The sequence below is a fragment of the Somniosus microcephalus genome, chromosome 2 (assembly GCF_052327205.1).
Source record: "Somniosus microcephalus isolate GS21.2 chromosome 2, FLI_Smic_1.0, whole genome shotgun sequence".
Lineage (NCBI taxonomy): Eukaryota > Metazoa > Chordata > Chondrichthyes > Squaliformes > Somniosidae > Somniosus > Somniosus microcephalus.
The window spans coordinates 220441035-220729392 of NC_140988.1; positions in this window are offsets into that span (position 1 = coordinate 220441035).

Sequence of the window (288358 nt, forward strand, 5' to 3'; positions counted from 1 at the left end):
CATGTGCACCTCACATTATGGGCAAAGGGACCTGAAAGCCCTAATGGCCAGCCCTCATCCAGCAGCTATGGGACTGGCATGAAAATCACTTGCACATTCAGCACTTTACACACTTTCCAAGCTATTCGACCATGGGAGGCAGTGCAGACAAGATCAGGGCTACACACTGTCCAAGCTATTCGACCATGGGAGGCAGTGCAGACAAGATCAGGGCTACACACTGTCCAAGCTATTCGACCATGGGAGGCAGTGCAGACAAGATCAGGGCTACACACTGTACAAGCTATTCGACCATGGGAGGCAGTGCAGACAAGATCAGGGCTACACACTGTACTTAGAGGCCGTCCTTTCTCTTGCAGGCCAAGGTTGCGCACAACCGGCGCAACCAAACTGAGACCGGGGGAGGCCGTCCTGACATCAAAGAGCTCTCCGACCTCGACCAGCGTGTGGAGCGCATTATGGGAGGCCGGCTGATTGGCCCCGTCGCCACTGGAGATGCTGACCCTGTTCTGGGCACCAATGGTAAGGGCATGACCTTTTGGACCTCTCTCGTTCCACTTGCGCATCAGATCAGCATCCTTTGCCACTGTCCGACCAATGCGGTGAATGGCACCACTCATGCCTCCCTTGCTGCCGCCCTGTCCTCACTCTAAAGCTACTCTTGTGCCTTCCTGCTTTCAGATGGTGAATCGCCAGGTGAGGAGGCGGGCCGTCAAGCTGCCACTGTCAGCCCTTCGGAAGACGAGGAGGAGGAAGAGGAAGCCGGCCCATCAGTGCCACCCTCAGCCGCGCCAGCCCATGCTGATGTAGAGGACACGTCTTCCCTGGAGGGGAGCCGGGGGGAAGGGTCGGAGGAGAGTGAAGCTCCGGGGCCCAGCGGCCTGCAGCAATGCGGGAGGGGTGGGGAAGCTCGGCGGACTTCTCCCCAGAGGGTGAGTGCGGCCTCCAGTCCTGCGACGGTCAGCGCAGAGGAGGTGCGCCTCCTAGAGGAAATGGCCGTCCAGGCTGAGCACAGGCACACTGAGCTCATGGCTGCAGTGGCACAGATGCCTGACTCCATAGAGTCACTGGCAAGGAGTGTGCAGGAATTCGGGTCAGCACAGGCCAGGAGTCTGCAACAATTCAGTGCAGCACAGGCCAGGAGTCTGGAACAATTCAATGCAGCACAGGCCAGGAGTCTGCAGGACATCGCGGCAGCACCGGCCAGGAGTCTGCAGGACATCGCGGCAGCACAGGCCACGAGTCTGGAACAATTCAATGCAGCACAGGCCACGAGTCTGCAGGACTTCACGGCAGCACAGTCGGCTTCTAGCCAAGTGCTCAGTCGTGCCGTCCATTCACTGGCTGGTGTATTGCGGACACAGACCAGGGCCACACGGGCACTAACTGCTGCCACCCTCGCTGGATCAGCCAGGCCTCGCCAGGGCACTCGCCGCGCAGCAGCAGCCCAGCAATCTGTCCTTCAGCTGGTTGCTGCGCATGCTGCACTGCTGGCCCGTGCGAGTGCCAATGTGTCAGGCGACCAGCGAGCACCTGCGATCTGCCAGGTTGCCACCATTCCTGCAGCCGACACTGACACTCCGCCATTGCAGCTGCCACGAGCTGCTGAACAGACTGCTGCCGCCCAGCCACAGTTGGAGCAGTCAGCAGCCGGCCCCTCCAAGGCCAGAGCTGGTGCAGGCCGACCCCCAAGGGCATCTGCCGTCTCGCCATCTGCCCCTCAGCAGCCTTCCCCCAGCCTTGCTGCAGCCACTGGGCTCCCATTGAGGAGGAGCAGCAGGGCGGGCAGGGGCCAGGCAAGGATGCGCAAGGCATCGCCCTCGCAGGGCAAAAAGTAGAGGTATGCACAAATGCCTGGTGCTTGTTGGAAGGCCGACACTTGTGCAGTTGTTTGGGTGTAAGGCCGAGACTGGTGTCTATCTTTATTTGTGTAAAGCCGAGACTGGTGTCTATCTGTTTTTGTGTAAGGCCGAGACTGGTGTCTATCTTTATTTGTGTAAGGCCGAGACTGGTGTCTATCTTTATTTGTGTAAGGCCGAGACTGGTGTCTTTCTTTATTTGTGTAAGGCCGAGACTGGTGTCTTTCTTTATTTGTGTAAGGCCGAGACTGGTGTCTTTCTTTCTTTTTGTAAGGCCGAGACTGGTATTTTTGTGTTTTTGGAGGGGGCTTCTCCACATGAGCATGTAATGTGGGAAGGGCAGAGGTTTTCAATAAATTTTTGTTGTTAAATTGCAGTGTGCATGGTTTTTTGGGTAAGTCCTGGTTGCCCTGCTCGGCTGAGGGCTTGTGGAGCGGCTACATTCATCTGCTGACATTGGCACAAGCCAGTCCCTGAGAGGGGGCCTAGAACCGACGTTCAATAAGCCGGCGACGGGCGGCCCTTGCACTTTTTGCCTCCCTCCTGTGCTGGTCCTCCTCCTCCTCCTCCTGCTCCTCCTCCTCAGGTGGTCCTCCAATGTGTGGTGGCAGTGGCTGAGTCCTGCGGATAGCCAGGTTGTGCAGCATGCAGCAAACGACGACGAAATGGGAGACTCGCTCCGGCGAATACTGCAGTGCTCCCCTGGAACGATCGAGACAGTGGAACCGTTGCTTCAGGACGCCGATTGTTTGTTCGATGATGTTCCTGGTCGATTGATGGCTCTCGTTGTATCGCTCTTCAGCAGGGGTGCTGGGCACACGGAGCGGGGTCATCAGCCAGGTACACAAAGGATAGCCTTTGTCCCCGATAAGCCATCCTCGTGGGTGAGGCTGGGCCTGGAACATGTCTGCCACAGAAGTCTGTTGGAGGATGAAGGCATCGTGGCTGCTGCCTGGAAAGCGGGCATTGACAGCTAGGATGAGCTGCCTGTGGTCACACACCAGCTGTACGTTCAGCGAATGGTAGCCCTTCCGGTTGCGGTAATCCTCGGCATTCTCTAGAGGTGCCCGCAAAGCCACATGCGTACAGTCAATGGCGCCCTGCACCATGGGGAAGCCCGCGAATGCTGCAAAGCCCATTGCACGCTGTTGCTGCTTGGCAAGGGCCATGGAGAAGGAGATGAACTGACGTCTCCTTTTGAAAAGGGCATTGGTCACCTGGCGGATGCAGCAATGCACGGCGAACTGGGAGATGTTGGCAATGTCGCCAGTAGCGGCTTGGAATGAGCCGGTGGCATAAAAGTTGAGAGCCACCGTCACCTTCACTGCCACCGACAGAGACGTCCTGCACCTCAGCTGTGGCTGCAGATCACCGGCAAGCAGCTGGCAGATCTCTGTGACCACGTCCCTTCTGAATCGCAGCCTCCGAACACACTGCTCCTCAGACATCTGGAGATAGGAGAACTGCTGGCGGTATACCCTGGGTGGGTAAGGCCTCCTTTACCGACGCCTGTTGCCCCCTCTCCGTCTAGCCAGGGCTGCCAGTCTCTCATGGCGTCTCTGAGCCCTTTGGATGTAATTGAGAAAGCCAGCGTTTACACCCATTGCAGCCCCCATAATATGCTGGCAAACAATGAGATGTCAATGAAGGCAAAAACTTTTTGAAAGCTGTGGCCTGAAGCCAGAAGTACCTGTCCGAGTGTTGGGCCAAAGCAGAAAGCTATCTACCTTGGTCTCTCTCCAAAGATCCATTTCGCAAGAAGGAGTGCTGCAAAATGGCAGCGTTTTATATTGCAGGATGAGTGCCCTTTAATTTGCGCCCCCCGCGCCCCGCATCGGCTGAGCACCGTTCCACTTCACAGCCGCTAGGGGTGCCAGGCGCACAATGGGGCGGCGCGACTGAAGTTCCGGTTGGGGGCGCACAAAGGGCGTTGCACGAGGAAATGACGTCATGATCTGCGCGCGCAGCTGAGCGCGCGCAAAGACTTTGCGCCGCCGCTAAATCTCTAGTGAAGTTGGGGCGAGGCGCAGTTTGCGCTTCGCCCGGGCGCAAGCCGCCTCGCGCCCGGAATCTACTCCTCCTAAGGCGCTAACGGCTGGCGCAACCAACTGAATTTCTAGGCCTTAAAGCCATGCTCCCATTACGGATCTGTCAAGCTGCTGATACAAACAAAGCTTGGTGTTCTTATTTAGGCTTTATCCACTAATGAGCTATAGTGCTAAAAACAGCTCTTTCCAAACCTCCCGAGCAACCAAATACAAACAGGAGAATCAAGCAAATCCAAAATAAAGGCAGAAATAGAGCGGAGATGCCTGTTTTTTGATGGCTGCATTGCCGGGGCTGGCAGGCCATAGATTGAACAGCTGCCTCAAAGAGACACTATCTTCATGAAAAGTCCTACTCCTCACCTACATGCTGACACTTGGCAACATCATGTGAAGACATGGGGTCAGCTTCCACTTGTATGCTGATAACACCCATCTCTACCTCCCCACCACCTTTTTTGAGGCAGAAGAGATGTCTGTCATCTGCATAATAAAGAAATTATTTGCTAGTGATACAATGACGTATTTATAACATTTATATAGAGCCTTTAATGTAGAAAATCATCTGAAAATGGTTCACAGAGGCATAATCAGATAATGTTTCAGGAAGCGAATTCCAGAGCATGTGGCATAAGTGACTGAAGGCACGGCTGCCAATGGTGGAGCGATGGGATTTCGGGAACCAGAAGCGGCCAGAGTCAGTGGAACAAAGAGTACAGGGGCGAGGGTATAGGGCTGGAGGAAGTTTCAGAGATAGGGCTAGGTGAGGTTATGAATGTATTTAAACATGTGGATGAGAATTTTAAATTGAAGGCATTGGGGTACTCAGTGGGAGCCAATTTAGGTTAGTGAGCACAGGGGTGATGGGGGAGTCGGACTCAGTACAGGATAGGATACGGGCAGCAGAGTTTTGAATGAGCTGAAATTTTCAGATGCTGGAGAACAGGAGGCCAGTCAGCAGATCATTGGAATCTTGAGACTTGTGATGACAAATGGATGAGGGTTTCAGCTGCAGATGACCTGAGGCAGGGGCAAAGTAGACAATGTTAGAGGTGGAAGTACATGATCTTTGTGATGGAGAGGATATGGAGTTGAAAGCTCAGGGTCGAATAGTACACCAAAAATGCAAATAGTCAAGTTTAGCCTGAGATAGTGGCTGGGGAGGGTGATAGAACTGCACTTTCATATTCTTAACTGCCTAGTCTATGGCTCTCCATTCTTCACAATATTTCTGCAGCCGTCAATTTGCGCAGCCACTCTCTGAGCTCCATCTTTGATGCTTTTATCACCAGCAAAACCTTTACTCTTTCCCATCCCTGCCATTCTTCCTTGTATAGCCCCCACCTTTCCTCCTGAAAGTCCAAGGGGCTCAGGCTTGAGCATATTTGGTGCACAACTAGTTTAGCCATCCATTTGGCTGTACCATATCAAATGCTATCAGGACTTGCTTGCTCTCCTCTACCGAAAAAAATCCAATACTCCAGCATCCTCCTGGAGAGCAAAGATAACCCCTGTCTTCTTTTCCCCTATGACCAACTGTATCCTTATACCCTCCACCCTCGCCTCCCTCCAGCAACAAGGAGCTCATGGACTTCTATATAACTAGGATTGAGACCACCTGTTCAGCTGCCTCTGCTCCTTCCTCCCCTTCCCCTTATCCACCAAGCCAAGCCTCCACCACCTTAGTCATGAACCCATGTCTTTCTCTAGCTTCTCTCCTATTTCACCTCATATGCTTTCCAAGCTTTACTCGTCATGAACCCACCTCATGGTCCCTTAACCCCATTCCCACCAAACCACTGACCATCCAATTTACCTTCCTGGGCCCTGTGCTAATCAACATTGTAAATAGTTCTGACAAAAGGTCATTAACCTGAAATGTTAACTCTGCTTCTCCCTCCACAGATGCCGCCTGTCTTCACAACCTTGGTGTCCTATTTGACTTTGAGATGAACTTTCAATCATATATCATCTCTCTATCACAACCATTTTATTTACATCACCTATCTCTGCCCCTAGTGCAACCCATCTGCTGCTAAAACCCTCATCGGTGTCTTTGTTACTTTTAGACTCAACTATTCCATTGTTCTCCTGGCTGGCTTCCCATCTTCCACACTCCATAAACTTGAGCTGATCCAAAACTCTCTTATAATGCCAAACAGAACAGGCAAGTCACGCTCACCCATCGCCCTTGTGCTCTCTGACCTACATTAGCTCCCAGTCCACCAGCGCCTCAAATTTAAAATTCTCACCCTCATGTTCAAATCCCTCCATGGCCTTAGCCCTCCCTATCTCTGTAACCTCCTCCAGGCCTACAACCCTCCAAGAACTCTGTTCCTCCAACTCTGGGCTCTTGTTCATCCTGAGATCCCTTCACCCCACCATTGGAAGCCGTGTTATCAGTCATCTAGGTTTAGTTCACTTTGAAAATGATTGTATTTACTATATGATGCACTGACATGGTAGAATACAAGTTCTGTATCAATATTATGCTTTTTTTATTTTAGTACAATTTGGGGGGATTTATAAAGAATAAATCCTGTTTATGATTATCTTCCTCTGGTCAATAACAATTGATGCAATGTCTCTGGGAAGTAAGATGTGGGTAGAAATGGGTCCAACGTCCTGCGCCTCAAGGAAGCCTGAATAAACATCCGGCCAGGAATTGGGTCAGGTAATTTTTCAGCAGTCCAGAACAGCCGCCTAAAAGAGTTGTTTGGCCCCTTGTATATGCTAATGAGGGGTCTGTTTTAGGACCTCTCAGGGAAACTGAGCTGCCCTGAGTTGGGCATGTGTTCAAGTCTGCTCAGACTTTGTAGACATGGATGTGGCCGAGCACGCGACTGCCACCAAAAAGGCAAGTTTCATTTTTTTTAAAATTCATGTGGAGCCAGGATGAGCACCAGTACTCCTCCCGGGGCTCCACATCACTCCTGCTGGCCACAATCAGCCCCCCTCTTGCTGTCCACCCCCACCCGCCAGGACCTACTTAATAGAAACAAAAACATAGAAAAATAGGAGCAGGAGTAGGCCATTCGGCCCTTCGAGCCTGCTCCGCCATTCAATATGATCATGGCTGATCCTCTATCTCAATACCATATTCCCACTCTCTCCCCATACCCCTTGATGCCTTTTGTGTCTAGAAATCTATCTGTCTCCTTCTTAAATATATTCAGTAACTTGGCCTCCACAGCCTTCTGTGGTAGAGAATTCCACAGGTTCACCACCCTCTGAGTGAAGAAATTTCTCCTCATCTCAGTCCTAAATGTCCTACCCCGTATCCTGAGACAGTGATCCCACGTTCTAGATGCCCCAGCCAGGGGAAACATCCTCCCTGTATCCAGTCTGTTTAGCCCTGTCAGAAGTTTATACGTTTCAATGAGATCCCTGCTCAATCTTCTAAACTCTAGTGAATACAGGCCTAGTCGACCCAATCTCTCCTCATACGACAGTCCCCTGCCATCCCAGGAATCAGTCTGGTGAATCTTTGCTGCACCCCCTCTATGGCAAGTATATCCTTTCTTAGGTAAGGATACTCAACTGCACACAGTACTCCAGGTGTGGTCTCACCAAGGCCCTGTACAACTGTAGTAAGACATCCTTGCTCCTGTACTCAAATCCTCTTACAATGAAGGCCAACATACCATTTGCCTTCCTAACTGCCTGCTGCACCTGCATGTTTGCTTTCAGTGACTGGTGTACAAGGACACCCAGGTCCCTTTGTACATCAGCATTTCCCAATCTATCACCATTTAAATAATACTCTACCTTTCTGTTTTTCCTACCGAAGTGGATAACTTCACATTTATCCATGTTATACTGCATCTGCCATGTATTTCCCCACTCACTCAACTTGTCTAAATCGCCTTGAAGCCTCTTTGCATCCTCCTCACAACTCACAATCCCACCTAGTTACGTGTCGTCAACAAACTTGGAAATATTACATTTGGTTCCCTCATTCAAATCATTGGTATATATTGTGAATAGCTGGGGCCCAAGCACTGACCCCTGCGGTACCCCGCTAGTCACCGCCTGCCACCCCAAAAAAGAACCATTTATTCCTACTCTCTGTTTCCTGTCCATTAACCAATTTTCAATCCATGCTAGTATATTACCCCCAATCCCATGTGCTTTAATTTTGCACATTAACCTCTTATGTGGGACTTTATCAAAGGCCTTCTGAAAATCCAAATACACCACATCCACTGGTTCTCCCTCATCTATTCTACCAGTTACATCCTCAAAAAACTCCAGTAGGTTTGTCAAATATGATTTCCCTTTCATAAATCCATGTTGACTTTGTCTAATCTCGTTGATATTTTCTAAGTGTCCTGTTATCACATCCTTTATAATAGACTCTAGCATTTTCCCTACTACTGATGTTAGGCTAACCGGTCTGTAGTTCCCTGTTTTCTTTCTCCCTCCTTTTTTAAATAGTGGGGTTACATTTGCCATCCTCCAATCTGCAGGAACTGTTCCATAATCTATAGAATTTTGGAAGATGACAACCAATGCATTCACTATTTCCATGGTTACCTCTTTTAGTACTCTGGGATGCAGATTATCAGGCCCTGGGGATTTATCAGCTTTCAGTCCCATTAATTTCTCCAGCACTATTTTTTTACTAATACTAATTTCCTTTAATTCCTCCTTCTCACTAGACCCTTGGTTCCGTAGCATTTCTGGGAAGTTATTTGTGTCCTCTTCTGTGAAGACAGAATCAAAGTATTTCTTTAATTGCTCTGCCATTTCCTGTTCCCCATTATAAATACTCCCACTTCTGACTGTAAGGGACCTACATTTGTCTTCACTAATCTTTTTCTTTTTACATACTTGTAGAAACTTTTACAATCCACTTTTATGCTCCTTGCAAGTTTACTCTCACTCTATTTTTCCCCTCTCAATCAATCTCTTGGTCCTTTTTTGCTGAACTCTCAACTGCTGCCAATCCTCAGGCTTGCTACTTTTTCTGGCAACTTTATATGACTCCTCTTTGGATCTAATACTATCCTTAATTTCTTTTGTTAGCCATGGTTGGGCTGCTTTTCCTTTTGTGTTTTTGTGCCAGAAAGGAATGTATAACTGTTGCAATTCATGCATTCATTCCTTAAATGTTAGCCATTGCCTATCCACCGTCATGCCTTTTAACGAAGCTCCCCAATCTATCGTAGCCAACTCACTCCTCATACCTTCGTAGTATGGTATGAGGAGTGAGTTGGGTATGATAGAGGCAGGCAGCCCAGAATTCACTTCTTCAGTCGGGTGAGCCATCTTTGTAGGCATGCTAGCCGTCATTATTTAGATGAGGCCTGAGGACCAAATTCACGTCAGCCCCTAACCTCCGTCTTCGGGTGCGGGGATCATTCCCTGCGCATATTTGACACTTGAAGACTGACTTAAACAAATTTCTAGGCCATGATCTTTCCTAGGGCTGTTTACCACAATGTTATTACAAAGTGAAATTTCATATAAAAGCCAACATCTTGGCCACTCAAAATGTACCACTGCATTATAGTTGGTTTGTACTGGTGTAATTCAATGGCCCAGAAATTCGGGTCGGGGGCTTCCCGCGGGTGTAAGCCCCCGACCTGCACTTACCTTGCGCGCCGGCCGTTGTGCTGTGGGCCCCCGTGGAATTATGATCCTGGGGCCTCCTCCAACTGCCGGCGCGCAGTGCTTGCGTATCCCAGGGGCGCAGTTAGTTCGATGCGTCCCCTGGGATCACATGGGCCATGGGGAGCCAATCGGAGCAGGGAATGCTTCATTCATAAGTTTGACAGGAAGGGCTGTCAAACTTATAAATACTATAAGCCCCAAAACATCACTAAATCTTCAAATACATTTAAAGAAAACATCACATTTTTTAAATAAACTATAAATTACATGAAATAACTATTTTAAACAATAATTTAAATTTTTGAATAAAATAATTTTATTTTCTAACGGGGCTAAAAATAAACTTACCTTTCTTTAAAGTATTTAAAAATAATAAACCTGTGGAAAAAATGTTTTAATTTTAATTAATTCACCACTTACCTTGTAAAAAGCAGGCCTTGCGCCTGCTTTTTAAATGTGTAACTTTTGGAGACTTACCCTCCCGGGAAAACCTGCAAAAAAATGTAAGTTCGATGTGCACGTGCAGCCTCTCATTCGAACTCTGAAACCCTTCTTTCAGGGGAACGGAAGTGCCGGTTTCCCGCGCATGCGTAGTGCATGCAGGAAACCGGCACTTCCATTGGGCTTACGGGTGATTACCCTGTGCGTGACCCGGATTTCTGGGCCAATAATGGTTTGGTCACTGGCCTTGCATAATTTCAACACTTAGCATTGATATCAGCAGATTTTGTTTAACTGTCTTCACATTGAACATACTGCAAAGGCTAAACAGAAGGAACCATGTTACACCAACAATACTAAAGTAAATAGACTTTTCTCAAAATGATAAATTGTTAAGTATAGGTCATTGTTTTTCTGCTGCACCACCAGGTGGCGCCATTAGCAAAGAGATTACAACACCAAATGAAATCAGCATCAACTTTTATTTATGGCTCGCTATCAAAGTACTCATTTTGATTTTCTATTCCAATTTCTTTGTCTCAATTTGGTAAATTATCACACTATTCTGCCTTTGACCTGTTTCCATGGCAAATGCACTTGTCTTGAAATAGTGATTCAATTTAGCAAATTACAAGATCCTTTTAAGCTTTTACAATGCAATAGATTTGATGCACATCTAGAATGGCAGTAGGGTCACTAAAATTGGCTCTGTGCCCATGGAATACGTGAAAAATCAGCCAAGGTTCCTGTTCCTGATCAGTATTTTCCAACACCTCATACTGAAAAATGCACAAGCTTGAACATCAGATGAAAATAGGATCAGTGCCTTAATGCTTCCATGATAGAAAAAAATAACTTGCAGTTTTATAGCACCTTTCACGACCTCAGGACGTCCCAAAGCACTTTACAGCCAATGAAGTATTTTTGAAGCATAGTCACTGTTAAAATCATAGAATAGAATCATAGAATGGTTACAGCACAGAAGGAGGCCATTCAGCCCATCAAGCCCACACCTACTCTCTGCAAGATCACTTCAGCTACTCCCACTCCCCTGCCCTTTTCCCGTAGCCCTGCAAATTTTTTTCCTTCAGGTACTTATCCAATTCCCTTTTCAAAGCCATGATTGAATCTGCCTCCACCACCCTTTCAGGCAGTGCATTCCAGATCCTAACCACTCGCTGAGTAAAAAAGTTTTTCCTCATGTTGCCTTTGGTTCTTCTGCCAATCACCTTAAATCTGTGTCCTCTTGTTCTCAATCCTTCTGCCAATGGGAACAGTTTCTCTCTATCTACTGTGTCTAGACCCCTCATGATTTTGAACACCTCTATCAAATCTCCTCTCAATCATCTCTGCTCTAAGGAGAACAACCCCAGCTTCTCCAGTCTATCCACGTAACTGAAGTCCCTCATCCCTGGAATCATTCTCGTAAATCTGTTCTGCACCCTCTCTAAGGCTTTCACATCCTTCCTAAAGTGCGGTGGCCAGAATTGGACACAATACTCCAATTGAGGCCGAACCAGTGTTTTATAAAGGTTCATCATAATTTCCTCTATTCCTCATCAAATATACCTCTATTTATGAAGCCCAGGATCTCGTAAGCTTTTTTTTACTGCTTTCTCAACCTGCCCTGCCGCCTTCAACGATTTGTGACATATACCCCCAGGTCTCTCTGTTCATGCACCCCCTTTAGGATTGTACCCTTTAGTTTATATTTCCTCTCTTCATTCTTTCTACCAAAATGTATCACTTCGCACTTTTCTGCGTTAAATTTCATCTGCCACGCGTCCGCCCATTCCATCAGCCTGTCGATGTCCTCTTGAAGTCTATCACTATCCTCCTCATTGTTCACTATACTTCTAAATTTTGTGTCATCTGCAAATTTTGAAATTGCGTCCTGTACACCCAAATCCAAGTCATTAATATATATCAAGAAAAGCAGTGGTCCTAGAACCGACCCCTGGGGAACACCACTATATGCCTTCCTCCAGTCCGAAAAACAACCGTTCACCACTATTCTCTGTTTCCTGTCACTTAGCCAATTTCGTACCCATGCTGCCACTGTCCCTTTTATTCCATGGGCTTCAACTTTGCTGGCAAGCGTGTTATGTGGAAATCCATGTACACCATGTCAACCGCATTGCCCTCATCAACCCTCTCTGTTACCTCATCAAAAAACTCAATCAAGTTAGTTAAACAAATCTTTAACAAATCTGTGCTGGCTTCCCTTAATTAATTCACACCTGTCCAAGTGACTGTTAATTTTGTCCCTGATTATTATTTTTAAAAGCTTCCCCACTAGCAAGGTTAAATTGACTGGCTTGTAGTTGCTGGGTTTATCTTTACACCCTTTTTTGAACAAGGGTTTGACATTTGCAATTCTCCAGTCCTCTGGCACCACCCCCATTTCTAAGGAGGATTGGAAGATTATGGCCAGTACCTTCGCGATTTCTTCCTTCACTTCCCTCAGCATCCTAGGATGCATCCCATCTGTTTCCGGTGACGTATCTACTTTAAGTACAGCCAGCCTTTCTAGTACCTCCTCTTTATCAATTTTTATCCCATCAGTATCTTTTCTACTTCCTCCTTCACTATTTCCATGGCAGCATCCTCTTACTTGGTGAAAACAGATGCAAAGTACTCATTTAGCACCTCAGCCATACCCTCTGCCTCCATGCGTAGGTCTCCTTTTTGGTCCCTAATCAGCCCCACCCCTCCACCTACTACCTGTTTACTATTTATATGCCTATAGAAGACTTTTGGATTTCCTTTTATGTTAGCTGCCATTCTATTCTCATACCCTTTCTTTGGCCCTCTTATTTTCTTTTTCACTTTCTATATTTAGCCTGATTTTCAGATGTATTCTCGACCTGACATCTGTCATACGCGCTCTTTTTCTGCTTCATCTTACTCTCTATCTCTTTCGTCATCCAGGGAGCTCTGACTTTGGTTGCCCTACATTTCCTCCTCGTGGGAATGTACCTTGACTGTACCCAAACTATTTCTTCTTTAAAGACAGCCCATTGTTCCATTACAGTTTTGCCTGCCAATCTTTGATTCCAATTTACCCGGGCCAGATTCCTTCTCATCCCACTGAAATTGGCCTTCCTCCAATTAAGTATTTTTACTCTAGATTGCTCCCTGTCCTTTTCCATAGCTAATCTAAACCTTATGATACAATGATCACTGTTCCCTAAATGTTCACACACTGACACTTGCTCCACTTGACCTATCTCATTCCCCCACTTGACCTATCTCATTCCCCAGAACCAGATCCAACAATGCCTCCTTCCTCGTTGGGCCGGAAACATACTGATCAAGAAAGTTCTCCTGAACACACTTCAGAAATTCTTTCCCCTCTCTGCCCTTTACACTATTACTATCCCAGTCTTTATTAGGATAGTTGAAGTCTCCCATTATCACTACTCTAAAGTTCTTGCATCTCTCTGTAATTTCTCTGCAAAGTTTCTCCTCCATATTTTTCCCACTAGTTGGTGACTTGTAGAATACACCTAGTAGTGTAATGGCACCTCTATTATTTCTTAACTCTAGCCATATAGATTCTGTCCTTGACCCCTCCATGACATCCTCTCTCTCCAGCACTGCAACATTCTCCTTAACCAATACTGCCACGTCATCTCCTTTCTTTCCTTCCTCATCTTTCCTGAACACCTTGGCCTAGAAATTCATTATAGCCACTTTTGGGGCGGTAAAGTCGGGCGGCCGCAAAAGTTTGCGCCCGGCGCAAATTCGAGGCCACTTCTCCGATATTCATTAGCTTCGCCCTAAGAGTTTGCTCGAGCGCTAAAACTGGCGATGCACGCCTCTCTTTAGGCGCTAAGCCGGAGGTGCTGAGCGAGAGCGCCGAGGCCGGGCGCAGCGCAGGTGCGGCCATTTCTTGATTGACAGCAGACACCCTGGCGCCGGCCAGCTCTTAAGGGGGAAGGGTCGACTTGGTCTGCTGCCACGCCCTGGATAGTGGAGCCCTGCAGCTAGGCCTGAACACTGCTGCTGGACCCAAATAGCGCCTGAAACCATGGAGAAGGCCCGTGAACGAGCGCAGCGCTTCTCAGAGCTTGATCTGAGGGTGCTGGTTGGTGCTGTGGAGAAGAGACGCCATATTTTGTTTCCGGACAATGGCAGGAAGCCGCCGGCCCGCGTCTACCGGAGAGCCTGGAGGCATGTCGCCACCAAGGTGTCATCCAACAGCGAGGTCCCCAGGAGCGGTGTCCAATGCCGCAAAAAGCTGAATGACCTCGCCAGCCAGTGTCCTCCTCATCCTTGCATGTGCACCTCACATTATGGGCAAAGGGACCTGAAAGCCCTAATGGCCAGCCCTCATGCAGCAGCTATGGGACACTCATGAACATCAATTGCACATTGTGCACTTAACACACTGGCCAGGCTACTCGACCATGGGAGGCAGTGCACACAAGATCAGGGCTACACACTGGCCAGGCTATTCGACCATGGGAGGCAGTGCACACAAGATCAGGGCTACACACTGTACTTAGAGGCCGTCCTTTCTCTTGCAGGCCAAGCTGGCCAATAATAAGAGGAGCTGGACTGCGACCGGGGGAGGCGGACCCCAGATCCAGCCGCTCACCGAGCTGCAACATCGCGTGGAGCGCATCATGGGTGCCCGGGTGATTGGCCCCGTTGCATCTGGAGATGCCGACCCTGTTCTGGGCACCAATGGTAAGGACATCACCTTTTGGACCTCTCTCGTCCCACTTGCGCATCAGATCTACATCCTTTGCCACTGTCCGACCAATGCGCTGAATGCCACCACTCATGCATCCCTCGCTGACGCCCTCTCCTCACTCTAAAGCTACTCTTGTGCCTTCCTGCTTTCAGATGGTGAGGAGGAGGTCCCTGAAGTTGCCAGTGACAGCCCCTCAGAAGAGGAGGAGGAGGAGGAGCAAGAGGAAGGCGGCCCATCAGGGGAACCCTCAGCCGCGGCAACCCAGGCCAATGTAGGGGACACGTCTTCCCTGGAAGGGAGCGTGGGGGAAGTGTCGGAGGGGAGGGTAGCTCCTGGGACCAGCGGCCTGCAGAAACACAGGAGGGGGGTGGAAGCTCAGCGGCCTTCTCCCCAGAGGGGGGAAGGGTCGGAGGGGAGTCCAGTTGCTGGGCCCAGCGGCGTCCAGCAACGCAGGAAGAGTCGGCCAGCTCGGCGGCCTTCTCCCCAGAGGGAGAGTCCGGCCTCCAGTCCGGAGACGGCCAACGCCGAGGAGATGCGCCGCCTCGAGGACTTGTCCGCGGACTCGAAGCGCCGGCACACGGAGCTCATGGGGGTAGTGGCATGGTTGCCTGAGGCCATCGAGTCCCTGTCTCGGAGTGTGACCGAGTTCGGGGCCTCACAGGCCACCAGTCGGGCGGAATTCGGGGCAGCTCAGGCAGCGAGTGGCCAGGTGATCAGTGGTGCCGTGCAGTCACTGGGTGCTCTGATGCGGTCACTGAACAGGTCAACACGGGCACTCACTGCTGCCACACTCGCTGTGTCAGCCAGGCATCGCCAGGGCACCCAGCGCGCTGCAGCAGCACAGCGGTCTGTCCCTCGGCAGATTGGTGCGCATGCTGCAGTGCTGGCCCGGCCGAGTGCCAGTGTCTCAGGCGACCAGCGAGCGCCTGCCATCCGCCAGCTTGCCCCCATTCCTCCAGCCGCCACTGCCACTCCCCCAGTGGAGCTGCCAGGAGCTGCTGCAGCGACTGATGCTGGCCAGCCAAAGCTGCAGCATTCACCAGCCGGCCCCTCGACGGCCAGACCTTGTCTCGGCCGACCCCCAAGGGCATCTGCCGTCATGACATGTGCCCCTCAGGAGCCTGCCCCCAGCCTTGCAGCAGCCAATGGCTTCACTTTGAGGAGGAGCAGCAGGGCGTGCAGGGGCCGCCAAAGTTCACAGAAGGCATCGCCCTCGCGGGCCACTAAGTAGAGGGTGTGTCCAAATGTTGTGTTTTCTGGAATGTGTGTTTTGTGAAGGCCGAGGATGAAGGCCATTTTTGTTTACATCTTTTGTTAATGCTCCCCAGGTTGTGGGAGTGAGTCATGTGTGTGAGTGTTTTTTGGGGGTTTCGTCTGTTTTTGGTTTTCATGTGGGAAGGGCCCTGAGTTTGTACAACAAACCATTTTATTTATTCACGTTGTCCATGTTTGATCTTTGAAGTGTTTGTTGCCTTAACCGGCTGACGGCTTGCGGAGCAGCTGCAATCATGTTCTTTCATTGGCACAAGCCATTCCCTGACAGGGGGCCTAGAAGTGACGGTCAATAAGCCGCCGACGGGCGGCCCTTGGACCTTCTGCCTCCCTCCTGGGCTGGTACTCCTCATCCTCCTCCTCCTCCTGCTCCTCCTCCTGAGGTGGTGGTCCAACGTGAGGTGGCAGTGCCTGAGTCCTGCGGATAGCCAGGTTGTGCAGCATGCAGCAAACGACGACGAATTGGGAGACTCGCTCCTGCGAATACTGGAGGGCTCCCCCGGAGCGATCCAGACAGCGGAACCATTGCTTGAGGATGCTGATTGTTTGTTCTATGATGTTCCTAGTTGCTTGATGGCTCTCGTTGTATGCCTCTTCAGCAGGGGTCGTGGGCGCGCGGAGCGGGGTCATAAGCCAGGTACACAAAGGATAGCCTTTGTCCCCGATATGCCATCCTCTTGGGTGAGGCTGTGCCTGGAACATGTCAGCCACAGTTGTCTGTCGCAGGATAAAGGCATCGTGGCTGCTGCCTGGAAAGCGGGCATTGACAGCTAGGATGCGCTGCCTGTGGTCACACACCAGCTGTACATTGAGGGAATGGTAGCCCTTCCGGTTGCGGTAATCCTCGGCATGCTCCAGAGGTGCCCGCAAAGCCACATGCGTGCAGTCAATGGCGCCCTGCACCATGGGGAAGCCCGCTATTCTTGCAAATCCCACTGCACGCTGCTGCTGCTTGTCCAGGGTCATGGGGAAGGAGATGAATTGACGTCTCCTTCTGAAAAGGGCATTGGTCACCTGGCGGATGCAGCAATGCACGGCGAACTGGGAGATGTTAGCGATGTCCCCAGCAGCGGATTGGAAGGAGCCGGTGGCATAGAAGTTGAGAGCCACCGTCACCTTCACTGCCACCGACAGAGACGTCCTGCGCATCAGCTGTGGACGCAGATCTCTGTGCAGCAGCTGGCAGATGTCTGCAACCACCTCCCTTCTGAATCGCAGCCTCCTAACACACTGCGCGGCAGACATGGTCAGATAGGAGGACTGCTGGCGGTATACCCTGGGTGGGTAAGGCCTCACTTGGCGACGCCTGTTGCCCCCTCTGCGTCTAGCCAGGGCTGCCACTCTCTCACGGCGTCTGTAAGCCCTTCCGGCATAAGGCTGAAACTCAGCGTTGGCACCCAATGCAGCCCCCATTATATGCTGGCAAACACTGAGATCTCAATGAAGGCAAAGATAATTGCTAAGCTCTGGCCTGAGCCAAAAATACCTGTCCTAGTGTTGGGCCAAAGCAGTAAGCTCTCCTCCTTGGTCTCTCTCCAAAAAACCGTTGCACAAGAGTGAATGCTGCAAAATGGCTGGCCTTTATAGTGCAGGGTAAGTGCCCTTTAATTTGCGCTCCCCGCAGCCCGCCTCGGCTGTGTACCGTTCCACTTCACAGTCATTAGGGCCGCCCGGCGCACAATGGGGCGGCGCGAGTGAAGTTCCGGTTCCGGGCGCACAAAGGGCGTTGCATGACGAAATGACGTCATGATCTGCGCGCGCAGCAGGGCGCGCGCTAAGACTTTGCGCCGGCGTTAAATGTCTACTGAAGTTGGGGCGAGGCGCAGATCGCGCTGCGCCCAGACGCTAAGCGCCTAGCGCTCGAGATCTACTCCTCCTAAGGCACTAACGGCCGGCGCGCCCAACTGAATTTCTAGGCCCTTATATCCAGGAATATTTAGTACCCAATCCAGCCCTTTTTTGAGCCAGTTCCCGTTATTGCCATGACATCATATTCCCACGTGGCTATTTGTGCCTGCAGCTCAGCAACCTTGTTTACTATGCTTCGTGCGTTCACATACATAAACTCTAAACCTATCTTAGACCATCCTGTGTTCTCTCTTAGTCTTGTAAGGGGTTTTTAGATCGCAGAGGTTTCTCTCTCCAGAGGCCTCTCTCTCTTGCACAGTAAAACCTTAAGTGGTTCGACCCACTCGCCCCTTAGATTCTGTACTCTGGACTTTGGGGCAGGAACTACACTGTAGAGAAAACTCTTATAGACCAAGTTTGATGAAACGAAATGACATTTTATTGCAATTGGAAACACAAATCAAATGCAAGCAAATAAGAGAGTACATGGGAGGGAAAAACACAAACAAATCATAACGACACAATACTAACTAAGGCAAATACAGGCATATTATACTCTACAAAAATCATCATGAAATAGGGAAACACACGGAACATCGAGGGATAACAACTCATGTTAATTATACCCTTAAATATCCACCCCCTTAAACCTATCTAGATCTGATTATGGAGGGCCAGAAACATGCTCACTAATCCAACTAGGAAGTGCAAGGTTTTGAACCAGCCTGCGTTTGGTCCTTTCAGGCATCCCGTCTCCACGGCTGGACACCGGCTGGCCTGGATGTCGGCGGGGTCGGGGATCGTCGGCTCGACCCCGGTCAGAGGAGCCTTAGGCTGGCCCCCATCATTTCTTCAGTTTTATTTTATCTCTTCACCCGAGCCTGGAGAGGGTCTCTCGTTTCGTCAACGGCCCGGGGTTGGTCGATGATCTCCCGATGTTTTACCCCGGGGCGGGACGCCGGCTTGAACGGTCTTCTTGATGGCGTTTGGTCTTCTTCTCCTTCCTCTCCATCGATGGAGAGGAGTCCCGCTGATCTTCTCCCGAAGCGACTCCCCTTTACCCAGCTCAAAAGCTGGACAGGCCTGCAAGCTGGAAAGCTGACGAGCGTGTCTCCTGTGTCTCCTTGTCTACCCCTACCCGTGTGTTCTCACAATTATACTTCTTTTCCAGAAGCCCTTATCTTGCGCCAAATCAGGTTAGTCTTTGTTTAACTTTTGGCGGGCTTGTTGCACAACGGGGTAGTTATTATATTTTAAACTGTTCTTGGATGGCCGGTAACGGCCCATCTCTGGTCTGGAATGACCTTCATTGTTTTTAATGTCCTGGTGATGTACTTAACGGGCCCTTGATGCTCTTCTCATGAATATGAAACTGTTCCCTTTTGTCTGGGTCAACATTTAGATGGCCTTTATCTACAGGCCGATCTCGACTGTATCTGTATCCAATCTATATGTATATGTGGGTGTCTGGTTTTGTTCTCTCAGAAACGGCTTCCAGAACTTACTTTGGGCTGAATCCACAAAGCTGTCTGAGGATTTGCAGGAACCATTTTAAAGTGTCCCAATAAGTTGATCACGGGGTCTGGTGGCCATTTTGAATGCCCCTTTTTCTGGGCTTCTTTTAAAACTGTCTTTAAAATCATGGCCTCTTCTGCCATTCGACCCTTTATAATATAAAGTACAATTTTGCGAATCCTACACTCCCCCCTGATGATACTGTAACTTGCTTGAAGTATCATAATCCTGGGTGAGCAACATTTTCTGACTTCCCATAATCTAACCATCCCCAGTATTTACCTATCTATGACCCCACGACACATGCATTTCCCATTTCAGAAAAACCTAGCGTACATTAAGCATCTATAGATGGCAATACCTTGGAGTTAAAATCTGACAACTTACTTCCAGGCGTGGAGGGGGGCCTTATATCCCTACATCACCTGGTGCATACACACTACCTTTTAATACTAACAACACAGCTAATAAACTTCAATAAGAAAAAATAAAGTACACACACGAAAAATCAAAAATGCACATGAATACATGTCAAAAATAATACAGAGGAGGGAGAGAAAACTTTAACTTTATACACAGCAGCAAAAATCTAAACGGGTGTCTCTTCTTCTACCCGTACATAATGCTCCCTCCATTCCCCTCTATTCTCATACTTTTGCGAATGTTTGACCTTTTTACAGTGTACAAACAGTAAATAAACTACAATGATAATCTGGCACACTACAAAAATGTGGGAGGCTATCCTAATCCAAGAAGGGACTTCTATATTAGTGAACAGGTCCCACCACGGTGGGGTCACTATATCCAATATGTCTGCCCCTATCTCTAAAGTCTTCTGCTCCAGTGTATAGAAATGTTTCTGTGAAACAACAACGGCTTTTAATATCTTGGTGAGGTGTTCAGGGAGAAGGGGAATGATATATCCAAAATGTGCAATGAATCGTGGGGGTTCTCCAGATAGCTGCATGGTCTCTTCCACACGGTCGAACGGACTACCGTCGTCCACTCCCATTACTTCTAAAACTTCCTCCCTGAGATCCGTATACCCTTTCCGTCCCCCCTTACTCTCATCTGAGAGGCACTGAAGGATTGTGCAATCCAGGGAGAAAATCAACGGTTTCACCTGTTCCTGTTCATCACAGTCATTAATGGCTGCTGTTTCCTCTATCTCCCTGAAATGAATCGAGGGATCTCCCTTTACTGTGAGTCGTGTGAGGTGGCTCACCATGGACCGTAATTGCGGGGCTGCGTATGGCACCACGAGCTGGTTCTGGTGGGGTCCGACATCGCCATTGGCGGCATTGGGACCGAACCTCTGGTGCCGAGCGGGACACATTGGTGCCGGTCCCGGCTTCGCTACCAGTGGCTGTTCTTCCTCACATTCCACCTCGGCTACCTCCTCTTTTAATACCCCCTGTTTTTCCGGCCAAGTCTCACTATAGCTCGGCGGTGCTGAGGGCTCGGTGGCTGGTACCACAACTACTTCAGCTGGAATCGGCTGTTTCGATTCCTTTAAAAAGTCCATGTGACTGGCTTTCGGGCTGACGAGACACACCATGCCTTTTGCCTTAACCAGGGCCGTTCTTAGGTCCTCTATGGTCTTTTGGCAGGGGCCGTGGTCTGTGCTCACAAACCCGTGCTCGAAGGCCAGCTTGTAAGCTGCCTTAAGCTCCACTACTCTCTCCTCCTGCGCTCTCAGCTGTTGTGCGAGGCGGTCGTTTTTCTCCCGTATCCTCGTTTCATTGATCTTTGCCTCAGTAGCCTGGCACTCCAGGTACTCTATCCTAGCCTGATGTTGACTAGCTACCACTTGGCATTCCTGATTTAGCGCTTGAAGCGCTGTGATGAGTTTTTCCCCACCCCTGGCCTTTTCCTCTATCTCTGCTGTCTGTGTTGTGATCCTGGCTGCCTGTGCTGCAACGACCCGGTCCAAGATCTGGACCTGCTTCTTGTAACACATCAGCCACACTGCCTTCACCACTGACTTCTTATGCTCTTTGCTCTCTGTCCAACTGATGGCTGCGTCCACCGGACGCCCATCCAGTAAGAGATCGGAAATCCACTGCTTAGTGAGATTTACCTTGCCAAAGACATAATCCGCTATCCTCTCATCCATTGCATTTCGACCATTCAAACTTGGATCTATTACATTGCAATCCTGCTGCCAGAGTCCTGCCGTGGTCGCCATTTTCTGTATGGGTTTTTAGATTGCAGAGGTTTCTCTCTCTAGAGGCCTCCCTCTCTTGCACAGTAAAACCTTAAGTGGTTCGACCCACTCGCCCCTTAGATTCTGTACTCTGGACTTTGGGGCAGGAACTACAATGTAGAGAAAACTCTTATAGACCAAGTTTGATGAAACAAAATGAAATTTTATTGCAAATGGTAACACAAATCAAATGCAAGCAAATAAGAGAGTACATGGGAGGGAAAAACACAAACAAATCATAACGACACAATACTAACTAAGGCAAATACAGGCATATTATACTCTACAAAAATCATCATGAAATAGGGAAACACACGGAACATCGAGGGATAACAACTCATGTTAATTATACCCTTAAATATACACCCCCTTAAACCTATCTAGATCTGATTATGGAGGGCCAGAAACATGCTCACCAATCCAACTAGGAAGTGCAAGGTTTTGAACCAGTCTGCATTTGGTCCTTTCAGGTGTCCTGTCTCCACGTGGATCGTGGAGCCCCAGCGAGCTGCGCCTCACCTCTCTCCTGAGGTGGGGGTCGGGGGCGGCTGGACACCGGCTGGCCTGGATGTCGGCGGGGTCGGGGATCGTCGGCTCGACCCCGGTCAGAGGAGCCTTGAGCTGGCCCCCATCGTTTCTTCAGTTTTATTTTATCTCTTCACCTGAGCCTGGAGAAGGTCTCTCGTTTCATCAACGGCCCGGGGTTGGTCGATGATCTCCCGATGTTTTACCCCGGGGTGGGACGCCGGCTCGAATGGTCTTCTTGATGGCGGTTTGGTCTTCTTCTCCTTCCTCTCTGTCAATGGAGAGGAGTCCCGCTGATCTTCTCCCGAAGCGACTCCTCTTTACCCAGCTCAAAATCTGGACAGGCCTGCAAGCTGGAAAGCTGACGAGCGTGTCTCCTGTGTCTCCTTGTCTACCCCTACCCGTGTGTTCTCACAATTATACTTCTTTTCCAGAAGCCCTTATCTCGCGCCAAATCAGGTTAGTCTTTGTTTAACTTTTGGCGGGCTTGTTGCACAACGGGGTAGTTATTATATTTAAAACTGTTCTTGGATGGCCGGTAACGGCCCATCTCTGGTCTGGAATGACCTTCATTGTTTTTAATGTCCTGGTGATGTCCTTAACGGGCCCTTGATGCTCTTCTCATGAATATGAAACTGTTCCCTTTTGTCTGGGTCAACATTTAGATGGCCTTTATCTACAGGCCGATCTCGACTGGCTCTGTATCCAATCTATATGTATATGTGGGTGTCTGGTTTCGTTCTCTCAGAAACGGCTTCCAGAACTTACTTTGGGCTGAATCTACAAAGCTGTCTGAGGGTTTGCAGGAACCATTTTAAAGTGTCCCAATAAGTTGATCACGGGGTCTGGTGGCCATTTTGAATGCCCCTTTTTCTGGGCTTCTTTTAAAACTGTCTTTAAAATCATGGCCTCTTCTGCCATTCGACCCTTTATAATATAAAGTACAATTTTGCGAATCCTACAGTCTGTCCCCACCTAATACCTTACTATTTCTTACTTTAGTGCTATCTGTCTCTCCCAATCATTTGTGCCCATTGTTTCTCCTTTCTAATGCTACACCCTGGTGCCCATCCCCTTGCCAACTTAGTTTAAACCCTCCCCAACAGCACTAGCAAACCTTCTCGTGAGGATATTGGTACCGGCTCCGTTGTAGGAAATGTGGAAGCCAATTTGCACACAGCAAGCTCCCACAAACAGCAATGTAATCTGTTTAAGTGATGTTGGTAGAGGGATAAATGTTGACCAAGACACCCAGGAGGACTCCTCTGCTCTTCTTTGAATAGTGCCATAGGGACCTTTTACATCCACCTGAAAAGGCAGACAGGGCCTCTGTTTAACGTTACATCCAAAAATAGGCACCTGCAACAGTGCAGCACTCCCACAGTACTGCATTGGAGTGTCAGCCTAGATTTTGTGCTCAAGTCTTTGGTGTGTGACTTGAACCCAAGACATTCTGACTCAGAGGCGATTGTGCTACTACTGAGCCATAGCTGATATGATAGAATAGTCCACTAGATTTCACTGTCTAGACTCACACAAGAATGACCATTTGTCAACATATCAAAGCATGCCTGAAACCCATGGAACTGTACATAGTAACGTAGGAGCAGGAGTAGGACATTCAGCCGCTCAATCCTGTTAAGCCATTCAATTTGACCATGGCTGATTTGTATCTTAACTCCATCTATCTGTAACCATTAATACCCTTACCTAACAAAAATCTATCAATCTCAGTTTTGACATTTTCAATTGACCTAGTCTCAACAGCTTTTTGGGGGAGAGAGTTCCAGATTTCCACTACCCTTTGTGTGAAGAAGTGCTTTCTGACAGCACCCCTGAAAGGCTTAGCTCTAATTATAAGGCTATGGCCCCTTGTTCCGGTCTCTCCCACCAAAGGAAATCGTTGCACTCTAACTACCCTATCAAAAGCTTTAATGATCTTAAACACCTCAATTAGATCACCCCTTAATCTTCTCTATTCAAGGAACTATAAGTCTAGTCTACACAACCTGTCCTCATAATTTAACTCTTTTAGCCTCAATATCATTTTTTAGAAGGTGAGGGGAGAAAAGATGGCCAGTTGGCAGTTGGCTATAATTATGGAGAATTGTAATTAATTGTTACTTAACCCTATTTTTAAAAAATTGTACAAGAAGGTCTAAGCACATTAAGTTGAAGGATGTAAATTGAATTGGGTAATTTGAGATTGGCCATCTTTACAAATTACAAAAGAGCAAGGAAGTAAAGGACTAAGGGAGGAACACAGCTTATTAGCAGTGCAACCTGCTGTGGAAATAACAGGAACACTGACCCTTCAAATGTCACCAACAGAGACAGCAGCACCAATAGAGACAGCAACACCAACAGGAACAGCGTCACCAACAGAGACAGAAACACCAACAGAGACAGAAACACCAACAGAGACAGCGTCACCAACAGAGACAGCACCATCAACAGAGACAGCGTCACCAACAGAGACAGCGTCACCAACAGAGACAGAAACACCAACAGAGACAGAAACACCAACAGAGACAGAAACACCAACAGAGAGACCACCACCAACAGAGACAGCACCATCAACAGGGACAGCAACACCAACAGAGACAGAAACACCAACAGAGACAGAAACACCAACAGAGACAGAAACACCAACAGAGAGACCACCACCAACAGAGACAGCACCATCAACAGGGACAGCAACACCAACAGAGACAGAAACACCAACAGAGAGACCACCACTAACAGAGACAGAACCACCAACAGAGACAGCGTCACCAACAGAGACAGCATCACCAACAGAGACAGCACCACCAACAGAGACAGCACCATCAACAGAGACAGCACTATCAACAGAAATAGCGTCACCAACAGAAACAGCACCACCAACAGAGACAGAAACACCAACAGAAACAGCGTCACCAACAGAAACAGTGTCACCAACAGAAACAGCATCACCAACAGAAACAGTGTCACCAACAGAAACAGCGTCACCGACAGAGACAGAAACACCAACAGAGACAGAAACACCAACAGAGAGAGCACCACCAACAGAGACAGCACCATCAACAGGGACAGCAACACCAACAGAGACAGCGTCACCAACAGAGACAGCACCACCAACAGAGACAGAAACACCAACAGAGAGACCACCACCAACAGAGACAGCACCATCAACAGGAACAGCGTCACCAACAGAGACAGAACCACCAACAGAGACAGAAACACCAACAGAGACAGAACCACCAACAGAGACAGTGTCACCAACAGAGACAGCACCACCAACAGAGACAGAAACACCAACAGAGACAGAAACACCAACAGAGAGACCACCACCAACAGAGACAGCACCATCAACAGGGACAGCAACACCAACAGAGACAGAACCACCAACAGAGACAGCGTCACCAACAGAGACAGCGTCACCAACAGAGACAGCACCATCAACAGAGACAGCACTATCAACAGAAATAGCGTCACCAACAGAAACAGCGTCACCAACAGAAACAGTGTCACCAACAGAAACAGCGTCACCGACAGAGACAGAAACACCAACAGAGACAGAAACACCAACAGAGAGAGCACCACCAACAGAGACAGCACCATCAACAGGGACAGCGTCACCAACAGAGACAGCGTCACCAACAGAGACAGTGTCACTGACATGAATCTTGTCATTCATGTGAAAATGACTGATGTAATAATACTGGGTGGCGCTGTCCAGGGAGAGTATAAATACTCGGGTATGGGCCCAACTTGGCAGGACATTCTTTAACAGTAACTAGTGAAGGACACAACTAGATCGCCATGTTGAAAAACAGTTGATTAAAGCCTGGTTTAATACTCAGACCAAGTGCCTAGTAGTTTTCTTACGTCAGTCACCAACAGAGGCAGCGTCACCAACAGAGACAGCGTCACCAACAGAGACAGCGTCACCAACAGAGACAGCAACACCAACAGAGACAGCATCACCAACATAGGCAGCAACACCAACAGAGACAGCAACACCAACAGAGACAGCGTCACCAACAGAGACAGCAACACCAACAGAGACAGCGTCACCAACAGAGACAGCACCACCAACAGAGACAGCGTCACTAACAGAGACAGCATCACCAACAGAGAAAGCACCACCAACAGAGACAGCAACACCAACAGGAGCAGCGTCACCAACAGAGACAGCGTCACCAACAGAGACAGCGACACCAACAGAGACAGCATCACCAACAGAGACAGCGTAACCAATAGAGACAGCACCACCAACAGAGACAGCACCACCAACAGAGACAGCATCACCAACAGAGACCGCGTCACCAACAGAGACAGCAACACCAACAGGAACAGCGTCACCAACAGAGACAACACCACCAACAGAGACAGCAGCACCAACAGAGACAGCAACACCAACAGAGACAGCAGCACCAACAGAGACAGCAGCACCAACAGGAACAGGTTCACGAACAGAGAAGCATCAACAACTGAGACAGCAACACCAACAGAAACAGCATCACCAAAAGAGACAGAAACACCAACAGAGACAGCACCACCAGCAGAGACAGCATCATCAACAGAGACAGCAACACCAACAGGAACAGCGTCACCAACAGAGACAACACCACCAACAGAGACAGCAGCACCAACAGAGACAGCAACACCAACAGAGACAGCAGCACCAACAGAGACAGCGTAACCAATAGAGACAGCACCACCAACAGAGACAGCACCACCAACAGAGACAGCATCACCAACAGAGACCGCGTCACCAACAGAGACAGCAACACCAACAGGAACAGCGTCACCAACAGAGACAACACCACCAACAGAGACAGCAGCACCAACAGAGACAGCAACACCAACAGAGACAGCAGCACCAACAGAGACAGCAGCACCAACAGGAACAGGTTCACGAACAGAGAAGCATCAACAACTGAGACAGCAACACCAACAGAAACAGCATCACCAAAAGAGACAGTGACACCAACAGAGACAGCATCACCAACAGAGACAGCGTAACCAACAGAGACAGTGACACCAACAGAGACAGCACCAACAGAGACAGCGTCACCAACAGAGACAGCGACACCAACAGAGACAGCACAACGAACAGAGACAGCAGCACCAACAGAGACAGCACCACCAACAGAGACAGCACCACCAACAGAGACCGCGTCACCAACAGAGACAACACCACCAACAGAGACAGCAGCACCAACAGAGACAGCATCACCAACAGAGACAACACCACCAACAGAGGCAGCGTCACCAACAGAGACAGTGTCACCAACAGAGACAGCACCACCAACAGAGACAGCACCACCAACAGAGACAGCACCACCAACAGAGACAGCGTCACCAACAGAGACAGCATCACCAACAGAGGCAGCGTCACCAACAGAGACAGCGCCCCCAACAGAGACAGCATCACCAACATAGGAAGCAACACCAACCGAGTCAGCGTCACCAACAGAGACAGCATCACCAGCAGAGACAGCACCACCAACAGAGACAGCAACACCAACAGGAGCAGTGTCACCAACAGAGACAGCGTAACCAACAGAGACAGTGACACCAACAGAGACAGCATCACCAACAGAGACAGCGTCACCAACAGAGACAGCACCAACAGAGACAGCGTCACCAACAGAGACAGCGTCACCAACAGAGACAGCGACACCAACAGAGACAGCACAACGAACAGAGACAGCAGCACCAACAGAGACAGCACCACCAACAGAGACAGCACCACCAACAGAGACCGCGTCACCAACAGAGACAGCAACACCAACAGGAACAGCGTCACCAACAGAGACAACACCACCAACAGAGACAGCAGCACCAACAGAGACAGCATCACCAACAGAGACAGCGTCACCAACAGAGACAGCGTCACCAACAGAGACAGCGTCACCAACAGAGACAGCGACACCAACAGAGACAGCGACACCAACAGAGACAGCGTCACCAACAGAGACAGCAGCACCAACAGAGACAGCACCACCAACAGAGACAGCACCACCAACAGAGACCGCGTCACCAACAGAGACAGCAACACCAACAGGAACAGCGTCACCAACAGAGACAACACCACCAACAGAGACAGCAGCACCAACAGAGACAGCATCACCAACAGAGACAGCGTCACCAACAGAGACAGCGTCACCAACAGAGACAGCATCACCAACAGAGACAGCGTCACCAACAGAGACAGCGTCACCAACAGAGACAGCGTCACCAACAGAGACAGCGACACCAACAGAGACAGCGACACCAACAGAGACAGCAGCACCAACAGAGACAGCAGCACTAACAGGAACAGGATCACGAACAGAGAGCATCAACAACTGAGACAGCAACACCAACAGAAACAGCATCACCAACAGAGACAGAAACACCAACAGAGACAGCACCACCAGCAGAGACAGCATCATCAACAGAGACAGCATCACCATCAGGAGCAGCGTCACCATCAGAGACAGCTTCACCAACAGAGAGAGCAACACCAACAGAGAGAGCAACACCAACAGAGACAGAAGCACCAACAGAGACAGCGTCACCAACAGAGACAACGTCACCAACAGAAACAGCGTCACCAACAGAGACAGCACCACCAACAGAGACAGCATCAACAACAGAGACAGAGCCACCAACAGAAACAGCGTCACCAACAGAGACAGCACCACCAACAGAGACAACATCAACAACAGAGACAGAAACACCAACAGAGACAGCAGCACCAACAGAGACAACGTCACCAACAGAAACAGCGTCACCAACAGAGACAGCACCACCAACAGAGACAGAACCACCAACAGAGACAGCGTCACCAACAGAGACAGCAACACCAACAGAGACAGAACCACCAACAGAGACAGCGTCACCAACAGAGACAGCGACACCAACAGAGACAGCATCACCAACAGAGACAGCGTAACCAATAGAGACAGCACCACCAACAGAGACAGCACCACCAACAGAGACAGCATCACCAACAGAGACCGCGTCACCAACAGAGACAGCAACACCAACAGGAACAGCGTCACCAACAGAGACAACACCACCAACAGAGACAGCAGCACCAACAGAGACAGCAACACCAACAGAGACAGCAACACCAACAGAGACAGCGTCACCAACAGAGACAGCACCACCAACAGAGACAGCGTCACTAACAGAGACAGCATCACCAACAGAGAAAGCACCACCAACAGAGACAGCAACACCAACAGGAGCAGCGTCACCAACAGAGACAGCGTCACCAACAGAGACAGCGACACCAACAGAGACAGCATCACCAACAGAGACAGCGTAACCAATAGAGACAGCACCACCAACAGAGACAGCACCACCAACAGAGACAGCATCACCAACAGAGACCGCGTCACCAACAGAGACAGCAACACCAACAGGAACAGCGTCACCAACAGAGACAACACCACCAACAGAGACAGCAGCACCAACAGAGACAGCAACACCAACAGAGACAGCAGCACCAACAGAGACAGCAGCACCAACAGGAACAGGTTCACGAACAGAGAAGCATCAACAACTGAGACAGCAACACCAACAGAAACAGCATCACCAAAAGAGACAGAAACACCAACAGAGACAGCACCACCAGCAGAGACAGCATCATCAACAGAGACAGCAACACCAACAGGAACAGCGTCACCAACAGAGACAACACCACCAACAGAGACAGCAGCACCAACAGAGACAGCAACACCAACAGAGACAGCAGCACCAACAGAGACAGCAGCACCAACAGGAACAGGTTCACGAACAGAGAAGCATCAACAACTGAGACAGCAACACCAACAGAAACAGCATCACCAAAAGAGACAGAAACACCAACAGAGACAGCACCACCAGCAGAGACAGCATCATCAACAGAGACAGCAACACCAACAGGAGCAGCGTCACCAGCAGAGACAGCATCAACAACAGAGAGAGCAACACCAACAGAGACAGCATCACCAACAGAGACAGCATCACCAACAGAGACAGCATCACCAACAGGAGCAGCACCACCAACAGAGACAGCACCACCAACAGAGACAGCACCACCAACAGAGACAGCACCACCAACAGAGACAGCACCACCAACAGAGACAGCGTCACCAACAGAGACAGCATCACCAACAGAGACAGCGTCACCAACAGAGACAGCGACACCAACAGAGACAGCACAACGAACAGAGACAGCAGCACCAACAGAGACAGCACCACCAACAGAGACAGCGTCACCAACAGAGACAGCATCACCAACAGAGACAGTGACACCAACAGAGACAGCATCACCAACAGAGACAGCGTAACCAACAGAGACAGTGACACCAACAGAGACAGCACCAACAGAGACAGCGTCACCAACAGAGACAGCGTCACCAACAGAGACAGCGACACCAACAGAGACAGCACAACGAACAGAGACAGCAGCACCAACAGAGACAGCACCACCAACAGAGACAGCACCACCAACAGAGACCGCGTCACCAACAGAGACAGCAACACCAACAGGAACAGCGTCACCAACAGAGACAACACCACCAACAGAGACAGCAGCACCAACAGAGACAGCATCACCAACAGAGACAACACCACCAACAGAGGCAGCGTCACCAACAGAGACAGTGTCACCAACAGAGACAGCACCACCAACAGAGACAGCACCACCAACAGAGACAGCACCACCAACAGAGACAGCGTCACCAACAGAGACAGCATCACCAACAGAGACAGCGTCACCAACATAGGCAGCAACACCAACAGAGACAGCAAAACCAACAGAGACAGCGTCACCAACAGAGACAGCGTCACCAACAGAGACAGCGTCACCAACAGAGGCAGCGTCACCAACAGAGACAGCGCCCCCAACAGAGACAGCATCACCAGCAGAGACAGCACCACCAACAGAGACAGCAACACCAACAGGAGCAGTGTCACCAACAGAGACAGCGTAACCAACAGAGACAGTGACACCAACAGAGACAGCATCACCAACAGAGACAGCGTCACCAACAGAGACAGCACCAACAGAGACAGCGTCACCAACAGAGACAGCGTCACCAACAGAGACAGCACAACGAACAGAGACAGCAGCACCAACAGAGACAGCACCACCAACAGAGACAGCACCACCAACAGAGACCGCGTCACCAACAGAGACAGCAACACCAACAGGAACAGCGTCACCAACAGAGACAACACCACCAACAGAGACAGCAGCACCAACAGAGACAGCATCACCAACAGAGACAGCGTCACCAACAGAGACAGCGTCACCAACAGAGACAGCGTCACCAACAGAGACAGCGACACCAACAGAGACAGCGACACCAACAGAGACAGCGTCACCAACAGAGACAGCAGCACCAACAGAGACAGCACCACCAACAGAGACAGCACCACCAACAGAGACCGCGTCACCAACAGAGACAGCAACACCAACAGGAACAGCGTCACCAACAGAGACAACACCACCAACAGAGACAGCGTCACCAACAGAGACAGCGTCACCAACAGAGACAGCATCACCAACAGAGACACCGTCACCAACAGAGACAGCGTCACCAACAGAGACAGCGTCACCAACAGAGACAGCGTCACCAACAGAGACAGCGTCACCAACAGAGACAGCGTCACCAACAGAGACAGCGACACCAACAGAGACAGCGACACCAACAGAGACAGCAGCACCAACAGAGACAGCAGCACTAACAGGAACAGGATCACGAACAGAGAGCATCAACAACTGAGACAGCAACACCAACAGAAACAGCATCACCAACAGAGACAGAAACACCAACAGAGACAGCACCACCAGCAGAGACAGCATCATCAACAGAGACAGCATCACCAACAGGAGCAGCGTCACCATCAGAGACAGCTTCACCAACAGAGAGAGCAACACCAACAGAGAGAGCAACACCAACAGAGACAGAACCACCAACAGAGACAGCGTCACTAACAGAGACAGCATCACCAACAGAGAAAGCACCACCAACAGAGACAGCAACACCAACAGGAGCAGCGTCACCAACAGAGACAGCGTCACCAACAGAGACAGCGACACCAACAGAGACAGCATCACCAACAGAGACAGCGTAACCAATAGAGACAGCACCACCAACAGAGACAGCACCACCAACAGAGACAGCATCACCAACAGAGACCGCGTCACCAACAGAGACAGCAACACCAACAGGAACAGCGTCACCAACAGAGACAACACCACCAACAGAGACAGCAGCACCAACAGAGACAGCAACACCAACAGAGACAGCAGCACCAACAGAGACAGCAGCACCAACAGGAACAGGTTCACGAACAGAGAAGCATCAACAACTGAGACAGCAACACCAACAGAAACAGCATCACCAAAAGAGACAGAAACACCAACAGAGACAGCACCACCAGCAGAGACAGCATCATCAACAGAGACAGCAACACCAACAGGAACAGCGTCACCAACAGAGACAACACCACCAACAGAGACAGCAGCACCAACAGAGACAGCAACACCAACAGAGACAGCGTCACCAACAGAGACAGCATCACCAACAGAGACAGCGTCACCAACAGAGACAGCGACACCAACAGAGACAGCACAACGAACAGAGACAGCAGCACCAACAGAGACAGCACCACCAACAGAGACAGCGTCACCAACAGAGACAGCATCACCAACAGAGACAGTGACACCAACAGAGACAGCATCACCAACAGAGACAGCGTAACCAACAGAGACAGTGACACCAACAGAGACAGCACCAACAGAGACAGCGTCACCAACAGAGACAGCGTCACCAACAGAGACAGCGACACCAACAGAGACAGCACAACGAACAGAGACAGCAGCACCAACAGAGACAGCACCACCAACAGAGACAGCACCACCAACAGAGACCGCGTCACCAACAGAGACAGCAACACCAACAGGAACAGCGTCACCAACAGAGACAACACCACCAACAGAGACAGCAGCACCAACAGAGACAGCATCACCAACAGAGACAACACCACCAACAGAGGCAGCGTCACCAACAGAGACAGTGTCACCAACAGAGACAGCACCACCAACAGAGACAGCACCACCAACAGAGACAGCACCACCAACAGAGACAGCGTCACCAACAGAGACAGCATCACCAACAGAGACAGCGTCACCAACATAGGCAGCAACACCAACAGAGACAGCAAAACCAACAGAGACAGCGTCACCAACAGAGACAGCGTCACCAACAGAGACAGCGTCACCAACAGAGGCAGCGTCACCAACAGAGACAGCGCCACCAACAGAGACAGCAACACCAGCAGAGACAGCACCACCAACAGAGACAGCAACACCAACAGGAGCAGTGTCACCAACAGAGACAGCGTAACCAACAGAGACAGTGACACCAACAGAGACAGCATCACCAACAGAGACAGCGTCACCAACAGAGACAGCACCAACAGAGACAGCGTCACCAACAGAGACAGCGTCACCAACAGAGACAGCACAACGAACAGAGACAGCAGCACCAACAGAGACAGCACCACCAACAGAGACAGCACCACCAACAGAGACCGCGTCACCAACAGAGACAGCAACACCAACAGGAACAGCGTCACCAACAGAGACAACACCACCAACAGAGACAGCAGCACCAACAGAGACAGCATCACCAACAGAGACAGCGTCACCAACAGAGACAGCGTCACCAACAGAGACAGCGTCACCAACAGAGACAGCGACACCAACAGAGACAGCGACACCAACAGAGACAGCGTCACCAACAGAGACAGCAGCACCAACAGAGACAGCACCACCAACAGAGACAGCACCACCAACAGAGACCGCGTCACCAACAGAGACAGCAACACCAACAGGAACAGCGTCACCAACAGAGACAACACCACCAACAGAGACAGCGTCACCAACAGAGACAGCGTCACCAACAGAGACAGCATCACCAACAGAGACAGCGTCACCAACAGAGACAGCGTCACCAACAGAGACAGCGTCACCAACAGAGACAGCGTCACCAACAGAGACAGCGTCACCAACAGAGACAGCGACACCAACAGAGACAGCGACACCAACAGAGACAGCAGCACCAACAGAGACAGCAGCACTAACAGGAACAGGATCACGAACAGAGAGCATCAACAACTGAGACAGCAACACCAACAGAAACAGCATCACCAACAGAGACAGAAACACCAACAGAGACAGCACCACCAGCAGAGACAGCATCATCAACAGAGACAGCATCACCAACAGGAGCAGCGTCACCATCAGAGACAGCTTCACCAACAGAGAGAGCAACACCAACAGAGAGAGCAACACCAACAGAGACAGAACCACCAACAGAGACAGCGTCACTAACAGAGACAGCATCACCAACAGAGAAAGCACCACCAACAGAGACAGCAACACCAACAGGAGCAGCGTCACCAACAGAGACAGCGTCACCAACAGAGACAGCGACACCAACAGAGACAGCATCACCAACAGAGACAGCGTAACCAATAGAGACAGCACCACCAACAGAGACAGCACCACCAACAGAGACAGCATCACCAACAGAGACCGCGTCACCAACAGAGACAGCAACACCAACAGGAACAGCGTCACCAACAGAGACAACACCACCAACAGAGACAGCAGCACCAACAGAGACAGCAACACCAACAGAGACAGCAGCACCAACAGAGACAGCAGCACCAACAGGAACAGGTTCACGAACAGAGAAGCATCAACAACTGAGACAGCAACACCAAGAGAAACAGCATCACCAAAAGAGACAGAAACACCAACAGAGACAGCACCACCAGCAGAGACAGCATCATCAACAGAGACAGCAACACCAACAGGAACAGCGTCACCAACAGAGACAACACCACCAACAGAGACAGCAGCACCAACAGAGACAGCAACACCAACAGAGACAGCAGCACCAACAGAGACAGCAGCACCAACAGGAACAGGTTCACGAACAGAGAAGCATCAACAACTGAGACAGCAACACCAACAGAAACAGCATCACCAAAAGAGACAGAAACACCAACAGAGACAGCACCACCAGCAGAGACAGCATCATCAACAGAGACAGCAACACCAACAGGAGCAGCGTCACCAGCAGAGACAGCATCAACAACAGAGAGAGCAACACCAACAGAGACAGCATCACCAACAGAGACAGCATCACCAACAGAGACAGCATCACCAACAGGAGCAGCACCACCAACAGAGACAGCACCACCAACAGAGACAGCACCACCAACAGAGACAGCACCACCAACAGAGACAGCACCACCAACAGAGACAGCACCACCAACAGAGACAGCGTCACCAACAGAGACAGCGTCACCAACAGAGACAGCGTCACCAACAGAGACAGCGACACCAACAGAGACAGCACAACGAACAGAGACAGCAGCACCAACAGAGACAGCACCACCAACAGAGACAGCATCACCAACAGAGACAGTGACACCAACAGAGACAGCATCACCAACAGAGACAGCGTAACCAACAGAGACAGTGACACCAACAGAGACAGCACCAACAGAGACAGCGTCACCAACAGAGACAGCGACACCAACAGAGACAGCACAACGAACAGAGACAGCAGCACCAACAGAGACAGCACCACCAACAGAGACAGCACCACCAACAGAGACCGCGTCACCAACAGAGACAACACCACCAACAGAGACAGCAGCACCAACAGAGACAGCATCACCAACAGAGACAACACCACCAACAGAGGCAGCGTCACCAACAGAGACAGTGTCACCAACAGAGACAGCACCACCAACAGAGACAGCACCACCAACAGAGACAGCGTCACCAACAGAGACAGCATCACCAACAGAGGCAGCGTCACCAACAGAGACAGCGCCCCCAACAGAGACAGCATCACCAACATAGGAAGCAACACCAACCGAGTCAGCGTCACCAACAGAGACAGCATCACCAGCAGAGACAGCACCACCAACAGAGACAGCAACACCAACAGGAGCAGTGTCACCAACAGAGACAGCGTAACCAACAGAGACAGTGACACCAACAGAGACAGCATCACCAACAGAGACAGCGTCACCAACAGAGACAGCACCAACAGAGACAGCGTCACCAACAGAGACAGCGTCACCAACAGAGACAGCGACACCAACAGAGACAGCACAACGAACAGAGACAGCAGCACCAACAGAGACAGCACCACCAACAGAGACAGCACCACCAACAGAGACCGCGTCACCAACAGAGACAGCAACACCAACAGGAACAGCGTCACCAACAGAGACAACACCACCAACAGAGACAGCAGCACCAACAGAGACAGCATCACCAACAGAGACAGCGTCACCAACAGAGACAGCGTCACCAACAGAGACAGCGTCACCAACAGAGACAGCGACACCAACAGAGACAGCGACACCAACAGAGACAGCGTCACCAACAGAGACAGCAGCACCAACAGAGACAGCACCACCAACAGAGACAGCACCACCAACAGAGACCGCGTCACCAACAGAGACAGCAACACCAACAGGAACAGCGTCACCAACAGAGACAACACCACCAACAGAGACAGCAGCACCAACAGAGACAGCATCACCAACAGAGACAGCGTCACCAACAGAGACAGCGTCACCAACAGAGACAGCATCACCAACAGAGACAGCGTCACCAACAGAGACAGCGTCACCAACAGAGACAGCGTCACCAACAGAGACAGCGACACCAACAGAGACAGCAGCACCAACAGAGACAGCAGCACTAACAGGAACAGGATCACGAACAGAGAGCATCAACAACTGAGACAGCAACACCAACAGAAACAGCATCACCAACAGAGACAGAAACACCAACAGAGACAGCACCACCAGCAGAGACAGCATCATCAACAGAGACAGCATCACCATCAGGAGCAGCGTCACCATCAGAGACAGCTTCACCAACAGAGAGAGCAACACCAACAGAGAGAGCAACACCAACAGAGACAGAAGCACCAACAGAGACAGCGTCACCAACAGAGACAACGTCACCAACAGAAACAGCGTCACCAACAGAGACAGCACCACCAACAGAGACAGCATCAACAACAGAGACAGAGCCACCAACAGAAACAGCGTCACCAACAGAGACAGCACCACCAACAGAGACAACATCAACAACAGAGACAGAAACACCAACAGAGACAGCAGCACCAACAGAGACAACGTCACCAACAGAAACAGCGTCACCAACAGAGACAGCACCACCAACAGAGACAGAACCACCAACAGAGACAGCGTCACCAACAGAGACAGCAACACCAACAGAGACAGAACCACCAACAGAGACAGCGTCACCAACAGAGACAGCGACACCAACAGAGACAGCATCACCAACAGAGACAGCGTAACCAATAGAGACAGCACCACCAACAGAGACAGCACCACCAACAGAGACAGCATCACCAACAGAGACCGCGTCACCAACAGAGACAGCAACACCAACAGGAACAGCGTCACCAACAGAGACAACACCACCAACAGAGACAGCAGCACCAACAGAGACAGCAACACCAACAGAGACAGCAACACCAACAGAGACAGCGTCACCAACAGAGACAGCACCACCAACAGAGACAGCGTCACTAACAGAGACAGCATCACCAACAGAGAAAGCACCACCAACAGAGACAGCAACACCAACAGGAGCAGCGTCACCAACAGAGACAGCGTCACCAACAGAGACAGCGACACCAACAGAGACAGCATCACCAACAGAGACAGCGTAACCAATAGAGACAGCACCACCAACAGAGACAGCACCACCAACAGAGACAGCATCACCAACAGAGACCGCGTCACCAACAGAGACAGCAACACCAACAGGAACAGCGTCACCAACAGAGACAACACCACCAACAGAGACAGCAGCACCAACAGAGACAGCAACACCAACAGAGACAGCAGCACCAACAGAGACAGCAGCACCAACAGGAACAGGTTCACGAACAGAGAAGCATCAACAACTGAGACAGCAACACCAACAGAAACAGCATCACCAAAAGAGACAGAAACACCAACAGAGACAGCACCACCAGCAGAGACAGCATCATCAACAGAGACAGCAACACCAACAGGAACAGCGTCACCAACAGAGACAACACCACCAACAGAGACAGCAGCACCAACAGAGACAGCAACACCAACAGAGACAGCAGCACCAACAGAGACAGCAGCACCAACAGGAACAGGTTCACGAACAGAGAAGCATCAACAACTGAGACAGCAACACCAACAGAAACAGCATCACCAAAAGAGACAGAAACACCAACAGAGACAGCACCACCAGCAGAGACAGCATCATCAACAGAGACAGCAACACCAACAGGAGCAGCGTCACCAGCAGAGACAGCATCAACAACAGAGAGAGCAACACCAACAGAGACAGCATCACCAACAGAGACAGCATCACCAACAGAGACAGCATCACCAACAGGAGCAGCACCACCAACAGAGACAGCACCACCAACAGAGACAGCACCACCAACAGAGACAGCACCACCAACAGAGACAGCACCACCAACAGAGACAGCACCACCAACAGAGACAGCATCACCAACAGAGACAGCATCACCAACAGAGACAGCGTCACCAACAGAGACAGCGACACCAACAGAGACAGCACAACGAACAGAGACAGCAGCACCAACAGAGACAGCACCACCAACAGAGACAGCGTCACCAACAGAGACAGCATCACCAACAGAGACAGTGACACCAACAGAGACAGCATCACCAACAGAGACAGCGTAACCAACAGAGACAGTGACACCAACAGAGACAGCACCAACAGAGACAGCGTCACCAACAGAGACAGCGTCACCAACAGAGACAGCGACACCAACAGAGACAGCACAACGAACAGAGACAGCAGCACCAACAGAGACAGCACCACCAACAGAGACAGCACCACCAACAGAGACCACGTCACCAACAGAGACAGCAACACCAACAGGAACAGCGTCACCAACAGAGACAACACCACCAACAGAGACAGCAGCACCAACAGAGACAGCATCACCAACAGAGACAACACCACCAACAGAGGCAGCGTCACCAACAGAGACAGTGTCACCAACAGAGACAGCACCACCAACAGAGACAGCACCACCAACAGAGACAGCACCACCAACAGAGACAGCGTCACCAACAGAGACAGCATCACCAACAGAGACAGCGTCACCAACATAGGCAGCAACACCAACAGAGACAGCAAAACCAACAGAGACAGCGTCACCAACAGAGACAGCGTCACCAACAGAGACAGCGTCACCAACAGAGGCAGCGTCACCAACAGAGACAGCGCCCCCAACAGAGACAGCATCACCAGCAGAGACAGCACCACCAACAGAGACAGCAACACCAACAGGAGCAGTGTCACCAACAGAGACAGCGTAACCAACAGAGACAGTGACACCAACAGAGACAGCATCACCAACAGAGACAGCGTCACCAACAGAGACAGCACCAACAGAGACAGCGTCACCAACAGAGACAGCGTCACCAACAGAGACAGCACAACGAACAGAGACAGCAGCACCAACAGAGACAGCACCACCAACAGAGACAGCACCACCAACAGAGACCGCGTCACCAACAGAGACAGCAACACCAACAGGAACAGCGTCACCAACAGAGACAACACCACCAACAGAGACAGCAGCACCAACAGAGACAGCATCACCAACAGAGACAGCGTCACCAACAGAGACAGCGTCACCAACAGAGACAGCGTCACCAACAGAGACAGCGACACCAACAGAGACAGCGACACCAACAGAGACAGCGTCACCAACAGAGACAGCAGCACCAACAGAGACAGCACCACCAACAGAGACAGCACCACCAACAGAGACCGCGTCACCAACAGAGACAGCAACACCAACAGGAACAGCGTCACCAACAGAGACAACACCACCAACAGGAACAGCGTCACCAACAGAGACAGCGTCACCAACAGAGACAGCGTCACCAACAGAGACAGCGTCACCAACAGAGACAGCATCACCAACAGAGACACCGTCACCAACAGAGACAGCGTCACCAACAGAGACAGCGTCACCAACAGAGACAGCGTCACCAACAGAGACAGCGTCACCAACAGAGACAGCGTCACCAACAGAGACAGCGACACCAACAGAGACAGCGACACCAACAGAGACAGCAGCACCAACAGAGACAGCAGCACTAACAGGAACAGGATCACGAACAGAGAGCATCAACAACTGAGACAGCAACACCAACAGAAACAGCATCACCAACAGAGACAGAAACACCAACAGAGACAGCACCACCAGCAGAGACAGCATCATCAACAGAGACAGCATCACCAACAGGAGCAGCGTCACCATCAGAGACAGCTTCACCAACAGAGAGAGCAACACCAACAGAGAGAGCAACACCAACAGAGACAGAACCACCAACAGAGACAGCGTCACCAACAGAGACAACGTCACCAACAGAAACAGCGTCACCAACAGAGACAGCACCACCAACAGAGACAGCATCAACAACAGAGACAGAGCCACCAACAGAAACAGCGTCACCAACAGAGACAGCACCACCAACAGAGACAACATCAACAACAGAGACAGAAACACCAACAGAGACAGCAGCACCAACAGAGACAACGTCACCAACAGAAACAGCGTCACCAACAGAGACAGCACCACCAACAGAGACAGAACCACCAACAGAGACAGCGTCACCAACAGAGACAGCAACACCAACAGAGACAGCACCACCAACAGAGACAGCACCACCAACAGAGACAGCGTCACCAACAGAGACAGCATCACCAACAGAGGCAGCGTCACCAACAGAGACAGCGCCCCCAACAGAGACAGCATCACCAACATAGGAAGCAACACCAACCGAGTCAGCGTCACCAACAGAGACAGCATCACCAGCAGAGACAGCACCACCAACAGAGACAGCAACACCAACAGGAGCAGTGTCACCAACAGAGACAGCGTAACCAACAGAGACAGTGACACCAACAGAGACAGCATCACCAACAGAGACAGCGTCACCAACAGAGACAGCACCAACAGAGACAGCGTCACCAACAGAGACAGCGTCACCAACAGAGACAGCGACACCAACAGAGACAGCACAACGAACAGAGACAGCAGCACCAACAGAGACAGCACCACCAACAGAGACAGCACCACCAACAGAGACCGCGTCACCAACAGAGACAGCAACACCAACAGGAACAGCGTCACCAACAGAGACAACACCACCAACAGAGACAGCAGCACCAACAGAGACAGCATCACCAACAGAGACAGCGTCACCAACAGAGACAGCGTCACCAACAGAGACAGCGTCACCAACAGAGACAGCGACACCAACAGAGACAGCGACACCAACAGAGACAGCGTCACCAACAGAGACAGCAGCACCAACAGAGACAGCACCACCAACAGAGACAGCACCACCAACAGAGACCGCGTCACCAACAGAGACAGCAACACCAACAGGAACAGCGTCACCAACAGAGACAACACCACCAACAGAGACAGCAGCACCAACAGAGACAGCATCACCAACAGAGACAGCGTCACCAACAGAGACAGCGTCACCAACAGAGACAGCATCACCAACAGAGACAGCGTCACCAACAGAGACAGCGTCACCAACAGAGACAGCGTCACCAACAGAGACAGCGACACCAACAGAGACAGCAGCACCAACAGAGACAGCAGCACTAACAGGAACAGGATCACGAACAGAGAGCATCAACAACTGAGACAGCAACACCAACAGAAACAGCATCACCAACAGAGACAGAAACACCAACAGAGACAGCACCACCAGCAGAGACAGCATCATCAACAGAGACAGCATCACCATCAGGAGCAGCGTCACCATCAGAGACAGCTTCACCAACAGAGAGAGCAACACCAACAGAGAGAGCAACACCAACAGAGACAGAAGCACCAACAGAGACAGCGTCACCAACAGAGACAACGTCACCAACAGAAACAGCGTCACCAACAGAGACAGCACCACCAACAGAGACAGCATCAACAACAGAGACAGAGCCACCAACAGAAACAGCGTCACCAACAGAGACAGCACCACCAACAGAGACAACATCAACAACAGAGACAGAAACACCAACAGAGACAGCAGCACCAACAGAGACAACGTCACCAACAGAAACAGCGTCACCAACAGAGACAGCACCACCAACAGAGACAGAACCACCAACAGAGACAGCGTCACCAACAGAGACAGCAACACCAACAGAGACAGAACCACCAACAGAGACAGCGTCACCAACAGAGACAGCGACACCAACAGAGACAGCATCACCAACAGAGACAGCGTAACCAATAGAGACAGCACCACCAACAGAGACAGCACCACCAACAGAGACAGCATCACCAACAGAGACCGCGTCACCAACAGAGACAGCAACACCAACAGGAACAGCGTCACCAACAGAGACAACACCACCAACAGAGACAGCAGCACCAACAGAGACAGCAACACCAACAGAGACAGCAACACCAACAGAGACAGCGTCACCAACAGAGACAGCACCACCAACAGAGACAGCGTCACTAACAGAGACAGCATCACCAACAGAGAAAGCACCACCAACAGAGACAGCAACACCAACAGGAGCAGCGTCACCAACAGAGACAGCGTCACCAACAGAGACAGCGACACCAACAGAGACAGCATCACCAACAGAGACAGCGTAACCAATAGAGACAGCACCACCAACAGAGACAGCACCACCAACAGAGACAGCATCACCAACAGAGACCGCGTCACCAACAGAGACAGCAACACCAACAGGAACAGCGTCACCAACAGAGACAACACCACCAACAGAGACAGCAGCACCAACAGAGACAGCAACACCAACAGAGACAGCAGCACCAACAGAGACAGCAGCACCAACAGGAACAGGTTCACGAACAGAGAAGCATCAACAACTGAGACAGCAACACCAACAGAAACAGCATCACCAAAAGAGACAGAAACACCAACAGAGACAGCACCACCAGCAGAGACAGCATCATCAACAGAGACAGCAACACCAACAGGAACAGCGTCACCAACAGAGACAACACCACCAACAGAGACAGCAGCACCAACAGAGACAGCAACACCAACAGAGACAGCAGCACCAACAGAGACAGCAGCACCAACAGGAACAGGTTCACGAACAGAGAAGCATCAACAACTGAGACAGCAACACCAACAGAAACAGCATCACCAAAAGAGACAGAAACACCAACAGAGACAGCACCACCAGCAGAGACAGCATCATCAACAGAGACAGCAACACCAACAGGAGCAGCGTCACCAGCAGAGACAGCATCAACAACAGAGAGAGCAACACCAACAGAGACAGCATCACCAACAGAGACAGCATCACCAACAGAGACAGCATCACCAACAGGAGCAGCACCACCAACAGAGACAGCACCACCAACAGAGACAGCACCACCAACAGAGACAGCACCACCAACAGAGACAGCACCACCAACAGAGACAGCACCACCAACAGAGACAGCATCACCAACAGAGACAGCATCACCAACAGAGACAGCGTCACCAACAGAGACAGCGACACCAACAGAGACAGCACAACGAACAGAGACAGCAGCACCAACAGAGACAGCACCACCAACAGAGACAGCGTCACCAACAGAGACAGCATCACCAACAGAGACAGTGACACCAACAGAGACAGCATCACCAACAGAGACAGCGTAACCAACAGAGACAGTGACACCAACAGAGACAGCACCAACAGAGACAGCGTCACCAACAGAGACAGCGTCACCAACAGAGACAGCGACACCAACAGAGACAGCACAACGAACAGAGACAGCAGCACCAACAGAGACAGCACCACCAACAGAGACAGCACCACCAACAGAGACCACGTCACCAACAGAGACAGCAACACCAACAGGAACAGCGTCACCAACAGAGACAACACCACCAACAGAGACAGCAGCACCAACAGAGACAGCATCACCAACAGAGACAACACCACCAACAGAGGCAGCGTCACCAACAGAGACAGTGTCACCAACAGAGACAGCACCACCAACAGAGACAGCACCACCAACAGAGACAGCACCACCAACAGAGACAGCGTCACCAACAGAGACAGCATCACCAACAGAGACAGCGTCACCAACATAGGCAGCAACACCAACAGAGACAGCAAAACCAACAGAGACAGCGTCACCAACAGAGACAGCGTCACCAACAGAGACAGCGTCACCAACAGAGGCAGCGTCACCAACAGAGACAGCGCCCCCAACAGAGACAGCATCACCAGCAGAGACAGCACCACCAACAGAGACAGCAACACCAACAGGAGCAGTGTCACCAACAGAGACAGCGTAACCAACAGAGACAGTGACACCAACAGAGACAGCATCACCAACAGAGACAGCGTCACCAACAGAGACAGCACCAACAGAGACAGCGTCACCAACAGAGACAGCGTCACCAACAGAGACAGCACAACGAACAGAGACAGCAGCACCAACAGAGACAGCACCACCAACAGAGACAGCACCACCAACAGAGACCGCGTCACCAACAGAGACAGCAACACCAACAGGAACAGCGTCACCAACAGAGACAACACCACCAACAGAGACAGCAGCACCAACAGAGACAGCATCACCAACAGAGACAGCGTCACCAACAGAGACAGCGTCACCAACAGAGACAGCGTCACCAACAGAGACAGCGACACCAACAGAGACAGCGACACCAACAGAGACAGCGTCACCAACAGAGACAGCAGCACCAACAGAGACAGCACCACCAACAGAGACAGCACCACCAACAGAGACCGCGTCACCAACAGAGACAGCAACACCAACAGGAACAGCGTCACCAACAGAGACAACACCACCAACAGGAACAGCGTCACCAACAGAGACAGCGTCACCAACAGAGACAGCGTCACCAACAGAGACAGCGTCACCAACAGAGACAGCATCACCAACAGAGACACCGTCACCAACAGAGACAGCGTCACCAACAGAGACAGCGTCACCAACAGAGACAGCGTCACCAACAGAGACAGCGTCACCAACAGAGACAGCGTCACCAACAGAGACAGCGACACCAACAGAGACAGCGACACCAACAGAGACAGCAGCACCAACAGAGACAGCAGCACTAACAGGAACAGGATCACGAACAGAGAGCATCAACAACTGAGACAGCAACACCAACAGAAACAGCATCACCAACAGAGACAGAAACACCAACAGAGACAGCACCACCAGCAGAGACAGCATCATCAACAGAGACAGCATCACCAACAGGAGCAGCGTCACCATCAGAGACAGCTTCACCAACAGAGAGAGCAACACCAACAGAGAGAGCAACACCAACAGAGACAGAACCACCAACAGAGACAGCGTCACCAACAGAGACAACGTCACCAACAGAAACAGCGTCACCAACAGAGACAGCACCACCAACAGAGACAGCATCAACAACAGAGACAGAGCCACCAACAGAAACAGCGTCACCAACAGAGACAGCACCACCAACAGAGACAACATCAACAACAGAGACAGAAACACCAACAGAGACAGCAGCACCAACAGAGACAACGTCACCAACAGAAACAGCGTCACCAACAGAGACAGCACCACCAACAGAGACAGAACCACCAACAGAGACAGCGTCACCAACAGAGACAGCAACACCAACAGAGACAGAACCACCAACAGAGACAGCGTCACCAACAGAGACAGCGACACCAACAGAGACAGCATCACCAACAGAGACAGCGTAACCAATAGAGACAGCACCACCAACAGAGACAGCACCACCAACAGAGACAGCATCACCAACAGAGACCGCGTCACCAACAGAGACAGCAACACCAACAGGAACAGCGTCACCAACAGAGACAACACCACCAACAGAGACAGCAGCACCAACAGAGACAGCAACACCAACAGAGACAGCACCACCAACAGAGACAGCAGCACCAACAGGAACAGGTTCACGAACAGAGAAGCATCAACAACTGAGACAGCAACACCAACAGAAACAGCATCACCAAAAGAGACAGAAACACCAACAGAGACAGCACCACCAGCAGAGACAGCATCATCAACAGAGACAGCAACACCAACAGGAACAGCATCACCAACAGAGACAACACCACCAACAGAGACAGCAGCACCAACAGAGACAGCAACACCAACAGAGACAGCAGCACCAACAGAGACAGCAGCACCAACAGGAACAGGTTCACAAACAGAGAAGCATCAACAACTGAGACAGCAACACCAACAGAAACAGCATCACCAAAAGAGACAGAAACACCAACAGAGACAGCACCACCAGCAGAGACAGCATCATCAACAGAGACAGCAACACCAACAGGAGCAGCGTCACCAGCAGAGACAGCATCAACAACAGAGAGAGCAACACCAACAGAGACAGCATCACCAACAGAGACAGCATCACCAACAGAGACAGCATCACCAACAGGAGCAGCACCACCAACCGAGACAGCACCACCAACAGAGACAGCACCACCAACAGAGACAGCACCACCAACAGAGACAGCACCACCAACAGAGACAGCGTCACCAACAGAGACAGCATCACCAACAGAGACAGCGTCACCAACAGAGACAGCGACACCAACAGAGACAGCACAACGAACAGAGACAGCAGCACCAACAGAGACAGCACCACCAACAGAGACAGCGTCACCAACAGAGACAGCATCACCAACAGAGACAGTGACACCAACAGAGACAGCATCACCAACAGAGACAGCGTAACCAACAGAGACAGTGACACCAACAGAGACAGCACCAACAGAGACAGCGTCACCAACAGAGACAGCGTCACCAACAGAGACAGCGACACCAACAGAGACAGCACAACGAACAGAGACAGCAGCACCAACAGAGACAGCACCACCAACAGAGACAGCACCACCAACAGAGACAGCACCACCAACAGAGACCGCGTCACCAACAGAGACAGCAACACCAACAGGAACAGCGTCACCAACAGAGACAACACCACCAACAGAGACAGCAGCACCAACAGAGACAGCATCACCAACAGAGACAACACCACCAACAGAGGCAGCGTCACCAACAGAGACAGTGTCACCAACAGAGACAGCACCACCAACAGAGACATCACCACCAACAGAGACAGCACCACCAACAGAGACAGCGTCACCAACAGAGACAGCATCACCAACAGAGACAGCGTCACCAACATAGGCAGCAACACCAACAGAGACAGCAAAACCAACAGAGACAGCGTCACCAACAGAGACAGCGTCACCAACAGAGGCAGCGTCACCAACAGAGACAGCGCCCCCAACAGAGACAGCATCACCAACAGGAGCAGTGTCACCAACAGAGACAGCGTAACCAACAGAGACAGTGACACCAACAGAGACAGCATCACCAGCAGAGACAGCACCACCAACAGAGACAGCAACACCAACAGGAGCAGTGTCACCAACAGAGACAGCGTAACCAACAGAGACAGTGACACCAACAGAGACAGCATCACCAACAGAGACAGCGTCACCAACAGAGACAGCACCAACAGAGACAGCGTCACCAACAGAGACAGCGTCACCAACAGAGACAGCGACACCAACAGAGACAGCACAACGAACAGAGACAGCAGCACCAACAGAGACAGCACCACCAACAGAGACAGCACCACCAACAGAGACCGCGTCACCAACAGAGACAGCAACACCAACAGGAACAGCGTCACCAACAGAGACAACACCACCAACAGAGACAGCAGCACCAACAGAGACAGCATCACCAACAGAGACAGCGTCACCAACAGAGACAGCGTCACCAACAGAGACAGCGTCACCAACAGAGACAGCGACACCAACAGAGACAGCGACACCAACAGAGACAGCGTCACCAACAGAGACAGCAGCACCAACAGAGACAGCACCACCAACAGAGACCGCGTCACCAACAGAGACAGCAACACCAACAGGAACAGCGTCACCAACAGAGACAATACCACCAACAGAGACAGCAGCACCAACAGAGACAGCATCACCAACAGAGCCAGCGTCACCAACAGAGACAGCGTCACCAACAGAGACAGCGTCACCAATAGAGACAGCGACACCAACAGAGACAGCGACACCAACAGAGACAGCAGCACCAACAGAGACAGCAGCACCAACAGAGACAGCAGCACCAACAGAGACAGCGTCACCAACAGAGACAGCGTCACCAACAGAGACAGCGTCACCAACAGAGACAGCGTCACCAACAGAGACAGCGACACCAACAGAGACAGCGACACCAACAGAGACAGCAGCACCAACAGAGACAGCAGCACCAACAGAGACAGCAGCACTAACAGGAACAGGATCACGAGCAGAGAGCATCAACAACTGAGACAGCAACACCAACAGAAACAGCATCACCAACAGAGACAGAAACACCAACAGAGACAGCACCACCAGCAGAGACAGCATCATCAACAGAGACAGCATCACCAACAGGAGCAGCGTCACCATCAGAGACAGCTTCACCAACAGAGAGAGCACCACCAACAGAGACAGCACCACCAACAGAGACAGCACCACCAACAGAGACAGCGTCACCAACAGAGACAGCATCACCAACAGAGACAGCGTCACCAACAGAGACAGCGACACCAACAGAGACAGCACAACGAACAGAGACAGCAGCACCAACAGAGACAGCACCACCAACAGAGACAGCGTCACCAACAGAGACAGCATCACCAACAGAGACAGTGACACCAACAGAGACAGCATCACCAACAGAGACAGCGTAACCAACAGAGACAGTGACACCAACAGAGACAGCACCAACAGAGACAGCGTCACCAACAGAGACAGCGTCACCAACAGAGACAGCGACACCAACAGAGACAGCACAACGAACAGAGACAGCAGCACCAACAGAGACAGCACCACCAACAGAGACAGCACCACCAACAGAGACAGCACCACCAACAGAGACCGCGTCACCAACAGAGACAGCAACACCAACAGGAACAGCGTCACCAACAGAGACAACACCACCAACAGAGACAGCAGCACCAACAGAGACAGCATCACCAACAGAGACAACACCACCAACAGAGGCAGCGTCACCAACAGAGACAGTGTCACCAACAGAGACAGCACCACCAACAGAGACATCACCACCAACAGAGACAGCACCACCAACAGAGACAGCGTCACCAACAGAGACAGCATCACCAACAGAGACAGCGTCACCAACATAGGCAGCAACACCAACAGAGACAGCAAAACCAACAGAGACAGCGTCACCAACAGAGACAGCGTCACCAACAGAGGCAGCGTCACCAACAGAGACAGCGCCCCCAACAGAGACAGCATCACCAACATAGGAAGCAACACCAACCGAGTCAGCGTCACCAACAGAGACAGCATCACCAGCAGAGACAGCACCACCAACAGAGACAGCAACACCAACAGGAGCAGTGTCACCAACAGAGACAGCGTAACCAACAGAGACAGTGACACCAACAGAGACAGCATCACCAACAGAGACAGCGTCACCAACAGAGACAGCACCAACAGAGACAGCGTCACCAACAGAGACAGCGTCACCAACAGAGACAGCGACACCAACAGAGACAGCACAACGAACAGAGACAGCAGCACCAACAGAGACAGCACCACCAACAGAGACAGCACCACCAACAGAGACCGCGTCACCAACAGAGACAGCAACACCAACAGGAACAGCGTCACCAACAGAGACAACACCACCAACAGAGACAGCAGCACCAACAGAGACAGCATCACCAACAGAGACAGCGTCACCAACAGAGACAGCGTCACCAACAGAGACAGCGTCACCAACAGAGGCAGCGTCACCAACAGAGACAGTGTCACCAACAGAGACAGCACCACCAACAGAGACATCACCACCAACAGAGACAGCACCACCAACAGAGACAGCGTCACCAACAGAGACAGCATCACCAACAGAGACAGCGTCACCAACATAGGCAGCAACACCAACAGAGACAGCAAAACCAACAGAGACAGCGTCACCAACAGAGACAGCGTCACCAACAGAGGCAGCGTCACCAACAGAGACAGCGCCCCCAACAGAGACAGCATCACCAACATAGGAAGCAACACCAACCGAGTCAGCGTCACCAACAGAGACAGCATCACCAGCAGAGACAGCACCACCAACAGAGACAGCAACACCAACAGGAGCAGTGTCACCAACAGAGACAGCGTAACCAACAGAGACAGTGACACCAACAGAGACAGCATCACCAACAGAGACAGCGTCACCAACAGAGACAGCACCAACAGAGACAGCGTCACCAACAGAGACAGCGTCACCAACAGAGACAGCGACACCAACAGAGACAGCACAACGAACAGAGACAGCAGCACCAACAGAGACAGCACCACCAACAGAGACAGCACCACCAACAGAGACCGCGTCACCAACAGAGACAGCAACACCAACAGGAACAGCATCACCAACAGAGACAACACCACCAACAGAGACAGCAGCACCAACAGAGACAGCATCACCAACAGAGACAGCGTCACCAACAGAGACAGCGTCACCAACAGAGACAGCGTCACCAACAGAGACAGCGACACCAACAGAGACAGCGACACCAACAGAGACAGCGTCACCAACAGAGACAGCAGCACCAACAGAGACAGCACCACCAACAGAGACCGCGTCACCAACAGAGACAGCAACACCAACAGGAACAGCGTCACCAACAGAGACAATACCACCAACAGAGACAGCAGCACCAACAGAGACAGCATCACCAACAGAGCCAGCGTCACCAACAGAGACAGCGTCACCAACAGAGACAGCGTCACCAATAGAGACAGCGACACCAACAGAGACAGCGACACCAACAGAGACAGCAGCACCAACAGAGACAGCAGCACCAACAGAGACAGCAGCACCAACAGAGACAGCATCACCAACAGAGACAGCGTCACCAACAGAGACAGCGTCACCAACAGAGACAGCGTCACCAACAGAGACAGCGACACCAACAGAGACAGCGACACCAACAGAGACAGCAGCACCAACAGAGACAGCAGCACCAACAGAGACAGCAGCACTAACAGGAACAGGATCACGAGCAGAGAGCATCAACAACTGAGACAGCAACACCAACAGAAACAGCATCACCAACAGAGACAGAAACACCAACAGAGACAGCACCACCAGCAGAGACAGCATCATCAACAGAGACAGCATCACCAACAGGAGCAGCGTCACCATCAGAGACAGCTTCACCAACAGAGAGAGCAACACCAACAGAGAGAGCAACACCAACAGAGACAGAACCACCAACAGAGACAGCGTCACCAACAGAGACAACGTCACCAACAGAAACAGCGTCACCAACAGAGACAGCACCACCAACAGAGACAGCATCAACAACAGAGACAGAACCACCAACAGAAGCAGCGTCACCAACAGAGACAGCACCACCAACAGAGACAACATCAACAACAGAGACAGAAACACCAACAGAGACAGCAGCACCAACAGAGACAACGTCACCAACAGAAACAGCGTCACCAACAGAGACAGCACCACCAACAGAGACAGAACCACCAACAGAGACAGCGTCACCAACAGAGACAGCACCACCAACAGAGACAGAACCACCAACAGAGACAGCGTCACCAACAGAGACAGAAACACCAACAGAGACAGCGTCACCAACAGAGACAGCACCACCAACAGAGACAGAACCACCAACAGAGACAGCGTCACCAACAGAGACAGCACCACCAACAGAGACAGAACCACCAACAGAGACAGCGGCACCAACAGAGACAGAACCACCAACAGAGACAGCATCACCAGCAGAGACAGCATCACCAACAGAGACAGCATCACCAACAGAGACAGCGTCACCAACAGAGACAGCATCACCAACAGAGACAGAACCACCAACAGAAACAGCATCACCAACAGAGACAGCACCACCAACAGAGACAACATCAACAACAGAGACAGAAACACCAACAGAGACAGCAGCACCAACAGAGACAGCACCACCAACAGAGACAGAACCACCAACAGAGACAGCGTCACCAACAGAGACAGCACCACCAACAGAGACAGAACCACCAACAGAGACAGCGTCACCAACAGAGACAGAACCACCAACAGAGACAGCATCACCAGCAGAGACAGCATCACCAACAGAGACAGCATCACCAACAGAGACAGCATCACCAACAGGAGCAGCGTCACCAACAGCGACAGCATCACCAACAGGAGCAGTGTCACCAACAGAGACAGCAGCACCAACAGAGACAGCAACACCAAGAGGAACAGCTTCACCAATAGAGACAGCTTCACCAATAGAAACAGCACCACCAACAGAGAAAGCACCACCAACAGAGATACCAGCACCAACAGAGACAGCACCACCAACAGAGTCAACACCACCAACAGAGACATAACCACCAACAGAGACAGAACCACCAACAGAGACAGAACCACCAACAGAGACAGAACCACCAACAGGGACAGAACCACCAACAGAGACAGCATCACCAACAGAGACCGCGTCACCAACAGAGACAGCGTCACCGACAGAGACAACATCAACAACAGAGACAGAACCACCAACAGAGACAGCATCACCAGCAGAGACAGCATCACCAACAGAGACAGCATCACCAACAGAGACAGCGTCACCAACAGAGACAGTATCACCAAAAGGAGCAGGGTCACCAACAGAGACAGCACCACCAACAGAGACAGCGTCACCAAAAGAGACAGCATCACCAACAGAGATAGCGACACCAACAGAGATAGCGACACCAACAGAGACAGCGACACCAACAGAGACAGCGACACCAACAGGAACAGCGTTACCAACAGAGAGAGCATCACCAACAGAGACAGCACCACCAACAGAGACAGCGTCACCAACAGAGACAGCGTCTCCAACAGAGACAGCATCACCAACAGAGACAGAACCACCAACAGGGACAGATCCACCAACAGAGACAGCACTACCAACAGAGACAGCACCATGAACAGAGACAGCGTCACCAACAGAGACAGCACCACCAACAGAGACAGCACCACCAACATAGACAGCACTACCAACAGAGACAGCAGCACCAACAGAGACAGCTTCACCAACAGAGACAGCACCACGAACAGAACAACACCATGAACAGAAACAGCAGCACCAACAGAGACAGCACCACCAACGGAGACAGCACCACCAACGGAGACAGCACCACCAACATAGACAGCACTACCAACAGAGACAGCGTCACCAACAGAGACAGCACCACCAACAGAGACAGCACCACCAACATAGACAGCACTACCAACAGAGACAGCAGCACCAACAGAGACAGCTTCACCAACAGAGACAGCACCACGAACAGAACAACACCATGAACAGAAACAGCATCACCAACAGAGGCAGCACCACCAACAGAGACAGCACCACCAACAGGGACATCACCAGCAACAGAGACAGAACCAATTACAGAGACAGCACCTCCAACAGAGACAGCGACACCAGCAGAGACAGCGAAACCAACAGAGACAGAACCACCAACAGAGATAGCACCACCAACAGGGACAGCACCACCAACAGAAACAAAAACACCAACAGAGACAGCACCACCAACAGAAACAGCAGCACCAACAGAGACAGTGTCACCAACAGAGACCGCATCACCAACAGAGACAGCAACACCAACAGGAACAGCGTCACCAACAGAGACAGCGTCACCAACAGAGACAGCGTCACCAACAGAGGCAGCGTCACCAACAGAGGCAGCAACACCAACAGAAACAGCGTCACCAACAGAGACAGAACCACCAAACGGTACAGCACCACCAACAGAGACAGCACCACCAACAGAGACAGAAACACCAACAGAGACAGCACCACCAACAGAGACAGCACCACCAACAGAGACACCAGTACCAACAGTGATAGCAACAGCAAGAGGAGCAGCGTCACCAACAGAGACAGCATCACAACAGAGACAGCATCACCAACAGAGACAGCGTCACCAACAGAGACAGCACCACCAACAGAGACAGCACCACCAACAGAGAGAGCACCACCAACAGAGAGTGCATCACCAACAGAGAGTGCATCACCAACAGAAACAGTATCACAACAGAGACAGCATCACCAACAGAAGCAGCACCACCAACAGAGACAGCGTCACTGTAATGTATACAACATTGAAGGGACTACTTTGTTTTGCGGATGTACATCCTTCGTTGCGAACGTATATAATAGACGCGTATCGATTTGTATAGTCAGTGCTGAAGTTCCAGTTAACCAGTAAAGATCACTTGAAGCTATTCTCTGTCTCTGCTACTTTATTATTTTATGTAGTTGTGTACACAACAAATTGGCAATGAGAATTATGAACCTAAGTCTTCCTTTTCTGGCATCGCATCCGGATGATACTGAAACTTGGAAGAAAGGAGCGAGAAGGCAGAGAAAACGGAGTACGCTTGCTAAGCTAGGCAGGGGATACGTAATCAAGTGAAAAGTGCACAGGACTTGCATGACGCGAGCTAACTAGTAAAGAAAAGTAAAACGGGTTTGGAAAAAAAAAATGGCGATGATTGGCACGATTGCAGCATTTGATAGCAGCATTGAAGGCTGGGCAACTTACATTGAAAGATTGGAGTTGTACTGTGAGGCTAACGGAGTGGAGGTAGAAAAGAAAGCCACTGTTTTGCTGAGTGTTATGGGCGCAAAGACATATGGGCTGCTACGTAATTTATTAACCCCTGAAAAGCCAGCAAACAAAACATTCAAACAAATAGTGGACACACTCCAAGACCATTTAAGCCCCAAACCACTGCTCATAGCTGTAAATTCCATAAACGGAACCAGAGCAAAAATGAAAGCTTTTCTGAATATTTGGCAAAGTTGTGCAAATTATCAGAACATTGCCAATTTGGAGTGGGCTTATCAGACGCATTGAGGGACAGATTTGTGCGTGGCATGCAAAATGAAAGCACACAAAAGAAGCTCCTGTCTGAAAAAGACCTCACATTGGAGAAGGCTCTGAGTATCGCAATATCAATGGAAGCAGCAGCACGTGGCGCTTTAGAAATTCAACAAAAATCCCTGGAATATTCAACTAATAAAATATCACTGAAACAAGAACAGAAGTGTTGTCGCTGTGGCAAAATGTCACATGACCACAATGACTGTTGGTTTAAAGACAAAGGCCTAGAAATTCGGTGGGCTGCGCCACCAGTTAGCGCCTAAAGAGGGCACTCAGTGGCTTTAGCGCCACTGGCCACGCCTCCTGCGATATTTAGCTGGGACGCTAATGGCGGCGTTAGCCTGTTACGCTGCGCCACCACCGATGACGTCATCAGTGTGCGCAGCGCCCCGCTACCGCCCTGATCTCGATATTTGGTAGCGCCCGCCTCTGTAGCGCCGTTCGCAAATCGCGCTCGGTTCACGGGGCCTACCTGTGGCAGCAGTGGCGCAAATTAAGGTGGAGGTGTGGGGCTGCCGTTTTTTCAGCGGCCACCTGCCAGCACCTCTGTCTCTGACCTCCTGATCTCCCCCCGCAGCAGTGCCGGCTGTTTTCCGAGAGCCTGGCACTTCTCCTCGGTGTCGGGCTCTTTTGCCGGCACTCTTGATCTCCGCTCGCGCTGGTGCAGGCCCCTCCCCCTTAAGAATGGGAGGAAGGCCTGCAGTACCGCAGCGTGCCGTGTCGCAGCGTGTGGCGCTGCGGCACGTTGCACTGCGATATTCAGTTTCAGCGCCCTAAGAGGGACGCGGAGCGCCTCGAGCCTCGCCCCGTGTCCCTCTTGGGGCGTTCAAGCTGAATTTCCGGCGGCCGCAACTGCTCTGATCGCTGCGCTAATTCCGGCGCCCAGACGAGCTTGGTGCCCCATTTGCGGCTCCACCGAAGTTCTCCCCCAAAGACTGCAGACAATGTGGCAGACAAGGGCACATTGAAAGAGTCTGCAAAGCAAATAAGAAGCAGAAAACTGATACAATAGAGAGTAACAAGAAGGTACATCAAGTGACTGAAAACAAGAAACCTTTCAAAGAAAGATACAAGAAGGTACACCACGTGACTGGAAACAGTTCAGATTAAAAAAAAAGTGACACAGACTCAGAGGAAGAGGATTTGGCTTGTCTGAAACTACACAGTGTGAAAGAGACAGAGGATCACAGAATAATATGGATTACTCCAGAAGTGACAGGAGTTAGGCTGAAAATGGAGTTGGACACAGGCTCAGCTTTAACAGTGATCTCTGTACATGACTACAAACAACTGTTTTCACACATACCGCTAAGGCCAACTAAAGTACTGTTAAAGACATACACAGGACAAAGAGTGTGCCCCAAAGGTAAAATAAAAGTGACAGTGACATACAAAGAAAAAAAAATACCGCAATTGAACCTCTATGTACTGAAAAATGGAGGACCACCATTGCTGGGACGTGAATGGCTCAGGAAAATACAGTTGAATTGGCACACCATCCAAGCACTGTTTGTGTCAGCAAAGGAGGACAGCAACGCCACTCCTGTGAGACTGTCACAAATACTCTCTGACTCTCAGGAAGTGTTCAAGAAAGGAATAGGAACACTTAAGGGCATGAAAGCAAAAATTAAGATTGAGGAGAACGCAAATCCAAAGTTCCACAAGGCCAGACCAGTGCCTTATGCAATTCGCTCTTCAGTAGAAGCAGAGCTGGAGAACTTGGAGCAGTTAGGGGTCCTGTCCAAGGTGGATTGGAGTGAATGGGCCACACCTATAGTTCCAGTGATGAAGAAAACCTCCAGCACAAAACCAGGAAAGCCAAGAAAAGTGTGCATCTGTGGAGACTTTAAAGTGACTGTTAACCCAGTCCTCCACACAGTACAGTACCCATTGCCTCGCATTGAGTGTAATGATCAGTAACCTGTCATTCTAAGAACATAAGAACATAAGAAATAGGAGCAGGAGCAGGCCAATCGGCCCCTCGAGCCTGCTCCGCCATTCAATAAGATCATGGCTGATCTGATCCTAACCGCCAATCCACTATCACAGAACCATCTCCTGAATCTAACAGAATTAGACACACGAAATAGGAGCAGGATCAGGCTACACGGCCCCTGGGCCCACTTCGCTACCCACAGGGCCATGACCGATCCGAACCTAGGCTGATGTCCAAATTCCTGCCCGCTCCCCATAACCCTTAATTCCCTTTACTTCTAGGAAACTGTCTATTTCTGTTTTAAATTTATGTAATGATGTAGCTTCTACAGCTTTTTGGGGCAGCATATTCCATGGACCTACCACCCTCTGAGTGAAGTAGTTCCTCCTCATCTCAGTTTTGAAAGAGCAGCCCCTTATTCTAAGACTATGCCCCCTAGTTCTAGTTTCACCCATCATCGGGAACATCCTCCCCGCACCCACCCGATCCAACCCCTTCCCAATCTTATATGTTTCAATAAGATCGCCTCTCATTCTTCTGAACTCAATGAGTAGAGTCCCAATCTACTCAACCTCTACTCATATGTCCATCCCCTCATCCCCGGGATTAACCGAGTGAACCTTCTTTGTACTGACTCGAGAGCAAGTATGTCTTTTCTTAAGTATGGACACCTAAACTGTACGCAGTATCCCAGGTGCGGTCTCACCAATACCTTGTACAACTGAAGCAATACCTCCCTATTTTTATATTCTATCCCCCTAGCAATGAAAGCCAACATTCCATTGGCCTTCTTAATCACTTGCTGTACCTGCATACTAACCTTTTGAGTTTCGTGCACCAGGACCTCCAGATCCCTTTGCACTTCAGTACTTTCCAGTTTCTTGCCATTAAGATAATAACTTGCTCTACGATTTTTCCTGCCAAAGTGCATAACCTCACACTTTCCAGTATTGTATTCCATCTGCCAAATCTCTGCCCACTTACTTAGCCTGTCTATGTCCCCTTGAAGGTTTTTTATGTCCTCCTCACTCACTACTATCCCCCCCATCTTAGTATCATCTGCAAACTTTGATATGTTACACTCGGTCCCCTCCTCCAAATCGTTAATATAGGTTGTAAAGAGTTGGGGACCCAGCACTGACCCCTGCGGAACACCACTAGTTACTGATTGCCAGTCTGAGAATGAACCATTTATCCCAACTCTCTGCCTCCTGTTAGATAGCCAATCCTCTATCCATGCCAGAATATTACCCCCAATCCCGTGATTTTTTATCTTAAGCAATAATCTTCTGTGTGGCACCTTGTCATATGCCTTTTGGAAGTCTAAATACACTATGTCCACTGGTTCCCCTTTATCCACCCTATATGTTACTTCCTCAAAGAACTCCAGCAAATTTGTCAAACATGACTTCCCCTTCATAAAACCATGCTGACTTTGTCCTATTAAATTATGATTATCCAAATGTCCTGTTACTGTCTCCTTAATAATGGACTCCAAAATTTTACCTACCACAGATGTTAGGCTAACCGGTCTATAGTTTCCAGCCTTCTGTCTACTGCCCTTTTTAAATAAGGGTGTTACATTAGCAGTTTTCCAGTCTGCCGGGACCTTTGCCGAGTCCAGGGAGTTTTGGAAAATTATTACCAATGCATCCACAATCCCTACCGCCACTTCCCTCAAGACCCTAGGATGTAAGCCATCAGGTCCAGGTGATTTATCCGCCTTGAGTCCCATTATTTTACCGAGTACCACTTCCTTAGTGATTTTAATTGTGTTTAGCTCCTCTCCCCCTTTTGCCCCCTGTTTGTCCAGTGTTGGGATATTCTTAGTGTCTTCCACTGTAAAGACTGATACAAAATATTCATTCAGTGTTTTTGCCATCGCCATATTTCCCACCATTAATTTCCCGGTCTCATCCTCTAAGGGACCAATATTTATTTTAGCCACCATTTTTCTTTTTGTATAACTATAGAAACTCTTACTATCTGTTTTTATATTTTTTGCTAATTTACTTTCATAATCTATCTTCCCTTTCTTAATCAATCTTTTTGTTATTTTTTGCTGTCTTTTAATGTTTTCCCAATCCTCTATCCTCCCACTAGATTTGGCTACCTTATATGCCCTTATTTTTAGTCGAATACTATCCTTAATTTCTTTACTTAGCCACGGATGGCTGTCTTTTCTTTTACACCCTTTTCTTCTCAGTGGATTATATATTTTTTGGAAGTTGTAAAATAACTCCTTAAATGTACACCACTGATCATGTATCATCTTACCCTTTAATCTATTTTCCCAATCCACTCTACTCAATTCCTCTCTTATACCTTCATAGTCTCCTTTGTTCAAGCTTAGCACGCTTGTTTGAGATCCAACCTTCTCACCCTCTAATTGAATATGGAATTCAACCATGTTATGGTCACTCATTCCAAGGGGATCCTTTACTAGAACATTTTTAATTAATCCTGTCTCATTACACAGGACCAGATCTAAGGTTGCTTGCCCCCTGGTCGGTTCAGTTACATACTGCTCAAGAAACCCATCCCTAATACACTCAATGAACTCATCCTCAAGGCAGCCCTGCCCAATTTGATTTGTCCAATTAATATGATAGTTAAAATCCCCCATAATTATAGATGTTCCCTTATTACAAGCCTCAACTATTTCCTGATTGATACTCCGTCCAACAGAGTTGCCACTGTTCGGAAGCCTATAGACTATGCCCACTCGTGTTTTTTTCCCCTTATTATTCCTTACCTCCACCCAAACTATTTTATTATCCTAATCTTTTGACCCAATATCATTTCTCTGTATTACAGTGATTCCTTCCTTTATTAACATAGCCACCCCACCTCCACTTCCTTCCTGCCTGTCCTTCCTGATCGTTAAATAACCTGGTATGTTTAATTCCCAGGCATTGTCACCCTGCAGCCATGTTTCTGTAATGGCCACAAGATCATACCCATATGTAGTTATTTGTGCCATTAACTCGTCTATTTTGTTATGAATGCTACATGCATTCAGATAGAGAACTTTGAAATATGTTTTGTGACACTTAGTTCCTGCTTTTGCCCTTTTTATTACTTTACCTTTTACTCCATACCTTCTGCCCCTTCCTGACACGCTCTGGTTTTCAATTTCCCCACTGCTACCTAAGTCTATGACCTTCTCTGTTGTCATTTTTATTATTTGCTCTCTAGGAACCTCCCCCCCACTAGTTAGTTTAAAGCCCTCTCTACAGCCCTAGTTATATGATCTGCCAGGACTCTAGTCCCAGCACTGGCCAAGTGAAGCCCGTCCCAACGGAACAGCTCCCTCCTGCCCCAGTACTTTTGCCAGTGTCCCAGGAAGCAAAACCCATTTCTCCCACACCAGTCTTTGAGCCACGCATTTAACTCTCTAATTTTATTTGTCCCAGCCAAATTCGCTCATGGCTCAGGAAATAATCCAGAGATTATTACCGTTGTGGTTCTGCTTTTTAATTTGGCCCCTAGCTGCTCAAACTCCCTCAGCAGAACCTCCTTCCTTGTCCTATCTATGTCGTTGGTACCAACATGGACAACGACAACTGGATCCTCCCCCTCCCACTCCAAGTTTCTCTCCAGTCCAGAGGTGATGTCCTTAACCCTGGCTCCAGGCAGGCAACACAGCCTTCGGGACTCTCGCTCTCGGCTGCAAAGAACTCTATCTATCCCCCTAACGATACTATCCTCTACCACTACAACATTTCTTTTTACTCCCCCCATTTGAATGGCCCCCTGCTCCATGGTGCTGTGGCCAGGTTGCTCATCCTCCCCGCAGTCCCTGTTCCCAACCTCACAGGGAGTAAGAGCCTCGAACCTGTTGGACAAGTGCAAGGGCTGCGGCTCCTCCAACACTACCGCCTGGATCCCCGTACCTGCCTCACTTCTAGTCACACCATCCTGACCTTGGCCACGGACTACATCTGAATTAATTAATCTAATTGGTGTGAATACCTCGTGATACACAGAGTCCAGGTAACTCTCCCCCTCCCTGATGTGCCTCAGTGTTTGAAGCTCGGACAGCAGCTCTTCAACACGGAGCCAGAATTCCTCGAGCAGCCAACACTTACTGCAAATCTGATCACCGTGAGCATCAATGGTGTCCACCAGCTCCCACATATTGCAGCAGCAACACATCACCTGATCTCCCATTCTATGTAATTAATTAAGTTTATTAATATTATTCTTAAATACCCTCTGACCCATTCTAGATGGTGAATATCACGCCTTAGAAACTATAAACCAAAGAGATTTAAGCTTCAAAAGGGAGAAATACTCACCAACCAATCACTTACCCGCTTTGTGGTGATGTCACACTTGGATTACTTTTTACCTCTCTCCTTCCCTCCGAGTTCCCAGAGTGGAGACTGGTACGCCTTACCTGGGTCTCTGGGACTTTTATAGCCCTGCTCTGCCGCTCAGGATTCCCGCTGACGCTGTGAGGCCTTACCTGGGTCTCTGGGACTTTTATAGCCCCGCTCTGCCGCTCAGGATTCCCGCCGACGCTGTGAGGCCTTACCTGGGTCTCTGGGACTTTTATAGCCCCGCTCTGCCGCTCAGGATTCCCGCCGATGCTGTGAGGCCTTACCTGGGTCTCTGGGACTTTTATAGCCCCGCTCTGCCGCTCAGGATTCCCGCCGATGCTGTGAGGCCTTACCTGGGTCTCTGGGACTTTTATAGCCCCGCTCTGCCGCTCAGGATTCCCGCCGATGCTGTGACGCCTTACCTGGGTCTCTGGGACTTTTATAGCCCCGCTCTGCCGCTCAGGATTCCCGCCGACGCTGTGAGGCCTTACCTGGGTCTCTGGGACTTTTTTAGCCCCGCTCTGCCACTCAGGATTCCCGCCGACGCTGTGAGGCCTTACCTGGGTCTCTGGGACTTTTATAGCCCCGCTCTGCCACTCAGGATTCCTGCCGACGCTGTGAGGCCTTACCTGGGTCTCTGGGACTTTTATAGCCCCGCTCTGCCGCTCAGGATTCCCGCCGACGCTGTGAGGCCTTACCTGGGTCTCTGGGACTTTTATAGCCCTGCTCTGCCGCTCAGGATTGCCGCCGACGCTGTGAGGCCTTACCTGGGTCTCTGGGACTTTTATAGCCCCGCTCTGCCGCTCAGGATTCCCGCCGACGCTGTGGAATGGTACACTAGGTAGTGCTGTATGTATATAAGAGTGGGCTACCCACGATGCACTAGGCTACCCACAAGGCAGCATTCAAAATGGAGGCCTCTACAGATACTGTACCTAGTCCACATGTGCTCAATAAAGTGTCTAGCAAAAGTTAGCTGTTCGTAATAAAAACGACTAGATATTAATGAACATAACATGGTACCAGGAGTGGGGTTAGGTCTGCTGAATATTGTGCAATGCGACATGGAGAATTTGAAGCCACCAGAGCATTTGAAACTCACAGGAAATGTCGACTACAATTTGCAGACTTTTAAACAACAATTCGAACTCTACATTGCTGCCATCGGGTACGGTACGAAGCCAGATGCAAGGAAAATAGTGTTGCTGCTCACGGTTGCAGGCCCACAGGCGATAGAGGTATTTAATACATTTGTATTTTATCCAGAGGAGAACAGAGAAAAATTAGACGATGTGCTAAAGAAGTTTGATACACATTGTTCTCCCAAAAAGAATGAAACCTATGAGAGGTACATCTCCCGTTCTCGGACACAGCAGCAAAATGAGACTTTTGATACCTTTTTGACTGACCTGAAACTGAAAGCACAGACATGTCATTTCTCTGAGCTGAAAGCATCCATGATTCGTGCCCAGATTGTGTTTGGTATTCATGATAAAAAAGTCAGGGAACGTCTGTTGAGAGAAACCGAACTAACATTGGAAATTGCTGTGAAAATATGCCAAGCTAGCGAGCTAGCTCAAAAGCATGCCAAGACTCTCAGTGAAATCAATGATGATGCGATTGCAGTAAGTGCTGCTGTTGGTGCTGTGTCCTACAAGGGGAGGAAACATGGGCAGAACAGAAGTGAAAAGCAATCGGTGGAAGGAATTTTTAATTGTAAACGCTATGGTTACAAACACCAGTTAAAACAATGTCCAGCGTTTGGAAAAATGTGCACAAAATATCATGGAAAGAATCACTTTGCCAAACAATGCTTTTCAAAAGTAAAAACTAAGAAAGGGCAACGAGTTAATGTAATTGAGGACACTGATTTAAATGAGACATGTTTTGTAGGAATGGTGACGTGTGACAATATCAAAAAGGATACAGAAAATGTGCAGCCCTCAGGAATTAACAATGCTGAACATAAAGTTAATGCAGTAAAAGAGGACAAATGGATGATCCCACTGCAGGTAAATGGAGCATTAGTTACACTGAAACTGGACACTGGGGCAAAAGCAAACTTAATCAGTATGAGTGACATTAAAAACATGAAAGAAAAGCCCAAAATACAGAAAATGTCAGTACTACTGAAGGACTATAATGGACAGAAAATAGATAGCTTAGGTGTATGCAGACTTAAAGTGACAGTCAAAGACAAAGTGCATCATCTCATGTTTTCTGTTGTGGCTGAAGGACTTGATTCACTACTAGGTGACAAAGCTTGTGAAGACTTAGAACTGTCAAGAGAGTCTACCGTATAAACTGTGCCATAAGCAGACCAGATGATTCAGTGGATTCATAGAAACATAGAAGATAGGAGCAGGAGTAGACCATTCGGCCCTTCGAGCCTGCTCCGCCATTCAATGAGATCATGGCTGATCATCCAAATTCAGTACCCTATCCCTGCCTTCTCCCCATATCCCTTGATCCCTTTAGCCTTACAAAATATATCCAACTCTTTTTTGAATGTATTTAATGAACTGGCCTCCACCGCCCTCTGTGGCAGAGAATTCCACAGGTTCACCACTCTCTGGGTGAAGAAATTCCTCCTCATTTCAGTCCTAAATGGCTTACCCCTTATCCTTAGACTATGACCCCTGGTTCTGGACTCCCCAGCCATCATAAACATCCTTCCTGCATCTAGTCTGTCCAGGCCCGACAGAATTTTATAGGTTTCGATGAGATCCCCTCTCAATCTTCTAAACTCCAGTGAGTATAAGCCCAATCAACACAATCTCTCCTCGTACGTCATTCCTGCCATCCCAGGTATCAGCCTGGTGAATCTTCGCTGCACTCCTTCCATGGCAAGAACGTCCTTCCTCAGGTAAGGCAACCAAAACTGCACACAATACTCAAGGTGCGGTCTCACCAAGGCCCTGTACAACTGTAGCAAGACATCCTTGTTCCTGTACTCAAACCCTCTTGCTACGAAGGCCAACATGCCATTTGCCTTCTTAACCGCCTGCTGCACCTGCATGCTTACCTTCAGCGACTGGTGCACAAGAACACCCAGGTCTCGTTGCACTTCCCCTTCTCCCAATCTATTGCCATTCAAATAATAATCTGCCTTCCTGTTTTTGCCACCAAAGTGGATAACCTCACATTTATCCACATTATAGTGCATTTGCCATGTTTCTGCCCAATCACCCAATCTGTACAAATCGTACTGGAGTTTCACGACATCCTCCTCACAGCTTACCCTCCCACCCAGCTTTGTGTCATCTGCAAATCTGGAGATATTACATCCAATTCCCTCGTCCAGATCATTAATATATATTTTGAACAGCTGGGGTCCTAGGACCGATCCTTGTGGTACCCCACTAGTCACTGCCTGCCACTCGGAAAATGACCCGTTTATTCCAACTCTTTGCTTTCTGTCCGCCAACCAGTTCTCTATCCAAGTCAATACCTTGCCCCCAATCCCATGTGCCTTAATTTTGCATGTTAATCTCTTATGTGGGACCTTATCGAAAGCCTTCTGAAAGTCCAAATACACCACATCCACTGGTTCTCCCTTATCTATTTTACCAGTTACAGCCTCAAAAAATTCCAGTAGATTAGTCAAGCATGATTTACCTTTTGTAAATCCATGTTGACTTTGTCCGATCCTGTCACTGCTTACCAAGTGCTCTGCTATTACATCTTTTATAATAGATTCTAGCATTTTCCCCACTACCGATGTCAGGCTTAATTCCCCGCTTTTTTTCTACCACCTTTTTTGAATAGTGGGGTAACATTAGCTACCCTCCAATCCATGGGTACTGTTCCAGAGTCTATCGAGTTCTGGAAGATGACCAGCAATGCATCTACTATTTCTAGGGCCACTTCCTTAAGTACCCTGGGATGTAGATTATCAGGCCCTGGGGATTTATCGGCCTTCAGTCCCATCAATTTTCCTAACACCATTTCCCTACAAATACTGATTTCTTTCAGTTCCACCATTTCATCAGGCCCTATGTTCCCCGGCATCTCTGGGAGATTATTTGTGTCCTCCTTTGTGAAGACAGAACCAAAATATGTATTTAGTTGGTCTGCCATTTCTTTGTTTCCCATTATAAATTCCCCTGATTCTGTCTGCAAGGGACCTACGCTTGACTTCACCAATCTTTTTCTCTTCACATATCTATAAAAGCTTTTACAGTCAGTTTTTATGTTCCCTGCAAGCTTACTCTCATATTCTATTTTCCCTTTCTTAATTAATCCCTTTGTCCTCCTTTGTTGAATCCTAAACTGCTCCCAATCCTCAGGATTATTGCTTTTTCTGGCCAATTTATATGTCGTCTCCTTGGATCTTATGCTATCCCTAATTTCCCTTGTTAACCACGGTTGAGTCACCTTTTTTGTTTTATTTTTATGCCAAACTGGGATGAACAAATTCTGTAGCTCATCCATTCGGTCTTTGAATGATTGCCTATCCACCGTCAACCCTTTGAGTGCCATTCCCCAATCAATCCTACCCAACTCGCTCCTCAGACCATCGTAGTTTCCTTTATTTAAATTGTGGACCCTAGTCTTTGAGTCAACTACTTCATTCTCCATCTTAATGAAGAATTCGATCATATTATGATCACTCAGACCCAAGGGGCCTCGTACAACAAGATTGCTAATTAATCCTTTCTCGGTACATAATACCCAATCTAAGATGGCCTGATCTCTGGTTGGTTCCTCGACATATTGGTCCAGGAAACCATCCCGTAAATACTCCAGGAATTCCTCCTCCACCGTATTGTTACTAATTTGGTTGGCCCAATCTATATGTAGATTAAAGTCACCCATGATGACTGCTGTGCCCTTATTGCATGCTTCTTTAATTTCCCTTTTAATGCCATCCCCAACCTCCGCCTTACTGTTGGGAGGTCTATATACCACTCCCACTAATGTTTTTTTCCCCTTAGTATTTCTCAATTCTACCCATACAGATTCCACATCATCAAAGCTAATATCCTTCATTACAATTGTATTAATCCCTTCTTTAACCAGTAATGCTACCCCACCTCCCTTTCCTTTTTGCCTATCTTTCCTGAATATCGAATAGCCCTGGATGTTGAGTTCCCAGTCTTGGCCACCCTTGAGCCACGTTTCCGTAATCCCAACCAAATCATATTCGTTTACCTCTATTTGCGCAGCCAATTCGTCCACTTATTACAAATGCTCCTCGCATTAAGACACAAAGCCTTCAGGCTTGTTTTTTTAACGCTCTTAGACCTATTAGAATTATTATTTACTGAGGCCATGTTTGATTTAAACCATTGATTCTGTAGTGAGTAATTTCCAGGATGTGTTCAAAGGATTTGGAGTTCTACCATTCACTTACAAGATCCAGCTAATGGAGAATGCTCAGCCAGTGGTACATGCTCCACGAAGAGTTCCAGCACCCCTGCGTGACCGGCTCAAGAAAGAACTGGACAGAATGACCACACTAGGAGTCATCAGGAAAGTCAAAGAGCCAACAGACTGGGTTAACTCCATGGTATGTGTAAAGAAAAAGAACAATGATCTAAGAATATGCATGGATCCAAAGGACTTAAATGCAAACATAAAATGTGAACATTACCAGATTCCCAAGCGAGAAGAAATCACCAGTGAAATGTCAGCTGCCAGATACTTTACAAAGCTCGATGCCTCACAAGGATTTTGGCAACTAAAACTGGATGAAGAGAGCACCAAATACTGTACCTTCAACACACCATTTGGCAGGTATTGTTTCCTCAGAATGCCTTTCGGGATAATATCTGCATCTGAAATCTTTCATAGAGCGATGGAACACATAATTGAAGGTCTGGAAGGAGTTCGGGTCTATGTTGATGACATCATCATCTGGGGCTCCACACTGAAAGAACACAATGAGAGACTGACTAAAGTGCTACAGAGCATACGCCGGAATGGACTGAAGCTCAACAAAGCCAAGTGTTAGTTTGGCATCCAGGAGGTCACTTTCCTAGGAGATAATCTATCTGGTAAAGGAATAGAGCCAGATATGGAAAAAGTAAACGACATACTCAACATGCCCCGACCCACTGATAAAAAAGGAGTGCTACGCATCATGGGGATGATAAACTTCATTGGAAAGTTCATTCCTAACTTGTCAGCCAAGACAACCTGTCTGCGAGACCTGCTACATAAAACAAATGAGTTTGCATGGACAGAAAGACATGAACAAGAGTGGATGAACCTCAAAACAGCGCTGTCAACCACACCTGTACTCACTTTATTTGACCCGACAAAGAGAATCAAAGTGTCAACGGATGCATCAAAGGATGGCCTAGGCGCGGTCTTGCTACAAGCAGAGGGTGAAGATTGGAAGCTTGTTGCTTATGCCTCCAGGTCTATGACTGATACTGAGTGTCGATACGCCCAGATTAAAAAGGAATGTCTAGGCTTGGTAGTTGGACTAGAAAAGTTTCATGGCTACATATATGGACTTCCCACCATCACAGTTAAGACAGACCACAGCCCACTGGTTGCCATCATAAAAAAGAACCTGAATGAGATGTCTTCAAGGATTCAACGACTCATGATGAAGCTGCAAAGATATGACTTTGAACTGATCTACACGCCAGGCAAATACATAGTGTTAGCAGTTGCACTATCCCGAGCACCCACAATGAGTCATATGAGCTCTACTGAAGAAGACGTGGATGTTCATGTGAGTATGGTCACTGCTGCGCTGCCCGTGTCAGACACAAAATCAAAGCAAATAGCTGAAGAAACAGTAAAAGATACAATATTACAAACAGTAACAGAGAACATTCATCATGGTTGGCCAAAAGGTTCCTGTCCAAAATATTTTCACATAAGGTCAGAATTGAGTGTCGCAAGTAGACTATTACTAAAACAGAACAGAATAGTCATTCCACAGGCTCTACGTCAAGACATGCTCAAAAGGATTCATGAGGGACACCTTGGAATTGAAAAATGCAAAAGGAGAGCAAGAGACACTGTTTATTGGCCTGGCATAAATAAGGACATTGAGAACATGATAGGCAAATGTGAGACATGTCAGAAGCACCAAAACAAACAAGCAAAGGAACCAATGATAGTAGCTGACATACCAACAGCACCATGGCAAAAGGTTGGTATGGACCTTTTTCATTTAAATGGTAAAGACTATCTAATAGTGATTGACTACTATTCTAACTCTTCTGAGATGGCGCTGCTCTCAAGCACCACAGCAAGCAGTGTCATAATGCATGTGAAATCCATCTTTGCCAGACATGGAATTCCCAGGATTGCCGTTAGCGACAATGGTCCGTGCTTCAACTGTAAGGAGTGGCAACAGTTTGCAGCACATTATGACTTTCAACACATCACATCCAGTCCTTTGTGTGCTCAGTCGAATGGTAAGGCAGAGAAAGGTGTTCAAGTTCTCAAGCAGCTACTGAAGAAAGCGACAGAAACAAGTCTGATCCTTATCTCACCCTGCTGAGCTACCGAGCCTCACCTTTAGACTCTGGTTCTTCACCTGCTGAACTCCTAATGGGTCGCAAGTTGCGCACCACGCTACCCTGCTGTGCAAAAGAAAAGCAGAGTAAGGAACTGAGACAGAGACTTCAACTGTTAAAGCTGAAACAGAAATCATACTATGACAAGTCATCCAAAACTCTGAAACCATTGACAAGGGATGATGTTGTCAGGATTGAGGATCCAGATGCATGGAACAGGAAAGCTACAGTTCTTGAGGAAGTAGGAGCAAGGTCATACACTGTTAGAACTGAGGAAGGACAGATTCTCAGGAGGAACCGCCGTTCCCTCCTAAAAACACAAGAGACTATCGAAGAGCAAATCGATGACAATGCCACACTGAATCTGGTCACTCACTACCAGAACAATCTAACACAAATACACATACAGGCTCTCATGAAAACACATCAGACTTACCTGTGCTGAGAAGATCCACACGTGAAGCAAAAAAGCCTGATAGACTTAATCTTTGAGTACAATGAAAACTACATTGAAAATGTATTGACTGTTGAAGATGTTTATGTTGTTATTGATTGATATTGATTGATACTGATTTTGTTTAACCTGAAAGAAAGGGGGATGTAATGATCAGTAACCTGTCATTCTAGAATGGTACACTAGGTGGTGCTGTATATATATAAGAGTGGGCTACCCACAATGCACTAGGCTACCCACAAGGCAGCAGTCAAGATGGAGGCCTCTACAGATACTGTACCTAGTCCACACGTGCTCAATAAAGTGTCTAGCAAAAGCTAGCTGTTCTTAATAAAAACGACTAGTTATTAATGAACATAACATTGAGGACATCTTTGCTTCCCTGTCAAGAGGGGAACGCTTCACAAAGATTGACTTGGCCCAGGCCTATCTCCAAATGGAAATTGATGATGCATCAAAGAAGTACCTGACAATAAATACACACAAAGGCCTTTACCAGTACAATCGGCTGGTATTCGGAATAGCATCAGCTCCTGCAATCTGGCAAAGGGCAATGGACCAAGTCCTGCAGGGGATCCCAGGTACTCAGTGTTATCTTGATGACATCATCATTACTGGCAAGAATGACAATGACCACCTTTCCAACCAAGAACAGGTGCTCATCAGGTTATGGGAGTATGGGCTCCGAGCAAACCGAGACAAGTGTGAGTTTTTCAAAAAGGAAATCTCATACTGTGGACATGTGATTGACAAGGACGGTTTACACAAGTCTCCAGACAAGATTGAAGCTGTGATTAATGCACCAACACCTGAAAATGTGTCTCAGTTGAACATAAGAACATAAGAACATAAGAAATAGGAGCAGGAGTAGGCCAATCGGCCCCACGAGCCTGCTCCGCCATTCAATAAGATCATGGCTGATCTGATCCTAACCGCCAATCCACTATCACAGAACCATCTCCTGAATCTAACAGAATTAGACACACGAAATAGGAGCAGGATCAGGCTACACGGCCCCTGGGCCCGCTCCGCTACCCACAGGGCCATCACCGATCCGAACCTAGACTCATGTCCAAATTCCTGCCTACTCCCCATAACCCTTAATTCCCTTTACTTCTAGGAAACTGTCTATTTCTGTTTTAAATTTATGTAATGATGTAGCTTCTACAGCTTTTTGGGGCAGCATATTCCATGGACCTACCACCCTCTGAGTGAAGTAGTTCCTCCTCATCTCAGTTTTGAAAGAGCAGCCCCTTATTCTAAGACTATGCCCCCTAGTTCTAGTTTCACCCATCATCGGGAACATCCTCCCCGCATCCACCCGATCGAACCCCTTCACAATCTTATATGTTTCAATAAGATCGCCTCTCATTCTTCTGAACTCCAATGAGTAGAGTCCCAATCTACTCAACCTCTCCTCATATGTCCATCCCCTCATCCCCGGGATTAACTGAGTGAACCTTCTTTGTACTGACTCGAGAGCAAGTATGTCCTTTCTTACGTTTGGACACCAAAACTGTATGCAGTATTCCAGGTGCGGTCTCACCAATACCTTGTACAACTGAAGCAATACCTCCCTATTTTTATAATCTATCCCCCTAGCAATGAAAGCCAACATTCCATTGGCCTTCTTAATCACTTGCTGTACCTGCATACTAACCTTTTGAGTTTTGTGCACCAGGACCCCCAGATCCCTTTGTACTTCAGTACTTTCCAGTTTCTTGCAATTAAGATAATAACTTGCTCTACGATTTTTCCTGCCAAAGTGCATAACCTCACACTTTCCAGTATTGTATTCCATCTGCCAAATCTCTGCCCACTTACTTAGCCTGTCTATGTCCCCTTGCAGGTTTTTTATGTCCTCCTCACTCACTACTTTCCCTCCCATCTTAGTATCATCTGCAAACTTTGATATGGTACACTCGGTCCCCTCCTCCAAATTGTTAATATAGATTGTAAAGAGTTGAGGACCCAGCACTGACCCCTGCGGAACACCACTAGTTACTGATTGCCAGTCTGAGAATGAACCATTTATCCCAACACTCTGCCTTCTGTTAGATAGCCAATCCTCTATCCATGCCAGAATATTACCCCCAATCCCGTGATTTTTTATCTTAAGCAATAATCTTCTGTGTGGCACCTTGTCAAATGTCTTTTGGAAGTCTAAATACACTACGTCCACTGGTTCCCCTTTATCCACCCTATATGTTACTTCCTCAAAGAACTCCAGCAAATTTGTCAAACATGACTTCCCCTTCATAAAACCATGCTGACTTTGTCCTGTTAAATTATGATTATCCAAATGTCCTGTTACTGTCTCCTTAATAATGGACTCCAAAATTTTACCTACCACAGATGTTAGGCTAACTGGTCTATAGTTTCCAGCCTTCTGTCTACTGCCCTTTCTAAATAAGGGTGTTACATTAGCAGTTTTCCAGTCTGCCGGGACCTTTGCCGAGTCCAGGGAGTTTTGGAAAATTATTACCAATGCATCCACAATCCCTACCGCCACTTCCCTCAAGACCCTAGGGTGTAAGCCATCAGGTCCAGGTGATTTATCTGCCTTGAGTCCCATTATTTTACCGAGTACCACTTCCTTAGTGATTTTGATCGTGTTTAGCTCCTCCCCCCCTTTTGCCCCCTGTTTGTCCAGTGTTGGGATATTCTTAGTGTCTTCTACTGTAAAGACTGATATAAAATATTCATTCAGTGTTTTTGCCATCTCCATATTTCCTACCATTAATTTCCCGGTCTCATCCTCTAAGGGACCAACATTTACTTTAGCCACCCTTTTTCTTTTTATATAATTATAAAAACTCTTACTATCTGTTTTTATATTTTTTGCTAATTTACTTTCATAATCTATCTTCCCTTTCTTAATCAATCTTTTTGTTATTTTTTGCTGTCTTTTAAGTTTTCCCAATCCTCTATCCTCCCACTAGATTTGGCTACCTTATATGCCCTTGTTTTTAGTCGAATACTATCCTTAATTTCTTTACTTAGCCACGGATGGCTGTCTTTTCTTTTACACCCTTTTCTTCTCAGTGGAATATATATTTTTTGGAAGTTGTAAAATAACTCCTTAAATGTACACCACTGATCATGTATCGTCTTACCCTTTAATCTATTTTCCCAATCCACTCTACTCAATTCTGCTCTCATACCTTCATAGTCTCCTTTATTCAAGCTTAGCACGCTTGTTTGAGATCCAACCTTCTCACCCTCTAATTGAATATGGAATTCAACCATGTTATGGTCACTCATTCCAAGGGGATCCTTTACTAGGACATTTTTAATTAATCCTGTCTCGTTACACAGGACCAGATCTAAGGTTGCTTGCCCCCTGGTCAGTTCAGTTACATACTGCTCAAGAAACCCATCCCTAATACACTCAATGAACTCATCCTCAAGGCAGCCCTGCCCAATTTGATTTGTCCAATTAATATGATTGTTAAAATCCCCCATAATTATAGATGTTCCCTTATTACAAGCCTCAACTATTTCCTGATTGATACTCCGTCCAACAGAGTTGCCACTGTTCGGAGGCCTATAGACTATGCCCACTAGTGTTTTTTTCCCCTTATTATTCCTTACCTCCACCCAAACTATTTCATTATCCTGATCTTTTGACCCAGTATCATTTCTCTGTATTACAGTGATTCCTTCCTTTATTAACATAGCCATCCTACCTCCCCTTCCTTCCTGCCTGTCCTTCCTGATCGTTAAATAACCTGGTATGTTTAATTCCCAGACATTGTTACCCTGCAGCCATGTTTCTGTAATGGCCACAAGATCATACCCATATGTAGTTATTTGTGCCATTAACTCGTCTATTTTGTTACGAATGCTACGTGCATTCAGATAGAGAACTTTGAAATATGTTTTGTGACACTTAGTTCCTGCTTTTGCCCTTTTTATTACATTACCTTTTACTCCATACCTTCTGCCCCTTCCTGACACACTCTGGTTTTTAATTTCCCCACTGCTACCTAAGTGTATGACCTTCTCTGTTGTCATTTTTATTATTTGCTCTCTAGGAACCTCCCCCCCACTAGTTAGTTTAAAGCCCTCTCTACAGCCCTAGTTATATGATCCGCCAGGACTCTAGTCCCAGCACTGGCCAAGTGAAGCCCGTCCCAACGGAACAGCTCCCTCCTGCCCCAGCACTGGTGCCAGTGTCCCAGGAAGCAAAACCCATTTCTCCCACACCAGTCTTTGAGCCACGCATTTAACTCTCTAATTTTATTTGTCCTAGCCAAATTCGCTCGTGGCTCAGGTAATAATCCAGAGATTATTACCGTTGTGGTTCTGCTTTTTAATTTGGCCCCTAGCTGCTGAAACTCCCTCAGCAGAACCTCCTTCCTTGTCCTATCTATGTCATTAGTACCAACATGGACCACGACAACTGGATCCTCCCCCTCCCACTCCAAGTTTCTCTCCAGTCCAGAGGAGATGTCCTTAACCCTGGCTCCGGGCAGGCAACACAGCCTTCGGGACTCTCGCTCTCAGCTGCAAAGAACTCTATCTATCCCCTTAACGATACTAACCCCTACCACCACAACATTTCTTTTAACGCCCCCCACTTGAATGGCCCCCTGCTCCACGGTGCTGTGGCCAGGTTGCTCATCCTCCCCGCAGTCCCTGTTGCCATCCTCACAGGGAGTAAGAGCCTCGAACCTGTTGGACAAGTGCAAGGGCTGCGGCTCCTCCAACACTACCTCCTGGATCCCCGTACCTGCCTCACTTCTAGTCACACCATCCTGACCCTGGCCATGGACTACATCTGAATTAATTAATCTAATTGGTGTGAATACCTCGTGATACACAGAGTCCAGGTAACTCTCCCCCTCCCTGATGTGTCTCAGTGTTTGAAGCTCAGACTCCAGCTCTTCAACACGGAGCCGGAATTCCTCGAGCAGCCAACACTTACTGCAAATGTGATCACCGTGAGCATCAATGGTGTCCACCAGCTCCCACATATTGCAGCAGCAACACATCACCTGATCTCCCATTCTATGTAATTAATTAAATTTATTAATATTATTCTTAAATGCCCTCTGCCCCAATTCTAGATGGTGAATATCACACCTTAGAAACTATAAACCAAAGAGATTTAAGTTTAAAAAGGGAGAAATACTCACCAACCAATCACTTACCCGCTTTCTGGTGACGTCACACTTGGATTACTTTTTACCTCTCTTTCCCTCCGAGACTGGAGATTGGTGCGCCTTACCTGGTCTCTGGGACTTTTATAGCCCCGCTCTGCCGCTCGAGATTCCCGCCGACGCTGTGAGGCCTTACCTGGTCGCTGGGACTTTTATAGCCCCGCTCAGCCACTCAAGATTCCCGCCGACGCTGTGAGGCCTTACCTGGTCTCTGGGACTTTTATACCCCGCTCTGCTGCTCGAGATTCCCGCCGACGCTGTGAGGCCTTACCTGGTCTCTGGGACTTTTATAGCCCTGCTCTGCCGCTCGAGATTCCCGCTGACGCTGTGAGGCCTTACCTGATCTCTGGGACTTTTATAGCCCCGCTCTGCCGCTCGAGATTCCTGCCGACGCTGTGAGGCCTTACCTGGTCTCTGGGACTTTTATAGCCCCGCTCTGCCGCTTGAGATTCCCGCCGATGCTGTGAGGCCTTACCTGGTTTCTGGGACTTTTATAGCCCCGCTCTGCCGCTCGAGTTTCCCGCCGACGCTGTGAGGCCTTACCTGGTCTCTGGGACTTTTATAGCCCCGCTCTGCCAAGATCATATCTTGGTCTGGTGAACTACTATCACAATTTCTTGCCCAACCTATCCACAGTGTTACATCCACTAAATGCACTGCTACAGACAGGGTCACAATGGAAGTGGAGTGACAGCTGTGAACAAGCTTTTCAAGAGAGTAAAAGACTCATTACTTCAGAAGAGGTGCTAGCTCACTTTGACCCATCCTTACCTATTCGACTGGCATGTGATGCTTCACCCCAAGGCATTGGTGCCGTGTTGTCACATAAGTTCCCAGATGGCTCAGAAAGACCAATAGCCTTTGCCTCAAGATCATTGACTACAGCTGAATGCAATTATGCACAGATTGACCGAGAGGCCCTCAGCCTTGTGTGGGGAGTCAAGAAATTCAACCACTACTTGTATGGTCAACAGTTTATACTGTTAACTGACCACCAGCCTCTCATTTCAATCTTCAACCCAAGGAAGGGCGTTCCAGTGATGACGGCACAACGGCTGCAGCGATGGTCACTCTTCCTAGGGGCTCACCTGTATGACATTGAATACAAGGGGACCAAGCAACATGGCAACGCCGATGGTTTGTCACGTTTACTACTGCCGGCCTCAGAGAGAACTACAACAGTTGACTCAGCAGAGGTATTTCACACAACAATAGTTGAGCAGCTACCAGTGACAAACTCCCTCATTGAAAGAGAAACATGCAATGACCCTACATTGTCTTATTGTTTCCAGCATTCTCAGCTAGGAGGGAGCAGTTATCAGTGTGTCGGGGAACACTGATGTGCGGCTCACGAGCTTTGATTCCTCCCAAGCTTCGTAACCGAGTGCTAGATGAACTGCATGAAGGCCACTTAGGTACGGTAAAGATGAAAAGCCTTGCCCGTGGATACGTGTGGTGGCCGGGAATTGACAAACAGATCGAGGACCTGACAAAGAGCTGCTCAGGATGTCAAAAGGTCCAGAACGCACCACCACAAGCCCCTCTGCATCCATGGGAATGGCCCTCATCACCATGGCAACGTGTGCACATCGACTTTGCTGGGCCATTCATGGACTCCATGTTCTTGATTGCAGTCGATGCACATTCCAAATGGCCCGAGGTCTTTAAAATGAAATTAACCACATCTGAAAAGACCATTTCAGTTCTGAGGACCATGTTTGCTTGAAATGGCCTACCAGAACAAATCTGCACAGACGATGGACGACAATTTGTCTCTGATGAATTCCAAGGTTTCATGAGGAAAAATGGAATCAAGCACTACACAGCTGCCCTGTACCATCCAGCTACAAATGGCTTGGCAGAAAGATTCGTACAGACTTTCAAGAAGGCCATCAAAGCAATGTACAGCGAGAATCTACCACTGCAACACAAGATAGACAATTTCCTCTTTGCTTATCGGAACGCAGTACATGCAGCCACTAATCAGACTCCAGTGCTGATGTTTCTGAACAGGTACCTGAGATCTCGCATGGACCTTCTTAAACCGAATGTACGTCGTGATGTAGTTAACAAACAGTTCAAACATTTGAATGCTAAGCCAACAAGAAGCTTCAGTGTGGGACAGTCAGTTCTTGCTCGTGATTTCCGGACGGAAAAGTGGCAACCAGGGACAATATCCACAAGAGAGGGACCACTGATGTATACTGTGGATGTGGGAGAGAACGTTTTGAGACATCATGTGGACCAAATTCTGGATGTTCAGGTGGAAAACACCCCTATACCTCGCCCAGACTCACCTGACATGGAAACAGACACTCCTGATTCATCAGCATCAGCACCAGCCTCATCCACAGCTCAGAGCTCTACCTGTGCTGATAGCTCACCTGATGCACCTGTACCTGTACAGTCTCATTCCCCAAAGCAAGAGAGTCTGGAGAGACGTTACCCAGAGAGGCAGAGGAGGCCTCCCCAGAGACTTGACTTGTAAAAGGGCTGTTGACAAAATAAAATGTTATGTTGGAATTTGAATTTTGTTACTTTTAAGAAAACAAAAAGGTTACTGTAAAGACAGGCTCTGTATGTTAATTATAGAAATTTTGCGTTAATATTAAACTAAAGCGGGAGGAAGTGTAATGTATACAACATTGAAGGGACTACTTTGTTTTGCGGATGTACATCCTTAGTTGCAAGCGTATATAACAGACGCGTATCGATTTGTATAGTCAGTGCCGAAGTTCCAGTTAACCAGTAAAGATCACTTGAAGTTACTCTCAGTCTCTGCTGCTTTATTATTTTATGTAGTTGTGTATAGCGGTACAAACACAACAGTCACCAACAGAGATAGCACCACCAACAGAGACAGCCCCACCAACAGAGACAGCCCCACCAACAGAAACAGCAGCACCAACAGAGACAGCATCACCAACCAAGACAGCACCACCAACAGAGACAGCGTCACCAACCGAGGCAGCACCACCAACAGAGACAGCGTCACCAACAGAGACAGCGTCACCAACAGAGACAGCATCACCAACAGAGACAGCATCACCAACAGAGACAGCATCACCAACAGAGACAGCACCACCAACAGAGACAGCGTCACCAACAGAGACAGCGTCACCAACAGAGACAGCATCACCAACAGAGACAGCATCACCAACCGAGACAGCACCACCAACAGAGACAGCACCACCAACAGAGACAGCACCACCAACAGAGACAAAACACACTCACTTCTCACACATGTCATGTAGAAAATAGCATGAGTTCAACAAACAGCCTCAAAAAAGCTTGCACAACCCCAAGAAAGTTGACAACTCAGCATGTGAAAACAAATAGTGCAAATAAATCACACGCTGATTTTTTGTCAGTAAAAGCTGATAAGTGGACAATGCGCTGTAAGCGTTGACAGTTTGCATGTATCCTTTCCAGCATTTATAAAGATAGTGAAAGTTATCTAACACAATAGGACCTGTAGATTTAATGGAAGGTTTTCACTTCTGCCCTGCCATTTGCTTTCTCTTGCGCTTGCTCTCAGGAAGGGAAAAGAGTTGGAAGGTCCTAGATTATTTTACTGATTTAAACCATCGTTGCTCCAAAGAGTAATTGTGGCCACAGGCTCCCACAATCCTCACCTACTGTGAAATCTTTGAATTCTATTTGCACTCATTTCAGCATGACCACCGAGTGTGCACAGCCACCAGTGTTAATGTTACCCCAGACAACACGAAACACTGCTAACCACAGCAACCATTGCATTCAAAAGGAACAGCTGCAGCAATAATAGTGGCGAGTGAAACTAGTCAGAGATGGACAAAGCTGTAAGATTCAAGGTAATTGGGAAGTGAGTTTGGGGAGTTTGCAGCTTCACTGAAACTAATCAGGAAGAACAAAGGTGAAAATTAGTTTAAAGTTGAGCTGAGGTTTGAGGGGGAATAATCTCTCTCCCTATCTAGATGCTGGGCGCTTCATATTTGTTTTCTATTATATTTCTAGATGTTTTTCTATTACATCTTTGAGTAAAGATTCTGTAGTGTATGTGCCTTTAAGACAGAACTACTTTTACAGCTCCTGTATACTGTAGTACCGGCAGTGACCACACCTGTATATAAGCTTTGCGCATGCCTCTGTACCCCCAGTCTTGAGACTACCCTCCTCCAGTAAATACCTGTTTATTGTTAAGTTACAGCATCCGTGTGGTTATTTAATAACAGCATACCCTCAGAATCACGGATCTAACAGTGGCGACGAGTGTCGATTCGAATCTACCTGCAACTAAAAAAATACAAAGTCGACGCCAGGATCACGGGCGTCGACCACGAGCAACCACCCAGTCGTCCGGCAGAGAGTGAACATCGCAGGGGAGGCTGTGGAGAGCCGGGCGTGGTTCCCCAGCCACGACGATCAGCAAGAGACTGACGACTGGTCCAGCGCAGACCCTTTCCAGGCAGCGGCGGCTGGAGCCAACCGATGGCGGAGAGAAAGCCGAGCAGCGTCGACGGGGTAAGACAAAGGGTGAAGTGCACAGGGCGCAGCCGGGGGTTGAAAACCGAGCGGCGTCGAAAAAAAAAAAAAAAAAACAAACCGGAGAGAGAGAGGGTAAAGCAACAGCCGGGTTCAAGACCGAGCAGCATCGAGAAAAAAAAAATAATAAAAAGAAGAACGTGCAGAGCACAGCCAGGGCTCACGGGCTGAACAGGGTCCACGGGGAGAAGAAGGGAGAGTGCGGGAGATGCCATTGAGCCGCGGAGAAGAAGGAAGAGCATGGGAGACGCCATTTTTAGAAGCCGCAGCGGAGAAGAAGGGCGAGCGCGAGAAGGAAGGAAAGCACTGGAGACACCATTTTGTGCCAGCGGAGAAGAAGGGGAAGCGCGTGAGACACCATTTTTGACAGTTAAATCACACCCAGGGATGCCGAAGAGTGGCAGTATCTCTACGTTCGACAATGAAGTCGAAGGATTGGGCGACATATGTGGAACGTATTGAGGTGTACTGCAGGACGAATGAAGTGCCAGATGCTAGTAAAGCACTGGTTTTGTTAAATTCCATGGGTGCAAAAACGTATGGGTTACTGCGAAATCTAATAACCCCAGAGAAGCCGGTGAACAAGAACTTCGAAAGCATAGTAGAAATCCTACAGGACCACTTAAACCCCACCCTGCTGCTGATAGCAGAACGATTTAAGTTCCATAAAAGGAACCAACACAAAGACGAAAGCAATGCTGAGTACCTAACGGAACTGCGCAAGCTATCGAAACAGTGCCAGTTTGGAGCGGGACTAGCAGATACGTTAAGGGACAAGTTTGTGTGTGGGCTTCAAAGTGAAGGAACCCAGAAACGGCTTCTATCAGAAAAGGATCTTACGCTGGACAAGGCTTTCAGTATGGCAGTATCACACGAAGCAGCCGCAAGGGGCGCTGCAGAGATACAATGGAGACTGCAAGAATATGGCACCAATGAAATGTCCTATGGAACAGGGAAGTGCTATCGCTGCGGCAGAACAACACATGACCAGAAGGATTGTTGGTTCAAGGACCAAGTGTGCAGACAGTGTGGAAAAGCAGGACACATAGCAAGAGTCTGCAGATCTGGGAAGAAAACCAACAACAAGAAATCTCCACAGGAGAAGTACAAAAAGGTACACCAGGTGATGGACAGTGTTTCAGATGAGCAGAAAAGTGACACAGACTCCGGAAGCAAGGAGCTGGGTTGTCTGAAACTACATAAGGTAACCAAAATGGAGGATCACCAGACTATCTGGGTAACACTCAAGATAGATGGAGTCCAAGTGAAAATGGAATTGGACACAGCATCAGCCCTAACAGTTATAAACCAAAGGGACTACAAGCGGCTATTTTCACATATACCCTTGAAAGCTACAGGGATTGTCTTGAAGACGTATACAGGGCAAAAAGTCTACCCCAAAGGAAAAATAAGGGTGAAAGTGATATATAAAGGCCAGGAAATACCTAAAATGGATATATATGTATTGCCAGATAGAGGACCACCACTGCTAGGACGTGAATGGATCCGGAAGATACAATTAGATTGGCATTCCATACAGGCACTGAAGGTTGAGGCAAAAAAGGATGACGACGTCACACCTGGACGACTGTCATAAATGCTAACTGATGCAAAAGAAGTGTTCCAGGAGGGACTAGGAACACTAAAAGGCATAACAACAATGATTAAAATAGAGGAAAATGCAAGCCCAAAGTTTCTTAAGGCCAGACCAGTGCCTTATGCGATCAGACCAGCTGTTGAAGCAGAGCTGGAAGGGTTGGAACGTTCAGGAGTACTGTCCAAAGTGGACTGGAGCGAGTGGGCTACACCCATCGTTCCTGTAATGAAGAGGTCGTTGAGTAATACGCCTGGGGAACCAAAGAAGGTCCGCATCTGTGGGGATTTTAAGGTGACAGTGAACCCAATCCTTCACACGGTACAATATCTGCTTCCACGAATTGAGGATATTTTCGCCTCGCTATCTGGAGGTAAACGCTTCACCAAAATTGATCTAGCCCAGGCGTACTTGCAAATGGAGGTAGAAGAAGCTTTGAAACAATACCTTACGATTAACACTCATAAAGGTCTCTATCAATACAACCGGCTGGTGTTCGGAGTAGCCTCGGCTCCGGCTATCTGGCAAAGGGCAATGGATCAGGTCCTGCAAGGGATTCCAGGGACCCAGTGTTATTTGGACGACATCTTGGTCACGGGCGAAAATGACAGTGACCACCTCGCCAACTTGGAGAAGGTGCTCACCAGATTAAAGGAGTATGGGCTATGAGCTAATCGCCACAAGTGCGAGTTTTTCCAGAAAAAATCTCGTATTGTGGCCACGTCATTGATGAAGAGGGGTTACATAAGTCCCCTGAAAAGATTGAGGCAGTAGTCAAGGCTCCAGCGCCGGAAAATGTGTCACAACTGAGGTCGTTCCTCGGGCTGGTAAACTAGTACCACAAGTTCTTACCAAATTTGTCCACGGTATTACACCCACTGAATACCCTACTGCAAACAGGGGTGCCATGGAAGTGGGATGACGAACGTAGACGAGCTTTCCAGAAGTGTAAAGAATTGATCACATCAAAAGAGGTGTTGGCCCATTTCAACCCAGCACGACCAATTCGTTTGGCATGTGATGCATCACCCTATGGTATTGGAGCGGTGCTGTCGCACAAATTCCCAGACGGGTTGGAGAGGCCAGTAGCCTTTGCGTCTCGGTCACTAACCTCAGCCGAGCGCAACTACACCCAGATTGACAGGGAGGCCCTCAGCCTAGTATGGGGAGGAAAAAAATTCAACCACTATCTGCATGGGCAGAAGTTCACCTTGCTGACTGACCACCAACCACTTGTATCCATCTTTAATCCTAAGAAGGGCGTTCCAGTGATGACTACACAACGGTTACAAAGATGGTCCCTGTTTCTAGGGGCAAATCAATATGAAATAGAATATAAAGGCACGAAACAGCATGGGAACGCTGATGGGCTATCGCGCCTGCCACTGCCTACTGTGGAGGAAGCACCAGCAGTGGACCATATCGAGATATTTTATTCATCAATAATTGAACGATTGCCAGTAACGAACGCAGATATAGAGAAGGAGACCCGCAATGATCCGACGCTGTCTCGGGTATATGATTTGACGGTGAGGGGATGGCCAACACATGGCGACTCACTGTTGCCAGCATTCTCATCCAGAAGAGAACAGCTGTCAGTATGCCAGGGGACAGTGATGTGTGGATCCAGAGTGGTGATTCCACCCAAGTTAAGGGAGAGAGTGCTAAATGAGCTACATGAAGGTCATCTGGGGGGAGTGAAAATGAAAAGCCTTGCTAGGGCTTATATGTGGTGGCTGGAAATCGATCAACAAATCGAAGACCTAACTAAGAGCTGCTTAGAATGCCAGAAGTTCCAAAATGCACCACCACATGCCCCTCTACACCCATGGGAGTGGCCCTCCTCTCCATGGTAACGGGTGCATATTGATTTCGCTGGTCCATTCATGGACTCAATGTTCTTAATAGCAGTGGATGCTCATTCAAAGTGGCCTGAGGTGATAAAAATGTCGTCAACCACTACCGAGAAAACGATTGCAGTCCTATGGACCATATTTGCCAGAAACGGTTTGCCGGAGCAGATTTGCTCTGATAATGGACCACAGTTTGTGTCTGAAGGGTTTCAAAAATTTATGAGAAGGAATGGGGTAAGGCATTACACATCCGCCCCGTATCATCCAGCCACAAATGGATTGGCTGAGAGGTTCGTACAAACCTTTAAGAAGGCGATAAATGCCATGTGCGATGATGAAATTCCACTACAGCATAAGATGGACAATTTCTTATTAGCCTACCGAAACGCGACACATGCAGTTACCAACCAGACCCCGGCCATGATGTTCTTTAACCGAAGGTTGAGATCTCGTCTGGACTTGCTCAGACCAAATGTGTGAAGAAATGTTGACGACAAACAATTCCAGCACATCAATGAGAAGCCGACAAGGAGCTTCAACGTAGGACAACCAATCTTGGCCCGTGACTATCGAACAGAGAAATGGCAACCCGGAACGATATGCACAAGGCAGGGGCCATTAATGTACACAGTGGATGTCGGGGAGAACATTGTGAGACGCCACGTCGATCAGATCTTAGCGTCACAGGAACGCGTCAACCCCATGTCTCGAGTACCTGGGGATGAACCCGACATACCGGTAGCATCTACCTCAGAACCAGTAGCAGTGGAACCCAATGAACTACCCGATGAAAAGGGGTCAGAATCGCCTCTGCACCAAGAACAAGAACCTCAGGAAAGGCGCTATCCCGAAAGGGTCAGGAAGCCGCCCCAAAGACTGAATCTGTAAATGGACTATTATTGTTTAATGTTCATGTTAAAGTGTTAATTGTTATTTGAATATTAGGGGTACTACTAATCTAAAAGGGGAGGAATTGTAGTGTATGTGCCTTTAAGACAGAACTACTTTTACAGCTCCTGTATACTGTAGTACCGGCAGTGACCACACCTGTATATAAGCTTTGCGCATGCCTCTGTACCCCCAGTCTTGAGACTACCCTCCTCCAGTAAAGACCTGTTTATTGTTAAGTTACAGCATCCGTGTGGTTATTTAATAACAGCATACCCTCAGAATCACGGATCTAACAGATTCGATTATCTTTCCTACCACTGATGGTAAGCTAACTGATCTATACTTCCCTGGACTTGTTCTATCTCCCTTTTAAAAATCTTTTAAAGTAGCTTCTTAAATGTTTATTGCTTAGGAGGAGAGGAGGGGAAGAGTAAAAGGAAGGAATGGGAAAAGATAAAAGTACTCCTAGGCATTCTCAAAATTCCTTCTAGAAGCTACTTATGTAGCAACAACTTGCATTTATACAGCACCTTTAAGGTCAAAAATCTCCGAGGTGCTTAGTAGCACCTGAAGCAGGTGAGGTAGTCACTTTCCTGCCACCTCATGTGGGGAAATCATTATGTGGTACTCAGTTAACTGTGCAATGCTGAGAAAAGATATTGCAAATAAATAAAACCACAAACGGCATCGAGTAGACAACAAGCAAAACCAATGATTGGGTAACTAATGGCAACTCTTGTTGTGTTTGTTTACTATATACCATCAGATGGCTGAAAACCACCCAGAGTCAAGTTCAAAACTGAGTTTCAACTTGTTCATTCAATGAATGAGGATGGAAAATTCTTCTGGCACACCCCATTTCAGAGAAAACTAACTACAAAAAGGCAAATAGATGCTTCATCACTCAAACAGACCTTCTTGCTGAGAGAGAATATAGTTAGTTTTCTTGTTATAACCCTAACACAGTTCTATAGAGACCATTAAGCACAGTTGGTGCCATATAATCCATTGGAATCTTGGGGAACATTTCTGGCTATGTAGATAATTTAACATTTTTTACATGTGTTTTAAAATTCACAAGTGCTCATTTTGAATACTAATATGTTTGCTGGGCCCCGCCTGCCCGTCAACGGTTACTCGTAAGAACAGATATTTTATCTATTGGCCTGGATTTTGCACTGAAAATAATAGTGAGTCTATCAGTGCTAACCATTATTAAAGAGTAAATTAGACAGCAACTTCCAGCAACCACACATGCGCAGTTACACGCGGGAATCAGGAAGTTGCTGCCCAAGTTGTCCTGCTCCTCCAGAAGCGGCGCTATAACAGTATCTCGCTGAGATATTCTGCATTGAAACACATGGAACAGCATGAAGTTGCTGTACTTACGTGATAGATATCCATTTAACTCACCAGAAAACATTAGGGCTTGTCCATTCTAGTGTAAGTACATTTTTAATGCCATGATAAGTCTTAATTACAACCAAAAAAATGCTCTGGCACTGAAAATTATCTTTTACCAGTGTGGAATCACATTCCTTTAGATTTTAATTATTGTTGGAGGTTTAAAGACATAGGGGGAGAAATTCGGTATCGCACCATTTGGGGCGCAATTATTGGCCGGGCGCAAAGATTAGTGCCTGGTGCTAATTATCGCCTCCGACTGCAAACTTGGCTTCTATCGCCCCTGGAGGTGATTGGAGCGCTAAATCAGGCACTACACACCTCTCTTAAGGTGCTAAGGCAGAGGAGTGAGGCGCTACCTCAGAGGGTGGGCGCAACGCAGGTGCTGCCAGTTAGCGATTGAACACAGACACACTGCCGCCGGTCAGTTCTTAAAGGGGAGGGTCGATCTTGCTCTGCAGCCACACCCTGCTCACTGGAGCCTTGAATCTCGGCCTGGGCAGACCTGTGGATAAATCTAGCAGCCAGACACTATGGAAAGGGCCAGGGAGCGAGCACAGCGCTTCTGCGAGCGGGCTTTGGAGGCTCTGGTTCGCGGGGTGGAGCGCAGAAGATCCATTCTGTACCTAAAGAGTGGCAGGAGGCCTTTGCCATGCGAGTACAGAAGGGTGAGGAGGGAGGTGGCTCAGAGAGTGTCCTCAAGCAGCATGGTGCCTAGGACCCATGTGCAATATAGGAAAAAGTTCAATGACCTCACTCGGGTCGTCAGGGTGAGTGCCTTTTTTTTCAAAACCTCTTCATCCCTCCATCTCACCCTCACTTTATGGCCAGAGGGTCTTGAAAGCCCCAATGCCCAACGCTCATCCAACACCTATGGCCCTTTCATCAAACACACACGCGCATTCCACACTTTGCATACAGTAAGGGCTATTTAACTATGGGAGGCACATCAGGCAAGACCATGGCTGCATACAGTAAGGGCTATTCAACTATGGGAGGCATATCAGGCAAGACCATGGCTGTATATTTACTCAGACACCGTCCTTTTTCTTGCAGGCCAAGCTGTCTCATAATAGGAGACAGCAGCAATGCACTGGTGGAGGGCGGCCTCAGCTTCAGCCCCTCAGCGATCTTGAGGAGCGCATCCACAGGATTGTGGCAAGCCGGGTAATTGGTCCTGTCGCCACTGGAGACGCCGAACCCATTCTGGACAGGAATGGTAAGGTCATTACCTTTTTGTCCTCTCTCCTTCCACTTGTTCCTCACAACAGCAGCCTTTGACACTTTCAATCCAAATCGCTAAATCGCTGCACTCATGCCTCCCTTGCTGCCACCCTGTCCTCACGTTAAAGCCACTCTTGCACCTCCCTGCTTTCAGATGGTGATTCACCAGGTGAGGAAACGGGCCCTCAAGCTGCCAGTGAGAGTGAAGCTGAAGGCGAGGAGGAAGAGGAAGCCGAACCATCAGCACCACCCTCAACCGAGGCAGCCCATGCCCATACTGGGGACACGCCTTCCCTAGAGGGGAGCAGGGGGGAGTGGCCTGATGAGGGTGAAGCTCCAGGACACAGCGGGCTGCAGCAACGCGATGGGGGTAGGGAAGCTCGGGGGTCTCTTCCCCGGAGGAAGAGAATGGCCTCAAGCCCTGCTGCACTGGACGCAGACGAGGAGCGGGTCCTCGCTGAAATGAGTGCCCAGGTGGAGCAAAAGCACACTGAGCTCACGGCTGCAGTGGCAAGGTTGCCCAAATCCATTGACTCACTGGCAAGGAGTGTCGAGCACTTCGCTGTAGCACAGGCGGCTGCCACGCAAATGCTAAGTGCTGCAATGCAGTCAGTGGCTGGTGTCATGCAGACGCAGATTGAGGCCACGCGAGCACTGACTGCTGCCACCCTCGCTGGATCGGGCACATTTCCCCAGGGCTCTCACCGCGCCGCAGCAGGCCAGCAATCTGTGCTCCATCAGATTGCTCCGGATGCTGAAGTGCTGCCCCGTGGGAGTGCCAGTGTGTCGGTCAAGCAGGGAGTTGCTGTCCTCTCTCAAGATGACAGCATTCTTGCTGCCACCACTGGCACTTCTCCACTGCAGTTGCCACCACCTGTAGGACAGACTGCTGCCGCCCATGCAGAGTTGGTGCAGTCAGCAGCCGGGCCCTCCAGGCCCAGAACTGGTCCAGGCTGTCCCTCAAGGGCATCTGTAGTCTCAGTTTCTGACACTCAGCAGCCTTCCCCCAGCCTTGCTCCAGCCACTGGGGTCCCATTACGGAGGAGCTACAGGGTGGGAAGGGGCAATTTCGCAAGGGAAGCAGATCACCATCGAAGGGCAAAAAGTAGGAGGTGTGGCAAAATGTTTTTCATTGTTTTATTGAAGGCCGAGGTTCATGGTCAAATTTTTGTTACTGTTTTGGACATTGTCTCCAGGTTGTGAGAGCCAGTTATGTGAATGACTGCTTTTTTTTGTGTTCCTTTCTACAACTTTGTCATGCGGAAATGAGACACACAGCGTTTGTGAAATAAAGAAGTGTCTGTATTCAAAATGTACATGTTTGGTCTTTGCACTCATTGTTGCCTTCACTGGCTTATGGGTTGCGGGATGCTTTCATTCAGGTTGTTTGAATGGCAGAAGCCATTACCTCAGAGGGGTCCTAGAAGCGACTTGCTGTGAGCCTTTGACGGACGGCCCTTCCACTTTGTGCCTCTATCCCGCCTTGGTGCTGCTGATGATCATCCTCCTCATCTTCCTCCTCCTCCTCCTCCTCCTCCTCCTCTGGTGGTGCTCCAATGTCTGGTGGCATTGGCTGGGTCCTGAAGATTGCAAGGTTATGCAGCATGCAGCACACATCAACGAAGTGGGAGACTCACTCAGGCGAGTACTGCAGGGCTCCTCCAGAATGGTCCAGACAGCGGAACCGTTGCTTGAGCACACCGATTATGTGCTCAACGATGTTCCTGGTAGCTTGATGGCTCTCGTTGTATCATAGCTCAGCAGGGGTGCTGGGCGTACGGAGCGGTGTCATCAGCCAGGTGCACAGAGGATATCCCTTGTCCCCGAGAAGCCAACCTCCTGGGTGATGCGGTGCCTGGAAAAGGTCTGCCACAGAAGTCTGGTGCAGGATGAAGGCATCGTGGCTGCTGCCTGGAAAGTGGGCATTGACAGCGAGTATCAGCTGTCTGTGGTCACAGACCAACTGGACGTTTAAGGAATGGAAGCCCTTTCGGTTGCGGAAATCCTTGGCATTCTCTTGTGGCGCCCGCAAAGCCACATGCATGCAATCAATGGCGCCCTGCACCATGGGGAAACCTGCTATCCTACCAAAGCCCGTTGCGCATTCTTGCTGCTTGTCTGGGGTCATGGGGAAAGAGATGTACTCTCGTCTCCTTTTAAAGAGGGCATTTGTTACCTGACAGATGCAGCAATGCACCGCGAACTGGAAGATATTGGCGATGTCCCCAGTAGCTGATTGAAATGAGCTGGTGGCATAAAAGTTGAGAGGCGCTGTTATCTTCACTGCCACTGACAGAGATGTCCTGTTCCTCAGTTGAGGCTGCAGCTCTGGCTGAAGCAGATGGCAGAGCTCAGTGACCACCTCCTTGCTGAATCGCAGCCTTCGCAAACAGTGCTCCTCAGACATGTTAATGTAGGAGAACTGTTGGCGAATAACCCTGGGAAGGTAAGGTCTCCTGTACCGAGGCCTGTTGGCCCTCCTCCATCTGGCCATGATTGCTACTCTCTCTCTGCATCCCTGTGCCCTCCGAATGTGATGGAGAAGGACGACGTTCCCATCCATTGCAGCCCCCATAGTACCTGGGCAATCAAAGTTATGAAGGTCAAAAAGCAAAGTACCTGCAAAGTTATGGTCAGAAGCCAAAACTACCTCAGACAGCGTTGACTCAATGCAGAAGTCTCTCTTTCTCTCTTTGTCTCTCTCCAAATCTCCCTCTCTCTCTCAGAACGAGTGGTGCAAAAATGGGTACCAGGAAGAGGCCCCCTTTACATAGCACCCCCCCAGCCCCACAGCGACTGGAATGCATTCCAGTCAACCTGTCGTTGGTAGCGCCAGGAGGAAAGGAGGGGGGCGCCACTGAATTTCCGGTCCGGGGTGCCCCAATGGCGTTGCACTCTCGAATGACGTCAAGATCTGCATGCGCAGGAGATCGGGTGGTATTGTTTAGCGCCGCCGCAAAATGTCTGGTCAATTTCGCGAGAGGCGCAGATATCGCCGCGCCCGGGCGCTAGTTGTTTTGCGCCCCACTTAGCGCCCTCTTAAGGCGCTAACGGGTGGCGCTACCAACTGAATTTCCCCCCCATAATTTTTAACTTTCTCTTTCTGTCTTTTTAATCTCTCTCTTTTAATCCCATCTTTCTTTTCCTCTTTGTACATGATTTGGCATTGAATTAACTATTTTAACTGACACTTCCTGGTTTAGACTCTGCACTGCTTTTTAACAAATCTTCAACCTGATTGGTTAAGGAGATACATATTTCCTTGACCTGTTCACACAGATCCCAGATCCCCTGTAGAGGACAATGCACAGAAATGGCTTTCCAATCATCACATGTTCCAGTGCAAAATCCCACAGAAAGTCTGTGGGCAAGTGAAAGTGTAATGAACGGCTGGCGTAGTCCTTCACCGCTGACCGCAAAATCTGGACCATGCACAAACCAATTTGAGTTGATTAAGCTCTAAATTCTCCTTTTTGTTCTGGAGGAGTGTCTGAGCCCCACTTCTGCCATTGCCTCAATCCCGCAGTGACCTTGACGCATTTTCCTAGTCGAGGACAATTAATTATAAAGAGCTGGGGTGGGATCCCCAGCAGCTAGATGGAGCCTGCCACTGCCGACTGTCAACATTTGGTAGTGGTGCAGCTGGACAACCACTGCAGCAGCAGAGGAGGAGCACTTAATGAGAACAGAAGAGCTCTTGCTCCCAGTGATAGAAAATATCTGGAACAAAATTCTGGAAAAGCTCTCCATGAGCCAGAGGATTTCATCCGAGAGCTAAGTGACTTTAAAAGGAGGAGATTGGGACCACTCCCATGTTGCTCAATGGCACTGCCGTGGGATCTACCGCCAACCTCCTCCTGGTGCATGGCAGAGAAATGGCACTGCTTGTTGGGCCCTGCCTCCCCGCTGATGGGTACATGTGGCGTGCTTTGCAGCTCGGGGTGTGGTGGGTGTGGAGGCAAGGAAAGTCAAAGTCAGAATGAGAAATGAGGCAATGTAGCAGAGGAAAATCCAGCCCGTAGAATCTACTCATGTGGCGTCTTTGAACCACGATGCTGTGCTAGCCATACAATCTGATTGACTTTAAGGCTGCGATTTTGCCGGTGCTCAGAGGGCAGGTTTGGAGGTGGGTCAGAGGTTAAAATCTTTTTGATTGACAGCGGGTCACGATCCTGCTGTCAACCCGCCTCCACGTTACTTTGCCAAGTGCCGGCTCTGGGAGTTCCGATCGGTCCCGCCACCAAGCACGGGAGAGGCACTTAAGGCAGTTAACAGCTTGTTAGCAGCCAGGATAAGCTGATTTTAACAGCGTATTTCAATTTTATTACATTTTTAGCGTGGTCCACGCCTTTCGTAAACCACGCCAGCTGATTGTGCCGGGTTCAGCAAGTGCCTGACTTCTTGGCAGCTGCAGCTCCAGCATAAAAGTGGAGCTCTAACATGGCTCACTTACAGATGACAGAACTTTGTTTTTTCAGGTGTTGGAACACTTTTTGCAGGTCTACTGAGCTTGTAAGTGGTGAAGCTGAGATGCATCTCCACTGTGACCTCTTGGGAAAACCCTCTCCCCACATTGACTGAGCGCTGATAACTTCTAGTCCTCAACTGAGATATATGCCAGCGGAATCGGAACCATTTATACCATCTCATCCTGGTCCTCAGATTTGGAGGAAGAGCAGCCGCGGCAGCAGCAGAACCAGGCACAACAGCAGCAGCAACAGCAGGAGTGCCAACCTCCTCCTCACACAACTGATGCCGCACAGGGCAGAGGGTGTCAGCAAAGGGCTGCACCTCACCGCAGGAGATACCCCCAACACAGGGTTTACAGGCCAAGGATGAGCTTCCTCAACATGACTGAGCAGCAGTGCCAAAGGAGGGTGAGACTTTCGCGAGAGGTAGTCGCTGACATCTGCACAATGCTGCAGCAACACCTGGAGCCCAGAGGAGCGGGTGGACACTCCTTACCAGTGGCTGTCAAAGTCACCACCACCCTCAATTTTTTTGTTTCAGGGTCCTTCCAGGGATCATCAGTAGACATCAGCGGAATCTCCCAGTTGGCCGCACACACTTGCATCACGCAGGTTACCGATGGCCTCTTTGCAAAGGCGCACAATTACATCCACTTCTCCACGGATGAAGCAAGTGTAACCGCGTGTGCGGTTGGCTTTGCAAATATGGCAGACTTGTCAAGGGTGCAGGGCGTCGTCGACTGCACACATGTGGCCATTAGGGCACCCCATCACAACCCAGCTGTATTTGTCAACCGCAAGGACTTCCACTCCCTTAACGTCCAGCTGGTGTGTAACCACAGGAAGAACATTATGCATGTTTGCGCCAAGTTCCCTGGCAGTTGCCATGGCTTGTTCATTTTGCAGCAGTCTACTGTGCCTCAGCTGTTCAATCCACCTACCCAACTTTCCGGATGGCTACTTGGCGACAAGGGCTGTCCCATGAAGACGTGGCTAATGATGCTGTTAAGGAGGCCATCAAATGAAGCTGAGGAGCACTACAATGCCAGCCACATTTCCAGCAGAGCCATCACTGAGCAAACCATCGGTTTGCTCAAAACGCGATTCACATGCCTTGACAGATCAGGTGGAGCCCTACAGTATGCACCAGCCAGGGTCTCCAGAATCATCCAGAGGAGGAGGAGGAGGATGAGGAGGAGGAGGAGGAGGAGGAGGAAGATCTTGTGGAGGCAGATGCGCCAGTTCCACCAGCACGCGAGCACATTGCTGCCTGTGATGCAAGGGATGCACTAATCTAAGCCAGATTCGCTTAAGTGTACGAAGCAAACACATGTGGCTGCCAACTTCTTAACACACCATACACAATGTACAATAAAGTGTGGGTTCCTATCACTCTCACCACCATCATTACAGATGAAAGGCGCCCTGGCACCTCACTGTGACACTTCCATTTCTGGGCACACATAGGCCAACTCTTTGAATGTTTGCCATCATATTTCTTTATTGAAATTGAAATGGTGATGATTATATTAAAGATGTATTACATCAAAACACTCAAGTGGCTACCCTTGTGACTATAGGTGCTTCATCTCTCTCTTACGTGTGCTTCTACGTGGTGCTTCCACTGTGGCTTCAGCAGATGTGGAGGCACCTTGCTCACATTCATGCTGCTCCTGCTTCGACACCTTTGGCGGGCATCCTCTAGGTTTGTGAGCCTGGGAGGGCTCGGCAACAGTCTGCTCCTCCTGCGGCCATCTCAGTTGGGTGAGGACTCTGGTGGGGCTCTGACCGAGGGCTCCGCAGCGGCATGGTCATGTGAGCGCTTCCTTGTTGCCTGCCACCAATATCCCTCTCATGGGTCAGTCGCACTTCAGTGCTAGCAAGTGGCTGGACAGCACCTTGCTGCACATCAGTGGGGCCATGAGGACCCGTATCTGCACTGGCAGTCCTCCTCAAAAAGATGTCCATGAAGCGCTGGTCTCTCTGCTCAATAGCTGCGTATCGCTCCTCCAGAGATGTCATTCTATTCTGAACATTCACCATGTTTTCCTGACTCTGGTGACTTATTTCCTCCATGACCATAGCCATTCCTTCCACGGAGGTTGCCATCCTATCCATGGTGGTGCATTCATGCGCCATTGCTTCCACAAAGGTAGTACTCATGTTAGAGATGGACTCCTCCAGTCTCTCCACACTCACAGTTACCCTGGATGCAAAACCTGTCAGAGACTCCTGCACTTGTTCCTGGAGTTCCAGCACCGCTCTCTTTCTGGATGGCCCCAGAGGCACAGGGTCCACATGTAGCTTAGCAGAGCTAGGAGCGCCCTGCGGCCTCCGACAAGGACTCTCCACTGCTGTCCGTCTCCACCATCTGCTGATGCTCACTTGTGAGCTGTGATACACCAGGTGACAACACTACTCTATCTCGCGAAGGTCCTACCGAGGTGTGTGTCTCTGCGCTGGTGCTGGGTGCGCTTAATTCTGCTGACGCTGCACCCTCAGAGGTTTCAGCATCCTCTGAGGAGTCTTCTGGCTCTTCCTCCTGTACAGTGGGGAGTGGGGGCTCTCGATAGTTCTGTGGGAGAGTAAAGGCATGCGTTAGACATGTGATATTAATGTATCATGCACATCGAATTGTGCAGATGATCATAACCCAATCTATATGTGCATCAGATGCCATATCAGTCATTCATGCAATGTAACTGAGAGGGCTGCAAATCTATTCTGTCACCAGCTTGCTCTACTGCGCCCGTCTGACCGTCCCCCACTTCCAGATCCTCAGCACCTCCTATGACCTCCAGAACAGCTTCCTCAGCAGTGGTCAGCTGGGCAATGGAAGGTGGACCTCCTCCTGTCCTGGCCCTCTCCCTCTTATTGTGGGATCTCTTTCTCTGCAATGAGGGACACAAGTGGAGTTGGAGTGAGAATGTTGGAGTGAGTGTAGAGAATCCATAGCATAGATGCTTAGAGGGAGACAAAGATGGAGTGAGGTGCCAATACCAAGGGCCCTCCCTGTGCATTGTTTGTTGTTGTCATTGCATAACAGTGATAGCGAGTGTGAGGGGTGCATAGTGGAATAGTGAAGTGATTCTGTACATAGAGAGAGAGAGGGATGATTAAGGGTGCAAGGGATGTAAGGGTATGTTGAGATGTGCAGGAGTAGGTTGACAATGCAGAGTGCTGGTGATGGGACGAGATGGGGAGCAGATTGAAGGTAAGTGTGATGTTACACTCTCTTTAGCTGAGGGTACCAGGTCATTCAACCTTTGTCTGCACTGGACCCAGGAGCGAGCACACAAAGATCTGGAGCTCACCTCCTCAGCAATTTGCAGCCAGGCTGCTTTGCTTTGCTGAGGTGGTTTCCTCCATCCGGATGAGGGGAAGAGTACCTCCTGGCGCCCTCTCACTCCCTCCACATAAGCATGGAGGGAGTCATCATCAAAGCGGGGAGAGGCCTTAGCTCTTGCAGCAGTCATGGCAACAATTTCAAAAGGAGAAGCAGCAGGAAAGGAAGAGTTTGAAACAATGCTGCATGGGCCCCTTAAATACAGCTGGCTGACAGACGTCAGCAGAGGTGAGCAGCAGACACGAACCCACTAATTGGACCGGGTAGCGCGTACGGACACATTAAGTAGGCCACTTAAGGCAAAATCGCATTAATGGACGGCTGAAAGCAGAGGCTGGACCGGAACCCGCCGAACCTCAAACCCGCACCTAACCCCGCCTCCATTGATAAAATCGCGGCCTAAATCTTTTCATTCCTTGGTGTCATTAAGCATTGTTTAGCTCTGTATTTCTCTTTCTTTCCATTATTCCTATCAGCAATTCCCATATAAAATATCACTGTGATCCTCAAAATTCATGTCCAAACCTTCTGATCTTTTTTTGAAACTCGCCTTGCTGTTAAAAAGTTCTTACTAAATTATAATATAGGCTTACATGTCTGTTAGTGCAAGCCTTTGCTCAGTGGTAGCACTCTCACCTCTGAGTCAGTAGGTCACAGGGTAAAGCCCCGTTCGAAGGCCTGAGTCCACAAGCTACACTGACACTTCAGTGCAGTAATGAAGGAATGCTGCATTATTAGAAGTGTTGTCTGTTAAACAAGCTGTTAAACTTAGATCCTGTCCCCCCCACCCCCTCAGGGGGACATAAAAGGTCCCATGGTACTATTCAAAGAACTGCAGGCAGGGATTTTTCCCAGTGTCCTGACTAACAATTATTCCTCAACCAACTCAACCAAACAGATTTACTGGCCATTTATCTCATTGCTGTTTGTGGGACCTTCCTGTTCCATTTTTTGGGTACCATGTTTGCCTACATTAAAACAGTGACTACACTTCAAAAGTAAATAATTGGCTGTAAATGTAAAAAAGTAACTGTATATTAAACTTGAGCTAATTAAGCTGGGAAAGACAACATTCCTTTAAAACTGCTTTTTTAATTTTCTTTAATTGCACGTTTCAGACTTAAGTGTCAGTTAAGCTTTAAAAGGAATCCTTTAGTGGATGTAGCCTTCATAGATTCACCCATAGTTTGGAGTCGCCCAACAGCAATAGTTCTACTGAATGATATGCTGACATTCTCCTCAACATAGCCTTTAGCTGATTCTCAGGATGTCTTAATGATATGTCTCATTGCAGTGTCAGTGATTGCTGGTTTTACACCAACATGTACATCCTGTGGATCAAAGAATATAATCTGCTGTAATAACCATGCCGCATTATATGATATTTATGTCCCTTTGCATGTGGTTAAATCCACTGTGTAACTTCCACAAATGTAACTTTTGACATATGAGTTTGGTTTCCCGTCTAGCACTGCAGTACAACATGAGGGACAACATTCCAGCTTGCACACTGATATGGTCACAGGTGGTGCAAACAAGCATGCTTTTTTTATTTGTCATTTAACTTGCATGGATGATTGGAATCAGGCTTTGCAAAGTGTGTTATGGGTGCAGCAATGCAGTCAGTTATTCAGGTTAATACTAATGACATTGGGGTTGGTTTACTATCTGCTTTTACTGTTGGTTTTAGTGGTCTCGGTGCTGAAATACAATTTACACTGACTCTTGGGCTTGCTGTCATGAGAGCTGGAATGCATTCAGCTCTGACTGCTAGTTTGGCTCCAGTGAGGGGTGGCTTCCAGTCTTCACCACGTGAGGAATTTACAGACGTTTAGGAAGCCATCCAAAGCTGTTTTATCTAGCTAGATGACCACCAGTTATCTCTACAAAATCTTAAACAATTTGATTTGCCAATCACAAACAGAATAAGAGCTCTCCAGTTAGCACCATGCTGGTGAGATAGATCAGTTCCAGGTAGCAAATTTAAACTGTACAAAAGTTACAGTAACTGCAAAAGTTATTCTGCCCTCCAGTGAGATGACGAGAAATTTCTGAACCTGAAGCAAGCACGGGTCAGTGGCATTTTCACATCAGCAAGTTCTCGCCACAACCTTTAAACATGGATTCAGATGTGTCTATTCCTTTCTCTAGCAAAGCAACAACTGTGACATATTAAGGTCACAAACAGAACTAATGGAGCGCGCATTGAGAAGAATAAATACAACAAAGATATTCCAGCACACATAAACACTCTTTCAAAATAAGCACGTTTCACCTCAATATTATTGCGTGTGATTTTCATTACACTGTACATATGAGATCAAGACTGTTTAAAGAAACAATACCGATTTCCTTGTGGTGAGTCTGTTTGAAAAATTTCAACTCATTTTTTCAAAATTCATATTGCTTACGTTTCATACTTGATTTTGGAGCTAATTAAGGATTTTTAACTTGTCAATAGGATGTCATTTGTTTCCTTTACATCAATAACATTAATAACTCGTTCTACGGTTGTTTCTGTTAGTTTATTTTAGTATTGTTTCTTTCAGCAAGCCTGGAAAAGATCTTTTCTGTATTGCTGCAGTCCTTTATATGTATATAATTATAAAATATATAAATTATTTCTTGATGAAATTGGCTTTGGTTTCCCTTACTCCTCCCTGGGCATCTCTATTGTGATTGTTGAAGTGTAAAGTCTTCCATCATTTGTTCATCTTCTGTTCGAAGCCATTGTTTTTGGTCCCCGACACAGACTCCGTTCCCTAGCCACTGACTCCACTCCTCTCCCTAACATCTGTCTGAGGCTAAACCACACTGTTCACAACCTTGGTGTCATATTTGACCCTGAAATGAGCTTCCGACCACATATCTGCAGCATAACTAAGAACGCCTATTTCCACCTCCATAACATTGCCTTGCCTCAGCTCATCTGCTGCTGAAACCCTCATCCATGCCTTTGTTACCTCTAGACTTGACTATTCCAACGCACTCTTGGTTGGCCTCCCACATTCTACCCTACGTAAACTTGAGCTGATCCAAAACTTGGCTGCCCGTGTCCTAACTCGCACCAAGTCCCATTCACCCATCAACCCTGTGCTCGCTGATCTACATTGGCTCCCGGTTAAGCAATGCCTCGATTTTAAAATTCTCATTCTTGTTTTCAAATCCCTGCATGGGCTCGCCCCTCCCTATCTCTGTAACCTCCTTCAGCCCCACAATCCCCCGAGATATCTGCACTCCTCTAATTCTGCCCTCTTGAACATCCCTGATTATAATTGCTCAACCATTGGTGGCCGTGCCTTCAGCTGCCTAGGCCCTAAGCTCTGGAATTCCCTGCCTAAACCTTTCCACCTCGCTACCTCTCTTTCCTCCTTTAAGACACTTCTTAAAACCTACCTCTTTACCAAGCTTTTGGCCACAAGCCCTAATTTCTCCTTATGTGGCTCAGTGTCAAATTTTTTTGTCTTTTAATACTCCTGTAAAGCGCCTTGGGATGTTTTACTACATTAAAGGTGCTATATAAATGCAAGTTTTTGTTGTTGTTGTTCATTTAAAATGTATATACCTCCAAATGGCCATGTTGTGGAACATGCAGCACACTCCTAATATTTTCCACACCATTGAAGCTATATATTTGAAGAGCTCTTGAGCCATCTGAACAATGGAACACTTACCTACGGATATGTCAAAATTCTTTAGAATTCTTTAGAAGGTGTTCCATGGTGCCTGGCCCGAGGGGTTGCGTGCAACCAGCCTAATGGGTCAGAATTAAACGTGGAAGTCGACGGGTTGGAGCCAGCTTCCCAACGCATTTGCTTTTTTGCCGGATTTAACCCCCCACACGTACCCAAACCCACATGCTCCTCCAGGTTAAAATTCCCCCCATGGTCTTAATACAGCTAAAAAGTATCTTAACAGCCTAAATGCAATTTTATGCTGAGGGTAATTGGGCAGTAAAATTGCCAAAAGTCTGACCATGTTCCTATGGTTTAAATTGTGCTAGTAGGGAGCTTGAAAAATTAGGTGAGTTCAGTAAGTATTGAAAGGACTTGAGAACTGGTACAAGTGAATGAGACATGGACTGACAGTACACTGAGTCAGGCATTGAGATGAAAATAAGCTACAGACAGTGTTCAGTGATGAGGGCTGTACCAAAAAGATTGGAGATTAAAAACTAGCTGTAGGTTGGAAGAGGAACTGGACTGACAAGAATAGTCAGTAAATAAATACAGAATGGTTGATTTCTATTCCATTGGAATACTTGGCTTAATATAGAGTGCAGTTTGTCACAGAGTGCAGCTTGGAATAGAGTGTAAACGTGCGAGTTTGGTGAGCAAGGGAGTTCGGAGAGGAGGGGAGGGAGGTGCTCCTTTTTTATCTTTGTAGGCTCCAGGAGAGCAGGAGTTATAAATCTGCACGAGAGGGGACAGAGAACCAGCGGGGGTTCGGCTCTGTGAAACCCCCCAACCACATTCGGAGAAAAATAAAAGGTGACATCACAGGGAAAAGGCAGAGGCAGCGGAACTAAGCGGGAGCGAGAGCGGAAGCGGCGCAAATAAACAGCGCGGCAGAGGAAGGCCCGGGAGCAGAGGTAGTGGACCTGACAACAAAAACAAGGAGTGACGTCACAGGAAAGCAGGGAAGTAATTGGTTGGTCAGTATTTCTCTCTTTTCTTGGGTGTAGTGTATGTACCTTTAAGAGAGAACTACTTTTACAGCTCCTGTATACTGTAGTACCGGCAGTGACCACACCTGTATATAAGCCCTGAGCAGGCATCTGTACTGTTAGTTATTAGACTACCTGTGATGAAATATTCCATTCATCACTCATCAGTATTTCTCTGCCTGTGACTGTGGTTGGTTTCAGTTTCATTTCCATTGTATTGTACTGTGTGTAGGGCTCCGCCCATACCTGGCTCCTATGTAAGCTGGCCCAGCCTGCAGCACATCCAGTACGGCAGACCTCTGGATGGAAGATACATTCTCCTCTGTGTGTTACCTTCTAAGTCAATAAAAGCCTTGTTTTGTTTCGCTAACATCGAGTCTCGGATTTATTGAGGCACATCAATTTTATTGACTTAATTTTCAACACAATGGATCAACTCTTGAAACCCGAACGTTTGGATTTGGACCAGCATGCTTCGGACGCATCGGCACGCTTCAGACACTGGTTTATGTGTATGGAATTCTTCCTGGACAATTCCGCAGCCGTCAAAGACGCTACGGACGCTGCGAGTATGAAACTCGGAATTCTGCGGAATTGGGTAAGCCACCGGGTTTACCCCCTCATCCAAGACGCCGACACGTACCCGGCCGCCTGCGACATCTTAAAGGCGCATTACCAGCAGCCTACGAATGAGGTGTATGCTAGGCACCTGCTCGCTACTCGCGCACAGCGACCTGGGGAATCGGTGGAGGAGTTCCTAGGCACCCTGAAAACGCTTGGCAAAGACTGCAAGTGCCAAGATGTAAAAGCCGCAGTGTACACTGACGAGCTTGTTCGCGATGCCTTTATCACAGGCCTCAGCTCCACTTACATCCGGCAGAGACTGCTGGAAAAAACGGGATTGGACCTGAAACAGGCTGCGGACACAGCACGATCCCTGGATGTGGCCCAGAGAAACTCGGACGCCTACTCTTCAGCCCGCGCCATCCACGCCGCCAATTGTGCACCAAGGGCGCCGCCATCTTGTAAGGCATCTTCCCCGCCCGGCAGCCCGACACCGTCAGGGCCCCGCTCTCCCCCCAGAAGCCCTACGACAGCCGCGACGCGTCGGGGACCCAACTGCTACTTCTGCGGGCAGCCGAAGCACACCAGAAACCTGTGCCCGGTGAAAGGCACCACCTGCTTTAAGTGCGGTAAGAAGGGGCACTTCGGGAAGGTGTGCAGAGGGAACCCCGCCGGAAAACCCGCCACCGCCGCGTGTGCGCCGTGGGAGCGGCCATCTTGGACGCCATCTTGTGAGCAGACAGCGTGGACGCCATCTTGTCTCGATCAGGGCCCAACAGTGGCATCGGTCACAGTGGACCAGACCAGGCCGCACCCGCTATCCAAATCAATGGTAGACATCGAGGTAAACGGGTGCAGGGTTAAATGTTTAATTGACAGTGGAAGCACGGAGAGTTTTATCCACCCTGAACTGGCACAACAACTCTCCCTAAAGGTGGTCCCTACTCGGGGTACCATCTCCATGGCTGATAAAACCCAGACATCGACCATTATGGGTTACTGCACGGTACAATTGTCCGTTAACGGAACTGTATACGATAATTTTAAAGTATTAATCATGAAGAATCTATGTGCGAGCGTGATCTTGGGCCTGGATTTCCAGTGCTACCACCAAAGCATCACGCTCAATTACGGTGGGTCCCAGCCGCCCCTCACAGTGTGCGGTCTGGCTACCCTGAAGGTAAAGCCGCCTTCGCTATTCGCGAACCTTACCCCTAACTGCCAGCCAATAGCGACCAAAAGCAGGAGGTACAGCTGGGAGGACAGGCGGTTTATCGCGACCGAGGTAGACAGGCTCCTGAAAGAGCGCATTATTGAACGCAGCAATAGCCCGTGGCGCGCCCAAGTGGTGGTGGTAAGGGGCAGCGAGAAGAAACGGATGGTGATCGACTATAGCCAAACGATCAACAGGTACACCCAACTAGACGCCTACCCGCTACCCCGCATATCAGAAATGGTGAACCAAATCGCCCAATACCGGGTGTTCTCCACCATCGACCTCAAGTCAGCGTACCACCAGCTCCCTATCAGACCAGAGGACCGCCCGTACACCGCCTTCGAGGCGAACGGACGCCTCTACCAATTCCTCAGAGTCCCCTTTGGGGTGACGAATGGGGTCTCGGTCTTCCAGAGGGAGATGGACCACATGGTCGATGACCACCACTTGCAGGCAACCTTCCCCTACCTTGACAACGTCACCATCTGCGGTCACAACCAGCAGGATCACGGCTCGAACCTCGAGAGGTTCCTGAAAACCGCACAAAAACTCAACCTCACCTACAACGAGGACAAGTGCGTTTACAACACCACGCGCCTCTGCATACTAGGCAGCGTGGTGGAGAAAGGGGAAATCGGACCAGACCCCGACCGATTGCGCCCCCTACGGGAGCTGCCCCTGCCCAACACTCCCAAAGCCCTGAAAAGGTGCCTGGGGTTATTTTCTTATTATTCCCAATGGGTCCCCAACTACTCCGACAAAGCCCGCCCCCTCTTGAAAGCATCCTCTTTTCCGCTCTCTGCTGAGGCCCATGCCGCCTTCAAAAGCATTAAGCAGGATATTGAGCGGGCCACGCTACAGGCAGTGGATGAGAACACTCCCTTTCAAGTGGAAAGTGATGTGTCTGACTTTGCCTTGGCGGCCACCCTCAACCAGGCGGGGCGGCCCGTAGCTTTCTTCTCGATGACCCTCCAAGGGCCCGAAATCAGACACTCCTCCGTGGAAAAGGAGGCCCAAGCCATCGTGGAGGCAGTGCGCCACTGGCGCCACTACCTAGCCGGCAAACGCTTCACCCTACTTACCGACCAGCGGTCAGTAGCGTTTATGTTCAATAATAAACAGAGGGGGAAGATTAAAAATGATAAGACTCTTAGGTGGCGGATCGAGCTCTCCACCTTCGATTATGACATCATTTACCGGCCAGGGGCCCTTAACGAATCCCCCGACGCCCTCTCACGAGGGATGTGTGCCAGCAACACCGGGGATCGGCTACAGACCCTCCACAATGACCTCTGCCACCCAGGGGTCACGCGGCTGTTCCACTTCATAAAGTCCCGCAACTTACCCTACTCGATTGAGGAAGTTCGGTCCCTGACCAGGAACTGTCGCACTTGCGCTGAGTGCAAGCCTCGGTTCTACCGCCCAGATAGAGCCCACTTAATCAAAGCTACACGGCCCTTTGAGCGGCTCAGCTTAGATTTCAAGGGCCCCCTCCCGTCCGTCGACCTCAATGTTTACTTCCTGAACATTGTGGATGAATACTCCCGGTTCCCATTCGCCTTCCCCTGCCCAGACATGACCAGCGCCACGGTCATTAAATGCCTCAACAGCCTGTTCTGCCTGTTCGGTATGCTGAGCTACATCCATACGGATAGGGGGGCGTCCTTCATGAGTGAAGAGCTACGCCAGTACATGCTGTCCAGGGGGATCGCCACGAGCCGTACCACCAGCTACAACCCCCGGGGTAACGGTCAAGTGGAGCGAGAGAACGGGACAGTATGGAAAGCAGTCACTCTAGCTCTAAGGACCAAAGGCCTCCCTATCTCCCGCTGGCAGGAAGTCCTCCCAGATGTGCTCCATTCGATACGGTCGCTATTGTGTACTGCCACTAATGCCACGCCTCATGAGCGAATGTTTGTCTTTCCCCGGAAATCCACCTCAGGCGTATCCATGCCGTCATGGCTCTCCACCCCAGGTCCGGTATTCGTGCGAAGGCATGTGAGGGGCCACAAGACGGACCCTCTCGTGGAGTCAGTGCACCTACTCCACACCAACCCCCAATACGCGTATGTCCGGCACGCCGACGGAAGGGAGGACACCGTGTCCATAAAAGACGTCGCCCCAGCCGGTAAAGACAACAACCACGACAACAGCAGCAACAACGACCACAGCAACTCTTACCCACCCACTACTCTTTCATCACCCCCGGAAGAACACCGACCAACGGTACCCCCACCAACTACCCTTCAACAACCCTGGCGGCACCCCCGGCAGAGACCCAGGAGGCCACCGGGGACACCCAGCCGACACCCGCGGCACCACAACAGCCACGTCGGTCGCAGAGGACTATCAAACCCCCGAACAGACTAAATCTATAGAAGGGGTGAATGTGATGAAATATTCCATTCATCACTCATCAGTATTTCTCTGCCTGTGACTGTGGTTGGTTTCAGTTTCATTTCCATTGTATTGTACTGTGTGTAGGGCTCCGCCCATACCTGGCTCCTATGTAAGCTGGCCCAGCCTGCAGCACATCCAGTACGGCAGACCTCTGGATGGAAGATACATTCTCCTCTGTGTGTTACCTTCTAAGTCAATAAAAGCCTTGTTTTGTTTCGCTAACATCGAGTCTCGGATTTATTGAGGCACATCACTACCCTCATCCAGTAAACACCTGTTGATTGTTGATCTGCAGTCTCCGTCTATTTATTGAAGAACACCATACCTTAAGATTCACGGATTTAATAGTGGCGACGAGGTCGATTCGAACCTACCTGCAACTCTGCATTTCCTCCCAAGGATTCGCTCCTGGAGGACAGTGGAAGAAAGTCGAGGCCAGAAGCACGGGCGTCGACCACGAGCAACCGCCCAGTCATCCGGCAGAGAGTGAGCATCGCAGGGGAGGCTGTTGAGAGCTGGGCTTGGTTCTCCAGCCACAACGATCCAGCAACAGGCTGGCAACAGGTACAGCGCAGAACTTTCCCGGACAGCGGCGGCTGGAGCCGACCGACGGCACAGAAAAGGCCGAGCAGCGTCGACGGGGTAAGAGAGAGGGTAAAGCGCACAGGGCGCAGCCGGGGGTTGAAGACCGAGCGGCGTCGACGGAAAACAAAAAGAGAGAGAGGGTAAAGCACAGCCGGGGTTCAGGACCGAGCGGCAGCAACGAGAGAGGTGCCCAGGAAAACGCGCAGAGCGCAGCCAGGGCTCAAGGGCTGAGCAGCGTCCACGGGGGAAGAAAGGAAGCGCGGGAGATTCCATTTGAGCCACGGAAAAGAAGGAAGAGCGCGGGAGATGCCATTTTTGAAGCCGCAGCGGAGAAGAAGGGCGAGCGCGGGAAGAAAGGGAAGCGCAGGAGACGCCATTTTGAGCCAGCGGAGAAGAAGGGAGAGCGCGGGAGATGCCATTTTAGCCAGTCTAACCACACCCAGGAATGCCAAAGAGTGGCAGTGTCACAGAGTTCGACAATGAAATCGATGATTGGGCGACATATGTGGAACGCATTGAGGTGTACTGCAAGGCGAATGAAGTGCCAGATGCCAGGAAAGCACTGGTTTTGTTGAATTCCATGGGTGCAAAAATGTATGGCTTACTGCGAAACCTAATAACCCCAGAGAAGCCAGTGGATAAGGATTTTGCAAACATAGTGGAAATCCTACAGGACCACTTAAACCCCACACCGCTGCTGATAGCAGAAAGATTTAAGTTTCACAAAAGGAACCAGCAAAAAGACAAAAGTAATGCTGAGTATTTAACGGAACTGCGCAAGCTATCGAAACACTGCCAGTTTGGAATGGGACTAGCAGATACGTTAAGGGACAAGTTTGTGTGTGGGCTTCAAAGTGAAGGAACCCAGAAACGGCTTCTATCAGAAAAGGATCTTACGCTGGACAAGGCTTTCAGCATGGCAGTATCACATGAAGCAGCCGCATGGGGCGCTGCAGAGATACAACGGAGCCCGCAAGAATATGGCACCAATGAAATGTCATATGGAGCAGGGAAGTGTTATCGCTGCGGCAGAACAACACACGACCAGAAGGATTGTTGGTTCAAGGACCAAGTGTGCAGACAGTGTGGAAAAGCAGGACACATAGCAAGAGTCTGCAGGTCGGGGAAGAAAATCAGCAGCAAGAAATCTCCACAAGAGAAGTACAAAAAGGTACATATGGTGACGGAGAGTAGTTCAGACGAACAGAAAAGTGATACAGACTCCGGAAGCAAGGAGCTGGGTTGTCTGAAACTACATAACGTAATCAAAATGGAGGATCAGCAGACTATCTGGGTCATGCTCAAGATAGACGGAGTGCAAGTGAAAATGGAATTGGACACAGGGTCAGCCCTAACAGTCATAAACCGAAGGGACTACAAGCGGCTATTCTTACATATACCCTTGAGAGCTACAGAGATTGTCTTGAAGACGTACACGGGGCAAAAAGTCTACCCAAAGGAAAAATAAGGGTGAACGTGATATACAACGGCCAGGAAATACCAAAAATGGACCTATATGTATTGCCAGATGGAGGACCACCACTACTAGGACGTGAATGGATCCGGAAGATAAAATTAGATTGGCATTCCATACAGGCACTGACGGTAGAAGCCAAAAAGGATGACGAAGTCACACCTGGACGACTGTCAAAAATGCTAACTGACGCACAAGAAGTGTTCCAGGAGGGACTCGGAACACTAAAAGGCATAACAGCGACGATTAAAATAGAGGAAAATGCAAGCCCAAAGTTTTTTAAGGCCAGACCGGTGCCTTATGCGATCCGCCCAGCCGTCGAAGCAGAGCTGGAAGGTTTGGAACGTTCAGGAGTACTGTCCAAAGTGGACTGGAGCGAGTGGGCTACACCCATCATTCCTGTAATGAAGAGGTCGTTGAGTAATACGCCTGGGGAACCAAAGAAGGTTCGCATCTGTGGTACTTTAAGGTGACAGTGAACCCAATCCTTTACATGGTACAATATCCGCTTCCGCGGATTGAAAATATTTTTGCCTCGCTATCTGGAGGATAACGCTTCACTAAGATTGATCTGGCCCAGGCGTACCTGCAAATGGAGGTAGAAGAAGCCTCGAAATAATTCCTCACGATCAACACTCACAAAGGTCTCTACCAATACAACTGGCTGGTGTTTGGGGTAGCATCAGCTCCGGCTATTTGGCAAAGGGCAATGGAGCAAGCCCTGCAAGGGATTCCAGGGACCCAGTGTTATTTGGATGACATCCTGGTCACGGGCAAAAATGACAGTGATCACCTCGCCAACCTGGAGCAGGTGCTCACTAGATTGAAGGAATATGGGCTACGAGCTAATCGCCACAAATGCGAGTTTTTCCAGAAGCAGATCTTGTATTGCGGCCACGTTATTGATGAAGAGGGGTTACATAAGTCCCCTGAGAAGATTGAGGCAGTAGTCAAGGCTCCAGCACCGGAAAATGTGTCACAACTAAGGTCGTTCCTCGGGCTGGTGAACTACTACCATAATTCTTACCAAATTTGTCTACAGTATTACACCCACTGAACACTCTACTGCAGACGGGGGTACTATGGAAGTGGAATGACGAATCTAAACGAGCTTTCCAGAAGTGCAAAGAATTGATCACATCAAAAGAGGTGTTGGCCCATTTCAACCCAGCACTACCAATTCGGTTGGCGTGTGATGCATCACCCTATGGTATTGGAGCGGTGCTGTTGCACAAATTCCCAGACAGGTTGGAGAGGCCAGTATCCTTTGCGTCTCGGTCACTAACCTCAGCCGAGCGCAACTATGCCCATATTGACAGGGAGGCCCTCAGCCTAGTATGGGGAGTAAAAAAGTTCAACCACTATCTGCACAGGCAGAAGTTCACCTTGCTGACTGACCACCAACCACTTGTCTCCATCTTTAATCCAAAGAAGGGCGTTCCGGTGATGACTGCGCAACGGCTACAAAGATGGTCCCTTTTTCTAGGGGCGAACCAATATGAAATAGAGTAAAGGGCACGAAACAGCATGGAAACGCTGATGGGCTATCATGCCTGCCACTGCCTACTGCGGAGGAAGCACCAGCAGTGGACCCTGTCGAAATATTTTATTCGTCGGTAATTGAATGCTTGCCAGTAACTAACGCGGATATAGAGAAGGAGACCCGAAATGATCTGACACTGTCTCGGGTATTTGATTTGACGGTGAAGGGATGGCCAACACGTGGCGACTCACCGTTGCCAGCATTCTCATCCAGAAGAGAACAGCTGTCAGTATGCCAGGGGACAGTGATATGTGGATCCCGAGTGGTAATTCCACCCAAGTTAAGGGAGAGAGTGCTCAATGAGCTTCACGAAGGCCATCTGGGAGGGGTGAAAATGAAAAGCCTTGCTAGGGCTTATGTGTGGTGGCCGGGAATCAATCAACAAATCGAGGACCTAATAAAGAGCTGCTCAGGATGCCAGAAGGTCCAAAATGCACCACCACATGCCCCTCTACACCCATGGGAGTGGCCCTCCTCTCCATGGCAACGGGTGCATATTGATTTTGCTGGTCCATTCATGGACTCAATATTCTTAATAGCAGTGGATGCGCACTCGAAATGGCCTGAGGTGATCAAAATGTCCTCCACCACCACAGAGAAAACTATTGCAGTCCTACGGACCATATTTGCCAGGAACGGCTTGCCAGAGCAGATTTGCTCTGATAACGGACCACAGTTTGTGTCCGAAGAGTTTTGGAAATTTATGAGAAGGAATGGGGTAAGGCATTACACATCCGCCCCGTATCATCCAGCCACAAATGGATTGGCTGAGAGGTTCGTACAAACCTTTAAAAAGGCAGTAAGGGCCATGTGCGATGACGACATTCCACTGCAGCATAAGGTGGACAATTTCCTGTTAGCCTACAGAAATGCGACACATGCAGTTACCAACCAGACCCCGGCCATGATGTTCTTTAACTGAAGGTTGAGATCTCCTCTGGATTTGCTCAGACCAAATGTGCGAAGAAATGTTGAGAATAAGCAATTCCAGCACATCAATGAGAAGCCGACAAGGAGCTTCAATGTAGGACAACCAGCCTTGGCCCTCGACTACCGAACAGAGAAATGGCAACCCGGAACGATATGCACACGGCAGGGGCCACTAATGTACACAGTGGATGTCGGGGAGAACATTGTGAGACGCCATGTCGACCAGATCCTAGCGTCACAGGAACGAGTCAACCCCATGTCTAGCGTACCAGTTGATGAACCCGGCATACCTGTAGCATCTACCCCAGAAACAGTAGCATCGGAAACTGATAAACTAACCGACGACAGGGGGCCAGAATCGCCTCCGCACCAAGAACAAGACACTCAGGAAAGGCGCTATCCAGAAAGGATCAGGAAGCCGCCCCAAAGACTGAATCTATAAATGGACCATTTCAGTTACTGTGCATGTTAAAAATGTTAACTGTTATTTGAATGTTATGGTACTGTTAATCTAAAAGGGGAGGAATTGTAGTGTATGTACCTTTAAGAGAAAACTACTTTTACAGCTCCTGTATACTGTAGTACCGGCAGTGACCACACCTGTATATAAGCCCTGAGCAGGCATCTCTACTGTTAGTTATTAGACTACCCTCATCCAGTAAACACCTGTTGATTGTTGATCTGTAGTCTCCATCTATTTATTGAAGAACACCATACCTTAAGATTCACGGATTTAATATTGTCATTGGTTTAAATTAAGAGCTGGAATTAAAAACTAAACATTCAAAACTTAAACACTTAATTAATTAAATACATTAGAGATGGCAGGACAGGCGATGTGTTGCTGCTGCAGCATATGGGAGCTGGTGGACACCATTGAGGTCCACGGCGACCACATTTACATTAAGTGTTGGTTACTCGAGGAACTTCGGCTCTGTGTTGATGAGCTGGAGTCTGATCTTCAAACACTGCGACACATCAGGGAGGGGGAGAGTTACCTCAACACTGTGTTCCAGGAGGCAGTCACACCCCTTAGATTAATTAATTCAAATTTGGTTTGTGGTCAGCCCTTTCTCTTGTCCAACAGCTATGAGGTTCTTACTCCCTGTGTCGACAAGAGCAGGGACTGCAGGGAGGATGAGCAAACTGACCACAGCACCATGGTACTGGGAGCCATTCAAGTGGGGGGTGCAAAAAGAAAAGTGGTAGTGGTAGCAGGCAGTATAGTTAGGGTGATAGACACTGTTCTCTGCAGCCAAGAGCGTGAGTCCTGAAGGCTGTGTTGGCTACCCGGTACCAGGGTAAAGGACCTCTCCTCTGGGCTGGAGAGGAACTTAGAGTGGGAGGAGAAAGATCCAGTTGTCATGGTCCATGTATATACCAATGACATAGGTAGGACAAAGGAAGAGGTTCTGCTGAGGGAGGATGAGCAGCTAGGGGCTAAATTAAAAAGCAGAACAACAAAGGTAATAATCTCTAGAGGATTACTACCTGAGCCACGTACAAATTTGCATAGGGTAAATAAGATCAGAGAGATGTACGAGTGGCTCAAAGATTGGTGTGGGAGAAATGGGTTTCAATTCCTGGGGCACTGGCACCAGTACTGGGATAAGAGAGAGCTGTTCCATCGGGACGGGCTTCATTTGAACCAGGCTGGGACCAGTGTCCTGGCGAAACAAATAACTAGGGCTGTAGATAGGGCTTTAAACTAAATAGTGGGGGTTGGGAGGGGGGGGGAGGGATACGCTGAGTGGAAATTTAAAAAGTCAAAGAAAAATGAGAAGGCAAAACTGCAGGGTAGTGAGGGGGTAATGATAACCGGAGTGTGACAGGAAGGGACAAAACATATGCACATAAGAGTGCATCAGAAAGAGGGGTCAGAGTAGGGAAAAATGGTAAAAAGACAAAATTAAAAGCTCTATAGCTGAATGCAAATAGCATTCATTACAGGACAGATGAGTTGACAGCACAAATAGAAATAAATGGGTATGATCTGATAGCCATTACAGAGACATGGTTGCAAGGTGACCAAGGCTGGGAACTGAATATTCAGGGGTATTTGCCATTTCCTAAGGATAGGCAGAAAGGAAAAGGAGGTGGTGTAGCTCTGTTAATAAAGGATGTGATCAGTGCAGTAATAGGAAATGATATTGGCCTAGAAGATCAAGATGAAGAATCAGTTTGGGTAAAGATAAGAAATAATAAGGGTAAGAATTCACTGGTGGGAGTGGTCTACAGGCCCCCAAACACTAGCTACACTGTAGGACAGAGTATAAATCAAGAAATAATAGAGGCTTCTAAGAAAGTTATGGCTATAATCATGGGAGATTTTAATCTTCATATTGATTGGATAAAGCAAATTGGCAAAGGTAGACTTGAGGAAGAGTTCTTTGAGTGTGTACAGGATGGTTTCTTGGAACAATATGTTGTGGAACCAACCAGGGAGAAGACTATTTTAGATCTGGTAATGTGTAACAAGGCTGGATTAATTAATGATCTCAAAGTGAAGGATCCTCTTGGGAAGAGTGATCATAGCTAGGTAGAATTTCAAATTCAGTTTGAGGGTGAGAAAGCTAGGTCTCAAACTAGTGTCCTGAACTTAAACAAAGGTAATTACAAAGGTATGAAGGCAGACTTGGTTAAAGTGGACTGGGAAAATATATTACAGGGCAAGACTGTAGAAAAGCAGTGGCAAACATTTAAGGAGATATTTCATAACTCTCAGCAAAGATATATTCCAGTGAGAAAGAAAGACTCTGAGAAGGAGGAACCATCCGTGGCTAACTAAGGAAGTAAAGGGTGGTATCAAATTGAAAACAAAAGCATACAATTTTGCAAAGAATAGTGAAAGGCCAGAGGATTGGGAAATTTTAAAAAACCAGCAAATGACAACTAAAAAAATGATAAAGAGAGAGAAGATAGCTTATGAGAGTAAGTTAGCAAGAAATATAAAAACAGACAGTAAGAGCTTCTACAGGTATATAAAAAGGAAGGGAGTAGCTAAAGTAAACATTGGTCCCCTAGAGGATGAGTCCGGGGAATTAATAATGTGAAACAGGGAAATGGCAGAGACTTTGACCAAATATTTTGTATTGGTCTTCATGGTAGAAGACCCTAAAAGCATCCCAATAATGGATAACCAAGGGGATATTGGGGTGGCGGGGTGGGGGGGGGGGCGTGGAACTTAAAACAATCACTATCACTAGAGAGAAAGTACTAAGCAAACTAATGGGACTAAAGGTGGACAAGTCCCCTGGACCCGATGGCCTGCATCCTAGAGTCTTAAAAGAGGTGGTTGCAGACATAGTGGATGTATTGGTTGTAATCTACTAAAATTCCATGGATTCTGGAGTGGTCCCAGCAGACTGGAAAACCAGTCCATCATTAAGGAAGTGATAACAGGACATTTAGAAAATCATAATATAGTCATACAGAGTCAGCATGGTTTTATGAAAGGGAAATCATGTTTGACAAATTTGCTGGAGTTCTTTGAGGATGTAACGAGCAGGGTGGATAAAGGGAAACCAATAGATGTCGTGTATTTGGATTTCCAGAAGGCATTCAATAAGGTGCCACATAAAAGATTACTGTCTTGTTTTGCACACTTTGTACAAAAATAATAAATTGCAGGACAACGGAGTATTACAGTTTAACTCTTTTATTAAGCATTCGGTCTGATGATCTTACTCATGGCAGCACCCGTGGATAAAACATGGCATTAGGACCCCTAGCCTGGGTCTTCAAAACAATAGCAGTCCTTACAGATGCCTGCAGGACAATGACAACTCAGCATGTGATTACATGTGAATACAATAGGTATTCCTTACAGATGCCTGCGGGCCAATGATAATTCAATATGCAAATGTTACAATTACTACACAAGATAAGAGCTCACAGGGTTGAGGGTAATATATTAGCATGGATAGAGGATTGGCTAACCAACAGAAAACAGACAGTCGGGATAAATGGGTCATTTTCAGGTTTACGAACTGTAACTAGTGGGGTGCTGCAGGGATCAGTGCTGGGGCCTCAACTATTTACAGTCTATATTAATGACTTGGATGAAGGGACTGAGTGTAATGTAGCCAAATTTTCTGATGATACAAAGAAAAGGTGGGAAAGCAAATTGTGTGGAGGATGCAAAGAATCTCCAAAGGGATATAGATAGGCTAAGTGAGTGGGCAAAAATCTGGCAGATGGAGTTTATTGTGGGAAAATACAATGTTATCCACTTTGGTAGGAAATATAAAAAATCTAATTATTATTTAAATGGGGAGAGATTACAAAATGCTGAGGTACAAAGGGATCTGGGGGTCCTTGTACATGAATCACAAAAGGTTAGCATGCAGGTACAGCAAGTAATTAGGAAGGCAAATGGAATGTTGGTCTTTATTGTAAAGGGAATGGAGTATAAAAGTAGGAAAGTCCTGTTACAACTGTTCAGCTTGTTGGTGAGACCACACCTGGAGTATTGCGTACAGTTTTGGTCTCCTTATTTAAGAAAGAATATACTTGCATTGGAGGCAGTTCAGAGAAGGTTCACGAGGTTGATTCTGGAGATGAAGGGGTTGTCTTTTGAAGAAAGGTTGAGCAGGTTGGGCCTGTACTCATTGGGGTTTAGAAGAATGAGAGGTGATCTTATTGAAACATATAAGATTCTGAAGGGGCTTGATAGGGTAGAAGCAGAGAGGATGTTTCCCCTCAAGGGGGAATCTAGAACTAGGGGGCATAATTTCAGAATAAGGGGAAACCCTTTTAAATTGGAAATGAGGAGGAATTTCTTCTCTCAGAGGGCCATGAATCTTTGGAATTCACTTCCCCAGAGAGCTGTGGCGGCTGTGTCATCATTGAATATATTTAAGATGGAGATAGACAGATATTTGAACGATAAGAGAGTCAAGGGTTATGGGGAATGGGCAGGGAAGTGGAGTTGAGGCCAAGATCAAATCAGCCATGATCTTATTGAATGGCGGAACAGGCTCGAGGGGCCAAATGACCTACCCCTGCTCCTACGTCTTATAAAAGTGCGATTAAGTCTTGGGGCATGCTGTACTCTGGAGAAAAAAACTCCCAACATTATTGGATTACCTCTCTAACAATACTTAATTGACATTTGCCGAAAGAAATTAGAACAATGGCAAAAGTATAGCAGAATATTGTAGTAAGATATTATACCACCAAATCAAACTGGAGTTGCTATGACATAATCATCAACTCACAGGGCACTGGACAGCTACTGCATAATGATAGAAAAATTAACGACATTGAGTCTGCCTTCTCTCTGCTTCTCTCTTTGCTTGAAGATTTTTTTTGCCTTCATGTTTTTAGCACAATTAGTTTTCATTTAAATCAAAATATGTATGGTGGTGAATACATTAAAATATCCTCAAAGAGCATTGGTTTAAAGAGTTGAATTGCTGCTCAACACAATTCAGAAGTTGAATGTTCTGCATCTTATTTTTATTGACACCGCACAGAAAAAACACTACGGCCTAGAAATTCAGTTGCCTTAGCGCCGCTTTTGAGGCGCTAGAGGGACTAGCGCCAGAGTTATGGCCAGTTTAAAAATTCCCTGGGGCCCTAAATCGGCGTTGCACCGGTAGCGCTGCGCCGGCACCGATGACGTCATCGGTGTGCGCAGCGTCCCGGTTGCCATGCCGACGGGCCCTAGCGCCGAAATTCAGTTGCGGCCGCCTCGCCCGTGGCAGCCGCAACTAAGACTCTGGCAACAGAGTCTTGCATGAGTTTGCGCCGGCGCATTAAAGGCCCCGCGGCGGCCGGCCGCTTTCCCGCCGGCCGCCTGCCCGCAGCTCCCTCCCCGGACTTCTCCCCCCCACCCCCCGGAACAGATGCAAGCCCGGCACTTGTCCGAGGTGCCGGGCTCATTTTTAGACAGATTTGCGCGGGCCGCGGCCGGGTGCAGGCAGCTCCTCCTTAACGGAAGGAGGAGGCCTGCACTTCCCGAGCCTGCCGCACCGCATCGGGTGCCGCAGCGCCGGAATTGCGGCGCGAAACGGCAGTTAGCGCCGATTTACCGCCGCAAAGACCCTTCAGTAGCGCCGGCAGCCGTTTGGGCGCGGCCCTGCTGAATTTTTGGCGCGCGCAGGGGGACTTAGCACCGGCACTAACTTCCGGCGCTAAAGCCCTGGCTAAGCCAAAACCCAATTTCTAGGCCTACAAGTTTTAGCTAGCAATTTATGGATACGCTGAAAAACTCTTATTCTTCTTGTCATGTGGAATAGAAAAATGCCACTGTAGGCCTTAGGGTTTTGGTGCAAGTATGACAAATATTGAAAGCAAAGAGAAGTCAAACTCCTGAAAAGTCATTTTCTTCTCTGGCTCCAAGGGAAAAATTATATTTTTTCAGACTTTTTGAATTGAAATGATGAGGTCTCCTTTTGAAAGCTTTTTCTGAAGATCTTTAGCTTGAAGATGTCTAATTCACCTGAAGCAAAACCTATAGTAGATGATTCACATCAGCAGAACAAATAGGATGTACTAGTAATTACTCTCAGCTGCTTCTAGCCCAATGTACCTTGGTCCACAACATTCAAATGACACTGAGGTTACGGATCCTTTGATTGAATAGAATAATATGGCTTTGGTTTATTTTTCCTTCAGTGGTTTATTTATCCTGCAGCAATCTGCTTTGATTTTAGGTATACCATAGTCTTCTTTAAGGTGGCAGAACATTTTATCTTAAATAAAAATAACTTTCCTGCAAATTACAAATGAATTGGAATCAATAGGTGCAGAACATCTCTGAAATAGACATTTTGAAAAAATATAATTTGTTTATTACAAATATATATTAAATTGTTGAAAATATCCTAACTGTGGCTCAGTTGGTAGAACCAGTGTGGAATGGAACCATACAAATTGGGGAGGAGAGCAGAGGGGCTAGGTTTGAACACTGGTCTGTGATCAGTTGGCTGATCTCAGCTTGGGGAGCAGTAGGAATGCCTTAAGTTCTTTGAATATTATGATACATTTTAGGCTTAAACATTTACCTTGTTTCAAAAGGTTGTATACTTGTTTGGCTGTATTTGGGGATATTTTTAACCTAATGCACCAAGAGGGTTTGGGTCGGGCGGCTGTTGTACACCCCACCTGATTATAAGCTCCACTGGATCGTAAAATCGGGTGGGCTGCAAAACGTATGTCCAACTTGAACTCATCCTGTTTCTGGTGGACTGATTAGGTTAAAATTACCCCATCGTATCTAATAGTTACACATTTCTCTTAAAAAGGCAGCATTGGACGTAAATGTGGCAGAGTAGATAGTTCCAGTGGTAGGTCAGCAGCAACTCCAACATGGCATTTCCTGCTGTGTTATACCTTATTCTGGGCGAGAATCACATGTTTTAAGCACTAATATGAAAAACTTGATGCTGGCATGTAGTAAAAACACCCGCTGTTGGTTTTGTCTGCGATTGTAAAGCAAGGAATTGGCATCAAACTGGCATATAACAAGAGATTGGCATCTGCCGAGTAGAGACCTCTGATGCAAATCTCCTGCAGACTTAAGCTTCTAATCAAAAATCAGTGCATGTTTGAAGAAAGTAAGTTAATACCTCCTGCTGCATGAACCGATTCAGGGCAGATCTCACCAATAAACCCTAGGGGATTGTGCTCAGTCTGGCCATCTGGACCGAAACTGAATTTTTATCTCTACAGAGCTAAACTATAAATGGGGCATCAGTGAAAATCCAATTGCTTGTTCAGATAAGCCATTTTTTCACTCTGAATTTTAAATGCAAGAACAGATGGAATGACAGGCTGTGAAAAGTTTACATATTAGCACTGCTCCCGTTAAGTCCAATAATTGTACTCTAGCTATAGGAAAGGTGAGAAGTTCTGAGAAATTGCATTTAAAAAAAACTTGTGATGTTGCTTTTAATTATTCCAACACTCTGGGGATGTATAGCCTCCAAAATGCGCGTGAGGATTGCAAGGTGCAATTACCCTGTGCCCGTATAGTGTAATGCAGGCAGCACGCCAACTTTGTGCTGCCTGCTTATTATAATGATTTCTGTGTGCAGTCAGTGCTAACCGTACTGTTCATTGGCTGCATGCATCAGTAGGGAGCCCAATATCATTACTTCCTAGCATTACTTAAAGCTAGCCTGCACCTCTTAAAGGGAAGGTGCAGTGTGGGTGTGGGAGGTGCTGAGATCATTGAGAATAGTATGCTGTGCAACAATTAATGATGGCTGGCCATAAGGACATAAGAAATAGGAGCAGGAGTAGGCCATTTGGCCCCTCAAGCCTGCTACACCATTCAATAAGATCATGGCTGATCTGATCTTGGCCTCAGCTCCCCTTTTCTGCCAGTTCTCCATAACCCTTGACTCCCTTGTAGTTTAAAATCTGTTTATCTCAGCCTTGAATATATTCAATGACAGCTCACTGGGGTAGAGAATTCCAAAGATTCACGACCCTCTGAGAAAAGAAATTTCTCTTCATCTCCATCTTAAATGGGTGACCCCTTATTCTGAAGCAATGCCCCCTAGTTCTAGATTTCCCCACGAGGGGAAACATCCTCTCAGCATCTACCCTGTCAAGCCCCCTCAGAATCTTATATGTTTCAATAAGATCACCTCTCATTCTTCTAAACTCCAATGCTCAACCTTTCCTCATAAGACAACACTTTCATCCCAGGAATCAACCTAGTGAACCTTCTCTGAACTGCCTCTAATGCAAGTATAGCACTCCTTAAATAAGGAAACCAAAATAGTACGCAGTACTCTAGGTGTGGTCTCACCAACGCCTTGTGCAGTTGTAGCAAGACTTCCCTACTTTTATACTCCATCCCCCTTGCAATAAAGGCCAACATTCCATTTGCCTTCCTAATTACTTGCTGTACCTGCATGCTAATTTTTTGTGTTTCATGTACGAGGACCCCCAGATCCCTCTGTACTGCAGCATTCTGTAGTCTCTCTCCATTTAAATAATATTTTGCTTTTGTATTCTTCCTACCAAAGTGGGAAACCTCACATTTTCCCACATTATACTCCATCTGCCACTTCCTGTCCACTCACAAAATCTCTCTATATCCCTTTGCAGACTCCTTGGGCTCGAACTTCCAAGCCCCGTGGAGGCGGGCTTGGAGGCTGGAGTGGGGGGAAAATTGCAGAATCAGGGGGCATGAACCCTTCTCGCCCCCAACCCACCTCCATGCCCGTTTCCCAGGAGGTGGGGACCCGACCTGTGCTGGGAGCCGCCTCCCCGAGGCGGGAAGGGGATTAGTGCCAATTAACTGCCTGATAACAGGTAGTTAACAGGCAATTTTTGGCCTAATCCCTATTTTTGGCCTTGAAGTGTGGGCTGCCCGATGGCTCCAAACCATGCCAAGTTAGCGAGGTGGACCGTTGGGCTGAAGGGCTTGGAGGGTTCAAGATGTCCAGTGTTCAGGTGAGTGATGGGTGCATGAGTGCAGAGGTATGTGTGTTTGGTGTGTGTAACGTGTTTAAATAAGTTTTACTTATGTTTACTTACTAATGCAGGCTTCCTTCCTTCAGGTCTCGGGAGTCCCTCATCTCACCGGCACAGAAAGCAGAATGGCCGCGAGCTGTCAAAAGTTGCAGCATTCTGCTTTCTGTTCTGGAGAGATTTCTAACTGAGTCTGTGGAAAAGGACTCAAGTTAGAAGTCAGATTGTCAGTGTTTGACAGCTTCACAGAGCTGTCAAATGCTGATATTTCATTTGTCAAAAGCTCTTGACAGATGAAATGTCAATCCCTGACGTCACCTGTAACCGGGTGTCCCTTAATTGGCCTGCTGAGCTCGCTGGGCGGGCTCAACAAGGTCAATCAAGGGAAAACCGCGTGGGTTGGCCACAAATCAATGGAGGTGGGACTACAACCCAAAAAGTGGGAGTCCTGCCTCCATCATGTCCCCATTGACAAAATTCAGCCCACAGTGTCCTCCTCACAACTTGCATTCCCACCTATCTTTGTATCGTCAGCAAACTTGGCTACAGGACACTCGGTCCCTTCATCCAAGTCATTAATATAGATTGTAAATAGTTGAAGCCCCAGCACTGATCCCTGGGGCACCCCAATAATTACAATTTGCCAACCTGAAAATGACCCACTTATTCCGACCCTTTTTTCTGTTAGTTAGCCAATCCTCTATCCATGCTAATATATTATCCCCAACACCATGAGCTCTTATCTTGTATTTTGGAAATCCAAATACACTACATCTACTGGTTCCCCTTTATCCACCCTGCTCGTTATATCCTCAAAGAACTCTAATAAATTTGTCAAACTTGATTTCCCTTTCATAAAACAAAGGTTTTTGGACACACACTGGAGGTCTTGATGGAGGAAGTGGAAAGGAGGACAGATGTCCTGAATCCACAGGGGGGCAGGAAGCCCCCGAGACACACGATGAGAAGGCAGTGGGAACAGATAGCCGTGGAGGTCAATGCCAGGAGTTTAGCTCCAAGGACCTGGATGCAGTGCCACAAGAAGTTTAATGACCTCACACAAGTGGTCAAGGTCAGTGAGTGCATCTTCAAATACTATATCCTACCAACTGCACCACTAGCCTCAGCCACTGCTCAATTCACCACAAGCCCATCACTCACCTATCAACAATCTCTATCAATCAAGACCCATACCTACCATTCATATGCTTCACCTCATCCTCACACACTTAGCACTTTTGCAAGCCTCACACTCACATCTCACACCTTGCACACACTAGCAGCTGTTCAACCAACAGATTATTAGGATTGCTGAGGCGCCACCCCGGGGAGTGGCAGTGGCTCCATGGAACACGAATCTGCTGTTCTCTCTCAGTTTGACAGCATTTGTGATCCCACCTCTGCCACTCAGCCAGTCCTCTTGCTGTTTTCTGTCAGCCAGCTAGCCCAGACTGCTGCCGCCCATGCTGAGATGGTGCAGTCTAAAGCTAGGCCTTCTAGGGCCAGAGCAGCTTGAGTTCATCGGCCAAGGCCACCTGCAGTCTCCTCTACTGAAAGCCAACAGCCTTCCACCAGTCATGTTGTAGCCACTGGGGTAGCACTTCATAGAACAGGCAAATGCACACGGAAGACAGGTTCTAAGGGAATGCACAAGGGTGATTAGTTTCATTTTGTATGCAATATGTTATGATTTCATTGATAAATTTTGTTTGGAATGTGTAGTTTGTGTTGGCTGCTATTTTTGCATTGTGGCCAAGAGGACGATGTGAAGGTCAGTGACAGAGGAAAGGTAAGGAGTCTGGGACTGTTGGTGAATGGGGAATTGGGGTTGAGGTTACTGGTATTGCACTTGAATTAGTTGTTCATGTACAGCCCGGGCAGAAAGGGGTTGTCTAGGTTGGAGCCTCCATTCCTCTTCTTCTTCCTCTGCCTCCTCCTCTTCCTCGCCCTCCTCTTTCTCTTCCTCCTTCTCATGCTCCTGTTGTTCAACTTCTCACCTGATAGGTGGTGGCAAGGACTGTTCCCTCATGATGGCAAGGTTACGCAGCATGCAGCAGGCCACCATAAATCATGAGACCTGCTCAGCCGAGTACTGCAGGGCTCCTTCAGAGGGGTCCAGGCAGTGGAATCGTTGCTTCAGCACGCCAATGGTCTGGTCTATCACATTTCTTGTGCAGCATGGCTCTCATTGTATGCCTGCTGCGCACGTGTGTGTGGGTTGCGAACTGGAGTCATGAGCCATGTTGTCTGCAGATAGCCCTTGTCGCCAGTCACCACCCTTTGGTTTGCCATGGTGGCTGAAATGCAGCTGGCACAGCGGATAGCCACAGAATGATGCCAGGATACTGGGCATTAAACTGCATGATGCGCTAACTATGGTCACACACCAGCTGCACGTTGAGGGAGTGGAATCCCTTTCAGTTCAGGTACATGGCAGATGTGACATGTGTCACCCGCAAAGTGATGTGCGTGCAGTCAATGGCACCCTGTACCATGGGGGAGCCTGTAGTCCTTGCAAACCCTTGTGTTCGCTCTGCCTGATTCTCTATGGCAAGAGGGAATTAAATTAATTTATCTCTTTGAATAGAGAGCATCAGTGACCTCCCTTGTGCAACAGTGTACTGCAAACTGCGAGATGTTGATAATATTTCCAATACCAGCCTGGAAGGAGCCAGACACATAAAAGGTCATAGCCACGGTCACCTTCACAGCCACAGGCAGTGCGGTCCTTGCTCTGAGGTTGGAGTTGTGGCTGCAGCAGTTGACAGTTTTCACTGCTGACCTTCTTAGTGAAACAGACATCTCAAACTTTGGTCATTGCTGAAGTTCAGGTAGGAGAATTACTCCATGAACACTGTGGGTGGATATGGTCCCCTGCTGAGAGCCCTTCTGCCCCTTCTCCTCCTCCCTCTTCTAGCAGCTTTTTCTGCTTATTCTCCTAGTTATGCTCGATTCTACACAGGATAGTGCTTCAATTTCCAGGTGATCGGGTTGGATCGTGGGGGTCTGGAGGAGGACCGGGTGGGCCTGGAAGTCTGTGATCGGGGTTTGGTGGGGCTCGGGTCAGAAGATCGCAGGCCTCGGGAATACCATTGGGGGATTATGAATGCTGTTGGGGATTGGGTAGGGAGATCGCAGACTTCGGGAGTACTGTTGGGGAGTCAGGTGTGCTGTCAGGGATCGAGTAGGAAGGTTACAGACCTCATGAGTACTCTTGGGGGGTCAGCAGTGCTGTCGGGGATTGGGTTGGCAGGTCGTATGCCTCGGGATCAATGTTACCTCTAAGATGTGCGCTTACGCAGCCACACAGCAATCTGCAAGGTCCCGCGCAGGTTGCTCACAAACTTTTCCATTGGAAATACCGTTTATGCACAGAAATTTAAAGGGACCACGCATTGAAAGAAACAGACTGCGCAGAACATAATGCAGCCTAGAGGGAACATTGCTCGGGAGTACTGTTAGGGGGTCAGGAGTGCTGTCGGGGGGCCAAGGTGGCCAGGGCCAAGGCCGGGGAGATCATAAGAACACAATGAGTGCAGCTCGGAACAGAGTGTAAAGCTGCAAGTTTGATGAGTGAGGGAGTGAATCTTAAAGGTTAAACTCTTTTTTAAATAAAATCTAGTCTTGTGTGCTTGCAATTAGCATTTAACTTAAATTTTAATTTACTGTTTCAAGTGTTAAGTTTCTTCCAGGCTTGGGCAGGGCTAAGCAAGCTCTGTGCTGGATCTCTTTTTGTAAGACCAAAAAACAAGTTAAACAAGAAAACTGTAACTAAAAGTCTAGTAAACTTTTAAATAAAATTCAACAATCAAATTAAAATTTGGTAATTTAAACCGATTATGCACTCCAGTCCCCGCGGCGCCCACCGGTCACGAAATTGCTCGAGCGTGCCGGCGGACACCGCGTGCTCCATCTCCAGGGCCACCCGGGCGCGAACATGGCTGCGGAAGCGAGGGAGGGCTCTGTGCTGGAGAGCAGATGAGAGTAATTAATTAATTAACTGGTCTAATCTGGTTCTGTAAATGCCAGAGAGCTCACTTATTAGTAACCACATGGTAGGATGGAGTATAAAGGAAGAAATAATGGGAGCTTCTCAGAAGGGTACAGCAATAATCATGGGGGATTTTAATATGCATATAGACTGGAAAAATCAGATGGGCAAAGGTAGCATAGATGAGTTCATGGAATGTTTTTGGGATAGTTTCTTACAACAGCACGTTCTGGAGCCAACCAGAGAGCAGGCTATATTAGACCAGGTATTGTGCAATGAGATAGGATTAATTAATGACCTCATAGTGAAGGCAGCATAGGGAGCAGCGATCATAATATGATTGAATTTTACATTCAGTTTGAGAGAGAAAAGAGTGGGTCCAAGACTAGTATTTTAAACTTAAAAAAGGGCAATTATGAGGGCATGAAAGCAGAGCTAGCTAAAGTGAACTGGCAAATTAGGTTAAGGGATAGGTCAATAGAGTTGCAGTGGCAGACATTTAAGGTGATATTTCAAAATGCACAGTATATATACATTCCAACAAGAAAGAAAAATTCCAAGGGGAGGACCCACCATCCGTGGTTAGCTAAAAAAGTTAAAGATAGTATTAAACTTAAAGAAAAAACATATAATTGCGCAAAGATGGGTAGCAGGTCAGAAGATTGGACAGAATATAAAAAACAGCAAAGAATGACTAAAAGATTAATAAGGAGAGAAAAATTAGAGTACGAGAGAAAGCTAGCTAGAAATATAAAAACAGATAGTAAGAGTTTCTATAGATATTTAAAAAAGAAAAGAGTTAACAAAGTGAGCGTTGGTCCTATAACAAGTGAGTCTGGGGAATTAATAATGGAAAATAAGGAGATGGCAGTTGAATTGAACAGGGATGTTGCATCGGTCTTCACTATAGAGGATACAAGTAACATCCCAGAAATAGCTGTAAATCAGGAAATGGAAGGGAGGGAGGAACTCAAGAAAATTATAATCACCAGGGAAGTGGTACTGAGCAAATTATTGGAGCTGTGGGCTGACAAGTCCCTGGGTCCTGATGGACTTCATCCTAAGGTCTTAAAAGAAGTGGCTAGTGTAGGATTCACAACATTTCCACATTTCCCCAAGGTTATTAATAAAAGGGACCCTATGGACATTTTAAAAAGGGTACCCAAAAAAATGGTGTCCGCACCTCGTGGCCAAAAGCTTGCAAGATTTTTAAAGCTTGGACTCTATGGCAGCACAAGCAGCTTGTGGGGAAATTGAAACCTAAAGTGCAGTTTCTGTGAAAAGGACTTTGTGTTTTGGAAAAGCAGACAGCAAACATTGAATATGCATTAAGCCAGATCGTAGACAGATCAGAACTAGTTAGGCCTATACTTGAGGACATCAAGCTGTCTGCATAAATAATCAGAAACAGCTTAAGGAAGCCATCAAGGCTGGTCAGGCTGATTAGAATGCATTAATAACAATACAGCTCGGACATCAGGCCATTAGGTGCGATAAACGGCCATCTAAAAACAGTTTGTTTAGATTGGTATAATTATGTAAAACAGCCCGCCAAAATTGGAACAATGAACTAACCTGATTTGGCGCGCAAATAAGGGATGAAACAATGGGTATAACTGCAGGCCCCGGGTAGCAATCTCGCTCTCTCTCTGCTCTCTCTTGCGCTTGGCCCTCGCTCTTGGTTCCTGGCTCATTCGTGCCCTGGTCTTGTGGCGGGTCTCTCCTCGCTCCCCGCGGTGAGTTGTCAGCAGTAAAAGACACCATACCAACAGCCATGGAGGGGAACGAGACCCAAGTCCCTCATCATCTGGGACGCCCAGGCCGCAAAAAGGGACGAGATGAAATTTGCGCAGGTAGACGAGACGAGTAGAGATGAAGAAGATGATAAAACTCGATAAGGGCAGAGCAAGCGCTGAGTTATAAGCTGGTGCTTGGGAAGACGAACATCTTGTTGAACATTGTAACACAGGTGTCTACGCCACGACGCATATACTGGCATTTGACGCATGGGTAACAAAATCTAAACGGCAAAGACTGTTAACTGTCCGATAAACATAACGTTACCGCCGACGACCGCCTGAGGGAGAAGAAGAGGAGAACCCATCGGGATGAGATGACGACGGTAGCGGAGGAGAAGAAGGTGCATCGCAGTAGCAGCTCCAGCACCGCGCCCCTGAAGACCACGTGGCGATGGGGTACCTAAGAGGACAGAGAACCAAATCTCAAAATCTGCATTTTGTTAACAGTTGGCCTTGTTTTGGATTGGTGAGCATGAATTCTGGCCCCTCATAGCTTAATCTAGTTAGGTTTAGGGGGTGGGATAAGGATAAGGGGATTGTTAATATAGTTTGTTTTCCCTCGATGTGCCGTGTGTTCCCCATTCCCTGTATAAGTATAGTTATTTTGTATTTGCCTGTATTTTATGCCAGTAATTTCTCGTAAGACTGTGTTAATTTCTGTGTCAATAAAATCCTGGTTTTCTTACATCCAAATCACCTGTCTACTCGAGTCTTCCTGTATCGCCGCCTGTACCTAAGTCCGGTGTCTAGAACCCAGGGGCGTGGGAGCGATTCGAACCGCTCACAAAACAGTCAGGGGCATAACTGACTGGGCGCATGCGCCACACCCGCCACCCCCTTACACTAGTGAGATAGTTGATGCGTTTGTTTTAAGTTTCCAAAATTCCCTAGATTCGGGGAAGTCTCCTTTAGATTGGAAAATAGCAAATGTAACTCCTGATTCAAAAAGGGAGGGAGACAGAAAGCAGTAAACTACAGGCCAGTTAGCTTAACATCTGTCATAGGAAAGATGTTAGAAGCTATTGTCATGAAGCTTACCATTCATGTAGAAATGACTCATGAGATAGCACTGGGCGGCCAGCTGGTGGCGCCGTCCAAGGAAAGTATAAATACTCGGGCGTGGGCCCAGCTTGCTCAGGACGTTTTTATAACCAGGAACTAGTGATGTAACTAGAACTCGTGGTTGTGAAACAGTGGATTAAAGCCTTGTTTTATACTCAAACCAAGTGCTTATTAGTTTTCTTACGTCAGCTATTATTAAAGACATTATAGCAGGGCACCTAGAAAAGTTCAAAGTAATCAGGCATAGTCAACATGGTGTTGTTGTGCATGTTTAACCAATTTATTGGAGTTCTTTGAGGAAGTAACATGTGCTGTGGATAAAGGGGAACCGGTGGATGTACTGTACTTAGATTTCCAGAAGGTATTTGATAAGGTGCCACATCAAAGGTTATTGCAGAAAATAAAAGCTCATGGTGTAGGGGGTAACATATTGGCATGGATAGAAGATTGGCTAGCTAACACGAAACAGAGAGTAGGCATAAATGGGTCATTTTCTGATTGGCAAGATGTAATGAGTGGTGTGCCACAGGGATCAGTGCTGGGGCCTCAACATTTTACAATTTATATAAATGACTTGGATGAAGGGACCGAAGGTATGGTTGCTAAATTTGCTGATGACACAAAGATAGTTAGGAAAGTAAATTGTGAAGGGCTTAAGGAAGCTACAAAGGGATATAGATAGGTTAAGTGAGTGGGCAAAGATCTGGCAAATGGAGTATAATGTGGGAAAATGTGAAGTTGTCCATTTTGGCAGGAAGAATAAAAAAGAAGCATATTATCTAAATGGTGAGAGATTGCAGAGCTCTGAGATGCAGAGGGATCTGGGTGTCCTCGTGCATGAATCGCAAAAGGTTACTATGCAGGTACAGCAAGTAATTAGGAAAGCTGATAGAATGTTATTGTTTATTGCGAGGGGAATTGAATACAAAAGTAGGGAGGTTATGCTTCAGTTATACAGGGCATTGGTGAGACCACATCTGGAGTACTGTGTACAGTAGTGGTCTCCTTATTTAAAGAAGGATGTAAATGCATTGGAAGCAGTTCAGAGAAGCTTTACTAGACTAATACCTGGAATGGGCGGATTGTCTTATGAGGAAAGGTTGGACAGGCTAGGCTTGTATCCGCTGGAGTTTAGAAGAGTAAGAGGTGACTTGATTGAAACATATAAGATCCTGAGGGGTCTGGACAGGGTGGATGTGGAGAGGATGTTTCCTCTTGTGGGAGAATCTAGAACTAGGGGCCACTGTTTAAATATAAGGCGTCGCCCATTTAAGTCAGAGATGAGGAGAAGTTTTTGTCTCACAGAGGGTTGTGAGTCTTTGGAACTTTCTTCCTGAGAGGGCGGTGGAAGCAGAGTCTTTGAATATTTTTAAGGCAGAGGTAGGTAGATTCTTGGTAAGCAAGGGGGTGAAAAGTTATCGGGGGTAAGCAGGAATGTGCAGTAATCAGATCAGCCATGATGTTATTGAATGGCGGAGCAGGCTCAAGGGGCCGAGCGGCCTACTCCTGCTCCTAATTCGTATGTTCGTATGTTCGAATTATAATGGGCAATAAGGAATGGCAGAGACATTAAACAAATACTTTGGGCTGGATTTTGCCAGCGCTCAGAGGGCAGTTTCGGAGGCGGGTCTGCTGTCAAAATCTAAAAGATTGACAGCGGACTGGTTTCCCACTCTGAACCCGGCTCCTTGTAAGTTTCCCAAGTGTTGGCTCTGCCTGCGCTTTGCAGACCTGGCACTAAGCAATTGAGATAGTTAATAGGGAGTTTAAAGGTATTGAATCAGCATTTTACCAGCTACTAATCATTTTCCCAACTTTTTCACGAGGCTCACGTCGCTTGAGGATGACATCAGGTAAGGGTTTCAGGGTTTTCAGCAACTCTCCATTGCTTTGAATAGGTGACAACTGAAAAAGCTACCATTTCACAGCTGTTCACTTTCCAATCTCAGAAGCTGGAGCCTTCTGTATTTGGAAGAGATTTTTCAGCTTTATGCAGTTTGGAAGTGTTTGGAGTAAACTCTCTATTCACTGTCACCTCCTTGGAACAACATATCTCACCATTGAAAGATTGCTTTTGTCATCTCAACTTCAGCTGCCATATCTAACATCAGAATGGGCACGATTTATGCTCTCTCACCTTGGTCCTCAGAATCTAATGACAATCAGCCGCAGGGGGTGAAAAGTTATCGGGGTAGGCGGGAATGTGGAGTAATCAGATTAGCCATGATCTTATTGAATGGCGGAGCAGGCTCGAAGGGCCGAGTGGTCTACTCCTGCTCCTAATTCGTATGTTCGTATAACATAAGAAATAGGAGCAGGAGTAGGCCATTCGACCCCTCGAGCCTGCTCCGGCATTCAATAAGATCATGGCTGAATTCTACATCAACTCCACTTTCCACCCTTTGCCTATATCCTTTGGTTTCCTAACTATCCAATAATCTATCGATCTCAGTCTTGAATATACTCATCGACTGAACATCCACGGCCCACTGTGGAAGAAAATTTTGAAAATTCACAACCTTCTGAGTGAAGAAATTTCTCCTCATCTCAGTCCTAAATCCCTTTTCCTGAGATTATGAGCCCTAGTTCTGGATTCTCCAGCCCAGCCAAGGGAAACAGCCTCTCAGCATTTACCCTGTCAAGCCCTCTAATAATTTTATGTGTTTCAATGAGATCACTTCTCATTCTTCAAAACTCCAGAGAATATAGGCTCATTCTAGTCAATCTCTCCTCATACGACAGCCCTCTCATCACAGGAATCACTCTAGTGAACCCTCGTTGCACCCCACCAAGGCAAGTATATCCTTCCTTAGGCAAGGAGACCAAAACTGTACAAAATACTCCAGGTGTGGTCTCACCAAAGCCCTATATAACTGCAGCATGACTTCCTTACTCTTATACTCCAATCCACTTTCAATAAAGGCTAAGATACCACGGGGGAAAAATTCAGATGGTTTACGCCTCCCATTAGTGCCTTAAGAGGGCGCGAATGGGGCGCAAAGCAACTAGCGACTGGGCGAGGCGATATCTGCGCCTCTCGCGGAATTGACCGGACATTTTGTGGCGGCGCTAAACAATACCACCCGATCTCCTGCGCCCGCAGATCTTGACGTCATTCAAGTGTGCCACGACCTTGGGGCGCCCTGGAATGGAAATTGAGTGGCACCCCCCTCCTTTCCGCCTGGCGCTACCAACGACAGGTAGACTGGAATGCTACCCAGTCGCTGTGGGGCTGGGGGGGTCACTATTTAAAGGGGGCCTCTTCCTGGCTTTTTCTGTGGTAGACATTTTGCATCACTTGTTCAGAGAGAGAGATTTTGAGAGAGAGAGTAAGAGAGAATGAGAGACTTCTGCATTGAGTCAACGCTGTCTGAAATAATTTTGGCTTCTGAACATAACTTTGCAGGTACTTTGGTTTTTGACCTTCATTACTTTGATTGCCAAGATACTATGGGGGCTGCAATGAATAGGGGCGTCATCCTGCGCCATCAGATTTGGAGGGCGCAGAGACACAGAGAAAGAGTGGCAATCATGGCCAGATGGAGGAGGGCCAACAGGCCTCTGTACAGGAGAGCTTACCCTCCCAGGGAATTTCGCCAACAATTCTCCTACATTAATATGTCTGAGGAGCAGTGATTGCGAAGGCTGCGCTTCAGCAAGGAGGTGGTCACTGAGCTCTGCCACCTGCTGCAGCCAGATCTGCAGCCTCAACTGAGGAGCAGGACGTCTCTGTCGGTGGCAGTGAAGATAACAATGGCTCTCAACTTTTATGCCACCGGCTCATTTCAATCAGCTACTGGGGACATCGCCAATATCTCCCAGTTTGTGGTGCATTGCTGCATCTGTCAGGTCACAAATGCCCTCTATAAAAGGAGGCGAGAGTACATCTCTTTCCCCATGACCCCGGACAAGCAGCAAGAATGCGCAATGGTCTTTGCTAGGATAGCGGGCTTCCCCATGGTGCAAGGCGCCATTGACTGCACGCATGTGGCTTTGCGTGCTCCGCATGAGAATGCCGAGGATTTCCGCAACCGAAAGGGCTTCCATTCCTTAAACGTTCAGATGGTCTGTGACCACAGACAGCTGATACTCGCTGTCAATTCCCACAATCCTGGCGGCAGCCACGATGCATTCATCCTGCGCCAGACTACTGTGGCAGAACTTTTCCAGGCACCGCATCACCCAAGTGGTTGGCTTCTCAGGGACAAGGGATATCCACTGTGCACCTGGCTGATGACACCACTCAGTACGCCCAACACCCCTGCTGAGCTGTGGTAGAACGAGAGCCATCAAGCTACCAGGAACATCGTTGAGCACACAATCGGCATGCTCAAGCAACGGTTCCGCAGTCTGGACCATTCTGGAGGAGCCCTGCAGTACTCGCCTGAGCGAGTCTCCAGCTTCGTTGTTGTGTGCTCCATGCTGCATATCCTGGCTATCCTCAGGATCCAGCCCATGCCACCAGGCCTTGAAGCACCACCAGAGGAGGAGGAGGAAGAGGAGGAGGAAGAAATGGAGGATGATGATCAGCAGCACCAAGGCGGGAGGGAGGCACACAATGTCGAAACTGGAAGGGCCGTCCATCAACGGCTGATGTCAAGCCGCTTCTAGGCCCCTGCTGAGGAAATGGCTTCTGCCATTGAGAACAACATGAATGAAACCAACCCGCAACCCCTAAGCCGGCCAAGGCAGCAATGATTGCAAAGACCAAACATGTACATTTTGAAAAAAAACTTTTTTATTTTACAAACTCTGTGTGTGTCATTTCCGCATGACAAACTAATAGAAAGAAACACAAAAAAAACAGTCATTTACATAACTGGCTCTCACAACCTGGAGATAATGTCGAAAACACTAAAAAAAATTTGACCATGAGCCTCGGCCTTTAATAAAAAAATGATCAACATTTTGTCACACCTCCTACTTTTTACCCTTTGCGGGTGATCTCCTTCCCTTGCGCACTTCTGCCCTTCCCATCCTACAGCTCCTCTGTAATGGGACTCCAGTGGCTGCAGCAAGGCTGGTGGAAGGCTGTTGATTGTCACAACCTGAGACTGCAGATTCCCTTGAAGGACGGCGTTGACCATCTCTGGGCCTAGAGGGTCCGGCTGCAGACTGCACCAACCCTGCATGGGCGGCAGCAGTCTGTCCTACAGGCGGTGGCAAGTACAGTGGAGAAGTGACAGTGGTGGCAGCAGGAATGCTGTCATCTTGAGAGAGGACAGCAACTTCCTGTTCAACTGACACACTGGCACTCCCACGGGGCAGCACTTCAGCATCTGGAGCAATCTGCTGGAGCACAGCTTGCTGGCCTGCTGCGGTGCGGTGAGAGCCCCGGGGAAACGTGTCCGAAACAGCGAGGACGGCAGCAGTCAGTGCTCGCGTGGCCTCAATCTGAATCTGCATGAGAGCAGTCAGAGATGGGCTCATGGCAGCCAGTTACTGAATTGCAGCACTAAGCATTTGCCTGGTATCCGCCTGTTCTACTACTCCTTGCCAGTGATTCAATGCATTCGGGCACCCTTCCCACTGCACCCATGAGCTCAGTCTGCCTGTGCACCGCCTGGGTGTTCATTCCAGCGAGGAGCCGCTCCTCCTCTGCATCTAGTGCAGTAGGACTCGCTGGCATACTCTCCCTCCGGGGAGAAGGCCCCCGAGCTTCCCTACCCCCAAGCGTTGCTGCAGCCCACTTGGCCCTGGAGCTTCACCCTCATCAGACCCTTCCCCCCTGCTCCCCTCCAGGGAAGGCGTGTTCCCAGTGTGGGCATGGGCTTCCTCGGGAGAGGGTGGCGCTGATGCTCCGGCTTCCTCTTCCTCCTCGCCTGCAGCTTCACTCCCACTGGCAGCTTGAGGGCCCGTCTCCTCAACTGGTGAATCTCCATCTGAAAGCAGGGAGATACAAGAGTGGCTTTAGCGTAAGGACAGGGTGGCAGCAAGGGAGGAATGAGTGCAGCGATTTATAAGTTGGATTGAAAGTGTCAAAGGCTGGTGTTGTGAGGAACAAGTGGAAGGATTTGTGGATAAATGGTTCATTCTCAGGCTGGCAATCAGTAACTAGTGGTGTTCCGCAGGGGTCAGTGCTGGGTCCCCAACTCTTTACAATCTATATTAATGATTTGGAGGAGGGGACCGAGTGTAACATCAAAGTTTGCAGATGATACTAAGATGGGAGGGAAAGTAGTGAGTGAGGAGGACATAAAAAACCTGCAAGTGGACATAGACAGGCTAAGTAAGTGGGCAGAGGTTTGGCAGATGGAATACAATACTGGAAAGTGTGAGGTTATGCACTTTGGCAGGAAAAATCGTAGAGCAAGTTATTATCTTAATGGCAAGAAACTGGAAAGTACTGAAGTACAAAGGGATCTGGGGGTCCTGGTGCACGAAACTCAAAAGGTTAGTATGCAGGTGCAGCAAGTGATTAAGAAGGCCAGTGGAAAGTTGGCTTTCATTGCTAGGGGGATAGAATATAAAAATAGGGAGGTATTGCTTCAGTTGTACAAGGTATTGGTGAGACCGCACCTGGAATACTGCGTACAGTTTTGGTGTCCATACTTAAGAAAGGACATACTTGCTCTCGAGTCAGTACAAAGAAGGTTCACTCGGTTAATCCCGGGGATGAGGGGATGGACATACGAGGAGAGGTTGAGTAGATTGGGACTCTACTCATTGGAGTTCAGAAGAATGAGAGGCGATCTTATTGAAACATATAAGATTGTGAAGGGGTTGGATCGGGTGGATGCGGGAAAGATGTTCCCGATGATGGGTGAAACTAGAACTAGGGGGCATAGTCTTAGAAGAAGGGGCTGCTCTTTCAGAACTGAGATGAGGAGGAACTACTTCACTCAGAGGGTGGTAGGTCCATGGAATATGCTGCCCCAAAAAGCTGTAGAAGCTACATCATTACATAAATTTAAAACAGAAATAGACAGTTTCCTAGAAGTAAAGGGAATTAAGGGTTACGGGGAGCGGGCAGGAATTTGGACATGAGTCTAGGTTCGGATCGGTCATGGCCCTGTGGGTAGCGGAGCGGGCCCAGGGGCCGTGTAGCCTGATCCTGCTCCTATTTCGTGTGTCTAATTCTGTTAGATTCAGGAGCTGGTTCCGTGATAGTGGATTGGCGGTTAGGATCAGATCAGCCATGATCTTATTGAATGGCGGAGCAGGCTCGAGGGGCCGATTGGCCTACTCCTGCTCCTATTTCTTATGTTCTTATGTTCTTAAGGAGAGAGGACAAAAAGGTGATGACCTTACCATTGCTGTCCAGAATGGAGTCGGCGTCTCCAGTGGCGACGGGACCGATCACCTGGCTTGCCACAATCCTCTGGATGCGCACCTCAAGATCACTGAGGGGTTGCAGCTGAGGCCGCCCTCCACCCATCCGTTGCTGCTGTCTCCTATTATGAGACAGCTTGGCCTGCAAGAAAAAGGACAGTGTCTGAGTAAATATACAGCCATGGCCTTGCCTGATGTGCCGCCTATAGTTGAATAGCCCTTACTGTATGCAGCCATGGTCTTGCCTGATGTGCATCCCATAGTTGAGTAGCCCTTACTCTATGCAGCCATGGTCTTGCCTGATGTACATTCCATAGTTGAATAGCCCTTACTGTATGCAAAGTGTGGAATGTGTGTGTGTGTTTGATGAAAGGACCATAGGTCTTGGATGAGTGTTGGCCATTGGGGCTTTTAAGATCCTCTGGCCATAGAGTGAGGTTGAGATGGAGGGATGGAGAGGTTTTGATAAGAAGCCATTCACCCTGACGACCCGAGTGAGGTCGTTGAACTTTTTCTACATTGTATATGGGTCCTGGGCACCATGCTCCTTGAGGAGACTCTCTGAGCCACCTCCCTCCACTCTCTTCTGTACTTGCATGGCAAAGGCCTCCTGCCACTCTCTGGGTACAGTATTGAACTTCTGCGCTCCACCGCGCCAACCAGAGCCTCCAAGGCCCGCTCGCTGAAGCGATGTGCTCGCTCCCTGACCCTCTCCATAGTCCTTGCCTGCAAGATTTAGCCACAGGTCTGTCCAGGCCGAGAGTCAAGGCTCCAATGAGCAGGGTGTGGCTGGAGAGCAAGCTCGACCCTCCCCTTTAGGAACTGCCCGGCGTCAGTGTGCCTGTGTTTAATCGGTAACTGACAGCACCTGCGCTGCGCCCTCCCTCTGAGGTAGCTCCTCGCTCCTCGGCCTTAACGCCTTAAGAAAGGTGTGTTGCGCCTGATTTAGCACTCCAATCACCTCCGGGGGCGATAAAAGCCAAGTTTGCCGTTGGAGGCGATAATTAGCGTCAGGCGCTAAATTTTGCGCACGGCCGATAACGGCGCCCCAAACAGAGCGATACTGAATTTCTCCCCCCCACTTCCCTTCCTAATTGCTTGCTGTACCTGCATGTTAACTTTCTGTGATTCATGTACAAGGTCCCCCAAATCCCTCTGCAATAATAACATTTTCTAGTCTTTCACCTTTGAAAAATTATTCTGCTTTTCCCTTCTTCTACCAAAGTGGATAATTTCACATTTCCCCACATTATACTCCATCTGCCGCCTTCTTTTCCCATCACTTAACAGGTCTGCATTCCTTCGCAGCCTCTTGACGTCCTCATCACAGCTTACTTTCACACCTCGCTTTGTATTGTCAGCAAACTTGGATACATTACACTTGGCTCCCTCATCTAAGTCAGTGATATGGATTGTAAGTAGCTGAGGCCCAAGCACTGATCCTTGCGGCACTCCCTGCCATCCCAAAAATTACCCATTTATTCCTACTGTGTCCGTTAACCAATGCTCAAATCATGCTAATATACTACCCCCAATCCCATGAGCTTTAATCTTTTGAAACAACCTCTTGTGTGAACATAAGAACATAAGAACATAAGAAATAGGAGCAGGAGTAGGCCAATCGGCCCCTCGAGCCTGCTCCGCCATTCAATAAGATCATGGCTGATCTGATCCTAACTGCCAATCCACTATCACAGAACCATCTCCTGAATCTAACAGAATTAGACACACGAAATAGGAGCAGGATCAGGCTACACGGCCCCTGGGCCTGCTCCGCTACCCACAGGGCCATGACCGATCCGAACCTAGACTCATGTCCAAATTCCTGCCCACTCCGCGTAACCCTTAATTCCCTTTACTTCTAGGAAACTGTCTATTTCTGTCTTAAATTTATGTAATGATGTAGCTTCTACAGTTTTTGGGGCAGCATATTCCATGGACCTACCACCCTCTGAGTGAAGTAGTTCCTCCTCATCTCAGTTTTGAAAGAGCAGCCCCTTATTCTAAGACTATGCCCCCTAGTTCTAGTTTCACCCATCATCGGGAACATCTTCCCCGCATCCACCCGATCCAACCCCTTCACAATCTTATATGTTTCAATAAGATCGCCTCTCATTCTTCTGAACTCCAATGAGTAGACTCCCAATCTACTCAACCTCTCCTCATATGTCCATCCCCTCATCCCCGGGATTAACCGAGTGAACCTTCTTTGTACTGACTCGAGAGCAAGTATGTCCTTTCTTAAGTATGGACACCAAAACTGTACGCAGTATTCCAGGTGCGGTCTCACCAATACCTTGTACAACTGAAGCAATACCTCCCTATTTTTATATTCTATCCCCCTAGCAATGAAAGCCAGCATTCCATTGGCCTTCTTAATCACTTGCTGCACCTGCATACTAACCTTTTGAGTTTCGTGCACCAGGACCCCCAGATCCCTTTGCACTTCAGTACATTCCAGTTTCTTGCCATTAAGATAATAACTTGCTCGACGATTTTTCCTGCCAAAGTGCATAACCTCACACTTTCCAGTATTGTATTCCATCTGCCAAATCTCTGCCCACTTACTTAGCCTGTCTATGTCCCCTTGAAGGTTTTTTATGTCCTCCTCACTCACTACTTTCCCCCCCATCTTAGTATCATCTGCAAACTTTGATATGTTACACTCGGTCCCCTCCTCCAAATCGTTAATATAGATTGTAAAGAGTTGGGGACCCAGCACTGACCCCTGCGGAACACCAGTAGTTACTGATTGCCAGTCTGAGAATGAACCATTTATCCCAACTCTCGGCCTTCTGTTAGATAGCCAATCCTCTATCCATGCCAGAATATTACCCCCAATCCCGTGATTTTTTATCTTAAGCAATAATCTTTTGTGTGGCACCTTTTCAAATGCCTTTTGGAAGTCTAAGTACACTACATCCACTGGTTCCCCTTTATCCACCCTATATGTTACTTCCTCAAAGAACTCCAGCAAATTTGTCAAACATGACTTCCCCTTCATAAAACCATGCTGACTTTGTCCTATTAAATTATGATTATCCAAATGTCCTGTTACTGTCTCCTTAATAATGGACTCCAAAATATTACCTACCACAGATGTTAGGCTAACCGGTCTATAGTTTCCAGCCTTCTGTCTACTGCCCTTTTTAAATAAGGGTGTTACATTAGCAGTTTTCCAGTCTGCCGGGACCATTGCCGAGTCCAGGGAGTTTTGGAAAATTATTACCAATGCATCCACAATCCCTACCGCCACTTCCCTCAAGACCCTAGGATGTAAGCCATCAGATCCAGGTGATTTATCCGCCTTGAGTCCCATTATTTTACCGAGTACCACTTCCTTAGTGATTTTGATCGTGTTTAGCTCCTCCCCCCCTTTAGCCCCCTGTTTGTCCGGTGTTGGGATATTCTTAGTGTCTTCTACTATAAAGACTGATATACAAGCATGGTGGCATAGTGGTTAGCACTGCTGCCTCACAGCGCCAGGGACCCAGGTTCGAATCCGGCCTCGGGCGACTGTTTGTGTGGAGTTTGCACATTCTCCCTGTGTTTGCGTGGGTTTTTTCCGGGTGCTCCAGTTTCCTCCCACAGTCCAAAAATGTGCGAGTTAGGTTGATTGGCTATGATAAATTGACCCTTAGTGTTAGGGGGATTAAATACGTGGGGTTGCGGTGATAGGGTGGGATATGTGTTGGTGTAGGGGCTATGGGGATCGAGTGGGATATGTGTCAGTGCAGGCTCGATGGGCTGAAATGGCCTCGATCTGGACTGTGTGATTTCTGTGAAAATATTCATTCAGTGTTTTTGCCATCTCCATATTTCCCACCATTAATTTCCCGGTTTCATCCTCTAAGGTACCAACATTTACTTTAGCCACCCTTTTTCTTTTCATATAACTATAAAAACTCTTACTATCTGTTTTTATATTTTTTGCTAATTTACTTTCATAATCTATCTTCCCTTTCTTAATCAATCTTTTAGTTATTTTTTGCTGTCTTTTAAAGTTTTCCCAATCCTCTATCCCCCCACTAGATTTGGCTACCTTATATGCCCTTGTTTTTAGTTGAATACTATCCTTAATTTCTTTACTTAGCCACGGATGGCTGTCTTTTCTTTTACACCCTTTTCTTCTCAGTGGAATATATATTTTTTGGAAGTTTTAAAATAACTCCTTAAATGTACACCACTGATCATGTATCATCTTACCCTTTAATCTATTTTCCCAATCCACTCTACTCAATTCCGCGCTCATTCCTTCATAGTCTCCTTTATTCAAGCTTAGCATGCTTGTTTGAGATCCAACCTTCTCACCCTCTAATTGAATATGGAATTCAACCATGTTATGGTCACTCATTCCAAGGGGATCCTTTACTAGGACATTTTCAATTAATCCTGTCTCATTACACAGGACCAGATCTAAGGTTGCTTGCCCCCTGGTCGGTTCAGTTACATACTGCTCAAGAAACCCATCCCTAATACACTCAATGAACTCATCCTCAAGGCAGCCCTGCACAATTTGATTTGTCCAATTAATATGATAGTTAAAATCCCCCATAATTATAGATGTTCCCTTATTACAAGCCTCAACTATTTCCTGATTGATACTCCGTCCAACAGAGTTGCCACAGTTCGGAGGCCTATAGACTACGCTCACTTGTGTTTTTTTCCCCTTATTATTCCTTACCTCCACCCAAACTGTTTCATTGTCCTGATCTTTTGACCCAATATCATTTCTCTCTATTACAGTGATTCCTTCCTTTATTAACATAGCCACCTTATTGCTTGCCATCTGAAAGTCCAAATATACTACATCCACTTATCTACCCTGATAGTTACACCCTCAAAAAACTCTAATAGATTTGTCAAACACGATTTCCCTTTCATAAGGTTGACGGTGGATAGGCAATGGCAAACATTCAAAGATTGCATGGATGAACTACAGAATTTGTTCATCCCAGTTTGGCATAAAAATAAAACAAAAATGTTGACTCAACCATGGCTAACAAGGGAAATTAGGGATAGCATAAGATCCAAGGAGAGGACATATAAATTGGAAAGAAAAAGCAGTAAACCTGAGGATTGGGAGTTGTTTAGGATTCAACAAAGGAGGACAAAGGGATTAATTAAGAAGGGGAAAATAGAGTATGAGAGTAAGCTTTCAGGGAACATAAAAACTGACTGTAAAAGTTTTTATAGATATGTGAAGAGAAAAAGATTGGTGAAGTCAAGCGTAGGTCCCTTGCAGTCAGAATCAGTGGCATTTATAATGGAGAACAAAGAAATGGCAGATCAATTAACTACATACTTTGGTTCTGTCTTCACAAAGGAGGACACAAATAACCTCCCAGAGATGTCGGGGAACATAGGGTCTAATGAGAGGGAGGAACTGAAAGAAATCAGTATTTGTAGGGAAATGGTGTTGGGGAAATTGACGGGATTGAAGGCCGATAAATCCCCAGGGCCTGATAATCTACATCCTAGGGTACTTCAGGAAGTGGCCCTAGAAATAGTAGATGCATTGCTGATTATCTTCCAAAATTCGATAAACTCTGGAACAGTACCCATGGATTGGAGGGTAGCTTGTAGGGGGTGGTGTATGCCCAGTCAGATCTGCTCCTGACTATCACTGAACGGTTCGAATCGCTCCCACTCCCCTGGGATCTAGACACCGGACTTAGGTACAGGCTGTAAGGGGGGTGGCATGCGCCCAGTCAGCTTCGTCTCGGACTGTCTTTTGAATGGTTTGAATCGCTCCCACACCCCTGGGTTCTAGACACCGGACTTAGGTACAGGCGGCGATACAGAAAATCGAGTAGACAAGTGGTTTGGTGTAAGAAAACCAAAATTTTATTAAAAGCAGAATAAAACAATCTTATGAAAATTACTGGTATGAAAATACAGGCATAAACAATTACACTTATATGGGAATGGGGAACACACGGCACATCGAGGGAAAACAATTACATTAACAATCCCCTTATCCTTAATCCCACCCCCTATACCTAACTAGATTAAGCTATGAGGGGCCAGGAATTCATGCTCACCAATCCAAAACCTATTGCTTTAATTGGGTGGGTTTTAAGTCCACTCTTGCTGTCCTTTGGGGTATCCCGTCACCATGTGGTCTCAGGGCGCGGTGCTGGAGCTGTTGATGCGAAGCACCCTCCTTTTCCTCAGCTACTGTCGTCGTCGAGTCGCGATGGGTTTTGTTCTTCTTCTCCCTCGGGCGGTCGGCGGCGGTAATGTTACAGATGGGGGTCGGTTGGCAGTTTTTACCGTCTAAAAGATTTTACTACCCATGCTTCAAACGCCAGTTTATTCGTCATGGGAGCTGCTGCCCATTCTTTGAACGCCAGCTTATTCGTCACAACGGGGTTTTACTCTCCATGCATGCAATGCCAACTTATTCACCAAACGTCAGCTTATAACTAGACATTTGTTTGTTCCCCAATCCGTATTTCGCTGCCCTTCTCTGCTCTTACTGGTTTACCTTCTTCTTCGTTTTGCCTCATGTTGTCTGCCCGTTTGTGGCCTGTGTGTCCTGTGTGGGTTTGATCTCAGGTCTCGTTCTCCTCCCGCGTTTGGCCCCGGTGTAATGGGTGTCCTTGGTTGTCAAGTGGTGTGGGGAGTGAGAAGAGAGCCTACCATGAGGCCAGGGCACGAGAACAAGAGGCAGCAGCAAGAGCTAAGGGCAAGAGCCAAGAGCCAAGAGCCAAGAGCCAAGAGAGAGCGATTACCACTGATGGGCCTACAATTATACCCGTTCTTCAACTCCTCATCTGTGTGCCAAATCAGGTCAGTCCCCTTGTCTAACTCTTGGCGGGCTCATTTAAACTGATTACAGCCATCTATTTTAATTACTTTTGGAGTGGTTGTCTCCGGGTCTAATGGCCCCGATGTCATGGTTGTTTGTCATGGATGAAACTTAATTGTCCCCATCCTGACTTGATGGCTACCATGAGCTGTTGCCAATTAAATATGCAGAAACCTAATGGCCTCAATTTTAGGCCCATTCTAGCTTGATTTTTTTCAAGGCGAATGAATGCATATTCTGTGTTTACTTTTACTGTCTGTCTCCACAGAGTCCTTCTCACAGATTCCTGCATTTTAAGTTTCATCTCCAGGCCTGCCTGTCTGCAGAGCCCTGCTTTAAAAAAATCCTGTCGGTTTGGTCACGAGGCTGCAGAAGCCATTTTGGGTACCCTGTTTTTAATAACTTGCCCAAAACAGGGTCCCTTGATCCATAATTTGGGGAGTGCGGGAATTTTGAGAACCCTGGACTTACACTCACCCCTGTTGATACTAAACTTGCTTTAAGTATCATCCTGATGAGGTGAGCAAAATTTCCGACCCTCCATAGTTTACCTTCCCCTGTAATTACCTATCTAAGATACCCACGACACATGCATTTCCCATTCTGTAAAAATGTAGTGTACATAAGCATACATAGAATAATTACAGTCGTTTACACACATCCAAGCACGGAGGGGGTCCGACACCCCTGCAGCACTTGGTACACATCATCTTTATTACAAACAACACGCTGAACATCTTTATTAAATACAATAAAAGAACATAAAAAAACAACAATCTTTAATCAACGATACAAACAGCAAATTCAAACAGATGTATCTCCCTCCACCTTAACATAATGTTCCTTCCAGGTCCTTTGGTTTCGGAATTCTAGTATCTGACCCTTTCCCTTGCACTGAGTGCATAATAGGTACAATACTATCCCCAACTGGCAAACCATGAGGATGTGGGAAGCCAGTCTGATCCACGAAGGGACCTCTATATTATTGAAAATGTCCCACCAGGGTGGAACTACAATGTCCAATATCTTAGCCTCTATCTCTACTGTTTTCTGCTCCAGAGTGTAAAAATGTTTCTGTGAAACTATAACTGCTTTGAGTATTTTGGTAAGATGTTCTGGGAGAGGGGGAATTTCATAGCCGAAATGCGCTACATACTTTTGCAGGTTGGTAAAATTCTCTTTTACAGTGATGTGAACAGTGGAGGGTTCAGGAATGGGGACAATTCATTCCTGGGCCACTTGAACTTCTGCCTCGGGTTTAAAGCAGAAACTGCTGTCACTAACTGGACACCAGCTATGCTCCCCATGCTGGTAGTGGAGTGCTCCTGTGGTGACACAATATGTACCACCTCCTTATATGCTACCTGCGGGGGAACATGGCCTTGTGCCATTGCCTCCATGGTACAATTTATAGGTTTCACGCCAGCAGCTCTGAACCCGCACTGCGGTTTTGAATAGGCGTTCAAATGCTGGGGACACAGGATTATGTGTGCTCCCCAGCTCCGGCACCCTGAGAGGTCAGTACCTGTCATAGCGTGCTCCCATTTTATGACGTAAGGTGGGACCGCAGTGAAACGAATGTATGCACCCCCTTGAATGACTCCAATATTCTCAACCCTGTATACCGGCGCGGGTTGGGCTGTCCTACCCATGACCGGCATCCTAACTACTATACCCATAATGGTGTGGTTAGACCATCCACAATCCACTGGGACTGGGTAGGCTTCTGAAGCTAGCCGGAGTTGGCACGGGCTTAATGCATTCTCAAATGGATGGAGGGCTGCGAGGTGCTTGTTGCTGATCCAGGAGGGGACTAAACCCTGTTTTAAATCCTCCAGGTTATTGCGGCCCTCGCCCAGCAACCATGCCCCATACAGCACGCACACCTCGTTCTGCGTAGCCTGGTCAGAAGCATTTCTGTCCGCCCTTATGAGGGCATTTACAGTCTTTGCGTGCTTCTCCAGCTCGGCTATAATCTCTTTTAAATGGACCGTCATGGCTTGGTCCTCATGTAACTCTGAGCCCACTACCTTGTTCTCATCCATTAGGATTTTCTTTAACTGAGTTTTTAAACCGTTTATCTGGGTCTGTAATTCTATGTCATCCAAACTGTTGATGACAGAGGACACAGTGTTAAACGCAGTAAAAACATCATTCCATACTCCCCTTCTTTGTCTCCCTGCATTACCCAAAAGCTCATGGGGTGTGGTATAGAGTTCGTTTCAGAAATCGAACTCATAAAATTTTCTGAACATCTTTAATAGGGCCTGGCATAGCTGCTCTGTCTCTCTGGGGCACCACTCCGGTAAGTGTGCCTCGGTGAGACTTAAAATCACGGAGGCTACCACATAGTGTACCCCCTGGTATAACACCTGATCCATAGGCACTAGTACCAGCCCATTCCCTGGTCCCTTGGTGGTTGTGGGGCACCCTTCCCTGTGTGTCCTCGCTGCCTGGGTCATGGGCAGGGGCTTACGGGGGCGGGTCACAAGCTCAGTGGAATTGACTGGGATCGGGGAGTATGGGACCGCGCATGCCTTCAGGCTGGTATCCCACTTCATCCCCTCCCCGGCATCTTGCCACTGCCAGTGGAAAATGATGGATATGCCTGTGAGGCAGACCCTCTGTGACCACCACATACAGACATAAATCCATTGATCCGGTTCCCACCACTTGTCCCAGCACAGAGTTAATCCCCCATGAGTCCCTGTAATCATCCGGTGGGTATTGTACCCCAACTGTTCCCACTCAACTGCGGGGTTTCTCATATCTTTGCTCAGCTTTCTGAGCCACCACCACCTATCCAAAGGAATGTGTCCCTTGCATGTTAAACATGCACGTTTCCCTACGGTGACGCTAATCCTTGTGGTAACGACCTGTACCCTGAGGCACAGGATTGGACCCCAGCCACCCTGGCCACCTTCCCTCATGGATGTAGACGGCGGTCTCCTCCACATCCCGTTCGCCACTTCCGTCGGTTACTATAGGTGCTCTATCTCCTGAGCCCCCATAGATGTGGGATTCCTCTACGTCACCTGGCTTTCCAAAGCTCAGTCCTATCAGGGCGAGTAGGATTACGCCCCCCCTTCATCCTGAAAGTCCTTCTGCAACAGATACAAAAACATACAGCCAGGTCCCCAAGAGATTCTCTGGCTTGGGTGAAGCATAGTGGGGTCTCGGGGTCTCGCGACCTCGACTCGAATACACACACTCTTAGCAGATTACTACTTAATTAAAACTACCCATCACCTTATTTAACTTAAGCTAAACACCCAAACTTAAGCTAAATACCTAAACTTAAATTACCTAAACTATGTACATCCGCCGCCAGTCTCCGGGCGGCCAGGCTAATCTCTGTTCAGACTGCGGCACACCGCTCCCTTCGGCGTGGCCGCACTGTCCTGCACTTCCGGTCCCTCACAGCCTGTGGCTGCCGGCTGGTGACCTCTATCTTTGGACTTACCCCTGACTCGGGAGGCTGTCCCTTTAAAATGGGGAGCCGGTGACCAGGGTTTCCTTGGCTGGGGCGTCCGTGGGGACCTTCTAGGGACTTTGGCGGGTGGGGTTTTCTTGGCTGGTGGGCCTTTAACCCGAACCACCATCCCCTCTGGCGCGGTCTGTGGGTTTACCACTGCCGCTGGCCGGGGATCTTCTTCCTCGGGCTTTGCCTCTCCTGAACCTGGGCTAGGGGCAGGTAACTCTTTGCAGCCTGTTGCTGCAGGCTGAGAGTCTCCGCCCCCAGGTCCCAAACCTGGGTCTGGGGCGGGGCCTTCGCTTTCGGGTCCCTCCTCCTCTAAACCTGGGTCAGGGGCGGGGTCTTCGCCCTCGGGTCCCTCCTCCTCTAAACCTGGGTCAGGGGCGGGGCCTTCGCCCTCGGGTCCCTCCTCATCTGGATCCCAGAAGAGTGTGGGAGTGTCCCAATCGATGGGCGGGATGGCCCCCCCCTTTAACAAGCTACAGCGCCTGCCTGCGCAGTCTGTGAACTTGTTCCCGCTGCAGGCTGAGGATCTCTATCCTCAGACCCTACCCCAACTGGCTGTTTTCTTTTCTCGGGTTTAAACAGTTTACACTGATTAATATAACCAGCAGCCTGTTTTAAAACCTCATCCGCTGCCCCGAACGGGCCTTCTCGGGACTTCCCATTCTCTTTCTTTACTGGGACGGCCTTACAGACGGGATCTTGGCTTGGACCTGCTTTACGTCCGGGGCCAAATCTACCCGGAATGCGGCTACCGGACCTGTCCGATAGGGGTCCCAGAACTCTCCTTCCCTGGCCCCGTGCTTGGCCACCTTGTTGGTCCTTTGGTTACCCTCCCACGTGGTAGGGAGGGATCCCAAATCTATGGCCAAAGGTTTGGCCATTCCCCCAGCCTGCTCGTTCCCTGTAGATCCCATTAGGCTAAATGGGACCTTGTTAGACCTGGGTGGATTGGTCGGGTCTTCCGAATGGACCACCGTGCTGTAAGCTCCAGTGTCCACCGAATATCTCCCCTGCACCGTCTCCACCCATATCTTAACACAGGGCCTGCTCCCCTTGTCATTTTCAAGGGGTCACAGGTCGACAGGCTGCATTGGTTCTAGTCATGGCTGTGGGTTGGATGGGGCTGACGGGGTCAGAGCACCGGTAGCGGCAGCTACTCTCCCTTGGCCAGTCAATATGGACCTCATGGTGTCCAACAATGACTTGACCGTGGCGGGAGGGATCCCTAACTCTATCTTTGGGGCTGGGGCTGAGGAATTCTTTCCCTTGCTGTCTTTCCAAGGGCTTTTGCAATACTTCCTCCAATGACCATCCTTCCCACACCGGTAACAATTCGTCTTTGGGTTGGGGGGTTTATTCCCCTCCTGATGCCACTCTTTCCTACCCGGTCCGGGTTTTACCTCAAGCACCTTCCCCTTGGGTGGGTGTGCATCGGTTCCCCTACCGTTCTTATAGGCTAGGGCCAACTGTCTGATCACCGTAAGTTCGGTGGTCTGGGGATTCTTGGGGTCGAACCAGACTTCCACCTTGGACCGGACCTGTGGCAAGCTGTGTGCCACCAGGCAATGGAGCCAGTGGGCCAGTGGATCCCCGTTCAGGAATGCCCGGTTAGGTGCCCCCGGACAGGCACTCCGGTACACCGGCCACAACCTGTCCGCGAAGGCTTGCGGAGTTTCCCCTGCAAGCTGCACCGTCTTCTCCACACGGGAGAAAGGACTTCCCTCATTCATCCCCAGGGCCTCCAGAACTTCATCCCTGAACTCCTCATACCTGCACTGCCCCCTCTTACACTCATCAGAGAGGGATTGGAGGAGTCTACTCTCCAGGGAGAATAGCAGCATTTTGGCCTGCTCAGCGCTATCGCAGTCGTTGATGCTGGCTGCCTGCTCTACTTCCCTGAAGTGGATCGAGGGGTCCACTTTTTCAGAGAACTTTGGGATATGGCTCACCATAGCCCTGAGCTGTTGGGTGCTATAGGGTAATACGAACTGGTTTTGGAGGAGTCCCTCATCGTCGCCATTGATGGGTGGGCTGAACCTCCGATGCCGGTCTGGGCACATCGGTCCCGGCTCCGTCCTCTCTGGCGGGGGTTGCTCCACCTCTGCTCCCACCTCTGACTCCACCCACCCTCGCTGCCAGACCTCGCTGAAACCTGGCGCTACGGGTGGTGGTCATGAGACCTCCTGTTCCTCAACCGGGTCGTCCCTGGGCACTACCAGTGATGTTTGAACTGTCCTCCCCTCGTATCCCGTAAAATCCGCCTGGCCTGCCTTCGGGCTTATGAGGCACACCATGCCTTTCGCCTTCCTCAGGGCCAGGCACAGATTTTCTATCTGCTCCTTGCAGGGGCCATGATCTGCATCTTCAAACCCCTGTTCATTCGCTAGCTTGTAAGCTGCCTTTACCTCTTTTACTTTCTCCTCCTGCTCTCTAACTTGCCTTGCTAAGCAGGCATTCTTTTCCCGCAAGCCTCAACTCATTACCCTTGGCTTCGGTGACTTGGCACTGTAGGTATTCCAACTTGGCCTTGTGTTCTCCCATTAAATGGAACCTCTCCTGATTCAGGGCGTGCAATGCTACCAGTAACTTCTCCCCTGCGAGAGCCTTATCCTGGATATCCAGGGCTGACTCCTTTAACTCGGCTGCCTGTGCTGCAACGAACCTGTCGAAAAGCTGGACCTGCTTTTTGAAACACATCAGCCATACTGCCTTCACTAAGGACTTCTTGTGTTCCCTCCCCTCCGTCCACTTAGCTGCTGCATCTACCGGACGCCCAGCCCTTAACAGAGTGGTGATCCACCTCTTTGTGATATTCACCTTGCTAAACACATAATCAGAAATCCTTTCCTCCATCATGGGTTGCTCATCCGAACCATTGTCTACTGTATCGCACACCTGTTGCCGGAGTCCTGCTGCGGTCGCCATTTCTGTAAGCAGGTGGTGTGCGCCCAGTCAGCTTCGCCTCTGACTGTCTTTTGAGCGGTTCGAATCGCTCCCACAATCCTGGGTTCTAGACACCGAACTTAGGTACAGGCGGCGATACAGAAAATCGAGTAGACAAGTGGTTTGGTGTAAGAAAACCAAAATTTTATTAAAAGCAGAATAAAACAATCTTATGAAAATTACTGGCATGAAAATACAGGCATAAACAATTACACTTATATGGGAATGGGGAACACACGGCACATCGAGGGAAAACAATTACATTAACAATCCCCTTATCCTTAATCCCACCCCCTATACCTAACTAGATTAAGCTATGAGGGGCCAGGAATTCATGCTCACCAATCCAAAACCTGTTGCTTTAATTAGGTGGGTTTTGAGGTCCACTCTTGCTGTCCTTTGGGGTATCCCATCACCACGTGGTCTCAGTGTGCGGTGCTGGAGCTGTTGATGCGAAGCACCCTCCTTTTCCTCAGCTACTGTCATCGTCGAGTCGCGACGGGTTTTCTTCTTCTTCTCCCTCGGGCGGTTGTCGGTGGTAATGTTACGGTTGGGAGTCGGTTGGTGGTTTTTACCGTCTAAAAGATTTTACTACCCATGCTTCGAACGCCAGTTTATTCATCATGGGCGCTGCTGCCCATTCTTTGAACGCCAGCTTATTCATCACAACGGGGTTTTACTGTCCATGCATGCAACGCCAACTTATTCACCAAACGCCAGCTTATAACTAGGCGCTTGGTTTTTCCCCAATGCGTCTTTCGCTGCCCTTCTCTGCTCTTACTGGTTTACCTTCTTCTTCGTTTCATCTCGTCTCATCTGCCCGTTTGTGGCCTGTGTGTCCTGTGTGGGTTTGAACTCGGGTCTCGTTCTCCTCCCGCGTTTGGCCCCGGTGTAATGGGCGTCCTTGGTTGTTAGAACATAAGAACATAAGAAATAGGAGCAGGAGTAGGCCAATCGGCCCCTCGAGCCTGCTCCGCCATTCAATAAGATCATGGCTGATCTGATCCTAAACGCCAATCTACTATCACAGAACCATCTCCTGAATCTAACAGAATTAGACACACAAAATCGGAGCAGGATCAGGCTACACGGCCCCTGGGCCCGCTCCGCTACCCACAGGGCCATGACCGATCCAAACCTAGACTCATGTCCAAATTCCTGCCCGCTCCCCGTAACCCTTTATTCCCTTTACTTCTAGGAAACTGTCTATTACTGTTTTAAATTTATGTAATGATGTAGCTTCTACAGCTTTTTGGGGCAGCATATTCCATGGACCTACCACCCTCTGAGTGAAGTAGTTCCTCCTCATCTCAGTTTTGAAAGAGCGCCCCTTATTCTAAGACTATGACCCCTAGTTCTAGTTTCACCCATCATCGGGAACATCCTCCCCGCATCCACCCGATCCAACCCCTTCACAATCTTATATGTTTCAATAAGATCGCCTCTCATTCTTCTGAACTCCAATGAGTAGAGTCCCAATCTACTCAACCTCTCCTCATATGTCCATCCCCTCATCCCCGGGATTAACCGAGTGAACCTTCTTTGTACTGACTCGAGAGCAAGTATGTCTTTTCTTAAGTATGGACACCAAAACTGTATGCAGTATTCCAGGTGCGGTCTCACCAATACCTTGTACAACTGAAGCAATACCTCCCTATTTTTATATTCTATCCCCCTAGCAATGAAAGCCAACATTCCATTGGCCTTCTTAATCACTTGCTGCACCTGCATACTAACCTGTTGAGTTTCGTGCACCAGGACCCCCAGATCCCTTTGTACTTCAGTACTTTCCAATTTCTTGCCATTAAGATAATAACTTGCTCTACGATTTTTCCTGGCAAAGTACATAACCTCACACTTTCCAGTATTGTATTCCATCTGCCAAATCTCTGCCCACTTACTTAGCCTGTCGATGTCCCTTTGCAGGTTTTTTATGTCCTCCTCACTCACTACATTCCCTCCCATCTTAGTATCATTTGCAAACTTTGATATGTTACGCTCGGTCCCCTCCTCCAAATCATTAATATAGATTGTAAAGGGGTGGGGACCCAGCACTGACCCCTGTGGAACACCACTAGTTACTGATTGCCAGTCCGAGAATGAACGATTTATCCCAACTCTCTGCCTTCTGTTTGATAGCCAATCCTCTATCCATGCCAGAATATTACCCCCAATCCCGTGATTTTTTATCTTAAGCAATAATCTTTTGTGTGGCACCTTGTCAAATGCCTTTTGGAAGTCTAAATACACTACGTCCACTGGTTCCCCTTTATCCACCCTATATGTTACTTCCTCAAAGAACTCCAGCAAATTTGTCAAACATGACTTCCCCTTCATAAAACCATGCTGACTTTGTCCTATTAATTTATGATTATCCAAATGTCCTGTTACTGTCTCCTTAATAATGGACTCCAATATTTTACCTACCACAGATGTTAGGCTAACCGGTCCATAGTTTCCAGCCTTCTGTCTACTGCCCTTTTTAAATAAGGGCATTACATTAGCAGTTTTCCAGTCTGCCGGGACCTTTGCTGAATCCAGGGAGTTTTGGAAAGTTATTACCAATGCATCCACTATCCCTACCGCCACTTCCCTCAAGACCCTAGGATGTAAGCCATCAGGTCCAGGTGATTTATTCGCCTTGAGTCCCATTATTTTACCGAGTACCACTTCCTTAGTGATTGTGATTGTGTTTAGCTCCTCCCCCCCTTTAGCCCCCTGTTTGTCCAGTGTTGGGATATTCTTAGTGTCTTCTACTGTAAAGACTGATACAAAATATTCATTCAGTGATTTTGCCATCTCCATATTTCCCACCATTAATTTCCCGGTCTCATCCTCTAAGGGACCAACATTTACTTTAGCCACCCTTTTTCTTTTTATATAACTATAAAAACTCTTACTATCTGTTTTTATATTTTTTGCTAATTTACTTTCATAATCTATCTTCCCTTTCTTAATCAATCTTTTAGTTATTTTTTGCTGTCTTTTAAAGTTTTCCCAATCCTCTATCCTCCCACTAGATTTGGCTACCTTATATGCCCTTGTTTTTAGTCGAATACTATCCTTAATTTCTCTACTTAGCCACGGATGGCTGTCTTTTCTTTTACACCCTTTTCTTCTCAGTGGAATATATATTTTTTGGAAGTTGTAAAATAACTCCTTAAATGTACACCACTGATCATGTATCGTCTTACTCTTTAATCTATTTTCCCAATCCACTCTACTCAATTCCGCTCTCATACCTTCATAGTCTCCTTTATTCAAGCTTAGCACGCTTGTTTGAGTTCCAACCTTCTCATCCTCTAATTGAGTATGGAATTCAAACATGTTATGGTCACTCTTTCCAAGGGGATCCTTTACTAGGACATTTTTAATTAGTCCTGTCTCATTACACAGGACCAGATCTAAGGTTGCTTGCCCCCTGGTCGGTTCAGTTACATACTGCTCAAGAAACCCATCCCTAATACACTCAATGAACTCATCCTCAAGGCAGCCCTGCCCAATTTGATTTGTCCAATTAAAATGATAGTTAAAATCCCCCATAATTATAGATGTTCCCTTATTACAAGCCTCAACTATTTCCTGATTGATACTCCGTCCAACAGAGTTGCAACTGTTCGGAGGCCTATAGACTACGCCCACTAGTGTTTTTTTCCCCTTATTATTCCTTACCTCCACCCAAACTGTTTCATTGTCCTGATCTTTTGACCCAATATCATTTCTCTGTATTACAGTGATTCCTTCCTTTAATAACATAGCCACCCCACCTCCCCTTCCTTCCTGCCTGTCCTTCCTGATCGTTAAATAGCCTGGTATGTTTAATTCCCAGGCATTGTCACCCTGCAGCCATGTTTCTGTAATGGCCACAAGATCATACCCATATGTAATTATTTGTGCCATTAACTCGTCTATTTTGTTATGAATGCTACGTGCATTCAGATAGAGAACTTTGAAATATGTTTTGTGACACTTAGTTCCTGCTTTTGCCCTTTTTATTACTTTACCTTTTACTCCATACCTTCTGCCCCTTCCTGACACGCTCTGGTTTTCAATTTCCCCACTGCTACCTAAGTGTATGACCTTCTCTGTTGTCATTTTTATTATTTGCTCTCTAGGAACCTCCCCCCCACTAGTTAGTTTAAAGCCCTCTCTACAGCCCTAGTTATATGATCCGCCAGGACTCTAGTCCCAGCACTGGCCAAGTGAAGCCCGTCCCAACAGAAGAGCTCCCTCCTGCCCCAGTACTGGTGCCAGTGTCCCAGGAAGCAAAACCCATTTCTCCCACACCAGTCTTTGAGCCACGCATTTAACTCTCTAATTTTATTTGTCCTAGCCAAATTCACTCGTGGCTCAGGTAATAATCCAGAGATTATTACCCTTGAGGTTCTGTTTTTTAATTTGACCCCTAGCTGCTCATACTCCTTTAACATAACTGGCTTCCTAGTCCTATCTACGTCGTTTGTACCAACATGGACCACGACAACTGGATCCACCCCCTCCCACTTTAAGTTTCTTTCCAGCCCAGAGGAGATGTCCTTAACCCTGGCACCGGGTAGGCAACACAGCCTTCGGGACTCTCGCTCTCGGCTGCAGAGAACTCTATCTATCCCCCTAATAATTCTATCCCCTACCACTACAACATTTCTATTTACTCCCCCCTCTTGAATGGCCCCCCATTCCATGGTGCTGTGGCCAGGTTGCTCATCCTCCCTGCAGTCCCTGCTCCTGTCCCCACAGGGAGTAAGAACCTCGAACCCGTTGGTCAAGAGCAAGGGCTGCAGCTCCTCCAGCTCTACCTCCTGGATCCCCGTACCTGCCTCACTCGTAGTCACACCGCCCTGTCCCTGACCATGGGCTACATCTGAATTGCTTAACTTCATAGGTGTGACCACCTCCTGATACACAGACTCCAGGTACTTCTCCCCCTCCCTGATATGTCGCAGTGTCTGAAGCTCAGACTCCAGCTCATCAACACGGAGCTGGAGTCCCTGTAGCAGCAGACACTTGTCACAGACGTAATCACCGTGAGCCTCAATGGGGTTCACCGGCTCCCACATCTCGCAACAGTAACACATCACCTGCTCCATTCTATGTAATTAATTAAATTTTTTATTGTTAGTTATGGACACCCTCTGCCCGACTTTAGATGCTAGTATCCCCTTTAATTAATTGGATTTAAATTAAATCAATCCCTCTAGTTACACCAGTTAAATGGTTTACCAACAGTCACTCTGCACCAGAAAGGCCTTGGTACACCACAGCAACCTTAAAAACTATAAACCACAGACTTAAAGTTTTAAAGCGAGAGAAATACTCCAACCAATCACCTACCTGTTTTGTGGTGACGTCACACCTTGAATACCTTTTACCTCTCTCCTTGCCTGGGATTGGAGATTGGTGAGGCCTACCTGAGCCTCTGGGGCCTCTTGTAGTCACTCTGCCGCACTGGTGCGGGGAGCATAAAGAGAGCCCGCCACGAGGCCAGGCATGAGAATGATAGGCAGCAGCAAGAGCTAAGGGCAAGAGCCAAGAGCCAAGAGAGAGCGATTACCACTGATGGGCCTACAATTATACCCGTTCTTCAACTTATCGGCGTGCCAAATCAGGTCCGTCCCTTTGTCTTACTTTTGGTGGGCTCGTTTAAACTGATTACAGCCATCTATTTTAATGACTTGTGGAGTGGTTGTCTCCGAGTCTAATGGCAACGATGTCCTGGTTGTTTGTTATGGATGAAACTTAATTGTCCCCATCCTGATTTGATGGCTACCGTGAGCTGTTACTGATTAAATATGCAGAAACCTAATGGCCTCGATTTTAGGCTCATTCTAGCTTGATTTGTTTCAAGGCGAATGAATGCATATTTTGTGTTTACTTTGGCTGTCTGTCTCCACAGAGTCCTTCTCACAGATTCCTGCATTTTAAGTTTCGTCTCTGGGCCTGCCTGTCTGCAGAGCCCTGCTTTAAAAAAATCCTGTCGGTTTGGTCACGAGGCTGCAGAAGCCATTTTGGTTACCCTGTTTTTAATAACTTGTCCAAAACAGGGACCCTTGATCCATAATTTGGGGAGTGCGGGAATTTTGAGAACCCTGGACTTACAAGGCGGCGATACAGAAAATAGAGTAGACTAGTGGTTTGGTGCAAGAAAACCGCAATTTTTATTAAAAGGCACAATAAAACACAATACTGAGAATTACTGGAATAATTACAGGCATATAAAATGACACTTATTTGGGAATGGGGAACACACGGCACATCGAGGGAACAAAACACATTAAAAATCCCCTTTTCCTTATCCCACCCCCAATACCTAACTAGATTAAGCTACGAGGGGCCAGGAATTCATGCTCACCAATGGGGTTTCCTTAACAATCCAAAACCTGTTGATCAAGCCGGTAGTGGTTTTGAGGTTTGCTCTGGTTGTCCTTTGGGGTCTGCCGTCATCACGTGGCCGCAGGGCGCGGCGATGGTGTTGTCTGTGTAAAGTACCCTCCCTTTTCCTCCGTTAAAAATACATTGTAAAGTCTTTACTTTGGGGTACTTTACTTTGCAGCAATGGTTCTTCTTCCGGTGGCGGTTTGGTCGCCGACAGTTTTGTTGCGGTTGTGGCTCGGGTGACGGTTTTTATCGTCAATTGATTTTACTACCCATGCTTCAAACGGCAGCTTATAACTAGGCCGCTTGTCCCCACCGCTTCTTTTCGCTGCCCTTCTTTGCCTATCGGTTTTACCGTTCATCTCGTCTCGTCTGCCCGTTTGCGGCCTGTGTGTCCTGTGCTTGTTCGATTCGGTTCTGTTCTCCTCCCAGCGTTTTGGCCCCCGGTGTTGTAATGGGCATCCTCGGTGTTGGGAGGGGCAAGGGCGCAAGGCAAGAGAGCGAGCAAGAGGCCGAGCAAGAGGCAAGAGAAGAGAGCTTGGCTACCTAACCCTAATTATACCCGGTTCGTCACCCCTTATCTGCGCGCCAAATCAGGTCAGTTCTTTGTCTAACTTTTGGCGGGCTCATCTAAAATGATTACAGTCATTTACTTTAACTACTTCTGCTATGGTTGTCTCCTTGTTTAATGGCTTCGATATCCTGGCTGTTTGTTATTTATGAAACTTAATCGTCTTTTCCTGGCTCGGTGGCCATGTTGATCTGTTACTGATTATGTATGCAAAAAGTTGATGGCCTCAAGATTAGGTCCATCCTGACTTGATCTGTTCCAAGGTGAAGAATGCATATTCTGTGTTTACCTAGCTCTCTGGCGTTACAAAGTCTTTCACAGATCCATGCATTTTAGGTTTCGTTTCAGGGCCTGCCTTTTGCAGGGCCTTGCTTTTTAAAATCCTGTAGGTTTTGGTCCCGAGGTTACAAAAGCCATTTTGGGTACCCTTTTTAATAACTTGTCCATACAGGGTCCCTTTATCCATAACTTTTGGGGAATGTAGGAATTTTGAGAAACCTACACTCCCCCCTGTTGATACTAAACTCGCTTTAAGTATCATCCTGACAAGGTGAGCAAAATTCCCGACCCTCCATAGTCAATCTTCCCCTGTAATTACCTATCTATGATCTCACGACACATGCATTTCCCATTCTGTAAAAATGTAGTGTATATAAGCATTATTGGCAGAATACAGGTGTTTATACATATCCAAGCATGGAGGGGGTCCAACACCCCTGCACCACTTGGTACACATACATCTTTATTAAAACAACACGTCAAAAATCTTTCTTAAAAATAACAAAAAGAACACAAAAAACAACGATCTTTATTCAGAAAACACACAAAAAATTCAAGCAGGTGTATCTCCCTCCACCTTAACATAATGTTCCTTCCAGGTCCTTTGGTTTTGGAATTATAGTATTTGACCTTTTCCCTTGCACTGAGTGCACACTAGGTACAATACTATTCCCAGCTGGCAAACCACAAGGATGTGGGAAGCCAATCTAATCCATGAAGGGACCACTATATTTTCAAAAATGTCCCACCAGGGTGAAACTACAGTGTCCAATATCTTGGCCCCTATCTCCATCGTCCTCTGCTCCAGAGTTTAGAAATGTTTCTGTGAGACGATTACTGCTTTGAGTATTTTGGTAAGATGTTTTGGGAGAGGGGGGATTTCGTAGCCGAAATGTGCTACATACTTTTGCAGGTTGGTGAAGTTCTCTTTTACAGTGAGGTGAACAGTGGAGGGTTCAGGAATGGGGACAATTCGTTCCTGGGCCACTTGAACTTCTGCCTTGGGTTTAAAGCAGAAACTGCTGTCACTTACCGAACACCAGCTATGCTGTCCATGCTGGTAGTGGGGTGCACCTGTGGTGACACAATATGTCCCACCTCCTATATATGCTACCTGTGGGGAACATGGTCTTGTGCCATTACATCCATGGTACTGTTTATAGGTTTTGTGCCAGCAGCTTTAAACCCACACTGTGGTTTTGAATAGGCGTTCAAGTGCTGGGGACACAGTATTATGTGTGCTCCCTGGCTCCGGCACCCTGAGATGTCAGTACCTGCCATAGTGTGTTCCCACTTTATGAAATAAGGTGGGACCGCTGTGAAGCGGATGTGTGCACCCCCTTGAATGACTCCAATGTTCTCTACCCTGTATACCGGCATGGGTCGGGCTGTCCCAGCCATGACCGGCATCCTTACTACGATACCCATGATAGTATGGTTTGAACGTCCACAATCTACTGGGACTGGGTAGGCCTCAGAAGCTAGCCGGAGTTGACACAGGCTAAATGCATTCTCAAACAGGTGGAGGGCTGCGAGGTGCTTGTTGCTGATCCAGGAGGGGACTAAACCCTGTTTAAAATCCTCCAGGTTACTGCGGCCCTCGCCCAGCAACCATGCCCCGTACAGTACGCACACCTCGTTCTGTGCAGCCTGATCTGAAGCATTTCTGTCCTCTCTTATAAGGGCATTTACAGTCTTGGTGTGTCTTTCCAGCTCAGCTATTATTTCTTTCAAATGGACCATCATGGCTTGGTCCTCATGTAACTCTGAGCCTACTAACTTATTTTCATCCATTAAGATTTTCCTCAATTGTGTTTTTAGATTGTTTATCTGTGTCTGCAATTCTATGTCATCCAGACTGTTGATGACAGAGGACCCTGTGTTAAACGCTGTAAAAACATAATTCCAAGCTCCCCTTCTTTGTCTCCCTTTATTACCAAGATACTCATGGTGTGTGGTGAACAGTTTTGTTTTGTCCACGTTGGCAAAATCGAACTCGTAGAATTTCCTAAACATCTCTTTTAACAGGGCTTGGTATAGCTGTTCTGTCTCTTTGGGGCACCACTCTGGTAAGTGTACCTCGGTGAGGTTTAAAATCACGGAGGCTACCGCGTAGTGTATCCCCTGGTATAGCACCTGATCCTTAGGCACTAGTACCAGCCCATTCCCTGGTCCCTTGGTGGTGGCAGAGCACCCCTCTATGTGTGTCCTTTCTGTCTGGGTCATGGGCAGGGGCTTTCGGGGGCGGGTCACAAGTTCAGTGGCATTCCCTGAGATTGGGGAGTATGGGACCGCACACGCCTTCAGGCTGGAATCCCACTCCACCCCCTCCCCGGCATCTTGTCATTGCCGGTGGAAAATGATGGATATGCCTGAGGGGCAGACCTTCTCTGACCCCCCACATACAGACATAAATCCCCTGATCTGGTTCCCACCACTTTTCCCAGCACACACTCAATCCCCTGTGAGTCCCTGTAATTGTCCGATGGGTGTTGTTCCCCAATCGTTCCCACTCGACTGCGGGGTTTCCCATATCCTTGCTCAGTTTTCTGAGCCACCACCACATATCCACAGGAATCTATCCCTTGCATGTTAAACATAAACGTTTCCCTACGGTGACGCTGACCCTTGTGGCAATGACCTGTACCCTGGGGCACAGGAGGGAGGCCTCCCCGTACGTGAACCCGGTCTGGCTGGAGTACTGAGTCGAATTGGACCCCAACCACCCTGGCCACCTTCCCTTGTGGAAGTAAATGGCGAGCTCCTCCACATCCTGTTCACCACTTCCGTCGGTAACGATCGGTGCTCTCTCTCCTGAGCACCCATAGATGTGGGATTCCTCCACGTCACCTCGCTTTCCAATGCTCATTCCTATCAGGGTGAGTAGGAGTACGCCCCCCTTCATCCTGAACTCCTTTCTACAAAGAGATACAAGAATATATAGCCAGGTCCCGAGGAGATTCTCTGGCTTGGGTAAAGCATAGTTGGGTCTTGCGACCTCAACGCAAAACAAACACTCTTACAAGAATACAGGAAACTTTGGTTTATCCGGAGGTTGTCTGTCCAGAAACCTCGATCTACCGGCAGAAATCAGGAGCCGTTTCATTAGGTTTTTTTTCTTCTCGTGGCTTTGTTTTCAACAGTCGGGCTCTGGAAAGTCTCTCTGAAGCTGTTGCTAAGCTACAGAGACGCTTCCAAGGTACGGGCCGACTGTTTACAAGCTGTTGCTAAGCAACAGTGTTTGTTGTCAGGTACGGAGATGAAAACCTCCGTATGCTTCAACATTAACTTTGTATGTCCGGCAGTTTAGATAGATCGGCAACAGCTCGGTCCCGTCGGTGCCGGATATAACAAAGTTTCCTGTACTACTACTATTTAAACTACCCATCACCTCGTTTAAACTTAAACTAAACACCCAAACTTAAAAATATCAAACTTAAATTACATAATCTATGTACATCCGCCGCCCGTCTCTGGGCGGCCAGCCTAATTCCTGTTCGGGCTGCGGCACACCACTCCCTTCAGTGTGGCCGCACTGTCCTGTACTTTCGGTCCCTCACAGCCTGTGGTTGCTGGCTGGGGACCTCTGCCCTCAGACCGAAGACTCACTCGAGAGCCTGCCCTTTTAAAATGGGGAGCCGGTGACCACGGTTTCCTTGGCTGGGGCATCCATGGGGACCTTCTGGGGACTTTGGCGGGTGGGGTTTTTCTAGCTGGTGGGCCTTTAACCCGAGCCACTGCCCCCTCCGGTGCGGTCTGTGGGCTTACCACTACCGCTGGCTGGGGATCTTCCTCCTCAGGCTTTACCTCTCCTGAACCTGGGCTAGGGGCAGGTAATTCTTCGCAGCCTGGTGCTGCAGCCTGAGGGTCCCCGCCCTCAGGTCCCAAATCTGGGTCAGGGGCGGGGTCTTTGCCCTCGGGTCCCTCCTCCTCTAAACCTGGGTCAGGGGCGGGGTCTTCGCCCTCGGGTACTCCTCCTCTAATCCTGGCTCAGGGGTGGGGTCTTCACCCTCGGGTTCCTCCTCCTTTAAACCTGGGTCAGGGGCGGGTTCTTTGCCCTCGGGTGCCTCCTCATCTGAGTCCCAGAAGAGTGGGGGAGTGTCCCAAGTGGTGGGTGGGATGGCCCCTCCCCTTAAACAAGCCACAGCGCCTGCCTGTGCAGTCTGTGAACTTGTTCCTGCTGCAGGCTGAGGATTTCTATCCTCAGACCTTGCCCCAACCGGCTGTTCTCTCTTCTCAGGCTTAAACAGTTTACACTGATTAATATGGAACAATTTGGTGCGCCAAGGCATCTTAATGGCGTATACCATGGGGCTGGCCTTGTCTACGATGCTGTAGGGCCCCATGTGTAGCGGTTCTAGACTTCCTACCCGAGCAAAATTCCTCACCATGACCTGATCCCCTATTTTCCACTCGTGATGTTTTCAGGGTTCTAACAGCAATCGGTTGCTCCGATGCTGCTTTCCCATGTTCCCAGCCGTCTGCCCATGGACCTGCTTAAGGTGCTCAAAGAGGATTACCTCCCTGAGCTGACCTTCTGTGAGCACCGGGGCTAGTGCATGGGTGGGGGTCCGCATAACCCTGCCAGTCATCAGCTCGTGCGGGGAGTACCCCGTGCTCTTTGACAGGCTGGCCCGGATCCCCATCAGGACCAACGGTAGGACCTCTGCCCATTTTCGAGGTGAGTCCACCGTCTCTTTCCTCAGCCTTTCCTTCAAGGTCCTGTTCATCCTCTCCACAATCCCTGATGACTGTGGGTTGTGAGCAACGTGCCACTTCCCCTCGATGCCGAGCAGCATAAGGGTATTCTGCATTACCTACTCGGTAAAGTGACTCCCTTGATCGGACTCCACATACTGTGGTAGCCCCCATCGCGAGAACACTTCCCTGACCAGGATCCTGGCTGTACCCAGAGCTGTGGCTGTTCTGCAGGGGAAGGCTTCTACCCATTTCATGAACACATCTACCAGGAATAGGCAATACTTATAGCCTCCCTGGGCGGTGGGCAGGGTCCCAATGTAGTCGACCTGTATCGACTGCCATGGTCCCCCTACCCTCCTGATGTGTCCCATAGGTACCTTCCTTTTGTGGGGGTCAGGGTTGTTAGCAGCACAAACCAGACAGCCGGCCTAGAACTCGCGGACATCTTCCCTGAGTCCTGGCCAACATCCCGCCTGTTAAACCCACTGCCAGGTGGTCTCAGGACCGGGATGCCCCCCTCCTGGACATTCATGGGCCAGTTGAAGGAATTCCCTCCGGTGCTGCTGTGGTACCACCCATTGTTCTCCCCTAAACAGCATGCCTTCTTTCACAGAGAGGGCTGCTGTACCGTAAGTGCCCTCTACCCTTTTTCCCTCAGTCACTGCACTGAGGACTGCCTTGAGGACGGAGTCTTGGGTTTGGACCGTCTTGAGGTCTGGGGCTAAAGCTATCCCTGCACTCCCTTGTGTCCCATCCCTACCCCTGACTGCTGCTATGGGTCTGGACCCATATGGGTCCCAGAACATGCCTGTGCGGGCACCCTCCTTAGCTAGCACGCCGGCCTGCTGGTTGCCCTGACTACTGGGTTCTGTGGAGGAATGGGCTTTCACCTTATGGATGAAAATCTCCCCTTCCTCCCCCACTGCTGCTAAGATTTTCTCCAGCAGGGGTTTCACTGTAAGGGGTCTCCCGGCGGTGGAGGTGTATCCGCGGTGGGACCAGATGGCCAGGTACTCCGTACACGAATTGCACGTGAACGTACTGTCCGAGCAAATCATGTATGGGGTAGGGAAGATTTTGGGGTGTGTAACGACGTACACTACCGCGGACAGTTCAGCCTGCTGGGCGCTCATGGTGCTGGGGAGCTTAATTGCCAGGGCAATGTTTGCCGCTGGGTCATAAACTCCACATCCTGTGAGTCGCTCACCAGCAGATACCATGCTGGAGCCGTCCACATAGATTTCGCGACCTGTGGGGTGTATCCCGGCTCGCAAACCTATGTCCACTTCCCAAACCCCTTCTATGGAACACCGGTGGGCTGTTCCAGGGTATACCAGGTTGGCTGCAAGCTTTGGCTCGCAGAGACCCTTCACCTTTAGGTCCATCTGTGAGATGAGCAGGGTCCAGCGAGCAATGCGGGCACTGCTCACCGTTCCATCCTTGATCCTCCTATCCAGGAGCATCTGGGTGGGTGTGTGATGGGTGAGGAGGGTGATGGGAGAGGTGCCTGTGAAGATCAGTGATCTTTTCACAGCCCAATGTGTGGCCAAGAGGTGCCGCTCACAATTGGAGTACCTCTTCTCCACATCCATGAGTATCCTGGAGGAGTAGACCATCGGCCTCAGCCTGCCATGCCGCTCTTGGAGCAGCACAGCACTCAGGCTGTCCCCGCTGGCTGCTACCTCCAGGAAGAACTCTTTCCCCCCATCTATGGCCCCTAGAGCTGGTGCGGTCTGCAGGTCTTTCTTGAGCCTGACAAATGCTGCCTGGCAACCCTCATCCCAAGCCCAATCCACTCCCTTGTGTAGGAGTTGGAGCAGAGGGGCTGCTGTGGCTGCATAGTCCTCATAAAAGTCTCTGAGGTACCCGGTTATCCCTAGAAATGACCTCACACCCGTGACTGTGTTGGGGACTGCTAACTCCTGTACCGCCTCTCTTCTAGCCTTATCTATGGCCCTTTCGCCAGCGCGTACGGTCAGGCCCAGGAACTTCACCTCCTGCTGGCCGATCTGCGCTTTCTTCGGGTTTACTTTAAAACCCTCCTGTCTGAGCAGCTCCTGCAGTTCGGCCAGTAGTGGGCCATGCTCCTCTTTCGAATCCATGAATAGGAGCATGTCATCCACATACTGCACCAACTGTCTGGGCTGGCTGAAACCCTTTAAACTGTTTGCCATGCACTGGTGGAAAATGCTGGGGCTGTTGTGGAAGCCCTGAGGCAAACAGTTCCACGTGTACTGTTGCCCTTTAAAGGTAAAGACAAACTTGTACTGGTCCTCCCTCCTTAAAGAGATGGACCAAAACCCTTTGGAAATATCCAGCACCGTGAAAGTGGTCGCAGATGCTGGGATACTTCCTATCAGGTCGGCAACTGCTGCTACCGTGGGTGCACAGGCTGGGATGTTGCTGTTGAGCACTCGATAGTCCACCGTGGCCCTCCAGGAATTGTCCGGCTTTCTAACCGGCCACAGTAGAGAGTTTACGTGGGTTGCTATCTGTCTCAGGACCCCCTGCTGCACTAAGGAGGACATGGCTGCTTCCATGTCTGCCTCCGCTTCCCTGGGGAAGTTATACTGTTTCTGTGGTCGGGTCTTGGGGTCCCCGTCTACGCTGACCTCAAACCTGCTGACCCTCCCGCAGTCGTGTTTATGTGTGGCATATGTGGCTAGGTGGGCTTGCACAAATGCCTGGAACTCCTTTGGGGTATTACTGACCATGAGCTCGAGGTTATAACCCTCTTTAGGCTTCATGGTGCACAGCGTCCCCTTCCCTTCTTTCCCTGGGATGACTACTACCTCGTCATCCTTTCCTGTAATTGCCCCCCATAGGCAATGGTTTCTTAAATTTACCAGGATCCCGTGGCCTACAATAAAGTCGGCTCCCAGGATCCCTTTTCCACCCTCCACTTCCCACTTCATTAGGATACAGGTCCACTTAGAGGCGGAGTGGTCCTAAACGAATGCTGAGCGGGATGGAAAACGAGCCGGCCTGTTCTTTGCCTGTGAATCCCGACAGACTGTATGGGACCCCGTTAGATAGAGGCGAGGTGGTTGGGTTAGCTGAATGGACCACGGTGCATGATGCCCCCGTGTCCAACAGATATGTCCCCTTTAGCTTTCTACCTCCATCTCCATGAGGGTTCTCTTCCATACATCGTACCGAAGGGAACACAGGTAAACAGGCTGTGCTGGCTCTAGTCAGGGCTGTGGGTTGGACGGGGCTGATGGGGTCAGAGCACCGGTAACGGCTGCTACTCTCCCCTGGCCAGTCAATATGGACATCATGGTGTCCAAAAATGACTCGACCGCGGCGGGAGGGATTCCTGTCTCGGTCTTTTGGACTGGGGCTGTGGAGTTCTTTCCCTTGCTATCTTTCCAAGGGTTTTTGCACTCCTTCCTCCAGTGTCCATCCTTCCCACACCCATAACAATTGAGCTTTGTGCTCGAAGGATTATTCCCTTCCTGATGCCACTCCTTCCTACCCTGTCCGGGTTTTACCTCATGCACCTTCCCCTTAGGTGGGTGTGCATCGGTTCCCCTACCGTTCTTATAGGCTAGGGTCAACTGTCTGATCACCGTAAGTTCGGTGGTCAGGAGATTCCTACGGTCGAACCAGACTTCCGCCTTGGCCCGGACCTGTGGCAAGCTGTTTGCTACCAGGCAATGGAGCCAGTGGGCCAGGTGATCCCGGTTCAGGAATGCCCGGTTAGGTGCCCCAGGACAGGCACTCCTGTACACCGGCCATAACCTGTCCACGTAAGCCTGCGGGGTTTCCCCTGCGAGCTGCACTGTCTTCTCCACATGGGAGAAAGAACTTCCCTCATTCATCCCATGGCCTTCAGAACTTCATCCTTGAGCTCCTCATACCCGCTCTGCCCCCTCTTACACTCATCAGAGAGGGACTGGAGGAGCCTACTCTCCAAAGAGAACAGCAGCATTTTGGCCTGCTCAGCATCATAGCAATTGTTGATGCTGGCTGCCTGTTCCACTTCCCTGAAGTGGACCGAGGGGTCCCCTTTCTCGTTGAGCTTTGGGATATGGCTCACCATAGCCCTAAGCTGTTGGGTGCTATAGGGTAATACGAACTGGTTTTGGAGGGGTTCCACGTCCTCGCCATTAGCGGGTGGGCCGAACCTCCGATACCGGGCTGGGCACATCGGGCCTGGTTCTAGACTTTCTTGCGGGGGTTGTTCCACCTCCGCTTCTACCCCTGTCTTCACCCCCCCTTGCTGCCAAACCTCGCTAAAACCTGGCGCTACGGGTGGTGGTCGCGGGACCTCCTGTTCCTCAACCAGATCGTCCCTTGGCACTACCTGTGGTGTCTGAACCGTTCTCCCCTCGTTCCCTGTAAAATCCGCCTGGCCTGCCTTCACCATGCCCTTTGCCTTCCTTAGGGCCAGGCTCAGATTCTCTATCTGTTCCTTGCAGAGGCCATGATCTGCATCTTCCAACCCCTGTTTGCTCGCTAACTTATAAGCTGCCTTTACTTCTTTTACTTTCTCCTCCTGCTCTCTTACTTGTCTCGCTAGGCGGGCATTCTTTTTCTGCAACCTCAACTCATTAACCTTGGCTTTGGTGACTTGGCACTGTAGGTTTTCCAAACTGGCCTTATGTTCTCCCATTAATTGCACCCTTTCCTGATTCAGGGCCTGCAATGCTACCAGTAACTTTTCCCCTGCCAGAGCCTAGTCCTGGATCTCCATGGCTGACTCCTTTATCTCTGCTGCCTGTGCTGCAACGAGCCTGTCCAAGAGCTGGACCTGCTTCTTGAAGCACATCAGCCAGACTGCCTTCTCTAGGGATTTCTTGTGCTCCTTCCCTTCTGTCCACTTAGCTGCGGCATCTACCAGACGCCCAGCCTTTAGCAGATTGGTGATCCACTTCTTCGTGATATTCACCTTGCTGAACACATAATCAGAAATCCTTTCCTCCATCATGGTTTGCTCTTCCGAACCATTGACTACTGTATCGCAGCCCTGTTGCCGGAGTCCTGCCGTGGTCGCCATTTCTGTAGGGGGTGGCATGTGCACAGTCAGATCTGCCCCTGCCTGTCTCTGAGCGGTTCGAATCGCTCCCACACCCCTGGGTTCTAGACACCGGACTTAGGTACAGGCAGCGATACAGAAAATAGAGTAGACAAGTGGTTTGCTGCAAGAAAACCGCAATCTTTATTAAAAGGCACAATAAAACACAATACTGAGAATTACTGGAATAATTGCAGGCATGTAAAATTACACTTATTTGGGAATGGGGAACACACGGCACATCGAGGGAACAAAACACATTAAAAATCCCCTTATCCTTATCCCACCCCCAATACCTAACTAGATTAAGCTACGAGGGGCCAGGAATTCATGCTCACCAATGGGGTTTCCTTAACATTCCAAAACCTGTTGATCAAGCCGGTAGTGGTTTTGGGGTTCGCTCTGGTTGTCCTTTGGGGTCTGCCATCGTCACGTGGTCACAGGGTGTGGCGATGGTGTCATCTGTGTAAAGTACCCTCCCTTTTCCTCCGTTAGAAATACGGTGTAAAGTCTTTACTTTGGGGTACTTTACTTTGCAGCAATGGTTCTTCTTCCGGTGGCGGTTTGGTCGCCGATGGTTTTGTTGTGGTTGTGGCTCGGGTGGTGGTTTTTATCGTCAATTGATTTTACTACCCATGCTTCAAACGCCAGCTTATAACTAGGCCGCTTGTCCCCACCGCTTCGTTTCACTGCCCTTCTCTGCCTATCGGTTTTACCATTTGTCTCGTCTCGTCTGCCCGTTTGCGGCCTGTGTGTCCTGTGCTTGTTTGATTCGGTTCCTTTCTCCTCCCCGTGTTTTGGCCCCCGGTGTTGTAATGGGCGTCCTTGGTGTTGGGAGGGGCAAGGGCACGAGGCAAGAGAGCGAGCAAGAGGCCGAGCAAGAGGCAAGAGAAGAGAGCTTGGCTACCGGTGGGCCTACAATTATACCTGGTTCTTCAGCCCTTATCTGCGCGCCAAATCAGGTCAGTTCTTTGTCTAACTTTTGGCGGGCTCGTCTAAAATGATTACAGTCATTTACTTTAACAACTTCTGGGGTGGTTGTCCCCTTGTTTAATGGCTTCGATATCCTGGCTGTTTGTTATTTATGAAACTTAATCATCTTTTCCTGGCTCGGTGGCCACGTTGATCTGTTACTGATTATGTATGTAAAATGTTGATGGCCTCAAGATTAGGTCCATCCTGACTTGATCTGTTCCAAGGTGAAGAATGCATATTCTGTGTTTACCTAGCTGTCTGGCTTTACAAAGTCTTTCACAGATCCATGCATGTTAGGTTTCATTTCAGGGCCTGCATTTTGCAGGGCCTTGCTTTTTAAAATCCTGTAGGTTTTGGTCACGAGGTTACAAAAGCCATTTTGGGTACCCTTTTTAATAACTTGTCCATACAGGGTCCCTTTATCCATAACTTTTGGGGGATGTAGGAATTTTGAGAACCCTACAGCTAATGTTACCCCACTATTCAAAAAAGATGATAGAGAGAAAACGGGGAATTATAGACCGGTAAGCCTGACATCGGTAGTGTGGAAAATGCTAGATTCCATTATAAAAAATGTAATAGCAGAGCACTTGGGAAACAGTGACAGGATCGGACAAAGTCAACATGGATTTACAAAAGGAAAATCATGCTTGACTAATCTACTGGAATTTTTTGAGGATGTAACTGGTAAAATAGATAAGGGAGAACCAGTGAATGTGGTGTATTTGGACTTTCAGGAGGCTTTCGATAAGCACCCACATAAGAGATTAGCGTGTAAAGTTAAGGCACATGGGATTGGGGGCAAGGTAATGACTTGGATAGAGAACTGGTTAGCAGACAGAAAGCAAAGAGTTGGAATAAACTGATCTTTTCCCGAGTGGCAGGCAGTGACTAGTGGGGTGCCGCAGGGATCGGTCCTAGGACCCCAGCTATTTACAATATATATTAATGATCTAGACGAGGAAACTAGATGTAATATCTCCAAGTTTGCAGATGACACAAAGCTGGGTAGGTGTGTGTGCTGTGAGGAGGATGCCGAGAAACTCCAGTATGATTTGGACAGGTTGGGTGATTGGGCATAAGCATGGCAGATGCAATAGAATGCGGATAAATCCGAGGTTATCCACTTTGGTGTCAAAAACAGGAAGTCAGATTATTATCGGGATGGCAATAGATTGGGAGAAGGGGAAGTGCAACGAGACCTGGGTGTCCTTGTGCACCAGTCGCTGAAGGTAAGCATGCAGGTGCAGCAGACGGTTAAGAAGGCAAATGGTATGTTGGCCTTCGTAGCGAGAGGGTTTGAGTACAGGAACAAAGATTTCTTGCTGCAGTTGTACAGGGCCTTGGTGAGACCACACCTTGAGTATTGTGTGCAGTTTTTGTCACCTTATCTGAGGAAGGATGTTCTTGCCATGGAGGGAGTGCAGCAAATATTCACCAGACTGATACCTGGAATGGCAGGAGTGACGTATGAGGAGAGATTGGGTCGATTGGGCTTATACTCGCTGGAGTTTAGAAGAATGAGAGGGGATCTCATTGAAACTTATAAAATTCTAACAGGACTAGACAGACTAGATGCTGGAAAGATGTTCCCGATGGTCGGGGAATCCAGAACCAGGGGTCACAGTCTAAGGATAAGGGGTAAGCCATTTAGGACAGAGATGAGGAGGAATTTCTTAATCCAGAGAGTGGTGAACCTGTGGAATTCTCTACCACAAAAGGCAGTAGAGGCCAATTCATTAAATATATTCAAGAAGGAGTTAGATATATTTATTAAGTCTAAAGGGATCAAGGGATGTGGGGAGAAAGCAGGGACAGGGTACTGAATTTGGATGATCAGCCATGATCTCATTGAATGGCGGAACAGGCTCGAGGGGCCGAATGGCCTACTCCTTGTAGGGATTCGCAAAAAATCCCCATAACCCCGAAGCTACTGGAGATTTTAATCTACCTCGTGGAAATTGTCTCTGGGTTGGACAATGTTTTAAAATGTGCCCAGAAAGGCAAAAGGCTGCGTTGAGATGGACAGCACATGGACAACACCAGAATTGAGGAACTTCGTGGAAAAATTTGCACACTTTAAGACAGTACATTTTATTAATAAAATTGTTCCCTGGAGTTCTGAACTGTGTAAATTGCAGAGGGGTTTAAAAATGGCCATCAGAAAAGCATGGCCAGAGTACAAAAGACAGCTTGTACAGCTTGTAGTATATCTGTGAGAAAGACCTGCCCATCAAAGGGGGTTTCCCTTCTCTACAGAAGCAATCGATGTTTGTTTATTGACATAAGGGATTATCCACTTAGGTTGCAGTTATGCTGACCGCAGGACAATAGGCTTCTGTTTGCCTAGCAATTCAACTCCATTCAGAACCCCTTACACACAATGAGACACATCGAAACTCCGGAAAAGGACTTTTGAAAGAGAACAGTTTGGAATGAATGGGTTTTGAATCACCCATTATTCAGGTGTGTCCCCTTTGGTTAACCCAGAAACTGCAGATGTAAGCAGGAACACTTCGGCCCCAGAATGTAGACACATTCAAACCACTCCAAGCTTTATTTGAATCAGCCAATCACAGCATTTCTCTTGTGTATTTGAACTTTTTGGCGTGAATTTTGCACACAGACCCTTTCAGCGCCAAACAGCAGGAGCTCACAGGATATAAAGATAGCTCCTGAGAAGCTATCTCTCTCTTATTTCCTTGGACCACAGGTGAGCAGGTTTCTGATTCCTCAGCAAGGCAATCTAGTAAGGAGTTAAAGGGGGGGTGGTAATTTAAGGGAAATTGCTAAGATTGTTTAATTAACATCGTAGCCATTTATCCCTCATTTTGCCGTCTGTCTTCCCCCATTTAAGCAATTGTACAGTGATTACAGAAATCGTGTGGTGTCGTTTTCTTTAGTTTAATAAAAGTAGATTTTCTCACATCCAGACCAGTTGTCCGTTTTAATATATCATTAATTAAAAGTCCTCCAGTCAGAACTGGAAGGGTGGGTTAAGCGATTCGAAACCACTGTTTGGGATTGGTCAGAGTGTAGCAGCAAAAGGTTGCCTGACCAGGTGAATTACCGTAAAACAGATAAAGGAAGGTAAATTACCGTAAACCCCGAAAAAGATGCCCCCCTCCAAATTGGCGACTGCGGCAGGACTGGAGGCAATTCTTGATATGACGAGTCATCTGGATCTGGAGAAAGCATCAGCTATTGCTTTTCTTGCTTTCAGTCTGTGGGTAGCCCTGCAGATGTCAGCGGCAGCATGTAAGCTGACCTATTATAGCATAGGTGGCTGGGTTAAGAAGGGTGAGATGAGGAAGCAGGAGCAGGTGACAGAGGCCAAGAATCGGGAGTCAGAGTTGGAAAAATGCCAGGCAGAGATAGAGCGCCTTGTGCAGGAAGCCACTGAGGCCAGAGATAGCGAGATGAGACTGCGGGAAGAGAATGTACACCTCATCTCAGAAGTTACAGCAGCTTATAAGCTGGCCTGCGACCAAAGGTTTAGTGAAGCAGATCATGGCCCCTGTAGGGCAGAGATAGAAAGCCTTAACATGGTTTTAAAAGGAGCAAGGGGGATGATTTGCCTGATCGGCCCGAAAGCAGGTCAGCCGGATTTTACCAGCAGCCCAAATCAAACCGCCCCACAGGCAACACCCAGGGAAACGTTGGCTAGGGAATTAGAGATCCCAAGACAGCAGCCCACAGCTCTGGGTTTTGAGGAGCTCTGGCAGCAAGAAGGGGTGGACAATGGGGTTGTAGGAGAACGCCAGCAGGTCCCGCTAGGCAGGCAGGGACCAGGACCAGTGTACCCCCTCCGACAACGGAGGTATGGTCCGCCCGTGAGTGATAATAACCCAGGGGCTGTTCAGCATACCTATCTGGTACCCTATGATACCTCACAGCTCAGAGGCCTGGTGAAACATATTCCCATGCTCTCTGAAAAGGGAGACTCCTCAATGCAATTCCAACAAGTAGAACAGGCAGCCGGTGTTAATGGCTGTGATAATGAAGAGAAAGCCAAAATGTTGGTTTTCTCTGTGGATAGCAAGCTCTATCAGACCCTTTCAGATGAGGCTAAGAGAGGGCAGAAGGGTTTTGAGGACCTGAAGGAGGAAATACTGGAAGCCATGGGTGCGAACGATGGCAATCCATTTGATCGCGTAGGAAAACCCTGCAGAAGGAAGGGGAGACCCCACAGGCATTTGCAGACAGGCTGTGGCCGGTCTACAACAGCGCATGTACAGGGGGACAAGATAGGGCACACCTGAATGAGAGGCAGCCGACCCAATGGCTTCGTTGCCTGGTGTCCAATTGCCTGCCCCAGATAAAAGTAAAAGCTGATACTTGGTTTGACCACCGAGACCCCCTAGTAACCGAAGAGACTGTAATCTGGCAGCTCACGGTAGCATATAGGAATGGGAGGAATAGTGAGGCCCCCCAGCAAAAGGGTAAAGTCCACGAGGTTAAACCTGGGGCTCAATATAAGAAAGAGTGGCGCCAGGAGGGGAGCCGCCCCTCCCAGAACAAGGTCACTTGTTACAAGTGCGGGGAGGATGGCCACTGGCGCAGGGATTGTAAAAAGCCTGGGAGAGACGATAAAGCCAGGACCCCCGCAGCCCCAACTCAAAGGGTAGAGGCAGAAACTCCTCCCGGTACAGTCGAGTCCATCATGGAGCCGATAAGATCTTTCCTCAGGGCCAATCAGGGAAAGGTAGCAGCCATCAGTGGTGCTGCAGCCCCCTCGCCCACCTCTGCCTCCCCACAATGACTGGCCGATAGGCTGGCCAAGGAGGATGCACGTGCAGGCACTTTCTGGGACCCATATGAGTCCGGGCCAGTGGCAGCAATTACAGGCAGGGATGGGGCACAGAGATAATCAGGTAAATTGTATAAATCTGACCCTACAAGTTCAAGTTCACAGCCTGTAAAGACAGCTGCTGTGGCTTGTTTCCAGGGAAAGGTTGTCCAGCCCACAAATTGGGACACTTCCCTACCCCAGTGGAACCTAAGTTTTGGCCAAAGTTTAAATTTGAACAAGTTATGTGGCTCAGGAACAGAGAAACAGCAACCTGAGATTAGAAATCTGCAGGCTGCTGCAAATCCATTCACAGAGACTGCTCACGCAGGCGTGGTTCCCCAGCCCATGACCCAAGCGGCTCCTTTTCAATTTTCCCGCGCAGGCGCAGTCGCGCGCCTGAGGGGAGAGGTTTCCCAACACCGGGTTTGCGCATGCGCAGTCGCGGACTCAGAACCCCCAGTGACTCCTTCTCTCTGTGAGGCTGAGCACGCAGGCGCAGTCAGCCGTTTAAAGGTTTCCGCTTCCCAATCTATACGCGCAGGCACAGTAGCCTGCTTGGAAGACCCAGCGGTTCTTCCTACCCTTTTCAGCCAAATCAAACGTGCAGGCGCAGTTGCCTGCGGGACCCCAGCAGCTCCTCTTCGGTTTTCCCGCGCAGGCGCAGGCGCTTATTTGAAGACAGAAGCTTCACAGCCTCTGTCGCGGGACTCCGGGGAGGAGATTTGTGCAGGCGCAGTTGCCTGCGGGACCACAGCGGCTCTTTCTCAGTTTTCTCATGCATGCGCAGCCGCCTGTTTGGATACAGAGGTTTCACAGCCTCTGCCGGGGGACTCCGGGTAAGAGATTCACGCAGGCGCAGTCGCCTGCTTGAAGGAACAAGCTTCCCAGCCCTCTTCTAGAGTGGTCCCCCCTATGATGTGGGACCCTGGGGTGGCAGGGTTAGCAATTCCTCTTGCAGGGGAGCTGGTACCAGGTTTTGGACCTGGAGAGGAAGTTTTTCAGCCATCAGCAGCGGGTGGTGAGGCAATACCTGCCCCCAGCACAGGAGTGGGTAGGGAAAGGGAGACAAACCCGGAGTACCGGCAGGCTGCCAGGTATATTATACAGTCCGGGCTGTTTGCACCAGGGGGAGAAGGTTCCCAGCCAGCTAGGGCTGTGACCCAGGCTCAGGGTCCGCCAGCCAAAGTTTCCCCCACAGAGATGCCCCTCAGAAGGTCTCAGCGGGTCCGCAAGCCCAAGAAAAGATGGTCACCAGAGTACCTGCCACAGAGAGCAATCTCCCGAGCCCGGGAGGAAACCGAACACAGGGCTCCCCAATCAGCAGCCATAAGCTGCAAGGGACCAGAAGCAGAAGGCAGTCCAGCTTCGCTGCAGGCAGCAGTAATCTGCGACAGTGCCAGAGATTAGCCTGGCCATCCGGAGACGGGCGGCATTTGTATTAAAGCTTTGGTTTGATTATCTTTTTGAATATAACGTGCTTTTAAGGTGAATTTTAAGTTTAGAATTAACATTTAGTAGTTTTGAGTTTAAGTTTAAAGTTTAAGTTTACAAGTGTGCCAAATGCTTTTATTTTGGTCCGAGGTCGAGGGACGCGACCATGTCTCCACCTAAGGCAGCAGGTCAGTGAGAGACCTGGCTGCATGTCCTTTTAAGTTTTTACAGGAGAATGGACGAAGGACCAGCCCAGTCCAAGCCGGACATCGAATGAAGATATGGATCCAGAATGTTGGGGATCACCTCGCCACTGGACGAATCCAGGAGGAGACCCCGCAGCGACCTTCAGGAGAAACCGGACAGGGTCCGGAGGAACTTGCCTACTCTTCCTACGTGGAAGAGATGGCCCCAGCTGGGTGGGACATGGCCCCAACACAGCACTATCCTGACTGAAGTTCACTTGCGGGAGACCTCGCTGTTGAGGAGTCATGGTGGGGAAACGCGGGCGCCTTGTCAGATAGGGACGCGTTCCCCGGGAGTGGGTGGTGATGGCTCGGGAAAGATTGTAAAGGGGAGGGGGAGAACCAAGAGTCACGTGGGTGCGTTTGGAGAAGGGAGGAACTCACCCGGGGCCCACGGGAAAAGTTAGAATGTAAGTGTGGCTGGGGAGGATGAGTGGGTGGCCAGATCTGGGATCCAAGTTTGAGTGTGAGGCCAGGGAGAGCCACCACACAGGCACCCATCATTCTCTCCAACCAATCGAGGGAAGACAGGAGGGGCAGGGACTGGGAGTCACGATCCCATACTCTCCGGTCTCGGTTTATGAAACAGGAGGGGTACCCCACCTCCACAAAGGGACAAGGGAATGGCTCAGGGCTGGTGGAACAGACTGTTCTGTAAAATCCATTCTTCTGTTTTTAAAAGGTTAAAGACCATTCAAGGTGGGGTGGAAGGAACATTTACTGCCCGGGTAGGAGGAGCAATACCCACTCGAATTTCGTGACCCATCATTGGCACGTGATGGTCGGGGTTTATTTAAGCATGTTGTTAAACAAGATTTTTTTAAAAATGTTGTTACAGCTCCAAGCTGAGCAGAGGCATAGGACCCTCTCCGTGCTTAGGATCATTTTGTGACAACTCCAAGCTGAGCAGAGGCGTAGGACCCTCTCTGTGCTTGGGATCATTGTGATTACATTGTATAACCAAGATTGAAACATTTTGTAATATGTTATAATGTAACAAGTGATGCAGGGGTATGAGACCCCTTATTGTAAATTGATGTATCTGTAGATGCCTACCGTACCATGGTTTTTTCTCAAATTTGAGCAGAATAGACGGGTCGGGGGATCAGTGGTAGGTAGCTATGAGGTAAATACAGGGGATGGTTGTTTGTCAGGGGTCAGAAAATTTTGCTCACTTCTTTGAGTGGATACTACAAGCAAGTTGGAAGTATCCAAAGGGAGAAATGTAGGGGTTCGCAAAAAATCCCCTCAACCCTGAAGCTACTGGAGATATGAATCTACATCGTGGAAATTGCCTCTGGGTTGGACAATGTTTTAAAACGTGCTCAGAACCGCAAAAGGCTGCGTTACAGCACGTGGACAACACCGGAATCGAGGAACTTCGTTGAAAAATTTGCACACTTTAAGTACATTTTATTAATAAAATTGTTCCCTGGAGTTTGGTAAATTACATAGGGGTTTAAAAATGGCCATCAGAAAAGCATGGCCGAGACAATGGGGCTTGCAAAAGCAGCTAGCAGCTTGTAGTATGTCTGTGAGAAAGACCTGCCAATCAAAGGGGGTTTCCCTTCTCTACAGAAGCAATCGATGTTTGTTTATTGACATAAGGGATTATCCACTTAGGTTGCGGTTATGCTGACCACAGGACAATAGGCTTCTGTTTGCCTAGCAATTCAACTCCATTCAAAACCCCTTACACACAATGAGACACATCGAAACTCCGGAAAAGGACTTTTGAAAGAGAACAGTTTGGAATGAATGGGTTTTGAATCACCCATTATTCAGGTGTGTCCCCTTTGGTTAGCCCAGAAACTCTTGATGTAGGTGGGAACACTTCGGCCCCAGAATGTAGACACATTCAAACCACTCCAAGCTTTATTTGAATCAGCCAATCACAGCCTTTCTCTTGTGTATTCGAACTTTTCGGCGCAAATTTTGCACACAGACCCTTTCAGTGCCAAACAGCAGGAGCTCGCAGGATATAAAGATAGCTCCTGAGAAGCTATCTCTCTCTTATTTCCTTGGACCACAGGTGAGCAGTTTTCTGACTCCTCAGCAAGGCAATCTAGTAAGGAGTTAAAGGGGGGGTGGTAATTTAAGGGAAATTGCTAAGATTGTTTAATTAACATTGTAGCCATTTATCCCTCATTTTGCTGTCTGTCTTCCCCCATTTAAGCAATTGTACAGTGATTACAAAAATCGTGTGGTGTAGTTTTCTTTAGTTTAATAAAAGTAGATTTTCTCACATCCAGACCAGTTGTCCGTTTTAATATATCATTAGTTATAAGTCCTCCAGTCAGAACTGGAATGGTGGGTTTAGTGATTCGAATCCGCTGTTTGGGATTAGTCAGAGTGTAGTAGCAAAAGGCTGCCGGACCAGGTGAATTACTGCAAACCAGGTAAAGGAAGGTAAATTACCGTAAACCCCGAAAAAGATGCCCCCCTACATCCTGCTCCTACCTTCGATGTATCTATGTATCTATAAAACCGTGTTGACTCTGCCTAATCATATTGTGATTTTCCAAGTGTCCTGTTACCAAGACCTTAATAAGTTTGCGTGGGTTGGGGGGGTGGGTTGGGACCTGGAGGTCAGAGTCCGGAGGTAGGTCAGAGATCTCTGTACCAGGAGCAGTGGTGATTATGGTAAGTACTTACCTTTTTTTACTTACATGGTGTTTAGAGTTGGTTTTCCTGGAGGAACTGCACTGGTGCTGGCTGCCTTTGGGCAAACCCAAGCTGTAGCAGGGACCAGAAGGAGGTGTTAAGCCCCTATTTGCATATGCAAATGACAGAACACCTGCTTCAGACTTGGGCAAAGGATGCCTCTTTTTTGTCCTTTACCAAGATGGTGTCCTACGCAATTCCCATTGGAAGTCTGCGCAAGCATCTCGGACCCCATTTTCGATCCTTATGTGGCTGCGTAGCGTTTAAAGGGGCAGTAGTAGCATGGATACAAAATTGGCTAAAGGATAGAAAACAGAGAGTTGTGATGATTAACTATTTTTCGGACTAGAGAGAGGTATACAATGGTGTTCCCCAAGGTTCAGTACTAGGATCTCTTCTGTTTTTGATCTACATTAATGACTTGGACTTCGGGGTACTGGGCACAATTTCAAAATTTGCAGATGGCACAAAACTTGGAAGTGTAGTAAACAGTGAGGAAGGTAGTAATAGCCTTCAAGAGGAAATAGACAGGCTGGTGGAATGGGCAGACACATGACAGGTGAAATTCAATGCAGAAAAGTGTGAGGTGATACATTTTGGTGGGACGAATGAGGAAATACCATACATACAAAATAGTACAATTTTAAAGTGGGGTGCAAGAACAGAGAGACCTGGGGGTGCTTGTGCACAAATCTTTGAAGGTGGCAGGACAGGTTAACATTGCAGTTAATAAAGCATATGGTATCCTGGGCTTTATAACTAGAGGCATAATGTACAAAAGCCAGGAAGCTATGCTAAACCTAAAAAAACACTAGTTTGGCCCCAGCTTGAGTATTGTGTCCAATTCTGGGCACCACACTTTAGGAAGGACGTGAAGGTTTTGGAGAGGGTGCAGATGAGATTTACTAGAATGGTTCCAGGGATGAGGGACTACAGTCACATGGATAGACTGGAGAAGCTGGCTTGTTCTCCTTGGAGCAGAGAAGGCTGATGGGAGATTTTTAGATGGAGGTGTTTAGGGTCATGGAGGGTTTGGGTAGAGTGGATGGGGAGAGGCTGTTTCCAGTGGCTAGGGGTTGGTGACCAGAGGACACGGATTTGAGGTGATTGGCAAAAGAACATGAGGAAAAACTTTTCTACATAGCAGGTGGTTGGGATTTGGAGTGCACTGCCTGATGGGGTGGTGGAGGCAGACTTAATAGTGGCCTTCGGGAGGGAATTGGAGGATAGCTGGATTGCTCTTCGGAGGAGTCAGTGTGGACTCCATGGGCCGAATGAAGTCCTTCAGTGCTGTCCTATTCTATGATTCTATGAAGTAGGGTAGGAGGAGGCTCATGCAGAGCATAAACACCAGCACCAACCAGTTGGGCTGAATGGCCTGTTTCTGTGCTGTATACGGGTGCGACAAAGCTCAATTTAATCCCCTTAATATTTAACATTTTCCTTTCGCTTGAGGTAGTGCTGAACTATTTTTGTGTTGTTAAGGTCCAGTGACTGACTAATGTGGCATTTTAATACTGGTCCGTAATCTTAGCTAAGGTATATGTTAGCCATAATGAACACAGTGTTATAATGCAGTATGAGTAACATATATTTAATACCTGTAGCAAGTCAAATGGCTCAATGAATAAATACACTGTCTGATGTAGTACTGAACCTTATAGATCAGGAAGGTCCTAGGTTCTATGCTGAGTTAGGTAATCTGAGATAGGACAACAGCACAAGCACTGCAGTTAGTATCAGTTTCTCTGGCTGAGGTGTGCGGAATAATCAGGGTTACCACTTTTGCCATTCAATGGCCCTTGCTGGAAAGTGTGTATGTGTGCCATTAAGTGAAGACAGTAGAGGAAATGTTAAACCCTCATGACAGGCAGGTCAGGGGACGGTTAAATTGGTAAAAATGTGAAACCCGGCCCCAAGCCGGCGCGAACGCGCCTACTTCCTGTTTAATGATAGCGGGTTTGGGGTCGGCCGAGTAACCGACTCACGAGAAGCGGATCAGTGATTTTAAAATCTGCATTACTCAGATTTTGGCAGCCATTTAAATTTAATGGCTACGGGCCGGGTTTCCCAGGAAACCTGGAAGCTGAAGGGAGGAGGCAGCTGCCAGATCCAACTGGTAAGTGCTTTTCCAGCACTGCTTGTGGGCCAGAAGGAACTGTTGCCCCCCGCCCTTCAAGCAAACCTGCCACAATCTCTCCCCGCGATTATTATGTCCGTGTATAATTGAGACACGGACTGCAGGAGTTGGTTATAACAGGTCTTTACTGAATGGAGGCAACCTGGAACTACTATGCAAATGTTACTACACAGGCTTATATACAGGGGTGGTCACTACTGGTACTGCAGTACACAGGGGCTGCAGAATATAGTTCCTTCTGCAAAGTACATACACTACAGCGATCTCTCCCTGCGATCTCTCCTCCGCAATCATGGGTCACTTAACATTTCTAAATTCCCCAAGCTTTGCTTTTGTAAGCTTCTGATATTGTCTAAACCCTTTAGCTTTGGTATTCCTTTTATTGGCCCAGATATTCCGATCCCTACAGGTGAGTACACGCTGTACCCACCCATAGGGACATCGGAAATGCCGGTTTCAGGCATGCACTGGAAACCGGCATTTCCGATCTGTCAAGAATGGTCTCGACAGATCCTCTGGCTGCCCTGGAGAAGGGTCTCTGTGGGCGGATAGTTCCGCTTTTTGGAGACCTTCCACCCACAGAAAACACTTACAAACCTTACGCCTGGTAAAAGCATAAGGCCTGCTTTTACCAGGATAAGAGCTGAAAAAAGTTAAAAAAATTTTTTCACTGATTTATCATTTAAAAATAGCTAAGTTTATTTTAAGCCCTGTAAAAAACTTTAATTACTTTTTTCAAAAAATGTAATTTTTGTTTAAAATACTTAATTTATTGGCCCAGAAATTCGGGTCGGGGGCTTCCCGCGGGTGCAAGCCTCCGATCTGCACTTACCTAGCGCACCGGCCGTTGAGCTCTGGGCCCCCGTGGAATTCCGATCCGGGGCGTGGTCCAGCTGCCAGCGTGCAGTGCTTGCGTATCCCAGGGGCGCAGTTAGTTCGATGCATCCCCTGGGATCACGTGGGCCATGGGCAGCCAATGGAGCAGGGAATGCTCCATTCATAAGTCTGACAGGAAGAGCTGTCAAGACTTATAAATACTACGGCCCTAAAACAGCACTAAATCTTTAAATAAATTTTTTAAAAATCACATTTTTTAAATAAACTATAAATTACATGAAATAACTATTTGAAACAATAATTTAAATTTTTGAAAAAAATAATTTTATTTTCTAACAGGGCTAAAAATAAACTTACCTTGCTTTAAAGTATTTAAAAATAATAAACCTGTGGAAAAAATGTTTAAATTTTAATTAATTCACCACTTATCTTGTAAAAAGCAGGCCCTACGCCTGCTTTTTACATTTCTAAATTCTGGAGACTTACCCTCCCGGGAAAACCTGTAAAAAAAAATAAAGTTCAATGCGCACGCGCAGCCTCTCCTGTGCACACGTTCGACCTCTGAACCCCTTCGTTCAGAGGAACGGATGTGCCGGTTTCCCGCGCATGCGTAGTGCATGCAGGAAACCAGCACTTCCATTGGGCCTACGGGTGAGTACCCCGTGCGTACTCACCCATGGAGACCTGAATTTCTGGGAAAATTTAATTTCAAGTCATTTTAAAAATGTGATGGTTTTTTAAAAGTTATATAAAGTTTTACTATGTTTTTGGGGTGATCTCCATTCATATATTTGACAGGTCCTCCTGTCAAATGTATGAAGGGAGATTCCCTTCTTTGATTGGCTCCCCATGGCCCATGTGATCCCAGGGACGCTGCGAACTACACGCGCCTCTGGGATACGTGGGCCCTGTGCACTTGGAGTTTGGTGAGGCCCAGGATCGGAAGCGTGTGCGTCCCGGGAGCCCTCAGGTAAGGGCGTAGATTTTTCCAGATCACGGGAGGCCTGCGATCGGAAAATACGGGCCATTATCTCAAAATTATAGCGAACAAGTATTTTAAATGTCAATGTATGAATAGAAAACAACCCACGACATTTACAACTTTTGTATTGTTGACTTGGTGGCTATGATAGAGAACTGACTCACCTATCCAGATACACTTAACTCTTGACTCCCCTTCTTGAACAATCCTACCAGAATGGCTGCAATCTGCTGTTTATTGCAGACACTGATGAACTAAGAGTGCATTTGAGTGATCAGTCAAACCTGTATTTGCCTGCCACAATATTTAATTACATTGCCTGTCTGTATCTCCCCTCTCAGATACTGTTAAATCCACTTAATAGACAACAGATCTTTTATAACAACAAAAATAATGAATAAGTTACAACTGTAAAATATAAGATAATTACCAATATTCCAAGACAGCTGTAAATTCTACAGAAGACTCAACTGTGTTGTCTTGATATAAGCTTATGTGTACACACTTCTAATGGATATTTTTGAAATAGCCATTACTTGTTCCGATACAAACCCATCTTCCCAGAAAAGTAATCAATTTCTAATTTCATTGCCTCAGAAGATACACTTACAATGCCAGAAAAAAAATTGGTATAGTTTTCAGACGCTGGCTAAATCCTCTGCCTTATTTGGCAGCTGTTCTATCACATTTGATTCTGATGAAACTGCTTATTCTATTCAAGGAACAAAAACTGCTGAGAGGATTATGGATACTGCAGGCTTTCCCACCCAGCAGTCAGCTAGCCTATAAATTTGGTTGGCTGCCGGGCAGGAAACGGAGTCAAAAAAATTCTAACGTGGTCCTGCCGTTAAATCCGGAATTACCTCCACCTTCTTCGTATTTCTGGATTTCCCAGCCACTGAAACGCCCCCTGCTCCCTCCCACCTCCATGTAAATATTGGGGACAATGTATGGTATGTTATCATATGTCCCAGAGTCAAAAAGCTTGCCAACGCTCATTGTGTTGGTACAAATAAAGAGCATGGCTGGTGCCAGTGGAACTGTACTCAAGCATGAGTTAGCATGTTCAGGAGAGAGGGTAAAAAAACTGCAAGAAACATCACATAGGCCACTAGCAACGATTCAGGGATCAAGTGCCAGATCCTGGAATCACCTCTACTGACTCCAGATTGATGTTACAGTGTATTGCATAGATAGAAATTTGAAATGAGCCTCACTTTCATGACTGACAAAAATTCATAACGCGTTTAATTTTAGGAAAATAAATTGAAGGTGACACAAAACGAACTCTGAGGCGTGAGTTAAAATCTCTGAGCTGTCGTATTCAGAGAGGCTGACAGAAAAAAAATCAGGAGTTCTTGCCTTCCTGATCACATCTCCCGCACCTCAATAATCAACAAGCTGATCTTTGAGTGGAGTGATATAGCCCCAGAGATATCCATGGTTCCCTGCTTATTCTCACTACTGGGGTCCAGATTGAGGTTCCTGACAAGCTACAAAGAGGATTAAAAAAAATATTTCTCGTGAATTGTTTGGCTTGTTGGTAAAGGGATATTTATGCTGGGGACTGGAACACTATTTTACATTTTGCATCAATATCAAACATACCTAGGGGCTGGATTTTGTGGGGGTTTCAACGGGCGCGCTCGGTGGTGGGTCGGATGGGAAAGTGGCTTACATAGAAACATAGAAACATAGAAGATAGGAGCAGGAGTAGGCCATTCAGCCCCTCGAGCCTGCTCTGCCATTCGATCAGATCATGGCTGATCATCCAAACTCAGTACCCTGTACCTGCCTTCTCCCCATATCCCTTGATACCTTTAGCTCTAAGAAATATATCTAACTCCTCCTTGAATATATTTAAAGACTTGGCCTCAAGCGCCTTCTGTGGTAGAGAATTCCACAGGTTCACCACTCTCTGGGTGAAGAAATTCTTCCTCATCTCTGTCCTAAATGGCTTACCCCTTATCCTTAGACTGTGACCCCTGGTTCTGGACTCTCCGACCATCGGAAACATTCTACCTGCATCTAGTTTGTCCAGACCTGTCAGAATTTTATAAGTTTCGATGAGATCCCCTCTCATTCTTCTAAACTCCAGTGAGTATAAGCCCAATCGACCCAATCTCTCCTCATACGTCATTCCTGCCATCCCAGGGATCAGCCTTGTGAATCTTTGCTGAACTCCTTCCATGGCAAGAACACCCTTCCTCAGATAAGGTGACCAAAACTGCACACAATACTCAAGGTGTGGTCTCACCAAGGCCCTGTACAACTGCAGCAGGACATCCTTGCTCCTGTACTCAAACCCTTTTGCTATGAAGGCCAACATACCATTTGCCTTCTTCACCGCCTGCTGCACCTGCATGCTTACCTTCAGCGACTGGTGCACAAGGACACCCAGGTCTCGTTGCACTTCCCCTTCTCCCAATCTATTGCCTTCAGAAAATAGCCTGCCTTTCTGTTTTTGACACCAAAGTGGATAACCTCGCATTTATCCACGTTATATTGCATCTGCCATGCTTCTGCCCAATCACCCAACCTGTCCAAATCATCCTGGAGTTTCTCGGTATCCTCCTCGCAGCACACATGCCCACCCAGCTTTGTGTCGTCTGCAAACTTGGAGATATTACATCTAGTTCCCTTATCTAGATCATTAATGTATATTGTGAATAGCTGGGGTCCAAGGACCAATCCCTGTGGTACCCCACTAGTCACTGCCTGCCACTCGGAAAAAGACCCATTAATTCCTACTCTCTGCATTCTGTCCGCCAACCAGTTCTCTATCCAAGTCAATACCTTGCCCCCAATCCCATGTGCCTTAACTTTACACGCTAATCTCTTATGCGGGACCTTATCGAAAGCCTTTTGAAAGTCCAAATACACCACATCTACTGGTTTTCCCTTATCTATTTTCCCAGTTACATCCTCAAAAAATTCCAGTAGATTAGTCAAGCATGATTTACCTTTTGTAAATCCATGTTGACTTTGTCCGATCCTGTCACTGGTGCTCAGCTATTACATCCTTTATAATGGACTCTAGCATTTTCCCCACTACCGATGTCAGGCTTACCAGTCTGTAATTCCCCGCTTTCTCTCTACCACCTTTTTGAATAGTGGGGTAACATTAGCTACCCTCCAATCCATGGGTACAGTTCCAGATTCCAGCAAATTTTGGAAGATGATCAGTAATGCATCTACTATTTCTAGGGCCACCTCCTTAAGTACCCTAGGATGTAGATTATCAGGCCCTGGGGATTTATCGGCCTTCAATCCCGTCAATTTCCCTAACACCATTTCCCTACAAATACTGATTTCTTTCAGTTCCTCCCTCTCATCAGACCCTATATTCTCCAACATCTCTGGGAGGTTATTTGTGTCCTCGTTTGTGAAGACAGAACCAAAATATGCATTTAATTGTTCTGCCATTTCTTTGTTCCCCATTATAATTTCCCCTGCTTCTGACTGTAAGGGACCTGCACTTGATTTCACGAATCAAGTAGTTTCCCCCAGTGAGTTGGGACCCCGCTATGAACCCCCTTGCCATGCGTCTTTAACAAATGTTGGGTCTGTCAGTGCTGAGCAGACCCGACACACCGTGATGGGTTCACAGCGGTGGACCCAATTCAGGTAATTAGTTGCTTGTTTAGAGCCACTTAAGAATGAATTTCAGCTCACCTTCTGCATTTGATAGCTTGCCCATGACGTTCATGCTGGTCGTGGACCAAGTCTGTCAAGCTGAGGTGGGAGTTCAATAGCCATTGAATCAGCTGTTGAGTTGACAGCTTCAAATATACAGTAAAAGCTCCCACTTTACAGAGATATCTTCACTCAGCCACAAACTCTTCCTCACTGCATTTCCATAACAGATACACCATGCTGCAAGTCTTTACACAAGTCTGCATCCAGTCTGACCTCATTACCTCTCTCACCATTGATAGATCGCTTCTGTCATCTCTATTTCAACTGCCATCTATTCCATCAACATGGGTGCCCTTTATACTCTCTCACATTGGTCCTCAGAATCCTACCACAATCAGCCCCAACACCAGCAGCACCAGGCACACCAGCAGCACCAACAACAGAACCAACCTTCTCCGCAATCACCTGATGCTTCACAGGACACAGGGCATCAGCATTCAACTACAATGCTGCCCGGGAGGCCAGGGATGGCCTCACCATGGCCAGATTTACTTCACGTGACGGTGTACAACCTGGCTGCCATATGATGTGCCAGATTGGCACCACCCTGCACCAACACCATAAAGCATCCCTACAATGCCCAAACTATTCCTTTCACATTCATCACCATTGTGTGGGGGGGGGGGGTAACAATATGTCTCACCAGTCACTGCAACTCACTAAGCCACTTACAAAGGTGCACACAAATCTGGCCAAGAACGCAAAATGCTGAAAATAAAGGTTTCAATGTTTGGCAACACATTAACAGAAACTTTACATGAACATTGCATAAAACACCCATGTACATACCCTTGTGTGTTGTTAGTTGGTATGATTGTACTAGGATGATGGTGAATGTGAGGGGTAGCTAATGAGATGGGGATGTGATAAAGTAGCTAGAGAGGGATGGGTGGAGGTGCAAGGTAAGTTGGTGTGAGTAAGGATGTGCAGGAGTAGGGTAGGGAAGGCAGAGTGATGGGAATGTGATGAGAAGTACAGCAGGATGAGGTTGAGTGTGGCTTTGTACTAATGTTTCGTGATCTACTGAGATCATTGAAAGGTTTGCGTCACTGCAGCCTGGTCCTCCTGACAGCATCCCTGCTTGTGACCTCCTCTGCAATGTGCAACCAGGTTGTGTTGATCTCCTGAGGAGGTCTCTTCCACCCATGGGAAATGAAGAGGACCTCCCTGCGTGCTGTGACTCCCTCCATAAGCATATGGAGGGAGTCATGGGAGAGCCTGGGTGTAGCCATGCACCTTTGGGCAGTGCTTTTCAGTGTTTGCAGCACCTCAATGCTGTAGAACACTGACAGCACAAATGTCAAAAGAAAGTTGGCCATTGTCACTTTAAGGAAACTGGCTGATGATGCGTTATCAAATGACATCATCAGGCCCGCTTCCTCTAATTGGCCGGGAAACGTGCTCGGTGGGCTTAACAAGCCCAATCAGGGGAAATTCATTTCACAGAGTGGGATGGAGCCAGCAATGGGGTCGGGACTCGCTACCAACGTCGCCCGCCACGGACCCGCCGTGGTCAGCAAAATCCTAGCCTAAGTTACGTGTAGCCCAGCCAGATCCACAGTGAAGTTCCCTCTAATTTGGCATAAAAATATCTGTCTGCTAACCGTCTGCTCATTAAGTGCCTATTTCATTAGAGTTCACCATAATTCAGCAATGGTACAACTAAGTCTAAATAATATCTAATAGAAGAAAACATGCAGACTATCTCCCTACAACAACAAAATACACTTGGGGGAGAAATTAATTACAGCCCTGTTTGGGGCGCTAACTTTGAAAGTTGAGAAAATTAGCGGCAGGCGCTAATGTTTCTCAACTTTTAATAAATTCGGTTTTGTGCTCCAGGAAGGAAGTGGAGTGCTAAATCAAGCTCTCCACTTCCTTCCTGGAGCGCAAGAGGCAGCAGGTGGGGCGGTAGGTGAGCAGCGCTGCACAATGGACCGTGCAGTGCTGCCGCATTGGAGGATCCTTCCCTCCCTTAAAGGGAAGGGCGATCGCTGCAGGCTCTGCAAGGGCAAAACCACTTACCTGGTCCCCCATGGCAGCTGCGATGCAGCCCGATCAGCCCGATGCAGAGTGCCGGGCTGATCGATGGCTGGCAACTAAAGAAAAAAAAATGCGAAAAGCATTTCAGATTTCTTTTAACCTACCTCGGCCTCCTCACCTTTAAGTATCGCCCCCAAAGCGTCCAGCCTCCCGATCAGCACCTCCTGCAGCTGTCGGTATCATTGCCCGGTGATGCTGCAGGGGGCGGAAATGAATTTCGGGTCCAGGGCGCTACCGGGGCGATGCGCAGCCGGATGACATCACGATCTCCGGGTGCTAGGGGTTACTGCCACCGCAAATCGGCAGCTGAATTTCATGGGCCACGGCCGGGCTGAAAGTCCTTAATGCCCTGTTATTGCCCCCGGAGGCACTAACAGGAGGTGCTAAGGCACCGAATTTCTGGTTCACTGTGTTACTGGTACATTCGGAAAATAGCCCATGGAAGTCCATTCAGAAATAAATTGAATTTATGAATTAAATCTATGCATCGTCCAAGGTTACAGTTTTCATTTTCATTAAATGTTGGGTTGATAAAATGTAGAAGCATGTGTAATTCATTTTTTGTTATTTATCAGCCTTATTTTAAAAAGATGAACAAAATTTGATCAACACAACATCCTTTTTTTTAAACTCCAGTTTACAACCATTGTTTACTGAAGTTGGTGACTCACGCTGGTATGGTGTCGTGGGTGCAGGCTATTCTCTAGAACTTGCCATTCTTTATGTATAAGCATAGGCCTTGATTTTAACTGGGGGCGAGTATTTGGCATGTGAATTTTGCTGCCTGCTCAAAACTTACCCAATGCAGCAAAAAAGAGGCACTGGATATGTTTACTCCTGGGCCTCATTTAAATGTCTCCACCCGAATTCCTACCTGTTCCACTGAGAGGTTGACGGGATGTGGTGTAAATTGGCCTGGAGGCCGCCCGCCGACAACAGCAAGTGGTGAGATTGGCTGCTGGGCTGTTCCACAGAGGTCCCCATGATTGGGAGAGGGGGTCAAGAGCATAGCAGGGGAGGCCTAAGATTTCCTAATAAATATTATTATAATAGAATCAGAGAATCCTAGATTAGTACAGCACAGAAGGAGGCCATTCAGCCCATTGAGTTTGCACTGGCTCTTTCGAAGTGCAATCCAGTTAGCCCCACTCTCCCGCTCTTTCCCCATATCCCTGCAATGTTTTCTCATTGAAATATTTATCCAATTGTCTTTTGAAGGTTACTATTGAATCGGTATCCACCACCCTATCAGGCAGTGCATTCCAAATCATAACCACTCGTTGGATAAAGATGTTTTTCCTTATGTCACCTCTGGTATTTTTGCCAATCACCTTAAATCTGTGCCCTCTGGTGATTGACCCTTCAGCCATTGGAAACAGGTTTAGGCCGAATAATAATTTTTAAAATTTAAAACTGATCTATTCAGGCTATAGAGTACTGCGCACAGTTCTGGTCACCACATTACAGGAAAGTTGTGATTGCACTAGTGAGGGTACAGAGGAGATTTACAACAATGTTGCCAGGACTGGAGAATTTTAGCTATGAGGAAAGATTGGATAGGCTGGGGTTAGATAAGAACATAAGAACATAAGAAATAGGAGCAGGAGTAGGCCATTCAGCCCCTCAAGCCTGCTCCGCCACTCAATAAGATCATGACTGATCTTCTATCTCAACTCCACTTTCCTGCACTATCCCCATATCCCTTGGTTCCCTTAATATCCAAAAATCTATCAATCTCTGTCTTGAATATACTCAACGACTGAGCCTGCACAGCCCTTTGGGGTAAAGAATTCCAAAGATTCACCACCCTCTGAGTGAAGAAATTTCTCCTCATCTCAGTCCTAAATGGCTGACCACTTATTCTGAGACTGTGACCCCTGGTTCTAGACTCCCCAGCCAGGGGAAACAACACCACTGCATCTACACTTTCAAGCCTTGTAAGAATTTTGTATGTTTCAATGAGATCACCCCTCATTCTTTTAAACTCTAGAGAATCTAGGCCTAGTCTACTCAATCTCTCCATCCCAGGAGTCAGTCTGGTGAACATTCATTGCAGTCCCTCTATGGCAAGTATAACCTTCCTTCGGTAAGGTGGCCAAAAATGTACACAATACTCCAGGTGTGGTCTCACCCTGGCCCTATATAATTGCAGTAAGACATCTTTACTCTTATACTCAAATCCTCTTGTAATAAAAGCCAACATACCATTTGCTTTCCTAATTGCTTGCTGTACCTGCATGTTAACTTTCAGTGATTTGTGTACAAGGACACCCAGGTCCCTCTGAACACCAACTTTTCCCAATCTCTCACCATTTAAAAAATACTCTGCTTTTCTATTTTCCCTACCGAAGTGGATAACTTCACATTTCTCCACGTTATATGCCATTTGCCATGTTGTTGTCCACTTACTTAGCCTGTCTATATCCCCTTGAATCCTCTTTGCATCCTCCTCACAACTTACATTCCCACCTAGCTTTGTGTCATCAGCAAACTTGGATATATTACATTTGGTCCCCTCATCCAAATCATTGATGTAGATTGTGAATAGCTGAGGCCCAGGCCCTAATCCTTGTGGTACCCCATTAATTACAGCTTGCCAACCTGAAAATGACCCTACTCTCTGGGCTGGATTTTCATTCAGAAGTCGGGAAGGAGGCGGGACTACAACTTTCGGGTTGCAGTCCCGCCTCCATCGAGATGAGGCCAATCCACGCGATTTTCACTTGATTGACCTTGTTGAGCCTGCCCAGCAGGCTCAGCAGGCCAATTAAGGGCCACCCGGCAACAGGTGACATCACAGATTGATATTTCATCTGTCAAGACGTGTTGACAGATGAAATATCAGTGTTTCACAGTTGCTTGAAGCTGTGAAACACTGACAGTCTTACTTCTAACTTGAGCCCTTCTACGCAGGCTCAGTTAGAAATCTCGCCGGCACTGAAAGCTGTAGGCTGTCACTTTTGACAGATCGCAGCCATTCTGCTTTCTGTGCCGGCTGAATGATGGACTCCCGAAGCCTAGAGGAAGGAAGGCTGTAAAGGTAAGTACAGGTAATTTAAACTTCTTTACACACTTTAGACACACCAAACACACTTACCTTTGCACTCATGCACCCATCACTCACCTGAACACTGAAATCTCGACCCCTCCAAGTCCTTCAACCCAACGGCCCGACTCCTCTAACCTGGCGTGGTTTGGAGCCGTCGGGAATCCCACACGACAACCTTCAAAATAGGGATTAGGCTAAAAACTGCCTGTTAACTACCTGTTAACAGGCAGTTAATTGGCACAAATCCCTTCCCGCCTCGGGTCGGTGGGACCCGTGTGGGGCGGGTACCCGCCTCCTTTGAAACTTACATGGAGGCGGGTTTTGGGCGGGATGGTGTCAGGATGCCTGAATTCAGGATTTTAGCCCCCCGCACACCTAAAAGCCCGCCTCACAGCACACTGAAAATCGACCCCTCTGTTTTCTGTCCGTTAATCAATCCTCACTCCATGCTAGTATATTACCCCCAATCCCATGAGCCCTAATTTTCTTTAATAACCTCTTGTGTGGCACCTTATCGAATGCCTTCTGAAAATACAAATACACCACATCCACTGGTTCCCCCTTATCTATTCTGCTAGTTACAACCTCAAAAACTCTAACAGATTCGTCAAACATTATTTCCCTTTCATAAATCCGTGTTGACTCTGCCCAATTCTATTATTATTTTCTAAGTGTCCTGTTACCACATCCTTAATAATAGATTCTTGTGGCAAAGCCACCAAGAGACTCTTGCAGTAATGTATATAATTGCCTTTAACAGGGGCTTGTTACCTTTAAGTGTTTGCTCTGTATAAACAGCGCGGGTTCGGTAAAATGGCGATCCAGCGCGATGACGTCATCACGCAGGTCATGTGACGTTCCCAATGGCGGGAAACGTGATGACGTCATGACGTCAGAGGGGAGAGGCGTTCCCCCTCTGTCCTCGTGGAACCAGTTGGTGTACAGACCTGTGTAGAGTTTCTCCTGCGTTTTTGTTTGTAACTTTTACTAGTGCATTAAACCACGTTTGGTTAACTGCTAGTTTCAGTCTCAGTACTTTCGTTAGGAGTTCAAGCACTCCTACATTCCAGCATTTTCCCTACTGCTGATGTCAGGCTAACTGGTCTGTAATTCCCCGTTTTCTCTCTCCCTCCTTTCTTAAATAGTGAGGTTACATTTGCTACCGTCCAATCCACGGGAACCGTTCTAGAATCTATGGAATTTTGGAAGATGACAACCAATGCATCCACTATCTCTATAGCCACCTCTTTTAAAAGCCTAGGATGTAGGCCATCAGGTCCAGGGGATTTATCAGCTTTCAGTCCCATTAATTTCTCCAATAAATTTTTTACTAATACTAATTTCTTTCAGTTCCTCATTCTCGCTCTTTGGAACAGAGGAAGCTAAAAGGAAATGTGATAAAGGTGTATAAAATTATGAGGGACCTAGATAGCGTGGATAGGAGGGACCTATTTCCCTTAGTATAGAGGTCAATAACCAGGGGACATAGATTTAAAGTAATTGGTTGAAGGATTAGAGGAGAGTTGAGGTGTATTTTTTCACCCAGAGGGTGGTGTGGGTCTGGAACTGAAAGGGTGATAGAGGTAGAAACACTCGTCACATTTAAAAAGTACTTGGATATGCACTTGAAATGTCAAAACCTACAAAGCTACGGACCAAGAGCTGGAAAGTGGAAATAGGCTGGATATCTCTTTCTTGGCCGGCACAGACATGATGGGCCGAATAGCCTCTTTCTGTGCTGTAAATTTCTATGATTCTGTGGGAGAGAAATTCGGTGGAGCCGCAAACGGGGCGCCAAGCTCGCCTGGGCGCCGGAATTAGCGCAGCGATCGGAGCAGTTGCGACCGCCAGAAATTCAGCTTGAACACCCCAAGAGGGACACGGGGCGAGGCTCGAGGCGCTCCGCGTCCCTCTTAGGGCGCTGAAACTGAATATCGCAGTGCAACGTGCCGCAGTGCCACACGCTGCGGCACGGTGCGCTGCAGTACTGCAGGCCTTCTTCCCATTCTTAAGTGGGAGGGGCCTGCACCAGCGCGATCGGAGATTGCGAGTGCTGGCAAAAGAGCCCGGCACCGAGGAGAAGTGCCAGGCTCTCGGAAAACAGCCGGCACTGCCGCGGGGGGAGATCAGGAGGCCGGGGACGGAGGTGCTGGCAGGCGGCCGCCGAAAAAAACAGCCGCCCCGCACCTCCACCTTAATTTGCGCCACTGCCACCACAGGAAGGCCCCGTGAACCGGGCGCGATTTGCGAACGGCGCAACAGAGGTGGGCACTACCGAATATCGAGATTGGGGCGGTAGCGGGGCGCTGCGCACACCGATGACATCATCGGTGGTGGCACAGCGCAACAGGCTAACGCTGCCATTAGCGCCCCAGCTAAATATCGCGGGAGGCGTGGCCAGTGGCGTTAAAGCCACTGAGTGCCCTCTTTAGGCGCTAACTGGTGGTGCAGCCCACCGAATTTCTAGGCCTGTGATTCTAGGCCCCTTCTGACCCCAATCCACTTCCACACTGAGTTAGCCTAGTGGGAATCTCACTGCAATTTCCCACTCTAGCCTCCTAGTAAAAATTTCACCCAGTCCCAATGATGACACAGTACTCGACATGCATTGGTTAAAAAGGACCCTGCTGCCTTTGGGCATGCGTCCCTGTTGTTCACTCAGTGCAGCTCATTCCAATAACAACAGGTCAGCTCCTGACGGCTCCATCGTGTTGTGTGGCACTACCACAATGCTAAATGGGATAGATTCAGAACAGATCTCGCAGCTCAAAACTGAACATCCATGAGGCGCTGTGGGTCATCAGCAGCAGCATTGTATTCTACCACAATCTGCAACCTTATGGTCTGGCATATCCCTCACTCTACCATTATCATCAAGCCAGGGGACCAACCCGGTCTCAATAAGGAGTGTAGAAGAGCATGCCAGGAGCAGCACCAGGCGTACCTAAAAATGCGGTGCCAACCTGAGGAAGCTGCAACGCAGGACTACATGCATGCTAAAAACGGAAGCAGCATGCTATAGACAGGGCTAAGTGATCCCACAATCAACGGAGCAGATCAAAGCTCTGCAGCCCTGCCACATCCAGTCGTGAATGGTGGTGGACAATTAAACAACTAACGGGAGGAGGAGGCTCCATGAATATCCCCATCCTGAATGATGGTAGAGCCCAGCAGATGAGCGCAAAAGGTAAAGCTGAAGCATTTGCAACCAGCTTCAATCTGAAGTGCCGAGTGGATGATCCATAGCGGCGTCCTCCTGAGGTCCCCACCACCACAGAAGCCAGTCTTCAGCTAATTCGATTCATTCCACGTGATATCAAAAAACAGCTGAGCGCATTGGATACAGCAGAGGCTGTGGGACTGACAACATCCCAGCTGTCGTGCTGAAGTCTTGTGTTCCAGAGCTAGCCGTGCCTCTAGCCAATCTGTTCCAATACAGCTATAACACTGGCATCTATCCGACAATGTGGAAAACTGCCCAGGTATGTCCAGTCCACAAAAAGCAGGGCAAATCCAATCCAGCCAATAACTGCACCATCAGTCTAATCTCAATCATCAGCAAAGTGATGGAAGATGTCGTCGACAGTGTTATTACGCAGCACTTACTCACCAATAACCTGTTCACTGATGCCCAGTTTGGGTTCCGTCAGGACCACTCGGGTCCCGACCTCATTACAGCCGTGGTCCAAACATGTACAAAAGAGCTGAATTCCAGAGGTGAGGTGAGAGTGACTGCCCTTGACATCAAGGCAGCATTTGACTGAGTGTGGCATCAAGGAGCCCTAGTAAAACTGAAGTCAATGGGAATCGGGGGAAAAACTCTCCACTGGCTGAAGTCATACCTAGCACAAAGAAAGATGGTTGTGATGGTTGGAGGTCAATCATCACAGCCCCAGGACATCGCTGCAGGAGTTCCTCAGGGCAGTGTCCTAGGCCCAGCCATCTTCAGCTGCTTCATCAATGACCTTCCCTCCATCATAAGGTCAGAAGTGGGGATGTTCGCTGATGACTGCACAGTGTTCAGTGCCATTCGCAACTCCTCAGATAATGAAGCAGTCCATGCCCGCATACAACAAGACCTGGATGGCATTCAGGCTTGGGCTGATAAGTGGCAAGTAACATTCACGCCACACTAGTGCCAGGGAATGACTATCTCCAACAAGCGAACGTCTAACCACCACCCCTTGACATTAAATGGCATTACCATCGCCAAATCCCCCACCATCAACATCCTGGGGGTCACCATTGACCAGAAACTTAACTGGACAGGCCACATAAATACTGTCGCTACAAGAGCAGGTCAGAGGCTGGGTATTCTGTGGCAAGTGTCTCACCACCTGACTCCCCAAAGCCTTTCGACCATCTATAAGTCACAAGTCAAGATTGTGATGGAATACACCCCACTTGCCTGGATGAGTGCAGCTCCAACAAGACTCAAGAAGCTCGATACCAATCAGGACAAAGCAGCCTGTTTGATTGGCACCCCAGCCACTACCTTAAACATTCACTCCCTCCACCACCGGCATACTTTGGCTGCAGCGTGTACCATCTACAAGATGCACTGCAGCAACTCACCAAGGCTTCTTCGGCAGCACCTCCCAAACCCGCGACCTCTTCCACCTAGAAGGACAAGAGCAGCAGGCGCATGGGAGCACCTCAACCTTCAAGTTCCCCTCCAAGTCACACACCATCCCGACTTAGAAGTATATCGCCAATCCTTCATCGTCGCTGGGTCAAAATCCTGGAACTCCTTACCTAACAGCACTGTGGGAGTACCTTCACCAGACAGACTACAGCGGTTCAAGAAAGTGACTCACCACCACCTTCTCAAGGGCAATTAGGGATGGGCAATAAATGCTAGCTTTGCCAGCGACGCCCGCATCCCATAAACGAATCAAAAAAAATTCAGTCAAACATGAAATCTAAATGGGAGGGTTTAAAATCTATTCTGTCACCAGCTTCCTCGACTGCACCCATCTCTCCGTCCCCCACTTCCAGCTCCTCACCACCTCCCGCGATCTTGTGAGCAGCCTTCTCAGCGCTTGTCAAACTTGCGAGACATGGTGGCACTCCTCCTGTCGTCGCTGTCTCCCTTGTATTCTGGGCTATCTTTTTCTGCAAGGAGGGACACAAGTGGAGTTTCAGCGAGAGTGATGGAGTGACTGTGAAGAATCCATAACATACAAGCTTAGAGGGAGACCAAGATGGAGTGAGGTGTCAAGAGGAAGCTGCCTCCCTGTGCATTGTTAGTTGTCATTGCATAAGAGTGAGAGCGAGTGTGAGGGGTGCATAATAGGTTGGTGAAGTGATTCAGTACATAGAGAGAGAGGGATAGGTAAGGGTGCAAAGGAAGTAAGGGTAAGGTGGGATGTGGAGGAGCAGGCCGACAATGCCGAGTGCTGGTGATGTGAAGAGAAGGGAAGCAGATTGAAGGAAAGTGTGATGTGATACTCACTTTTGATGTGCGCAGAAGATCATTGAACCGCTTTCGGCACTGCACCCAGGTGCGTGAGCATAAGGACCTTGCACTTACCTCCTCAGCAATTTGCAGCTAGGCTGCCTTTGTCTGCTGAGGAGGCTTCCTCTGGCCATCGGGAGGGAACAGAATCTCCCTGCACCCTCTTACTCCCTACAAAAGAGCTTGGAGGGAGTCCTCGTCAAAGCGTGGAGCAGCCTTTGCTTTGGCAGCCGTCATGGTGACTGTTAAGTCTGTGTGTCCCAGTTATGCTTATTATAAATCACTGGACACAGACCACAAGAATAACTTTAACAGGTCTTTACTATTCGGAGGTCAGGGCTGAACTGCCCAGCAAATCCCTACACAACGTTTATATACCGGTGTGGTCACCACCGGTATTACAGTATACAGCAGCCAAGAGAAAGTAGTACATCTCTTAAGGTAGTTCTCTTAAGGTGGAACAGGTTACACACACCACAATCCTCCCTTTTTAGCTTAATAGTTATATCCCCATTTAACATAACATAATAACATATATAGATATATATATATACAACTTCATGCAAAACAGTTCAAAGATTCAGTCTCTGAGGAGGCCTCCTGATTCGAGTTGGATAACGCCTTTCAGGGGTCTCTGATTCTCGTTGCTGGGGTGACTCATCTAGTTGATCTCTTATGGATTGGACATCATCCTCAGGTACATTCACTTCTGAGGTAGATGCTTCAGGTTCACTAACTTCTTCCACGGTTGTCTCTGCCGTAACCCTGGGTTCGACCCTTGTTCTCGATTCTACCACTTGGTCAGCATGACGCCGTATTACATTTTCACCAATACCTACTGTGTACATCAGGGGTCCTTGTCTGGCCCGAATTGTTCCAGATTGCCATTTCTCGTTTTTATAGTCCCGGACTAACACTGGTTGTCCTATTTCGAAACTCCGAGTGGTCTTGTTATTTATATGCTGGAACTGTTTGTTTTCAACTTCCCTCCGCACATTTGGTTTTAACAAGTCCAACCTGGCCCACAACCTCCTGTTATAGAACATCATGGCAGGACTTTGGTTTGTCACTGCATGAGTGGCGTTTCGATATGCCAGTAGGAATTTATCCACCTTGTGTTGTAGTGGAATCTGATCTTCGCTCATGGCCTTTATTGCTTTTTTGAATGTTTGTACAAATCTCTCGGCCAACCCATTTGTAGCCGGATGATATGGGGCAGAGGTATAATGTTTCACCCCATTCTTCTTCATGAATTTCTGGAATTCTTCTGACACGAACTGTGGTCCGTTGTCTGAACATATTTGTTCTGGCAATCCATTTCTTACAAATATCGTTCTTAGCACCGCGATCGTCTTTTCCGAGGTAGTGGTAGTCATCTTAATCACTTCTGGCCATTTAGAATGTGCGTCCACCGCAATTAAAAACATGGAGTCCATGAATGGACCAGCAAAGTCAATATGTACACGTTGCCATGGGGTTGAAGGCCATTCCCATGGATGCAGCGGTACAATCGGAGGTGCATTTTGAACTTTTTGGCACCCTGAGCAGCTTTTCATCAGATCCCCTATCTGTTGGTCGATACCCGGCCACCACACATAAGCCCTAGCAAGGCTTTTCATCTTGACTCCCCCCAGATGACCTTCATGCAGTTCCTTTAGAACTCTCTCTCTTAACTTAGGAGGAATAATCACCCTTGTTCCATACATCAATGTTCCTTGACAGACGGACAGCTGTTCTCGTCTTGCTGAGAATGCCGGTAACAGTGGATCACCATGTGCTGGCCATCCCTTCACTGTCACTTCGTAGACCCGGGACAGTGTCGGGTCGTTCCTGGTTTCTCTTTCAATACTTGCATTGGTGACTGGTAAACATTCGATGATGGTCGAGTGAAATAACTCAACAGGGTCAACCGTCGGTGCCTCCTCCTCTGTAGGTAGTGGCAGGCGCGACAGCCCATCAGCATTACCATGCTGCTTTGTACCTTTGAATTCGATCTGATATTGATGTGCCCCTAGGAAAAGGGACCATCTCTGGAGTCTCTGTGCTGACATCACCGAAACACCCTTCTTAGGGTTAAAAATGGATACCAACGGCTGGTGGTCTGTCAGAAGCGTAAACTTTTGGCCCTGCAGGTAATGATTAAACTTCTTTACTCCCCACACAAGGCTGAGAGCCTCCCTATCTATCTGAGCATAGTTGCGCTCAGCGGAGGTCAATGATCTGGATGCGAACGCAACTGGCCTCTCCAGGCCATTTGGCAAATTGTGTGAGAGTACTGCCCCAATATCATATGGAGAAGCATCACAAGCCAAACGAATAGGCAGCGTTGGGTTGAAGTGAGCCAACACTTCCTCTGAGGTGATCAATGCCTTGCTTTTGCAAAAGGCCCTCTTACAGTCCTCGCTCCACTTCCATGGTACTCCCTTCTGCAAAAGAGCGTTCAGCGGGTGCAGCACAATGGATAAATTTGGCAGAAACTTATGGTAATAGTTAATCAACCCTAGGAACGACCTCAACTGGGATACATTATCCGAAGCGGGAGCCTTCACAACAGCTTCGATCTTGTCAGGAGACTTATGAAGCCCCTCCTGGTCAATGACATGACCACAGTACGAGATCCGCTTCTGAAAGAACTCACATTTCTGGCGATTAACTCGAAGTCCATATTCTTTCAATCTGGTGAGCACCAGTTCCAAATTTGCAAGGTGTTCCTCGTCATCATCTCCTGTAATCAGAATATCGTCCAGGTAACATTGTGTGCCTGGAATTCCCTGTAATACCTGCTCCATGGCCCTCTGCCAAATTGCTGGAGCCGATGCCACTCCAAAAACCAGTCTATTATACCGGTACAAGCCTCTATGCGTGTTGATCGTGAGATACTGGCATGACTCTTCCTCAACTTCCATCTGTAAGTACGCCTGCGCCAGGTCTATCTTGGTGAAGTGTTTCCCACCAGACAACGAAGCGAAGATATCCTCAATCCGCGGAAGCGGATACTGCACCGTGTGAAGCACCGGATTAACAGTGATCTTGAAATCTCCACAGATGCGAACCTTCCCCGGTTCCCCTGGCTTGTTGCTCGATGAACGCTTCATGACGGGGACAATGGGCGTGGCCCACTTACTCCAGTCTACCTTAGACAGTACTCCTGAACGTTCTAGCCCTTCCAGCTCAGCTTCCACAGCAGGTCGCATCGCATAAGGTACTGGTCTGGCTTTGAAAAATTTCGGGTTTGCATGTTCTTCAACCTTGATGTTTGCCGTAATTCCTCTCAGTGTTCCCAGTCCCTGTTGGAACACCTCCTTAGCATCGTCCAATATTCTGGACAATCGTTTAGGTTTGACATCTTTTTTACCGGAATCTACCGTTAGTGCTTTTAAGGAATGCCAGTCCATATTTATTTTCCTAATCCACTCCCGTCCCAGTAGTGGTGGACCTCCCTCAGGTAGCACATATAAGTCCATTCCTCGGCTTTCTTTGCCCTTGTGGACCACCTTTACCTCTATCTTCCCGATGGGTTATACTCTTTGCCCCGTGTATGTTTTCAATACAATCTCCGTATCCCGTAGGGGAATATGTGGGAATAACCTTTTGTGATCTTGCTTATTCATGACCATCAATGCCGATCCAGTGTCCAATTCCATCTTCACTTGGACTCCTGCTATCTGAAGTGTGACCCAGATTGTTTGGGGGTCTGCTTCATTACCAACATTGTGTACTCTTAGACTACCCAGTTCATTACTGCTGGAGTCTGAATTTGGCTTCTGTTCTTTCGAACTGTTCTCTGTCACCTTGTGTACCTTTCTGTACTTTTCCTGCAGTGACTTTTTGTTGCTGGTCTTCTTTCCTGACCGGCATACTTTAGCTATGTGACCAAGCCTGCCACATTTTCTGCATTCCTGATTTTTGAACCAGCACTGGTTCTGATCGTGCGTTGTCTTTCCACAACGATAACATTTTACTGTACCCAAGACCATTTGATTGGTGCTGAGTTCCGGTGACCGTAGCTGCATTTCCGCAGTGCCTCTCGCTGCGGCTTCGTGCGATGCTGCAATAGTGACAGCTTTATCAAGCGTAAGATCATTCTCCTCAAGCAGTCGCTTTTGTGTTCCTTCTTTTAACAATCCACACACAAATTTATCTCTCAGCGCATCTGCTAGTTCTGTTCCAAACTGACAGTACTTTGATAGCTTACGCAGTTCAATTAAAAATTCAGCGTTGCTTTCGTCTTTCAGCTGCGTTCTTCTGTAAAATTGAAATCGTTCCGCTGTCATCAGCGGCGTGGGGTTTAAATGATTTTTCAGGACAGTAACAATATTCGCGAAAGTCTGATCCGCCGGTTTATCTGTTGATAGAAGGTGCTTCAATAGCCCGTATGTCTTCGCACCCATTGAGCTTAATAAGGTTAGTGCTTTCTCATCATCTGGTACCTTATTTGCTTTACAATAAACTTCCATGCGTTCTACATACGTGGTCCAATCTTCGATATCGCTATCAAAGGTATTAATGTTCCCATGTTTAGGCATCCTTGCAAGTTTTTAAATTTTTCTTTTTCTCAAAATGGCGGCTTCCCGCGCTTGTCTTCTTTCCCGCCTACTAAGATGGCGGCTTCCCACGCTTGGCGGTCTTTCCCACGCTCGTCTTCTTCCCCCGCCGACTACAATGGCAGATTCCCGCGTTTGCCTTCTTCCCCCGCTGGCTGCAATGGCGATTGCCGTGCTGCTGCCGTTCTCGCCTCCCCAGCGGTTCTCAATTCCCCGACGCTGCTTTTACTCCCCCGCAGTTCCTGTGGGCATTCACGCTTCCCCTGCTGTTGTGCCTCTCAACCCCGCATGCAGCCCGGTCCTTTACACCAGCTGTGTTTGAGTTCTCCACGGCTCTCGTGCCTTAAGCTGCCCCAGTCGCTGCGCCTCTCAGCCTCGATTGCAGCCCGGCCCTTTTCACCGGCCGTGGTCGAGTTCTCCGCCCTTTTTTCCTCCGTTTTCCCTCCCCCACTCCACAGTCAACGCGCCCGACTTTCTGCTCGTGCCGCTGATCGGCTTACCCACCACCATGGTAGAAGGGATGATCACTGCCTGTCGCTGATGGAGGGCTTCGTGGTCAGAATTTTTCTTTTTAACCCGGGTTCTCGATGCCTCCCGTGCGATGGTGCTCAGCAGGATGATGAGGGCGGATGCCTCTTCTCGACGCCCGTTCTGAGGACGAAGCTGCCTTGGATGTAAAACTGCCGCAGGGTAAGATCGGACTCGTCGCCACTGTTAAGTCTGTGTGTCCCAGTTATGCTTATTATAAATCACTGGACACAGGCCACAAGAATAACTTTAACAGGTCTTTACTATTCGGAGGTCAGGGCTGAACTGCCCAGCAAATCCCTACACAACATTTATATACCGGTGTGGTCACCACCGGTATTACTGTATACAGCAGCCAAGAGAAAGTAGTACATCTCTTAAGGTAGTTCTCTTAAGGTGGAACAGGTTACATACACCACAGTGACCTGGGCCGATTTCCAGAGCAGCACAAATGAAATGAGAAGCTAAGGCTACATGGGCCCCTTAAAAACAACTGAAGGAATGATGTCATCAGAGGCGAGCAGCAGACCCGCTCCCACTCATTGGGCTGGGTAGCACGCACGGCAGCCTTAATGAGCCCACTTAATTTAAAATCATGAATTGGGAGCGGCTGAAACCGGCAGCAGGACCGAAACCCGCCCACCAGGCAACCCGACTCCAAACCGCCTCCTCAAAGACAATCGTGGCCAGGGAATCTGCAAAGGGATATAGATAGGTTAAGCGAGTGCGCAAAAATTTGGCAGATGGAGTATAATGTGGGAAAGTGTGAGGTTATCCACTATGGTAAGAAGAATAAAAAAGCAAATTATTATTTAAATAGAGAGAGATTACAAAATGCTGCGGTGCAGAGGGATCTGGGGGTCCTCATACATGAAACACAAAAAGGTAGCATGCAGGTACAACAAATAATTAGGAAGGCAAATGGAATGTTGGCCTTTATTGCAAGGGGGTTGGAGTATAAAAGTAGGGAAGTCTTGCTACAACTGTACAGGGCACTGGTGAGGCCACATCTGGAGTACTGTGTACAGTTGTGGTCTCCTTATTTAAGGAGGGATATATTTGCATTGGAGGCAGTTCAGAGAAGGTTCACTAGGTTGATTCCTGAGATGAAGGGGTTGTCTTATGAGGAAAGGTTGAGCAGGTTGGGCCAATACTCATTGGAGTTTCGAAGAATGAGAGGAGATCTTTTTGAAACATATAAGATTCTGAGGGGGCTTGACAGGGTAGATGTAGGAAGGATACTTCCCCTCATGGAGGAATCTAGAACTAGGGGGCATAGTTTTATAATAAGGGGTCGCACATTTAAAACGGAGATGGGGAGGAATTTCTTCTCTCAGAGGGTCATGAATCTTTGGAAATTTCTACCCCAGAGGGCTGTGGAATATATTCAAGATGGAGATAGACAGATATTTGAGCTACAGGGGGGTCAAGGGTTATGGGGAGTGGGCGGGAAAGTGGAATTGAGGCCAAGATCAGATCAGCCATGATCTTATTGAAAGGTGGAGCAGACTTGACGGGCCGAATGGCCAACTCCTGCTTCTATTTCTTATGTTCTTATGTTCTTATGAAAGTAAATCCAGAACACTACTTCAAATAAAACTATAACAGTAGGACAAGGGAACATGGGTTCAAAATGCAAATTTAGTTCTGATATCTGGAAGTTCTTCACACAGAGTGATCAGCACATGGATGGACTTCCAGTTCGGTTATGGGAAGCAAAGACAGTTGGATTCTGTGATTGAGGGATGGAGAGATGACTGAAGGATCCTCTTAGATGGATGAGCTAAGATGAACTACAAAGCTTTCCTTGTCCATATCTATCTTGTGGTGTTACAGGAACAGAGCTGGACTTGTGTAAGGTTTGCAAAATTCTGCAGGTTCCCCCAAGCCAAGAAGATTACCCCAAAGAAGAGATTTTTGGACTGTTTAAAAGAATGTTGGGCCAAAAAGGGGCTTAAAGTCAAAACCCTAGGATTTTGGTTATTTTAAAAGGGCATGTCCAGGCCTGTGGAAGGCTGCGACAAAGGGGTTGGGATGGGCCTCCCTAAAACAAGCAGTTTGGGTACTGGCATAAGCCAAACTGTCTGGGAATGTTCTGGGCTGTCTCAGTCATTTTACATAATGACAATAGGCCCAAGGAAGAGCAGCTCCTGCCAAAATTACAGAGCCATGAAGAGCATGCATAATGCAGTACATGCCACTGACCAACAAAAGGGACCCTGACCCCAGCAGGAGAAGACAAAACTTACTAATCGGACCAAAGATTTAAACAGTCATTTAAAGCCAATTTAGGTTTTGAGGGACCATCCCGAAACTAGTTCACACCAACTTAAATCATTTAAAAATAGATGGGACCAGCTCGAAACCCATTAAAGAATTTAAAACTATTAATGTTAACGAGCCCACCAAAAATGACAATGGGCTAGAGAAGATTTGGCGGGCAGATAAGCAAGGCCTCAAACGGTATAATTGAGGCCTGCTTTTTCAGTTGAGGGAGTCATTTGGAACAGTCGGAGAATCGGATTTGTTGCAATCAAAGCAAACAATCAATCAACGGAAGGACAACAGAAGGAGAACAGAAGGAAAGGAGAGAGGAATCGCGGCAACCAAGGGCCCCAAGAAACAAACAACCAAAAATATTACCAGCAACTAGGTAATATTGGGCCACCGCGACCAACAAGAAACCAACCTGGAAGAAACTGAGGATCCGCAAGTTTGTTTCCACTCTACAAACTATTCTGACTTACCCCTGGGTAAGATTTGATGAAAAGCCCCTATGCCCTATTTCTGACCAAAAGAAATTGGGTACTTACCCGATAGATCCAATACGCAACCGACCGCATCAGCTGACATGCGGAGACTGAAACAGCAACGCAGGTGAAGTCTTCTACCGCATCCGGGGTACGGCAGGTCCCAACCGCCACACCTAGAGAACCCCAAAATCGCAAACCTCTACAACTGTAAAAAAAAGTCGTTTGGTGAGCATTATCCCTGGTCCTCTGGAGTCCAACTTAGTTAGTGTAGTGGGATTGGGAGGGGTGAAGTATTCTGTCTATTGTTATTCTCCCTTGTATATTCCGAAATGTTCCCCCTATTAGAGTGATAAGATTATTGTGTTGTGTATATTTTCTTGTCTCAAATAAAATCCAAGTTCCTTTTACCATCTTAGTTGTCTGTTGCAATCTCATTACAACCCCCAAATAAGTCCAAGGTCTAGAACCAAGGGAATAGGGGTTATTTGAACCGCTCAGGAGTCAGAGGCAAAGCTGACCACACACACCACCCCCTACACTTCTATAGCAATTTATTCTCCTAAACAAAGCAATAGTAATTAAAAAAATTATTTTGGAACTGTAGATGCCATGATTACTTGGCCTGGATTCTGTAGAAGCAATGGCAACAGCTGTTACCAGTGAATGACAAACCAAATACCTTTTAACACCTCACTGATGGTCAAGAGGCATTTAGTTATTAAATTGAAATATCTGAAAACAGCTCATGTCAAAACAATTCATAAAGTCAACGTGATTTATGTAAACCATGAGGAATAACTCTCATTCTGCAACTTGACTGTGACAGGGCCAGCCATATCCATATGCAATTGCAGTCTTGAGTGAAACACTGAAACAGCAATTGCTTCTAAGTTGTGTTGACAATAGAATTTCAAATCTAGCCCACAATATGGCAAAGAAGTTTAAACATATATATAAATATGCACATATGTCAGTGTATAATACAACTTTAAAATATTGAACACATTTTTTTTGAGAAAAGCATACACACGCCAAGAAAATTTCTGTCTGGTGATATTGACAGACATGCTGGGGTGAATTTTAAGCCCCCAAAATGAGTGGGTTGGGGTAAAAATGTAAAAAATCTCAAACCTGACCCCAACCCACTTCCGGGTTTAATGGAGGTGGGACAGGGGTGGGCAGCCAACCCACTCCCAATAGGCAGCTTGGCCATTTAAATATTATAATGAGGCTGGGAGCCTTATATTTAACTTCCCTTTCCAGGTTTAACCCTGTCCTTGGGAAACCTGGCAGCTCAACGGAGGCGAAAAACAGCTTTGGGGAAATGGTAAGTATTATGTCCGTGAATGATTGAGACACGGACAGCAGGAGTGGAACAAAATAAGTCTTTACTGATGGAAGTCAATAGTGAAACTGAAAACAACAGAGGCTCACTAGCGCCTTTTATACAGGGGTGGTCACTGCCGGCACTGCAGTCTGAGACCAGTTATTCTCTTAAAGGTACATACACAACAATTCCTCCCCTTTTAGATAAACAGTACATAACATTCATTTAACAACTAAATGATAACTAATTACAATCACAATTACTGTTGCTAGATACATTAGTTAAGTTTAAGCAATTATAAGTTCAGTCTTTGAGGAGGCTTCCTGATTCTGTCTGGATAACGCCTCTTTGGGGTATCAGGTTCTTCTGGCAATGTTGAGTCGGGATCAATGTCGTTGTTTGGTTCATCTGCTTCCAATATTGCCGGTTCTGCGGTAGCTGCAATTGGAATGTCGATTTCATTACCAGGTGTATCAGATCGTGGTGTGGAGTTGAAGTTTTCCAGTGACTCTAGAATCTGGTCAGCATGGCGTCTTACAATGCTCTCCCCAACGTTCACGGTATACATGAGAGGTCCTTGTCATGTACAAATCGTTCCTGGCTGCCATTTCTCAGTGCGGTAGTCCCGGGCCAAAACTGGTTGACCTATCTTAAAACTCCTGGTCGGCCTTTCATTCATATTCTGAAACTGCCTGTTCTCCACATCTCTTCGGACGTTTGGCTTAACCAAATCCAAGCGGCATCGTAGTCTTTGATTGAAGAACATCATGGCTGGAATTTGGTTGGTAACCGCATGTGTCGCATTCCGGTAGGCAAACAAGAAGTTGTCCACCTTGTGTTGTAGGGGTATATCTTCATTACACATTGCCTTGATAGACTTCTTGAATGTTTGGACAAACCTCTCGGCCAATCCATTAGTGGCTGGATGATATGGGGCAGATGTGTAATGCTTAACACCATTGTTCTTTAAGAACCTCTGGAACACTTCAGACACAAACTGTGGTCCATTGTCAGAGCAAATCTGTTCAGGCAGCCCATTCCTGGTGAATATGGTTCGTAAAACTGTTATAGTTTTTTCCGTGGTGGTTGAGGACATTTTTATTACCTCTGGCCACTTTGAATGTGCATCCACCGCAATTAAAAACATCGAGTCCATGAAGGGACCAGCAAAATCAATGTGCACCCTTTGCCATGGAGATGAGGGCCACTCCCATGGGTGCAGAGGAGCTTGTGGTGGGGCGTTTTGGACCTTCTGGCATCCTGCACAGCTCTTGGTCATCTCTTTGATTTCTCTATCGATTCCCAGCCACCACACAAACGCTCTGGCTAAGTTCTTCATTTTTACTCCACCCAGATGACCCTCATGAAGCTCATTGAGCACTCTATCCGTCAACTTAGGTGGAATTACTACTCTGGATCCACACATCAAGGTTCGTCTGCACACTGACAGCTGTTCTCTTCTCGGCGAGAATGCTGGCAGCAGTGGTTCGCCATGTGCTGGCTATCCCTTCACCGTTAAATCATAGACCCGTGATAGTGTCGGGTCATTCCGTGTTTCCTTTTCTATGTTTGCATTCGTCACAGGGAGACATTCGACTATGGTCGAGTGGAATAACTCCATTGGATCCACTGCAAGGTCTTCTTCTTCCACCGTTGGCAATGGTAGGCGTGACAATCCATCAGCATTTCCATGCTGTTTAGTTCCTTTGTACTCGATGTCATATTGGTGTGCCCCTAGGAAAAGGGACCATCTCTGCAGCCGTTGTGCTGTCATTATCGGTACGCCCTTCTGAGGGTTGAAAATGCAGACAAGAGGTTGATGATCGGTTAGTAGAGTAAATTTTTGACCGTGCAGGTAGTGATTGAACTTCTTCACCTCCCACACTAGGCTGAGGGCCTCTCTGTCAATCTGGGCGTAGTTACGGTCGGCAGAAGTTAACAAGCGTGACGCAAAAGCTATCGGCCTCTCTAAACCATCAAGGAATTTATGTGACAGTACCGACCCAATGCCGTAGGGAGACGCATCACACGCCAGTCTGATCGGCAGTGCTGGGTTGTAGTGAGCCAATACTTCCCTTGAAGTGATTAAGTCCTTACTCTTCTGAAAAGCACGCTTACAATCATCGCTCCATTTCCATGCTACCCCCGTTCATAGCAGGACGTTCAGTGGGTGCAGAATTGTCGACAAATTCGGCAAAAACTTATGATAGTAATTCACCAATCCGAGGAATGACCTCAGTTGCGACACATTTTCAGGCGCTGGGGCCTTAACAACCGCTTCAATTTTGTCAGGGGACTTATGTAACCCCTCTTCATCAATCACGTGGCCACAATACGATATCTGTTTCTTAAAAAATTCGCACTTGGGGTGGTTGGCTCGCAGCCCATGTTCCCGTAGTCTAGTGAGCACCTGTTCTAGGTTGTTAAGGTGTTCACTGTCATCTTCACCTGTCACAAGGATGTCGTCCAAGTAACACTGAGCCCCCGGAATCCCTTGCAGGACTTGTTCCATTGCTCTTTGCCATATCGCCGGAGCCGATGCTACTCCGAATACCAATCGATGATACTGGTAAAGACCATTGTGAGTGTTTATCGTGAGATACTTCCTAGAGGGCTCTTCAACCTCCATCTGCAAATATGCTTGTGCTAGGTCAATTTTTGTAAAACGCTTCCCTCCAGACAGTGAGGCGAAGATGTCTTCTATCCTTGGAAGAGGGTATTGTACTGTGTGAAGGACTGGGTTCACCGTCAGCTTGAAATCCCCACAGATGCGAATCTTCCTTGGCTCCCCGGACTTATTGCTTAACGTTTTCTTCATGACAGGAATGATGGATGTCGCCCACTCGCTCCAGTTGACCTTAGACAACACGCCCGCCTTCTCCAGATTCTCCAGTTCTGCCTCGACGGCTGGGCGAATTGCATATGGTACTGGTCTTGCTTTGAAAAACTTGGGAACTGCATTCTCTTCTATTTTTATCGAGGCGGTTACGCCTTTAAGCGTGCCCAGTTCTTGTTGAAATACCTCTTTGGCATTAGCTAAGATTGTTGACAATCGTCCAGGAGTGACATCTTCATCTTTTTTACCGGCTACCGTCATTGCATGAATGGAGTGCCAATCTACGTTTATCTTCCTGATCCATTCCCGTCCCAATAACGGTGGTCCACCATTTGGCAGTATGTAGAGATACAATTTCCGTATTTTCTTGCCGTTGTATTCGACAGGCACCCTTATTTTTCCTCTGGGGTATACTTTTTGCCCCGTATACGTCGTCAAGACGATGGATGTCTCTCTCAAGGATATGTGTGAAAATAGCCGCTCGTAGTCTCGTCGATTCATGACGGTTAGCGCTGATCCTGTATCCAATTCCATTTTAACTTGGGACCCTGCTATCGTGAGGGTGACCCAAATGGTTCGGTGATCCTCTTTTGCGATTACATTGTGAAGTTTGAGACAGCTTAGTCTCCTGTTCCCGGATTCACTATCGCTCATCTGGTCTTCGGAACTACTGTCCGTCATCTTTTGTACTTTCTTGTACGGTTCCTTAGTAGCCTTTTTGTTGTCGCTGGTCTTCTTCCCAGACCTGCAAACTCGTGCAATGTGTCCCATCTTCCCGCATTGCCTGCATATTTTGTCTTTGGACCAGCAGTCCTTCTGGTCACGGTTAGTTCTGCCGCAGCGATAACATTTTGCAAATCCCCGTGTCATTTCATGGGTGCCGTATTCCTGTGGTTTTTGTTGAATTTCTGCAGCTCCCCTGGCTGCTGCTTCATATGATACTGCCACGCTGAAAGCCTTATCTAGCGTGAGCTCTTTCTCTGAGAGTAACTTCTTCTGTGTTCCTTCACTCAGGAGTCCACAGACAAATTTGTCCCGTAGGGTATCTGCCAATCCTGCTCTGAACTGGCAGTGCTTTGATAGCTTGCGTAGTTCCGTAAGATACTCATCATTGCTCTCATCTTTGTGCTGAGTTCTCCTGTAGAATTTAAATCTTTCTGCTATCAACAGCGGTGCAGGGTTTAGGTGTTCCTGTAGGACAGCAACAATTTCGCTAAAACTCTTCGCCTTCGGTTTGGCTGGAGTAATCAGGTCCCGCAATAGGCCGTACGTTCTAACGCCCATTAAGTTTAGCAATATCGATGCCTTTTTCTCCTCCGCTATTTCGTTTGCCTCGAAATATACCTCGACTCTTTCCACATACGTGGTCCAGTCCTCTATTGTATTATCAAAAGCAGTGATACAGCCAGTCTTCGGCATCTTGCAAATCTAAAATGGCGCCTCCTGCGCTTTGCCTTCTTCCCCGATTTAACAAAATGGTGCCTCCCGCGCTTTGCCTTCTTCCCCGCTGATTAAGATGGCGCCTCCCGCGCTTTGCCTTCTTCCCCGCTGTTGTTAGCGCTGCTTTCCACGCTTTCTTGCGCGTTTAATTTTGTTTTTTTAATTATTTTCCCGTCGTGGAACAACCCTGTGGGACTCTTGCCTCCCTCTTCGCGGGTCTATACGCAGCCCGGCTTCGTACCACCGGCCGTGCCCTGTGTGCTCCACTCTCTCTCTCTCTTCTTTCCGACAACGCTGCTCGGCCCCGTTGCAAACCACCCACTTGAGTTTGCGACCGCCGCAGCCCAGGAAGGATCAGTGCACTACCTGCCACCAGCCCGATTAGCTGAAGCACCGTCGACAGGAACCAGGCCCCGCATCCGACAGCTTCTCCAGCAATCTTCCACTCTGCAACACAGGGCAGATGCCCACGGTCGAAGCCCGTTTCTACTGCCTCTTACTTTCTTTTCTTTCTGGCCTCGACCTCTGCTCACTTCGCTGTAGGAATGGATCCCAGGAGGTGGTGCAGACTGTAGGTAGGTTCGTATCTGCTCGTCGCCAGTATTACGTCCGTGAATGATTGAGACACGGACAGCAGGAGTGGAACAAAATAAGTCTTTACTGATGGAAGTCAATAGTGAAACTGAAAACAACAGAGGCTCACTAGCGCCTTTTATACAGGAGTACTGCAGTCTGAGACCAGTTATTCTCTTAAAGGTACATACACAACAGTAAGTTTCCTTACAGCACTGCTTGTGGGCCAGGAGGAACAGGAGTGCTTCCTCCTCACCCTCCAAGCTTACCTGCTTCGCCACCCTATCTGACACCCCCGCCCCCATCCAAAGGTCTCCGAGTTGGGAATCAGTACCTCTTCCGGGACTGGAACTCCTCCCCACCCCCCCCTTTGGGTCAGGGATTGAATAGTCCCACACTCCCACTAACAGCTGCAGGCTCCTTATCTTTGGCTGTGGCCTGCCCTGGAGTCCTCCCTGTCCGACTGGAAGCCTAGCCTGTCAATCAGGCTGACTTCCAGGTGGGGAACCTGTCAAATAGAAATATGCACACTATGGAGTTAAAACTCCATGGGGGAAAAATTCAGCTGGTTAGCAGCTCCGGTTAGCATCAGCAGCTGACACTAATGGGGCGCTGATGCAGTAGTGCTGCGGTGAGGCGAATCCAGTGCCGCATGGCAAATCTGGTTCCCGATTGCGCCGCTGGGTATTTCAACGCCAGACAGATCCTGATGTCAGTGAGTGCGCAATGCTCACCGGCCGCCCGATCTGCAAAATTAATTTTTGCCACCTATCTTTGTGTCTCGACCAGACAGCAACAGGGAGAGGAGGTACACAGCTGCAGGATACTGGCTCCAGGGACATTATTTAAAGGCATCCACATTAATCACTCACAGCTCTCAGGGCAGGTTATTTTCAGTGATTTCTTGTCAGTTTCAGCCAGTGGATCACTTTGTATGAGTAATTTCAAGGTTATATTCTTTCAGCAGCCTTCTGGCAAGTGCAAAGTGCCTACGTTTAGTGTTCAAAGATTCAAACTGCTACACTTGGCAACATTAATGGGGGCTGCACTGGCATGTCACCTCACCCTCCAGGATCTACGGTAGAGGGAGCGTAGGCAGCCAGAAATACGGGAACATGTGCGCAGAGGGATGAGGCGGGACATCAGAGCTCTCACTAGGATGACTTAAACCCCAGATCCCTTTTGCTCACCACATGCCCATCATACCATCCCTGTGTCATGCCATATCACAGCGTCCTCCTGGGCACAAAGGTGAAATGAGAGAGACCACAAAATATTGCAAACTTGTAGGGTTCTCAAAATTCCCACATTCCCCAAAGCTATTAATAAAGGGACCCCGAAGGACAAAGCTATTAATAAGGATACCCTAAAGAAAATGGCTTCTGGACCTCGTGGCAGAAGCCTGCAAGGTTGGAAAGCAGGGCCCTGCAAAAACGGCAGGTCGAATGACATGCCTGAGCCTGTGAGAGCTGAAACCAGACAATAGATAATGCAGAATACGCATTCTTCATTTTGAAACCAATCAACTCAGGAAAAACTTAATCTTGAACCCATCAAACCTTTGCATAAATAATCCCTTACAGTTTAAACTTGCTACCGAGCCAGGAAGATACCAATTCACATTATGAATAACAAACACTGAGACATTAAAGAGCATTTAACAACGGGGCAACCGCCCAAAAAGCAGTTAAGGTGAACGACTATAATCACTTTAACGAGCCCGCCAAAAATCGGACAAAGAACTAACCCTGATTTGGCACGCAGATAACAAACTCCAAAATAGTATAACTGTAGGCTCACTGGTAACCGAAAAGAACAAGCAGACTAAGGCAAGTGGGCTGGAGCAGGCGAAGGTGGGCCGACGAAAAAATGGAAAAAGACACGTGTGCAGCAAGCGGGCAAGCGAAGCGAGATGAACGGCAAGGCTGACAAGCAGAGAAGGGCAGTGTGGAGAAGCGTTGGGGGACGAGCAGGCACACGCTGTGGTACAGGAATACTCGAAACGCAATGAAGCAGAATGACCACGAGCACCGCGGTAACAAAGGGCTGGGTAAACCATGCCTCCAGATCATTACCACTGCACAGGTAGTGATCTAGGCCACCGCGACCGAGCTAACGCCGACGACCGCCAACTGAACCCCAACCGCAACAAAACTTCGACGACCAGATCACCACCAGAAGAACAAAACCCGAAGTTTTCCACTCTACAAGGTAAAGTACCCAACAAAGACTTTACTCCCTATCTCTAACGGAGAAAAAAGGGTACTTTACTCAGACGACTCCACCACTGTGCCCTGGGACCACGTGACGATGGCAGGCCCCAAAGGACACAAAGAGCGAACCCCAAAACCACAACCGGCTCAATCCATAGGACCCGACCTGTCCAGAAACCCTTATTGGTGAGCATAATCCCTGGCCCCCCACAGCACAATTAGTTAGATATTGGGGGTGGGACAAGGGTAAGGGGATTAATACTGTGATTTTTCCTTCGATGTGCTGTGTGTTCTCCATTCCTAATTAAGTGTACTCTTGTATGCCTGTAACCATTCTAGTAATTCTCAGTGTTGTAATTTTTATTGCGCCTTTTAATAAAATACAGTTTTCTTGTACCAAACCAGTTGTCTACTCCAATTCTGTATCGCCGCCTGTACCTAAGTCCGGTGTCTAGAACCCAGGGGTGTGGGAGCGATTCGAACCACTCAGAAACCCAGTTAGAGGCAAGCTGACTGCACACACGTCACCTCCTACATAAATGGCGACCGCGGCAGGACACCGGCAACAGGGGTGCGATACAGTAGACACTGATTCAGAAGAGCAAACCGTAATGGAAGAGAGGATTTCTAAATATGTATTCAGTAAAGTGAATATCACTAAGAAGTGGATCACTAATCTGTTAAAAGCTGAGCGTCCGGTGGATGCTGCAGCTAAATGGACAGAAGGGAAGGATCATAGGAAATCCATAGAAAAGGCAGTCTGGCTGATGTGCTTCAAGAAACAGATCCAGCTTCTGGACAGGCTCTTTGAAGCACAGGTAGCTGAGATACGGGAGTCAGCCCTGAATGTCCAAGACAGGACTCTAGCAGGGGAGAAGTTACTGGTAGCATTGCAGGCCCTAAACCAGGAAAGGGTACAGTTAATAGGGGAGCATAAGGCCAAGCTGGAATATCTACAGTGCCAGGTCACCGAGGCCAAGAGCAATGAGCTGAGGTTGCGGGAGAAGTATACCCACCTAGCGAGACAAGTAAGAGAGCAGGAGGAGAAAGTAAAAGATATAAAGGCAGCCTATAAGTTAGCAAATGAACAGGGGTTTGAAGATGCAGATCATGGCCCCTGCAAGGAACAGATAGAGAATGTGAGCCTTGCCCTAAAGAAGGCAAAGGGCATGGTGTGCCTCATAAGCCTGAAGGCAGGCCAGGCGGATTTTACAGGGAACGAGGGGAGAACGGTTCATACACCAGTGGTAGTGCCAAGGGACGACCCAGTTGAGGAACAGGAGGTCCCATGACCACCATCCATAGCACAAGATTTGAGCGAGGTCTAGCAGCAAGGGGGGGTGGAGTTAGGGGTAGAAACGGAGATGGATCAACCCCCACAAGAGAGGCTGGAACCGGGGCTGATGTGCCCGGCCCAGCAGTGAAGGTTGGGCCCACCCACTCGTGATGGGGAAGAGGGTCATTTTCCGAGTGGCAGGCAGTGACTAGTGGGGTACCGCAAGGATTGGTCCTAGGACCCCAGCTGTTCACAATATATATTAATGATCTGGATGAGGGAATTGGATGTATTATCTCCAAATTTGCAGACGACACAAAGCTGGGTGCGAGGGTAAGTTGTGAGGAGGATGTCGTGAAACTCCAGTACAATTTGGACAGGTTGGGTGATTGGGCAGAAACATGGCAAATGCACTATAATGTGGATAAATGTGAGGTTACCCACTTTGGTGGCAAAAACAGGAAGGCAGATTATTATTTGAATGGCAATAGATTGGGAGAAGGGGAAGTGCAAAGAGACCTGGGTGTTATTGTGCACCAGTCACTGAAGGTAAGCATGCAGGTGCAGCAGGCGGTTAAGAAGGCAAATGGTATGTTGGCCTTCGTAGCAAGAGGGTTCGAGTACAGGAACAAGGATGTCTTGCTACAGTTGTACAGGGCCTTGGTGAGGCCGCACCTTGAGTATTGTGTGCAGTTTTGGTCGCCTTACCTGAGGAAGGATGTTCTTGCCATGGAGGGAGTGCAGCGAAGATTCACCAGGCTGATACCTGGGATGGCAGGAATGACGTATGAGGAGAGATTGTGTCGATTGGGCTTATACTCACTGGAGTTTAGAAGATTGAGAGGGGATCTCATCGAAACCTATAAAATTCTGTCAGGCCTGGACAGACTAGATGCAGAAAGGATGTTTCTGATGGCCAGGGAGTCCAGAACCAGGGGTCATAGTCTAAGGATAAGGGGTAAGCCATTTAGGACTGAAATGAGGAGGAATTTCTTCACCCAGAGAGTGGTGAACCTGTGGAATTCTCTACCACAGAGGGCGGTGGAGGCCAGTTCATTAAATATATTCAAGAAAGAGTTGGATATATTTCTTAAGGCTAAAGGGATCAAGGGATATGGGGAGAAGGCAGGGACAGGGTACTGAATTTGGATGATCAGCCATGATCTCATTGAATGGCGGAGCAGGCTCGAAGGGCCGAATGGCCTACTCCTGCTCCTATCTTCTATGTTTCTATGTAAAACCAGTTCATAGTTCCCTATGGCACCCAACAGCTTAGAGCCATGGTAAGCCACATACCAAAGCTCACAGAAAAAGGGGACCTCTCGGTCCACTTCAGGGAAGTGGAACAGGCAGCCAGCATCAACAAGTGCGATGATGCCGAACAGGCCAAAATGCTGCTGTTCTCCCTGGAGGGTAAGCACCTCCAGTCCCTTTCTGACCAGTGTAAGAAGGGACAGTGCGAGTATGGGGAACTCAAGGAGGAAGTTCTTGAGGCCATGGGGATGAATGAGGGAAGTCCTTTCTCCCGAGTGGAGAAGACAGTGCAGATCGCAGGGGAAACCCCGCAGGATTTCGCGGACAGGTTGTGGCCGGTGTATAGGAGTGCCTGCACAGGGGCACCTAACCGGGCGTACCTGGACCGGGATCAGCTGGCCCACTGGCTCCGTTGCCTGGTGTCAAACAGCTTGCCACAGGTCAGGGTCAAGGCGGAAGTCTGGTTTGACCCTAAAAATCCCCTGACGACCGAACTCACGGTGATCAGACAGTTGACCCTAGCCTACAGGAATGGTAGGGGAACCGATGCATACCCACCTAAGGGGAAGGTGCATGAAGTAAAACCCGGACAGGGTAGGAAGGAGTGGCAGCAGGGTGGGAATAACCCTTCCAGCACGAAGCTTAATTGTTACGGGTGTGGGAAGGATGGACACTGGAGGAAGGAGTGCAAAAACCTTGGAACGATAATAAGGGAAAGAACTCCTCAGCCCCAGCCCAAAAGACAGAGTTAGGGATCCCTCCCGCCACAGTCGAGTCATTTTTGGACGCGATGAGGACCCCATTGACTGGCCCAGGGAGGGTAGCAGCCACTACCGGTGCTCTGACCCCATCAGCCCCATCCAACCCACAGCCCTGACTAGAGCCAGTGCAGCTTGTTTACCTGTGTTCCCTGCAGTACGACTTATGGAAGAGACCCCTCGTTGAGATGGAGGTAGAAAAGGTAAAGGGGACCTATCTGTTGGATACAGGGGCATCATGCACCGTGATCCATTCAGATAACCCCAACACCTCACCTCTGTCTAGCAGGGTCCCATATAGTCTGTCGGGATTCACTGGTAGGGAAAAGGCTGGCTCATTTTCCGTCCTGCTGCCCATTCATTTGGGAACACTCCGCTCTAAGTGGACCTGTTGTAGGATTCGCAAAATTGGACTTTGTATTAATAAGGGTCAAATGGCAGAAGAGGCCATGATGTTAAAGACTGTTTTAAAAGAAGCCCAGAAAAAGGGGCATACAAAATGGCTGCCAGACCATGTGACCGGCTTATTGGGACACTTTAAAATGGTTCCTGTGAATCCTCAGACAGCTTTGTGGATTCAACCCACAGCAAGTTCTGGAAGCCATTTCTGAGAGAACGAAACCAGACCCACACATATATATATGGATTAGATGCAGATCCAGTCAAGATCGGCCTGGAGACAGAGGCCATCTAAATGTTGACCCAGACAAAAGGGGACAATTCCATATTCATCAGAACAGCACCAAGGACTAGATAACGAGATCAGCAGGACATTAAAAACAATGAAGGTCATTCCAGACCAGAGATGGGCCTTTACCGGCCATCGAAAACACTTTTAAAATATAATAACTACCCCGCTGTGCTCCCAGCCCGCCAAAAGTTAAACAAAGACTAACCTGATTTTGGGCGGGAAGGTGAAGCTTCTGGGGGAAAAGTATAACTGGAGGAGTTGGAGTTGTACAGACACTCATGCAGACTTGGGAAACTCTGAAGGAGACACCGGAGTTGTAGTTCGAGACAGCGGTGGGTGAAGAGGAGTCGCTTCGGGAGAAGATCAGCAAACTCCTCTCCACCATCGGAGGAGGAAGAAGAATCAAGCCAATATCAAGAAGGCCGCTCGAGCCGGCGTCCTGCCCCGGGGAAACACATCGGGAGATCATCGACCATCCCCGGGCCATTGCCGAAACAAGAGGCCATCGACCCAACTTGGGAGAAGAAACAAAAAAAATAAAACCCCAAGAGAAGAAACCTTCCAGCCACCACGGCTCGGGAGAAGAGATAAAAACAAACTGAAGAAGCGATGGGAGCCAGCCCAAGGCTCCTCTGACCAGGGTCAAGCTGACGATCCTCGACCCCGCCGAAATCCAGGCCCGCCGGTGTCCAGCCGCCCCCGACCCCCACCTCAGGAGAGAGGTGTGGTGCAGCTCGCAGTGGTTCCACGATTCACGAGGAGACAGAGCGCCTGAATGGATCAAAACACAGACTTGATTTCAAAACCTTGCACTTCCTAGTGGGATTGGTGAGCATGTTTCTGGCCCTTCACAATCAGATCTAGATAGGTTTAATAAGGGGGTGGATTTAAGGGTACAATTAACATGAGTTGTTGTCCCTCGATATTCCGTGTGTTTCCTTATTTCATGATGATCATTGTAGAGTATAAGATGCCCGTATTTGCCTTAGTTAGTACTGTGTCGTTATGAATTGTTTGTGTTTTTCCCTCCCATGTACTCTCTTATCTCCTTGCATTTGATTTGATATTTTTCCTTATGCAATAAAATTTCATTTTGTTTCATCAAACTTGGTCTCCAAGAGTTTTCTCTACATTGCAGTTCCTGCCCCAAAGGCCAGAGTATAGAATCTAAGGGGCGAGTGGGTCGAACCACTCAAGGTTTTACTGTGCAAGAGAGAGAGGCCTCTAGAGAGAGAAACCTCAGAGACATCTCTCAAGGAAAACCCCTTACAGAAAATGGCGACCGCGGCAGGAATCTGGCAGAAGGATTGCAATGTAGTAGATCCAAGTTTGAATGGTCGAAATGCAATGGATGAGAGGATAGCGGATTATGTCTTTGGCAAGGTAAATCTCACTAAACAGTGGATTTCCGATCTCTTGCTGGATGGGCGTCCGGTGGACGCAGCCATCAGGTGGACAGAGAGCAAAGAACATAAGAAGTCAGTGGAGGAGGCAGTGTGGTTGATGTGCTACAAGAAGCAGGCCCAGATCTTGGACTGGGTCGTTGCAGCACAGGCAGCCAAGATCACAACCCAGGCAGCAGAGATAGAGGAAAAGGTCATGGGTGGGGAAAAACTCATCACAGCGCTTCACGCACTGAATCAGGAACACCAAGTGGTAGCTGGTCAACATCAGGCTAGGATAGAGTACCTGGAGTGTGAGGTTACTGAGGCAAAGATTAATGAAACGAGGATACGGGAGAAAAACGTCCGCCTCGCACAACAGCTAAGAGCGCAGAAGGAGAGAGTAGTGGAGGTTAAGGCAGCTTACAAGCTAGCCCTCGAGCACGGGTTTGCGAGCACAGACCACGGCCCCTGCCAAAAGACCATAGAGGACCTAAGAACGGCCCTGGTTAAGGCAAAAGGCATGGTGTGTCTCGTCAGCCCGAAAGCTAGTCACATGGACTTTTTAAAGGAATCAAAACAGCCGATTCCAGCTGAGGAAATTGTGGTACCAGCCACCGAGCCCTCTGCACCGCCGAGCTATAGTGAGACTTGGCCGGAAAAGGAGGGGTTAGTGAAAGAGGAGGTAGCCGAGGTGGAGTGTGAGGAAGAACCACTGGTAGCAAAGCCGGGACCGGCACCAATGTGTCCCGCTTGGCACCAGAGTTTCGGTCCCAACGCTGCCGATGGCAGTATCGGACCCCACCAGAACCAGCTCGTGGTGCCCTACGCTGCCCCGCAATTAAGGTCCATGGTGAGCCACCTCGCACGACTCACAGTAAAGGGAGATCCCTCGCTTCATTTCAGGGAGATAGAGGAAACAGCAGCCATTAATGACTGTGATGATCAGGAACAGGTAAAACTGTTGCTTTTCTCCCTGGATTGCACAATCCTTCAGTGCCTCTCAGAGGATAGTAAGGGGGGACGGAAAGGGTATGCGGATCTCAGGGAGGAAGTTTTAGAAGTAATGGGAGTGGACGACGGTAGTCCGTTCGACCGTGTGGAAGGGACCGTGCAGCTATCTGGAGAACCCCCACGGGTTTTCGCAGAAAGGCTGTGGCCAGTGTATCGACGCAGCTGTCCGGGTATGCCTGAACGGGCTGCAATGAGCGACGAACAGCAGGTTCATTGGCTCTGTTGCTTGGTTACCAACAGCTTGCCAGAGATACGGGCCCTAGCCAGGTCATGGTTTGATCCCCAAGGTCCCGGCGTCATGGAGGAGACGGTACTCCGTCAGCTAAATGTAGCATACAAGAATTGTAGAGGTCAGGAAACACCTCCTGAGAAGGGAAAAGTGCATGAGGCAAAACCCGCAGCCCCAAGCAAGAAGGAGTGGCGTCAGGAGGGAAATCGCCCTGTCCAAGCCAAGCTCAATTGCTACGGGTGTGGGAAGGATGGACATTGGCGCAAGGACTATAGAAATCCGTGGAAAGATAATAAAGGGAGATTTCCCGCAGCCCAAGCCCAAGCCCAGACCGCCGCCCCAGCACCAGCCCAAACCCAAGCCATAACTCCTGCCCCAGCACAAGGAGCTGGTGCAGTTATGGATCCCGCTGCGATTGAATCGATTTTAGAGACAATGCGGTCTCTGATGATTTCACAGGGAAAAATAGCTGTCACCACTGGTCTTGTCGTGCCCGAAACCCCAACCGCTGTACCCAAATGACCAGAGCCGGCGCAGCCTGTTTACTTGTGTGCGCTGCGATATGATATATGGAGGCGACCCCTCGTGGAGATGGAAGTGCAGGAGGTAAAAGGAACCTATTTATTGGATACGGGGGCATCGTGCACCGTGATCCACACAGATAACCCCGCCACCTCGCCTCTGTCCACCGGGGTTCCATATATTCTGTCGGGCTTCATAGGCAAGGAACAGGCTGGCGCACATTCCATTCCCCTCTCCATTCATTTAGGACCACTCCGCACCAAGTGGAGGTGTATACTGATGAAGTGGGAGGTGGAGAATGGGAAAGGGATCCTCGGGTCCGATTTCTTGGTCGAACACGGGATCCCTGTGGACCTAAGAAACCATTGTCTTTGGGGAGCGGGTAAGGGTGAGCCGGGCAATGTAGTCATCATCCCAGGGGAAGGAGAAAGAGGGACCCTGTGTACCGTGAAGCCAAAAGAGGGCTACGACCTCGAGCTCATGGTCACAGGCGTCCCACAAGATTTGCAGGCATTCGTGTGCGACCACCTGACGACGTTTGCCACTCACAAGCACGATTGCGGGAGGGTCACCGGGTTTGATGTCAGAGTAGACGGAGACCCCATGGCCCGCCCCCAAAAACAGTACAACTTCCCCCGGGAAGCGGAGCCCGACATGGAGACAGCAATATCTTCATTGGTGCAGCAGGGCGTGTTGAGACCGATAGTCACCCATGTAAACTCTCCGTTATGGCCACGAGCTAATAAGTTTAGAGAGAGTAAGATAGATAAGCTAAATACGTGGCTTGAGCAGTGGTGCAAGGGAGAGGGATTTAAATTCTTGAGGCATTGGAACCAGTTCTTGGGGAGGAGTGACCTGTACCAAGGGGACGGTCTACACCTGAACTGTGAGGGAGCCGATGTCCTCGGGGTAATATTTTCTAGGGCGGTTCGGGAGGATTTAAACTAATTTGGCAGGGGGATGGGAACCTAGGTAGTGGAAAAGAGGGAAGTCATATGAAGTCAGAAATAGATGGTAGAAAGGTGAGAAGCAATAAGCAAAGGAGAGAAACACAAAGGGCCAAACTAATTCATAATGAGAGTGTGAAAAAAGCAAGCCTGAAGGCTTTGTATCTTAATGCTAGAAGCATTAGGAACAAGGTGGATGAATTAGTTGTGGAAATAGAGGTAAACAAGTATGATTTGATTGGGATTACAGAAACGTGGCTGCAGGGTGGGCAAGGCTGGGAACTTAACATCCAGGGATATACAATATTTAGGAAGGATCGGCAAAAAGGTAGGGGAGGTGGGGTAGCATTGCTGGTAAAGGAGGGGATTAATGCAATGGAAAGGAAGGATATTAACTCGGATGAAACGGAATCTGTATGGGTAGAAATGAGAAATAGCAAGGGGAGGAAAACGTTAGTGGGTGTGATATATAGGCCTCCAAATAGTAATATGGAGGTGAGGGAAGGCATAAAAAGGGAAATTAGAGAAGCGTGCGATAAGAGCACAGCTGTCATCATGGGTGACTTTAATTTACATATTGATTGGACTACCCAAATTAGTAAAAATTCTGAGGAGGAGGAATTCCTGGAATGTTTTCGGGACGGTTATCTGGACCAATATGTCGAGGAGCCAACTCGAGATCAGGCCATTTTAGACTGGGTATTGTGCAATGAGAAGGGACTTATCAGCAATCTTCTTGTACGAGGCCCCTTGGGTCAGAGCGATCATAATATGATCGAGCTCTCAGTCGAGATGGAGAGTGAGGAAATTGAATCAGAGACTAAGGTCCAGAACTTAAATAAAGGGAATTACGAGGGTATGAGACGGGAATTGGGTAAGATTGATTGGGTGGTGTTTCTGGGGGGATTGACAGTGGAGAGACAATGGCAAGCATTCAAAGATAGAATGGAAGAATTCCAGAACATGTTTATACCGGTTTGGCATAAAAATAAACCTAAAAAGGTGACTCAACCGTGGATAACGAGGGAAATTAGGGACAGCATAAAATCAAAAAAAAGGGCATATCAACTGGCAAAAAAAAGCACCAGACCGGAAGATTGGGGGCAGTACAGGATACAGCAAAAGAGGACAAAGGGATTAATCAGGAAGGGGAAAATAGAATACGAAAGTAAACTTGCAGCAAACATAAAGACAGACTGCAAAAGCTTTTATCGGTATATCAGGAGGAAAAGACTGGTAAAATCCCAAGTCGGTCCCTTGCAGTCCGATTCGGGAGAATATATAATGGAGAATAAGGAAATGGCAGACCAATTAAACTCATACTTTGGTTCTGTATTCACAAAGGAGGACACAAATAACCTCCCAGGAATATCGGCAAACATAGGGACTAATGAGAGGGAGGAGCTGACAGAAATTAGTATCTCTAGGGATATGGTGTTGGGTAAGTTGAGGGGACTGAAGGCCGACAAATCCCCGGGGCCTGATAAACTACATCCTAGGGTACTTAAGGAGGTGGCCCTGGAGATAGCAGATGCTCTAAGGATCATCTTCCGGAACTCCATTGACTCGGGAACAGCACCCGTGGATTGGAGGGTAGCTAATGTTACCCCAATATTTAAAAAGGGGGGTAGAGAGAAAGCAGGGAATTATAGACCAGTAAGCCTTACATCGGTTGTGGGCAAAATGCTAGAGTCCATTATTAAGGATAAAATAGCGGAGCACTTGACAAATGGGGAAAGGATCGGACAGAGTCAACATGGATTTACAAAGGGTAAATCGTGTTTGACTAATCTGCTGGAATTTTTTGAGGAAGTAACTGGTAAAATAGATGGGGGAGAGCCAGTGGATGTGGTGTACCTTGACTTCCAGAAAGCCTTCGATAAGGTTCCACACAAAAGATTATCATGCAAAATTAAGGCTCATGGGATTGGGGGCAAAGTATTAACGTGGATAGAGAACTGGCTGGCGGATAGAAAACAGAGAGTTGGAATAAACGGCTCGTTTTCGGAGTGGCAGGCAGTGACCAGCGGGGTGCCGCAAGGATCTGTCCTGGGACCCCAGCTGTTCACAATATATATAAATGATCTGGATCAGGGAATTGGATGCAATATTTCCAAATTCGCTGACGACACTAAACTAGGAGGAGGGGTGGGCTCTGATGAGGATGTCAGGAGGCTACAGTGCGATTTGGACAGGTTGGGGGAATGGGCAGATACGTGGCAGATGCACTATAATGTGGATAAATGCGAGGTTATCCACTTTGGGGGTAAAAACAGGAGGGTAGATTATTATCTAAATGGCAATAGATTGGGAGATGGGGAAGTGCAGAGGGACCTGGGTGTTCTTGTGCACCAGTCACTGAAGGAGAGCATGCAGGTGCAACAGGCGATCAAGAAGGCAAATGGTATGTTGGCCTTCATATCAAGGGGGTTCGAGTATAGGAATAGGGATACCTTACTACAGCTGTACAAGGTGCTGGTGAGACCGCATCTGGAGTATTGTGTACAGTTTTGGTCGCCCCATCTGCGGAAGGATGTTCTTGCCATGGAAAGAGTGCAACGGCGATTCACCAGGCTGATACCTGGAATGGCGGGAATGACCTACGAAGAGAGATTAAATAGTTTGGGCTTGTACTCACTGGAGTTTAGAAGATTGAGAGGGGATCTCATCGAAACATATAAAATTATGGCAGGCCTGGACAGGCTGAATTCAGAGAGAATGTTTCCAATGGCCGGGGAGCACAGAACCAGGGGCCACAGTCTAAAAATAGCGGGCAAATCATTTAAAACAGAGATGAGGAAGAATTTCTTCACTCAAAGAGTGGTGAGCCTGTGGAATTCCCTGCCACAGAGGGCTGTGAAGGCTAATTCAATAAATATTTTCAAGAGAGAATTGGATATATTTCTGAAGGCTAAGGGGATTAAGGGTTACGGAGAAAAGGCGGGGACGGGGTACTGAACTGGTAAGATCAGCTATGATCTCAGACGAAGATCAGCCATGATCTCATTGAATGGCGGAGCAGGCTCGAAGGGCCGAATGGCCTACTCCTGTTCCTATCTCTATGTTTCTATGTTTCTGGATGATTCCTGGAGAGCCACGGTGGACTACAGGGTCCTCAATAGCAACAGCCCAGCCTGCGCGCCGACAGTAGCAGCAGTTGCCGACCTGATAGGAAGTATTCCAGCCTCCGCGACCACGTTCACGGTGCTGGATATTTCTAATGGGTTTTGGTCCATCCTTTAAGGAGGGAGGATCAGTACAAGTTTGCCTTTACGTTTAAAGGGCAACAGTACACCTGGAACTGCTTGCCACAGGGTTTCCACAACAGCCCCAGCATTTTCCATCAATGCATGACAGGGAGTTTAAAAGAGTTCAGCCAGCCCAATCAGCTAGTGCAGTATGTGGATGACGTGCTCCTGTTCACAGACTCGAGAGAGGAGCATGGTCCACTATTGGCCGAATTATTGGAGCTGTTAGGAAGAAAGGGTTTCAAAGTAAACCCAAAGAAGGCATGGATTGGCCAGCAGGAAGTGAAATTCCTGGGTCTGACCATCCGCGCCGGTGAGAGAGCCATAGATAAAGCCAGAGGGGAATCGGTACAAGATCTATCGATCCCCACCACCGGAGCCCAGGAGTGGGAAGTAGGAGATAAGGTCATGGTTGGAGACTCTGCCCGAGTGGGGAGTTCAGAACCACTGTACAGGTGACCCTACAAGATTATAGGCAAGGCCAGCCCCATGGTATACGCAGTGAAGTTGCCCGGCGCACTAAATGGTTTCACATCAATCAGTGCAAACTGTTTAAACCGGGTGCAAGAGCATCAGCAACCGAAGCCAGGTCTGAGGGTAAAGATCCACAGCCCGAGGCGTGCGATGAGTCACAGGCCACACAAGCTGGCGTTGTAGCCTGCTTGGAAGGAGAAGCAGTCCCGCCCACCTGGGGGAGCTTTCCCCGATGGCCTGGGACTCGGATGAGGAGGGGCCCGAACAACAAGGTCCTGCCCTCGAAATGATCCTGGAGGAGGTGGAATCGGAGGACGGAGGTCCCGCCCTCGACTCAAGCGTGGGGGAGGTAGAAATTGGGGGCAGAGATTCTCCACCTGTAGGGACAGGTGAGGAGGAGCCATCTGCCACAGACCCAAATCCCGAAGGGGCGGAGCCTGAGGGGAGGGAGCCGAAGCCCACAGTCGTGGAAGAGCCACGGGCTGTGAGAGCTAAATTCCCACCCGAAGGTCCACTCGCCAAGGGAGCCTGCCCGAATCCCAAAGGGGCGGAGCCTGAGGGAAGGGAGCCGAAGCCCACAGTCGTGGAAGAGCCACGGGCTGTGAGAGCTAAGGTCCCACCCGAAGGTCCACTCGCTAAGGGAGCCACGCCCAAAGCACCTTTTCGCAGGTCGACTCGTACGCCTCAGCCAGTAAAACCTTGGCCCGAGTCCCCCGTTCTCAGTAAACGCCGACTTCAGAAATCCATGAAAAAACACAGTCCCCGATTAACAGCAAAAGGCTGTGGGGAACCCGATCCACAGGTCACTGCAGCCCCGCCACAGGGAGCGGCGAGCTGCAGTCCAATCAGGGATTAGGCAAGCCGCCCGGGAACGGGCGGCGCTGTACATAAGTTTAGGTTTAAGTTTAAGGTGTGTAAATATTAAAATGATTAGAGTTTAAGTAGTTTTAAATCTGCCCAGTATGTGTGTGTTTTTGGATCGAGGTCGAAAGACCCGATCATGCCATCACCTAAGCCAGAATCTCTCGGGAGCCTGGCTATATTGTTTGATTTATTACAGAAGCCAGTAAAGATGAGAGGGATCCTCGTCGCGTTCATGACGATCGGGTGGAGCTGGGCCTATCGGGGCCGCACCAAGGACTCCACGATTTATGGGTGCTCTGGCAACAGAGGCCCCATCGCGACTGACGGAACCAGCTCACAGGACTCTGAAGAGACTGCTGCCTACTTCCATGAAGGAAGATGGCCAGGCTGGCTGGGGTCGAACTCTACTGAATACTCCAGCCAGACGGGGTTTGCGTACAGAGAAATGTCTCTGATGTGCCCCAGGGTGCGGATCATTGCACCCAGGATCAGCGTCACCGTGGGCAAGAAGATTTGCCTTTTTTGCCACGGACATGTACCTTTGGACCGTTGGTGGTGGCTGCGCAAGTTGAGCAGCACCATGAAGAATTCCACTGTGGAATGGGAGAGATTGGGTAATAACACCCATTGGACAATTACAGGAACTCACGGGGGGTTGAGTGTCTGTTGGGACAAATGGTGGGAACCAGATGAGGGGATCTACATCTGTACTGTATGTGGGGTTCAGAACGCGCTTGCCCCATAGGCATCTCCATCTTTTTCCAAAGACAGTGGCATGATGCAGGACAAGGAATGAGGTGGGACGTCAGCACACGGGTGTGCGGAGTCCCTTACTCTCAGATCCCAGTAAACGCCACTGAGCTCATCACCCGATCCCGCAAGCCCCTGCCCACAATTCCAGTAGCTAAAGCCCTCAAGGAAGGGTGCCCCACCTCGACAAAGGGACCCGGGAACTGATTGGTATTGGTACCCACAGGTCAGGTACTGTACCAAGGGGTCCACTACGCGGTGGCTTCGGTGATCTTAAACCTCACCGAGGTACGACTGCCAGAGTGGTGCCCCCAGGAAACGGAGCAATTATACCAGGTCCTGTTAACAAACATGTTTAAGCAGCTTTACGAATTCGACTTTGCCGATGTCGACAGAGCCGAATTGTACACCACACCACATGAGGTCTTGGACAGGATAGGGAGACAAAGAAGGGGTGCAGTATATAGTGTATATGCCTTTAAGGGGAGAACTGCTTTTTACAGCTCCTGTATACTGTAGTACTGGCAGTGACCACACCTGTATACAACCCTGAGTAGGGATCTGTACTTTTTAGCTTTAGAGCAACCCTCATCCAGTAAACACCTGTTGATTGTTCCTCTGCAGTCTCTGTCGATTATTTGAAGGACACGCTACCTAAAGATTCACGGATTCAACATTGGCGACGAGGTGATTCGAACCTACCTGCAACTCTGCAGAAGAAGGCCGATTCCATCAGTGCGGGCGTCGACCATCCTGAGAGGACTTGAGCAGGCAGAGGAGGCTGTGTAGAGCTGGGCTTGGTTCTCCAGCCGCGACGGTCCAGCGCAGCGGGCTGGCAGCAGGTATGGCGCAGACCCTTCCCGGACAGCGGCGGCGGGAGCCAACCGACGGCATAGAAAAAGGCCGAGCAGCGTCGACGGGTAAGAGAGAGGGTAAAGCGCACAGGGCGCAGCCGGGGTTGAAGACCCAGCGGCGTCAACGAGAGAGGGTGAAGCATTCAGGGCGCAGCCGGGGTTGAAGACCGAGCGGCGTCAACGAGAGAAGCGCGCAGGAAAACGCGCAGAGTGCGGCCGGTGTTCAAGGGCTGAGCAGTGTCCGCGGGGGAAGAAAAGAAAGCGCGGGAGACGCCATTTGGGCCGCAGCGGAGAAGAAAGGGAAGTGCGGGAGATGCCATTTTGAACCAGCGGAGAAGAAGGGAGAGCGCGGGAGACGCCATTTTTAGCCAGTCTAACCACACCCAGGGATGCAGAAGAGTGGCAGGGTCACAGCGTTCGACAATGAAGTCGAAGATTGGGCGACATATGTAGTACGCACAGAGGTGTACTGCAAAGCGAATGAAGTGCCAGATGCCAGGAAAGCACTGGTATTGTTGAATTCCATGGGTGCAAAAACGTACGGCTTACTGCGAAACCGCAACACCCCAGAGAAGCCAGTGGAAAAGGATTTTGAAAGCATAGTGGCAATCCTCCAGGACCACTTAAACCCCACACCGCTGCTGATAGCAGAAAGATTTAAGTTTCACAAAAGGAACCAGCATAAAGACGAAAGTAATGCTGAGTATTTAACGGAACTGCGCAAGCTATCAAAACACTGCCAGTTTGGAACGGGACTAGCAGATACTTTAAGGGACAAGTTTGTGTGTGGGCTTCAAAGTGAAGGAACCCAGAAACGGCTTCTATCAGAAAAGGATCTTACGCTGGACAAGGCTTTCAACATGGCAGTATCACACGAAGCAGTCACACGGGGCGCTGCAGAGATACAACGGAGACCGCAAGAATATGGCACAAATGAAATGTCATATGGAGCAGTGAAGTGCTATCGCTGCGCCAGAACAACACACGACCATAAGGATTGTTGGTTCAAGGACCAAGTGTGCAGACAGTGTGGAAAAGTAGGACACATAATAAGAGTCTGCAGGTCGGGAAAGAAAACCAACAGCAAGAAACCTCCACAGGAGAAGTACAAAGAGGTATATAAGGTGACGGAGAGTAGTTCAGACGAACAGAAAAGTGATACAGGCTCCGGAAGCAAGGAGCTGGGTTGTCTGAAACTACATAATGTAACCAAAATGGAGGATCACCAAACTACCTGGGTCACGCTCAAGATAGACGGAGTCCAAGTGAAAATGGAATTGGACACAGGATCAGCCCTAACAGTCATAAACCAAAGGGACTACAAGCGGCTATTCTCACATATACCCTTGAGAGCTACAGAGATTATCTTGAAGACGTACACGGGGCAAAAAGTCTACCCCAAAGGAAAAATACGGGTGAACGTGATATACAACGGCAAGGAAACACCAAAAATTGACTTATATGTATTGCCAGATGGAGGACCACCACTACTAGGACGTGAATGGATCCGGAAGGTACAGTTAGATTGGCATGCCATACAAGCACTGACGGTAGATGCCAAAAAGGATGACGATGTCACACCTGGACGACTGTCAAAAATGCTAACTGACGCACAAGAAGTGTTCCAGGAGGGACTCGGAACACTAAAAGGCATAACAGCGACGATCAAAATAGAGGAAAATGCAAGCCCAAAGTTTTTTAAGGCCAGACCGGTGCCTTATGCGATCCGCCCAGCCGTCGAAGCAGAGCTGGAAGGTTTGGAACATTCTGGAGTACTGTCCAAAGTGGACTGGAGCGAGTGGGCTACACCCATCGTTCCTGTAATGAAGAGGTCGTTGAGTAATACGCCTGGGGAACCAAATAAGATTCGCATCTGTGGGGACTTTAAGGTGACAGTGAAGCCAATCCTTCACATGGTACAATATCCGCTTCCGAGGATTGAAGATATTTTCGCCTCGCTATCTGGAGGAAATCGCTTCACTAAGATTGATCTGGCCCAGGCGTACCTGCAAATGGAGGTAGAAGAAGCCTCGAAACAGTACCTCACGATCAACACTCACAAAGGTCTCTACCAATACAATTGGCTGGTGTTCGGGGTAGCATGAGCTCCGGCTATTTGGCAAAGGGCAATGGATCAAGTCCTGCAAGGGATTCCAGGGACCCAGGCCTAGAAATTCAGTTAGGGGCGCCCAGCTCGCCTGGGCGCCGGAATTAGCGCTGTGCGTGGAGCCACTTGCGCCAGCGGGATATTCAGTTTCAGCGCCCCAAGTGGAAGCCGGCCGCTAAACAAGGGTTTCGGCGCCCCGCTTGGGGCGCTGAAACTGAATATCGGCGTGTAAAGTGCCGCAGCGCCACCCGCTGCGGCACGGCAGCCTGCGGTACTACAGGACTTCCTCTCAGTCTTAAGGGGGAGGTGCCTGCAACAGCGCGATCCCCGCTCGAGAGTGCCGGCAAATGAGCCCGGCACCAAGGAGAAGTGCCGGGCTCTCTGGAAACAGCCGGCAATGCCGCGGGGGGGTGGTGAAGGAGGCCGGGGACGGAGGTGCGGGCAGGCGGCCGCCGAAAAAGCGGCCGGCCGCACCTCCACCTTAAGTCGCCCCACTACCGGCACAAGTAGGCCCCGTGTACCGGTCGCTGTTTGCGGCCGGCGCGGGGGAGGCGGCAGCAACCAAATATGGCCAACGGGACGATAGCGGGGTGCTGCGAACACCGATGATGTCATCGGTGGCGGCGCAGCGCTACTGGCTAACGCCGCCATTAGCGTCCCGCTAAATAACGCGGTAGGTTTGCACAGTGGCGCAAAAGCCCTCTTTGGGCGCAAACTGGTGGCGCAGGCCACTGAATTTCTAGGCCCCAGTGTTATTTGGATGATATCCTGGTCACGGGCGAAAATGACAGTGATCACCTCGCCAACCTGGAGCAGGTGCTCACTAGATTGAAGGAATATGGGCTCCGAGCTAATTGCCACAAATGCGAGTTTTTCCAGAAGCAGATCTCGTATTGTGGCCACGTTATTGATGAAGAGGGGTTACATAAGTCCCCTGAAAAGATTGAGGCAGTAGTCAAGGCTCCAGCACCGGAAAATGCGTCACAACTGAGGTAATTCCTCGGGCTGGTGAACTACTACCATAAGTTCTTGCTGAATTTGTCTACGTTACTACACCCACTGAACACCCTACTGCAAACGGGGGTACCTTGGAAGTGCAATGACGAATGTAAATGAGCTTTCCAGAAGTGCAAAGAATTGATCACATCAAAAGAGGTGTTGGCTCATTTCAACCCAGCACTACCAATTCGGTTGGCATTGATGCATCACCCTATGGTATTGGAGCGGTGCTGTCGCACAAATTCCCGGATGGCTTGGAGAGGCCAATAGCCTTTACGTCACGATCACTAACGTCAGCCGAGCGTAACTACGTCCAGATTGACAGGGAGGCCCTCAGCCTAGTGTGGGGAGTGAAAAAGTTCAATCACTATCTGCACGGGCAGAAGTTCACCTTGCTGACTGACCACCAACCACTTATCTCCATCTTTAATCCAAAGAAGGGCGTTCCGGTGATGACTACGCAACGGCTACAAAGATGGTCCCTTTTTCTAGGGGTGAACCAATATGAAATAGAGTGTAAGGGCACGAAACAGCATGGAAACGCTGAAGGGCTATCACGCCTGCCACTGCCTAATGCGGAGGAAGCACCAGCAGTGGACCCTGTCGAAATATTTCATTCGACTATAATTGAACGCTTGCCAGTAACTAACGCGGATATAGAGTGTGGTGTATGTGCCTTTAAGAGCAATTATGGTGTATGTGCCTTTAAGAGCCCCAGGTGTGCGTAATGCCGGTAATTGCCACTTGGGCTATATAAGCCTGTGTATTGTGTATATCCTTTAGAAACCCCCCCCCCCCCCAGACTTGCTTAGTAAATACCTATGAACCAACTCCTGTCTTCAGTGTCTTTATCTACACACGGACACTACAGTGGCGACGAAGTGGAAATGGACTTACCTGCAATTCGGCAGCACCTCAAGGACATCGATTCCTCCAGCGTCCAGAAGACTCAAGGAAGTAAGAGAAACTGTGGTTTCACCAGTTGGCCAAGCTGGTGACAGGTACTGCGCTAATCCTTCCTGGGCATCAGGCTGGAGCTCCAGTGGCGGGCTCTACAGCTGAGACAGGCAGCGAAATCGGAGGCAAGCAATAACGGACTGGGAGGGTGCACTCGAGAGACGGCCGGCGCGGCAAGCAGGTCAGCGTTTAGACCTCCGTCGGGAACGAGTCTCCAGCAGTGAATAAACGGAAACCACAGTAAAACAGCATTGTTATCGGTAGCAGCGGCGGGAAAGCGCGGGAAGCGCCATATCGTTGCTACAGAGAGAAAAAAAAAAAGTGCGGGAAGCGCCATATCTTTTCTGAAATGCCTAAATCTGGTAATATTGAGGCTTTTGATGGCGAAATAGAAGATTGGACCACATACGTGGAAAGAGTAGAGGTTTATTGCACTGCAAATGGAATAACAGATGAAAAAAAAGCTTCAGTACTTCTGAACTTAATGGGCGCGAAGACATACGGGCTGTTACGAAATTTAATCACTCCAGCCAAACCAAAGGACAAGACTTTTAAAGAAATTGTTGATACCCTGCAGGAGCATTTAAACCCAACACCGCTGCTGATAGCGGAACGATTCAAGTTCTTCAAGAGAAATCAACACAAGAATGAAAGTAACGCTGATTACCTAACCGAATTAAGAAAGCTATCAAAGTACTGCCAATTCGGAGCAGGACTATCGGATTATCTTCGAGACAAATTTGTTTGCGGTCTCTTAAGTGAAGGAACACAAAAAAGACTGCTTTCTGAAAAAGATTTAACATTGGACAAAGCTTTCAGTATGGCTGTATCATACGAAGCAGCAGCAAAAGGGGCTGCAGAGATACAACAAGAGACACAGGACTTCGGCACCCATAAAATGACACAGGAGTTCGGAAGATGTTATCGCTGCGGCAGATCCACCCATAACCAGAGGGACTGCTGGTTCAAGGGCAAAGCATGCAGGCAATGTGGTAAGATTGGACACATTGCACGGGTATGCCAATCTGGACAAAATAAATCCACTGACAGAAAACAAAAAATCAATAAAGAAAAGTACAGGAAGGTACAAATGATGACGGACAATAGCTCCGAAGACCAGAATAGCGATAGCGACTCCGGAAACAAGAGACTAAGCTGTCTCAAATTACATAATGTACTTGCCAAAGAGGATTACCAAACCATTTGGGTTACCCTCACAATAGCAGGGTCCCCAGTTAAAATGGAGCTAGATACAGGATCAGCTCTAACCGTAATAAATCGACGAGATTACGAGAGGCTATTTTCGCATATACCTCTAAAAGACACATCCATTATCTTAAAAACATATACGGGGCAGAAAGTCTATCCCAAAGGAAAAATAAGGGTGCCTGTGGTATACAACGGCAAAGAAATACAAAAGTTGTATTTATACATTCTACAAGATGGTGGTCCACCGTTGTTGGGACGTGAATGGATAAGGAAGATACGTTTAGACTGGCACTCCATTCAGGCACTGACGGTGACCAGTAAGGAAAAAAACAATGATGACATCATACCTGAACGATTAAAAGACATCTTGGCCAATGCCAAAGAAGTGTTTCAAGAGAAACTAGGAACCTTGAAAGGCATCACCGCCTCAATAAAAGTGGAAGATACAGCAATTCCAAAATTTTTTAAGGCAAGACCGGTGCCATACGCAATACGTCCGGCAGTCGAGCAGAGCTGAAGAATTTGGAAAAGGCAGGCGTATTATCCAAAATAGATTGGAGTGAATGGGCAACACCCATTGTTCCAGTCATGAAAAAAACATTGAAAAATAACTCTGAGGAACAGAAAAAAATTCGCATCTGTGGGGACTTTAAGGTGACTGTAAACCAGGTCCTTCACACGGTACAGTATCCTCTTCCGAGGATAGAAGATATTTTCGCCTCACTATCCGGAGGGAAACGTTTCACAAAAATTGACTTGGCACAGGCATATCTACAGATGGAGGTTGAGGAGACCTCTAAAAAGTATCTCACAATAAATGTAGTGTATGTAACCGTTCTACCTTTAAGAGAACTATTTTATGTAACCATCCACCTTTAAGAGAACTATTTTAGGTGTGGCACTACTTTATCCTGGCTGCTGTATACTGTAATACCGACGGTGACCACACCGGTATATAAGTGCTGTGGCAGAATTTATTGGGCAGATTCGCCCTGACCTTCGAATAGTAAAGTCCTGTTTAAGTTACTCTTGTAGTCTGTGTATTACTTCGCTATACAACCCACAGACTTTACAGTGGCGACGAGTTCGATCTTACCCTGCGGCAACAATACTTCTGAAGAAGTAAACGAGCGTCAAGAAGAGGCACCCGCCCTCGTCGTTTTGCTGAGAGAAAACTCGAGTCTGCAGACCAAGAAAGGAGGAAGATTTCAAACACGAAGTCTTCCATCAGCAACAGGCATGGATTGTCCCTTCTGCCACGGTGGTGAGTGAGCCGATCAACACGAGAAGCAAGTCGGCCACGGTGACTGTGAGTAAAGGGAAAAGAGAAACAAATAAACGGAGGATAAGGGCGGTGCACTCGACCACGGTCGAGGGGGAAAGGAGCCGGACAGAAGTCGGGCCCAGAGGCGCTGAGACTGGGGCAGCATGGAGCAGAAGCCGCAGTACAAGCGGGCTGGGGAGCGTCGTGAGACGGCTAGACCGCGACGGCGAAAAAAGCCAGACAACTACCGCGACCACGAGGCGCTGCGACCGGGATCGTAAGGCGCGGGAAGATATAAAAATAAATAAGCCACGGAGAACTCAGCCGCAGCTGGGGAGGAAAGCACCGGACTGCGAGAAGCTGGGAGGCGCGATTGGGGTGAAAAAGGCCAGACAGTGACTGAGGCCACGAAGCGCTGCGACCGGATCGTAAGACGCGGGAAGAGATAAAAATAAATAAACCGCGGAGAACGCAGCCGCAGCCGGGGAGGAAGCACCGGACTGCGAGAGGCTGGGAGGAGCGATTGGGTGAAAAAGGTTGGACAGTGACCGAGGCCACGAAGCGCTGCGACCGGGATCGTAAGGCGCGGGAAGAGATAAAATAAATAAATCGCGGAGAACTCAGCCGCAGCCGGGGAGGGAAGCACCGGACTGCGAGAGGGCTGGGAGGCGCGATTGAGAGCCGCGCGAGCGGGAGAGACAGAGCCCGAGCGAGAGCCGAGCGAGCGGGAGAGACAGAGCCCAAGAGAGAGCGAGCGAGAGCCGCGCGAGCGGGAGAGACAGAGCCCGAGAGAGAGACCGAGCGAGGTTCCGGCCAGCGGCTTGCAGCAGCTGCCGTGAAGGACCAGGAGCTGGATCTGTCCGACGCCAACTGGTTGTCCCCAGCGCCGGTTGCCCCTGCCGAAAAGAAGAAGGGGGGGGGGACAAGGAACGCGATCGGCTTTTCTAGCGCGCGCTTCAGAATAAACTGAAGCCGGCGCACAGGCTACAAACCCCGTAAACCAGCGGTCGTCGCCCAAGGGCAAAGCTTACCCCTCCCACCAGAGGAAGAAGTCAGGAGCGGGAAACCGCCATTTTGCCAGTAGGCGGGGAAGAAGACAAGCGCGGGAACCCGCCATTTTTGGAAAAAAAAAGAAAAAGTTAAAAAGTTAAAGAGAAATCCTGTTGTTTCGCAGAAAGATAGTGAGAGATAGTGAAGATGCCTAAGCATGGTAACATCAACAACTTCGATGCCGAGGTGGAAGATTGGGCCACGTACGTAGAACGTATCGAGATATATTGTGAGGCCAATAAAATAGAAGATGATGATAAAGCTATAACCTTGCTAAACTCGATGGGCACGAAGACATACGGGTTATTGAAGCATCTTCTATCACCAGCTAAACCGGCGGATCAGACCTTCGCTAATATTGTTGCTGTTCTGAAGGATCACTTGAACCCCACACCGCTGATGTTGGCGGAACGATTCAAATTTTATGCAAGAACGCAACAGAAAGAGGAAAGCAACGCGGAATACTTGGTCGAACTGCGTAGATTAGCGAAATACTGCCAGTTTGGAGGAAATCTGACAGAGGCATTGCGAGACAAGTTCGTGTGCGGGTTGTCGAAGGAAGGAACGCAAAAGCGACTGCTCGAAGAGAACGACCTTACACTTGATAGGGCTGTCCTTATTGCAGCATCACACGAAGCCGCAGCGAAAGGAACTGCGGAAATGCAGCTAAAGACAGCGGTACTCAGTGTGGATCAAATTACTTCGGGTACAACGAAATGTTATCGTTGTGGGAAGACAACACATGACCAGAACCAATGCTGGTTTAAAAACCAGGAATGTCGAAAATGTGGCAAACTGGGGCACATAGCTAAAGTATGCCGGTCAGGAAAGAAGACCAACAACCAAAAAAAGCCATCACCGGAAAAGTACAACAAAGTACACAAGGTGGCTGAGAAGAGTTCAGACGAACAGAATTCGGATTCAGACCCAAACGGCCAGGAACTGGGTAGTCTGAGAATTCACAATGTGAGTAAGGAAGCTGACCTACAAACTATCTGGGTCATGCTAAAAATAGCCGGAGTCCAAGTAAAAATGGAGTTGGACACTGGATCAGCCCTATCAGTCATAAATCGAAGGGATTACAACCGGCTATTCTCACATATACCCCTGAGAGATACCAAGTTCGTATTGCAGACATACATGGGGCATAAAGTACACCCCATGGGAAAGATAAGAGTCAAGGTGAGAGACAGGGGCAAAGAACACCCCGGAATGGACTTATACGTACTACCTGAGGGAGGACCACCACTTCTAGGACGGGAGTGGATCAGGAAAATAGACATGGAATGGCACTACCTCAAAGCAATAACGAGTGAGGACTCGGGGCAGACAATCAGCTCAGACTCTGAAACGGATGACGATAAGACCAGCCCAAGCATGAAAGACAAGTCTAAAATGAACTTGCTGACTAAGGTTGGCAGAACGAATGTGGGCATAAAGGCTTATGCTCCAGAGGAGAACAAAATTTCAGAACAGAATTCCTCTGAACAACAACAACATAGCTTGACAGAGAATTCTGAGTCTGTTCAAGTTACAGACATATATATTACTGAGGAACATCGAGCTCGAACGCAAACTTATTTCAGATTACGACAGCAATTAGAACAATTGAATTGCCGTCTCAAGCAAGAGATGAAAGCAATGAAAAAGTTCTATGATACCGAATGGGAGAATCTGGAAAGACAACAGAAGCAGCTGGGGAAGAAAAGGGAGCAGGAGCACACAAACCGTCTGCATGAGGAGGCCAAACGAATCAAAGCTGATTCGGCTTCTGAAGGGGCGTGCTCCAATCCGGTGGAACAAGATGTGCCGCAACTGAAGGCGCTTGTTAGCAGGTTGCAGGCAGAAAAAGCTGAGTTGGTCGACATGACTTCCGAGCTCCTACTGAAGTTGGGTGCAGCATCACCGGACGATTCATTAGTGGAAATTCGAATGATGGGGGCTGCGGATGATGGCGAAGTAGAAGCAGCAAAGGAGCCCCAGGACAAGGTTCTAAACAGCCCTGCAGCTAATGGAAAAGGGATGAGGACAGAAGAGTTAACAGTCAGCCAACTCCTCCAGGGCAAGGTTATAAACAGCCCTGTAGTTAATGGAAAAGGGATGATGGCAGAAGAGTTAACAGTCAGCCAACTCATTCATATGCTGAGGGATAAAACTCTAAAATGGGAAAAACTTAAATACGAGCCTCAATCTTCAAAGGGAAGGGAGCTCTCAAAAGTCATTGGAAGAGCTGAGGTGGCAACCCAGACTGAGAAGTCTGCAGCAGAACAGCCCTTGGATGCCAAAAGTACGCTGACGTACGGCAATGCAGAACAACAGAATAATGAAACAGCTACTTCAGTAGAGGGATTGAATAGTCCGATCAATCAATCTCCGAATGAAGTTGAAGTATTGAAATCACAAATGATGTCATTAGTAAAAGACTTGCAGGAAGCCCAGGAAAAGCGGGATGAAGCTGAACACATGAAGAAGTCTCTTCAGGAAAGATGTCAGGATTTGGAACAAAAGTTGGCTAACATCCAGCTGGGTAGGGAGGAAATAGAAGACCCTCCCACTGGCTTAGCTCAGGACGACACCGAATATGACCATGACCTGTTGAGCGACACCGAATATTACGAGGACCTGTTCTGCCCAGCTTGTGATGAAAACTCCCAAAGTGCAGAAATCTTGATGAATCACAAAAAGTCTAAGGAACATCAGGAGATGGTGGCGCTACTACGGGAGGAACTGTGCAGGCAGCTGGCAGCTGACAGTGGAGCTCAGAGAGTCTCCAAGAAGCAGAAAAGGAAAAGACGAAGCAGAAAATAATGACCATCTGAACCATTATCACCTCTACCAGACCACGCACGTGCTCCCTCCGAATGGAGCCAAATCAGTTGGAAGTAGAAAAACTTCCCAAGGAATCCAATGGTTTTTAAAAGTCAGCAATGCTGGTTCAGGAGTGACAGAAGTTCAAGCTGTTAAGTTTAGGGAAGGACTATTGGATGAGTCACTCCAGCAACGTGAACCGACTACACCACCGGGAACTGCTACACCACGGAGGCGTTGTCCGGACTGAGTTAAGAAGCACAGGAGACGCCTCCACAGAGACTAAATCTGTGAACTGTTTTCCACAGAGACTGAAATTGTGAACTGTTTTCCACAGAGACTATATCTGTGAATTGTTTTACATGAAGTTGAATACATGTATGTTTAATGGAGAATAAGTATGTTGTAAGCTAAAAAAGGAGGATTGTAGTGTATGTAACCGTTCTACCTTTAAGAGAACTATTTTATGTAACCGTCCACCTTTAAGAGAACTATTTTAGGTGTGGCACTACTTTATCCTGGCTGCTGTATACTGTAATACCGACGGTGACCACACCAGTATATAAGTGCTGTGGCAGAATTTATTGGGCAGATTCGCCCTGACCTTCGAATAGTAAAGTCCTGTTTAAGTTACTCTTGTAGTCTGTGTATTACTTCGCTATACAACCCACAGACTTTACAATAAACACACACAAAGGCCTGTACCAGTACAATCGACTGGTTTTTGGAATAGCATCAGCTCCAGCTATCTGGCAAAGAGCTATGGAGCAAGTCCTGCAAGGGATTCCGGGGACTCAATGCTACCTAGACGACATCCTTATAACAGGAGAAAACGACAACGAGCACCTTGCCAATTTGGAGCAGGTGCTCACTAGGCTGAAAGAACGGGGCCTACGAGCAAATCGCCCCAAGTGCGAATTTTTCCAAAATCAGATATCATACTGTGGCCACATAATTAATAAGGAAGGGTTGCATAAGTCACCTGAAAAAATTGAAGCAGTTATAAAAGCCCCAGCACCTGAAAATGTTTCACAATTAAGGTCATTCCTGGGATTAATAAATTACTATCATAAATTTTTTCCGAACTTATCAACTATTCTACACCCTCTTAATGATCTTCTACAGACAGGAGTGATTTGGAAATGGAACGAAGACTGTAAACGTGCCTTCCATAAATGTAAAGACTTAATCACATCCGAGAAAATTTTGGCTCATTACAACCCATCACTACCAATCAGACTGGCATGCGATGCATCCCCTTATGGCATAGGAGCGGTATTGTCCCATAGATTCCCTGATGGCTCGGAACGGCCGATAGCTTTTGCGTCACGCTCATTGAACTCAGCTGAGCGTAATTATGCCCAGATAGACAGGGAAGCACTCAGCCTGGTATGGGGAGTGAAGAAATTCAACCATTACCTACACGGACAAAAATTTACCTTGCTGACTGACCATCAACCCCTCATCTCCATATTCAACCCTAAAAAAGGTGTCCCCATTATGACGGCACAAAGACTACAGAGGTGGTCCCTTTTTCTAGGGGCACACCAATACAACATTGAATACAAAGGGTCAAAACAGCATGGGAATGCTGACGGTTTATCACGCCTACCATTGCCAACGATAGAAGAGGCACCTACAGTAGACCCAGTAGAGATATTCCACTCTACCATAGTGGAATGTCTACCGGTGACAAATTCTGCCAATGAAAGGGAGACAAGAAATGACCCTACTCTCTCACGGGTCTACGATTTAACAGTGAAGGGATGGCCAGCACATGGCGAACCACTGTTGCCAGCATTCTCGCAAAGAAGAGAACAGCTGTCAGTGTGCCGAGGAACCTTGATGTGTGGATCCAGAGTGGTAATTCCACCCAAACTCCAGGATAAAGTGCTAAAGGAGCTTCACGAGGGGCATCTGGGTGGAGTGAAAATGAAGAACCTAGCTAGGGCGTTTGTATGGTGGCCAGGTATCGATGGAGACATCGAAGACATGACCAAGAGCTGCCTAGGATGCCAGAAGGTCCAAAATGCTCCGCCACAGGCCCCTCTACATCCATGGGAGTGGCCCTCATCTCCCTGGCAAAGGGTACACATCGACTTTGCTGGTCCATTTATGGACTCAATGTTCTTAATCGCAGTTGATGCACACTCCAAGTGGCCGGAGGTAATAAAGATGTCCTCCACCACCACGGAAAAAACCATCACAGTATTAAGGACCATATTTGCCAGGAATGGGCTGCCGGAGCAGATATGTTCTGATAATGGACCGCAATTTGTGTCCGAAGAATTCAGAAAGTTCTTAAAGAACAATGGGGTAAAGCACTACACGTCCGCCCCATACCATCCCGCCACCAATGGATTGGCTGAAAGGTTTGTCCAGACCTTCAAGAAGGCCATCAAGGCCATGGGTAATGAAGACATAAAACTTCAGCACAAGGTGGATAACTTCTTATTTGCATATAGGAATGCAACGCATATGGTTACTAACCAAACTCCCGCCATGATGTTCTACAATAGAAACCTAAGATGCCGGCTGGATTTGGTCAAGCCCAACATCCGAAGGGACGTGGAGAACCGGCAGTTTCAGGGCATGAATGAAAGGCCAACTAGGGCCTTCCAGATAGGCCAACCGGTTTTGGCCCGGGACTACCGTACCGAGAAATGGCAGCCTGGAACTATCTGCACACGATTAGGACCACTGATGTATACCGTGGACATCGGAGACAGCATAATAAGGCGCCATGCTGACCAAATCATCAAGTCATCTGAAAAGGGACAACCTACACCACCACTCTATACATCTAACGATGAAGTAGAGATACCCATATCTACCTCCGATCCGGTGATACTGGAGCCCAATGAACCCGACACTGGCCTTCAAGCCGAATCAGCCTTGCCAGAAGAACCTACTACACCACCAGAAACTACTACACCCCCGAGGTGTTATCTGGACCGAGTCAGGAAGCCTCCTGAGAGACTAACTTATAATTAATTAATACAGCAATGTATATTATTTTGCATATAACATGTAATTAATAATTACTTAAAATATGATGTACTAGTTAGCGAGAAGGGGAGGAATTGTGGTGTATGTGCCTTTAAGAGCAATTATGGTGTATGTGCCTTTAAGAGCCCCAGGTGTGCGTAATGCCGGTAATTGCCACTTGGGCTATATAAGCCTGTGTATTGTGTATATCCTTTAGAAACCCCCCCCCCCAGACTTGCTTAGTAAATACCTATGAACCAACTCCTGTCTTCAGTGTCTTTATCTACACACGGACACTACATAGAGAAGGAGTCCCGAAATGACCCGACACTGTCTCGGGTATATGATTTGACGGTGAAGGGATGGCCAACACATGGCGACTCACTGTTGCCAACATTCTCATCCAGAAGAGAACAGCTGTCAGTATGCCAGGGGACCTTGATGTGTGGATCCCGAGTGGTAATTCCACCCACGTTAAGGGAGAGAGTGCACAATGAGCTTCATGAAGGCCATCTGGGAGGGGTGAAAATGAAAAGCCTTGCTAGGGCTTATGTGTGGTGGCCAGGGATCGATCAGCAAATCGAGGACCTGACAAAGAGCTGCTCAGGATGCCAGAAGGTCCAAAATGCACCACCACATGCCCCTCTACACCCATGGGAGTGGCCCTCCTTGTATTGATTTCTTTGTGGGTTCAATGACGAGACATTTATGAAAGAGAATGACTTTTAATCTAAAGCTTGTTCAACTCTTTTATACAGCATTTACAGGAGACACGATGCTTGTGATGCATCTAGAACGAAACTGAAACTAAAACCAAACTGCTTGTCTCTCACATGACCTCTGCTGGTCAGGCATAAGTAATCAATACATGCAAACATGCTATTAAGGCATCATAATCGAACAGGCAAATAACATCACTATTTGCTGATATCATTACATCTCCCTTTCTTAAAACAGAAGTATTTTACTTCTAACTAACAACATGTTTTCTTTGTATTAATCTGCATTATAACTGTAACACTTAATGAACTTACATTATCATTATCATGATCAAGGTTTTTTAACCTTGCTTTGTGTGTTCACATGAAATATGTCAATACACTAGAACTTGAAGAAAGAATAAGATAACATTACTTCCTTCTATAACAATAGTCCTTAAATTTGCTCAATGAGTCTCTCAGGAGGCTTCACGTGTCTTGAGGATTTTCTGATTGATTGTCCTTGAATCTGAGTTGTTGCCTCAGATGATTGGTTCTCAGCTGTGTGATCAGGTTGTTCAACAGTATCAGTCTCTTGACCTGCTGTGGCTGGTCCCATGAGAAGATCTCGACGATTTCTTCTCAGAACAGCACCCTCATCTGTCTGAATGGTGTATGATCTTGGTTGAACTTCACTCAGGACAGTTCCCTTCTGAGTCCATGTGTTTGTTTTGTCTTTGAACCTTACTTGGTCACCAGTGTGGAGTTCAGGTAGGTTTTGTGTTCCTCTGTCATAGTAGTACTTTTGCTTTTCTTTCTGTTACTCTTTGAACTTCCTCACTTTCTCCCCCTCTTTCGTTTTCAAGAGGTTCTCCGGGATGGGTAGGTTTGACCTTAGCCGACGTCCCATCAGGAGTTGGGCTGGTGACATACCACACTCGAGCGGCGTTGTGCGGTATACAAGCATGCTCTGGTAGAAGTCAGTTCCACTGTCTTTTGCCTTGTACATCAGTCTTTTCACTGTCTGGACCGATTTTTCCACTAGACCATTGGACTGTGGAAAGTGAGGACTTGACATTGTGTGGACAAAGTCCCACTCTTTGGCAAAGTGTCAGAAACTTGCATTGTAAAACTGGGGTCCATTGTCTGTGAAGACCTCGCTTGCCACGCCATGTCTGGAGAATATGGCTTTCATACATGTTATCACAGCATCTGCAGTGGTGGTGTACAGTCTACAAACCTCTGGATACAGGGAGTAATAGTCTGTGACTACAAGATAGTCCTTCCCTTGACATACGAATAGGTCAGCGCCTACCTTCTGGTAAGGTCTGTCTGGTGCTGGGTGTGGCTTTAGTGGTTCTACCGGATTGCTTGCTCGATATTTCAGGCATATTGTGCAGTTTGACACCTCATTTGTCACATCTTAGTTGATTCGTGGCCAGTACATCACCTCTCGTGCCCTTTTCTTACACTTTTCGATTCCCAGATGTCCTCCATGGATCTTTTTTAACATCTCTTTTCTCAGATTCTTTGGGATAACTATTTTACTTCCTTTGTAGATGATGTCTTCGACCACTGATAGTTCCGCCCTGCAGTTCCAGTACTCTGCCATGTCAGGTGAGCAGTCTTGCTTCATGTTGGGCCATCCATCCAAGATGCTTTTCCTCAGTCGTCTCATTGTTTCATCTTTGTTTGTCTCAGTCTTTATGAGCTCCATTTTTGCATCTGCTATGGGCAGTGCACTTGTGATCATGTCCACATAGGCGTTCACTTTTTCATCCATTGTGGTGTTTGCGGGCTCACTTGGGTCAACAGCTCTGGACAACGTGTCTGCTGTATACATCAGCTTACCCGGTGTGTACGCAACATTCAGTGTATAGCGTTGCAGCCTGATCATCATTCTTTGTATTCTAAGCGGACATCTATTTAGTGGCTTTTGGAACAATGCAATCAAGGGCTTATGGTCAGTCTCTACACTGATTGCTTGTCCTGCCACAAACTGGTGAAATCTTTCACAGGCGTATGTGATGCTGAGCAGCTCCTTTTCTATTTGAGCATATCGCATCTCCGCGTCTGTCATTGAGCGCGATGCATATGCAATAAGTTGCCAGTAGTCATATTGTTGCAGAAGAACGGCACCAAGCCCACTCTGTGATGCATCTGATGATATCTTGATGGGTCTCGCTGGGTCATAAAACCTCAGAACTGGTTCCTCTGTGAGCAGTTTCTTTAGATCGCTCCATGACTTCTCATGCTCATGATTCCATTCCCATTCTATGTTCTTTTCAGTTAGTCTTCTCAGTGGCGCCATCTTTTCTGAGAGGTTGGATATGAATTTACCCATGTAGTTGATCATTCCATTAAACCTCTGCACGTCCTTTTTGCATTGTGGCCTTGGCATATTCTCAATGGCGGACACCTTTCTGGGATCTGGTCTGATGCCCTCACTGCTAAGAATATCTCCCACGAATGTCAGTTCTGTCACCCCGAGCTGGCATTTCTCTCTATTCAGCTTCAGGTTTGTTTTCCTTGTTGCTTCGAGCACTTTTTTCAGTCTCTCGTCATGCTCAGTTCTCGTGGTTCCCCATACTATGATGTCATCCATTGATGTATCAACTCCCTCCAGGTGCTCATAGATCATATGGATTGTTTTGTGATACACTTCAGGAGCTGAGGCAATGCCAAATGGTAACCTTAGGAATCTGTATCTGCCAAATGGACTGTTGAACGTGCACAGTCTTGAACTTGCTTCGTCCAGCTTCATCTGCCAAAATCCTGATGATGCATCTAACTTGCTGAATATATTTTGCATTTGCTAACTGTGTCATGGTTTCCTCACATGTAGGAAGCTTGAAGTGCTCTCTCTTTATTGCTCTGTTTAGATCTCTTGGATCCAGGCAAATTCTGAGCTTTCCATTCTTTTTGTCCACTACGACAAGGGAACTCACCCACTCAGTTGGCTCATCTAGCTTCTGAATCACGTTCAGGCTTTCCATCCTGTCCAACTCTGCCTTCAGTTGCTTTTGAAGAGCAAATGGAACTTTTCTGCATGGATGTATGACCGGTGTCATACTTTTATCTACTCTGATCGTGTGTTCTCCTGGAATGCAGCCTAGACCCTTAAATAGGTCTTTGTACTCTTTCATGAGTTCATCATAGACTGTCTCTCCTTCGCTTTCCACAACGAGGACTCTCTTTACCAGGTTCAGTCTCTCACAGGCTTTTAAACCTAGTATGGCTTGCACATCCTTTGGCACCACGATTAATGCTAGTGTGTGCTCTCTGTCCTTGTGTGTTACTTTGACAATGCATCTTCCTTTCACTGGTATATCAGTACCTGAGTATCCTGTCACTTTCACTTTGATTCCATGTGTCTTTGGTCTGGGTCTAATTTTCTTAAAATCAGTCACTGATATCACATTAACTTGTGCTCCAGTATCCAATTTAAATGGAATGTGTATGTCATTCACTTTTACTGTCAACATCCAGTCTCTTTCTTCTTTTTTGTTTTCAGACACAACATCTACATTGAACTCCTCTGTGTCACTTTCATCTACTGCATGGACCTTGCTTTGTTGCACTTGGTTCTTGTAGCAATGAGCATAATGGTTGTTTTTGTTGCAACTATTGCATGTTTTACCATATGCTGGACACTCTTTTGGTGGATGCTGTGTACCGCATCGACTACATGTCTTTCGATTGTCCCTTTCATTTTCATTCGCTGGCCACGCCTCTTTTTTCACATTGGCGCTCTTTTTGTTAAATGGTTTATGTCCGTTCATTCTCACTGCATCCACGTTGCAGCTATTGTCACTGAACAGCTCCTTTGCCTGCAACTTCACAGTCTCTGTAGCCCTACACAGTGCTATGGCTTTTCCCAGGTCCAGATCTTGTTCTCTTAGCAGTCTTTCCCTTAGACCATTATCCGGAATACCACACACCAGTCTGTCTTTTATCAGCGAGTCTGTCAGTCCCCCAAATTCACACGATTTGCTTCTGTTTCTCAGTTCAGTCACATACTGATCAATAGTGTTGCGCTATCAATTACTCATAAAAGACTGAGAGTTAGAAGAGTAACTAAAGGCTTTTATTAACAACAGAATGGAGGTCTGCCTCGAGTGGTCGACCGGTCCAGGATACCAAGGGCTGGGGAGCAGTCACCTTTATACTAGGACCTGTGGGAGGAGTCAGCCGAGGCATGTCCAGGCATGTACACAGTGGAATACAAACAGGACAAACAGGAATACAAACAGTGGTTTACCACATTCACCCCTTGTTTAAAATTGAGTCCGGCGGGGTGAAGTGTATTAAAAGTTAGTGTATTGGAGTCTCTCCGGAGGTCTTGTCTGCCGCTGTGATCAGCGTGGCGACGGCAGGGGTAGTGAAGCTTCCGACGTCGAGTCCAGCGTAGGCTGTGGCACAGGCGTGTCGTCCTCGTAGATGTCGAGCGGGTCACGGGGCCCAGGCCTGCCGTCTGCTGGGGCTGGATATCGGATCGTGGGGGGGGGTGGTAGTGGGTAGTGGGTTACTGTGGTCCCCGAGGGTGCAAGGTCTCTTATGGAGACTGTGTCCTCCCGCCCGTCCGGGTATGCGATGTAAGCATACTGGGGGTTGGCGTGGAGGAGGTCGACCCTCTCGACCAGGGGGTCCGTTTTATGGGTCCTCACGTGTCTTCTCAGTAGGACCAGCCCTGGGGACGTCAGCCATGGCGGTAGCGATGTCCCTGATGTGGACTTCCTTGGGAAGACGAACATTTTCTCATGAGGGGTGGCGTTAGTGGCAGTGCAGAGCAGTGACCGAATAGAGTGGAGCGCATCGGGGAGCACATCCTGCCAGCGGGAGGTTGGAAGGCCCCTAGACTTTAAGGCTAGCAGGACGGCCTTCCAAACTGTCGCATTTTCTCTTTCCACCTGTCCGTTCCCCTGGGGGTTGTAACTGGTGGTCCTGCTTGTGGCAATACCCCTAGTTAGCAGGTACTGACGGAGTTCGTCGCTCATAAACGATGAGCCCCGGTCGCTATGGATATAGCTGGGGAAGCCGAACAGGGTGAAGAGGTTGTTCAGACATTTAATGACCATGGCACTGGTCATGTCCGGGCAGGGGAAGGCGAACGGGAAACGGGAGTACTCATCAATAATATTGAGGAAGTACACATTGCGGTCGGAGGAGGGGAGAGGCCCTTTAAAATCAACGCTCAGGCGCTCGAAGGGGCGAGTGGCTTTTATCAGGTGGGCCCTGTCTGGTCTATAAAAGTGTGGTTTGCACTCAGCGCAGACTTGGCAGTTCCTGGTCATGGTCCTGACCTCCTCAATAGAGTAAGGCAGGTTGCGGGCCTTGATGAGGTGGAAGAACCTGGTGACCCCCGGGTGGCAGAGGTCATTGTGGAGGACCCGTAGTCTATCGATCTGCGCGCTGGCGCAGGTGCCACGCGATAGCGCATCCGGGGGTTCATTTAGCTTCCCGGGCCAGTACAAGATCTCGTAGTTGTAGGTGGAAAGTTCGATTCTCCACCTCAAGATCTTGTCATTTTTGATTTTGCCCCTCTGCTTGTTGTTAAACATAAAAGCAACTGAACGCTGGTCAGTGAGCAGGGTAAATCGTTTTCCGGCCAGGTAGTGCCTCCAATGACGCACAGCCTCCACAATCGCCTGGGCCTCCGTCTCAACAGCGGAGTGTCTGGTCTCCGGGCCTTGGAGGGTTCGTGAAAAGAAGGCCACGGGTCTCCCCGCCTGATTGAGGGTAGCGGCCAGGGCAAAGTCGGACGCGTCGCTTTCCACCTGGAAGGGGATGGATTCGTCCACTGCGTGCATGGTGGCTTTGGCAATGTCCTCCTTGATACGGTGGAAGGCTAAGCGGGCCTCTGCCGTCAAGGGAAAAGAGGTGGACTTGATCAGCGGACGGGCCTTGTCCGCATAGTAGGGGACCCACTGGGCGTAATAGGAGAAAAACCCTAGGCACCTCTTCAGGGCCTTGAGGCAGTGGGGCAGTGGAAGTTCCATAAGGGGACGCATCCGGTCGGGGTCGGGGCCGATGACTCCGTGTTCCACAACACAGCCAAGGATGGCGAGGCGGTTTGTGCGGAATATGCACTTCTCCTTGTTATATGTCAGGTTTAGGAGTTGGGCGGTGCGGAGGAATTTTTCGAGGTTTGCGTCATGGTCCTGCAAGTCACGGCCGCAGATGGTCACATTGTCCAGATATGGGAAAGTGGCCTGCAACGCATTTTGATCTACCATCCGGTCCATCTCCCTTTGGAAGATGGAGACCCCGTTGGTGACGCCAAAGGGAACCCTAAGGAAGTGATAGAGGCGGCCGTTTGCCTCAAAGGCAGTGTACTGGCGGTCCTCAGGGCGGATGGGGAGCTGGTGGTACGCTGATTTCAGGTCAATGGTCGAGAAGACGCGGTACTGCGCGATCTGGTTGACCATATCAGCTATACGGGGGAGTGGGTAGGCGTTCAGCAGGGTGTAGCGATTTATTGTCTGGCTGTAGTCGATGACCAGGCGCTGCTTCTCGCTGGTCTTAACGACCACAACCTGGGCTCGCCAGGGGCTGGTGCTGCCCTCAATAATCCCTTCTTTCAGGAGCCGCTCCACTTCGGTTTTAATGAAAACCCTGTCCCCGGCACTGTATCGCCTGCTCTTTGTGGCGATGGGCTTACAGTCGGGGGTGAGGTTAGCAAACAGTGGTGGGGGGGTGACTCTGAGTGTGGAGAGGTTGCACCTGGTGCGCGGCAGGCAATTTGGAAGCTGCTGGCTGCGGACTGTGAGTGGGGGTAGGGGTCCACCGTACGCCATCGTAACACTTTTAAGGTGGCACTGAAAATCTAACCCCAGCAGGACAGCAGCGCAGAGGTCAGGCAGGACCAGAAGTTTAAAATGATCGTACACGGTCCCGTCTACTACGAGTGTCACCACGCAGTAGCCGCCGATGTCCGCCGACTGGGACTCGGAGGCCATAGAAATCCGCTGTTGCGCAGGCAGGACTGGGAGAGAGCAACGCCGCACCGTGTCGGGGTGGATGAAGCTCTCCGTGCTCCCAGAGTCAAAAAGGCAGATTGTATCGTGACCATTTACCTTAATGTCCATTGTGGAACTGGCCAGTTGGTGCGGTCTCGCTTGGTCCAGTGTAACGGATGCCAGCGTAGGGGTCGGTGTGTCGCTGCGGGTATCAGATGAGGCGGTGTCGGGGGCCTGCTGCGTCCCGGCTGTCGTCCAAGATGGCGGCGTCCATGATCCCCATGTGGTTGGAGGCGTCCAAAATGGCTGCTGTACCGGTGATTCGCACACGGCCGGGGAGGTCCAAAATGGCGGCCCGCATGGCCCACACACGGCGCTGCTGGGGTTCGGGGTGGCTTTGGCCCTGCAGACGCTAGCGTAGTGTCCCTTCTTCCCGCAGCCCGAGCAGATCGCGTTTTTCGCCGGGCAGCGCGCTCTGGGGTGTTTTGCCTGGCCACAGAAGTAGCATTTCTGGCCTTGGGGCACTGCTGTCTGGCCTTGGGACACTGCTGCGGTAGTTGGGCCGTTGTTGGGGAGTGGCTGGGGTGGCACGGCGCTATGAGGCGGTCCTACCGTGTCCCAGGCTGTCATTCCCCGCGGCGTCCACGGTGCAGAGGAGTAGGCATCCATGCCCTGGTAGGCTGCATCCAACGATAGTGCGAGTTCAGAGGCCTTGTTGAGGTCGAGGTTGCTCTGCTCCAACAGTCGCTGTCGTGTGTAATTGGATCTGTGGCCCGCTACAAAAGCGTCCCGGATAAGTTCCTCTGTGTACACGGCGGCCTTTACATCCTTACAACCACAGGCCCGGCCAAGCACAGACAGTGCCTGAAGGTATTCCACGGTCGATTCCCCAGGTTGTTGTTTACGACTCCCCAGGAGGTGCCTGGCGTACACTTCGTTCACTGGGCGCGTGTACTGGTCCTTGAGGAGCTTGATAGCATCCGCGTACGAGGTCGCGTCTTGGATGACCGAGTACACTCGGTGGTTCACTTTGGAGGTCAGGACATCCAGTTTGTCCTCGTCCGATTTGATTGCTTCGGAGGCGGTCAGGAATTTTTCGAAACACTTAAGCCAGTGAGTAAACTTGGTGGATGAGTCCGCCTCCCGATGATCTAAGTCCAGGCATGCTGGTGTGAGGATCTTCTCCATTATAAAAATGTTGTTAATAAAATTGATGCGCTATCAATTACTCATAAAAGACTGAGAGTTAGAAGAGTAACTAAAGGCTTTTATTAACAACAGAATGGAGGTCTGCCTCGAGTGGTCGACCGGTCCAAGATACCAAGGGCTGGGGAGCAGTCACCTTTATACTAGGACCTGTGGGAGGAGTCAGCCGAGGCATGTCCAGGCATGTACACAGTGGAATACAAACAGGACAAACAGGAATACAAACAGTGGTTTACCACAAATAGTCTCACCCGTTTTCTGTACACATGTGAAAAATCTGTGCCTCTCAAACGTCACGTTATGTTTAGGTATGCAGTAGGCCTCAAACTGTTCCATTATTTTATCTAGCTTCATTTTGTCTCCATTAGCAGTGAATGTGAAGTTATTGTACACCTCCAGCACTTCATCACCCACGACATGTAAGAACACTGACGATTTCTTATTATCACTTTTCTCGTCAGCTCCGATTGCCGCTAAATACAACTCTACACGTTGTTTGAATCTCCTCCAATTTTCAGCCACATTACCTGTCAACTGAAGCGTCGCCGATGGGAGTAAACCTTCCATTTTTCACTTCGTTAGCTATTCTCTAATGGTAAGTAACGAGGTTCTCTTTTGGCTTGCTAATCTGTGGAGAGCTGATTTAACTTCAGATTTTTCCTCTTCATCTCTTTCAATCACTTCTGACACCATGTATTGATTTCTTTGTGGGTTCAATGACGAGACATTTATGAAAGAGAATGACTTTTAATCTAAAGCTTGTTCAACTCTTTTATACAGCTTTTACAGGAGACACGATGCTTGTGATGCATCTAGAACAAAACTGAAACTAAAACCAAACTGCTTGTCTCTCACATGACCTCTGCTGGTCAGGCATAAGTAATCAATACATGCAAACATGCTATTAAGGCATCATAATCGAACAGGCAAATAACATCACTATTTGCTGATATCATTACACTCCTCTCCATGGCAACGGGTGCATATTGATTTTGCTGGCCCATTCATGGACTCAATGTTCTTAATAGCCATGGATGCGCACTCAAAATGGCCTGAGGTGATCAAAATGTCCTCCACCACCACGGAGAAAACGATTGCAGTCCTACGGACCATATTTGCCAGGAACGGCTTGCCAGAGCATATTTGCTCTGATAACGGACCACAGTTTGTGTCCGAAGAGTTTCGGAAAATTATGAAAAGGAATGGGGTAAGGCATTACACATCCGCCCCGTATCATCCAGCCACAAATGGATTGGCTGAGAGGTTCGTACAAACCTTTAAAAAGGCCGTAAGGGCCATGTGCGATGACGACATTCCACTGCAGCATAAGATGGACAATTTCCTGTTAGCCTACAGAAATGCGACACATGCAGTTACCAACCAGACCCCGGCCATGATGTTCTTTAACCGAAGGTTGAGATCTCGTCTGGATTTGCTCAGACCAAATGTACGAAGAAATGTTGAGAATAAGCAATTCCAGCACATCAATGAGAAGCCGACAAGGAGCTTCAATGTAGGGCAACCAGTCTTGGCCCGCGGCTACTGAACAGAGAAATGGCAACCAGGAACGATATGCACATGGCAGGGGCCACTAATGTACACAGTGAATGTTGGGGAGAACATTGTGAGATGCCATGTCGACCAGATCCTAGCGTCACAGGAACGAGTCAACCCCATGTCTCGCGTACCTGGTAATGAACCCAACATACAGGTAGCATCTACCCCAGAAACAGTAGTATCGGAAGCTGATGAACCAACCGACGACAGGGGGCCAGAATCGCCTCCGCACCAAGAGCAAGACACTCAGGAAAGGTGCTATCCAGAAAGGATCAGGAAGCCGCCCCAAAGACTGAATTTATAAATGGACTATTTTCAGTTAATGTTGCATGTTAAAAGTGCTAATTGTTAAATGAATGTTATGGTACTGTTAATCTAAAATGGGAGGAATTGTAGTGTATGTGCCTTTAAGGGGAGAACTACTTTTTACAGCTCCTGTATACTGTAGTACCGGCAGTGACCACACCTGTATATAACCCTGAGTAGGGATCTGTACTTTTTAGCTTTAGAGCAAGCCTCATCCAGTAAACACCTGTTGATTGTTCCTCTGCAGTCTCTGTCGATTATTTGAAGGACACACTACATAAAGATTCACGGATTCAACACAGTAAATGATATTTTCACAGCTTTTAATACAGGAACTTCCGTCATCAACACACTGGATGACGTGGAGCTGCAAACCCAAATCAATGGTTTGAAAACACAGTTAAGAAAGATACTGACTGATGAGAGTAAGGTAGCGGGTTCTGAGTTACATGAGGACCAGGCCATGACACTACACTTAAAAGAGAAAATAGCTGAGCTGGAGAAACATGCCAGAACGGAAAATGCCCTCATTAGGGAGGATCGGAATGCGTCCGATCAGGCAGCGCAGAACGAAGCTTGTGTGCTATACGGGGCATGGTTACTGGGCGAGGGCCGCAGTAATCTGGAGGATTTAAAGCAAGGTTTAGTCCCCTCCTGGATCAGCAACAAGCACCTCACAGCCCTCGACCCTTTTGAGAATACATTGAGTCCGTGCCAGCTCAGACTAGCTTCAGAGGCCTACCCAGTCCCAAAGGACTGTGGACGGTCTAATCACACCATTATGGGTATAGTGGTAAGAATGCCGGTGATGGGAAAGACAGCCAAACCCGCCCCGGTATACTGGATGGAGAACATTGGAGTCATTCAGGGGGGTGCGCATATTCGCTACATGGGGGTCCCACCTTACGTCATTCGATGGGAGCAGGCAATGACGGGCACCGACCTCTCGGGGTGCCGGAGCCGGGGAGCACATAAGAACATAACAACATAAGAAATAGGAGCGGGTAGGAGTAGGCCAATCGGCCCCTCGAGCCTGCTCCGCCATTCAATAAGATCATGGCTGATCTGATCCTAACTGCCAATCTTCTATCACAGAACCATCTCCTGAATCTAACAGAATTAGACACACGAAATAGGAGCAGGATCAGGCTACATGGCCCCTGGGCCCGCTCCGCTACCCACAGGGCCATGTCCGATCCGAACCTAGACTCATGTCCAAATTTCTGCCCGCTCCCCGTAACCCTTAATTCCCTTTACTTCTAGGAAACCGTCTATTTCTGTTTTAAATTTATGTAATGATGTAGCTTCTACAGCTTTTTGGGGCAGCATATTCCATGGACCTACCACCCTCTGAGTGAAGTAGTTCCTCCTCATCTCAGTTTTGAAAGAGCAGCCCCTTATCCTAAGACTATGCCCCCTAGTTCTAGTTTCACCCATCATCGGGAACATCCACCCCGCATCCACCCGATCCAACCCTTTCACAATCTTATATGTTTCAATAAGATCGCCTCTCATTCTTCTGAGCTCCAATGAGTAGAGTCCCAATCTACTCAACCTCTCCTCATATGTCCATCCCCTCATTCCCGGGATTAACCGAGTGAACCTTCTTTGTACTGACTCGAGAGCAAGTATGTCTTTTCTTAAGTATGGACACCAAAACTGTATGTAATATTCCAGGTGCGGTCTCACCAATACCTTGTACAACTGAAGCAATACCTCCCTATTTTTATATTCTATCCCCCTAGCAATGAAAGCCAACATTCCATTGGCCTTCTTAAGCACTTGCTGCACCTGCATACTAACTTTTTGAGTTTCGTGCACCAGGACCCCCAGATCCCTTTGTACTTCAGTATTTTCCAGTTTCTTGCCATTAAGATAATAACTTGCTCTACGATTTTTCCTGCCAAAGTGCATAACCTCACACTTTCCAGTATTGTATTCCATCTGCCAAATCTCTGCCCACTTACTTAGCCTGTCTATGTCCCCTTGCAGGTTTTTTATGTCCTCCTCACTCACTACTTTCCCTCCCATCTTAGTATCATCTGAAAACTTTGATATGTTACACTCGGTCCCCTCCTCCAAATCGTTAATGTAGATTGTAAAGAGCTGGGGACCCAGCACTGACCCCTGCGGAACACCACTAGTTACTGATTGCCAGTCTGAGAATGAACCATTTATCCCAACTCTCTGCCTTCTGTTAGATAGCCATGTCAGAATTCGCAATAACATACAGTTCTGAAGATTAATTTTTTTTGATTAAAGAATCCCTGGGCATTGTGCTTTTAAATTTCCAGGGAAAAAATTGCTGCCATACCACATGGCCAAAGACAAAGGGACTTGGAAAGTAGCTTTCTGTGTCTGGAAGTAAGGTTCAATGGAGACAAAACGTTACCACAGGACAATGCTTTGTTTACAAAGCAATTGAATGCTATTAGCATTTGTTTGAATATTGAGTGGATACATCTAAACTGCAGAAGAGTCTTTTGTATCTTGAATGGGATCCGTTTAAGAACTGAATGGGTCTAAATCACCAAGCATTCTGGACAATAGAGCAGTTGTATTTCCCTTTTGTTTCAGCCCAGGGAGCTCCGGAAGACACATTAACCCAGTTCAACCACTCTGAGTTAGCCATTCACAGCTTTCCGTTGTGTATTGGAGCCTTTGGGTGGGAATTTTGCACACAGCCCTTGCAAGGCAGAACGGCAGGGGGCTCACCAGGTATAAAGATAGCTGCTGAGAAGCTATCTCTCTCTCTTTACTTCGCTGGACCAGAGGTGAGCAGGGTGTTCTGACTCCTCAACAAGGCAACCTAGCAGGAGTTTGGGGTGGTGATTTAAGGGAATTGCTAAGATTGTTTAAATAACATTGTAGTCATTTTATCCCTCGTTTTCATCGTCTGCAACCCCGTTATATAGTTCTACTGTAATTACTGTGTTCGTGTGATATAGTTTATTCTTTTGATTGTAGTTTATTTAGGTAATAAAACTTGATTTTTCTCTCATCCAAACCACTTTTCCGTTTTAATAACATTAATTATAAGTTCCTCCACTCAGAACTGAAGGAGGGGTAGTGATTCGAAACCGCTGTTTGTAAATTGGTTTAGAGTGCAGCAGGAAAAGGCTGCTGACCAGGTGAATTACCGTAAACCAGGTAAAAGGTTGGAATTGGTCAGAGCTCAGAGGCAAAGGCTGCTGGCCAGGTAAATCGCCATAAACCAGTTAAAAGATGCCCCCCGTTACAAATGGCGAGCCAGGTAGGAGTGGAGGCAGTTTTTGATTTTATAAGTGGTCTGGATCTGGAGAAAGCATCAGCTATAGTTTCTCTTGTTGTTTTCAGTATGCGGGTAGCCCTGCGGATGTTAGCGGCAGTGTGTAGGCTGATCTATCAGGGTATAGGTGGCTGGTTTAGGAAGGGTGAGATGAGCGTGCATGAGTCACAGCTTGAAAAATGCCAGGCGGAGGTAGAACGCCTCAGAGAGGTGTATGAGGCCAGAGCTAGTGGAATGAGGGTGCGGGAAGAGAATGCATGCCTCACACTGGAGGTCACAAAATGCCAGGCATTTATAGAGTGCCTTGTGCAAGAAGTCACAGAGGTGAGGGACAGAGAGATGAGGCTACAAGAGGAGAATGCACACCTCACCCAAGAAGCTAGCGAGGGAAAAAGCCATGTAAGGAATGAGATAGAATTCCTAAAGTACCAAATTATAGAAGTAAAGAGGAGCGAGATGAGACTGCGGGAAGAGAATGCCCACCTCACCTCAGAAGTGACAGAGCAGGAGGAGAAGTTTAGGGAAGTAAAGGCAGCTTATAAGCTGGCCTGCACCCTAAGGTTTGAGGAAGCAGATCATGGCCCCTGTAGGGCAGAGCAAAGGGGATGATTTGTCTGATCAGCCCGAAGGCAGTTCAGCTGGACTTTACTGGCAGCCCAAGTAGAACCATCTCACAGGCAGCACCCAGAACGGTGCTGGATTGGGAATTAGAGACCCCAAGACCGCAGCCCACAGCTCCGAGTCTTGAGGAGCTCTGTCAGCGAGGAGGGGTGGACAATGGGGTGGTAGGAGATCACCAGCAGGTCCCGCTAGGCAGGCGGGGACCAGGACCAGTGTACCCCCTCCAACAACGGAGGTACGGTCCGCCCGTGAGGAGTGAGCCTGAGAATAGGAATCCTCAGCCCACAGCAAGTTCGAGTTCACAGGCAAGCACTGTGGCTTGTGTGGGGGGAGGAGCCATTCATGTTCAGAGTAAGCTGTTTAAGCCAGGGAACAGGGAAGGAGAGTTCTGGGACCCTTGTAGAGCAGGTCCAGTAGCAGAAATCCGGGACAAGGGAGGCACACAGGGGATAGCTTTGGCCCCAGATGAAAGGCAGGTCCAAAATTCCCCATTTAAAGCCACCTGGGTGAGGGAACATGAGTTTGCTGTCCATGCAAGTTCAAGTTCACAGCCTACAAAGACAGGCAATGTGGCTTGCTTCCAGGGAAAAGTTGTCCAGCCCACCAATTGGAACACTTCACTACCCCAGTGGGACCCTAGTTTTGCCCAAAGTTCAAATTTAAAAGGATCATGTGGCTCAGAAATGGAGAAACAGCAGCCTGGGATTAGAAATCAGCAGGCTGCTGCCCATTCATTCACTGAAACTGCCCGCGCATGCACAGTCACTGGTCTGGAGACAGGAATCCCCCAGTCTTCCGAACAGCAGATTCACGCAGGTGCAGTGGCCTGTTTAAAGGGACCAGCTTCCCAGCCCGCTTCTAGAGTGGTCCCCCCCACACCTGTGCAGAGATGGAACTGATGTTCTCGGGGTAATTTTTGATAAAGCAGTTCGGGAGCATTTAAACTAGTATGGCAGGGGGCTAGAAACCTATGTAGTGAAATAGAGGAAAGTGAAAGGCAGACAGAAATAAATGGTAAAAGGGTGAGGAACAAAAAACAAAGGGCCAAACTAATTCATAAAAAATGTGAGCATAAAAAAAGCCTGAGGGTTTTATACCTTAATGCGAGAAGCATCAGGAACAAGGTAGATGAATTAGCTGTGGAAATAGAGGTTAATAATTATGATCTAATTGGGATTACGGAAACATGGTTGCAGGGTGAGCAGGGCTGGGAGCTTAACATACAGGGGTATTCAGTATTTAGGAAGGATCGACAAAAAAGAAAGGGAGGAGGGGTAGCATTGCTAGTAAAAGAGGGGATAAATGCAATTGAAAGGAAGGATATTAACTCAGTTAATACAGAATCTATATGGGTGGAGCTAAGAAATAGCGAGGGGCGAAAAACATTAATAGGAGTGGTATATAGGCCTCCAAATAGTAAAATAGAGGTTAGGGAGGGCATCACGAGGGAAATTAGAGAAGCGTGCAATAAGAGCACAGCTGTCATCATAGGTGACTTTAACTTACATATAGATTGGACTAGCCTAATCAGTAAAAATAATGAGGAGGAGGAATTCCTTGAGTGTTTAAGGGATGGTTATCTGGATCAATATGTCGAGGAACCAACTCGGGAACAGGCTATATTGGACTGGGTACTGTGCAATGAGAAGGGACTAATCAGTAATCTTGTTGTACGGGGACCCTTGGGTCAGAGCGATCATAACATGATCGATTTCTCACTCGAAATGGAGAGCGAAGAAATTGACTCAGAGACTAAGGTCCTGAATTTAAACAAGGGGAATTATGATGCCATGAGACGGGAACTGAGTAGGTCTGATTGGACAACGTTCCTGAGAGGACTGGAGGTAGATAAACAATGGCAAACATTTAAAGATAGAATGACAAAATTGCAAAAATTGTTTATACCAATCTGGCATAAAAGGAAATCTAAAAAGGTGACTCAACCGTGGATAACAGGGGAAATTAGAGACAGCATAAAATCCAAAGATAGGGCGTATAAAATAGCCAAAAAAAGCGCCAGAGCGGAAGATTGGGAACAGTTTAAGATAGAGCAAAGGAGGGCAAAGGGCATGATCAAGAGGGGCAAAATAGCTTACGAAAATAAGCTGGCGGAAAATATAAAAACTAACTCCAAAAGCTTTTATAAATATATCAAAAGGAAAAGACTGGTGAAAACCAAAGTTGGTCCATTGCAGTCAGATACGGGGGAATATATAATGGGAAATAAGGAAATGGCAGATCAACTAAATGCATACTTTGGGTCAGTCTTTACGAAGGAAGACACAAAAAACCTCCCTGGGATATCGGGAAAAATAGGGACATTGGCAAAGGAGGAACTGACGCAAATCAATATCTCTAAGGATATGGTGTTAAGGAAGCTAAAGGGATTGAAGGTGGACAAATCCCCAGGGCCTGATAACATGCATCCTAGGGTACTGAAGGAGGTGGCCCTAGAGATAGCGGATGCACTAAGGATGATTTTTCAGAATTCATTAGACTCGGGAACAGTGCCGATGGATTGGAGGGTAGCTAACGTTACCCCACTATTCAAAAAGGGGGGTAGGGAAAAAGCAGGTAATTACAGACCTGTAAGCCTTACATCAGTTGTGGGCAAAATGCTGGAGTCCATCATTAAGGATGAAATAGCGGAGCACTTAGCAAATGGGGACAGGATAGGACAGAGTCAACATGGATTTACAAAGGGTAAATCGTGCTTGACTAATCTATTGGAATTTTTTGAGGGAGTAACTGGTAGAATAGATGGGGGAGAGCCAGTAGATGTGGTGTACCTGGACTTCCAAAAGGCCTTCGATAAGGTCCCACATAAAAGATTAGCATGGAAAATTGAGGCTCATGGGATAAAGGGGAAAGTTTTGGCGTGGATAGGGAACTGGCTGTCAGATAGAAAACAGAGAGTTGGAATAAACGGCTCATTTTCTGAATGGCAGGCAGTAACAAGTGGGGTACCACAGGGATCTGTCCTGGGCCCCCAGCTGTTCACAATTTACATTAATGACCTGGATCAGGGAGTCGGATGCAGCATTTCCAAATTTGCAGACGACACTAAACTAGGAGGTGGGGTGGGCTCAGAGGAAGAGACCAGGAAGCTCCAGAGCGATTTGGACAGACTGGGCGATTGGGCGGATAAATGGCAGATGCACTATAATGTGGACAAGTGCGAAGTTATCCACCTTGGGTGCAGGAACGGGAGGGCAAATTATTATTTAAATGGCAATAGATTGGGAGAGGGGGAAGTACAGAGAGACCTGGGTGTTCTTGTACACCAGTCACTGAAGGCGAGCATGCAGGTGCAACAGGCGGTCAAGAAGGCAAACGGTATGCTGGCCTTCATAGCAAAAGGGTTAGAATACAGGAACAGGGATACCTTGCTGCAGCTGTACAGGGCACTGGTGAGACCACACCTCGAGTACTGTGTACAGTTTTGGTCGCCTCATCTGAGGAAGGATGTTCTTGCCATGGAGGGGGTGCAGCGGCGATTCACCAGGCTGATACCAGGAATGGCGGGAATGACCTATGAGGAGAGACTATGTAGTTTAGGGATGTACACACTGGAGTTTAGAAGATTGAGAGGGGACCTCATAGAAGTGTATAAAATTCTGACAGGTCTAGACAGACTGGATGCAGAAGGAATGTTTCCCTTGGCGGGTGAGAACAGAACTAGAGGACATAATTTAAGGATAAGGGCTAAACCATTTAGGACAGAGATGAGGGGGAATTTCTTCACTCAGAGAGTGGTGAACCTGTGGAACTCATTGCCACAGAGGGCAGTGTACGCCAACTCATTAAATATATTTAAGAGGGAATTAGATATATTTCTACGGGCAAAAGGGGTTAAGGGTTACGGAGAGAAGGCGGGGACGGGATACTGAATTAAAGGATCAGCCATGATCTCATTAAATGGCGGAGCAGGCACGAAGGGCCGAATGGCCTACTCCTGCTCCTATCTTCTATGTATCTATGTATCTATGTATGATGTGGGACCCTGGGGGTGCAGGGATAGCAATCCCTCTTGCAGGAGACATAGGGAGGGAGCTGACACTAGGTTTTAAACATGGGGAGGAAAATTTCAAGCACCAGCAGCGGGTGGTGAGAGTATACCTGCCCCCAGCACAGGAGTGGGCAAGGAAGAGCAGACAAACCCAGAGAGAGATTTGCACTGGCAGGCTGCCAGGTACATTATACAGTGCGGGCTATTTGGACATGGGGGAGAAGTTTCCCAGCCAGCTGGGGCTGTGACCCAAGCTCAGGGTCCGCCAGCCAAAGTTTCCCCCATAGAGACACCCCTCAGAAGGTCTCAGCGGGTGCCCCAGCCTAAGAAAGCATGGTCACCCACTTTACAGTGGAGTAAAGCGGTCTCCCGAACTGGGGAGAAGCCAAAGAACAGAGGTCCCCAATCAACAGCCAAAAGCTGCGAGGGACCAGGGACGGGAGGCTGTCCAGCTTCGCTGCAGCCAGCAGCAATCTGCGACAGTGCCAGAGATTAGTCTGGCCGTCTGGAGACGGGCAGCATTTGTACTATAGCTATGAGTGAATATAGCGTGCTTTTAAGGTGTATTTTAAGTTTTATTCATATAACTAGTTTTAAGTTTAAGTTTAAAGAGTTTGGCCTAGAAATTGGGTATAGCCCCGGTTGAGGCGTTAGAACTGGCAATGCGCAAAGTTTATAGCCAGACGAGACTTATCTGCACCTGGCGTGATACTGGGTTGCTTCGCCCCCAAAGGGGATTGAGGCGCTAAATCAGCCGTTGCACGGTGCTCTTAAGGTGCAAAAGGTCAGGCGCTACTCAATATCGACGTGGACGGGCGCAGCGCAGGCGAACTCAATTACGGGAAAGCACGAGACCTACAGGCGCCAGCCAGCTCTTAAAGGGGTGGGTCAGTCAGACTGAGCTTCAACACCCAATGCTCTGCAGGTCTCAGATTCGGCGCTCGCCCTTGTCTGGCGGTACAAGGTGATCATTATGGAGAAGGTTAGGCAGAGAGCAGAGCGCTTCAGCACTGAGGCTCTGGACCACTTTGTGGCTGCAGTTGAACACCGTCGGGAGGTCCTGTACCCGGATAATGGCAAGAGGCCAAATCAGAAGGCTTACCGACGATCTTGGAGGGAGGTTGCTGTGAGGGTGAACTGCAGCAGCATGGCGACCAGGACCCCTGTTCAGTGCAGGAAGAAATTCAACGACCTCACACGGATCGTTAGGGTGAGTGATGGTTTACCAAACTTGTGCTTCCCTCCATCTGCAGCTGACTTCGGGCACCCTGCTGCAATGATGCGCCAATGGCCACCTGTCAGTATGCACCCATGGCCCTTTCTGGGCACACACATGGACAGATGTCTCAAGGCCTCATGTAAGGACTCTTGCACCATGGGGGGCATGTGAGAAGGTCTCAAGGCCTCATGTAAGGGCTCTTGCACAATGGGGGGATGCGAGGAGGTCTCAAGGCCTCATGTAAGGGCTTTTGCACAATGGGGGGATACGAGGAGGTCTCAAGGCCTCATGTAAGGGCTCTTGCACAATGGGGGGATGCGAGGAGGTCTCAAGGCCTCATGTAACAGAACCTCCCCTTCTTTCCCCTGCAGTCCAAGATGGCGCAGATTCGGAAGGAGCAGCGTCGAACCGGTGGCGGACCTGCACAAGTGGTCACTCTAACGGATCGGGAGGAGAGAGTGCACCAGATACTTGGAGGACGTCTGTCTGGTCCAGTCACCACTGCATCTGCTGACCCCATTACCGACAGCGAGGGTAAGACTCTCACCTTTTCCACCTGTTGCCTTCCACTTGGTCCCCCCGCCAGCATGCATCCTCAGTGTGCAGCCATGTCAGAGCCTTGCCGCAGTCTGGCATGCCTTTCAGCAAACCTGTCCTTCTGCTAAAGCCACTCTTCCACCTCCCACTTTCAGATGAAGCAGCACCAACTCGGGCTCAACGCGCTGAAGCTGCCAGTGCCAGTGCCACCGGAGGCGAGGACCAGGAGGAATCCGGACCAGCCGCTGCAGAATCCGGGGAGCTGAGACATCTGCAGACTGGGGATAGTAGTCCCCTGGAGGGGAGGGGGGTTGGCTCTGAGGATGAATCAATTGCCGGACCAAGCGGCATGGAGCAACGCAGGGGGGATAGGCAAGTTCGGCCACCGTCTCCCCGCAGGGCAAGGCAGGTCGTCATAACTGCTGCACAGAGTGCAGATGAGGTCCGTCGCCTGGCAGAGATGAGCAAACAGGCCCGGGTCAGACACACGGAGCTGATGGCTGCAGTGGAGAAGATGCCTGAGTCAATAGATTCATTGGCTAGGAGTATGCTGGACTTCGGGGCAACAATGGAGAGGACTCTGCAGGGCTTTGGCGCAACAATGGAGAGGTCTCTCCAGGTGTTCAGGGAAACAATGGACAGGTCTATCCAGGGCTTCGGGGCCACAATGGACAGGACTATCCAGGGCTTCGGCCCAACATTGGAGAGGACTGTCCACGGCTTTGAGTCGGCAATGGAAAGGAGTGTTCAGGGCTTCGGACAATCCCTGGAAAGGTCTGTGCAGGGCTTGTCCGAGGCAATGGAGCGGTCGGCTCCTGTCTTGTCCGAAGCCATGGGAAGAACTGTCCAGGCGTTCTCTGAAGCACTGGCACCTGGCACACAGGTCCTCACTGTTGCCACGCAGTCACTTGCTGGGCTCCTCCACAGCCAGGTTGACGCAACGCGATGTCTGACTGCAGCCACCCTCTCTGCATCAGATAGGATCACCCCGGGCCCTTCCACTCCCGTACAATGCCAGGAATCAGTGGAGCATGCGATTGTGGCGGATGAGCCGAGCCGCTCCCCTCAGATAGCCAGTGTGTCGTCCGACCATGGTGCAGGTGTCCTCTCTCGTCAGGAGACCATTGCACATGCCAGTGCTGGGACGCCTGCATTGCAGCTGCCACCACCTGCAGCCCACACTGCTTCCAGCCATGCTCAAAGCAAGCATCCTGCGTCCGCACCCTCCAAGCCCAGAGGTCGGCCAGGCCGTACCGCAAGGGCTTCTGCGCGTCCAGACAGTCAGCAAGCGTCCCCCAGCCTTGAGCCCGCCACTGGGGTGCAATTACGTCGGAGCAGCAGGGAGGGAAGGGGCCGGGCGCGAAAGAGAAGTCGTTCTCCCTCAAGGGGCCAGTTGTAGAGGGAGGTGCTGAGACGTTTGTTTGTCCAAATTGAAGGACACCCTCAGCTGCTGTTATAGTTGCAGATTTTTGTTGAGTTTTGCGGCTTGGCCGAAGAGGTCAAATTTATTTTGTAAGTTATGGTTTCTGCTCACTTTACGTTGTTTAGCTGTAATGAAAGACTTTTGTGTCAATAAACAGAAGTTTCAATGTTGCTTGGTGCATGTGACTACTTTCAGTGATGCTGGCATGCAGAGGCCCTCAAACATCCAAAGTGCGCATGAGGTAAGACTCTCATCATTCCGCCACAGGGGTGTCGAGACGAGTCCAGAGGAGCCTCTGACGTATGGACCTTCCACTTTCAGCAGCCCTTCCATCTTCCTCCTCCTCCTCCTCCTCCTCCGCCTGCTCTTCCTCCTCCTCCTCCTCCTCCTCCTCATACTCCTCCTCCTCTACCTGCTTGTGCAGGGTCTGAGGGAAGGTAATGAATGGACGCGTTCGCCTATAAGGGCCTCTGTCACTTGCCGGATGCAACAGCGGACTGCAGCCTGAGCATCAGTCGCATTGTCCCCAATGGCTGACTGAAAGGATCCGTTGGCATAAAAATGGAGGCAATCAGTCAGTGTAGCCATCACGGACAGAGAGGTTCTGCAGCGTTCACGCGGCTGCAGATCCTGACCAAGCAGGTGGCACAGATCAGTAACAATGTCCCTCCAGATTCGGAGCCTTCGCTTACACTGCTCCTCCGAAATGTCAAGGCTTGTCACCTGCTGCCTAAAGACCCTCGCAGCATCCTGTCAGATTGGCAGACCTTGATTGCCCCTCCTCCTTCTGGCCAATCCCTGCCCTCTCTCCCGCCGTCTCTCTGCCCCTTTACAGTGTTGGGCGATGAGGCCGTCGCCCTCCGAACAAGCTCCCATTCCGATGCCAGTTGGTCAAAAGGCTTTTAGGTGTAGTGCTGCAAGTGCTTCGGACAGGGTTGAGGGTCCCAAGTACTGTGAAGCTCAAATCCCAGAACTCCGCTCCACATTAGCTCGCCAACTCTCTCTAGCAGCGATCGCAATGAGCAGGCCAAGTGGCAGAAGATTCTGCACTAGAGCTGTCCCCTTTAAATTGTGCCGCCCTACTCCGAGAAGGGCCTGTTAGCCCTCCCTCGAACTGTCACTAATAGCGCTGGGCGCTAAGGCTCCAGGCGCCACCCAATATGTGCTCAGGCGCTCCTAAAAGGCGTTGCACACTGAAATGACGTCATGAGCTGCTTGCGCTCGCGGGCGCGCGCAAACACTTAGCGCAGGTGCTAAATGCATAGTCAATTTCTGAGTTGGCGCTACCTTCATAGCGTCCGCCCCAACATAGGGCTTCGCCCCAATTCTAGGTCTCTTTAGGCGCTCAGCGGTGGCGCTACCAACCCAATTTCTAGGCCTTTATGTTTACATGTGTGCCAAATGTTGGTAATTTGATCCGAGGTCAAGGGACCCGACCATGTCTCCACCTAAGGCAGCAGGTCAGTGAGACCTGGCTGCATGTCCTTTTAAGTTGTTGCAGGAAATTGGAAAATGAAGCAGCCATGTTCGCCCAGCCCGAGCTGGGCACCGAATGAAGATATGGAGACAGAATGTTGGGGATCACCTCGCCACTGGACGAATCCAGGAGACCCCGTAGCAATCTTCGGGAAAAACCGACAGGGTCCGGAGGAACTTGCCTACTCCTCCTACGGGGAGGAGATGGCCCCAGCTGGGTGGGGCACGGACCCCAACCCAGCACCATCCTGACCGAAGTTCACTTACGGGAGACCTCGCTGTTGAGGAGTCACGATGGGGAAGCGCGGGCGCCTTGTGATAGGGACACGTTCCTCGGGGGTGGGTGGTGATGGCCCGGGAAAGATCATATAGAGGAGGGGGAGACCCAAGAGTCACGTGGGTGCGGTCGGGGGAGGGAGGAACTCACCCAGGGGCCCACGGGCAAAGAGGGTAAGTGTGGCTGGGAAGGATGAGTGGGTGGCCGGATCAGTGTGGGGCCAGGGAGAGCCGCCACACAGGCACACATCATTTTCTGCAGCCAGTCGAGGGAAGATGGGAGGGGGAGGTACTGGGAGTCACGGCCCCATACTCCCCGGTCTCGGTCTGTGCCAAGGTAATTTTAACATGAGGGATACCCCGACTCCAGAAAGGGACAAGGGAACGGCTCGGGGTTGGCGGAGCAGGCTGGTCTGTAAATCCATTCTGCCTGTTTTAAAGTTTAAGACGATTAAAGGGGGGTGGAAGGTACTTTTACTGCCTGAGTGGGAGGAGCAATACCCACTCGAATTTCGCGACCCATCATTGGCACATGATGATCGGGGTTTATTTAAGCATGTTGTTTCAAATGTTTAATGATTTTTTGTATTTTGTGTTACAACTCCAAGTTGAGCAGAGGCGTAGGACCCTCTCCGTGCTTGGGATCATTTTGATTACATTGTGTAACTAAGATTGCAACATTTTGTAATAAGTTATGATGTAAAAAAGTGATTGTAAATTTGGTTTACATTGTATAATTTTACAAGCCTGTAGGGGTATGAGACCCCTTATTGTAAACTGAAGTATCTGTAAGATGCCTACCGCACCATGGTTTTTTTTCTTGAATTTAAGGGGAATAGACGGGACGGGGATCAGTGGCAGATAGCTATTAGGTAAATACAGGGGATGGTTGTTTGTGAGGGGTCAGAAATTATTGCTCATTTCTTCAAGAGGATACTACAAGCAAGCTGGAAGTATCCAAGGGCGGACTGTAAGAATTCGCAATAATTTACAGTTCTGAAGATTAATTTTTTTTGATTAAAGAATCCCTGGGCGTTGTGCTTTTAAATTTCCAGGGATAAAAATTGCTGTCATACCACATGGCCGAAGACAAAGGGGCTTGGAAAGCAGCTTTCTGTGTCTAGAAGTAAGGTTCAATGGAGACAAAACGTTGCCACAGGACAATGCTTTGTTTACAAAGCAATTGAATGCTATTAGCATTTGTTTGAATATCGAGTGGATACATCTAAACTGCAGAAGAGACTTTTGTATCTTGAATGGGATCCGTTTAAGAACTGAATGTGTCTAAATCACCAAGCATTCTGGACAATAGAGCAGTTGTATTTCCCTTTTGTTTCAGCCCAGGGAGCTCCGGACGACACATTAACCCAGTCCAACCACTCTGAGTTAGCCAATCACAGCTTTCTCTTGTGTATTGGACCCTTTGGGTGAGAATTTTGCACACAGCCCTTGCAAGGCAGAACGGCAGGGGGCTCACCAGGTATAAAGATAGCTGCTGAGAAGCTATCACTCTCTTTTTACTTCGCTGGACCACAGGTGAGCAGGGTGTTCTGACTCCTCAACAAAGCAACCTAGCAGGAGTCTGGGGTGGTGATTTAAGGGAATTGCTAAGATTGTTTAAATAACATTGTAGTCATTTTATCCCATGTTTTCGCTGTCTGCAACCCCATGTTATATAGTTTTACTGTAATTACTGTGTTCGTGTGGTATAGTTTATTCTTTTGATTGTAGTTTATTTAGGTAATAAAACTTGATTTTTCTCTCATCCAAACAACTTGTCCATTTTAATAACATTAATTATAAGTTCCTCCACTCAGAACTGAAGGAGGGGTAGCCATTCGAAACTGCTGTTTGTTAATTGGTTTAGAGTGCAGCAGCAAAAGGCTGCTGACCAGGTGAATTACCGTAAACCAGGTAAAAGGTTGGAATTGGTCAGAGCTCAGAGGCAAAGGCTGCCGGCCAGGTAAATCGCCATAAACCAGTTAAAAGATGCCCCCCTTACAGCCAATCCTCTACCCATGCCAGAATATTACCCCCAATTCCTTGATTTTTTATCTTAAGCAATAATCTTTTGTGTGGCACCTTGTCAAATGCCTTTTGGAAGTCTAAATACACTATGTCCACTGGTTCCCCTTTATCCACCCTATATGTTACTTCCTCAAAGAACTCCAGCAAATTTGTCAAACATGACTTCCCCTTCATAAAACCATGCTGACTTTGTTCTATTAAATTATGATTATTCAAATGTCCTGTTACTGTCTCCTTAATAGTGGACTCCAAAATTTTACCTACCACAGATGTTATGCTAACCGGTCCATAGTTTCCAGCCTTCTGTCTACTGCCCTATTTAAATAAGGGTGTTACTTTATCAGTTTTCCAGTCTGCTGGGACCTTTGCTGAGTCCAGGGAGTTTTGGAAAATTATTACCAATGCATCCACAATCCCTACCGCCACTTCCCTCAAGACCCTAGGATGTAAGCCATCAGGTCCAGGTGATTTATCCACCTTGAGTCCCATTATTTTGCCGAGTGCCACTTCCTTAGTGATTTTCATCGTGTTTAGCTCCTCCCCCCCTATAGCCCCTGTTTGTCCAGTGTTGGGATATTCTTAGTGTCCTCTAATGTAAAGACTGATACAAAATATTCATTCAGTGTTTTTGCCATCTCCATATTTCCCACAATTAATTTCCCAGTCTCATCCTCTAAGGGAACAACATTTACTTTAGCCACCCTTTTTCTTTTTATATAACTATAAAAACTCTTACTATCTGTTTTTATATTTTTTGCTAATTTACTTTCATAATCTATCTTCCCTTTCTTAATCAATCTTTTTGTTATTTTTTGCTGTCTTTTAAAGTTTTCCCAATCCTCTATCCTCCCACTAGATTTGGCTACCTTATATGCCCTTGTTTTTAGTCGAATACTATCCTTAATTTCTTTACTTAGCCACGGATGGCTGTCTTTTCTTTTGCACCCTTTTCTTCTCAGTGGAATATATATTTTTTGGAAGTTGTAAAATAACTCCTTAAATGTACACCACTGATCATGTATCGTCTTACCCTTTAATCTATTTTCCCAATCCACTCTACTCAATTCCGCTCTCATACCTTCATAGTCTCCTTTATTTAAGCTTCGCACGCTTGTTTGAGATCCAACCTTCTCACCCTCTAATTGAATATGGAATTCAACCATGTTATGGTCACTCATTCCAAGGGGATCCTTTACTAGGACATTTTAAATTAATCCTGTCTCGTTACACAGGACCAGATCTAAGGTTGCTTGCCCCCTGGTCGGTTCAGTTACATACTGCTCAAGAAACCCATCCCTAATACACTCAATGAACTCATCCTCAAGGCAGCCCTGCCCAATTTGATTTGTCCAATTAATATGATAGTTAAAATCCCCCATAATTATAGATGTTCCCTTATTACAAGCCTCAACTATTTCCTGATTGATACTCCGTCCAACAGAGTTGCAACTGTTCGGAGGCCTATAGACTACGCCCACTAGTGTTTTTTTCCCCTTATTATTCCTTACCTCCAGCCAAACTGTTTCATTATCCTGATCTTCTGACCCAATATCATTTCTCTGTATTACAGTGATTCCTTCCTTTACTAACATAGCCACCCCACCTCCCCTTCCTTCCTGCCTGTCCTTCCTGATCGTTAAATAACCTGGCATGTTTAATTCCCAGGCATTGTCACCCTGCAGCCATGTTTCTGTAATGGCCACAAGATCATACCCATATGTAGTTATTTGTGCCATTAACTCATCTATTTTGTTACAAATGCTACGTGCATTCAGATAGAGAACTTTCAAATATGTTTTGTGACACTTAGTTCCTGCTTTTGCCCTTTTTATTACTTTACCTTTTACTCCATACCTTCTGCCCCTTCCTGACACGCTCTGGTTTTTATTTTCCCCACTGCTACCTAAGTCTATGACCTTCTCTGTTGTCATTTTTATTATTTGCTCTCTAGGAACCTCCCCCCCACTAGTTAGTTTAAAGCCCTCTCTACAGCCCTAGTTATATGATCTGCCAGGGCTCTAGTCCCAGCACTGGCCAAGTGAAGCCCGTCCCAACAGAACAGCTCCCTCCTGCCCCAGTACTGGTGCCAGTGTCCCAGGAAGCAAAACCCATTTCTCCCACACCAGTCTTTGAGCCACGCATTTAACTCTCTAATTTTATTTGTCCTAGCCAAATTCGCTCGTGGCTCAGGTAATAATCCAGAGATTATTACCCTTGAGGTTCTGTTTTTTAATTTGGCCCCTAGCTGCTCATACTCCTTTAACAGAACCGGATCCCTAGTCCTATCTATGTCATTTGTACCAACATGGACCACTACAACTGGATCCACCCCCTCCCACTGCAAGTTTCTTTCCAGCCCAGAGGAGATGGCTTTAACCCTGGCACCGGGTAGGCAACACAGCCTTCGGGACTCTCACTCTTGGCTGCAGAGAACTCTATCTATCCCCCTAATAATACTATCCCCTACACATCATCCTGTGTCCCCAACACTTGAATGCCTATTCAAAACCACAGTGCGGGTTCAGAACTGCTGGCGCCAAGCCTATAAATTGCACCATGGAGGCAATGGCACAAGGCCATGTGCCCCTGCAGGTGGCATATATAGGAGGTGGGACATACTGTGTCACCACTGCAGCACCCCACTACCAGCATGGACAGCACGGTTGGTGCCCGGTTAGTGACAGCAGCTTCTGTTTCAAGCCCAGGGCAGAAGTTCAAGTGGCCCAAGAGCGAATTGTCCCCATTCCTGAACCTTCCACTGTTCACATCACTGTGAAAGAGAATTTCACCGATCTGTAGTGATTCATTGCGCATTTTGGATATATCATTCCCCCTCTCCCGGAACACCTCACCAAGATATTAAAAGCCGTTGCTGTTTCACAGAAACACTTCTACACACTGGAGCAGAAGACTTTAGAGATAGTGGCAGACATATTGGACATAGTGACCCCACCGTGGTGGGACCTGTTCACTAATATAGAAGTCCGTTCTTGGATTAGGATAGCCTCCCACGTTCTTGTAGTGTGCCAGGTTATCATTGTAGTTTATTTACTGTTTGTACACTGTAAAAAGGTCAAACATGCGCAAAGGTATGAGAATAGAGGGGAATGGAGGGAGCATTATGTGTGGGTAAAAGAAGAGACACCCGTTTAGATTTTGCTGTTTTGTATAAAGTTAAAATTTTCCCTCCCTCCACTGTATTATTTTTGATATGTATTCATGTGCATTTTTGAATTTTCATGTGTGTACTTTATTTTCTTATTGCATTTGAATTAGATGTGATGTTATTATTAGAAGGTAATGTGTGTGCACTAGATGATGTAGGGGTATAAGGCCCCCCTCCACGCCTGGAAGTAAGTTGTTAGATTTTTAACTCCAAGGTATTGCCATCTATAGATGCTTAATGAACACTAGATTTTTCTGAAATGGGAAATGCATGTGTCGTGGGGTCATAGATAGGTAAATACTGGGGATGGTCGGATTGTGGAGGGTCAGAAAATTTTGCTCACCCAGAATTATGATACTTCAAGCAAGTTACAGTATCATCAGGGGGGAGTGTAGTATTCGCAAAATTGGACTTTGTATTAATAAGGGTCAAATGGCAGAAGAGGCCATGATTTTAAAGACTGTTTTAAAAGAAGCCCAGAAAAAGGGGCATACAAAATGGCCGCCAGACCATGTGACCGGCTTATTGGGACACTTTAAAATGGTTCCTGCGAATCCTCAGACAGCTTTGTGGATTCAACCCACAGCAAGTTCTGGAAGCCGTTTCTGAGAGAACGAAACCAGGCCCACACATATACATATGGATTAGATGCAGATCCAGTCAAGATCGGCCTGGAGACAGAGGCCATCTAAATGTTGACATAAGAACATAAGAACATAAGAATAGGAGCAGGAGTAGGCCAATCGGCCCCTCGCGCCTGCTCCGCCATTCAATAAGATCATGGCTGATCTGATCCTAACCACCAATCCACTATCACAGAACCATCTCCTGAATCTAACAGAATTAGACACATGAAATAGGAGCAGGATCAGGCTACACGGCCCCTGGGCCCGCTCCGCTACCCACAGGGCCATGACCGATCCGAACCTAGACTCATGTCCAAATTCCTGCCTGCTCCCCGAACCCTTAATTCCCTTTACTTCTAGGAAACTGTCTATTTCTGTTTTAAATTTATGTAATGATGTAGCTTCTACAGCTTTTTGGGGCAGTATATTCCATGGACCTACCACCCTCTGAGTGAAGTAGTTCCTCCTCATCTCAGTTTTGAAAGAGCAGCCCCTTATTCTAAGACTATGCCCCCTAGTTCTAGTTTCACCCATCATCGGGAACATCCTCCCCGCATCCACCCGATCCAACCCCTTCACAATCTTATATGTTTCAATAAGATCGCCTCTCATTCTTCTGAACTCCAATGAGTAGAGTCCCAATCTACTCAACCTCTCCTCATATGTCCATCCCCTCATCCCTGGGATTAACCGAGTGAACCTTCTTTGTACTGACTCGAGAGCAAGTATGTCCTTTCTTAAGTATGGACACCAAAACTGTACGCAGTATTCCAGGTGCGGTCTCACCAATACCTTGTACAACTGAAGCAATACCTCCCTATTTTTATATTCTATCCCCCTAGCAATGAAAGCCAACATTCCATTGGCCTTCTTAATCACTTGCTGCACCTGCATACTAACCTTTTGAGTTCCGTGCACCAGGACCCCCAGATCCCTTTGTACTTCAGTACTTTCCAGTTTCTTGCCATTAAGATAATAACTTGCTCTACGAGGACAATTCCATATTCATGAGAACATTAAAAACAATGAAGGTCATTCCAGAACAGAGATGGGCCTTTACCGGCCATCGAAAACATTTTAAAGTATAATAACTACCCCGCTGTGCTCCCAGCCTGCCAAAAGTTAAACAAAGACTAACCTGATTTTGGGCGGGAAGTGGAAGCTTCTGGGGGAAAAGTATAACTGGAGGAGTTGGAGTTGTACAGACACTCACGCAGACTCGGGAAACTCTGATGGAGACACCGGAGTTGTTGTTGGAGACAGCGGTGGGTGAAGAGGAGTCGCTTCAGGAGAAGATCAGCAAACTCCTCTCAACCATCGGAGGAGGAAGAAGAATCAAGCCAACATCAAGAAGGCCGCTCGAGCCGGCGTCCCGCCCCGGGGAAACACAGCGGGAGATCATCGACCATCCCCAGGCCGTTGCCGAAGCGAGATGCCATCGACCCAACTTGGGAGAAGAAACAAAAAAAAATAAAACCCCAAGAGAAGAAACCTTCCAGCCACCCCGGCTCGGGAGAAGAGATAAAAACAAACTGAAGAAGCGATTGGAGCCAGCCCAAGGCTCCTCTGACCAGGGTCGAGCTGATGATCCTCGACCCCGCCGACATCCAGGCCCGCCGGTGTCCAGCTGCCCCCGACCCCCACCTCAGGAGAGAGGTGTAGCGCAGCTCACAGGGGTTCCACGATCCACGAGGAGACGGAGCGCCTGAAGGGATAAAAACACAGACATGATTTCAAAACCTTGCACTTCCTAGTGGGATTGGTGAGCATGTTTCTGGCCCTTCACAATCAGATCTAGATAGGTTTAATAAAGGGGTGGATTTAAGGGTACAATTAACATGAGTTGTTGTCCCTCGATATTCCGTGTGTTTCCTTATTTCATGATGATCTTTGTAGAGTGTAAGATGCCTGTATTTGCCTTAGTTAGTACTGTGTCATTATGATTTGTTTGTGTTTTTCCCTCCCATGTACTCTCTTATCTGCTTGCATTTGATTTGATATTTTTCCTTATGCAATAAAATTTCATTTTGTTTCATCAAACTTGGTCTACAAGAGTTTTCTCTACATTGTAGTTCCTGCCCCAAAAGCCAGAGTATAGAATCTAAGGGGCGAGTGGGTCGAACCACTCAAGGTTTTACTGTGCAAGAGAGAGAGGCCTCTAGAGAGAGAAACCTCAGAGACATCTCTCAAGGAAAACCCCTTACACTGTATCCTAATGAAGTGGGAAGTGGAGGGTGGAAAGGGGATCCTGGGAGCCGACTTCATTGTTGGCCACGGAATTCTAGTGGATTTAAGGAATTATTGCCTAAGTGGGGCAAGTACAGGAAAGGAAGGCGGGATAGTAATCATCCCAAGGAAAGAGGGGAAGGGGACCCTGTGCACCATGAAGCCTAAAGAGGGTTATAACCTCGAGCTCATGGTCAGTAATACCCCAAAGGAGTTTCAGGCATTTGTGCGAGCCCACCTAGCCACATTTGCCACACACAAGCACGACTGTGGGAGGGTCAATGGGTTCGAGGTCAGCATAGACAGGGACCCCATGGCCCGACCACAGAAACAGTATAACATCCCCAGGGAAGCGGAGCCAGACATGGAATCAGCCATGTCCTCTTTAGTACAACAGGGGGTTCTGTAACCGATAGCCACCTACGTAAACTCTCCACTGTGGCCGGTTAGAAAGCCGGCCAACTCCTGGAGGGCCACGGTAGACTATCGGGTGCTCAACAGTAACACCCCAGCCTGTGCACCCATGGTAGCAGCAGTTGCCGACCTGATAGGAAGTATCCCAGCATCCACGACCACTTTCACGGTGCTGGATATTTCCAACGGGTTTTGGTCCATCCCTTTAAGGAGGGAGGATCAGTACAAGTTTGCCTTTACTTTTAAAGGGCAACAGTACACCTGGAACTGTTTGCCTTAGGGCTTCCACAATAGCCCTAGCATTTTCCATCAATGCATGGCAAACAGTTTAAAGGGCTTCAGCCAGCCCAGGCAGCTGGTACAGTATGTGGATGACCTGCTCCTATTCACGGATTTGATAGAGGAGCTTGGCCCACTACTGGCCGAACTGCTGGAACTGCTCAGGCAGGAGGGTTTTAAAGTAAACCCAAAGAAAGCACAGATCGGCCAGCAGGAGGTGAAATTCCTGGGCCTGACCATACGCGCTGGGGAAGGGCCATAGACAAAGCTAGAAGGGAAGCGGTACAGGAGTTACCAGTCCCCAACACAGACACGGGAGTGCGATCTTTCCTAGGGCTAACTGGGTACTGCAGATATTTTTTGAGGACTATGCAGCCACAGCAGCCCCTCTGCTCCGACTCCTATATAAGGGAGTGGAGTAGGTTTTGGATGAGGGTTGCCAGGCAGCATTTGTCAGGCTCAAGGAAGATCTGCAGAACACACCAGCTCTAGGGACCATAGATGGAGGGAAAGAGTTCTTCCTGGAGGTGGCAGCCAGGGGGGACAGCCTGAGTGATGTGCTGCTCCAAGAGAGGCATGGCAGGCTGAGGCCGGTGGTCTACTCCTCCAGGATACTCATGGATGTGGAGAAGAGGTACTCCAATTGTGAGAGGCACTTCTTGGCCACATATTGGGCTGTGAAAAGATCGCTGATCTTCACAGGCAGCTCTCCCATCACCCTCCTCACTCATCACACGCCCACCCAGATGCTCCTGGACGGGAGAATCAAGGATGGGACAGTGAGCAGTGCCCGCATTGCTCGCTGGACCCTGCTTCTCTCACATATGGACCTAAAGGTGAAAGGGCTCTGCGAGCGAAAGCTCACAGCTAACCTGGTATATCCTGGAACAGCCCACCGGTGTTCCATAGAAGGGGTTTGGGAAGTGGACATAGGTTTGCGGGCCGGGATACACCCCACTGGCTGCGAATTCTACGTGAATGGCTCCAGCACGGTATCTGCTGGTGAGCGACTCACAGGGTGTGGAGTTTATGACCCAGCGACAAACATTGCCCTGGCAATTAAGCTCCCCAGCACCATGAGCGCCCAGCAGGCTGAACTGTCCGCGGTAGTGTACGTCGTTACACACCCCAAAATCTTACCCACCCCATACACGATTTACTTGGACAGCATGTTCACGTGCAATTCGTGTCTGGAGTACCTGGCCATCTGGTCCCGCCGCGGATATGCCTCCGCCGACGGGCGACCCCTCACAGTGAAACCCCTGCTGGAGAAAATCTTAGCAGCGGAAGGGGAGGTTTTCATCCATAAGGTGAAAGCCCATTCCTCCGCAGAACCCCGTAGTCAGGGCAACCAGCAGGCCGACGTGCTAGCTAAGGAGGGCGCCCGCACAGGCACTTTCTGGGACCCATATGGGTCCAGTCCTGTAGCAGTAGTCAGGGGTAGGAATGGGACACAAGGGAGTGCAGTGGTAGCTTTAGCCCCGGACTTTAAGATGGTCAAAACCCAAGACCCCGTCCTCAAGGCAGTCCTCAGTGCAGTGACTGAAGGAAAAAGGGTAGAGGGCCCTTACGGCACAGCAGCCCTCTCTTAGGGGAGAACAATGGGTGGTACCACAACAGCACCGGAGGGAATTCCTTCAACTGGCCCATGAGGGTCCAGGAGCGGGGCATCCCGGGCCTGAGGCCACCTGGCAGCGGGTGGAACAGGCAGGATGTTGGCCAGGACTCAGGGAAGATGTCCGCGAGTTCTGCGCCAACTATCTGGTGTGTGCTGCTAACAACCCTGACCCCCACAAAAGGAAGGTACCTATGGGACACATCAGGAGGGTAGAGGGACCATGGCAGTCAATACAGGTCGACTACGTCGGGCCCCTACCTACCATCCAGGGAGGCTATAAATACTGCCTAGTCCTGGTAGATGTGTTCACGAAATGGGCAGACGCCTTCCCCTGCAGAACGGCCACAGCTCTGGGTACAGCCAGGATCCTGGTCAGGGAGGTGTTCTCGCAATTGGGGCTCCCACAGTACGTGGAGTCCAACCAAGGGAGTCACTTTACCGGGCCTGTCATGCAGAATACCCTTATGGTGCTCGGCATTGAAGGGAAGTGGCACGTTGCGCACAACCCACAGTCCTCAGGGATTGTGGAGAGGATGAACAGGGCCTTGAAGGAAAGGTTGAGGAAAGAGACGGTGGACTCACCTCGAAAATGGGCAGAGGTCCTACCGTTGGTCCTGATGGGGATCCGAGCGAGCCAGTCAAAAAGCACGGGGTACTCCCCGCACGAGCTGATGACTGGCAGAGTTATGCGGACCCCCACCCATGTACTCGCCCCGGTGCTCACAGAAGGTCAGCTCAGGGAGGTAAACCGAGATGGGTTCGCCAGGAACCTCTTCGAGCAGCTTAAACAGGCCCACGGGCAGACGGCTGGGAACATGGGAAGGCAGCATCGGAGTAACCGATTGCTGTTAGAACCCCGAAAACACCGCGAGTGGGAAATCGGGGATCAGGTTATGGTGAGGAATTTTGCTCGGGTAGGAAGTCTAGAACTGTTATACATGGGGCCCTACAGCATTGTAGACAAGGCAAGCCCCATGGTATATGCCATAAGGATGCCTCGGCGCATCAAATGGTTCCATATTAATCAATGTAAATCATTTAAGCCCGAGAAAAGAGAACAGCCAGTTGGGGCAAGGTCTGAGGATAGAAATCCTCAGCCTGCAACAGGCGAAACCTCACAGACTGCACAGGCAGGTGCAGTGGCTTGTTTTATGGGAGGAGCCATCCCGCCCACTGTTTGGGACACTCCCCCACTCATCTGGGACTTAGGAGAGGTGGAATGTGATGGTGAGTACCCGCAGCTGGCAGCATAGAGTTGCTTTCCCCTAACACAGGTTTAGGAGAGGAAAACCCTGAAGAAGAAAATCCCCAGCCAACGGTAGGGGAAAGCCCATTGACTGCACAGGAGGGGGCAGTGGCTCGTGTTAAAGAACCACCAGCCAGAAAACCCCTACCAGCCAAAGTCCCCAGAAGGTCCCCACGAACACCACGGCCACAGAATCCGTAGTCACCAGCTCCCCAGTATAAAAGGGCAGCCTCTCGAGTCAGGGATCAATCTGAGGGCAGAGGTCCCCAGCCAGCAGTTGCAGACTGTGAGGGACCAAAGGGACAGGACAGAGCAGCCACACTGAAGGGAGTAGTGTGCTGCAGCCCGAACAGAGATTAGCCTGGCCGCCCAGAGATGGGCGGCGGATGTACATAGTTTCTGTAATGTAATTTTAGTTATTGTTAAGTTTGGGTGTTAGTTTAAGTTTATATAAGGTGATTGGTAGTTTAAATATTATTGTTTTAAGAGTGTTTGTATTGAGTCGAGGTCGCAAAACTCGACTACGCTTTACCCAAGCCAGAGAATCTTCTCGGGACCTGGCTATATGCTCTTGTGTCTCTTTACAGAAGGGATTTCGAAATGAAGGGGGGCATACTCCTACTTGCCCTGATAGGAGTGAGCACTGGGAAGTGAGGTGACGTGGAGGATTCCCACATTTATGGGTGCTCAGGAGAGAAAGCACCGGTTGTGACTGCTGGGGGCGGCGAACGAGGCGTGGAGGAGCTTGCTATCTATTCCCATGCGGGAAGATGGCCAGGGTGGCTGGGATCCAACTGCACCCGATACTCCAGCCAGACCGGGTTCACCTACGGGGACGCCTCCCTCCCCTGCCCCAGCGTACAGGTTGTGGCCTCACGGGTCGGGGTCACTGAGGGGAAGCGCGTGTGCCAGACTTGCAGAGGACAGATTCCCCTGGGAAGGTGGTGGTGGCTCAGAAAACTGAGCAGAGACATGGGGGACCGTACGGCTGACTGGGAATGAATGGGGAACGACACCTACCGGACGGTCACAGGGACTCGAGGGGGGACGAGAGTATGCTGGGATTAGTGGTGGGAGTTGGAACAAGGAATTTATGTCTGTATGTGGGGGTCGCAGAGGGCCTGTCCCACGGGCATATCCATCATCTTCTCCGCATCATGGCAGGATAAGGGGGAGGGGGTGGAATGGGATTTCCACCTACACACTTGCATAGTCCCACGCTCCCCAGCCCCAGTCAAAGCCACTGAACTCGTGGCACGCGCCCGAAAGCCCCTGCCCATGACTCAGGCAGCAAGGGCACACAGAGAGGGGTGCCCTGCCACCACCAAGGGACCAGGGAATGGGCTGGTACTAGTGCCGACAGAACAGGTGCTATACCAAGGGGTACACTACGCGGTAGCTTCCGTGATCCTGAAACTTACCGAGCCACACTTACCTGAGTGGTGCCCCAAAGAGACGGAACAGCTATACCAGGCCCTGTTAAAATAAATGTTCAGGAAATTGTACGAGTTCGATTTTGCCAATGTAGACAAGACAGAACTGTACACTACACACACGGAGTATTTTGGTAATGCGGGGAGACAAAGAAGGGGAGCCTGGAATGATGTTTTCACAGCGTTTAACACAGGATCCTCTGTCATCAACAGCCTGGATGACATAGAATTGCAAACACAGATAAACGGTTTGAAAACACAGTTGCGAAAAATCTTAATGGATGAAAATACAGTAGTAGGCTCAGAGTTAGACGAGGACCAGGCTATAATGGTTCATTTAAAAGAGGTCATTGCTGAGCTGGAGAAGCATGTAAAGATGGTAAAAGCCCTTATAAGGGAGGACAGGAATGCTTCAGACCAGGCTGCACAGAATGAGGTGTGCGTACTGTACGGGGCATGGTTGCTGGGCGAGGGCCGCAGTAACCTGGGGGATTTAAAGCAGGGTTTAGTCCCCTCCTGGATCAGCAACAAGCACCTCGCAGCCCTCCATCCATTTGAGAATGCATTGAGCCCGTGCCAAACCCGGCTAGCTTCTGAGGCCTACCCTGTCCCAGTAGATTGTGGATGGTCCAACCACACCATCATGGGGATAGTAGTGAGAATGCCAGTCATGGGTGGGACAGCCCGACCCACACCAGTATACAGGGTAGAGAACATTGGAGTCATTCAAGGGGGTGCACACATCCATTTCACAGTGGTCCCACCTTATGTCATAAAGTGGGAGCACGCTATGACAGGTACTGACCTCTCGGGGTGCCGGAGCCGGGGAGCACACATAATACTGTGTCCCCAGCACTTGAACGCCTATTCAAAACCACAGTGCGGGTTTAAAGCTACTGGCGCAAAACCTATAAACTGTACCATGGAGGTAATGGCACAAGACCATGTTCCCCCACAGGTAGCATATATAGGAGGTGGGACATATTGTGTCACCACAGGTGCGCCCCACTACCAGAATGGACAACATAGCTGGTGTCCAGTAAGTGACAGCAGTTTCTGCTTTAAACCCGAGGCAGAAGTTCAAGTGGCCCAGGAATGGATTGTCCCCATTCCTGAACCTTCCACTGTTCACCTCACTGTAAAAGAGAATTTCACCAACCTGCAAAAATATGTAGCACATTTCGGCTATGAAATCCCCCCTCTCCCAGAACATCTTACCAAAATACTCAAGGCAGTAATCGTCTCACAGAAACATTTCTACACATTAGAGCAGAAGATAGTAGAGATAGGAGCCAAGATATTGAACATTGTAGTTCCACCCTGGTGGGACATTTTTGAAAATATAGAGGTCCCTTCATGGGTTAGAATGTGATGCGCTATCAATTACTCATAAAAGACTGAGAGTTAGAAGAGTAACTAAAGGCTTTTATTAACAACAGAATGGAGGTCTGCCTCGAGTGGTCGACCGGTCCAGGATACCAAGGGCTGGGGAGCAGTCACCTTTATACTAGGACCTGTGGGAGGAGTCAGCCGAGGCATGTCCAGGCATGTACACAGTGGAATACAAACAGGACAAACAGGAATACAAACAGTGGTTTACCACATTCACCCCTTGTTTAAAATTGAGTCCGGCGGGGTGAAGTGTATTAAAAGTTAGTGTATTGGAGTCTCTCCGGAGGTCTTGTCTGCCGCTGTGATCAGCGTGGCGACGGCAGGGGTAGTGAAGCTTCCGGCGTCGAGTCCAGCGTAGGCTGTGGCACAGGCGTGTCGTCCTCGTAGATGTCGAGCGGGTCGCGGGGCCCAGGCCTGCCGTCTGCTGGGGCTGGATATCGGATCGTGGGGGGGGGTGGTAGTGGGTAGTGGGTTACTGTGGTCCCCGAGGGTGCAAGGTCTCTTATGGAGACTGTGTCCTCCCGCCCGTCCGGGTATGCGATGTAAGCATACTGGGGGTTGGCGTGGAGGAGGTCGACCCTCTCGACCAGGGGGTCCGTTTTATGGGTCCTCACGTGTCTTCTCAGTAGGACCGGCCCTGGGGACGTCAGCCATGGCGGTAGCGATGTCCCTGATGTGGACTTCCTTGGGAAGACGAACATTTTCTCATGAGGGGTGGCGTTAGTGGCAGTGCAGAGCAGTGACCGAATAGAGTGGAGCGCATCGGGGAGCACATCCTGCCAGCGGGAGGTTGGAAGGCCCCTAGACTTTAAGGCTAGCAGGACGGCCTTCCAAACTGTCGCATTTTCTCTTTCCACCTGTCCGTTCCCCCGGGGGTTGTAACTGGTGGTCCTGCTTGTGGCAATACCCCTAGTTAGCAGGTACTGACGGAGTTCGTCGCTCATAAACGATGAGCCCCGGTCGCTATGGATATAGCTGGGGAAGCCGAACAGGGTGAAGAGGTTGTTCAGACATTTAATGACCGTGGCACTGGTCATGTCCGGGCAGGGGAAGGCGAACGGGAAACGGGAGTACTCATCAATAATATTGAGGAAGTACACATTGCGGTCGGAGGAGGGGAGAGGCCCTTTAAAATCAACGCTCAGGCGCTCAAAGGGGCGAGTGGCTTTTATCAGGTGGGCCCTGTCTGGTCTATAAAAGTGTGGTTTGCACTCAGCGCAGACTTGGCAGTTCCTGGTCATGGTCCTGACCTCCTCAATAGAGTAAGGCAGGTTGCGGGCCTTGATGAGGTGGAAGAACCTGGTGACCCCCGGGTGGCAGAGGTCATTGTGGAGGACCCGTAGTCTATCGATCTGCGCGCTGGCGCAGGTGCCACGCGATAGCGCATCCGGGGGTTCATTTAGCTTCCCGGGCCGGTACAAGATCTCGTAGTTGTAGGTGGAAAGTTCGATTCTCCACCTCAAGATCTTGTCATTTTTGATTTTGCCCCTCTGCTTGTTGTTAAACATAAAAGCAACTGAACGCTGGTCAGTGAGCAGGGTAAATCGTTTTCCGGCCAGGTAGTGCCTCCAATGACGCACAGCCTCCACAATCGCCTGGGCCTCCTTCTCAACAGCGGAGTGTCTGGTCTCCAGGCCTTGGAGGGTTCGTGAAAAGAAGGCCACGGGTCTCCCCGCCTGATTGAGGGTAGCGGCCAGGGCAAAGTCGGACGCGTCGCTTTCCACCTGGAAGGGGATGGATTCGTCCACTGCGTGCATGGTGGCTTTGGCAATGTCCTCCTTGATACGGTGGAAGGCTAAGCGGGCCTCTGCCGTCAAGGGAAAAGAGGTGGACTTGATCAGCGGACGGGCCTTGTCCGCATAGTAGGGGACCCACTGGGCGTAATAGGAGAAAAACCCTAGGCACCTCTTCAGGGCCTTGAGGCAGTGGGGCAGTGGAAGTTCCATAAGGGGACGCATCCGGTCGGGGTCGGGGCCGATGACTCCGTGTTCCACAACACAGCCAAGGATGGCGAGGCGGTTTGTGCGGAATATGCACTTCTCCTTGTTATATGTCAGGTTTAGGAGTTGGGCGGTGCGGAGGAATTTTTCGAGGTTTGCGTCATGGTCCTGCAAGTCACGGCCGCAGATGGTCACATTGTCCAGATATGGGAAAGTGGCCTGCAACGCATTTTGATCTACCATCCGGTCCATCTCCCTTTGGAAGATGGAGACCCCGTTGGTGACGCCAAAGGGAACCCTAAGGAAGTGATAGAGGCGGCCGTTTGCCTCAAAGGCAGTGTACTGGCGGTCCTCAGGGCGGATGGGGAGCTGGTGGTACGCTGATTTCAGGTCAATGGTCGAGAAGACGCGGTACTGCGCGATCTGGTTGACCATATCAGCTATACGGGGGAGTGGGTAGGCGTCCAGCAGGGTGTAGCGATTTATTGTCTGGCTGTAGTCGATGACCAGGCGCTGCTTCTCGCTGGTCTTAACGACCACAACCTGGGCTCGCCAGGGGCTGGTGCTGCCCTCAATAATCCCTTCTTTCAGGAGCCGCTCCACTTCGGTTTTAATGAAAACCCTGTCGCCGGCACTGTATCGCCTGCTCTTTGTGGCGATGGGCTTACAGTCGGGGGTGAGGTTAGCAAACAGTGGTGGGGGGGTGACTCTGAGTGTGGAGAGGTTGCACCTGGTGCGCGGCGGGCAATTTGGAAGCTGCTGGCTGCGGACTGTGAGTGGGGGTAGGGGTCCACCGTACGCCATCGTAACACTTTTAAGGTGGCACTGAAAATCTAACCCCAGCAGGACGGCAGCGCAGAGGTCAGGCAGGACCAGAAGTTTAAAATGATCGTACACGGTCCCGTCTACTACGAGTGTCACCACGCAGTAGCCGCCGATGTCCGCCGACTGGGACTCGGAGGCCATAGAAATCCACTGTTGCGCAGGCAGGACTGGGAGAGAGCAACGCCGCACCGTGTCGGGGTGGATGAAGCTCTCCGTGCTCCCAGAGTCAAAAAGGCAGATTGTATCGTGACCATTTACCTTAATGTCCATTGTGGAACTGGCCAGTTGGTGCGGTCTCGCTTGGTCCAGTGTAACGGATGCCAGCGTAGGGGTCGGTGTGTCGCTGCGGGTATCAGATGAGGCGGTGTCGGGGGCCTGCTGCATCCCGGCTGTCGTCCAAGATGGCGGCGTCCATGATCCCCATGTGGCTGGAGGCGTCCAAAATGGCTGCTGTACCGGTGATTCGCACACGGCCGGGGAGGTCCAAAATGGCGGCCCGCATGGCCCACACGCGGCGCTGCTGGGGTTCGGGGTGGCTTTGGCCCTGCAGACGCTAGCGTAGTGTCCCTTCTTCCCGCAGCCCGAGCAGATCGCGTTTTTCGCCGGGCAGCGCGCTCTGGGGTGTTTTGCCTGGCCACAGAAGTAGCATTTCTGGCCTTGGGGCACTGCTGTCTGGCCTTGGGACACTGCTGCGGTAGTTGGGCCGTTGTTGGGGTGTGGCTGGGGTGGCACGGCGCTATGAGGCGGTCCTACCGTGTCCCAGGCTGTCATTCCCCGCGGCGTCCACGGTGCAGAGGAGTAGGCATCCATGCCCTGGTAGGCTGCATCCAACGATAGTGCGAGTTCAGAGGCCTTGTTGAGGTCGAGGTTACTCTGCTCCAACAGTCGCTGTCGTGTGTAATTGGATCTGTGGCCCGCTACAAAAGCGTCCCGGATAAGTTCCTCTGTGTACACGGCGGCCTTTACATCCTTACAACCACAGGCCCGGCCAAGCACAGACAGTGCCTGAAGGTATTCCACGGTCGATTCCCCAGGTTGTTGTTTACGACTCCCCAGGAGGTGCCTGGCGTACACTTCGTTCACTGGGCGCGTATACTGGTCCTTGAGGAGCTTGATAGCATCCGCGTACGAGGTCGCGTCTTGGATGACCGAGTACACTCGGTGGTTCACTTTGGAGGTCAGGACATCCAGTTTGTCCTTGTCCGATTTGATTGCTTCGGAGGCGGTCAGGAATTTTTCGAAACACTTAAGCCAGTGAGTAAACTTGGTGGATGAGTCCGCCTCCCGATGATCTAAGTCCAGGCATGCTGGTGTGAGGATCTTCTCCATTATAAAAATGTTGTTAATAAAATTGATGCGCTATCAATTACTCATAAAAGACTGAGAGTTAGAAGAGTAACTAAAGGCTTTTATTAACAACAGAATGGAGGTCTGCCTCGAGTGGTCGACCGGTCCAGGATACCAAGGGCTGGGGAGCAGTCACCTTTATACTAGGACCTGTGGGAGGAGTCAGCCGAGGCATGTCCAGGCATGTACACAGTGGAATACAAACAGGACAAACAGGAATACAAACAGTGGTTTACCACAGAATGGCTTCCCACATCCTCGTGGTTTGCAAGCTGGGAATAGTATTGTACCTATTGCGCACTCAGTGCAAGGGAAAGGGCCAAATACTAGAATTCCGAAACCAAAGGACTTGGAAGGAGCATTATGTTAAGGTGGAGGGAGATACACCTGTTTGAATCATTTATTTTGTATTTTTGAATAAAGATTGTTGTTTTTTTTTGAGTTTTGTTATTTTCAATAAAGACTTTGACGTGTTATTTTTAATAAAGATGTATGTGTACCAAGTGGTGCAGGGCTGTTGGACCCCCTCCATGCTTGGATGTGTGTAAATAATTGTATTTTGCCTATGTATGCTTGTGTACTTTACATTTTTGAAGAATGGGAAATGCAAGTGTCATGGGATTATAGACAGGTAATTACAGGGATGATTGGCTGTGGAGGGTCGGAATTTTGCTCACCTTCTTAAGTATGATACTTAAAGTGAGTTTTTGTATCAACAGGGGGGAGTGTATGGTTCCCAAAATTCCCACATTCTCCAAAGTTATTAATAAAGGGACCCCGAAGGACAAAGTTATTAATAAGGGTACCCTAAAGAAAATGGCTTCTGGACCTCGTGGCAGAAGCCTGCAAGATTGGAAAGCAGGGCCCTGCAAAAACGGCAGCTCGAATGACATGCCTGGGCCTGTGAGAGCTGAAGCCAGACAATAGATAATGCAGAATACGCATTCTTCATTTTGAAACCAATCAACTCAGGAAAGACTTAATATTGAACCCATCAAACCTTTGCATAAATAATCGCTTACAGTTTAAACTGGCTACCGAGCCAGGAAGATACCAATTCACATTATGAATAACAAACACCGAGTCATTAAAGAGCATTTGACAACGGGGCAACCGCCCAAAAAGCAGTTAAGGTGAATGACTATAAGCGAGGCGAGACGAACGGCAAAGCCGACAAGCAGAGAAGGGCAGTGTGGAGAAGCATTGGGGAATGAGCAGGCACACGCCGTGGTCCAGGAATACTCAAAACGCAATGAAGCAGAGCGACCACGAGCACCGCAGTAACAAAGGGTCGGGTAAACCATACCTCCAGATCATTACCATTGCACAGGTAGTGATCTAGGTCACCGCGCCTGAGCTAACGCCGAAGACTGCCAACCGAACCCCAACTGCAACAAAACTTCGACGACCAGACCACCACCAGAAGAACAAAACCTGAAGTTTTCCACTCTGCAAGGTAAAGTACCCAACAAAGACTTTACTCCCTATCTCTAATGGAGAAAAGAGGGTACTTTACTCAGACGACTCCACCACCGCGCCCTAGGACCACGTGACGATGGCAGGCCCCAAAGGACACAAAGAGCGAACCCCAAAACCACAACCGGCTCAATCAACAGGATCCGACCTGTCCAGAAACCCTTATTGGTGAGCATGATCCCTGGCCCCTCACAGCACAATTAGTTAGATATTGGGGGTGGGACAAGGGTAAGGGGATTAATACTGTGATTTTTCCCTCGATGTGCCGTGTGTTCCCCATTCCTAATTAAGTGTACTCTTGTATGCCTGTAACCATTCTAGTAATTCTCAGTGTTGTAATTTTTATTGTGCCTTTTAATAAAATACTGTTTTCTTGTAATAAACCAGTTGTCTACTCCAATTCTGTATCACCGCCTGTACCTAAGTCCGGTGTCTAGAACCCAGGGATGTGGGAGCGATTCGAACCGCTCAGAAACCCAGTCAGAGGCAAGCTGACTGCACACACGCCACCCCCTACAAACTCCATAATATATTTATGCATAAGCATATCACACATATCAAAATCATTCTAATAACTAATGACCCTTGTGCCTGTCATAGCTGTCATTGTGTGCAAGGCGTGAGATGTGGGTGCGAGTGTTGCTAGGTAGAGATTGTTGGTGCGTGAGCGCTGGGTATGTGGTGCTTTGGGCAGTGTGTGAAGCTTGTGCTACAGATAGTGGTATGTAGCATTTGTTGTAGCATTCAATCACCCTGACCACCCAGCTGAGGTTGATCTGCCATGAGCACACCTGCTTCTGTCCTCCGGCTCCTTCTCCTTGTTTAGCTTCTCCTAGCTGAGGCAGCTGCACAGCCAGCAATGCTAAGAATGAGGTGCTGCAATATCAATGAACCACCCCTTTAAGTACTGGGAAAAGCCTGTGGCAATGATGAGTTGTGATTAGACTGCACCCGATATTGGTCCACCCTTTCAGTGTAACAGCACTGAGCTTGGCCTTTAAGACTTCATTCAGCACCCCAATCATTCCTTTGAGCAGTGAGAATGAATTTTGCGTACAGTCTAAAGCATTAGCACCTGGTGCTAATTCTCAAACTTTTCGAAAGATACCACCCATTCCTGAGCTATAATGAATTTCTAGCCCCACAACACGTGGAGAAACCCAGACTTCCAGTTTCCCGTCTGAAACTCTGCCCGCCCCTCTCGGTAAACCTGTCCCATCATTATCGGGGCCACTGTGTTTCCAGTATTTTCTGTATTTGTTTCAGATTTCCAGCCGTTGCATTTTATAATGCTTTTTATTTATATTCCCCATTTTGGAAATCAAAATCGGAAGAGATGTATAACAAGTGGCTGATTCGACATCGCCCTCTTTACAGTATTGCCCAAAGTCAAAATAATCCCTTGTATGTTTTCAGTAGTTTGTGAATTTATTGCTGGTTCTGGAACTTTGGACTACCATGGAGTTGTAATCTTGTGTTTCTTGTTGTGGCAGAGACTGAATTTATGTCATGAATATTTGCTCCAGAGCTTCTTCTATTGATTCTTTTCCCCTAGTTAGAATGTCTTTCAATTTGAATGTCAATGGTTAGCTTAAAACTATTTATCGTACTGTGAGTCATATAGCACATTTTTGGTTGGTGCTGCATGCTGATACCAGGTATATACAATGCAGATGTTAGTATGGTTTAATTGAATTGTTATGTATATTGTCATGGTGACGAGCATGCAGGCTTTGAAATGTTGCTGGTAGGATCTGTACTGTTGATGATGACACCCATATAATAAGCATAACGAGCTCATTTCTATCCTTTCCTTGCTAATCCTTGCAGGGGTAACTTAAAGGCAAATACCTTTAAAGCAGAGTGATGTGTCATCTGCAGGGACACAGGACTGTATACTGCCTGTTCCACTCTTCAATTACCCTCAACACCCCCTCACCCCCTCCCCTTCCCACGGCTCCTTCCCGTACAAACGCAGGAGAGGCAACAGCTGCCTTTTACCTCCTCCTTTCCAACTGTCCAGGGCCCTGTAAGGGGTTTTCTCTCTGAGGTCGCAGAGGTTTCTCTCGCCAGAGGCCTCTCTCTCTCTTTTGCACAGTAAAACCTTGAGTGGTTCGAACCACTCACCCCTTAGGTTCTAGACACTGGCCTTAGGTGCAGGAACTACAATGCAGAGAAGACTCTTATAGACCAAGTTTCATGAAACAAAATGAAATTTTATTGCATAAGGAAAAACAAATCAGATGCAAGCAAATAAGAGGGTACATGGGAGGGAAAAACAAATCATAACAATACAGTACTGACTCAAATAGATACAGGCATATTATACTTTACAAAGGTCATCATGAAATGGGGAAACACACGGAACATCGAGGGACAACAACTCATGTTAATTATACCCAAAATGCCCACCCCCTTTAACCTATCTAGATCCGATTATGTAGGGCCAGAAACATGCTCACCAATCCAACTAGGAATTGCAAGGTTTTGAAACAGGTCTGCGTTTTGATCCTTTCAGGCATCCTGTCTCCTCGTGGTCAGCAGTGCGGGCTGCGAGCTGCGACACGCCTTCTCTTCCTTGAGGTGAAGGTCACGGACAGGCTGGGTCTCAGCGGGCCTGGATGTCGATGTGGGGGAAGAGACCATCTGCTTGACCACGGTTGGAAGCCTCTAGCCGGCTTTCATATAGGTTTCTTCTGTAGTTTTTCTGCCTCTTTGTCTCATCAAACGGCCCGGGGTTTGTCGACGATCTCCCGATGGTTACCCCGGGGCGGGATGCAGACTCGAATCACCTTCTTCTTCTTCTTCAAGCGATGATGTCACCAATACGATGATAGCACCACGATGACTGTCCTCGGCTATGATGGCTACCCCCGGGTTCCCCCAGATATACTTCTCAGGAGAAGCCTTTATCCCCCGCCAAATCAAGGTTAGTCTTTGTTTAACTTTTGGCGGGCTTATAGCACAGCGGGGTAGTTATTATATTTAAACTGCTTTCGGGATGGCCGGTGACGGCCATCTCTAGTCTGGAATTGACCTGGTAATGTTTTAATGTCTTCTTGGTGTCATTGATGCTCTTCTCATGAATATGAAACTGTTCCCCTTTGTCCGGGTAAACATTTTGATGGCCTTTATCTACAGGCCGATCTGACTGGATCTGCACCCAATCTTTATGTATGTGTTAATGTGTGGTTTCGTTTTCTCAGAAACGGCTTCCAGAACTTACTGTGGGTTGAATCCACAAAGGCTGCCTGGGGACTGCAGGAACAATTTTAAAGTGTCCCAATAAGTCGGTCACGGGGTCTGGCGGCCATTTTATATGCCCCTTTTTCTGGGCTTCTTTTAAAACAGTCTTTAAACCAAGGCCTCTTCTGCCAAAGGACCCTTATAATACAATATTAATTTTGCGAATTCTACAGCCCCAAACACTTCTTCCAGGTGAAACAGCAATTTACCTGTACTTCTTACTGTATTCGCTGCTCACGATGTGGTCTCCTCTACATTTGAGAGACCAAACGCAGATTGGGTGACCGCTTTGCGGAACACCTCCATTCAGTCCGCAAACTTGACCCTGAGCTTCCGGTAGCCTGTTACTTTAATTCTCCGCTCCACTCCCACTCTGACCTCTCCATCCTCGGCCTCTTACACTGTTCCAATAAAACTCAACGTGAGCTCGAGGAACAGCACCTTGGCCTAGAAATTCAGTTGCGTTTGCGCCCAATTAGGGGCGAAAGAGTGGGTTGCGCCGGAAGTTGCGTCGCGCCCGAAATTAGGTGGGCCCTAACATCGGCGTTAGCCGGTAGCGCTGCGCCGGCACCGATGACGTCATCGGTGTGCGCAGTGCCCCGGTACCGCCCGAAACCACGCCGATCCCCATCTTCAGTAGCGGCCGCCTCTTCCGTGGCGGGCGCTAACAACATCGGGAGACCGGGTCCTTACTGCAGCCTTAGCGGCGCAAGTTAAGGTGGAGGTGCGGGGCGGCCGCTTTTTCGGCGGCCGCCTGCCCGCACCTCCTTCCCCGGCCTCCTCCACCCCCCCCCCGCGGCATTGCCGGCTGGTTTCCGTGGAGCCCGGCACTTCTCCGTTGTGCCGGGCTCTTTTGCCGGCACTTGCAATTGGGGCTCCGGCCGTTGCAGGCACCTCCCCCTTAAGAGAAGGGGGAGGCCTGCAGCACAGCAGCCTGCCGCACCGCATCGGGTGGCGCAGCGGGACCGGGAGCGCTGAAATTCACTTTCAGCGCCCCAAGCCGGGCGGACACACCCTGTACCAGTGCCCGGTTCCGCTTTGGGGCGCTGAAAGTGAATATGGGGCGGGCACAACTGGCTCCGCGGCGGGCGCAAAATTTTCGGCGCAAACGTGCTGGCGGGGCTATACCCAATTTCTAGGCCCTTATCTTTCGATTAGGCACTTTACAGCTTCTGGACTCAACATTGAGTTCAACAATTTCAGACCATAACCTCTACCCCCATTTTTTCGGATGGCAGCTGTTGATGATTCTGCTATTCCCATTTACACCTCTTCTAGACCCATCTTTTGTTTCTTTACTGTCCCATTACCACCCCCTTTTGCCTTGCACCATCATCCCTTTTTGCATTCACTCTCTCCTGCCTTCCATCCTATCACAGACCTTCCCTTTTGTTCTTTCCTTCCATCCCTCCCTTCCCTGCCTCTGAACTTGCTTAAAACCTGTTACATCTGTAAGATTTTCCAGTTCTGATGAAAGGTCATTGACCTGAAACATGAACTCTGTTTCTCTCTCCACAGATGCTGCCTGACTTGCTGAGCATTTCCAGCATTTTCAGTTTTTATTGCTGTATACTGTTCTCTCTTTCAGGAAGGAGTTTTCAAAAATGGTGCACCTGTGAAAGGTAAAAAGATTTAAGCATTTTGCTTTGGAACTACTATCCCCTACATTTCTATCCCCTTGTTAATACAATTGTTTTAGAACCTAGGAGAAGCCTTGGATTGTCCCATAAGGAGATTCCTTCCATTGCATCCACTGTTCAAAGACACTTATAAGACATTAACATTACCTGGTTCTATAATTTCATTTTAATCTTTTAGGTATAAAGAAAAATATTTTACTCTCTTTTCTTCTGGGGGCTGAATTTTATCTGACTACTGCCCCATTTATGTTGGATTTTCATGTCAATCAGTGTTGCCACCACTACATCATGAACCCGCCCACAAATCATGATAACACAGATTGGAAGGCAGCCATTTTCAGCACTATGTAAAGGGATCGTTAGCTGCAGTAAGGGAAGGTTGGAAGCAGGTCTGGATTCTTTTGGGAGTTTTGAGCCTCAAGAATTTCTTATCTTTCAACTCCTTGCTGCTGGGTGTGCTCTTTAAATTTTGCTTATGCTGAATTAAGCAAGTCCATTGACGACTCCCCTCCGGCCCCCCCACCAGATCTTTCCAGATGTCCCCTTTATGTTACTGCTGCAGGCCCATGATCAGTGTCTGCCCCATCGGATTTCCTGCCCCCGACCCCCACCCGAATGGTGAGCTGCCTATAAGCAGCACGATTCATGCTGGAAGCTTGCCTATGGAATGCTAATTAGGCCGACCAGGAAAATTAGTCGGGACTCCCGCTGATGTCATCGGGTGGGCCCACTGCCCACCCAATTTACGCTGGAGATTAAAATGAACTCCAAGGTTTTGGCGAGCTGGCCTAACTGGGCAATGTGCATAAATTTAAAAGATGGGTTCATGAGCCTGTGAAACTCACTATGCAGGTTTTCTACATATATACAAGAAGATTTGTTATTCAGTAAAAAGCATAATAATATCTTCAAATCCTCTAAAGTAATACGCAGGCGTGTTCTTGAGCAGTACAATAAACGTCTCTGACATGCAACAAAATATAACAAAGCTTTAATGGGCTCATTCTTCTCTTGATTATACTCAAAATGATTCATTTTTTCCTCCACTGCCATCTGTTTCATATTTTTTTATTTGTTCCTGGGATGTGGGCATCGCTGGCAAGGCCAGCATTTATTACCCATCCCTAATTGCCCTTGAGAAGGTGGTGGTGAGCTGCCTTCTTGAACTGCTGCAGTCCATATTCTCATCCCACCTTCTTTTTCTTTTCATTCCTCCTTCTAGAATTTCAGTTTTTCTGCTGAGAAACAAAATAAGAGATTTGTTAGACTTCGCTTAAGAGCCATCATAGCTATAGCTATTATTAACATTTACAATCTTCACCCAACCTACACGTGCGTCACATCAAAAGAAAGCTTACGATTCCGGAACGGTCCTAAGCGTATTTACGTTTTGGTGAGACAAAAATTGCGCCCGCGGTATCCAAAAACGTTCAAAATTCCGCTCATAATCCGCTCATTAGCATCGAGTGACGTCGAGGTCGACCAATCGTATGGTCGAGCGACCCGACGGTCGACCAATCGCTGCGTCGCGGGGGCGAGTTGACCAATCCTACGCTTCAGTGACCTGACGGTTGACCAATCGGTGCGTGTGTGGGCGGGCCTAATCGTTCTGAACCGAGGTGAGTGGCCGCCATCTTGATTCCATTCTCTTTCCCGCTTTCTGCGTGTTTCTTTCCAAATCTACATTTCCAGCAAAAAAAAATTGCTTTTATTAAATTGTTTTTAAAAAAAGTTCATTCATTTGTAAATATTTTCTCTAACCTGATGATTCTTTTTCCTACCTTTCCCCGTTTTTGTAAGGCCTGAAAGCCTAGGCCTCAAAGCCTGGGCATCTCCTGCCCAGCCACGCCCGAGCTAGGTAATTGTCCCACGGCTTCTGGTAAGCTCCTCCCCCCCCAGTCCCCCCCGTCATGTTGCCCGGGGCAACGGCGTCGGCCGCGAGGGTCACGGGACATGCACAGGGTGCGCGCGCAGCAGGCGACACACAGAGCACGGGAAGCCAGCAGCTGACATGCGGCGTCTCTCTCTCGTCCCCGCTCGGTGGTCTTGAAGCCGGCTCAGGCGGGGAGGCGGGGCTCTCGGGAGTGCGGGGCGGGGCGGCCGGGGCTCGGAGAGCGGGGCTCTCGGGAGTGCGGGGCGGGGCGGCCGGGGCTCGGAGAGCGGGGCTCTCGGGAGTGCGGGGCGGGGCGGCCGGGGCTCGGAGAGCGGGGCTCTCGGGAGTGCGGGGCGGGGCGACCGGGGCTCGGAGAGCGGGGCTCTCAGGAGTGCGGGGCGGGGCGGCCGGGGCTTGGAGAGCGGGGCTCTCGGGAGTGCGGGGCAGGGCGGCCGGGCTCGGAGAGCGGGGCGGCTGGGGCTCGGAGAGCAGGGCTCTCGGGAGTGCGGGGCGGGGCTTGGGGCTGGGAGAGCGGGGCTCTCGGGAGTGCGGGGCGGGGTGGCGTGGCCGGTGCTTGGGAGGACGGGGGCTCAGAAGGGGGGGAAGGGTTACCCCGGCAACCGGGCGTGGCCGTCTCTCACAGTCTCAAGCCGGCTCACGCCTGTTCCCGGGGCTTGGCGCCATTTGCGGCCGTGGGCCACTCGCCCTCTCTCTCTCCTTCCCTCTGTCTCTCTCTCCTTTCCCCCGCCTCACCCCCATCTCCCCCCCTTCTCACCCCCCCTCCCCCCCTTCTCACCCCCCACTTCTCTCCCCCCTCCCCCCTTCTCTCCCCCCTCCCCCCTTCTCTCCCCCCTTCTCTCCCCCTTTCTCTCCCCCCACCCCCCTTCTCTCCCCCGCTCCCCCTCCCCCTCCCCTCCCTCCCTCCGCCCCCGCTCCCTCCCCCCTCCCTCCCTCCGTCCCTCCCCCCTCTTCCCTCCCCTCCCTCCCTCCCTCCCTCCCCCGTCCCCCCCTCGCCCCTCCCCCCTTCCCCCCTCCCCCCTCCCCCTCCGCCCCTCCCCCTCCCCCTCCCCCTCCCCCCTCTCCCCCCCCAGTCGCTCTCTCTCTTCCCCCCGTCGCTCTCTCTCTTCCCCCCAGTCGCTCTCTCTCTCTCTTCCAACAACAACATGCCCTCAAAAAAGCCTCGGCACCGCCGGGCACTCCAGCTAGTTGTTCATATTTATATTCTCCAAGTACTTGGAAATTCATTAGGCAATTCCTTTTCAAGGATGGTCGTGACATGATCTGGCATTGCAGAAGCAAATGATGGTAACCTGTGTTCCATTCAGCCATACATTAAAGTCATCTGTACTGGACTCCCCATCAAGCTATCAATGCCACTCAACTACACTGCTTCAATCTTATCTTGTACACAATTAGATATTGTGCTGTAAATAATGCCAACGTATCTTGCTGGGAGCTATAATTTCCCTCACCACAGGTTGAGTGTTGGGATCCACAGAAACAGTGTACTGTTATGGACCAATCAATTCACTTATTTCAGTGATGACCTTTCTGTTAATTTGGAACCTCGTCACAGACTGCTCTTTAGATACATTGAGAGAATTCATCCTGGTCTATAATTCCTTCCAGTTGGATAAGTTCTTTTGGAATTCCTTTTCCAACTTTGGACAGATTGCCCTCCATATTCCTCTTCAGAAAATATATAGCTGCAGTTTCCCCAAACAAAGACAATTACAAAATAGCAAAAAGGTATGTACAGATATTTGTGTATTTCTTTTTAAACCTGGGTGGAATAGGCCTAGGGGGAGAAATTCAGTATCGCTCCTTTTGGGGCGTAATTATCGGCCGGGCGCAAAGTTTAGCACCTGGCACTAATTATCGCCTCCGACTGCAAACTTGGCTTCTATCGCCCCTGGAGGTGATTGGAGCGCTAAATCAGGCGCTACACACCTCTCTTAAGGCGCTAATGCTGAGGAGCGAGGCGCTACCTCAGAGCGCTGGCGAAGCTCAGGTGATGTCAGTTAGCAATGGAGCACAGACACACTGGTGCCAGCCAGTTCATAAAGGGGAGGGTCGATCTTGCTGTCCAGCCACACCCTGCTCATTGCAGCCTTGAATCTCAGCCTGGACAGACCTGAACTTGAATTCTGCTGCAAAGAAGAATGGAGAGGCCCAGGGAACAAGCTCAGCGCTTCAGTGACCGGGCCTTGGTAGCTCTGGTTGGTACAGTGGAGCGCCGAAGGTCAGCACTCTACCCACAGAGTGGCAGGAGGCCATTGCCTTGCGAATATAGAGGAGTGTGGTGGGAGGTGGCTCAGCACATCTCCTCCAGGAGCATGGTGCCCAGGACCACACCCAATGTCGGAAGAAGTTCAATGACCTCACTCGGGTGGTCAGAGTGAGTGGCTGTTTTTCAATACCTCTACATCCCTCCATCTCAACTTCACTCTGTGCCCAGAGGGTTTAAAAACACCAAATGCCCAATGCTCATCCAAGACCTATGGCCATCTCATAAAACACACGCGCATTCCACACCTTGCGTACATTAAGGGCTATTCAACTATGGGAGGCACATCAGGCAAGCACATGGCTGTATACATTAAGGGCTATTCAACTATGGGAGGCACGTCAAGCAAGCACATGGCTGCACATTTACTCAGACGCCGTCCTTTTTCTTGCAGGCCAAACTATCTCACAACAGGCACCAGCAGCAATGCACGGGTGGAGGGCTGGCTGAGCTGCAGACCTCAGCAATTTGGAGGCGCGCATGCACAGGATCGTTGTCAGCCAGCTGATAAGTGCCGTGGCTGCTGGAGAGGTCGACCCCCTTGGGGACAGCAATGGTATGTTCATCAGCTTTCTCTCCTCTCTCATTCCACTTGTCCCTCACAACACCAGCCTTTTACACTTTCAATCCAACTTACTAAATCGCACCACTCCTTCCTCCCTTACTGCCCCCCTGTCCTCACGCTAAAGCCACACTTGTACCTCCCTGCTTCAGATAGTGAGCCACCAGCTGAGCAGCCTGTCCCTCAACCAACCAGCGGGAGCGACGCCCCAGGCGAGGAGGAAAAGGAAGCTGGAGCCTCAGCGCCTGCGTCTCCCGAGGGAGCCCATGCCCACACTGGGAACACGCCTTCCCTGGAGGGGAGCAGGGGGTAAGGGTCTGATGAGGACGAAGCTCTGGGACCCAGCGGGCTGCAGCAATGCCATGGGATTAGGGAAGCTCGGGGGCCATCGCCCCGGAGGGAGAGTAGGCCAGCGAGTCCTGCTGCACTGGACGCAGAGAAGGAGCGCCTCATCGCGGAAATGAATAGCCAGGCCTTGAACATGCACACTGAGCTCATGGGTGCAGTGGGAAGGGGGCCCAAAAGCATTGATGGACTGGCAAGGAATGTGGAGCACTTCGCTGTAGCACAGGCGGATGCCATGCTAATGCTTGGTGCTGCAATTCAGTCATTGGCTGCTATCATCCAATCTCAGACTGCTCTCATGCAGTCTCAGATTGATGCAAAGCAAGCACTGACTGCTGCCATTGTCGCTGGTTCGGACCACATTGCCCTCACGGTGCCGCAGCAGGCCAGTAATCTGTGCTCCAGCAGATTGCTCTGGATGCTGAGGTGCTGCCCTGTGGGTGTGCCAGTGTGTCGGTCGAGCAGGAAGGTGCTGTCCTCTCTCAGGATGACAGCATTCCTGCTCCCACCACTGGCACTTCCCCATTGCACTTGCCACCGCCTGCAACACAGCCAGCCCAGACTGCTGCCGCCCATGCAAAGTTGGTGCAGTCTGCAGCCGGGCCCTCCAGGCCCAGAGCTGGTCGAGGCCGTCCTTCAAGGGCACCTGTTGTCTCAGGTTCTGACAATCATCAGCCTTCCACCAGCCTTGCTGCAGCCACTGGGGCCCCATTAATGAGGAGCAGTAGGGTGGGAAGGGGGGAAGTGCGCAGGGGATGGAGATCACCTTCGAAAGGCAAACAGTAGGAGGTCTAAATAAATGGTGGGAATGTTTGTATTAAAGGTCGAGGTTTGTCTGATAACATTTGTTTACTGTTTTGGCATTTTTCTCCAGCTTGTGAGAACCAGTTCTGTTAATTCATGATTTGTTGTGTTTGTTTCTAATTGTTTGTCCTGAATAAATGACACACACAGAGTTTGTTAAATAAAAAAGTTGTTGTATTCAAAATTTACATGTTTGGCCTTTGGAGTCATTGCAGCTTTGGCCAGCTATAGGGATTGCGGGTTGCTTTCCATGATGTTGTTCTCCATGCCAGAAGCCATCTTCTGCGTAGGGGTCTAGAAGTGGCTTGTTATCAGCCGTTGACGGACGGCCCTTGCAGTGGCAACATTGTGGGCCTCCCTCCCACCTTGTTGCTGCTGCTGATCATCTTCCTCATCCTCTCCCTCCTCTTCCTCCTCCTCTTCCTCCTACTCCGGTGGTGCACCAATCCCTGGTGGCATTGGCTGGTTCCTTAGGATTGCCAGGTTGTGAAGCATGCAGCATACAACTATGAAGATGGAGACTTGCTCAGGAGGTTACTGCAGGGCTCCTCCTGTGTGGTCCAGACAGCGGAACTGTTGCTTGAGCACACCGATTGTCTGTTGAATTATGTTTCTGGCGATATGGCTATCATTATACTGCAGCTTGGCAGGGGTGTTGGGGTTACAGAGCGATGTCATCAGCCAGGTGCAGAGTGGATAACCCTTGTCCCCGAGGAGCCAACCACTTGGCTGATGTGGTGCCTGGAAAAGGTCTGGCACACCAGTCTGGCACAGGAGGAAAGCATCGTGGCTGCTACCAGTATAGTGGGCATTGACGTCGAATATCAGCTGTCTGTGATCACAGACCAGCTGGACATTTAAGGAGTGGTAGCCATTGTGGTTTCGGAAAACCTCTGCATTTTCATGCGGTGCCCGCAATGCCACATGCATGCAGTCAATG